The sequence below is a fragment of the Heptranchias perlo genome, chromosome 18 (genome assembly GCF_035084215.1).
Source record: "Heptranchias perlo isolate sHepPer1 chromosome 18, sHepPer1.hap1, whole genome shotgun sequence".
Lineage (NCBI taxonomy): Eukaryota > Metazoa > Chordata > Chondrichthyes > Hexanchiformes > Hexanchidae > Heptranchias > Heptranchias perlo.
In genome coordinates this window covers 6,675,368-6,963,725 of record NC_090342.1, presented here as the reverse complement: position 1 = coordinate 6,963,725, position 288,358 = coordinate 6,675,368, and the positions used below count along the sequence as shown (strand labels likewise).

Here is a 288,358-nt window from a genome sequence, read left to right as displayed (position 1 = left end):
CATCTGAACATTCTTGGAGGTTGGAAAGTCCTCGCCCACTCACCAGCGGATCTGCTGCAGTTGGAAGCCAGAGGAAGTAGGGAAGGAAGGGCTGCTTCCCTTGGGCACTGGTGGGCATTCTCCGCAGAAACAACTGGCCCAGCCAAGCTCGGCAGGAAATAGTAGACGGGGTCCGCGCTGACTGAACCATTCAGGAGAGCCAGCTCCAGAATTGTGCAGACTGACTTGAAGAGAACTGGCAAGGTACAGCTCAGTACACCGTTCCATGCCAAGTAACCACCCCCCGACTGTGTTTGCCACAAAGTGGTTCCTCATAACCTGTTAGTCACTTCTTGCCGCCCATCCAGTGGACTCACACAGTCTCTCCACCACCACCCTCGATTCCAACACTACCCCTGTGTTGTCAGACTTCCCCGTTTGACATCCAGTACACAAAAACCTGATGCGGGAAGTAAATAAATTGAAGGCATAAAATCAATGCTGCCTTTCTGACAGAGAGTCTGGAGGCAGACTCCGCCAGAAAAAATGTAATTTTTGCACTAAAATGTACTGATCAAGGTGTCAGCCGTGGCTCAGTCGGTAACAGACTTGCCTCTAAATCAGAAGGTGTTGGCTTCCAGCCCCACTCCAGAGACGTGAGTGTGTAATCCAGGCTGACACTCCAGTGCGAGTACTGAAGGAGTCCTGCACTGTTGGAGGTGCTGTCTTTCAGATGAGACGTTAAACCCTTTCAGGTGAACGTAGAAGATCCCATGGCACTATTTTGCAGAATGGCAGGGGAGTTGTCCCCGGTGTCCTGCACAATATTTATCCCTCAACCAACATCACTGAAACAGATCATCTGGTCATTATTATCTCATTGCTGTTTGTGGGACCTTGCTGTGCGCAAATTGGCTGTCCTGCTTCCTAGATTACAACAGTGACTACACTTCAAAAGTACTGCATTGGCTGTAAAGCACGTTGGGACGTCCTGAGGTTGTGAAAGGTGCCGTAAAGGGTTAGAAAGTGACAGTAATAAAGGACTATTGGGTAGGCAACAATAGACGTGATTATACGCAGCACGCGATCACATTGAAAAGGGAGAAACGTGGAGTGCAGCTCACTAGGAAGAGCTAATATTGTCCAGTTAATTAACCATTGACGAAATTATTCAGTTAGTTCAATAGTAAGACGCTTTTCATTCGAGAACTGTGAACAATCAGCGTTTAGGGTTTTTTGGGGTGTTGATCTAGTTTGCACTAGTTACTAGATTGCCAACTTGACTGATAGACCTGCACTAATTAATACTGTAATGTACCTCACCGTGGATTGTGCAGAAGTTTTCTTGAAGACTTCCCAACAATCAGGAGGGTTCATTGCAATTAAATTGCCTGGAGAATTGCACAAAAATTCTGCTCACAGAACTGGTCATCCCCAAAGAATTAATTTTGGAAGTTGGATGGGTTATTCTCTATTCCATTTTGAACTATGCTGTCGGAAGCCTTAGGCCTGTATTATCATGTTTAATAGCTCTGCAGTGATAAATAGGAGCATCAATCATCTGTTCTGTGATGTTTGTCATTGCTGTACCAGGAGTACTGATGTATTGGTTCCAAGTTAAGTGAGATGGTATCTAGTGGATAATAACAGGGAGTCATGGATTAGGGAAAATAACCAACTGCGTGATTTCAGACCGCATAACTTGCGAGTGCCATCGACAACTTGCATTTATACAGTGCCTTTAATGTAGTAAAATGTCCCAAGGATCTTCACAGGAGCGATTATCAAACAAAATTTGACTCCGACCCAATTAAGGAGACATTAGGACAGGTCACCAAAAGCTTAGTCAAAGAGGTAGGTTTTAAGGAATTTTGTAAAGGAGGAGAGAGAGGTGGAGAGGTTTAGGGAGGGAATTCCTGAGCTTAGGGCCTAGGCAGCTGAAAGCACGGTCGCCAATGGTGGAGCGATGAAAATCAGGGATGCGCTAGAGACCAGAATTGGAGGAGCACAGAGATCTTGGAGGGTTGTAGGCCTGCAGGGGGTTACAGAGATAGGGAGGGGAGAGGCCATGGTGGGATTTGTAAACAAGAATGAGAATTTTAAATTCAAGGTGTTGCTGAACCGGGAGCCAATGTAGGTCAGTGAGCACAAGGGTGATGGGTGAACGGGACTTGGTGCAAGTTAGGATACAGGCAGCAGAGTTTTGGATGAGCTCAAGTTTACGGAGGCTGCATAGTGGGAGGTCGGCCAAAAATGAATACATCAGAAGTGGTGTATTTCCTAGAATCACTGCTCTACACTACTCTATTAGTCTATCCTCGTAGAGTATGGAAACCAAACAACTAAAGTATATTTGGTGACACCTATTTTTGTTTCACAGTTGCTCCTATGACGGAGTGCTGCACTGTTAGAGGTCCCATCATTCGAATGAGATGTTAAACCAAGGCTCTGTCTGCCCTCTCAGGTGGATGTAAAAGATCCCATGGTCCTATTTGAAGAAGAGCAGGGGAGTGCTCCCTGCCAACATTCTTCCCTCAACCAACATCACCCAAAACAGGTTATGCAGTCATTTCATTTACTGCTTGTGGAACCTTGCTGTGCACAAATTGGCCGCCGAGTTTGCCTGCATAACAACAGTGACTGTGCTTCAAAAGTAATCCATTGGTTGCAAAGAACTTTGGGGCGTTCTGAGGACATAATAAGATGCTATTAAAAATGCAAGTAGCTTTGTCTCTCTTTCTGTGAGGGTGTGGATAATTGGCCTGAAAATTCCACTGGTGAAAGGTATGATGGGGGCTGGACTTCCAGGCACTAACCAGCTGACCCCTTAACCTTGTCACACTTTCCAGGCTCAGGAGTATTTGCATATTTCAGGCCGTGCCATATACAGTGCAGCTGGGACACCCTCCTCGGTTGGAGGTGTTGGGTGGTGGGGGGGGGTTGCAGGTTGGTGGTGGTGGGGGAGGCGGTAGAATCTTTGTGGTACGTGGGCTGGCTTTTAAACAGGCCGCTTTCCAATATTGCACAGGTCTCCCGATCTGCCCGGCACTGCCAGGCTGCGAATGGCGGGAATTATGCGTGTGACATAATCCCCTTGTGCATAATTACATGCATCTCCCTCCCCCCCACCCAGCCCTCTTTCTGTCCAGATTATGGTCTTTTTGCATCAATATCAAGATGGAAATTCACCCCCATGGTGGCAATGATGTCGACTGAATCAGTCCTGCATTTGGGGTCAATGTTAAGGAGTCAACCAAATTTGGCCAAAGAATATCAGTTCCACAACGGTCTAAATATTAATTTGTTATCAGCATTCACTAAGATAATGACCGAAGATATTTAATTATTGTCTTAATTAATGTTTTTTGAGATTTTTTTGTGATTGACAGTTAATCAACATTTCAACTTAATTGGATGACTTATTTCTGTTAAATAATTGTCTCAAACAGAGCTTTATGCGGCAACAGGAACAGGTTTAATGCTTAATTATATGGTTATAGTGTTTTATTTCCTCCTCTGAGACCACTGTTGTAAGTACAATGCCCTAACTGTATATAATGGATAGTACTCTGTTAACCGAACATGGATCAATTCCCAGTTCAGTTCCCTCTCAGGCACGATAAACCAGCTCACACTACACACACACAAAAAACATCACTTTATAAATTGTGAGGAGTTACGTGGTACAGTCCCCACCACTTACACCGTACCTGCTCATCATGGACAGCTGCCTATATTGGACAAATGGCGCTAATCGTTTGCCATCAATATAGGCATCGATTACAAAGGCCGCTTAAACCGTATTAAGTGTGCCGACTATTTCGGGCAGTTCAAGCAGAATATTTTTTTGCCTTAGCTGTTCTCACCTCGTTAAAGTGCAATTACCATCAAGTCCTCTCATTGTTCTTGGTGACCCTCGAATAGGAACATTAGAACAGGAGGAGGGCATTCACCCCCTCGTGCCTGTTCCACCATTCAATTAGATCACGGCTGATCTGTATCTTAACTCCATTTACCCGCCTTGGTTCCATAACCCTTAATACCCTTTGCCTAACAAAAACCGATCAATCTCAGTTTTCAAATTCTCAATTGACCCCCCCAGCCTCAACAGTTTCTTGGGGGAGAGAATTCCAGATTTCACCATTATATTATTTAAGGACAAGAGAAGAAAATGACTGCTCAGTTATAACGACTGCATAATTGGAACTACTTCTGCTCTTTCAAATATGCATCACTGTCTCCAGGCCCCCTCCCCCCACCAGGACCTCTAGAACTCTTGCAAGCCCTTCTCGCCGACTTGTTGAGCTCCTTGTCATCGCGAGGGGGGTGATGCGCGACTTCTCGTTATCCCGACAATTCTAGGATCTCGGCCGTCAGGTATTTGAGGACCCCGGGCAAATCACGTTGACACCACCGGTGGGGACTGTACCTTTAATGAGTATGAAGTGGCCCAGCAGTTATCATATGTTACACTCCCTTGGTACTGAAGCATCAGCCTAGATTACTTGCTCAAGCCCTGCAGCGGGGGCTTGAAAAAAATAAAACAAAAGAAAGAACATGCATTTCTATAGCACCTTTCACAACCTCAGGTTGTCCCAAAGCACTTTATAGCCAATGAAGTACTTTTGAAGTGTAGTCACTGTGAAATGGCCCTTATCAAAGTCACAATGACATTCTCTGCGACTGTGACCCTGGTAAACTATCCCTCCTCATCCTTCTCCACCTGTCTGCAGTCTTTGACATGGTTGACCACACCATCCTCTTCCACTGCCTCTCTTCCGTTGTCCAGCTGGGTGGGACTGCACTCGCCTGGTTCCATTCTCATCTATCCAGTCGTAGCCAGGGAGTCACCTGCAATGGCTTCTCTTACTCCCACGCCGTTACCTCTGGAGTCCCCCAAGGATCTATCCTGGGCCCCCTCCTATTTCTCATCTAAATGCTGACCCTCAGTGACATCATCTGAAAACACATCGTCAGGCTCCACATGTACGCTGACGACACCCAGCTCTACCTCACCACCGGGTCTCGTGAACCTTCCACTGCCTTTGTCACGTTGCTTGTCCGACATCCAGTACTGGATGAGCAGAAATTTCCTACAATTAAATATTGGGAAGAATGAAGCCATTGTCTTCGGTCCCCGCCACAAACTCCGTTCCCTAGCCACTGACTCCATCCCTCTCCCTGGCCACTGTCTGATGCGGATTCACGACCTTGGTGTTTTATTTGACCCTGAGATGAGCTTCCAATCCAATATCCGCTCCATCACCAAGACCTCCTACTTCCACCTCCATAACATTGCCCCTGCCTCGGCTCATCGCCAGCTGAAACCCTCATCCATGCCTTTGTTACCTCTAGACTTGTCTATTCCAAAGCTCTCCTGGTCGGCCTCCCATCTGCCACCCTCCATAAACTTGACCTCATCCAAAACTCTGCTGCCCGTATCCTAACTTGCACCAGGTCCCGTTCACTCTGTGCTCGCTGAGCTACGTTGGCTCCCGGTCCAGGAACACCTCGATTCTAAAATTCTCTTCCTTGTTTTTAAATCCCTCCATGGCCTCGCCCCTCCCTATCTCTGTAACCCCCTCCAGCCCAACAACCCTCCGAGATCTCTGCGCTCCTCCAATTCTGGCCTCTTGCACGTGCCTGATTTTAATCGCTCCACCGTTGGCGGCCGTGCCTTCAGCTACCTAGGCCCTAAGCTCTGGAATTCCCTCCCTAAACCTCTCCAAATCTCTACCTCTCTCTCCTCTTTTAAGACGTTCCTTAAAACCTACCCCTTCGACCAAACATTTGGTCACTTGTCCTAATATCTCCTTATGTGGCTGGGTGTCAAATTTTGTCTGATAACGCTCTTGTGAAGCGTATTGTGATGTTTTACTATGTTAAAGGCGCTATATAAATACAAGTTGTTATTTAATATTGTTGTAATGTAGGATACGTGACAGTCAATTGGTGCATAGCCAGAAACAGCAATGTGATCATGACCATATGATGGTTGAGGGATAAATATTGGCCAGGACTTCCCTGCTTTTCTTAGAAATAGGGCAATGGGATCTTTTCCATCTACCCGAGAGACAGGGCCTCGGTTCAATGTCTCATCCGAAAGACGGCACCTCCGACAGTGCAGCACTCCCTCAAGACTGCACTGGATTGTCAGCCTAGATTTTGTGCTTAACTCCCTGAAGTGGGACTTGAACCCACCACCTTCTGGCTTAGAGTTCAAAATGCTACCAGTGGGGCCCAACTGACACTTTAAACTACTAACATTGGAATTCTTCGAAATAGAACTGTCAGGATAATTGAGCTGAAACATGGTTAAACAGACACATGGTGACACATTATAAGTCGCAGTTTAAAATCTCATCAAATCGTTACTGTCTGAATATTTTCAAATCTAAATCAGGAGACAGTTTTATTTGGTGTTAAACGCCGCAGAGATTAAGACTTGTGATAACAATAACAACTTGTATTTATATAGCACCTTTAGTATAGTGAAACGTCCCCAAGGAGCTTCACAGGAGCGATTATCAAACAAAATTTGACACCGAGCCACATAAGGAGATATTAGGACAGGTGACCAAAAGCTTGGTCAAAGAGGTTGGTTTTAAGGAGGGTCTTAAAGGAGGAGAGCGAGAGGTGGAGAGGCGGAGAGGTTTAGGGAGGGAATTCCAGAGCTTAGAGCCTAGGTATCTGAAGGCACGGCCGCCAGTGGTGGGGCGATGAAATTTGGGGATGTGCAAGAGGCCAGAATTGAAGGAGTGCGGAGATGAAATACTAGATTGCAGCTTTGTGACGTTCAGGGTTTGAAATTCACTAGCCGAACACAAACAAAGTAAGAGTTGGATCATTGCAGCTTAAATGGCTGAGGGCCCGGCTCGTACTCATTTGAAGATCTTCAGCGTGACTCTGAAATGCCCAATGTAAATTTTCTTTAGCAGTAGAGCAGCTAAAGAAAAAGGAAAGAGTTTATCATGTCCTCGGGGAGTGCCAAAGAACTTAAGAACCAATGAACTATTTCTAAAGCTCAGTCACCGTTGTAATGCAGACAAGAGCTATTGAAAAAACAGAGCAATTGAATGTATTTAGAAATGATCATTAGGGCAACAAATAACAGAGGGAGGCCGTTCGGCCCATCGCTCCATGCACAGGCTCGTCTGATAGAGCTATCCCTGCCCTTATTCCATATCCTTTAGAATATTTCTTTTTCAAATATTTATCCGCTTTCTTTTAAAAAGTTATTATGGATTCTTCTTCCGCCTCTGTTTCTGGTAGGGCACATTGGCCTAGAAATTCAGGCGCGCCCATTATTTTGGGAGCACGGGGGGGGGGGGCGCAGAGTATCCCTGAATGGTGAGGCCTAAGGCACCCCCGATATTGGACCTTGGGCCTCATTTCCATCGAGTCAGTGAGCTGCCAAGAGCAAGAGGCGAGACTCGATCGAAGATCGAAGTTAATGAGTATTAACCAATTAAATGTGGGTCAGCGGTCCAGTAATGTAGTTAATGAACACTAACTAATTAAATGTGGGTCAGCAGTCCAGTAATGTAGTTAATGAACACTATCTAATTAAATGTGGGTCAGCAGTCCAGCGATGGAGTTAATGAACACTATCTAATTAAATGTGGGTCAGCAGTCCAGTAATGTAGTTAATGAACACTAACTAATTAAATGTGGGTCAGCAGTCAAGGGATGGAGTTAATGAACACTAACTAATTAAATGTGGGTCAGCAGTCCAGTAATGTAGTTAATGAACACTAACTAATTAAATGTGGGTCAGCAGTCCAGTAATGTAGTTAATGAACACTAACTAATTAAATGTGGGTCAGCGGTCCAGTAATGTAGTTAATGAACACTAACTAATTAAATGTGGGTCAGCAGTCCAGTAATGTAGTTAATGAACACTAACTAATTAAATGTGGGTCAGCAGTCCAGCGATGGAGTTAATGAACACTAACTAATTAAATGTGGGTCAGCAGTCCAGTAATGTAGTTAATGAACACTAACTAATTAAATGTGGGTCAGCAGTCCAGTAATGTAGTTAATGAACACTAACTAATTAAATGTGGGTCAGCAGTCCAGGGATGGAGTTAATGAACACTAACTAATTAAATGTGGGTCAGCAGTCCAGTAATGTAGTTAATGAACACTAACTAATTAAATGTGGGTCAGCGGTCCAGTAATGTAGTTAATGAACACTAACTAATTAAATGTGGGTCAGCAGTCCAGTAATGTAGTTAATGAACACTAACTAATTAAATGTGGGTCAGCAGTCCAGTAATGTAGTTAATGAACACTAACTAATTAAATGTGGGTCAGCAGTCCAGGGATGGAGTTAATGAACACTAACTAATTAAATGTGGGTCAGCAGTCCAGTAATGTAGTTAATGAACACTAACTAATTAAATGTGGGTCAGCGGTCCAGTAATGTAGTTAATGAACACTAACTAATTAAATGTGGGTCAGCAGTCCAGTAATGTAGTTAATGAACACTAACTAATTAAATGTGGGTCAGCAGTCCAGCGATGGAGTTAATGAACACTAACTAATTAAATGTGGGTCAGCAGTCCAGTAATGTAGTTAATGAACACTAACTAATTAAATGTGGGTCAGCAGTCCAGTAATGTAGTTAATAAACACTAACTAATTAAATGTGGGTCAGCAGTCCAGGGATGGAGTTAATGAACACTAACTAATTAAATGTGGGTCAGCGGTCCAGTAATGTAGTTAATGAACACCTACTAGTTAAATGTGGGTCAGCGGTCCAATGATATAGTTAAGGAGCACTAACTTTATTTATCGAGGGCCTATATTGAAAACCACTAGTCCGCTGCCCACAATTTCCCATTAAGTTACGGCTGTGTAAAGGTGACTGTGATACGGGGTTTGACAAAAGTGACCCTTTTTTCTATCTAGCTCGCATGAGAAAATATGGATAAAACACTTGTTTATTCCAGTAAGACACAACCCTGCCTGCACCGTGTTTCTAAAGCTCAAAGATAAAATGCCATTTTTAAATTAAGAAATCTGTTTGCCCAATTGCAGGCTCAATATCGCCTGCTTAAAACCTTAATGACTTTGAAACTGCTGGCTAAACAAACATAGGGTGTTTCCTGTCTGCAGCTGGAAGTACAATAAGTTTATTCATTAAACATGCCTGGTCTTAATATCTGCCTCCTCTCCCTCCCCAGTGTTTACACTGTCTGCATTTTTCATACAATTGGTGTTTATGCAGAGTGTTATCAAAATAAAACCAGTGTGTCAGGATGTGAAATGGCTGGAGCAATGACCTAGAGTGGAACAGGAGCCTGCTTTTTATTCTCCGCTTGTCAGCGATTGCCCCAGTGTCGCTACGTCAGTACGCAGCTCTCACGAGAAGCGTGAAAAATATTATTAAAACACAATGAAGCAGATAAACAAAATTAAACTTCTTGCAGTTGACTGCCTGTGTTGGCAGAATGGAGTCGGATTTGCCGACTCCCCGTGTATATCAGAAAATTGTGGTGTCCCGCTCACTTATCACCCCTTGGCTCCTGGCCCGGAAACGCCTCGATTTTAAAATTCTCATCCTTGTTTTCAAATCCCTCCATGGCCTCGCCCCCCTCCCTATCTCTGTAACCTCCTCCAACCCTGCAACCCTCCGAGATCTCTGCGCTCCTCCAATTCTGGCCTCTTGCGTATCCCCCATTTTCATCGCTCCACCATTGGCGGCCGTGCCTTCAGCTGCCTAGGCCCTAAGCTCCGGAATTCCCTCCCTAAACCTCTCCATCTCTCTCCTCCTTTGTGACGCTCCTTAAAATCTACCTCTTTGACCAAGCTTTTGGTCTCCTGCCCTAATATCTCCTTATGTGGCTCAGTGTCAAATTTTGTTTGAAAATCGCTCCTGTTTTACTACGTTAAAGGCGCTACATAAATGCAGGCTGTTGTTCGTGGTTTTCCAATGCACGCTGGCAGTAGGTGAGGATTTAGAGAATCTACCCTAAGCCCCCATTTAGTTATTTTCCCCTTTTTATCAATTGGCTCAGTGGGTAGCACTCTTGCCTCTGAGTCAGAGGGCTGTGGGTTTAAGTCCCACGCCAGAGACTTGAGTATATTCAGCACCTTTCACAACCTCAAGATGTCCCAAAGCACTTTACAGCCAAGGAAGTATTTTTGAAGTGTTGTAATGTCGGAAACATGGCCAGCCAATTTGCAACACAGCAAGGTCCCACAAGATATTAAGGGGAACAGATAGGGTGGATAGAGAGAAACTATTTCCGCTGGTTGAGGATTCTAGGAGTAGGGGGCACAGTCTAAAAATTAGAGCCAGACCTTTCAGGAGCGAGATTAGAAAACATTTCTACACACAAAGGGTGGTAGAAGTTTGGAATTCTCTTCCGCAAACGGCAATTGATACTAGCTCAATTGCTAAATTTAAATCTGAGATAGATAGCTTTTTGGCAACCAAAGGTATTAAGGGATATGGGCCAAAGGCAGGTATATGGAGTTAGATCACAGATCAGCCATGATCTTATCAAATGGCGGAGCAGGCACGAGGGGCTGAATGGCCTACTCCTGTCCCCATGTTCCTAAAACAGCAATTCAATAAATGTATCAGATCATCTGTTTTAAGGTGTTGGTTGAGAGGTAAATATCAGCCAGGACACCACCCTTGCTCTTCTTTGATATAGTACCATGGGATCTTTTACATTCAGCTGAGAAGACTGACAGGGCTTTGGTTTATTATCTCATCTGAAAGACAGCACCTCTGACAGTGCAGCACTCCCTCAGTATTGCACTGAAGTGCCAGCTGAAATTATGGCACTCAAGTCTCTGGAGCAGGGCTTGAACCTACAACTTTCTGACTCAGAAGGCCAGAGTGGTACCCACTGAGCCAAGGCTGAAACCAAGGATGGCTCAGGCCTGTCCGCTGGTGCAATGTGAGGGCGGCTGGTGCATTCTGCAAGGTCAAAATCTACGCCATGCTCTCTTGTCCTACTGTCATGGTTTGACTTGACTTGACTCTATGAAGCCTCCTTTTAGTTGCCTCCTTTCAAGGCTGACTATCCCAATTCTACAGTCTTTCCTTATAACTCAGTTCTCCGAGGCATCAGCCTTGTGCCTCTTCACTACAGTACCTCTAGGACGCGTTGATGACAACAACAGCAACAATAACTTGCATTTATATAGCGCCTTTAACCTAGTAAAATGTCCCAAGGTGAAATGGACGCAGTAGTTACAGTGCAGTCTGAACAGAACACTGTACAGTTTCAGTGTGACATCCATTGGGTTGTACAGTACTGATTTGGTAACCCCTGAAAATGGGAGCGGGGATCGCAGTGCGCAATTAACCTGTGCCCAGTCATTGTGACGCAGGCGCACGTTACATTCATGCTGCCTGCTGTTTTAAATGATTGCTGCGTGCAGCCAGCGCTACCTGCGCTGTTGATTGGCTGCACGCATCAGCAGGGGGCCGCAATACCGCAAGTGGCTCGCGCTTCTTAAAGGCAGCCTGCACCTCTTAAAGGGGAGTTGGTGGTGGGAGTCGTTTCAAGAATGGCTGAGCCTGGGAGAGAGCATGCACCAAGGTTCGCTGGTGATGCACTGGAGGCCTTGGTGCAAGAGGTGGAGAAAAGGATGGGCATCCTGTATCCACGGGGGGGGGGGGGCAGGAGGCCCTCCAGATTTATGCTCGAGAAGCAGTGGGAGGAAGCAGCGGAGGAGGTAAATGCCAGGAGTACAGCTCCAAGAACATGGATGCAGTGCAGGAAGAAGTTCAATGATTTAAAACGAGTTGTCAAGGTGAGTGAGTTCAAGCTTCAAGTGGCATATCGTACCACCTGCACTAGTCTCAACCACTGCTCAATTCACTACACCCCCATCACTCGCCTACCAACAATCTCTTTCAGTCAGCACTCAACGGTTCAAATCATGTGCTTTACCTCACCCTCACACACTTAGCACTGTTGCAAGCCTCACACCCACAACTCACAGTTCACACACGCTGGTAGCTATTCAACCATGTCAGCCACATCACCCAAACATCTTGCAGGACACTCACCGACACACCTCCCTCTTTCTTGCAGGAGAAGGTGGCGTATAACAGGAAGCAGCAAGTGGCAGTGGCTCCATGGAACGCGAACCTGCTGACCTCTCTCAGGATGACAGCACTCCTGTCCCTTCCCTGCCACTCCGCCAGTGCCCTGGCTGTTGCCTGTCAGCCAGCCAGCCCACTCCCTGCACAGTATCGAAACTTTACCCAAGTATAGGAAACCTCCAAAAAACAAATGCGCCAGCAGCCAGAAGTAATAATCCAGCGACTAACCTGTAACTCCCGTACGATCCCTTTAATAGCGCTGGTGGAGGGTCCTTCATGCCCTTTAAGTCGTGCTCAGCTGTACGAGGTTAAGACAGGGCGTTGGTTGGAGAGTGGAGTTCCAAAACAGCAGCGGTCCCTTTAAATCAGCGTTGCGCACTGACTCGCGTCATAATCTCCGTACTCTGCACGCTGCCAGCGGTCATCAGGTGCGCGCGCGCAAACCCCTTTACCAAGATGGCGTCCTGCGCACTTCCCATTTTCGAGGCTTAGTTGGCCGCGTAGTGCCTAAAAAAACAGGCGCTTAGTGGCCCAATTTCACTCCCCCGCTAAGCCTAGTCACGGCTCGAGATCTCTTTCAACTTTATCTCTTTCAACTTAGCTTTAAAGGGAAGGTACACTGCGGGGAAAGGAGGAGGCCGGAACCATTTTGTCTCTTGGGTGTGTCACCTGTATTAATTCAACAAACAGATGTTACGATGAATCGAGTTTTACGATGTGGTTAAGTAAATGGAATGTGCGGAGGACGGCCATGTGAGTGCAATTCACACTTCTTTTCTTTAAATGAATCACAAGTTCCAACTGCTTTTGAAAAAAAAACCACAACTGAGGAATTCTGACCTTTACTGTTTCTTATTCATGACTAGAATTGGAAACATGTGGTAGTCAGTTCTACAGGAGCATTGGGTAGCCTGTGCATGGGTGTTTGTGTTGAGAGGCAAAACATACACAAACTGAAAACAACAACTACTTGCATTTATCTAGCGCCTTTAACTTAGTAAAACATCCCAAGGTGCTCAACCGGAGCGTAATCAGACAAAATTTAACACCGAGCCGCATAAGGGGTATTAGGACAAAACTTGGTCAAAGAGATAGGTTTTAAGCTGCGTCTTAAAGGAGAGAGAGAAGGAGAGGTTTAAGGAGGGAATTCCAGAGCTTAGAGCCTAGGCGGCTGAAGGCACGGCCGCCAATGATGGGGCGAAGGAAGTGGGGGATGCACAAGAGGCCTGAGGTGGAGGGACGCAGAGATCTCGGAGGGTTGTAGGGCTGGAGGAGGTTATTGTCAAGATGCAGTATTACGAGGCATGGTGTGTGGAATGGAGAGTCAGCGCTGCGGAACTGCACGGGTTGACACGTTGAGAATTTTTTTCCTCAGTCCTGTTTAAAGGAAGAATGTGAAAGAAATGAAAAGGGTACAGACTAGATTCACCAGGATGTTAGCAGTGATGGCAGGTCACAGTTATGAAGAGACGCTTGAGAAATTAGGGGTTGGGATTTGCTGCCTTCTCTCTCACTGAATTTTTCCAGCAGAGCTAGGGCTGGGGGCAGGAAATTGCTCAGGGACGCGCTCCATTGCGACCCTGACATTCTTTGCCTCCCCCGCAACCCCGTTTCCTGATACCCAGGCCCAGCGGTGTGAGAAGATGCAACTTGGGGAAATATGTTCTCCGACGCCCGTTGGTCTCCGGTATTCAGCGTTGCTATGGCAACGGATGGGAGTTGTGGGGGCCGGGTTGGTCTGCCAACTTTTCCCAGCGGCAAAGCTCTCCAAGGGGTGGGCTGTATAGGCCACACTAGGTTGGGGAGAATATTTTGTAACATAATTTGCCCATTTTACCAGCAGCTCGGGGGCTGTCTGTATTCCTGCATTGCAGCAGGCCTCAGAGTGTCAGTCTCAGAAAAACCCTGTTCTAGTCCAGCGGGGCGTCCCAGTGGTGGCAAGGAAAACGGGCAACACCACAAACATACGGAAAATGACAGACAGGAAAAGACCTACTGGTCCATCCAGCCTGTCCCACACCTTGTGCGTCACAATATGTACACTCCCCACCCCACCCGAAACCATGTGATCTCCTGGGCGAGGCGGGAAAAACCAAATAAAAACCCAGGCCAATCGGGGAGGGAAAAAAATTGGAAAATTCTTCTCCGACCCCCTGGTTGAAACTGGTCCAGGAGATCACTCTAGCTCTGATTAATGTTACCAGGATACCTGTCTCTTGCAAGAGGTGACCTCCGCCCCAGCCAGAAACAGGTCCAGCTCTCGCTCGAAGGAATTCAGCGAATCGGCGTCCACCGCACAAGCCGGTAAATCATGAATATTCTTTGATATTATAACACTATTAAACTCCCAGCAAAATGCCAAACAAACAATGAGAGGCAGACATCTCAAGGAGTGCTTTATTCTTTGCTGCCTAGGAATTGCTACATTCTAGAAATAACATCTTACTCAACCTCAAAAAAAAATGTCACATGCTACAAAGCCAAATCGCTAAGCGGCAACGAATATTTTCTCCGTCACATGCACCAAAGAGACACTTCTTCCCGACCTAGGGCGAAAGAGGCCGTTCACTTCCACAACACAAAGTCATGCTCAGACCTTGACAGCAAGCAAATGCTAACAGGGTGCACACTCTCAGAGCAGTGATAAGAATTTGCCCTTTCTAGGTTTGACTATGTCTGAGATATACAGGAAGTCATTAATAAACTTGCAGAATGGGCGTGTAATTGGCAAATGAATTTCAATATATATAAGTGTGAGGTGGTACATTTTGGTAGGAAGAATAAGGAGGCCACAAACTACTTGGAAAATAAGAGTCCAAATGGGGTAGAGGAGCAGAGGGATCTGGGGGTACAGATACACAAATCACTAAAAGTCGCAACGCAGGTTAATTAGGCCATTAAAAAAAGCAAAGCACTGGGGTTTATTTCTAGAGGGATAGAATTGAAAAACAGAGAAGTTATGTTAAACTTGTATAGAACCTTGATTAGACCACACTTGGAGTACTGGTCTCCATATTATAAAAAGGATATAGAGGCATTGGAGAAGATGCAAAAAAGATGATACCAGAACTGAGAGGTTATACCTATCAGGAAAGATTGAACAGGCTGGGTCTCTTTTCTCTAGAAAAGAGAAGGCTGAGGGGTGAGCTGATAGAGGTTTTTATGATTATGAAAGGGTTTGACGTAGAGAAGATGTTTCCACTTGTGGGGAAGAACAGAACTAGGGGCCATAAATATAAGACAGTCACTAATAAATCCAAAAGGGAATTCAGGAGAAACTTCTTTACCCAGAGAGTGGTTAGAATCATAGAATCATAGAAAATAGGAGCAAGAGTAGGCCATTCGGCCCTTCGGGCCTGCTCCGCCATTTAAAATGATCATGGCTGATCGCCTAACTCAGTACTCTGTTCCTGCTTTTTCCCCATATCCCTTGATCCCTTTAGCATTAAGAAATATTTCTATCTCCTTCTTGAATATATTTAATGACTTGGCCTCCACTGCCTTCTGTGGTAGAGAATTCCACAGGTTCACCACCCTCTGAGTGAAGAAATTTCTCCTCATCTCGGTTCTAAATGGCGTACCCCGTATCCTGAGACTGTGACCCCTGGTTCTGGACACCCCATCCATCGGGAACATTCCCCCTGCATCTAGTCTGTCTAGTCCTGTTAGAATTTTATATGTTTCGATGAGATCACCTCTCATTCTTTTAAACTCTAATGAATATAGGCCTGGTCGACCCAATCTCTCTTCATACGTCAGTCCTGCCAACCCAGGAATCAGTCTGGTAAACCTTCGTTGCACTCCCTCCATGGCAAAGACATCCTTCCTCGGATAAGGAGACCAAAACTGCACACAATACTCCAGGTGTGGTCTCACCAAGGCCCTGTACGACTGCATAAGACATCCCTGCTCCTGTACTCAAATCCTCTTGCAATGAATGCCAACATACCATTCGCCTTCCTAACTGCTTGCTGCACCTGAATGCTCGCTTTCAGTGACTGGTGTACAAGGACACCCAGGTCTCGTTGCACCTCCCCTTTTCCCAATCTATCACCATTCAAATAATAATCTGTCTTTCTGTTTTTACAACCTATTTATCCACGTTATACTGCATTTGCCATGTTCTTGCCCACTCACCCAACTTGTCCAAATCACATTGGAGCCTCTTTGCATCCTCCTCACAGCTCACATTCCACCCCAGCTTTGTGTCGTCTGCAAACTTGGAAATGTTACATTCAGTTCCCTCATCCAAATCATTGATATATATATATTGTGAATAGCTGGGGCCCAAGCACTGATCCCTGCGGTACCCCACTAGTCACTGCCTGCCACCCAGAAAAAGACCCGTTCATTCCTACTCTCTGTTTCCTGTCTGTCAACCAATTCTCAATCCATGCCAGTATATTCCCCCCAATCCCATGTGCTTTAATTTTGCACACTAACCTCTTGTGTGGGACCTTATCAAAAGCCTTCTGAAAATCCAAGTACACCACATCCACTGGTTCTCCCCTATCTATTCTACTAGTTACCTCCTCAAAAAACTCCAGTAGATTTGTTAAGCATGATTTCCCTTTCATAAACCCATGCTGACTTTGTCCAATCTCGTTAATGCCTTCCAAGTGTTCTGTTATCACATCTTTTATAATACACTCCAGCATTTTCCTCTCTACTGATGTTAGGCTAACTGGTCTGTAATACCCTGTTTTTTCTCTCCCTCCTTTTAAATAGTGGGGTTACATTTGCCACCCTCCAATCTGTAGGAACTGTTCCAGAGTCTATAGAATTTTGGAAGATGATCACCAATGCATCCACTATTTCTAGGGCCACATCCTTTAGTACTCTGGGATGCAGATCAGGCCCTGGGGATTTGTCAGCCTTTAGCCCCATTAATTTCCCTAGCACTATTTTTTTTTACTAATACTGATTTCCTTCAGTTCCTCCCTCTCAACTATATCATACCCGTTAATATCTATCTGCGCTGTTAATTCATCTACCTTATTGCGAATGCTCCGCGCATTAAGACGCAATGCCTTTAGACTTGTCTTTTTAAGATGGCTAGTCATCTTAGTTTTATTTTGCACTATGGCCCTATTTGTTTATCGCCCTTGTTTTCTCTGCCTTCCACTATTGCTTCTTCCCTTCCTGTCTTTTGTTTCTATCCTTGTTTCCCCCTCCTCTGTCTCCCTGCTCAGGTTCCCATCCCCCTGCCATTCAAGTTTAAACCTTCCCCAACAGCACTAGCAAACACCCCCGCGAGGACATCGGTCCCGGTCCTGCTCGGGTGTAACCCGTCCCGCTTGTACAGGTCCCACCTTCCCCAGAACTGGACCCAATGTCCCAGGAATCTAAATCCCTCCCTCCTACACCATCCCTGCAGCCACGCATTCATCTGGTCTATTCTCCTGTTCCTATGCTCACTAGCACATGGCACTGGTAGTAATCCTGAGATCACTACCTTTGAGGTCCTGGTTTTTAATTTATCTCCTAACTCCTTAAATGCACCTTGCAGGACCTCATCCCTTTTTTTACCTATGTCGTTTGGACCACGACTACTGGCTGTTCACCCTCCCCCTCCAGAATGCCCTGGAATGTGGAACTTGCTACCACAAGGGGTAGTTGAGGCGACTTGCATAGATGCATTTAAGGGGAAGCTAGATAAACACCTGAGGGAGAAAGGGATGGAATGATATGCTGATAGGGTGAGATGAAGAGGGGTGGGAGGAGGCTCGTGTGGAGCATAAACACCGGCATAGACCAATTGGGCCGAATGGCCTGTTTCTGTGCTGTAAATTCTATGTAATATACAGGAGTAGAAAGACTTGTATTTATACAGCACCTTTTATGATCTCAGGGCGTCCCAAAGCACTTTACAGACTATGAAGTATTTTTGAAGTGTAGGCACCGTTGTAGTGTAGGAAACGCAGCAGCCAGTTTGCGCACAGCAAGATCCCACAAATAGCGGTAAGATAATGACCAGATAATGGCCGAGAATTTGCTGTCAAAATAAGTGTGGCTAACGGCGCTCACCGTTATTCATGTGCAAATCGCACAGCAACTTCAGGCGAGGGCAGATTCGAGGTTAAGCACGGAAATCCAAGTTGCTGGCTGTGACGCGCCGTTCCACTGTTAGCTTTGTGAAAATGGTGTCTCGCCGTTGAAGTTGCTACCACAAGGAGTAGTCTTGAAATGCATCGGACGGCCTGACGTTCCTACATTTGCGCGGTTGATACAAACTAAACACATCACAGAAAGTTAAGTGAAGTCATTTCAAGTCTAAGTACCTTTTAACGACGTGATAAATGTTGATTACTGTCCGTCAATCTCTCTGGCACTGAAAATTAACTATTACAAGTGTGGCGTCTCATTCCTTCAGGTTTTAACTGTTGTTGGACACTTTCAAAAAATGTTTAATTTTTTTAACATTTTCTTTGTCTCTTTTTTCTCTCTCTTGTAATCCAATCTTTGTTTCCTTTTCTTTATTTCTCTTTCTGTACCTGATTTGACATTGAATTCACTCTTCTAATTTACTTACTTCTCAGTCCTTGCGCTGTTAATTTCACAATGCCAGTCTGATTGGTTAAGGAGATACCCGGCTGCTTGCCCTGTTCACTCAGGTCCCAGATGCCCTGTGGGGGGCGCCGCGCTGTTTCCCTCTCCCACTTCCAGCGATTTCCAGTGCAAAATATCGTCGCCGTGAAATGGGCACAGGCAAGTCTAACTAATGGCGGGCACTGTTCATTGCCCTACTCCAGCAAATTCTGGGCCGTTAATCTGTTTTTGAGTGATGTTGGTTGAGGGATAAATATTGGCCATGGCACTGGGGAGAACCCCCCTGCTCTTCTTTGAAATAGTGCCATGGGATCTTTCACGTCCACCTGAGAGCGCAGATGGGACCTCGGTTTGACGTCTCATCCGAAAGACGGCGCCTCCGACAGTGCAGCGCTCCCTCAGTGTCAGCACTGGAGTGTCAGAATTTGTACTCAATTCTCTGGAATGGGACTTGAATCTAGTATGCTGTTGTCTCATTAGTGAATAAATCCTCAGCCAGACCATCAAGGTCTGTTAGTATCAGCAGGTTGAGATATATGGGAATTAATGGAAACATTTCAGCGAGCAAGTGGACAATCTACAGAACAGGTGCCCTAGGGAGACGGTGGAAGCAGTTGGTGTTGATTCATTCAAATGCAAATTAGATCGATTTCTTTTCGATAATAACATTTTAGGATACAGAAAATGAGTAATTTGAGACATGACATGTGGTGAGTGTAACAGGCTCGGGAGGAACAGGTGACTTTAGACCTTTGGTTCACAAAGCTCTCCACCACCGGGGGTTTTCCTCGCCTCATGTCTGGGTCTGTTGTAGACTAATTGATGGAGATTGATTGCCATAATTAGTCAACAACTCAATCATTGCTGTATCACATGACTACCAGGATGGTCGAAGGCAAACTAGATGGACCTTAGTCTTTTATCATTTAGCAATTCCTATGTTCCTAATGGGAACATGGATTTAAACTTCATACGTGCTCGTCCCTCTAAGTCTTCATGCTATGCACCTCCATATATGAAGACAATAGCTTGGATATCCTTTGTGTTGAAGATCCACTATAAATTGTAACTTGTTAGGATCTGTAAGACTTAAATGACCAAACTACATTTCAGTTACCAGGATAAAGCACGTACACAGAAATCCACACAGTTGGGGTCACGGTATTGCAATTTTTTGTCAGAATTCACTTTAAAGCATTCCTGTATTTATTGCAAACATGTTGTAGGAGAGTTGTACAAAAAGGCAATTATATCGAGCTTAAAACTGTAATATACAGATTAAGGTGTCCTGGTATTTTAAGTTAAAATGTCCCAGTAGTTGAATAGTTCCTCAATATTTCATACACCAAAGTTGGATCTCGTTGTGTTCTTCTTCTGTACATTTATTACATTTCAAATCAAAATTTGAACTTAGATGGATGTTTCCTGTATTAATCAGACCATTTTCACCAAGTTCCAAAATACGGGATTACAAGTACATTTAATCAAATGGATTTAACCAATTGTGTAATATATAAAACCCAGGAAATCAGCTGATTACATATCCATCCATGTGACATAGTTATATAAGGGCAAAACAGACCAATCATTTAACAGCAGCTAGGCAGAATGGGAGATTCTGTTTTACTATTTTTCCTCCAATGATTCCCCCCCCCTTCTCTCTTTACAACAATGACACCTTGTTGGGGTACAAGCATTGATTACTTTCCCGTGTCTCACCCGAGGGTCCTGTTGACAGTGAACATTGGCCCTCTCCAATCACTGGGGATACCATCGCTGAACTCAATCCTGTCCTCATCCGGGAGAGGTTGCTGGCTAGCGATCAAGAGTTTAGAAGAATGAGAGGTGATCTCATTGAAACATATATGAGATTATGAGGGAGCTTGACAGGGTAGATGCTGAGAGGTTGTTTCCTCTGGCTGAAGAGTCTAGAACTGGGGGGGGGGGGGGTGGGCACAGTCGCAGGATAAGGGGTCGGCCATTTAGGACTGAGATGAGGAGGAATTTCTTCACTCAGAGGGTGGTGAATTTTTGGAATTCTCTACCCCAGAGGGCTGTGGATGTTGAGCCGTTGAGTATATTCAAGGCTGAGATAGATAGATTTTTGGATTCTAGGGGAATCAGGGGATATGGGGATCGGGCGGGAAAGGGGAGTTGAGGTCAAAGATCAGCCATGAGATCAGCTAACTCAGCACAGACGAGCAGCACATTGAAACTAGGGTCTTCCTGCTTTGTATGAATCAGCTACTCACTGGATAAAGATACCAAGCTATCAGAACAGGAGATTTTATTTTAAATCTTCCCGTCCCTCCATGCCACCCATTGCCCTTCTCTAAAGCAGAAGCTGAACTGTGCAACGTATAAATTGTGGAAGTCAATGAACTGAGTGGGACAATGTTGAGTTTGTATCGGTAACAAATTACAATTTCTTTGGAACTTTTAAGTTTTTGAATCATTGCTCTCATTTTCTCCAGCTGCTATTAAAATGCTTGTTTTCTATATGAGGAAATTCTATTACATCACCAAAGACACTGCTTCTGAGGAAGAGAGAACTTGCATTATTTTTATAATAGCACCTTCTCACATCTCTCAGAAATGTCCCAGAGCGTTAAACATAGAGTGGATTACATTGTCGTTACTGTTATTACGTGGGTAAAATGAAGCAGCCATTTTGCACACAGCAAGAGCCCACATACAGCAATGAAATGAATGACCACTTAATCTGTTTTTTTCCATATCGTATAGGATTGCTGTGTTGCAATGTTCAACTTCCACCTTCATTAATGGGTCGTTCAAACTACTGAACATTGCAAGTACATCAAAAACGAATAAAGTCTGAATTTTAAGTCTAACAAAAAGGGAATGCCCGCTTTTCATGTTGTCATATTACCGTTGTTGGCTATGACCTACGATTAGAAATAGTTTCAGAATAAAGGCACACTCAGTTTGCAATGTATCCATTTGGCTACACCCGCTAAACCCCAGTATAAAGCATGGATTTGTATGAAATATGTGAAAACTGACTGCTTCAGAAATGCAATCTTACATTTCCGGAATGTATCGAGATGACACACACAAAAAATTTTCGTACTTTTCAGTATCTGTTTTATATAACAATATTCGGAAAGATATGGAAAAGCGACAACATGCAAAAAAAGACGGTCAACGCATTCCAACGATTAATTGAATGCTATTTCAAGTGAATTGTGCCTGCATTACTTTCTTATTGAGTCTTCTACTGACTGATAGTATTAAGAAATGTGCAGTAATAAATTCAACCTCCTGCTACTCAGAGCAGCGGGAAATAGCTATCCGAAAATTGTCCTAAACGGCTGTAGATTACTGTCTGTAGTCCTGTGGTGGGCTTAATGATTGTTATAATTACGAATAAAATTTCAGATTTACATTATTGTAAAGTACAGCGTTAATACTGACTGTTTACATAAACCTTTTTATGTGATCTTACTGACTTTTAGCAATAATGAACGACTTAACTGTGCTTTGAGAACAAGGGAACCCATAGTACAAGGTGAGTGGCGGAGAAATGGATAAACATTCCATGGTAAGTCAACATTCCTTTTCATGAAGCCAAAGAAATATCAATTAATACACGTAAAACGTAACCATTTAAGAAAATGTAAACTCCCATTACGGACAGGAGGAATTTATTAATCGCTTATAGAATGGACCAGGGCACGTATGAAAATAGCTCACATTGCATCAAATCACTAAATGTGAGAGATGTTTACATAATATAGAAATGATTATTGTTGGGACTTGCAGTTCATCAATATTTTCTATTTCGACAGTTCTGACACCCATAACTGGACAATGGCTAAATGATAATGAGGTTTATGTTTGCATATTGTTTCTGTTCCCTTGGTCCCTTTACAGTGCAGATGACGACCTGTTAGGGAATAAAGGGGTTATTAATTTTCATCTGTAGTACTTTATTTTTCCTGCTCCAGTTCCCCATGTCTTCCAACGTGATACAACCCATACATTCAAAAACGTCAGGCACAAAATAAAACATAATAAATTAGAAAAAAACAAAAGAAAAGGCAATAATTTACAATCACACATTTCGTAGCATCTGCCGTGCCTCCCCACAAAAAAAAGAGCAACAAAAACGATTACAAATAATGTTCGAAAATCCACATCAAGGTGCTTGGGAATGAAATTCATTAAAGCTTCGTCCTGGAGAGTATTGATTGAATGTTCCTTTAGGATTCAGTCTGCTGGGTTCACAGCTCAAGCCATTCCTGCTTCTAATGAACTAATCTCATAACTGCAATGGGACAGAGAATCTAATTTGCTTTTCCCTTTCTGCGCACTAGATCTGTGCTGTGTTAAGTGCGTTCATTTTGAAACCTACGGGATCAAAAAATAAAAGGAGTTATTTCAAATAAAATGAACTGCCGTATAATTCCTTGTGTTATCCTTTTGCAAATTATTCCGACTACATTTTAAGATTACTGAGTGTTAAAAGAACCTAGTGATATTAGCATGTGAGATTCAACTCAGGTGGTCAGGAATTACATTTTAAAATGTCTCCTAATTGCCACATTGGAATATCTAATAGTAAATCAGAACTTTACAATGTGAGATAAATGAATAATTTCATAAAAAGCAGGGCAGCTGATTGAAATAACTGATTGTTTATTACTGTATAATTATTGTATTTATAAATTAATACATTTGATTGCAAATGTTTAAATTTCATGTCTTCTCAATGAAAAGATCAGTGAGATCTTTATTCCAGCAAATAGATGGTTAGTATTAGGAAAATGCTGCTTTTATAATATATTACTGAAACAAGCAAAGTTTGTTTTTCTAAAAGTCACATACATGTAATGAAAATAATGCTTGCAGGCCATTGTAGAAAGTTAAGATAATGGAGCTTAGACTGCAGGACTCTTGATATTATTTAATTGAACTAACAGATTCCCCAGTGGTGCTGCTCACTATAGGTCAGATTCACCCTACCCCTACTGCAGCTGTAGCATTAAACCAGATAACGCTCCTTATAATATTCTGCTGCTAAAGTGCATTAGTATAATTGCTGTGCCTTGAACCGGTCAATTTTGGTCTTCAGGTCAGTTAGAGGTCATAGGATCTTACAGCACAGAAGGAGGCCATTCGGCCCATCGTGCCTGTGCCGGACCTTTGAAAGAGCTATTCAATTAATCACATTCCCCAGCTCTTTCCCCATAGCCCTGCAAATTTTTGCTTTTCAAGTACATATCCAATCCCCTTTTGAAAGTTACTATTGAATCTGTTTCCACCGCCCTTTCAGGCAGTGCATTCCAGATCATAACAACTCGTGTGTAAAAAAAATTTCTTCATCTCCCTTCAGGTTCTTTTGCCAATTATCTTAAATCTGTGTCCTCTGGTTACTGATCCTCCTGCCAGTGGAAACAGATTCTCCTTATTTCCTCCATCAAAACCCTTCATAACTTTGAACACGTCTATTAAATCTCCCCTTAACATTCTCTGCTTCCTTAATCTCTCTACATAACAGAAGTCCCTCATCGCTGGTATCATTCTGGTAAATCTCCTCTGCAACCACTCCAAGACTTTGACATCCTTCCGAGAGTGTGGTCCCCAGAATTGGACACAGTACTCCAGTGGAGGCCTAACCAGTGTTTTATAAAGGTTTAGCATAACTTCCTTGCTTTTGCACTCTATGCCTCTATGTATAAAGCCAAGGTCCTGTATGCTTTTTTAAAACAGTCTTCTCAACTTGTCCTGCCACCTTCAAAGATTTGTGTCTACACCCCCTTTAAAATTGTACCATTTAGTTTATATTGCCTCTCCTCATTCTTCCTTCCAAAATGTATCACTTCACACTTCTCTGCATTAAATTTAATCTGCCATGTATCTGCCCGTTTCGCCAGTCTGTCAATGAGAGACTGGTCAGAGAGGCTTTAAGAACATAAGAACATAAGAAATAGGAGCAGGAGTAGGTCATACGGCCCCTTGAGCCTGTTCTGCCATTCAATCAGATCATGGCTGATTTTCGACCTCAACTCCACTTTCCCGCCCGATCCCCATATCCCTTGATTCCCCTAGAGCCCAAAAATCCATCTATCTCAGCCTTGACTATATTCAGTGTCCACAGCCCTCTGGGGTAGAGAATTCCAAAGATTCACAACCCTCTGAGTGAAGAAATTCCTCCTCATCTCAGTCTTGAATGGCCGACCCCCGTATCCTGCGACTATGCCCTGTAGTTCGAGACTCTCTAGCCAGGGGAAACAATCTCTCAGCATCTACCCTGTCAAGCCCCCTCATAATCTTATATGTTTCAATGAGATCACCTCTCATTCTTCTAAGTTCCAGAGAGTATAGGCCCATTCTACTCAACCTCTCTTCATGGGACAACCCTCTCATCCCAGGAATTAATCTAGTGAACCTTTGTTGCACCGCCTCTAAGGCAAGTATATCCTTCCTTAGATAAGGAGACCAAAACTGTAGGCAGTACTCCAGGTGAGGTCTCACCAATGCCCTGTACAACTGTAGTAAGACTTCCTTACTCTTGTACTCCAACCCCCTTGCAATAAGGGCCAACATGCTATTTGCCTTTCTAATCGCTTGCTGTACCTTGATATATACCTTTTTTCTGGAAGTGTGACTCCTGAAGTCAACTTTGGGCCATTTTGTCAAGTCTGATTAGTTTTATGTGATCCTCAGGTCAACTGGAGGTCATACTAGCTTCTAAAAAATGTGTTGGAAATTTGCATGTGTGACACCTGAAGTATGACCGACACGAACAGTATTGGGTGCAAATCTTTTATGCATATATGAGTCAGTAAAGCCTAATCTCTCACAAAGAACACATTAAAAAGCCACCAGATTTTGTATTTTACAGATAACTAACATGATAATTTAAGTAACTGGGTTAGAGTAAGAGATGTTTTACACAATGACATGTATAAAAAGTTAATGCAAGACTGAATTTAGAATGTCATTATACATTGAGGAACAGTTGGACAAAAGGCTGCACACGGTCATCAAATTTGTAACTTGTATTTTACTGAGATTACTCCAGATTGGGGGGAATAAATGATTGCTGGGAGCCGTTAGAAATCTTGTCTGCAATCTCATGATGATTAAATGATATGAAATACAGTCGGCCGGCAGAAATTCGTGGGATTTGTGCGGGGCTTCAGATCAAAGACCTACCCTCTGTGCTGCAGATGTTTGAATTGGTGGATCCAACGCTCCACTTTGGAGGTGAAACTTCACCAAGCATCACATCTGCCCCACTGGCAACACGCTCGTGTAAAACTCCTACGTGTGCTATCGTTAATAGCGCACGTGGACATTGTATACGAGCGTGTTAACCAGCGCACTAAACAGTAGCTCTCAGCCCATGAAATGTTTGCTCACCACAAACTATTTAGAGTTTTCTTATACACAATTTGGAACTTTAGTTGATTAAATTCTGGCTGAAAAATATAAAGATCAGACTCATTCTTACATCAGTAGTGTCTTCACTATTTACACTAATTCCAATGTGCACACTTGAGTTGGTATCTGCGAGTCCGATCCTTACAGTGTCTTAATTGCAACCTAGTAAAGAGATACATTGTGTAGCCGCGTCCTATTGCCTGAGACTGGGTAGCGAGGGAGGAAGATTAACCCTGAATAATGGTTAAAACCTCTATCAATGAGACTTAAAGTGCCCGATCTCACCTCTGCAGGGGCTACTGACTGTGCCCCCCATCATCATCATCATGCGGTGTTGTGGATCCCGGTGCCAATGCCCCGCTGTGCCAGTTTCTGGCGGCTGGACCTGACCGCCTCTATGGCCAGTCGGTTCTTGTACTGCACCATGCCCAGGGTGATGAGGGCGTTCCAGCCCGCGTCCTGGGGGCACCGAAAGTCCAGCTCCCTCTTGTCCGCCATCACCACCGTGAAGTACACGTATTTGCCCTTCCTCTCCACGCAGTCCACCGTCTTCATGTCCCCGAAGCGGAGCTCCTTGCCGGCGCTGCTGTTGTTGGCCCCGCTCTGGCTCTCCTGCTGATGGTGATGGGACAGGTCCAGGTGCTGTTTGGGTCGCAGGAGGAGGAGACCCTCCTCGGTCAGGACGCAGTGTTTCTTCTTCCAGAGCTGGAGCAGACCCTCGCTCCTCTTCTCCAGCACTCCTTCTTTCATCACCTCCCTACTCCCCTCCAACATCCTCACCATTTAATTAATTAAAAACAAACAAAAAAAAAACAAAGCACAGGCTTAAATTTTTTTTTTCAAAAAATCTCTTGAACTCGGTTTGTATTTTTTTTACTTGCCAATCTCCGGCTTCCCAGTGGCTGCAATCTACAGCGGTAACTCTCTCTCTCTCCTCTCCCTCTTTCCCCTCTCTCCTGAATGAATCACTGAGATTGTCCAGACGCTCTGCTCCCACCGTGTGACGGGAGAGGGAAGTGTGGCCGCAGCTGGCTGCAGAATGAAAGCTACCGCGGGCCACGTGTGCAATGTCAAAGCTCGACTGAAACGGATGTATGTGGGAAGCTTAAAAGGGGTCACTGTTCTGAAAAAAAAAATGGTAAAAGAGCCAAGAGAGATTAGGAGATTTTGTTTTTGACGCAGGGAAGTGTTATGATCTGGAATGCATTTCCTGAAAGGGCGGTGGAAGCAGATTCAATAGTAACTTTCAAAAGGGAATTAGATAAATGAAAAGGAAAAATTTGCAGGGCTATGTGGAAAGAGCAGGGGAGGAGGTCTAATTTGTTTATATATATATATATATTAATGACCTGAACTTGGGTGCACAGGGTATAATTTTAAAGTTTACAGATGACACAACATTCAAATGTCATAAACAGTGAGGATAGACTTACAGACTACAGAAGACTGGTGAAACAGACAGACACATGGCAGATGAAATTTAATACAGAGAAGTGTGAAGTGATGCATTTTGGAAGGAAAAATGAAGACAGGCAGTATAAAAATGGTAAAAATTTAGGGGTGCAGGAAGAGACGCCCGGGGGGGGGGGGGGTGTATGTACACAAATCTTTGAAGGCGGCAGGATAAGTTGCTAAAGCTGTTTTTAAAAAAAGCATACGGGATCCTTGACTTTATAAACAGGGCATACAGCACAAAAGCAAGGTAGCAATGCTAAACCTTAACAAATCACAGGTTCAGCCTCAGCTGGAGTATTGTGTCCACTTCTGGGCATCACACTTTTGGAGAGGGGGGCAGACAGATTCACTAGAATGATGCAGGGTTGAGGGATTATGGAGGTGCTAGAGAAGCTGGGATGGTTCTTAGAGCAGAAAAGCTTAATTTTGAACACCTATTAAATCTCCCTTTATAAGTTTTGATAAAGCAAGGAGAAATTGTTTCCACTGGCAGGAAGGTCAGTAACCAGAGAACACAGATTTAAGATAATTGGCAAAAGAACCAAAGTGGAGATGAAGGATTTTTTTTAATGCAAGGAGTTATAATGATCTGGAATACGCAGCCTGAAAGGGTGGTAGAAGAGCAGGGGAGTGAGACTAATTTGAAAGCTCTTTCAAAGAGCCAGCACTGGCATGATGGGCTGAATGGCCTCCTTCTGTGCTGTATGATCCTATGAGTGAGAGCTGCTCATCATACCAAAGAGTAAGAACGGAGTATGATTTAGAAACTCACCTCCTGCAAGATGGCAAGAGAGGGGCAAAAATTCTCTCAAATCCTCATTTTCTCCAGAAAGAGCAAGAGCTTGAAGTTCAAGGCCAAAAGCAGCATAAGGGACAGAGAACTGTGAATGAAGAACGTGTTGTAATTGTTGGCCACTGTCCATTTATAGCCATTCGTGGCAAATACAACAGAATGCCAATAACAGAACTCAGACATTTCAAGTGCAGTCATTTCTGGTTTGAAAACTACCATAGAAAAATAAACCGTACTCAGTGTATCTAAGAGCTTTGAGAATGTCCAGCACGTCAATGTCAAAGTATAAAAATAGTAATTTAATTTTTTTTGCTGATTTGAAGCTAGAAATTTACATACACTTTACAATCTGCAAATGCCCTCACCCAACAGCAATTAAACTTTGACTAGGCTGTTTAAAGCCACAAAATCCAATTGTTAAGTAAAGGAACAGGGCCTCTTAACCACATAATATACACTATGATACCCCAGTTATTGCAAAATATCCTATTATTCAATTTACCACAAACATGACTCAGGAGATCTGCTACTATATATAAAAAAAGTTAAATGCAAGATTTAGAAGAGGGCAGGAGAAACTTCTGCACACAGTTGTGAGGCTGTGAAATTCACTTCCAGGGTTAGTGGTTCAGGAAGAAACTATGTCAACAGTCAAGAAGTGGAGATGCCGGTGATGGACTGGGGTTGACAATTGTAAACAATTTTACAACACCAAGTTATAGTCCAGCAATTTTATTTTAAATTCACAAGCTTTCACATCGTTCACCTGACGAAGGAGGAAGCCTCCGAAAGCTTGTGAATTTAAAATAAAATTGCTGGACTATAACTTGGTGTTGTAAAATTGTTTACAACAGTCAAGAATAGATTGGATAGGTGTATGAAGACAAAAGGGGATGATGGGATTCAGGAACAGAGTGGGTAAATGTGATTAGAATTATTTGTTCACGTGGAGAGTGAACACAGACAGACTGGCTTGGACCGAATGGTCTGTTTCCGTGTTCTAACTTGTACGCATCAGAGTCCTGTATCTAACACAAGTCTGTCGTCCGTTAGATAGCGCACTTATTGGGGTATCTTAAAAAATGAAGCCAGTCACTGATCTGGAGCCTAAAATTTACATGATTACAATTGCCCTCATTAACTGCAGCAGTTTAAGCAGCTACAATGACCAGGATTTGCCTATTTAGAGAAGTGGTCGCAAAGACAGGCCAGGATAGAAATTAATTAGTAACGGTGGTCCAATGCCAAGATTATTTGTGAGCGACACAATGGGAGATCCACTGGCATTTTTAAATGAGTTTGCAACCAGCATTCCCGAATCATAAATCTTATTCCTACAATTTCATCAACATTAATATGGGTGTACAGTGGGCAAACAAAAAAGTGACAAAACTAGGAAATCCAGTCTTACATTGTAATTGTATTATGACACTTGATACAAGCACAGCTCACCAGCCTTTATGCAATATGTAAGTGACCAATAAAAAGTGCTCAAAGTTTTCAATGGTCACTGTATAATTACATTACAAATAACAGTCTGTACTTGCACAAGGTGGAAGCTGGCTCATAAAATGGCTATCAAATGCTTGTAATACTGATGCTATTCAAAACTTGCTCACCCTCTGTAGTCATTGAATCTTACAGCGCAGGCGGCCATTCAGCCTGTCGTGCCGCTGCTGGCTCTTTGAAAGAGCAATCCTATTAGTCCCACACCCCAGTTTTTGCACCTAGTCAGGTACAAAAAATAATCAAAAAGACTAATAGAATGTTAACCTTTATAACTGGAGGGCCAGAATATAAATGGCAATTTTGCTACAACTATACAAAGCCCTAGTTAGACCACATCTTGAGTACTGTGTACAGTTCTGGGTACTGCACCTTAGTGAGGATGCATTGGCCTTGGAAGGAGTGCAGCACAGATTCACCAGAATGTTACCAGGGCTCCAAGGGTTAAATTATGAGGAGAGATTACATAAACTAGGTTTGTAACCACTAGAATATAGAAGGTTATGGGCAGATTTGATTGTGGTTTTTTAGATTTTGAAAGAAATTGATAGGGTTGATAGAGAGAAACTTTTTCCACTGGTGGGGGAGTCGAGGACAAGGACATAAACTTAAAATCAGAGCCAGGCCGTTCAGGAGTGAAGCAGTAAATGCCAGCTCAATTAATAATTTTAATTCAAAGATAGATAGATTTTTGCTTGCCAAGAGTAAGAAGGGATATGGAACCAAGATGGGTGGATGGAGTTAGAGTACAGATCAGCCATGATCTCACTGAATGGCAGAACAGGCTCGAGGAGCTAAATGGCCCTACTGATGTTCCTATGTTTTGACTGCCAACCAACATTCAACTTATAGTACAAGCTTCCAAAGAAAGGCAACACCATCTCAAAAGGTGTTTCCATTTGTGTGTCCAGATTCAAAAAGCCACAAATACTACCATGTATGAATTGTGCTAAAATCTTTTACATGCAGTTGACTATGCTCTGGTATTCCCAGTAAGAGTATAAATGCAGGTGTACATAGGAACATTCATACGTAGGCCATTCAGCCCCCTCGAGCCTGTTTTGCCATTCAATTATCATGGCTGATCTGTATCTTAACTAATAGGAGCTAGCAAGTGGATTTAGTCATATCCTGTTGGAGGTTTATAGGTTCTCAAACCATTCCCATTAACTACTAGATTCTAATTTGTATGCAAGTAAATTATTTTCTAATTATAATTAATGCTGTCCAACATCACTAATATTATTTTCTTCTGGCACTTTGAAAGCACCATTGATGCTTAAGGTGCACTGAAATAGTGGCAAATTAGGTAACCAGGCTAATTGGCTTGGTAATGCAAAACTGTGGGTGGTGATAAATGGCAATTGACAGCAATTCCAAGGATCAGTTCCAAGTGCTTTATTTATAGCAATAGATATGACACCAAGCACCATCGCCAGCTGAGATGTGTATTATTTGAAGGGACCGTGGCCAATTAAGTGGATGGCTGAGAAACAGCACGCAGATTAACAAAGAAGAATGTGCACGTTAGTCACATGAAACAAGCATACATCACAACAGGCGCCAGCTAGCAAAAGTAGAAAAGAGCAGAGGTATGATTTCACCTCATTTCCAATAACTTAATAGGAGCAGGAGTAGGCCATAGGGCCCCTCGTGCCTGCTGCGTCATTCAATCAGATCATGGCTGATCTTTGACCTCAACTCCACTTTCCCGCCCGATCCCCATATCCCTTGATTCCCCTAGAGCCCAAAAATCTATCACTCAATGGTACGATTGTGGAATCAAAAGCAGTGTCATCTCAACTCCATTAAAAAAGTCCTAGGCTTGAAGCACACTTGGACCTAATGCTTCAGAGCACAATATTTCTACCGTGCTGAAAACATGGACCAAATTTGGTAGTGGGGGAGGAAAACCAACACAACGTCTTCAAGAGTTTCAGTAAGTTATGGGGGTGGGTGGAGAAATTTAATTGCTTTACTCTTCAGAGTTAACATGTACTGAGGCATCTCTTCAAAGATGAAGTAGGAAGCTCAGCTCCAGGTTAAATAAGACAGAGGTTGCAAACAGTCTTGTTCAGCCTGAGTGTAGCCCGGGGGAGGTGGGGGGGTGGAATTGGTGACAAGGGCACTGTCTTCGGCCCCTGCCGCAAATTCCATGGCTTCGGTCTTCCCAATGTTCCACTGGAGGAAATTTCGTCTCATTCAAGAGCGGATGACAGTCTGACATCAAAGGCAATGGAGGGGTTTAAAGAGGTAGTGGTAAGGTAGAGCTGGGTAGCATCAGCATACATGTGGAACCTGACATGTCTAAAATTGACATTAACACTCAAGTCATTCAGGTGTAGATGACACAATTATGATCCTTATAAATGCAAACTCAAGGAAAGATAAGTGGGTCCTTTTTCTCCTGAAGGAGACAGTCTGTTCAAGAAAATAGAACTTTGCCTTCATTTTATCAAAACACTTCCACTCCAAAACCATTATGGGTTAATGAACAATTCAAAGTGAGCTGGCTCAAAACCATGTTATAAACTTTTTTTTTTTTGAGTGGGTGGTCGAGACTTTTGATGTATTCTTAATCTAAAGTCAAATTTTCACTTAAATGTGATTCTCAACTTGGGGACAATGACATTTTTGATGAATTTATGAGCAGAGCAAACCATGAACCCACATCATAACAGTGAGATTTGGGAAAAAAAAGACACTTATACACCAATATATTTGGTTCAACTGATGTCTTCACTAAGTAAGATGATGGTATTTAAATAAGATTGTTGCTCAATTAATTGAGGGCAAGAATATCCACAAAAAAGGGAGATTAAGGCAATTTTGTGCCGCCTTAGTTTCACAGTGGATTGCTGGGTGTCGCAATGCATACACAGCCAAACATAAAAATCAGTAAGCTGAAACAATAACTACTGGAACTCAAACCTGCAAGTTTCATCCCCCAGGTCACAGTCCAATCAGCAGAAAGTGCTACTGTGTAGTAGCAAGGTATAAAATACACCACACCAGTTGGAAAAAAGTTCAATAAGAAAATCTGAAAATACTAGTTTTTATTCACACCCCAAGTGGTACAGTATGACCTTTAGGTGGCGGTTAAGCTTTCATGTTGTTCACAATCTCACATTAAAACAAATGAACGAAAACCATAGCATAATTAAGCAAACAATGTATGAACAGTACACATGGTTGGACATTTTGAAAACCTTCCATTAACTATTATGCAACTCCATACACAGAGCTGCGCCACAAAGTTTCAATGCGTGTCTCCCGGTAGGTAACTCACTGTAACTGCATGTTTTACAGGAACACGAGTAATGAAGGCACAGCTAGTGTAAGCACAGACATGTTGCACAATTTTATTTCTATCATTTTGTATAAAGTCCACGTTACACTCATCCAACTACAAAATGAATCTTTCCACAGTTTTATATTCAGACAACAGGGCTGAAGAAAAGGATAATTACTTTGGTTGATTGTTCTCCAGCAGAATATTTCTAAACAAATATTGGTCTCTGAATTTTGCCGTTCCTAAAAGCCTTCCATTGGTGCTGCCTCTAACAAGAAATTATTCTGAAGAACCCAAATTCTGTAGCAGTGGGATGACAAATTCCATGACTTTTAAAAACTCCATTCCATCAATAACCAATAAAAAAAAACACAATGCAAGAGTAGCAACCATATTCTGAACTGGCTGATTCAAGGGTTCATGATTAACCAAAAAAAAGTGTTATTTGTCCTACCAAGAAAATACAAAACATTATAAGGCTGTTAAGTAACTATTAGTTGTTTATAATAAGCCAGTACAGTGCAGTTGTTCCTCAAGGCCACATAAGCAGACTTCACTGCTGCTTGCACTCAGATGGTGGGTTTGGGTCCTTCTGTTAATAAAGAGAAAAAGCAGATGAGAATGGTCACAAGCATTGCTCAAAAAGCCTGAAAAGGTACTCCTGCAAATACAAGCAACCTTTCTCTTTTTACATCAACTGATACTTTATGGACAACTGTTTAAAGTGTTCATGTTAAATTGCAACTTGTATACCTTCACTTCAAAAACAATTGCAGTACCACTATTCAAAGAGGCCTGATCTAACATTCTGCTGCAATCCACTGTACGATTTGGGAAATCGAATCCTTGAACGCAGGAGAATGTTACCTACCCTTGGTATGCTTTGATTCACTGAATGCTGTTATCTGCATATACACAAGTGAACAGGTTTTCCAAATGGAGGAGCACTGGGGGAAACTTTAGCTTAACAACACAAAGAAGCTATTCAAGTATACATGGTCTTATCCCAGGAATCCATTGCACATCATGGGCTCTTTTGAAATGTTAAAAGGATAGAGCAAGTTGAGCTTCAGGTCAAAGAGAGGGATAAGTAGGGAAAGCACTTGGTATGCAGAGACTGAACTACATTCAAGAGAATATCATACCAGAAGTAGGTTATCAATTTATTTGTTCAACTTCCACACCTTCAACCAAGACAAAGCAGCGCAGAATAGTCGGTGGGTAGCTATGAATGAGGCCAATTTTGAGCACAAAGGCAAAAGAACCCGTCACTTCTATTAGTCAGATCAAAGCAATAATGCTTACTGAAACATGTATATTTAATCTGTGTATTAGCAACAAAACTAAATGTTTGAATCAACCCAAGGTGCATTGTCAAAACAAGACCCTATAAATGCAGCAAGGCTTTAGGGAGTGCAGCTCACATTCCCCAGCCATGCACACACTGACCTCAGACTTAGCTGGGAGTCTGGACAGCCATGAAGTTGATGACACTTCATTCACACTGGCTCAGCTCCGGCAGTTATACTGAAGGCAACAGAAAGCAGACAACATTTTTGGATGGACCGGCAGGAAGTGTGGGTCGCTAATCTTTAAGCCACATGCATCCAGATCTTTTGAGATCTCCAAATTTGGTCAACAGCTGCATCCACCCTAGAGTTACCAAAAGCATGTGGTACCACCCAGGTTGTAGTGACATTTTGTAATAGTGAGGCCGAGCATAGCAGGCTCAACATTCTACAGCAAAATTTGAAGATGGTACAAATACAAACTATAGAATGTGTTCCATGCTAATATACATGGAGTTCACCCATATTCCTTACAGTGGTTTCATTATCTGATACAGCAATTTCATTGAGAGCTACATGGGTAACTCCACCTCCATTAGTAGGAAGTTTAAAATATGGAACAAGAAGAAAGCTTAGGTTGTTTTTCAGACTGGAGGGAGGTGTACAGTGGTGTTTCCCAGGGGTCGGTACTAGGGTCACTGCTTTTTTGATATGTGAATGACTTGGACGTACAGGGCACAATTTCCAAATTTGCAGATGACACAAAGCTTGGAAGGGTAGTGAACAGTGATGGCATGGGCGGACATGTAGCAGATGAAATTTAATGCAGAAAAATGCGAGGTGATACATTTCGGTAGGAAGAATGAGAAGAGGCAATATAAATTAAAGGGCACAATTCTAAAAGGGGTACAGGAACAGAAAGATCTGGGGTTATATGACAAATCGTTCAAGGTGGCAGGGCAGGTTGAGAAAGCAGTTAAAAAAGCATACAGGATCCTGGGCTTTATAAATAGAGGCATAGAGTACAAAAGCAAGGAAGTTACGTTGAACCTTTATAAAACACTGGTTCGGCCACAGCTGAAGTATTGTGTTCAGTTCTGGGCACTGCACTTTAGGAAAGACATGAAGGCCTTTGAGAGTGCAGAAGAGATTTACTAGAATGATTCCAGGGGTGAGGGACTTTAGTTACGTGGAAAGACTGGAGTCGTTCTCCTTAGAACAGAGAAGGTTGAGAGGAGATTTGAGAGGTATTTAAAATCATGAAGGGTCTAGACAGAGTAGAGGGAGAAACTATTCCCATTGGCAGAAGGGTCAAGAACCAGAGGACAGATTTACATAGAAACATAGAAAATTGGAGCAAGAGGAGGCCCATTTGGCCCTTCGAGCCTGCTCAGCCATTCAATATGATCGTGGCTGATCCTCTATCTCAATACCATATTCCCGCTCTCTCCCCATACCCCATGATGCCTTTTGTATCTAGAAATCTATCTAGTTCCTTCTTAAATATATTCAGTGACTTGGCCTCCACAGCCTTCTGTGGCAGAGAATTCCACAGGTTCATCACCCTCAGTGAAGAAATTTCTCCTCATCTCAGTCCTAAATATCCTACTCCGTATCTTGAGACTGTGACCCCTCGTTCTGGACCCCACAACCAGGGGAAACATCCTCCCTGCATCCAGTCTGTCAAGCCCTATCAGAATTTTATATGTTTCAATGAGATCCCCTCATTCTTCTAAACTCAAGTGAATACAGGCCGAGTCGACCCAATCTCAAGGTGATTGGCAAAAGAACCAAAAAGGTGACATGAGGAAAAACTTTTCTTTTTTAAAAAAACAGCGAGTGGTGAGGATCTGGAATTCACCGCCAGAGGGGGCGGTAGAGGTAGATTTAGTCATGGCCTTCAAAAGGGAACTGGATAAGTACTTGAAAGGAAAAAATTTGCAGAGCTACAGGGATAGGGTGGGGGAGCAGGACGAGCTAGATTGCTCTTGCTTAGAGCTGGCACAGACTCGATGGGCCGAATGGTCTCCTTCCGTGCTGTAACCTTTATGATTCTAAATGGAGAAAAAAAGTAAAACATTAAAGTACTTCACGTGTCAGATGGCAGCTCCCATTTCACTTTATTGAAATCTTATAGTATGTTAGTCTCAAATATCTGGTGCTTGAAATAGTCCAAACTGCAGGTGTTTGTTTTGACTAAATTCTGCTTTCTTCATACCAGTATTATTGACACAAATACTTAAAATATTGGTCCCATCCATAGAGTTCTGCACCTACAAATTATGAAGTCCTTGTGGACACAGGACAGGAACAAGGTCATCAGCATGTTCCAATTCAATTAAGCCACCATAACCAAGGGGGTTCAAGTATTTCACTGCACTTTACAATTCATCTCAAGCTTGAAAGCCAAATTGAAAATGGTCACCTTGCACCTCGGGAGTTTTGAGTTATGGCTATTTCTGGTTTTGGGGGGGGTGGCGGGGGGGAAGAAAGAGATAGAGGGGAAAGGGAGGGGGAAAGGCATTCAAATATCACTGTACAGCTGGAGATTGATCACCCAAACCACTTTCTGAAGAGAGATGGAAGCCCATCAAGCTAGTTGAGGTTGGGAATGGCAGGTGGCGACTTCAGTCAACAGGCCAATAATTGTTAATACAAATGCACTGTAATCTTAAATTAAATCCGTCACACTGTCCCATGCTGGGCTGTCAAGGTGCCTGGTTGAACATTCAGGAAGATTCTATATTTGGAAACCTGGGTAGGCTCCATGCTCAGCCAGGAGTAGCCATCTAAATTTAATAATCTTTAATCTAATACAGAAATTGATGCACTGCCTTGGATCAAGGCTTCAATGCAAAGTCCCACATCTGATGCACTATTCAGGAGATGTCAAACCTTCTCTTCCTTCCCCCAATGTAGATTTACTTTTCTGCCACAAACTAGCTATCCAACAGCAGCACTATCCTACTCAATCCAGGATTCACTTATTGACTACACAAAGTGGATTAGGTTACTGTATACGTTTAATCTGATGGAAAGTGTTCTTGGGAGTTTTTGGCATGAAACAGGAGATTCTGCTTTGGTCTTATTTGCATTTCCTTATGTAATCACTGTGGTGGGTTACTCTATTCAGCTGCCACTACAAAATCAGTCTAGTGGGAAAATAGCTAAGGACATCCGCACTGAGGGATAATCTCCAAAACTGCCACCGGACTCAGCAATTATCACCAAATACAAGTATATGACTTCTCCAAATAGATGAGCCTCAAGTGTTCGTATCCTGTACACAGCTGCATCAACTTACACAAATAAATACTAACTCAGTTTTGTCTGGGTAGGGAACGATCGTTGGGATTTTTAGCTCCTGGTGCAGAATGATGACTATTATATTGCTTTGGGATCATTACATTGATGTGGAAACAGAATAGCAGTAAGCATCCTGGAGACATGCTGGTACCTTCTGTCTGCTATTTTCTTAATGGTACTCTTTAGAGATTGTTATTTTCTGGCACGGTCTGGAAAGTTGCAGTGTTTACTGATGTGATTATACTTTTGTAGAATGCCCAACAGCAATTCAAATGCCTTCTAAGTCTTCAAATAATGTTGACAGGACTATCACAGCTGTTTCCTCAAACTTGAGGGAGCAGTCTTCATTTTAGATTTTAGCTATACATGATGCAGGGGCATCAAGTGAAGAAGGATGCACTTAGGATGTCCATCATGTGTTGGCGAATGTATAACTATAGTAAAAGCACTCGAGCCAGTACTTAATTAATATAGCCACTTTGTGAAAAATAAAACTAGCAACTCCTGAAACCACAAACTCAGTCACTTTCCACCTCTAGTTAAATACTCAAACCTACCAATTCCCAAACCAACAAATTCAAAAATCACTTCCATAAATAATTTGCACAGCACGCATTAGAAATATTCAGGTGCATTTAAAAACTGGTTTACGAACCAGTGTCTCACTGCAGTAACAACTTCAGACTGATTTGGAAAATAGCCACACAAAAGCAAGAAACCAGTTAAAACTTTCACAATTACTGCAGCAAGATTCAAATTAAGATGCCACTCACAAAAGCAAAAGCATGTAGAGCAAGTTAGTTGAAGGAAAGTATTATATAATATCAGCAAGCCTTACCTACCAGGGGTAGGGTTATTTCTAGACATCATTTAAACCTAGTAAGGAAAAATTCAGAGAGCAGCTGACATGAAAGTACAAGACTTGAGGCCAGTTAAGATTTTGAAATTCCAAAAGGAATTAAAATCATAACAAACAAACCTAAATCTATATAATTTCTCAACCATTAAAGCTAATCTCAATATTGAGGTAATTTGTCTTGTACTGTAAAAACATTTACTTGCAAAGTAGACATTTTAGTGCAAATAGAACTCAAAAGCAAAGTTAAATTTGGACTTTTTTGGAACATTACACACCATTCAAAATAAACCACACCCATTATAAAAGTTCAGTTTATAGCATCGTTAGGCAATGTCGATCTGGTTATATACACAAATATACGAAAGGGTTGAGAAAAGACCATCTGGCCAATTAATGCTCAATAGACGATACAGTTCATTCACCACCTCCCCAATTGCTACTAATTTGGAGCGGGGGAAGAAAAGGGGGAGTTTAGATTTATATAGCTCCTTTTGCAATCTCAGGATACCCTAAAGAACTTCACAGCTAATGAAGTACTTTTGAAGTGTAGTCACTTATGACTAGGCAAAATTGGCAGCTAATTTGTGCACAGCAAAGTCCCATAAACAGCAATGATACAAATACAAACAATGATGGACAAGACAAGACCTTCTGGTCCATCCAGGCTGTCCCACACAATTGTGATACCCTGTGTATCACAATATATATGCTCCACACCTCACCTGAAACCACGCGATCATCTAATCTGTCTTAATGTTGTCAAAAGAGAACACAAATAATGCGGCCAATAGTCCCAACTACCTATAAATCTAACCCTTTTTAAAAAGCATCTGGCTTATCACCAACTTACTGCAACAATTCCACTTAGAAATTCATTACTTTTATCAAAGGCTGATAATATTCTGGAAAAATCTTCACTTTACCATTCCTTCAGCTTCCAAGTAAGATCCCTGAACAGTCATTAATTCCCACATGTACAACTACATATTGCCTGCTCCTTGTACTAATTTATCCACCATCTCAACCGTACACCCACCAAAAAAGAATGTCACAAGGGAATCTTCAATTATCCACCACCTTCCCAAAACTTACACCACTGCTTTTATCTCATTTCTTTAGACTGCAGTCTCAATTTCACTCTGCCCTCTCCAGCTACACCAGTGTTATCCAGCACCTGGAATTGATCTGATGCTCATCCCCTGCATAACTCCACTGACCAAGAGCATTCAAAATTTAATTCTCAAATTCACCAAAGGCTAGGACAGCCACTAACATGAAAATGTATTTCACAAGTTAAACAGAGGGATTTAATTAAGTTCCCTAATTGAAACCCATTGATATTTATAGTTCTGTCCTATATTTTAAGCCATCTGTTAACAAATGGCCAACAATCTCCAACTCAGTAGGAATGATGTACGTACTAACTGGACATTGGAGATATGCTGTATATTGAAGTTATTTGCGGCCTGGAGTTTCACACTAATGTTAACTTCAAAGTGTTTGCTAGTGCTGTTGGGGAGGGTTTAAACTAATGTGGCAGGGGGATGGGAACCGATGCAGGAAGTCAGTGGGAAATAAAGTGGTGACAGAAACAAAAGGCAGTAAGGGAGAGTGTACAGAACATGACCGGACAGATGGTCTGAGAAAGCAGGGCAAAGACCAAGGGAAGACTAGATTAAACTGCATTTATTTCAATGCAAGAAGTCTGATGGGCAAGGCAGATGAACTCAGGGCATGGATGGGTACATGGGACTGGGATGTTATAGCTATTACTGAAACATGGCTAAGGGAGGGGCAGGACTGGCAGCTCAATGTTCCAGGGTACAGATGCTATAGGAAAGATAGAGCAGGAGGTAAGAGAGGAGGGGGAGTTGCGTTCTTGATTAGGGAGAACATCACGGCAGTAGTGAGAGGGGATATATCCGAGGGTTCGCCCACTGAGTCCATATGGGTAGAACTGAAAAATAAGAAGGGAGAGATCACTTTGATAGGATTGTACTACAGACCCCCAAATAGTCAACGGGAAATTGAGGAGCAAATATGTAAGGAGATTACAGACAGCTGCAAGAAAAATAGGGTGGTAATAGTAGGGGACTTTAACTTTCCCAACATTGACTGGGACAGCCATAGCATTAGGGGCTTGGATGGAGAGAAATTTGTTGAGTGTATTCAGGAGGAATTTCTCATTCAGTATGTGGATGGCCCGACTAGAGAGGGGGCAAAACTTGACCTCCTCTTGGGAAATAAGGAAGGGCAGGTGACAGAAGTGTTAGTGAGGGATCACTTTGGGACCAGTGATCATAATTCCATTAGTTTTAAGATAGCTATGGAGAAGGATAGGTCTGGCCCAAAAGTTAAAATTCTAAATTGGGGAAAGGCCAATTTTGATGGTATTAGACAGGAACTTTCAGAAGTTGATTGGGAGAGTCTGTTGGCAGGCAAAGGGACATCTGGTAAGTGGGAGGCTTTCAAAAGTGTGTTAACCAGGGTTCAGTGTAAGCACATTCCTTATAAAGTGAAGGGCAAGGCTGGTAGAAGTAGGGAACCTTGGATGACTCGGGAGATTGAGGCACTAGTCAAAAATAAGAAGGAGGCATATGACATGCATAGGCAGCTGGGATCAAGTGGATCCCTTGAAGAGTATAGAGATTGCCGGAGTAGAGTTAAGAGAGAAATCAGGAGGGCAAAAAGGGGATATGAGATTGCTTTGGCAGATCAGGCAAAGGTGAATCCAAAGAGCTTCTACAAATACATAAAGGGCAAAAGGGTAACTAGGGAGAGAGTAGGGCCTCTTAAGGATCAACAAGGTCATCTATGTGCGGAACCACAAGAGATGGGTGAGATCCTGAATGAATATTTCACATCGGTATTTACGGTTGAGAAAGGCATGGATGTTAGGGAACTTGGGGAAATAAATAGTGATGTCTTAAGGAGTGTACATATTACAGAGAGGGAGGTGCTGGAAGTCTTAACGCGCATCAAGGTAGATAAATCTCCGGGACCTGATGAAATGTATCCCAGGACGTTATGGGAGGTTAGGGAGGAAATTGCGGGTCCCCTAGCAGAGATATTTGAATCATCCACCGCTACAGGTGAGGTGCCTGAAGATTGGAGGGTAGCAAATGTTGTGCCTTTGTTTAAGAAGGGCGGCAGGGAAAAGCCTGGGAACTACAGACCAGTGAGCCTGACATCTGTAGTGGGTAAGTTGTTAGAGGGTATTCTGAGGGACAGAATCTACAGGCATTTGGAGAGGCAGGGACTAATTAGGAACAGTCAGTATGGTTTTGTGAGAGGAAAATCATGTCTCACGAATTTGATTGAGTTTTTTGAAGGGGTAACCAAGAAGATAGATGAGGGCTGTGCAGTAGACGTGGTCTACATGGACTTCAGCAAAGCATGTGACAAGGTACCGCATGGTAGGTTGTTACATAAGGTTAAATCTCATGGGATCCAAGGTGAGGTAGCCAATTGGATACAAAATTGGCTTGACGACAGAAGACAGAGGGTGGTTGTCGAGGGTTGTTTTTCAAACTGGATGCCTGTGTCCAGCGGTGTGCCTCAGGGATCGGTGCTGGGTCCGCTGTTATTTGTTATTTATATTAATGATTTGGATGAGAATTTAGGAGGCATGGTTAGTAAGTTTGCAGATGACACCAAGATTGGTGGCATTGTGGACAGTGAAGAAGGTTATCTAGGATTGCAACGGGATCTTGATAAATTGGGCCAGTGGGCCGATGAATGGCAGATGGAGTTTAATTTAGATAAATGTGAGGTGATGCATTTTGGTAGATCGAATCGGGCCAGGACCTACTCCGTTAATGGTAGGGCGTTGGGGAGAGTTATAGAACAAAGAGATCTAGGAGTACAGATTCATAGCTCCTTGAAAGTGGAGTCACAGGTGGATAGGGTGGTGAAGAAGGCATTCAGCATGCTTGGTTTCATTGGTCAGAACATTGAATGCAGGAGTTGGGATGTCTTGTTGAAGTTGTACAGGGCATTGGTGAGGCCACACTTGGAGTACTGTGTACAGTTCTGGTCACCCTATTATAGAAAGGATATTATTAAACTAGAAAGAGTGCAGAAAAGATTTACTAGGATGCTACCGGGACTTGATGGTTTGACTTACAGGGAGAGGTTAGACAGACTGGGACTTTATTCCCTGGAGAGTAGGAGGTTAAGGGGTGATCTTATAGAAGTCTATAAAATAATGAGGGGCATAGATAAGGTCGATAGTCAAAATCTTTTCCCAAAGGTAGGGGAGTCTATAACGAGGGGGCACAGATTTAAGGTGAGAGGGGAGAGATACAAAAGGATCCAGAGGGGCAATTTTTTCACTCAAAGGGTGGTGAGTGTCTGGAACGAGCTGCCAGAGGCAGTAGTAGAGGCGGGTACAATTTTGTCTTTTAAAAAGCATTTGGACAGTTACATGGGGAAGATGGGTATCGAGGGATATGGGCCAAGTGCAGGCAATTGGGACTAGCTTAGTGGTATAAACTGGGCGACATGGACATGTTGGGCCGAAGGGCCTGTTTCCATGTTGTAACTTCTATGATTCTATGATTCTATAAAACAAAAAGTTAGTTTCACTTTTGATGGGCAGTGTCTAGCTCAGCAAGGCATTAGGAATAACTACTGGACCTGTGGACCACAAAGATTTAGAATGGGATGGATTCAATTTTCACCTTAGTGACAAAACACCATATCACTGTGTAGCTGCCTGTGCACTCTATTTAGAATTCCTAATCAGCTCACACAGCAAGACATTTCCTTTGCTTTAAATTATGTCTTGCTGACTCAGACAAACACAGATCTCTTAGAAATATGCAAGAATGGCGACAAGATTTGTTATCCTTCTGTCCAATGATGATTTCATTCTACATTAATCAACTTTCTTTCGATCTCAGTCTACATGACCTCCACTCTTCTAGCAGATTCACTTCACCTTTACTTTGATGCAATCAAAATCTGATTTCTTTCAATTCTTCACCTCTCGCAAATTTAATTAACAGCAATAACGCTTTTTAGCAACAGGTTAACAAACCTCTCCACAGATGCCGGCCAGAATGCTGCCAGCATTTTCTGTTTGTTTAATTTCTAACATCTGCAGTTTTTTGGCTATCAGCTCATGTTGGGTGGTTACACCAGTTATCCTTCATCTAAACATTCTTAACCTCCATCTCTTCTGACCTCCAATGGAACTCAACATCTCTACTGCTAAAACTGCCTCGAAATAGTTTCCTCTTCCATGCCAAACACTTCCTTCCCCTCAATAACTCAAGCCTGTCCAAGACTTCAATATTGCCAAAATCTCTCAAATTCTTGAACCCGATACAAGAAAAACATCTGACAGGAGATGAACCTCATCTTTAGCCTCCAGCCTCTCTGCATTCTTTTTATCAGTGCTCAATGCTCCTGAGCTTTCCAGTATTCCTCTTAAAACTGCAAGTATATTTATCCTACACATCCTTCCAACTTCCTACACTGAATTCAAGACTCACTGTATCCGAACCTCAACACTAGGCAATTCTTCACCTTTTTAGTGCTGCTTGGTATTCTCATTTCAAAAGGAACCATAGCTTGAGGCTCTCCATTTGGAAGACCTGAGCCTGGACATGGTTAGGTTAGTTATAAATTTTTTCTGAATTTGAAGCAGACTTCACACTTCTGAAAACCATGTAGCAATTATAAGAGCGGAGTCCAAAAGGCCTCATCTACCAGAGGTAGGCCTTAGTAGGTCAATTCTAAAAGCACAAAGACATTGAAGAGATGCACAACTTTCTTGAAAAAGAAAGTGTACTCCATTGCATTAAATTTACAGCACAGAAAAACAAAGATGGAACTGTGAAGTTTAGCAGCTGGATCAAGGCAATTGTTTTTAACATATTCAGGCCATCTTGAAGCACTGATGCACCAAAGTACCTCACTAAACTTTTACAAGCAGCCTTCTACCCATTGGTGAAGATTGAACACAAGGAATTATCTACTGCTGGTACAATCTTCCTCATTAGTTGAACGTGTAATCCCCTCTGCACACAAGTCATACCCAGTCCGTACCTCAAATATCTTAATGATCAGATGTTGCTTACATACAAAGAAAATGGGGAAGGGGCAAAAAAACAGGAAAGATCACCCAAAGTGCAAGTTTCGGTGCCATTACCATCTGTAAGCGAGTACTGAGCAAAAATAAAGAAACCTTTACATTTTACTCTTTCCATTTGTAGAGAAAGTCCGATATTAGATGACGGAACTATAACTGAGTCATGATGAATGTCTGCATTGCAGAATTTAATAAAATTTAGAGGTGCATTTTTTCACACTGAAACCTTTCCCCAGTGTTTTACGGTCTTGGTTCAAAATATTCAGCCTTTCCCCTTAACTTCATCATTTCTGCATAACTGCTTACACCATAAAGTCAGGTAAGACCATTAGAAAGCTACACCGAAGAAAATTACACCCTTTGAGCTCTTCACCACAGTATCATGGAACATCTAAGACCAGGTACAACTCGTTAGAAGGTAAGCTCTAGGAGTTTGCAAAGTGTTCTGCTGGAGTTGATACTGCTCACAATAGGCTTAAAATGCCAACACCCCCACACAATATTTTAGCCAGATGAAGACAACTTAATGATTCAAAAACATTGTGGTGTCTTGTGTGTAATTGAGACAATCCCATAAAGGAGATTATAGGAGTGGATAAAAGTTTATGGTAATGTTGACCTGCACAAATACAGTAACACATTATATGTTGAAAACTGGCTTTCTATGGCACTAGCATTTTTTCTACAATAGTAAACATTTTTTCTGGAAAGTAAACAATCTCAAATTCCCACCTTAGGGTCATAATCTGGGTCATTTTCTTCATCTGCTTCTTCCTCCCCTTCCTGTTTAAAATAAAAAGGGGAATGAAAGTGGTCTAATTTTTCCCATCAAGTTCAGAGCTTCCATCACACAAGAGTATTAGCTCAAAAAGAACTTCATACATCAACATGCTGCAACCAGGATCAACAGAAATTCATACTACTTCTGATTTTTTCCCAAGCATTTGTCCCATCATAAATGGAAAAAAGATTACCTCATCATCTGCCTCTTCACCCTCTTCATCATACTGTATTGAGAAAAAGAAATGAGGCTGAGTTTTGCATTCCATATCCAATGAATCAATGAGAATCACTTGCTAAAGCCACTATTTTACACACCCCATCAAGTCTATTTCAAGGTTTGACTTCATAAGCCTTATTCTAACCCCACACCATCCAGCACTGATTCTTTTGCACCACATTTAATTGTGTAAATTGAACAGAGTTTTAAAAAGTTCAGTAGCATGCCTTTCGAAAGCTTAAGCATAAACAAGATACAATGGACCTTTTTAGTAAGGCTATTGTATATCCAATTATCCTCTTGATCCAAGCACGTGAACAGCAGCACTGTAGCCAGAGCTAAGATTCCTATTAGAGATGCAGCCTCAAAGACAATATGCCTGCTTCCTAGTAGAACAATGTTTCAGTACAACAGTGGAGAGACAAAATGGAGTCTGATATGATCACACAGAACTGTCTTCTAGAATCTACAATGTTTGAACAGTCAGCATTCCTCTTTTAGTAGGACTACACAGCCTAGATTAAAACTTGTTAAACGTTAGTTTTACCTCCCGTTAACTTGTCAAATGTTTAACTGCAGACAACTTGGATTCAATAACACTTCAATCAGAATAACCAGTTAAATGAAAAAAGCGACGTTGAAAAATTAGCCGTCAGGCTATCAACATACATATTCCTTATACAGAAAGCAACATGAACGAAGCTGTCAGTTTCCACTAATCTCAACAGAAATTGCTTGTCTAAATAGAGCGTGCAATTTTTAAAAAAACTAAATGCAGTAATCAGGAACTTGAAACGATTAGCTCAATGTGTCAGTCATTACATAGAATTTACAGCACAGAAACAGGCCACTCGGCCCAATAGGTCTATGCCGGTGCTTATGCTCAACACGAACCTCCTCCCACCTGACTTCATCCAACCCTATTAGCATATCCTTCTATTCCTTGCTCCCTCATTTACTTACCCAGCTTCCCCTTAAATGCATCTATGCTATTCGCTTCAACTACTTCACGTAGTTGCTCGTTCCACATTCTATCCACTCTCTGGGTAAAGAAATTTCTCCTGAATTCCTCACTGGATTTATTAGTGACTATCTTATATTTATGACCTAGTTTTGGACTCCCTTAGTGGAAGCATCATCTCTACGTCAACCCGATCAAACCCCTTCATAATTTTCAAGACGTCCATTAGGTCACCCCTCAGCATTCCCTTTTCTACAGAAGAGAACCCCAACCTGTTCAGTTTTTCTGATTATTATAAATCTTTTTTGTATCTTCCCCAGTGCCTCTATATCCTTTTAGTAATATTGACTGAATGTGAGCAAGTTAACATTGCAGGAGCTGCAGGTAATAAGATTGAATAGTATGCAGCAGTATTTTTTGGGTCCCATTTTTTCTCTGATTGATTAATTTCATTAGCACTCTCCAGTTCCTTGCTATTCTTCCAAATACTTCAGGCTATTTAACCATGGAACAGGATAGAAAGAGGAGGGGGGAGCATTACAAGTGAGCCTGAACTTGTCCTCAGCCATCCAATCTACTTTTCCAACAAGGATCACTAGGCAATTAGGAGCAGGAACCTTGGACTACTCAGTACTGCCAAGGCTGCATGCCTGCCATAACAAGAGCTAGTAGAACTTGGCTCTCATCATGATGGCAGTGATTATATAATTTTTAAATCACTCAGGATGTGTACGTTGCTGCCATGGCTGGTATTTATTGCCCATCCCTAGTTGCCCTGAGGTGGTGGACTTAGAGGTTTGATACAACCAAGTGTTGTGTCTCCCCCTCTCTCTAGTGGTTTGCTAGGCCACTTCAGAGGGCAGTTAAGGGTCAACCACATTAGCTTGGGACTGGAATCACGACCAGGTAAGGATGGTAGGTTTCCTTTCCGAAATGATGTTAGTGAAACAGTTGGATTTTTACGACAATCTGATAGCTTCATGGCCACTTTCACAGATACTGGCTTTTTATTTTTAAAAACTGAATTCAAATTCTCAAACTGCTATGGAGGGATTCGGACTCACGTTCTCCGATTACTCCAGTAACACGATCACTATACTACCGTAACCATGGTACAAGCTGCTCACTACAATCTCATTCATAGTGTATATACAAGATCAGAGCAGTATATGTATTAAGATACTCAGGGGTGACCACCTTAATGCACACCAGCTATCCCAGTTTCACTGGCATACCATCATTGCTGAACAATGCCAGATAGTTCAGTCCCAAAAACAAAAAGTGGTCTGTGGTAGAAGCCAGGACCATGGTGCTACTAATATGTTTTTATCTGGTAAATTGTAAGTTTTGCTATGAGGACTGTTCAATGCCAGTTTTTAAAGTCAGGGGTCAGAAAGGGCTCCTCCCAATGTTGGGAGTGCAAAAGGCTGGTTGTGCTCTAATATCACATACATATTATTCATATTCAAATGAAGCAGTAATTTTGAATTACCAAGAGATCAAAAACAAAAACACTTTCACTAGTCTGCCTCCTTTAAGCCAACAGCCATGGGCAACTAACGAGGTATGGGACAGTTTAAGACATAAGGAAAGGGCATACAAAAAGGCAAAAAATGGCACAGATCCTGGCAAATGGGAAAGATACAAAGATTAACAAAGGGTCACAAAACAGATAGTAAGAGCTACAAAGTGTATGAAAAGAAACTTGCAAGGGATATCAAAACCAATATGAAGAACTTTTATAGTTATGTTTGGAAAAAGAGGGTGGTCAGGAGCAGTGCTGGCCCCTTAAAAACTGAAAGTGGATATTGTCATTGACAATGGGGAAATGGCGGACATGTTGAACAATTACTTTGCATCAGCACTTACAGCAGAAAAAAGGATACCATGCCGGAAATCCCAAGAAAACTTAAATTGAATCGAGGACATGGACTCGATAAAATTAACAAATAAAACAACAGTAATGAAGAAAATAATAGCACTATAAAGAGTGACAAATCCCCAGGACCAGATGGTTTCCATCCCAGGGTTTTAAAGGAAGTAAGTGAGCACATTGCAGATGCCCCAACTATAATCTTTCAAAGTTCTCTAGATTCAGGAACCGTCCCTCTAGATTGGAAAATTGCACGTCACTTCACTTTTTAAGAAAGGAGAGAGGGAAACCAGGGAATTATAGACCAGTTAGCCTAACATCTGTTGTGGGGAAAATGCTGGAGTCTATAATTAAGGATAGGGGACTGAACACCTCGAAAATTTTCAGTTAATCCAAGAGAGCCAGCAAGAATTTGTGAAAGGTAGGTCGTGCCTGACAAACCTGATTCAATTTTTTTTGAAGAGGTGACTAAAGTAGTGGACAGGGGAATGTCAATGGATGTTATTTATATGGATTTCCAGAAGGCACTTGATAAGGTCCCACATAAGAGACTGTTAGCCAAGATAGAAGCCCATGGAATCGAGGGAAAGTACAGACTTGGTTAGGAAGCTGGCTGAGCGAAAGGCGACAGAGAGTAGGGATAATGGGTAGGTACTCACATTGGCAGGATGTGACTAGTGGAGTCCCGCAGGGATCTGTCTTGGGGCCTCAATTATTCACAATATTTATTAATGACTTAGATGAAGGCATAGAAAGTCTCATATCTAAGTTTGCCAATGACACAAAGATTGGTGGCATTGTAAGCAGTGTAGATGAAAACATAAAATTACATAGCGATATTGATAGATTAGGTGAATGGGCAAAACTGTGGCAAATGGAATTCAATGTAGACAAATGTGAGGTCATCCACTTTGGATCAAAAAAGGATAGAACAGGGTACTTTCTAAATGGTAAAAAGTTAAAAACAGTGGATGTCCAAAGAGCCTTAGGGGTTCAGGTACATAGATCATTGAAGTGTCATGAACAGGTGCAGAAAATAATCAAGAAGGCTAATGGAATGCTGGCCTTTATATCTAGAGGACTAGAGTACAAGGGGGCAGAAGTTATGCTGCAGCTATACAAAACCCCGGTTAGACAGCACCTGGAGTACTATGAGCAGTTTTGGGCACCGCACCTTCGGAAGGACATATTGGCCTTGGAGGGAGTGCAGCATAGGTTTACTGGAATGATACCCGGACTTCAAGAATTAAGTTACGAGGAGAGATTACACAAATTGGGGCTCTAGAGTTTCGACGGTTAAGGGGTGATTTGATCGAAGTTGATAAGATATTACGGAGGAACAGATAGGAGGGAGAGGGAGAAACTATTTCCGCTGGTTGGGGATTTTAGGACTGGGGGCAGAGTCTAAAAATTAGAGCCAGACCTTTCAGGAGCGAGATCAGAAAACACTTCTACACACAAAGGGTGGTAGAAGTTTGGAACACTTCTGCAAACGGCAATTGATGCTAGCTCAATTGCTAATTTTAAATCTGAGATAGTTAGCTTTTTGCCAACTAAAGGTATTAAGGGATATGGAGTTAGATCACAGATCAGTCATGATCTTATCAAATGGCTGAGCGGACTCGAGGGGCTGAATGGCCTACTCCAATTGGGATAAGTTTCAGGGAGGAGAGAGGGAAAGAGGGGGACGTGGAGAACGTATTTTGCACTTGAAGTCACTATTCAGTGGAAGATCCATTTTTGATCAGTTTCAAATGAAAACATGCTACAGCAGTGTTGTCCAATATGCTATTCACTGGCCATATGTGGCTAATTGCATGTCTGATTAATGAAAGGTAACAGACACCATCATTGGGCATGTAATATCAATACTTATTTGCACTATATGTACTTGAATCTTTTTGTGCGTTTGTTGATAAAATGGCAAGACGAAAAGCAGAGTGTGCAAGTGTTTTTGTGATCTCGGAGTCCCTTATGTCCTTGCTTGTTGAATGGTGGTAGATAATTGTTTAGTAAATATAAACATGAAGTACTTTAGCTGCATTATACTTTCTACTAAAATTAGCACACATAGCTAAAACAGTGTCACCATAGACACACCTGTGGCTCTCCAGCAATTTCTACTGGGCACCGCTACAGTAGATCTGACATTCCCACATTACAGCACAGCTTTTAACACCTAGAATTTGCTATTCTGTGGATTGTGACCATTTCTAAACATAGCTGACGATCTACACTATATGCTACTTTCCTGAGCTCGCAATAGTGTTATCAGGGAAGAGTTGGGACCGTACCAAAATAGCAGCACGTAGCACCACTTCACTACTTCTATTTAAATTCAGAAAAGGGCTTACATCATCGTCGTCGTCTTCAATAGCTTCTCCTGTGAAGTATAACACTGCCCGTGGAACTATGCGTTCATGCAAAAAGTGACCAATTTCAAAGTCAGCAGTGAGTATTGCCTCAGAATCTTCGTCCTGTAACAGGAAAAATTTAAGACCTCAAAAGTTCTAACAGTGCTTTAATCTAAAGGCAACACAAATACAAGGCATCAACAAGTTTCATTTTAATGCAACTATCTAATGTTAACCTTGATCTTCCTTGTTCTGAGGTTCAACTGCTATACAAAGTTCACTTTAGGACACTGTTCCTTCAAGAACTTTAGACCAGGTCAGGTGTACTCCTCCCCTCCCAAACCATACTCCAACTTTTCAGAGGCAACAGCATGGCAACCCCTTGTAACAGCTTCAACAGTAGTACACCAGGAATAAGCCTAGTGTTTGAAGATTACTCCAACCGTTCCAAATAACTAACAGCAGAATGTGGATCAAAAGTAACCATTTTTTTTTGAATATAACAATTTGAACTTGTTCCCAACCTGATTTTAAAAAAGTCAGTAAATCCAGACAGACAGCAGGCAGGGAGTTCACGACCATTCACACTACAGATTTTAATTTTTCAGGCCAATTTCTGCCCTCCCTTTCACTTGAAGGCATCAACCCCTGCTGCTACAATCTGCATGCACACCAAGCATCTTCTAGCACCTCGCCCAAACGTCCTTTCATGTGTGGAGCCGGACAGCGAGAGTTCAGAGGCTAATCTGACCATTGCAGAGGACAATGCATCATAGCTACACCCGCGCCTGAGGTTACCAGACATCCACTTAAAACACTTTCCATCAGGGGTCACTGGGCAGCCATCAGGAGCTTGAAACCACACCTGATTTGGTCCTCCCTAGCCCAAGGGCTGAGGCCAAATACAGCATCCAAACTGCCACCCTGGCTGCGATGTGCTAACGCAGCATAGACCAGGAACCAAACCTGGCACCTTCTGGTCTGTACGGCTCTGTTATACGATACGGCCGCCAATCAAACCCTTGGAAGAAAAGGAAAGTCTCTGGGTAATTTCCTAAGGAAATCATGGCAATGTCATGTGTATGCCAAGGGTTCAGCAAAGAATGAATAAAATCCCCCATTGCTACTCAAACTGAGTTTGCATGCATTTAGACATCAATATTCAAAGTTTTTAAACCGGTGACAGATTTGCCCTGTCCAATCAAATGCCAACTTATCGAATTAAGAAATCTGCACTTAATGGAAGCAATTATATACAGCATTTTTAAAAAACACTTATTTAGAAAGTCACAATATGGTAAAGAAACAAATAAGATTGCAAACACACCAGTTTAGAGTCAACTTACCAGCTCTCCATTCTCCGGAACTGCAATAGGAAAAAAAAAGTAAATTAGAAAATTATTTACAAAGCAGTCCAAGAAATTTTAAATCACAATTGTGTTCACACTCACCTTCAGGAGGACAAAAAAAATTGAAGAAAGAGTCATTTGGTACAGTTTTTGTAACGGTCCTAACAGTGCCACGTCCCTTGTGCTTCTGCTTCTTCTTAATGGTTTTCATTGTGATGTTCTTTCCCTTCTTCCAGTCAATCTGGCACCTGTATTGAAATTGCACATTTTTTTTTTTTACTTTCACCGTGGCTAGTTGAGCTCTGCAGCCAGGCATTAAGAGATGTACAGATCTACCGTGGCCAGGAAATAAATCAGGCTTTTACACTAACCTTCAGTCCTTAAATGTTGCTGCCAGCATTAAGCAGATGTAAGGAATCTTGCAACACCAGGTTATAGTCCAACAAATTTATTTTAAAATCACAAGCTTTCGGAGATTATCTCCTTCGTCAGATGACGAAGGAGATAATCTCCGAAAGCTTGTGATTTTAAAATAAATTTGTTGGACTATAACCTGGTGTTGCAAGATTCCTTACATTTGTCCACCCCAGTCCATCACCGGCATCTCCACATCAACATTAAGCAGCTCAGTTTATCACCCTTATGTTCCCTGGCAAATATTTTGCATTCCTTGCTAAAAGTTCAAATATCTAATCATAATTCACCTCATTTGGAGCATCTATTTTATACCAGTGAAGGGATGCAATTAGAGAACTGCTGGACAAAGGGAGCATCTACCTCATCACAAGGTTTGCTCCTATTAAAGAATTTCTTCTACATTACCCTACAACATTGTAAATTTTGGCAAAACTTAAAAGCATTTAAAGGTTCCTAAAAGTTCCATTTTCTAAAACAAAAGCAAAATTCTTCTTTCTTGTGCTATCACGAACCATAAGTTGCAATTTTCCAGAGTGTACTTAGAGAATGTGCAGCACAGAAACAGGCCATTCAATCCAACAGGTCCATGCTGGTGTTTATGCTCCCCTTAAATGCATCTATGCTAGTCGCCTCAACTACTCCCTTATGGTAGCGAGTTCCACATTCTAACCACTCTCTGGGTAAAGAAGTTTCTCCTGAATTCCCTATTGGATTTATTAGTGACTATCTTACATTTATGGCTCCCAGTTCTGGTCTTCCCTAAGTGGAAAAATCATCTCTACCCTATCAAACCCTTTCATAATCTTAAAAGGCCTCAACCAGGTCACCCCGCAGTCTTCTCTTCTCTGCCTGTTCAATCTTTTCTAATGGATGATACCAGAACTGAGTGGTTATACCTTAGTAAATCTTTTTTACACCTTCTCCAATGCCTCTATATCCTTTTTATAATATGGAGACAAGAACTCTTCACAGTATTCCAATGCTGTCTAACCAAGGTTCTATTCAAGTTTAACATAACTTCTTTTCAATTCTATCCCTCTAGAAATTAACCCCAGTGCTTGGTTTACTTTTTATTTCAAAATATAAAAATGGCATTAACCTGCATCACTGCTTTTAGTGATTTGTGTATCCATACCCCCCCAGATGCCTCTGCTCCTCTACCCCATTGGACTCATTTTCCAACGAGTATGTGGCCTCGTTCTTCCTACCAAAATGTACCACCGCACACTTATCTATAGTTAAATTAATTTGCCAATTACACACCCATTCTGCAAGTTTAATGTCTTCCCATATTTTGTCACAGTATTCCTTAGTATTAACTATACCCCCCAATTTGGTGTCGTCTGCAAATTTTGAAATTTTACTTCAGATTCCTGAGTCCTAATTGTTTATGTAAATAGTGATCAGTGGTCCCAGCACCAATCCTTGTAGACCACTTCCCAACTTCCTATTGTTTTGTTTTGTAGCCAGCTTGCTATCCATTCTGCTACTTGTCCCGACTCCAGTCCCTTGACCTTAATCATGAGTCTCTTTGAAAATCCAAATATATTACTGCATTACTCTTGTCTACCCTTTGTTATTTCTTCAAAAGAATTCAATAAGGTTAGTCAAGTATGAACTTATTGTCAAATCCATGCTGACTGTATTGCATTTCTGGTTTCTAGATGTTTTTCTATTACATCTTTGAGTAAGGATTCCGTGATCTTTCCTACCACTGACATTAAGCTAATTGGTCTATAGTTCCCTGGACTTGTTCTATCTTCCTTTTTAAATATGGGAATCACAATAGCTGTCTGCCAGTCATCTCGCACTATTCCCATTTTTGATGATTTTTAACATATATTAATAGTGCCTCTGTTATTTCTTCCCTAACTTCTTTTAATATGTGCGGATGCAATCCATCCGGACCAGGGTTTTATCTTCTCTAAGTTTGATTAGTTTATTATCTCTACCCTCTCCCACAAATTTTCCTGCAGGCATGATAACATCTCATTTTCTAAACGTGTATCTCTTATTTACATGTTGTGGTAGAGTTCTATGGCAGCTGATATTAATTGAATTCTGGAGCTGCAGTTTTATGCCACCACTGATTTGAGATCATCCATACATGTTAGTTTGTAAAAACTATTGATCCATTCAAACTTTAGTCTGCATTTGTAGTGGATGTTTGAGTAATTAGACATGAGTTTTGTCTTGCTTCCAAATAGCTGAATTATTTTTGGGGGAAGGGAGCACAAGCAATTGGTTAGCGTATGCTGCTTGTTTCACTTCTGGAATTTGAATTCTAACCTGCTCAGACTATTGGGACGATGGTAGTTTGTTTCTGTGTCCTTCATAAATGAATCTCCATGCCTTCAGCCCAATTCCAAGTGGAGTAAGTTCGCAGCAACACATTTGCACCAATGAGAACCAAAGTGTGAAGAAATGGCCAGTGTCCAAATTAGGAAAAAAATCATTGTGTGGGACATGTTTTTCTAAGGTTGGCCTTCACTTTAATCTGTCCTCTGTTAATGGGTGACAAAAATGGAAAAGTGCCTTTGTTTTGGTTACATAATGGGCCTGTGTGCCCCAGACTGTGGAGGAGTTGGCTTGCAAATTGACTAAGTTCCTTGTGCTATTTCAAATCCCTCCATGGCTTTATCCCACCCGACCCTACATAAATATTTTGGACTCTGGAATAATACACAATTTCGAAATTTGCAGACAACACCAAATTGGGGGGGGGTGGGGGTATAGTTAATATTGAGGACGACTGACAAAATACAGGAAGACATTAATAAACTTGCAGAATGGGCATGTAATTGGCAAAGGAATTTCGATATAGATAAATGTGCAGTGGTTCATTTTGGTAGGGAGAATAAGGAGGCCGCATACTTCTTGGAAAATAAGAGTTTAAATGAGGTAGAGGAGCAGAGGGATCTTGGAAGTACAGATACACAAATCACAAAGTAGTGACATAGGTTAATAAGGCCATAAACAAAGCAAAGCACTGGGGTTCATTTCTAGAGGGATAGAATTGAAAAGCAGAGAAGTTACATTAAACTAGTATAGAACCTTGGTTAGACCACACTTGCAGTACTGGTCTCCATATTATAAAAAGGACAGAGGCACTGGAGAAGGTGCAAAAAAGATTTACTGGGATGATACTAGAACTGAGAGGTTATACCTATCAGGAAAGATTGAAGACAGGGGCTCTTTTCTTTAGAAAAAAAAGAGGGGTGACCAGATAGGTCTTTAAGGTTATGAAAAGGTTTGATAGAGTAGAAGTAGAGAAGATGTGTCCACTTGTGGGGGAGATCACAACTAGGGGCCATAAATATAAGAGTCACTAATAAATCCAATAGAGATTTCAGGAGAAACTTCTTTCCCCAGAGAGTAGAAGTTGCTACCACCAGGAGTAGTTGAGGCGACAAGCATCGATGTATTTAAGGGGAAGCGAGATAAACACGAAGGAGAAAGGAATAAGGATATGCTGATAGGGTTGGATGAAGTAGGGAAGGAGGAGACTTATGTGGAGCATAAATACTGGCATGGACCTGTTTCGGTGTATATTCTATGTAATTCTATTTTAAATGTCTTCATATCTTTTTTGATCATCTAATTTCATGCCCTCCATGTTAGTCTCCCTGGTAAATACTGAGGCAAAGTAATTATTTAGTATTTCTGCCATTTTGCTGTCATTAAGTTTATCGTGCATATCCTGATTTTTCTTTTGTTATTTATGTGTCTGTAGAATACTTTACTATTTCTTTTTATATTCCTTGATAATTTAATTATAGTTTCTCTACCTTCCTAAATTGTTTTTTTGACTTCTTGCCTAACCTTTTCGTATTCCCTTTTGTCATCCTCTCCTTTGTTGTCTATTTACTTAGTGTATACTTTTTTCTTTTGTTTCAATTTCACCCTTATTTCTTTATTCATCCATGGTATGTCATTACTGGCTAGTTTGTTCTTGCTTTTCATTCTCCTGGACTCTATTGATCACCATTTTAAATGTTTCCCACTGCTGTTCCATTTCTGTGTCAGTAAATTTTTCCAGTTTATTTCCCCTAGTTCCATTCTCATCTCCTTAAAAATCAGCTTTGTAACCGATTTGTTACTTTGATCTTTATTTTAACCGACGTCCTTCTCAATCTTTATCTTAAACCTTATATTGTGATCGCTATTGCCTAGATGTTCCCCTAAGCTTACTCCTCATATGTTCTGGTTCATTTCCCATTACTAGGTGCAGCAGTGCTTCCTCTCTTGTTGGGCTTTTTACATACTGGGTAAGAAAGGAGTTCTGCACATATTGTAAAAACTCCATTCCCAGTACCCCTTTACCTAATCTCCCATGCTTTACTCATTTCACATATTTCTTCCTCCAACTCCTTTCCATTTTTAGTTGGTCTGTAGTATACCCCTATTAGCATGATCAATCCCTTATCTTTTATTTCAATCCATATGGATTTTGTTAGTTATGTCCCTTTTTTCTACTGCTATTATGTTATCTCTAATTAGTACAGCTACTCCACCCCCATCCTTTCAGATTATGTTTCTCCTTACTGATTATAGCCTATACATAGATTGAACTAATCAATGCATGCACTTGATGGGGATTACTGCTCTTGCACCAAAGTAAATTAATTTTTGTTTGGATCAATCCAAATGATTTCCAAATTCAGACTGCCCATCTGCAGCACAACTAGACCCAAGTAGAAGATTTGCAATAGGAAACCAATAAGCAAGATTTGAATGAAAAAAAGATATGCTACCAACGTGGGGGACGATTCAATTAGACTTTATATATAGCAGAATGGGAAACGATGACCTCCTCATCCAGGGCAATAGTGATTTACTTTTTATTTTAAAAAGTGGTACCTTATAATAGACATCTGCAGCCTACCTTCCATTTACCTTGGCCTTTCATGGGGTGTTGGAGGTTCATTAAAAAATAGTTTAAGCAATCATCATAAATTCCCAGTGGTGGATCACAAAAGTGATTTCTTCTTGAATTTCCATATCCCCCACCCCTCCAATTCCCTATAATTTTCCTACCACAAATCCAATACCCAGGGGTGTCAGCAAGGGCACTGCAGGATGTTCATGTCATGCTGATGGCACTCGAGTGATGCCCACACACATCTAGGCCTGATTTTCTGCAGAAAAGGTGGGCGTTGCCATTAGCTTGTGTATTTTTCTTTTTTTTAAAAAAAAAGGGCATTAGGGGGGAGCCAGATCTTTTTTTCTCCAAGCAGCTTTAGTGGCTAAATCCAATGTTCACGTGGGAGCTGGAAGAAATGCATTCACAGTGCTGTCTGCAGGTGACGAAGGGCAGAAAAAACAGATCGGTAGCAGGGGTGTCAGTGCACAAGGGGGCTGTTGAAGCAATAAAACTCCTTAAGGCAGTGAAGGATCATGCAACAGAAGGTCTATGCTGCAAATTTTGTACAGTTGAAATAGATGCTTCAGGCAGATTGCATAAAGGAACATTAGAACAGCCAGCAGGCACAAATGGCTTAAATATATCTAACCTTGAAGGTGGGGGTGGGAGGTACTCTGGATGCAGCATCATGCGTGCTTGTTAGAACAGGATCAGCATGATGTGCAACAGAATGCACCCATGCCGTACATCAGGCCAGACAATTAAGCCTCACTTATAGGCTATCTGGCAAGATATCAAGTGAACATAAACTTTGGCAATGATAGTTTAATAACTGCTGTGACCATGCGCTTGCCAAAGCTTTTGGAACTGCCATTAAGGCTGGTAAAAATGGCATCCAGGAACTTGGTAAAAAAAAAAGTATGGGTTGTTGTTTAGTTTAACTATGCTTTCAAGTCTCATTTTAGCAACATTTCAAATAAACTTGGATTCTCGCCCAAGTTTTTGGGGTCCAATCCATCCCTCCCCCACCCTGAATCTTCACATTAAAAACCTCTAGAAACCTAGGTTTTTAAAAATGGTCAGCAAAAACCAATTTTAATGACCCCTGGATGTGACCAAGCAGTGACTTAGTATCATTCTCTTTCTTACTCTCCAGCAAAAAAAGCTAGCAAGTGTTATAAGGAACTGGTATTTTTTTTTTTACACACAGAGCAATGAATGAGCCAGAATAAAACTATTGGCTTTAGTTGTTCTCCCCCTCCCTACGAGGAATTGCCCGTTTTCAACTCAGCAACTCCTCAAAGACCAGTGTCCCGTCACCCTGATGCCGTTTATTGAAGCATTCCAGAATGTGATGCTCAAGCAAGACAGCTTCAATTGCAGCCCTCGACAGAAGTGAACAATAGTGTCCTAGATATTTTTTTTCTCCCTGTGGAATAACCAAATTCTTATCTGTACTTCAGGGGGAACCAAGAAATAATTGCTTTCTGAAAATGCTAAAATCTCTTTAGGTACCACATTGTTTGCAGAATTTTTTAAAAAGTAGTTATAATACATTGGTTTGCAGCAGGTGCTGCTCATTCAGAACTATTCAGCTTTGAATCTGAACCCTGCTGGATAGGTCACCACTTGTACATTGAAGGACAACAACAACAGTACTGCAAGCCTCAGACTGGCAACAACTATCTATACAGCCCTCCACATTACAATAGGAAGCAAGTTTCTTGTATTGTTTGGCCTCACTACCCGTTTATACCAGAGACAATTAGCTAGTTTGAAGAACTGCTTAAAGGCTGTAGTTGGAATACTGTGTCTTATTTTGGGCTCCATGCTTTGGAAATGATGTTGAGGCCATAGAGGGGTATGGTGCAGATTTACTAGCAAATACAAATATGCAAGAAACATTTGAAAAAATGACACTTTTTGTTGGAACGGAGGAGATTAAGGGGCAATTTTATAGGCAGTATTTAAAATTATGAAGGGTTGGGACAGAGGCAATAGGCACAGACTGTTTCTGGTGATTAAAGGGTCTAGAGCAAGGATGCACAGATTTCTAAGATAAATGTAAGAAATTTAGGACAGAGAAAAATCTTTTAAAAAAAATAAAACAGAGGGTTGAGGCACTAACTACTGGAGTTAAAAATATAATAGGTGGCTGAAGGAAAGGGGAATGAGGGGATACGGGAACAGAGCAGGAATGAGATAGGACCTACTGCCCTCCTGGAGCTAAACAACTTGAACTAGTTGGGCTGAACAGCCCGTTTCCCTGCTGCAATTTATATGTAATTGATTCAATGATGGTTTTAGTTACCTAGAATACACAAGTGCACATGATAATATTGGTTTGTGTGCTCTTTCGTGATCTAATAACCTATGCAGAAATTGAGTCATCTTCAAACAAAACAGTACTACCCCATCAACTGTAGATGAAGCTCCCAACAGTTGCAAGTTCAAACTCACACTGGCAATGAACTTTTTTTGAAGCAGAACTACATAAATTCTGCCTAAGTAGGTGCCAGAAAATGGATGGAACAAGAGCTACCAAAAGCTTCACTGTTTAAAAAAAAATTGAGATGTTTCACTTACTGTTACATCACCCAGATTCTGCAATCTTCCAGTATAGTTCAATTCTATATTTATTCATATCTCTCACCCAGAATTGAGAACACACATTTGACAACTCAGTACATCTTTCATTGCAAAAATACTTCATCGCCACTTCAAATTCAACAGCAAAAGATTTACCATCTTAAATTGTTAAACTCAAAAAAAAGAGTTCCAAGGTTGGAGAAGCTTACTTACCCTGTGCATCCCATAATTTCTGGCCCATCGAATGAGAAAGGGTCTGACTCATCAGGCTCTGACCTCATCTTGTATGTCTTCGTCACTATTTCATTTGCAAAATACTCATTTGGCTCGAACTTAAACTCCAGAGTAAAACTCTAAAGAAAAATATACACGTGCCGTAAGACAAAGAACATCAAGATGCACTTAAGCAGAAATGTATCATTTTTTTTTTTAAAAAGTTCGACCACAGTATTCTTGTACACAACACCTTTCACACCAGGAGTTCTTGCCCTTAAAGACAATGCAAACTGAAAAAACTCAGTTTGCCATTTTGCATTCCTATGAAATTATCAAGTTGTAATCAAAGACACATTGTAATGCTGCAAGCTACTTGTTACAGGGTAGCATGGTTACATTTATGTAGCAGCTTTGAAGAATTTTAAGAATTCTCTAAGCAAACATTCCCAAATATAATTCAAAGCACAATATTTAAATGGACCAGGGCTTTAGAAAGTAATTAAAATTTCTGAATATGTAGGTGCTAAAATTTAACAGCTTTGGGATTGCTTAAAAAACAAACATTTTGGGACACCTTAGAGTTATTAAGCATTGATTACTGAATGCACTGATTCATAACTGGCACAAGGAGGCACCAATTACCACTGAAACCAAGTTGTCAAACAGGGCTCAAATTTTGTGAAAGATCTGTGCTGTTCCATTGAAAAAATGGCAACGAGTCATAACACTGAGCTAGTAATACAATCAGCTGTTACTTCAGCAATCAATGTGCTAAATCCGAGGTCTTCAGTGAGATGGATCTATTTGCCTTTCCTAAGGATTATGGTTTGCTTTCTTCAACTGTTGCCTTGGTTAATTTCACATCAACCTGATAGATGCACAACCATTTGATTACAATGTAGCATGAAATTACTGTAGGCAGAACAGTTCACACATTACTAGGCAAGGATTTTAAATGTTCAGTGAAACAAATCCACAAAGGCATTATTGAAATCAAATTTATCTTCCAGTTATTAAACCATCAAGTCAATATTCCATACTATTCGTATGCGAGGCAATCTCCCGTCTCAATTCTTTGCATGAAAATAGAAACATTTCTTCTGAATGATAATGTGACCAACAGCAACAAACCTGATGAGGCCCTCTAGAAAGGAGATGAACATCCAAACATTTGGATGTCAAAGACAGAGTTTTCTTTCCCAAAGGCTTAAAGTATTTGCCCTGAGCAGCTCCAATTCTCCTTCCCTCCACCTACCCATTATATACCAGAAGTATTAAACAAAGCATACTAAAGTTTACTACATCTTCAACAGAGCTTCACAAGTTGGGAGAGATTCTGGCACGTGAAGAATGCATCCAAGGAATATAAGGTAACCAGTTTTGGAAGACCTCACCTACCCAAAGAAGACAGCACCTGCATTCTACCAATCCCACTGCATTGACATTTTAAAATAAACATTTCCAGCGGTGTGGCTCATGATGAATCAGAGGGTAAAGTTTACCGGCAGGAGCATTATTATATAGTTGATCTCCCATGCTTTTGGTGTTGGGGGTTGAAGGGAAGGAGAATTTAATTTTTTTCATATGTAAAAATGGTAACTGGAGGACACAGAGGCTCAAATTTCCAAAGAAGCGCTGGAGGAAAATATTCCCAGAAAGGAAAAAAGGTTTATGCTGTATTAACCATCTCCTTTAAAAAGCTGCACAAGATTAGATACATTTTTGCTTAATTTTTGAAGAGCCTTGAATTCAGAGGAACCAAATGATTTGTATACATTTATGTAAACTGTTTCTATGCAAATCATTAGGTGCCCTGACTCTGGGTACAATCTGAGAAGCATACCACCTAGCCATAGGGACAATTATAAATTGAGATGATCAAATGCTCCACAGGATACAATGGTTCCTGTGCAGCTGGGGCCTGGTGAATCTCCTGCAGAGGGCTTCTAGCAAGGTCTCACTGGTACACATAGGAGAACTTTGAGGTTTACTGATTACTTTTGTGGATTGAAAAATAATTGTACAGAGCTTTCTCAGAAGATTAAATAGGGTCCTAGAATGCACACAGTTTGTGAAGGGGTTGAACTGACTGGCCAAATGGTCTTTTGCTCCACATTTTCTAAGCACATCTATTGAGACAATGCTCCTAGCCATTAAGTCTTGCTATTGAAGGTTACAAGGCATTGATCATCCATTCCAAGATTTAGATATGATGGCCATCAACTCCAAGAATCTTAATGAGTGGAAGGTTCACAGGTGCAGAGTCCACAGAAGACAAAGGCAAATCTCACCTTAATGTGGAAAGCCGGCTTTCATAGATACTGACGGCCTCCCGAAAGCCAGCAAATGAACAGAGACTGCCTTGAACTTTAATGCCCAGCTATATTGCACCATGCAGCGTCGCACCAGTAGGATATGCACGCTGACAACCGCATTTATGCTGCCCAAACCTGTCCTTACCAGTCACTCAACATGTGCGCTTACAGCAGGGATCACTGACCAACAATCAAGAACAGCTGGACTGTCGCCACGGTTGAGATTACATACTGGGGATTGAACCTCTGTTTCCTGATTTATATGGCTCAGCTGCCAGAGTGGATACATTCAGGAGACCCTTTCTCATTTCAAGTAGCATGTACTGTCCAACTGGTCTCAAACCCTCCATGCACTTTTTTTTTTAAGCATTGCCTTTCAAATTTCTGAACCTGTATCACCTGACATACAGGACTAGCAATGCACAACTCAAGACATAACACTAAAACCAGCTGCTTGGCAATATATATCCTGAAGTAATACAAATGACTTACCATCGGCTGTCCAGGATCTGAAAATTTCACCTTCAAGTCTTTTAAATGCTTTAAGATAGGTTCATCATGCTCCTATAAAAATCAATATTTTTAAAGCTTACAGATGTAGCATCTGACTTGTGATCAATCTCTAAACTAATAAGGTTCTGCAGTTCACCCCCCCCCACCCCAAAACAAAAAGTAGGAAACCCCTTCAGCTATCCCTGCACTCCCACGGTTTTACCCATTTCTAGCAACAAGATCAATTCAAGACAAAATTAAAACAAAGATGGAAAATCCACAAATCTTGACTCTCAATTGTTTCTCACCTATATAACCAATATACATTAAAAACCAAATTTTGGACCACTGTTAACTTATCGAAGTTGTTGAACAGGGAAGTCAACAGGTAAGTTAATCTATTATATAAAAAGAAGTATCAACTCAAGAATTTGCTGCCCTCTGCTGGCATAGTATTCAAATCATACATAGAAACACAAAATACATTACGTGGGTCTGAAACTTCAGTGTTGCTGTATTTCATTCTCAATTTACACAAGCCTACCTGTACCATGTCACTAAGCAAATCAACATTCTTGAAGACTGTCAGCCAAAACTCTGGAATTCCCTTTGGTGCTTCCTTTTCTTCATCTTTTTTTTCCTCCTCTACTTTCACCTTTTCTTTCATCTCATCCTGTAAAGAATGGAAGAGTTAAAACAACCAAACCTTAAAGCACAACAAAATGAAACTTGCCTAACACCAACAGCATAGTACTTCAACTGTACATACAAGGAAACCTCAGGTTCAATCCCTGGTCCATGCTGATCTCAAAGGATAAAACAGCAATTGGCACAACTTTTGGAGGGAGGTGAAAGAGAAAATAGTGGGGGCGAAAAAAAAAGTTCTTTGTCCGGATCACGTTCCAGTGTCACCTTCTGAAATGCACACATGGACTGGATCAGATTTAATTGACAAAAGCTGCCTGGCAGTGCACTGTTACAGGACAAAAGGCAACAAATCAAGTCCATCAATGCTCATCCTAGTACAACTCTGCACCACCCTCCACAATGCTAGCTTCTGGGGCAGGGCAAAAACAGAGCACTGTACAGAAATGCCAGATTCTTTTTGACCTGAAAGTGGAGCCAATCCTGACTCCCACAGTGCCTCTGTGCCTAGAGAAACTGAGCTACAACATCCTGGTAGCCAAGATCTCCTTCCAGCAAACGTGTGTTACAATGGGCTCTTGCAGCGAGTTTCGAGCTTCACACTGCAGTTACCCAATAATGGAAGATAGCACAGACAGTTGGTCGCTGGGAAAGATCAAAAGCATTTAAGCTGGAACAGCTGATAGTCAAGATGGAGTTAACTTGACTAGGTGCACTGTATGTTTTGGCCCAATATATTGTACTTGATCAAGATAAGGCTGGGTGGGAGAAAGACAATGGAGATGAGATGAGAGAACTGCCTAAACTCAGTGCACATATTTATTGGAGGGACAGCATCCCTATGTTCCTCTAATGGAGTCACCATCTCCCCAAAAATTTAAAGAAAAGGAATAATATAGAAAATGCAAATAAATGTCAAATTCTTCATTTGGATTTCACTGTAAGCATTTTAAACTATTCAAAATTCCTACGTTTAGCAAAAAGGTATTACGATGGCAGAACATATGTATTTTACAAGTTAGGCATGTTCAGAACTCTAACTGGAATCTACTGTGATGGCATGAAAGTCTCCTCCTGACTGAGGTTACTGAAGCAAATCTAAACAGTGATGTTACTCACAGTATGTATCTACATTATTCCAAAGAAAACAATGTCATTCTCAGTAAATCACCAATGCACCCATCATACTGGTTAGCTCACACAGCAAATAGCCATGCATTGTAGAGAACAAATTAAAATCTAATACAGATTCCAACACCTGCAAAAAGCTCTTAGCATTTTGAATCTAGAATACTTACTGACAACTCCTCCTCTTCATCTCCTTGCCATTTGCATTCATCCTCTGTGGGCTCAAAGATAGCATTGATAATATCACTCCTCTGAGGGAAAGACAGACAGACATTTCATTATTTAATGGGAATTCCTTAACCCAGGTCCCTTTTTCAAAGGGTCTATGCAGCTGAAACAACTCAATTAAGATTGTTTGTTTCAAGTGACAAAGGCAACACCTTGCAAACTATTATTTCCCCATTTCAATCTGCAAGAGTAATTTCTGATCAGTTAATACAACAGCACAATAAACTCTTCACAAATTACTTACATTATTGTTCAATGCCTACCAATGTAGAGATAGTTTTCCTAAGCAAATTAAAATTTAAAAATCTTAAATATAATTTAATTAAATAAATGAGACACTTTTGACACGTGTCAATGGCAAGTTAAAATTATACAAAGATCATGATATTTGTCAAACCAATGTGCTTCCATGGAAAACCCAATTAAAAAGGCACAATTCTTGTCTTGTTTCATATAAAAATTCTTTTGATCCCAAATTACCATCAGTTGAGCTTCTCTCCACCAGAGATTAGCCAACTACTTGTTTTCAAGCCCTTGGGAGTTTTGGTAAACACTGGGATTGAGGTTTTTACCTATCCATTCAATGCAACACAAACAATGCCACTCTTAGAAAAAGTAGGCTTTAAGAACCAACAGGCATAAATGTCCTGTCTATTGCTCCAACTGTTCACCTGGTTATTTACAAGACCAGCAAGCAGGAAGAGGAAACCAGTGAAACCTTAATACATAAGAGATATTAGTAATATATTATGAACTCTCAAGGAACCACACAGTTTTGAGATAGGCCTGCCACATTTCAGGTATGAAGTGTGCAAATTGCCATCATACTTAACCATGAAAGAAAAGCACCAATTTTTTTCCAAGTGTAGAAAGAAATTTAACAAAAACACACTTTCTAATTGACTTCAAATCACCTGCAGCTGAAGTGTGCCAGGTGTGAAATGCATGCATATTATGTTACTTCATTGATCTCAGGTCCTTAATCAACTTTGCAGAAATGGAGTCCAGTTTAGCACCTTAAAGTTTTGCAGAAATTTGAATGAACTACAAGACCAAGTGTGGCAAAGATACTAAAACTTCAATAACTTGGGAGTGCTCCATCAATAATTAATCTTACAACCTCAAGATGATTAATTTGGCTTTCCTACCAGCTTTGCAAATAACTAAGTCAACAATGAAAGCAATATCCAAGGCCTTCAAAACTGAAATGATTTTTAAATGTTACTATAGTGTAAACATTACACAAGTATCATTCTGGGTTTATTATAAATCTAATATACATGAAGAATAAATTTAATCAACATTAACCAAAGTCCCAAGTGCTTATTTCATTGTACTTGAGCATGTTAACTTGGATATGGTCAGAGATAATTTTTAGGGTGAGACGACCAATTGATGATGGTTGAAATGAATGATACATGGAGTTAAACTGCAAATCAACAATGATTAGGAAATTGGTACCGATTGAAACTTCAGATTCCAACCACTAGTTTTTGGTTACATACTATTTTATGCTTCATTGCCACTAACAACCAACTAGTCTAGATGTGCAGTGGCAGGTATTACAAGGGATTCAAACTAAGCAATGTTTAAAACAATTCCTCTTAAAAGCCACAAATTTAGCATTGCTTTTAAAAGCATTTTAAAATTATAAAATCGGGATAGAAAAGTTCCCAAACCCAGGACAGAATCTACATTCTAATGCCACAGAATTTGATTGGAATTGCCAAAAAAATCAGCCTTAAGGTGTCAAAAGAATTTTGCAATATTCCCTGACCCAGTGAGCAGTGCCACAGGATAACTGCTAGTTTAAAGAATGCACAGTGTTGTACCTTCCAAAACAGCTGATCAACAGCAATCATTCTTCATAGTTTTTGGAACCTACCAGGAGTCAGCACTAGTGATGCCTGAATCAAGTCAAAACCAGTTACCATTTCATGATGTTTCTGTAGTCCAGTTTCTTAGAATATTACTTCACATAAAATGTTATTGCAGCAATTATCCTGAATTTAAGTCAGGAATCAGGACCTCCAACCCCCTGCAGTCCATGTAAAATTCCTATAACAAGGCACACACATCAAATATGACATCTCACCTTGTCAAAAAGGGGTTGATAGAGAGCAGCATACTTTCTTTGCAATTCGTGAACTTCTTCATAGAACTTGGCTTCTATATGTGCACATTTCACCTGGAGGTTCTTCAAAGCATTTACACGCTTCTTCACAATTTTAGGCAAGCTGAAAACCAGAATAAATCCAATCAAAATTAACTTGCTCCTGGTATCCAGCCAACATAGACAACACAAATCCAGCATTTGCCTCATCTCCTCCAGCAGTTTTATTTTTTTAAAAACAAGCCAGAATTGTATTCTGAACAGGTGTCTTAATACCCCAATTGAGACATAATTTTGCATTTCCAATCACCATGGCCATTGAAGAAAACAAGCTCCAGTTTCATCATTCTCTGCTGACTATTACAGCTTTGCAACGTAACTAATAGACAATCATTCACCTGGGACCGTGAATAAGGACAAAACGAGGTGCAGGGTGTAACATAACTAAGATGCTCAGGACAACTTAGTTTATAAAGCCAGCCATCAGATCTTCATCAATTGTATACCTTGTCGCACGTGTACAGAACAGGAAGTGTGGAATAATTAGCCATTTTTCATTGTGCTGCTGCTTTGGTTATCTGTGTCTTATCCAGCTGGCTATTGGATCTTCTGAACAGCTTGTTAGCTCAATACAAATCTCAGAACACATGGATGACGATCAGGAAAGTCTTTGCAATGGTGAAAGCTTTATACAATTACAATGATCAGATGGTGCTCTCTACAAATAATATGAAGCTCTCTACAAGTATGAACCACATGATATAAACAGCTAACTCGCTCAGTAGAAATTCTTCCCCTCTTTCCACCCCCTGCCCTCCCCACAACAAAATGACATCTGCAGGAGGATCTTTCGCACGCCAGCAGCCTTTATCACATTCCCCAAACTGCCATTCTTCATTCATGAGTATTGATGGGCCACAATAGTTGAGCTGACTGTTATCCTCTATTTGATATCCACACATTGAGGATTGCTTGGCTAGCAAATAGGAACTAAGACCAATTCCCCTCAATTACAATCAAGTACAATTGTTGTGATAACACGATTCAGGATATTTAATGGGTGCTGTCACCTACTGATGTTGTGGAAGATGGCCCAAAAATTCAATACCATTACCACTCCAAGGAATTTTCTTCTGAAAATATAATCTATGCAGATAACCAAATTTTCTTTCTTAAACACAAAACTGCATTGAAAAAAAACTGAAAAGGGCAACGAAGATGGCAATTCACAATGGCACTTGCTAAAGCAAATAAGCATGCAATTTAAATTTTAAAACCGCATTGCCGTGAAACACTTGAGAAATGTCAAGATTATGCAACTAGCACGGTGAAGAGGAAAGGACATGAAGTTGTGATCAAGTAACTTTCAGCGTCAAAACATTAGACCTATATTTCAACATACCCAACAGTTTAAGCAACAAAAAACAGGAAGTGTTTAAGCATCTACTTTGCCTATTAAAGAACTGGGTATAAACTAAGTGCCACAAACAATCGAGCTCCAGCCAAAGACAAAGCCACATGCAACTTGGTAGAGCTACCCATTTCTCACCACTAACACATGGCTGAGCAAGTTGATGGTCACCAGAACGTACATGAAACTCAAGATGAAAGCTGCAGCATGAAACAAATGTATTTACTATTGTGCATAATTCCATTCACTACAAGTGTATTATCAGCAAATTTACACTTTTGTGGAGCACTTAATTCCCAGTCAGTAGGCTTTTTTTAAAAATTCGTTCATGGGATGTGGGTGTCACTGGCGAGGCCAGCATTTATTGCCCATCCCTAATTGCTCTCGAGAAGGTGGTGGTGAGCCATATACTCAACTAGGTTCCAAAACATTGGTACTAAACAATAAGACAAAGCAAAGACTAAAAATTCAGATTGGCAATTGCTGCTATTTGTGTAACTAACCACAGGAGCCAACTTGCTTTGTATGGCCACCCACTAAAAACTGGAGCAACCTACTGCTGCCACTTGCACAGTTAGAAAGTTTGAATCAAGATGAGCCGTTATGAAAACAAATCGTACAAAAGTACAGTGGTTCCAGCAGAACTGTATTCAATTCAAATCCTAGTGTGGCAAGTCTGAATCCCAGCCTTGACTGGCATCCAAATTCAGCTACACCTCATTGGTAAGCTTTTGCTAGTTGTTAGCTGGATTCTTAAGAGCACTGCAATACTATGCAGCACTCAATCACAAACTTTCTTTCCTCTCCAATACTAACTGAAGTAATGCATCTGTCACAGCTAATCAAGCGATACAATTAATGTGCAGTAGTCTGGAGCTGTGGCAATGAGGTGCAAAGTTAATAGTCTTTACCTTTCTATATAACCAGATGGGTTTCCTACAAGCCCATCAAGTCGCTCCTGTAGCGCCGCCAAAATCCGCGGGTTCTGCATCATCTGAACTGTGAGCTGTCGAGCTGCAATCATCGGGAGTGGGAAAAATGAACAAGAGTTATCTTATGACAAATAACAAATGACTAAAACAGACAAGACATATACAAGGACAAGAGAATGTATAAACGTGAAGAGACACAGGTGAGGTCTATGCAAAAATGAGATATATTAAGGAAACGTGTAAAAAAAAAAGAAAATGCAAGTAAAGCACAATGGATCCACCAGTCATAAGAGGAAAAACTGATCTACATCATGAGCTTAAACCCCCACCAGTGCTGTGCCTTTTTTAAAAAAAAATTCATTCATGGGATGTGGGCGTCACTGGCAACGCCAGCATTTATTGCCCATCTCTGATTGCCCTAGAGAAGGTGGTGGTGAGCCGCCTCGAACCGCTGCAGTCCGTGTGGTGAAGGTTCTCCCACAGTGCTGTTAGGAAGGGAGTTCCAGGATTTTGACCCAGTGACGATGAAGGAACAGCGATATATTTCCAAGTCGGGATGGTGTGTGACTTGGAGGGGAACGTGCAGGTGGTGTTGTTCCCATGTGCCTGCTGCCCTTGTCGTTCTAGGTGGTAGAGGTCGTGGGTTTGGGAGGTGCTGTCGAAGGAGCCTTGGCAAGTTGCTGCAGTGAAAGAGTCTCCTTTCTACATGCCCCCCACATCACAATCACCCTTGCTGCAAAGAAAATGGAGGGTATAGCTATGGTCTTCAGTTACTGAAAACATTGTTCAGACCAGAGGGCTGCAGAGTGCCCAGCAGAAAGATGACACACATGAAGCATGTGCTGATTGGTCTTTTACACTGTTCTGATGACAAAGACGGGAAGGGAAACTAAAGCAGCAAACTTTTTTTTTGGGGGGGGGTTACACTTGCCACCTGAACTGCATTTGATTTGGTCTGCAATGTAGATGAGACTGCACTGTGAGCAGCAAATACAGTGTACTAAATTCAAGGAAGTACACATGGAAGGATTGTTTTGGGGTCCAAGACAATGGTGTAGGAAGAAGTAAATGGCCAGAAACATTACCTGCAGTTGCATAGGAAGGTGCCAGGGTAGGATACCTGGAAGGATGGTTGAAGAACGAACAAGGGTATCACAGATGGACCACAAGACAGGGAGGGGGAAAATGTGCTATGTCAGAGGACCCTGTTGTAGGTGGTGGAAACGACAGATGACCACCACCTGGAAAATGCAGATGCTGCTGGGGTGGAAGGGGAGGACAATGGGGACCCTCTCATTGAGGCTCAGGAAATGGGGCAGACATGAATACGGCATCTGTTGACCACCATAAAGTTGAAACTTCAGCTAAAGAAAAAGGAAGACATTTCAGAAGCGCTGATGTGAAAATGGAGCCAATAGAGCAAGAGAGAATAGGATGGAATCCTTACAGGAAGCAGAATGGGGGAAAAGCACAAGGCACTTGTGGTAGTGGGCAGACTTCTAATAAGTATCAGTGGAAAGAAGTCACAAAGGAAAGAGTTGAAGATGGACTACGTGAAGGGGAGGCAGAGACTTGTCAGCTCAACGCTGGCAACTGTCCGTGCCAGTGGTATGAACCCATTTGCCCACTCCACTGTCTTGGGCTGCTTCATTTGCATTTTTCAAGTTCTAATCCTGTCTAACAAAGATCAATTTTCCAGTCCTTTTAACCACTTCCTATTATCTTTTGACACTCCCCTTTTTCCTGATGTGCTGTGTCTTTCCAGCATTCTCGGTTGATAAATCTTAACTGTTTGGTGAATTCAGACATATATATATTTGGCAAAAGAACGAGAGGAGAGATGAGGAGGAATGTTTTTATGCAGCGACTTATGACGATCTGGAATGCACTGCCTGAAAGGGTGGTGGAAGCAGATTCAATAACAACTTTCAAAAGGGAACTGGATAAATACTTGAAAGGGAAAAATGTGCAGGGCTATGGGAAAAGGGCAGGGGGAGTGGAACTAAGACTAATTGGATAGCTCTTTCAAAGAGCTGGCAAAAGCACTGTCATTCGATGATTCTATACTTTTGCACATTTGAGTTTACCTTTGCTATCTACATCTTCAGAAGCTTCCTCCTCCTCAATATCCTCCACATCCTCCATATCTTCTTTCTGATCACATTCAGTCTGCTCTTTGCTATAAGAGATGAGGTTACAAGCATGAATAAAAGCAACATTTTCTGCTCTGCACAAAAACATCTCAGTACTTTTAATTTAATTGCTATTGAGGTGGATAAAGTAAAACCAAGAGTTTTCCCTTCCTATGGAAAACTGACCAAAATTGCCCTCAATTCCCAGTCAGTCCGAAGAGCATCATTCATCTGAAATTCAAAAGGACCCATAAGGCACAGTATACAGCCTTCCCACTGGAGTTTAGCAGCAGGAAGTCTCATGGAGGTGAAGGAGGTTTTTTTTCCCTTCACTCCTTACTGTTTCCATTCCTATTATCCTGTGTTCCACACCGCTAATCGTGGCATAAACACTCATTTAGCCCAAAAGGATAGACGCGCGCGAAGACAGTTAATGCAGACCAGTGCATTGCGCTTGCTAATTCTGGTCTCCAGCGAATCCCAGAGTACCAATTAGACCTCCACACACTGCAACAGCCATCTACAGGCCAAAACAGTAGTCAGGGGCAAACAATAGGCATTCCTGTGCATCTCCACACCAAAATCTTTAACACTCCTCCATTTAAGCAGATTGCCTCAAACATGCAAGCCCCAAACCTACTGCTTTGGCCCATGCATTGTTACAACACTGATATTTGGACATTTACGTCTGTACATTGTTTCTAACAGTAGAGGATGGATCACAACCTCACAGATTGATGCTCAGTATAAACTTAACCCTCTGTACTTGGCAAAAAGCTACCTTCATCTGCAGTCTGCCCAACTATCCAACCGCTTAACCTTCACTTGTAGAGCTGAAGACAAGAGTTCAGAAAGGTCATTAAAATATTTTTTAAAAATCACTCTGGATGCAGGTAGTGTTGGCAAGGCCAGCATTTATTGCCTATGCCCAGTTGCCCTTGAGGCAGTGATAGTGGGCCTTCTTGAACCGCTGCAGTCCATGGGGTGAAGGTGCTCCCACAATTTGCCCCAAAGCTCATCCCTCCAATACATTAGTTCACATCATCTAACTATAACTTGAATAACCCCAATCTTATTACCTTCCTTGGTAGAATATTCCAAGCCGGTTTTTATTATAGTTCCCCTGAAATTAATTTCCATTTCGTGCTCCAAGTAACAAGTTTACTTCATCTTCATATTATATATACTATTTGAAGTTAACACCTTTAAATGTCTTTCTAGACTACAAAACTTAAGCTTATTTAATCTTTATAGTTCATCCCTTTTACAGTTGGGATCAGCCCTGCTGCTCTTTTCAGTAGTTAATCTAATGCAAGTTGGTTTTTTTGTGGTGCAGCAACCACAACTTAACATGATACAAAGTGTAGTCTGGGTAGTAGATTAAGCTCTAGCATAACTACAGGACATGTTTTTTCCCTCTACTGTTCTGGCCACATACCTTAGGATTCTACTAGCTTTTAAATTGCTTCACCATTAACATGGCAAATGACCAGTTTGTTACTACTAGAAATCTCAGTCTCCCTGTGCTTATTCTGTTCCGTTCATTATATGCTCACATGCCCTACATTTAAACCCATGTTTAACGCTCTACATTTAAACAGTACAGAATGTTATTTGCAATGTGTCTGCCCAATCAATCCTTCTGTACATCTTTTACAATATCCACCATCTCCACTTTTTTTTTTAAAAAAAAGACAGGAGCAAATAGCTTTGGTACCCTGGTCATCAACGTGTAAATTAGAAATAGAGGTCCAAGCACTGCCTTTCATGGGACTTGACCATCTTGTCCAAACCCTCATCTCTCACCACCACCGCATCCCCCCCCCCCCACAATTGACATTACACCTACCACAAATACTCACATTTCCTACATTCTGCCAAATTCTATGGATTTCAATAATAAGATATCTGCAATACAAGGCAAAAATCTCAGCTTCGACTTGGATATATCCTGCATTTCGAATGTACGTCTGGAAAATCATGGGGCAGAATGAAGACAATTCTTCAGCTCGACAGTCGAGAGATTTTTACCCACGACCTTAGTCAAGGAGGAAAAGAATTGAAACTTGGGTGCTTAACTTTCATTGCTAAAATGGAATTTCTTCTGAAGTTAGACCTCTCGGAGATGGCTTCTGAGCTAGAAATCTAATTTTACCCTGCAAAAAAGCTGAAGTTCCCTTCCCCCATTGATATGCCCATGGAGCATATTCCTCTGAGAGGATAGCAAGCTTGCTCTGCACTTTTGTTTAAAACATATACTGTAGAAAGAAGTCAGTCCCACAGGTCCAGCAACATTGGTGTTGATAGAAGAAAAACTCCAAGGGGCCACAGTTCCATCCATTTCCTTCTCTTGCATTGATGGACCATCAATAAAAGGATCAACTATCAGTTCCTGCTAATCTCAGGACTTCCCAGCATCAACTGGGCTAATAACAGTCAACAGCAATACCCTCCAAGTCACACAACATCCTGACTTGGCCATACATCGCCATGTTAAAAGCTGGAGTTCCCTACTTAATACAATCATGGAGGTGCCATCAACAAGACCACCAAGATTCCAATAAATGTCACCTTTTTAAAAAAAAATTATTCATGGGATGTGGGCATCGCTGGCAAGGCCAGCATTTATTGCCCATCCCTAATTGCCCTTGAGAAGGTGGTGGTGAGCCACCTTCATGAACCGCTGCAGTCCGTGTGAAGGTTCTCCCACAGTGCTGTTAGGAAGGGAGTTCCAGGATTTTGACCCAGCAACGATGAAGGAATGGCGATACATTTCCAGGTCTCCACATTCTCTGTATAAAGAAACTAGAACTCGATCAAACAATGATTGTCACTTTCCTAATTCTGCAATCAGCTGGCACAACAGCAGGAGTAGAGTCCTGAAGTTAAGCATTTTCAGGGTCTGAAGATCCCTTTCTCTTCTCCTCTAATTCAGACCTAGAGGCATGTTTCAATTAGATCTAGCAGGGTCTGTACTCGACAGCAGGAAACTTGGGCATAGCTCAGCAGGACATCCTTTCAAGCAAAGATGTATCACCATGCTTTTTTGTCGCATTCGTATCAGGCTTCACGTTGAAGAAAACAGAGAAACTGACTAACACAAGTATTGGAGATATTGATCACTGGGAAAAACCCATACTTGCAACAGACCTTGAAAGCAAGAAGTGCACTCACTAGTGCCAAAGATGATACATGAAAACAGTTCTTCCAAAGTAGACCAGTACCAAGGTGCAAGAAAAATTATTCAAATTTTAAAAACTTCAAGGGAGCCTACAACTGCACTAATTTAAAGCAGAGAAGGTAAGAGCAATCTTTGTGGTTGTATAAATCTACTGACACCAACAGATGAAAAAGAAATAAAATGAACTCCAAAGCTTTGGGCATAGAAAGGTGAAACCATCAAAACATCCATTATGAACATACGAAACAGATGGGTAAGAAAAGACCAGCTGGTCCACAGAGCCTGTCCCATAGAGTCCAGTAGTAACCAAGCATCATGACCCCCAAAGCTCCCCGACCATGTAATCTGAACAAGGCAAAAAAAAAATGGTGTACAATCCTCATGGTAATTTCATCCAACTAGCAAGGGCATAACCTTACATGCAGATGAAGGTTTAACAATTGCAACCTGTAGCTATCAAAGATCTATGTCGACATCTAGAGCTAGAATTTAGATTCATGAACAGGATAAAATTGCTACTGACTGAAATGCATTAAGTGGCAATCTGGAACACAAACTTTACATTGGAATACAGGGCTTCTGCAACAGATTAAACTTCCAAATGTACTTGGAGTAAGGATTCCTGGAGTTGCTTTAAGGTCTTAATTGTTTGAAACTCAATTAGTAAAATTAGAACGTACCAATTGCCATAAGTAGAAAATCATTCATGCTAGAAACCTCCTTCAGTGGGTGGATTTGAAGAGCCAGTGTACAATTTGAAACAAAATTCAACTTGCACTGACAACTCAAGGCCTGATTTTAGCAAATTCAGATCTAACCTAGCCATTTTTCATCAGAATGCAAACTGAGTAATTGACCAAATGTTTAACATTTAGTTCAAAACTGTAAGCAAAAAAACATGGAATTATTCAGGATTCCCTATAGGAAGAGAATTGCATGAACAGTGCAAAAAGGACACAGTAGATGCATTATACAATTTCTAACATCACAACATATTTGCATTTCCTAAAGCGATGTACAAAAATTTCCATCTATTCGAACATAATTACTAGCCGATAATGGAACTCCTAACACCCATCATGACCAAAGTATTGCACTTCGGCACTTTTGTTAAAGATATAGTCCACATCCTTCAGTCGAGCAAAGCAGGTTTCAAACATTATAGTAGAAAAGTCTGATAAATTTATTGCAGTACATGGCAGATACTTTTCTGACACTTGGGAATTATATAGCTCACTTAAGCTGAATCATTGAACCAAGGACTTCACTCAAGCATGAAAACAGTATCTAACATTTGCTTTCCTGTGTGGGATTCTCAAACTTGCACTTCTTTTATACATCTATTAACTATGATCAGCTCCACAAAATTAAAGGCCCCACATTACAGATTCTTAAGTGTGTTCTGTTGCTCAGATACTTACTTGTCAAGGTCTGCCATCTTCTTAAAGATGAGAAATTCCTGAGAAGGGAAAAAAAGTTTCAATGTAGTTCAAAATCACAGAACTAGAGTGTACTTTTAATGTACATTTGAAAAACCTACCATATTTCTCCCAGGAAATCAAATTCCAGAACTTCCAGCTGTAGCTAAGTTGAAAACAGCTTTTCTACAGCCACCTCTAGAATTACAAATTAGAATATTTAACACCCATTAAACACCACATACTTAAAAAAGGTAATAGTTCTACATAACAGGATAGTCTAATTTTATGCAGTAACAGCATGAAGCCAGGTAGCCAATTAAAGGTTACTGTATAAAACTATGAAACATAACAGTACAAGTGGGGTAGTGTCACATGTGAGCAGGAAGAGAGACATTTGCTAAGTAGCAAAAATCTCAACTGTTGCAGTAACATTATCTACAACTGGAGGGCACTATAATTGCATTCTTTTGGAACATACCTCTGCCTGAAAGCAGAAACTACAGAAGAACAAAATTGCAAAATTCAAATTATCTGTTAAGTCAAATTGAAATAGCACTAAAATTCCTGTACTGGTTTAAACTGCTTAATTCAAATTACTGGATTATTCAAATTGTTTGCACAAGTGCCTGAGCATTAATGGATTGTACAATGAATAAACCAAGTCCTGCATTACTGCATCAAAACCCTTGCACTTCTAAATTGACCTTCATGTGCAGAAAAACATTGCAAAACTGAGGAAAATAAAATTGAAGCAGGATGGAAAAAATGGAGGAGGTTAGTGCAGGCACAAGGTGAGAGATTTTAAAACCATCTCTATTCAACATTTTGCCAGTCTTCTCATTTCACAGTCCCAACCTTGCTTCCCGACACTCAATTCCCTCCTTGCTGGACACAATTTATACCAGTACTTCAATAATTCACTGTCCACTAGCAAAAACTTAGTAACAGTTGCCCATTGCATTAATGAATCAGTGTGCTGCACCACAAGTAAGCTGCTTGATCAAGCTTGGCTGCAAGGTCAGCCAACAGAGATGGTCTGAGCATTTCTGATGCCTTTTCTTTATCTAAATGCTGCTTGGACATTCATACTTCTATCTGTGTCAGTTAAGTAACTGATGTTATTCTAGCTGGCATAGTAGATTTCATCCCTCATTTATGCCTTCTGTCAAATCTAGTACTGCAATCCTAACTTTCGTTCTATTGCACCTGGCAACTCGATTAGTCTGAACCACCAAGTGATCATTTCAGCTCAACTCATTATTTCCTCGCTTCCCTTCTCCCCACAGAAGAGTCACATTCGCTCATTTCTGCATTCCAAGACAACCTCTAATCCATAACGCTATTCTAAGCATCAACATATGTATCTTAGAAATTACCCGGTTCCAACCCATCTCTTCAATCACTTTCCAGTTCATCTTTCCTTGAAAGATTGTGTTCCCCTTCTAATTATCACCTCAATTCCCTTACATCACAACTTCTCTAAAAAGGTTATAGAAGCTACAGTTAAATTATTTACTACCTTGAAAGTTCTGCTTAATCCAAGATTACCAGTAGTTTTTCACCCACAAGTGATCTGGTTGCCTAGGTTACCCAACTCTGGGATTTTCCCCTTGAACATTGGTGAGTCACTGATTGCACATCTCCAAAGTCTCTAACCTGCCAGAATCTGCCATCATGTATTTCTGAAGTTACATGACCTCCAACCTAAACTTACCAAGTCTCTAAATCATCATCTCCACGCTGTTCAATTGGGCAATAAAAATTCTTTTCATTCAATAGTTTCTTTGTGTCTCAAGTCAAACACCTCACATCTCTCCCTTGTTTAATATCTTTAACCCTTCATTCTATCCTCCAAAACACTCGGTTTCCTTTCTTGTGCCGAAAACCATTTTCAGTTCAACTGTCTTGAATGCGTAAGTCTTGAATACTCCCTTACCTGGGAAGGTTCTAACATCTCACTTCTGCAGAAGTGAAAAATAAAAGCTCATGATAGGCAATTCTCCTATCACCCCAAAACTTAGTCCTTAGTCAACATCTCCTAAACTTCCCTCCTTCAATCTAAGCTCTAGATATACCATTTTATTCTTCCTCCTCCCTACATCCCTCATTAAAATCACCTATCTTTAACGTTAAATTTTCCAAGATAGCAAAATTATGGCTGCATTCAACACTTTGGATCCCATAGTTTCTACAAACAGAGGTTCGAGAAACACTCAGATCTGGACAAGGCTTTGCAAAAGGTGATTCATGCCATAAGACTTGAAATTTATATCCTTCTTCGACTGCTATATCAGGCACATTAGAGATGCCGTCTTCCGGATGAGACGTTAAACCCAGGCCCCGGCTGTCCTCTCTGGTGGACGTAAAAGATCCCATGGCACCATTCGAAGAGCAGGGGGATTCACCCAGTGCCCTGGCCGCTATTTCTCTCAACCATCATCACTTCTCTCACTGTTTGTGGGACCTTTGTGGCAAATTGGCTGCCATGTTTCCCTACATTACAAGTGACTACACTTCAAAAGTACTTAATTGGATGTGAAATGCTTTAAGACATCCCTAGGTCACGAAAGGTGCTTTCTTCCTTTTCTATCTGTCTGAAATTCGTTAAACTACTTCCAAATGCCAAAACAATTATATGTAAGTATGATCACATCAAATTACCAGTGTGGCATTAAAGAGTCAAAAGTCAAAACAGTGAATTCATGAAAACTTCAAATAAAACTCGCGCCCATCAATTTGCCCCCAGAGACCTTTACGAACCATGGAAGGACAAGCTTACTCCTTAGTAATTTTTCAAATTAAGCCTTCTTCAAACTTCCATTAGCAACCTAATCACCAGCCCTTAGAAAGTTCCATCAATCATAGAATTTTACAGCTCAGAAGCAGCTATATTTTTGATCGTCCTGTGCCAGCTCTCCAACTAATCCTCTAACAGTCCAGTGTATATGGGATTTTTCCAGTAAAAGCAGTGCCATCCATTTTACAAACAGTATTTAAGTTACCACAAGAGCTGAAACCGAATACCAAAGAAAGATCTTCAAGGCCTTGTGTCGAAAGAGTTCACACCCTATCAGTGTTCCATGAGATAAATCAATTATAATAAAATGAAAGATGGCGACACATAACCCCAATTTATTTTAAGCTAACTGATTTCAGCCAGTGAAGCAGTCAGGATATACATGACTTCAGTTTCCCCTAAACTAGGGCAGGGGGAAGAGGGAGAAAGTATAAACAGGTCAGCCAAGATTAACATTTGATTGCTACCCAGCAAGCCTTGCTGGAAGTGTACGTGAACAAGAGCTGCTTCAACTATGCTATCCCTACAGTGATAGCAACACTCACTTCAGCCACATGAAAAAATGGTGACTTCAGTAAGGTACTGGGTGACAGGGAGGAGGGGGAATATCCCAACAGAAATCAGTACCTTTAGCAAAAGAATGAAAGGAATAAAAACACAAGATTAACTCCACTACTGTCGAATATGTAAAAATCTTCAGTTGAACTTAGTATGTTGGGACTCACCACCATCATAGTATAATTGAGATTGGGTGCTGAAACTTTTTTCCCCCAATTTATTGAATGGATAGCACAGAAACAGGCCATTTGGCCCAACTGGTCTATGCTGCTGTTTATGCTCCACATGAGCCTCCTCCCACCCTACTTCATCTAACCCTATCTGGATTACCCTACTAGTCCATTCTCCCTCATGTGCTTATCTAGCTTCCCCTTAAATGCATCTATGCTATTTGCCTCACCTACTCCTTGTGGTAGCAAGTTCCTCATTCTAACCACCCTCTGGGTAAAGAAGTTTCTCCATCTCTACTGGATTTATTAGTGACTATTATATTTATGGCCCCTAATTTTGGACCAGATAGGCTTGAACAAAATAAATGGAATTGTTGTTGCAGGGCTAAATTGTCTAAACTGTGCCCACGGAGGGCAAATTTGTTCTGTTTCTTGTTCTGGGGAAAGATTGGTTCAGCATGCCACTGGGGGTTAAGATGGAACCCATCAGGTGCTGAGCCCATGGGTGCTCCAATGAACCTCAATTTCTCTCAACATTAGCAATCCCTGCTGCACCACCAAACTTCGTGAACATGGCAACAGAGGGGAGCATTAGTCAACAAAGTAATGTCACATTTCAGCTCCCCAGTCTCAGACAGAAACAAAGTGCATTTATTTCATCCTCCAACGGGAATCCAGTGACCTCTGCTGGAAAGTGTGATTGGGCGAGGTACTAAATCAATGTTGGTCAGTTGGCTTTGGTGCATTGGTACCAATATGCTGGAAGGGAACACTACACTTAAGCAAATATGCTTCAACATTGTGCCAATACATTTCTAGTGAAAGAGTTAAATTTAATCACCTCAAATTATCCCCACTACCATCAGCAGTACTTCAAACAAGTGTTATACAGCTCAAAATGCTTTTCCAGACAAACCAAATTTGAAAGGGAAAAATTTATAATTGCACTAGAAGGTGTTTGCAAGTCAACAGGACTGTATGCAAATTTCACACTTCACTGAAATCCTAATGACAACACAGCAGAGGGATACCAGCACCTACAAAACATAAGACAGTGCCTTTGGGAAAGAGAAAAAAATGGAAAACAAACAGATGTGGTCACATTACTTAAGCTTACATATACTTCAGTGCTGTACCATTACACTTGATATACATAACGGTGACTGCAAAATATTCCCTCTTCACCCTAGTGTCATATGCTCTCCAAACCCAAGCCAAGGTTGTATGGGCAAACCTAGAACTGTACTGCAAGATTTTCTTAAGCTTTTTCCCCCACTTCCCAAGGTACTGACTCCTCACTGGAATTGAGAAATAACATTAATCAGCCCAAAATTGACAAACTGGAACTAGTATCTTGCATTGGATTACCAGGGTAGATTTTGACTGCATAATACTCAGACACCAGTCTTGGACACCATCACTAGGGAGCAGGACCAACCAGCTGACATTTTGATCAGTGATGTGACTGCAAGCAACAGTGGTGTTGTAACAACATTTCAGCATGTGAACTGCATAGTATCACTAACAAAAAATGTTCACCACATACCTTGCAATAAATGTCCAACACTACTGATCATACAATTGACACCAATACTTCTTGTAGCAGTTGTTTTGCAGGCTCCAGAAGTCGTTTTTTCTAGTTTGAGCCAAGACAGTTAACGACATACATTCCAGCAGGAGCTCCTGACAGGGAACGAGCAGAAATTTCCTGACCAATTTCCTCCCCACTCTCCCACCAACCCCAACTAGGAACATTGAGGCAATAGATTACAGCACACCAGCCAAGACCAGTGAACACAGCATAGACAAGGAATTGAACTAGAGATCTTTCTGTATTACTCAGCCACTCGCTCAATAAGCTGATGGAGCCATCAGGGAGCCTGCTGGATTTTCTTATGTTAAAAATGGGCATCGTACAAAATGTCACATGCTTTACTGAAATATTAGAGTGAACACTAATGGACAGTCACAGGAAAAAAAACTGCCCAAAAGTTCCACAATTTCATACAGAGCAAAAGCACTTACCCTAAAACAGGCAGAACAGTTTCAACCATCAAAAAGAATACAAGCAAAAATCAAGTTGCAGTTAGCCACACAGATCAGTCAGCAGAAAACAGCCCTCAGAAATCCAAAAGGACCAATGACAAACACTTAGCTTCTTTTTCTAGCATCATTGCAAAGAAAGGGATGGAAAATAATATGTTCAAATTGTTTTTCTTCCCAAGATTAGAAAGTAAGCCAATGAATAGAAACAAGGAAAGCATTAAGAGATGGCATCAAATTAGAAAAAAATAAAAACTCAAGTTGACAATAATTCAGAAAGTCACCAAGGGAAATCTGTGCTTTTCAATTAATTGTGGACCAGTCACACTGAAATCAGGATCTCCAATTCTCCATATGTACAAACCCACCACTACGGTCTGGGCTATTAACCCAGAAAAAAAACATTTCCCTTGGTAACTATTTGAACATCAAATATCAGACAACAGAAAAAAATTTGTTGTGAACTCAGACAGGGCAGTATTTCCAATTTGCACAAAACATTACTCAGGAGAGGGAGAAGAAACTTTCACGCCAAGAAACTTATTGCTCATGATCCCTCAAAACCACAGACAGTTGTGCAAATTCACAGGCAGCTTCATGCCACTGAAGATCTCTCAATCCTGGATGCCAATTTTAGTGTCCATATACGCACAAGTCAAAGGCTATACCAGCTTGCCATTTTCACTGCAGCACCAAGATTAGCATGAAGCAGGATGCTGACCACTGCTCACCTCAGCATCAAGCCCAATGGGCATATCATTTGGGCTCTTTTCCAGCCCAAAAATGTTCACAAAGCCAATTTTGGACTTGTCTTCTGAAAGAGAAATTTTAGGGCCTCATCTTAGTCTTTCAGGAAAAAGTTCAGCACCTACCATTGAACCTATTTCCCCTCGAGCAACATTTCCTTTAATGCCTAGAGTAAGGGTTCTTACGTGCCAGTTAAAACAAATGCTGCAAGGGAACTTATTACACAGTGCAACAGCTTCATCTCTGCAATTCCCCCCCACAAAGATCCTCAGGGGGTATCAAGCAGTCTGACACTTTGCAGGGAGAAAGGCACCTTGGGCTACTCACCTATTTCACTGTTGGCTCCAGAGCAACATTAACAAGAGGCTCCAAAATCACCTAATCCACACAGACAGTACAGACCAAGGACACCCAAGAGGGAAGAGAGATTTGCATTTATATAGCACCTTATTGTCTCAAAGAAACACTTTGAAGTGCAGCCATTTTGCACACAGCAAGATTCCACAGTCATTAGAGAGATGAACCACTGGGTTAATCTGCTTTTGGCAGTGTTGGTTGAATGAGAAAGGATGCCCAAGATGTCAGAACTTCCTATTCTTCACATGTGCCATAAGCCACCAGAACAGACAGTTGCACCACTGTTTTAAGGTCTCAACTGAAGGAACCTGACAGTAAAACACTCAACATTGGAGTTTCAGCCTTGATTATGTAGTCAAAACTTGAGTAGGTTTTGAATCGCTAAGTGTCCTATTAACTCAAGCACACACAAGTCAACATTTATACAAAAAAATAATTTTCACATGAAGTTCTAGTAAAAGACCAAAAGCAGCTAATCCTTAGTTAAGTTGATTAGCAATTTACTTGGTTCTGGAGATGTTTTACATATGATTCTTGTCTGGTTAACAAAGTCTAATTATTCACAGAACAATCTCATTACTAGATGATAAAATCAGATCCACTTTTCTTTCTAGTAAACATATTTCAAAAAACATCAACTGCAGACAGCCTTCCATCACATGCACAATGCAAAATATTAAACATACACATCTACTAAATCTATAAACCCTCACCCTCTAGATTTTTGGACACTATAGCTGTGCTACTACACCCAACTAGTCAAAAATTAGCTACTGGGGTATGCTAATTAAACAGGTTTTTATTGCTTTATTAATCAGTTGCAGATGACAAGATTATAATCAAACTAAGTTGCAATGAGTGTGTTTCTCAGCAGGGTATTGAAAACAATTCATAAATGCATTCAACTGAAGATACAATCGGCTACCATCCACTCAGATATAGCAGAAATGGTCCTGAATGCTTTGTACTAGATTCGCTTTCCCTCTTGCCTCCCTGAAAGGCAACTTGTAACTTTCTTCGGTATTTAATACTCTAGGAACCCTTTTGAAATAGTCATGCGAGTCAAAACGTCAGTCCTCCGCACAACAGGAAGAAGTATAAACGTCCCAACCCACTGAGCAACAGAGGTTTAAGCCGATTTGCGGGTTGTGGGGATAGGTTGGCCGTGTATCAATGGGCTGTATGAGTTTTAAATTTCCAAACAGCAGTCACGACATGGCAACGAGAACAAAAGGGACACGTTTAAAACAGACTAGCGAGACTCATGCACGTCTCCCCGTTCCCTCTCGCCCCGCCGGTGCTACTCGTGCTCTCCCTCCTGGAGCCTCCACCACGTGTTGTTGGGAGGGGGAAGAGGGACGGATGGGGGGAGGAAGTAAAGAGATACCGCGCTGCGGCTCCGGGTCTCCTCCCCTCCAACCCCTTCTTCACCACCACCACCGCCACCATGGGGGCCCGTGCTAAGTAAGCCCCAGGCCCCACCTCCATCTCTTCCCCACACACACACACCCTCATCCGCGGCTCGGGCCTCCGTCAATCAGACACAGGGCCGCAGCCACGATGGAAGGCGGCTGCACTGCAACAATGAGCGGGCGGGTTGTAGCGCGCCGACCAGTGCCATGATGTTGGGGGTTGGGGGAGAAATAAAGTGCGACACAAGCGATAGCGCGAGGCCCCGGGGGAGGGGAGGGAAGGGAAAGACATCCGCACCCCCCCCCCCGACCACGGTGAGGAGTAATGGGGGGGGGGGGGGGGGGACCGACCATTAATTGAGGCCCCCGCCTCAGTGACGCTCCCCCCCCCCCCACACCACTACTCCTCCATCATCACCCCTCCCGTCACGGTAGCGATGGCAACCGTCGCGACCATGGCAGCTCAGTCTCCCCCCCCCCCCCAAAAAAAAAAATGGGGGGCGGCCCGGAGCACGGACCGAGGCCTTGGGGCCTAAGCCAAGTGACCGTTAATCCGCGCGGCGCTCCCCCTCCCTCCCTCCCTCCCTACCAGGTCCCCCCCCCCACACACACTCTCTCCTCACGGGTGGAAACCACCGCCACCGCCGCCCGGCTTTGACTCGCTCGCTCGACCGGGCGTTGGGTTATGTTGGGGAAGGGGTGGGGGGTTATCAGGGTGTCGCCCTCTTTTACCCCACCTAAGGGGGCCCTGGGGTTGGGGTGGGGGGGGGGGGGGAGAAGCCGCCCCGCTTCTTACCGGAGGCGCGGGTCTTGCTGCGCGAGCTGCTCTCCGATGGCGGTAAAGGAAGAAGAACGCGCCGATTGGCCGGCTATAACAACACAGGGAGCGCGCGCCGCGCCGCGCGGCCCCGCCCCGCCTCCCGCGCGCGCGCGCGCGTGTGCGTGGTGCGTGCGCGCGCGCGCGCGCGCTCTCTCGTCGTTCAGCCAAGGTTGGCGATGGGGGGGGGGGCGGGGCGGGGCGGGGCTGCATCCAGCTGTCAATCAAACAAAAAAAAAGGAACAGGAGGAGGCCATTCAGCCCCATCCAGCCTGTGTCCGCCATTCAATTATAAGGAGTGGTACAACACCAGGTTATAGTCCAACAGCTTATCCAACAGTCCAATAGCTGTTGGACTATAACCTGGTGTTGTACGACTCCTTACATTTGTCCACCCCAGTCCATCACCGGCATCTCCACATCATGGCCATTCAATTAGACCATGGCTTGATCTGTATCTTAACTCCATGCACCCGCCTAGGTTCCTCACCTAACAAGAATCGATCAATCTCAGTTTTGGAATTTTCAATTGACCCTCAGCGTCCACAGCATTTTTGGGGGAGAGAGTTCCAGATTCCCACTCCCCTTTGTGTGAAGAAGTGCTTCCTGACATCACCCCCAAACGGCCTAGTTCTAATTTTAAGGTTATGCCGTCTTGTTCTGGACTCCCCCCCCAGAGGAAATAGTTTCTCTCCATCTACCCTATCAAACCCTTTAATCATCTTAAACACCTCAATTAGATCACCCCTTAATCTTCCATACACGAGGGAACCAAATAGCTTTCCCAGACCTGTCAAAACTCACTCATCATCCTGCATCTTTAACAAAAAGTTTAACTGTAACCTGTTTTAATGTCTCGCTCTGAAAGGCAAATGCCACTCCCCTGAGCTTAATTAGGTTTGCGATTAGTCTCCCTGTGCTTAAACTGTCTCACTTAGAAACAATTTAAATAAAAAGATGGAAATCTGATTTTTTTTTAAATACTAGAAACAGGTCGGTTAGCACCTGATAAGAGAAAAGGCAGATTAACCTTTTGGGTCCATTCTGAGGAAGGATGTTATGCCTAAAATGTTAACCTGCCCTTTTCACAAGTAACCTGTTGTAATTTTTATTTACATAGAATGTACAGCACAGGAACAGGCCATTTGGCCCAACTGGGCCATGCTGGTGTTTATGCTCAACATGAGCCACCTCCCACCCTACTTCATCTCACCCTATTAACATAACCTTCTATTCCTTTCTCCCTCTTTTACATATCTAGTTTCCCCTTAAATGCATCCATGCTTTCTCCTCAACTACTTGTGGTAGCAAGTTCCACACTCTAATATGAACAATCTATATTAATGACTTAGATGAAGGGACTGAGTGTAATGTACCCAAGTTTGCTGATGATACAAAGCTCGGTCGGAAAGTAAGCTGTGAGGAGGACACAAGGGGCTCGAATTTAGCAGGCCTGCGGGTTCCCAGCGGGTGGTCCTCCGGGAGCGTCGAAAACGCGAACAGCGAAATTAGTGGGTTGCCCACGCGATCGTAGCAGGCAACACACTAATAGGATCCAATTACCTGCTCCTCCGGGGTCCACGGCGCTGGCCTGCGCGTCGGGCGGGCTGCGCATGCGCAGTACGATCTGTCAGCCGGAGGCTCTCTAGTTAAAGGGGCAGTCCTCCGCTGACAGATGCTGCAACCAATGGGACAAATTGCAGCATGGAGCAGCCCAGGGGGAAGGCTGCTCCCAGTTTAATGATGCCTCACCCCAGGTATCATCAGATGGGGTGAGGAGGAGGGGGAGGACACAGATCTTCCCCCCGGCGGGCGGGAGGAAGCGGCCTGCCTCTGCCACCAAGAAGGCCTGGCTTGAGGTGGCAGAGGGGGTCACCTGCGCCACCAACATATCGCCCACCTGCATACAGTGCAGGAGGCGCTGCAATCACCGCAGTAGGTCAGCCACAGTGAGAACACGAAGTCTTTCCCCTACACTCCGTCTGCCACAACACTGCCCCCACCCCAAATCTCCTTCGGCACCGCCAACACTATTCTGTCACATCACCCTTCATGCCCACTCACACCCCATCCTCATCTTACCTCCACCTACTCACCTCGCCATTACTCATCCTGCCACTAACACGCGACCCAATCCTCATACAATCTCATGGCTCCATCCCATACTCACCCTCTCGTGCATCTCCCTCACGGCCAGCCTCACTCAACCTGCCACCACCTGTGCTGCAGCCACAGGGCATGCATCACATATGTGCAGTAGGCAGGGTAAGGCAAACGTCTCGTCAGCATGAAGGGGGTGCACAAGGGTGTCTGAGGGTTTGTCATGGGTGTTACCCATATTGAATTTCAGAGCCACAAACAGCACACATTATATTGACACCACCACTGCCATGTCTCCGCGAATCCTGTCCATTGTGTCCAATAATGCCCGCTCCTGGGTATCACTATGAGGACCCACCACTGATGCCACCCATCGTGTTACTGCAGAGTAGGTGCAGGTGTATTTGCAGGGCTCGTCCGCGCAGACAACTGAGAGACATCGGCGGTGTTGCCGGCTGCACCCTGGAAGGATGCGGAGGAGAAGGTGTGGAGGACAGTGGTGACTTTGCCAGCGACAGGTAAGCAGTTGGTGCTGGGGCCAGCCAGGAGCAGCTCGGCATGAAAGAGGCTGCAGATCTCCACGACTACATGTCGAGCGAATCTGCGCCTCCCTGTGCACTGCTGCTTGGAGAGGTCCGGGGAGCTGCGCCTCGGTCTGTGGACCCTGTGGCGAGGGTAGTGCCCTCTGCGACGCGTCTCTCTCTGCGGTAGCCCTCCCTCCTGCTGTGCAGGTGGGCGTGCAACCACACCGTGTTGGGGGGATCCACGTCTCTGCGGCGGACGGCGTGGACTGCGAGGCTGCTGGTGGTGGTCATGCTCTTCGTCCTCCGATGGTGTCCACACACCACCCAACTGGCAGGTGTTGGTCTGAGGGGTTGTGCAGGGTAGGTGTGTGGGTCCTCGGACTGGGGCTGCGGTTTCGTGTCGGTCTGTCCTCTGGCTTGGCCGGGGGGTGGTGGGGGGCAGGGGTTGCCCTATGTGACGCGGTGGCCTCCTGCGTGGGTGAGGGCGCTCCCCCGTGGAGCGCACCTTGGCACCTGCCACAGGCTGCTGGCTGCAACACGCCTGGTTTGAAGGGTCCTGTTTCCCCCAGTGTGGGAAACTGACTGCTTTGAACGTAAAATCCCACACTTCCTCTTTTGACAGCTGCTTCAGCTCATTAACTGACCACAACGAGCAAGTTAAGTACTCTCAAGTGGAACCCCGCTGGCTTTAATTGCCTGCGGGATTCCCACCAGCGGGGCTTGCGCGCGCAGCCCCGCACGTCAGCGCGGTACCCGGAAGTGGCCGGGATTTCGTCCGAATCCGGTCACGTGATCGGAGATCGGGATTTTCGGGGCCCCCCCGCTGGAAACCCGCAGGTAACCCGACCCTAAAATCGAGCCCAAAGAGTCTGCAAAGGGATACAGACAGGTTAAGTGAGTGCGCAAGAAGATGGCAGATGGAGTATAATGTGGGGAAATGTGAGGTTATTCACTTTGGTAGGAAGAATAGGAAAGCAGAATATTTTTTAAAAGGTGAGAAACTATTAAATGTTGGTGTTCAGAGGGATTTGGGTGTCCTTGTACACGAAACACAGCAAGTTTACATGCAGGTACAGCAAGCAATTAGAAAGGCAAGTGGTATGTTGGCCTTTATTGGAAGGGGGTTGGAGGACAAGAGTAAGAAAGTTTTGCTACAATTGTGCAGGGCTTTGGTGAGACCACACCTGTAGTACTATGTACAGTTTTGGTCTCCTTACCTAAGGAAGGATAAACTTGCTTTAGTAGCGGTGCAATGAAGGTTCACTAGATTGATTCCTGGGATGAGAGGGTTGTTCTCTGAGGAGAGATTGAGTAGAATGGGCCTATATTCTCTGGAGTTTAGAAGAATGAGAGGTGATCTCATTGAAACGTATAAAATTCTTAGAGGGCTTGACAGGATAGATGCAGAGAGGCTGTTTCCCCTGGCTGGAGAGTCTAGAACAAGGGGGCATAGTCTCAGGATAAGGGGTGGGTGGTTTAGCACTGAGATGAGGAGGAATTTCTTCACTCAGAGGGCAGTGAATCTTTGTCATTCTCTACCTCAGAGGGCTGTGGATGCTCAGTCGTTGAGTATATTCAAGATTGAGATCGATAGATTTTTGGACACGAAGGGAATCAAGGGATATGGTGATCAGGCAGGAAAGTGGAGTTGAGGTCAAAGATCAGCCATGATCTTATTGAATGGCCGCGCAGGCTCGAGGGGCCATATGGCCTACTCCTGCTCCCATTTCTTGCGTTCTTATGTTTTAACCATTCTCTGGGTAAAGATGTTGCTCCTGAATTCTGTATTGGATTTATTAGTGACTATCTTATATTTATGGCCCCTAGTTTTGGACTCCCCCACAAGTGGAAACATCTTCTCTACGTCTACTCTATCAAAACCCTTCATAATTTTAAAGCTGTCAATATGTTGTGGTGTGGAGAATATTAGGAGTGACATTTATGATCAAGAAGAGACCAATTGCAAAAAAAGGTGCAAAAAAGATTTACAAGGTTGAGGTTATAACTATCAGGAAAGATTGAACAGGCTGGGGCTCTTTTTTCTACAAACAGGGAAGGCTGAGGGGTGACCTAATAGAGGTCTTTAAAATTATGAAGGGGTTTGATAGGGTAGACGTAGAGAAGATGTTTCCATTTGCAGGGGAGTCCAAAACTAGGGGCCATAAATATCTAAGAAGTCACCAAAAAAATCCAATAAGGAATTCAGAAGAAACCTCTTTACCTAGAGAGTGGTTAGAATGTGGAACAAGGAGTGGTTGAGGTGAATAGCATAGATGCATTTAAGGGGAAGCTAGATAAGTACTGTACATGAGGGAGAAAGGAATAGAAGGATATGCTGATAGGGTTTGATGAAGTAGGGTGGGAGGAGGCTCGTGTGGAGCATAAACATCAGCATGGACCAGTTGGGCTGAATGGCCTGTTTCTTTGCTGTAAATTCTATGTAATTCAGCTCCGTGGTCCGCTGACAGGGCAGGTGGTTGGAGGCCTACCTGCCTTAATGTAGCCGGTGAGCTTTCCTCAGTAGTTTCTTTCCCCTCGCTTCAGTGTCATTGCCGGTGAGCCCCAAGGCTCCATCCTTAGTCCCTACCTATTTCCATACGTGTCAACTTCAGAAACTAACAAAAGCTGACCGGCAGCTTCAAAAACAAGCTGACACAGCCCCCAAAGAGCTGACACCTTAGGAATGGCTCTGGTCATGAGCCTTTGAACAGACATATAGTTGCACAGCTTTGTAATTTAATCTGTAGGTATACACGACATTCCTTCACTTATACTGGAGGAGAAAAAAAGGACATGAAAGCCCGGTTCACAGAGACTTTGCATCCCACCCAACTCCCACCCTTTCACAGTAACACTCTCTCCTCCTTCAACTCTCCCATTCATATTGTCACTGAACCCACAACCCCCAGAGGCAAGAGTGTTACCGCTGAGCCACAGCTGACACCTCCCTCAGGTGGAAACTCCCTCAAACACCCCTTAAGTGTAGGAAGATTCACCGATAATTTCCCTCCCACTGGAATTTCTTGTAAGGATGCAAACGGGGCAGAATCCGAGCAGAACCAGGTTCCACTTCATTTTCCAGGTGCCCCTGGATGGAAATCCCTCTTTTCGCCTTGGTCCAGACAAGAATTAAGGGTCCAAACAATTTATTGGTTAGTTTGTTTTGGCACAGAAGTACTTACAAGTGTCCAGAAAAAAAGATGAATTATTTCAGAATTTATAACTGGGTTTTGGCATTTTCTGATATTGCTCAATTGTGAAATGTAATTTCACTACTTGGGGACATTATGCAGTGATACATCGCAGAAGGAGGTCATTCAGCCCATCAAGCCTGTGCCGGCTCTTTTGAAAGAGCTATCCAATTAGTCCCACTCCCCTGCTCTTTCCCCATAGCTCTGTAAATTTTTCCTTTTCGAGCATATTTACAATTCCCTTTTGAAAGTTATTATTGAATCTGCTTCCACCACCCTTTCAGGCCGTGCATTCCAGATCATAACAACTCGCCGAGTTAAAAAATATTACATGGGAAGGATATTGGAGCCATGGATTTCAAAATTACAACAGGGTTTCGAGAAGGTAAATAGTGAAAGATTGTTTCCAATGTTTGGTGAATTGGTAACAATGGGGCATAAACTCAGGATTATCGCTTGAACAATGAAAGGGGGAAGTTCGAAGAATACTTTTTCACAAAGAGTTATTAGAACATAGAATGTTTTTCCACAGTGGCAAATGGGGCAGAGACTAGAACATAATTGGAATTGAACACAAAAGGGAATTGGATAAGTATTTGAAAAGGAAGGATATGGGGAAATGAGATTCGAGAGGTTTCATTGCCCGAGGTGAGGCAGGGTGCGACTTCAACTATGGTGGGGCCCTGCTGTGACCCCCAACCTGTTTTCCTGGGTTAGGCCTAATTAAAGATGCAGGGTTGGGTCCTGGTGGGATCTCTGACACTCAGAGGGAACCCGCCAAGAAGGAAAATGTGATGGCGCTGTGCCATAAAGAGGAGGGGGTACCATTGAAAGGGGGCAGGAGTGACGTGAAATGCTTTGCCGTCCTATTGGAGATGAATCTGAGATGAGCTCCCCACCACATAAAGGCTCCATCACCAAGACCGCCTACTTCCACCTCCGTAACATCACCCGTCTCCGCCCCTGCCTCAGCCCAACTGCTGCTGAAACCCTCATCCATGCCTTTGTTACCTCCAGACTCGACTATTCCAATGCTCTCCTGGCCGGCCTCCCATCTTCCACCCTCCACAAACTTGAGCTCATCCAAAACTCTGCTGCCCATATCCTAACTCGCACCAAGTCCCGTTCACCCATCGCCCCTGTGTTCTCTGACCTACGTTGGCTCCCGGTCCGGCAGTGCCTCGATTTTAAAATTCTCATCCTTCCAATTTCAAATCCCTCCATGGCCTCGCCCCTCCCTACCTCTGTGACGTCCTCCAGCCCTACAACCCTCCGAGATCTCTGCGCTCCTCCAATTCTGGCCTCTTGCACATCCCTGATTTTAATCGCTCCGCCATTGGTGGCCGTGCCTTCAGCTGCCTACAGCCTAAGCTCTGGAATTCCCACCCTCAGCCTCTCTGTTTCTCTACCTCTCTCTCTCCTCCTTTAAGACACTCCTTAAAACCTACCTCTTTGACCAAGCTTTTGGTCAACTGTCCTAATATCTCCTTATGTGGCTCGGTATCAAATTTTGTTTGATAATCGCTCCCGTGAAGCGCCTTGGGGACGTTTTACTACGTTAAAGGCGCTATATAAATGAAAGTTGTTGTTGTTGCTGCTTTGAATTTTTTTAAATAAAACTTTGCATGGGCCCCAGGCATCTTTGCTCCAGTGATAGGACACAAGAGAGATGGGACAGGTGCTGTCTCTCCATCAGGGCCAACAGCAGTCTATCTGCCATTGCCCCAGGGCATTAACTGGCATCAGTGCCCAAAGGCAAGAAAATAGATCGGTTTCCTTAGCCTGTTCCAGCCAACAATGGAGAAAAATCCAGTTGACAGGCTAGCATCAGCACAGACCTCATTCATAGAATCATAGAATCACAGAATGGTTACAGCACAGAAGGAGGCCATTCTGCCCGTCGAGCCCGTGCCGGCTCTCTGCAAGAGCAATCCAGCTAGTCCCGCTCCCCCACCCTTTCCCCGTAGCCCTGCAAATTTCTTTCCTTCAAGTACTTATCCAATTCCCTTTTGAAAGTCACGATTGAATCCGCCTCCACCACCCCCTCAGGCAGTGCATTCAGCGCTTTAAATTCTATGAACTTCTGACGATAACATTGACAAAACGAGAATTTAAATATAAACTTAACTGGGCTCTTAGGGAAGATTTTTTTTAATTCATTCATGGGGTGTGGGCGTCGCTGGCAAGGCCGGCATTTATTGCCCACCCCTAATTGCCCTTGAGAAGGTGGTGGTGAGCCGCCTTCTTGAACCGCTGCAGTCCATGTGGTGAAGGTTCTCCCACAGTGATGTTAGGAAGGGAGTTCCAGGATTTTGACCCAGCGACGATGAAGGAACGGCGATATATTTCCAAGTCGGGATGGTGTGTGACTTGGAGGGGAACGTGCAGGTGGTGTTGTTCCCGTGTACCTGCTGCTCTTGTCCTTCTAGGTGGTAGAGGTCGCGGGTTTGGGAGGTGCTGTTGAAGAAGCCTTGGCGAGTTGCTGCAGTGCATCCTGTAGATGGTATTATTCAAAGGTTTTCATTTACAGCAGGGGTGTCCGAAGCTACTGTCTTTTGAAACGTACACGGAACGCAAGTTTGGAAAACGCAGCCCACAGAGCCGGATAAATTCAGGTCCACTTGTACTTTTATTTCTTTCTCCTTGGTTTGTCTTGTTTTGGCTTTTTTGTGGGCCTGGAGGTTTGGGACGGGCTGTCCTTAGACCTGTTCCTGGCTGGTGGATAAATCCTAAATCAGAACAGCAACATCTGATGCAAAGAGGCTCCAATGTGATTTAGACAAGTTGGGTGAGTGGGCAAGAACATGGCAGATGCAGTATAATGTGGATAAATGTGAGGTTATCCACTTTGGTTGTAAAAACAGAACGGCAGATTATTATCTGAATGGTGATAGATTGGGGAAAGGGGAGGTGCAACGAGACCTGGGTGTCCTTGTACACCAGTCGCTGAAAGCGAGCATTCAGGTGCAGCAAGCAGTTAGGAAGACGAATGGTATGTTGGCATTCATTGCAAGAGGATTTGAGTACAGGAGCAGGGATGTCTTACTGCAGTTATACAGGGCCTTGGTGAGACCACATCTGGAGTATTGTGTGCAGTTCTGGTCTCCTTATCTGAGGAAGGATGTCCTTGCCATGGAGGGAGTGCAACGAAAGTTTACCAGACTGATTCATGGGATGGCAGGTCTGACGTATGAGGAGAGATTGGGTCGACCAGGCCTATATTCACTAGAGTTTAGAAGAATGAGAGGTGATCTCTTCGAAACATATAAAATTCTAACAGGACTAGACAGACTAGATGCAGGGATGATGTTCCCAATGGCTGGGGAGTCCAGAACCAGGGGTCACAGTCTCAGGATACAGGGTAGGCCATTTAAAACCGAGATGAGGAGAAATTTCTTCACTCAGAGGGTGGTGAACCTGTGGAATTCTCTACCACAGAAGGCTGTGGAGGCCAAGTCATTAGATGTATTCAAGAAGGAGATAGATATATTTCTTAATGCTAAAGGGATCAAGGGATATGGGGAAAAAGCAGGAACAGGGTACTGAGTTAGATGATCAGCCATGATCATTTTTGAATGGGGGAGCAGGCCCGAAGGGCCGAAGGGCCTACTCTTGCTCCTATTTTCTATGTTTCTATGTATCAGCAACTTCGAACGTATGCAGAGTAACGGGAACATGGAATTTTAACTCTAGGGTTTTAACGGCATGGTTGAATCTGCTTCCACCACCCCTTTCAGGCAGCGCGTTCCAGATCGTAAAAACTCGCTGCGTTAAAAAAAAAGTCTCTTCATTCTCCCCTCTGGTTCTTTTGCCAAGTATCTTAAATCAGAGTCCTCGAATGTAAAAGCCGTGAAAGGGTGTATTTCTTCTCGTTGGATTTAAAGACAAAAAAACCTTACCTCCACTCTGCTAACTTGGAGATTCAGGTTCAGTAAACATAAATAGCTGAGCAAATCCCAAGCTGACTCTATAACCAAAAGTAGAAGGTTATGCTGATAGGGTTAGATGAAGAGGGGTCGGAGGAGGCTCGTGTGGAGTATAAACGCCGGCATGGACCTGTTGGGTCGAATGGCCTGTTTCTATGCTGTAAATTTTATGTAAAATTTAAAAATTATTGATTAAAAATACCCCCAACAAATGCTGTAAGTCTGAAATAAAAAATATGAAATTCTGGAAATTCACAGCAGATCCACTAGCATCTGTAAAGGGGAAAGAGAGGGTAACATTTCCAATGTAGACTCTTCAGCAGAAGTATCCTGATGAAGAGTTAACCAAACCATTAACCTGTCTTTTTCAGATTCTTTTCCAGCATTATTAGTTTTTATTAAAAGTTATTGCACGTACAGGGCAGGTTTTTTAATACCTCCTGATCCATGAACTAATTCAAGGCAACATCCTGCATAAACCCTGGTCGATCACATTCAGCTCAGGTCAAGCTGACCCCCAATCTGAAAATGACCTCATAGGGTTTATAAAGAACAACTGCTGCTTGGGAATGCATTACAAGAGAGTAGCGTGCGATGAGCTTAAAAGGAAAGAAGCTTTGGCCTAGAAATTCGGGCGCGCCCATTTTTTGGGACTGATCCCTGCGCTTGAATGGTGAGGGCCCGAGGCTCCCGCGATTTGGGCCTCAAGCCTCGTTTCCATCCAGCTGCGGAGAGAAGCAGGCAACTTGCCGGCGAAGTGGGACTGGAGATCGGGCCGCTGCTGGCGTCGCAGTGGCCCTCAGGTAAGTGAGGAACGGTGGGGAGGGGGCAACCGAGTCGAGAGGTAAGGCTGGTCGAGGGCGGGGAGAGGTAGCGATGGCCAGGGGGGCAGGTGGAGTTGGCGATCAGGGATGGGGTGGAGGTAGCAGTGACCCAGGGGTTGGGAGGAGGAGAGGTGGCAATTGCGGGGCGGGGTGCGGGGCGGGGTCCTGCGTTCTTTAAATGTGGGATCGGGAGGAGCACTCCTGCAATGGTCCCTTTAGGGACCCCCTGTTAGGCCGCATGTAAGACTAGTTACCCTGAGAGCAGCCAGCCCCAGCTTTTTGGCTGATTTTTTTGGCCTTTACCAATATGGCAGACGGTGTACTTCCAGCTCGTAACGAGCCTGTGCTTCCTGCCCACCATGTTGGAGGCTTAGGAGACCGTAGCGCCCAGAAAACGCGCGTTGCACGGCCGAATTTCTAGGCCTATAGTTTTTCATGAATATCATCTGACCCCGGTGAAGCAACCCAATCTTAAAACAGTCATTATTCTATAACTTATATACAAGTCCGACAGGGGTAATTTTTTAAAATATCCAGTAGAGTTCCCACGACAGGGCTCCCTGAACGGGAGCTTTATGTAGTGAGGCATCTGTGCACAGCTATTCCCACCTGAAAGTCCAGTTTTAGCCCTCATTGACAATTCAGTACAAGCTCCTGCCCATAGGCTGTCCCTGGGAGGTCACATAAAAAGGAGGTGGGACTTCTCAGGGCAGCTGCAATCCTTCAGAGACAATTGTAGCCTTCGAAAACTGGCAGCGTAAACTGTACTGTGACAGGGCAGAGAGAGAGAGAGAGAGAGAGCAGAAGGCAATGTGTCAGTCGTGGCCTCCAGAACCAGGGAATCAGAGGCAGAAGTGTGGGAACCATCATGTAAAACGTCAGCAGAGCCACAGGACTTTCAAAGAAACTGTGCCGGGGATTATCGACTTGGCACAGGTAAGAATTACAATAGGCTGACACTGTAGACTAAATTGTTAAAAGAAAGAACTTGCATTTATATAGCATCTTTCACAACCTCAGGAGGGCCCATAGCACTTTACAGCCAATGAAGTACTTTTTGAAGTGTAGTCACTGACGTAATGTCGGAAACACAGTAACCAAACTGCACACAGCAAACTCCCACAAACAGCAATGTGATAATGACCAGATAATCTGTTTTAGTGATGTTGATTGAGGGATAAATATCAGCCAGGACACCGGGGAGAACTCCACTGCTCTTCTTTGAAATAGTGGCCATGGGATCATATGCATCCACCTGAGAGCACAGATAGGGCCTTGGTTTAACATCTCATCTGAAAGACAGCACCTCTGACACTGCAGTGCTCCCTCAGTACTGGCCCCTGGGAGGGTCAGCCTAGATTTTGTGCTCAAGTCTCTGGAGTGGGATTTGAACCCATGATCTTCTGACTCAGAGGTGAGAGTGCTACCCGCTGAGCTCCAGCTGACACCTATATCCACCAAATTGTTGCAGCATATATACACGTAGAATAGTTACACTTCAAAAACTTGCTCCTGTATTTCATACCATGTGAGGATGGTCTGTCTCTGCACTCATAAGAGATGATGTGGAGATGCCGGTGATGGACTGGGGTTGACAAATGTAAAGAATCTTACAACACCAGGTTATAGTCCAACAATTTTATTTGAAAATCACAAGCTTTTGGAGGCTTTCTCCTTCGTCAGGTGAATGTGACATTCACCTGACGAAGGAGAAAGCCTCCGAAAGCTTGTGATTTTCAAATAAAATTGTTGGACTATAACCTGGTGTTGTAAGATTCTTTACACTCATAAGAGATCGCATGGGTGTGCAGGTGCTATTGCAGCATCTCATCCCAGTACACGTGAAAATTGAGACTGAGGTAAACTGTATCAGGGAATCCTTGCTTTGTACAGTTTACTATGTGTTGACAGATGGGTAAAATCTAGGCTGACACTTCAGTGCAGTACTGAGGGAGCATTGTAGTGTAAGAGGTGCCGTCTTTCAGATGTGACGTTAAACCGAGGCCCAGTTTGTTCGAAGAAGAGCAGGGGCAGTTCTCCCCATGTCCTAGCCAATATTTATCCATCAACCAACATCATTAAAACAGGTTATCTGGTCATTATCTCGTTGCTGTGCGCAAATTGGCTGCCGCGTTTCCCTACATTACAATCGGTGACTACACTTCAAAAGTACTTCATTGGCTGTAAATCGCTTTGAGACATCCTGAGGATGTGAAAAGCCCGATATAAATAAATGCAAGTCTTTCTTTCTTATAGACTCATTTACATAATAAAATACGCAGTCTGAAAGTGTGGAATCCTTGTGCTGATAACTGTAACAAAAGTGTGAGTTTTGCTTGCGTTAAACCTCTTCCCGTGCTGTGCAAGCAAGGTGGTACCGTGCTTTCTTGGGACAGGTGACTTGCGTTTGGCTCGCGATCCGCTGTAAAGTCCAGACACTCCGCCCTCCCATTGCTTTCAGCAGAGTCACTTCTGGAAACTTGCCTGTCACTGGCATCATGGAGCGGCCCAGCACTGAAGAGAATCAACCCAGAAAGTCTCCGTTAGGCGGAAAATAAAGATGATTTAGAGAAAAAAAATCAGGAAGTTTTTATAGGAATTTACATTTTTTTTCAATTTAAAATGAACAAAAGCTACACCTCCACTTTGCTTTCAGGAGCTTCAGAGGAGCTCAGAAAGTAACTGGGAGGAGAATATGTACAGGATAAATTCATTTCTGGGGTCCCTGATGAACCTGCTTTCTGAGGTCCAGCCCTATTAATATCGGAGGGACATGGGGGGAGAGAGGGGCAGATCGGGGGTGGGGGGAGAGGGGAATATCGGAGGGACATGGGGGGGAGAGGGGCAGATCGGGGGTGGGGGGAGAGGGGAATATCGGAGGGACATGGGGGGGAGAGGGGCAGATCGGGGGGATATCGGAGGAGGGAAGAGGGGGAGATCGGAAAGGAAGACATCGGAGCAGGGTGGAAATGTAGGTTGATTTTGTGTTTTAACTTTGTGCAATGGTTTGTTATTTAATTTATTTAATTTATTTTTGCCTGATCCGGCCCTTCACCTCTGACTTCACCAGGCGTGAATTGGAAGCCGTGGGAAAGCTGCCCAGGTAAGTTAAAAATCGTTCTAACTACCTAATATGTCACAAGTAAAGTGCCTTAAATACCTCAATGAGGTACATTTGGTTCTTTAACTATCATCCCGCCAGCACCCGCCAGCTTCAATTACCAGCGGGACATCCGGATTCGGGACGCCCGCGCACACACAGGTGCGTCTGTGGGAAACTCGGAAGTCGGCGGGTTGGAGCCGACTTCTGAACCCGCTCTGCATTCTTGCAACTTTCGCAGCCCCCCCACCCCGTCCCCAACGCACCCACAATTTAAGTTTAAAATTGAGCCCCTTATTTCTCTCTCTGTACCTGATTTGATTCTAATTCACCCTCCTTCTCCATCGTCCCTCTGTTTCTTTCTCAACCCTTAAACCTCATTTGCTTATGGAGATAGACCGTTGGTCCCACCATTCACTACGGTCCCTGATCCCCCCCCCCCGGTTGCCCTCGCCGTGCCGTTATCAGCTCGCACTTCCAGCAAGTGACGGCGCAAATCATTTCGAGGTGAAGGACGCAGGAGAAAGTCTAACTAACGGGGCACGACATGAGGCGTCCCACTCCAGCAAATCCATGGGGCCACGGCTTACAGGCTTCAGTCTAATGGAAATGGTCCACCAAAAAGGGATAACAGAGCTCTCCCATGTGGAGGAGAGTGATGGTATTACCGTAAATGTATTTTATTAATCGTTACTGACTAATGTTTGTCTTTTATAAATCAGAACCACAAATATCATGGAGAACACAGTGCCTCAGATCAGAGGGACATCCTTCCGAGGACCAATCCATGGAGTGATGCTGCAGGCCTTTAATACCTACTTCTTCCCTAAATATAAGAAAGACTTGCATTTATATAGCGCCTTTCACAACCCCAGGACATTCCAAAGTACTTTACAGCCAATTAAGTACTTTTTGAAGTGTCGTCATTGTTGTAATGTAGGAAACGCCACAGCCAGATCCCACAAACAGCAATGCGATAAATGACCAGATAATCTGGTCATTTTGGGTGATGTCGGTTGAGGGATAAATAAAGGTCAGGACACCGGGGAGAACTCCCCTGCTCTTCTTCGAAGTATTGCCATTGGATCTTTTACGTCCGTTTGAGAGTGCAGGCAGGGCCTCGGTTTATCGTCTCATCTGAGAGCTGGCGCCTCCGACAGTGCAGCACTCCCTCAGCGCTGATGAGGAGAGAGGAGTTTCCCACCCTGTAAAAAAAGTTACTAGCATCTCATGTAGCTTTTTGGTACAATCACTACAATTTTGTCAATCAAAGAAATAAACCATTCTGTGCAGGATGAATTTTGCCTAACAAACTCCATTAAACAAACGCTACAAATTCCTTTTATCCTTGATCTCAGATTTACAAATGAACAAATGATAAACCTCTCCAGAATAATAACGAGATGTTCTCTACAGAAATATGTATCTACATAGGAACAAAAAGATGCAACTCAGGCAGATTAACAAAACCAATAAGAATAAACCAATTTTAAAGTAACAGAGGTGTTCAAGGCCAATGAATTTGTAACAGCCAATGTTTTTTTTACACACACTTTCAAAGTAAGGGAACGTTTATAAATTGCAAGATGCAGGTCATGTCAGGGAGCACAAAAAATGCACCCTGCAGTACTTTACTCTTATATCCAAGTTTTATTTATTTTGAAATATAACTTTTTTTTCAACCAATTTATCATTCTCTTAGTTTATCTTGTACTTTCCACCTGTTTCTGATCCATACTAGTTATTCAGAGAGCCACAGTACAAGAGATTCAAATGTCCCTACTTCTTTTAAGGCTGCATATAGCGACACAACTAATTCCAGGCAAAATGGAGATGATTGGGTAATTCCCCAGTCAATCAAGCCTGGAGACCACACTGCCGTAAGCATAATTTATATTATGTAACTATCCTCCACTCGTTTCATTTTGCTGGAGACATAACCCCGCTTCTATCAGGAGATTTTGCGGTATTTTCGGTCATGACTTCTGTTTGCTGTAGTTCGTCGAGGCTGTTTTTAAATAGACTTTGTTTGCTGCAAATAGACCCTGTTTGCTGTAAGTCCTGCCCGGCTCCAATTCACTGAAGTGGTGCCAATACTCACTTTGTTCTTTTAATTGGCCTATTTCCCTTCCTGACCATTGAGTAGAAGTTTTGCAAAAGCTACAAAATATAGTTGTTAATCTGCTATTGCTAAATGAGTTTACAATTTTGGAAAGAAATTGGAATGAGACACCTTTACCAACTGCTCCGACAAGATGAAATTCTTTTCTTCCAACTTCACAACTCCATGGAAAGGATATTTGGGCAGGGTATATAACGGCTGGCCGATCCGTGACGTTTTCCGAAACCCCCGAATATTTAAATCAGTCGTTAAGTATTAAAAGAAACCTGCAAGCGATAAACAGTATGGGTTTGATACACACAACACTGAGAAAAAAGGAAGAAGTGGTATTTATAAATCACCTTATCAGGCCCTCGGGATATCCCGAAGCGCTTTACAACCAATGGATTACCTTTGAAGTGCAATCACTGTTGTTATGTAGTCAAACAAGACAGCCAATTGTGCACAGCAAGCTGCCATTAACAGCAAATGAATGAATAACCAGATAATCTGTTTGTGGTTGTGTTGGTTGAAGGAGGAATGTTGGCCAGGACACCAAAACTCCTTGCTCGTCTTTAAATAATGACCTGGGATCTTTTCTCCATCCACTATTTCAACATCTAGCACCAATCTACTTTATCTGCATTGGTTTTAACAAGTTTCAAAGTGAACATTTTTATGTAGCGAGCAGCCAGCTTATGCGTCTACCTCATTCCTCCTCTTCAGGCTGTTTTATGGCATTGTTACAGTTAGACTGAAAAATAATTAGTGCTTTCTGGGTCAATTGATATATTTGTAGAGATCACTGCTAGCTTTCCATCACCAGATATCACAGTTCATGTTATTGCTGACTAAGATATATCTTGATATAAAGGTTACTGATAGAGTAGACATGAAATTACCTCATGAAGAGGTGAGAATAGAATCTCATTCAGTTGACTGATGTTGCTCATGTAGAAAGCACTACTGTCTACATGGAACAATCTGTTACTTGTGACACGCACACTGAGAGTTTCAAGTACCACTTCCATTGTGCTGTGAGTTACAACTGACCTATAAAGTACTCACTAGGGTGAGGAGACTGCCTGAAGATGCTCATTGAGAATGAAAAGTACAACCCTGGAATTAAAATATTTATACCTCATCGTGAAAAAAATATGGTTGAATTGGAAAATGTTCTCTCAGTAAGGATGAAAGAGCAACGGATGACAACAGAGTTCAGAATTTAGCAAAAGTTTCCTTTTGTTACTGACATTACCTCAGTGTTGCCATTTATAATGAGAGGATGAAGCAGCAGTAAAACAATTATTTGTCCAGGACAAAAAGGAATCCCATATTGGAAGATGTTAGAACTATTTGCCAGATTATGCACATCCCCCATCCTATTCTACAGGCTTTTGTATGATTTTGTCAGGTTTACAGTAGAAAATAATTGGTTCTTTCTTGGTCAACTGATTTATTTGCTATTGTTTATAAGTATTTCTTATTTGTGGTTGTTCTATCATTCCCTCCTGCTACTAGGCGCAGTCCATGTCCGCGTGCAGCAGGACCTGCACAACATCCGGCTTGGGCTGATAAGTGGCAAGGAGCATTTGCACCACACAAGTGTCAGACAATGACCATCGTCAATAAGAGAGAGACTAACCACCTCCACTTGACATTCAGTGGCATTACCATCGCCGAGTTGCCCACCATCAACATTCTGGGGGTCACCATTAACCAGAAACTCAACTGGACCAGGCACATAAGTGGCGCAGGGGTGTGATGGAATACTCTCCACTTGCCTGGATGAGTGCAGCTCCAACAACACTCAAGAAGCTCAACACCATTCAGGACAAGGCAGTCAGCTTTATCAGCTTTTCACCCAATGATCTGAACATCCACCATCAGCGCACCGTGGCTGCAGTATGCACTATCTACAGGATGCACTGCAGCAAGTTACCAAGGCTTCCTCGGCAGCACCTCCCAAACCCGTGATCGCTATCACCTAGGACAAAGGCAGCAGGTGAATGGGAACACCATCACTTCCAAGTTCCCCTCCAAGTCACATGCCATCCTGACTTGGACATATATCACCATTCCTTCATCGTCGCTGGGTCAAAATTCTGGTACTCCCTCCCTACCTGGAAGGACCTTCACCACACGGACTGCAGCGGGTTCAAGGAGAAGGCCCACCACCTCCAAAAGGGCAACTAGGGATGGGTAATAAATGCCAGCCTTGCCAGTGATGCCCACAATCCAAGAATGAATATATAAAAAAAAACTTGCCTTGACTCGCTCTCCTTCTTTCTCTATACAATACAGACAGCTTGCAGATTACTCAGTGTAAAGCTCGGACCTGTAAAGCTAGGTCTGCAGGTTCATGTCCATTTTCTCAATATTTTCTCAAATTCAGGCTTTTGGAATCTAAAAAAAAAATCCCATTTACCAAATTTCACCATAGCAAAAATATTTGCATAATGTGCTTAAATGGTGTCTGAATTCGAACCAGGTAATGCATACAAACCGTAACTATTCAGTGAATATTTCATTCAGTTATATGTCAGCCTTGGCTCAGCGGGTAGCACTCTCACCTCTGAGTCTAAATGGTTGTGGGTTCAAGTCCCACTCCAGAGACTTGAGCATATAATCTAGGCTGACACTCCCAGTGCAGTACTGAGGGAGTGCTGCACTGTCAGAGGTGCTGTCATGTGTTAAATCAAGGCCCTGTTTGCCCTTTCAGATGGATGTAAAAGATCCCATGGCACTAACTTGAAGAAGAAGAGGAGGGGAGTTCTCCCCGGTGTCCTGGCAAATTTTTATCCTTCAACCAACTTCACTAAAACAGATTATCTGGGTCATTATCAAATGGCTGTTTATGGGATCTTGCTGTGCGCAGATTGGCTGTCGCATTTCCCAACGTTTCAAAGGTGACTACATTTCGAAAGTACTTCATTGGCTGTAAAGCGCTTTGGGATATCCCGAGGTGGTGAAAGGCACTATATAAATGCAAGTTCTTTCTTTCTTTATCAGGAGCCCTGATAAAATTTTAGTCGTAATTGTGTTCCACATTGATTTGCACACTTTTGATTGTGTTGAATTACATAACTATCACCAAGTGCCCTAACTTGGTAGAATTTCCCAATAATAACAAATCATGCAACAATTAAATGTAGAATTGCGATTGTAAACATGGGAAAACATAATGGGCTCGATTTTCGCACCCCCGGCCGGGTGCATTCGTGGCTGGAGGGGGCTCTGAAAATCGGGGATTCCCGGGGCGGGTCCGGAGCCCGGCTCCAACCCGCCCACTTCCGGGTTCCCCAGTGACGCGCTGACATGCGCACGCAGTCCCTGCATGTGGGACTTCCGCCGGCAATTAAAGCTAGCGGGATGTCACTTAAAGTAATTAAGTAGGTACTTCAGGTCGTTTACAGACCTGATTGACCTGATATTTTAGGAGGGGTGAGATTTTCAAGTCAACTGGGACTGTTTCCCGTACTGGGGGAAACACTCCCAGTTGAAGTGGACGTGTTGCAGCCATCAGCTTGTGGCAGCTGCAAAGGTCCATTTGACAGGTTGGGGGGGCGGGGGGAGACCCTCACTCATTGCAGGAGGTCACTCTGTCACTTTGGACAAAGTTTGGCCTCCACCACCCTCCTCCTAACAATAAGATTCACCAACTTGCAAACTTACCCCGGTGTCCAGAGACATGTACCTACCTTGCGGACCCCCTCAAACGTACATCTTCCGGATGGGGGCCGCCGTAGCTGCAGTCATGACCTCCTAGGAGGACGAACAGCCTCACCAGCCTCGCCGGCCACGCTGTCCACCTCTGACACGTGGAGCTCCACAACACAGTGCTGTGACACATCCACCTGCACAGCAGGAGGGAGGGCAACCGCAGAGAGAGATGCGTCGCAGAGGGCACTACCCTCGCCACAGGGTCCACAGACCGAGGCTCAGCTTCCTGGACCTCTCTGAGCAGCAGTGCACACGGAGGCGCAGAGTCACTCGACATGTAGTCGTGGACATCTGCAGCCTCCTTCATGCCGAGCTGCTCCCGGCTGGCCCGAGCACCATCTTCTTACCTGTCGCTGTCAAAGTCACCACCGCCCTCATAAACTTCTCCTCCGCATCCTTCCAGGGTGTCACCGGGGACATCGCCGACGTCTCTCAGTCGTCTGCACAAAAGAGCCCTGCAAATACACCTACACCCACTCTGCAGTGACACAATGGGTGGCATCAGTTGTGGGTCTTCATAGTGATCCTCAGGAAAGGGCATTATTGCACAAACCAGACAAGATTCGCAAAGACGTGACAGTAGTGGTGCCAATATAATATGTAATGTGAGTTGATCAGAAATTAAATATAAGTAAAAACCTTGATAAACCCTCAAACACCCTTCATGCTCACAACATTTTTGCCTTACGCTTTCTACTGCACATATGTGATGCATGCCCTGTGGCTGCAGCACAGGTAGTGGCAGGTTGAGTGAGGCTGACCGTGAAAGAGATGCATGAGAGGGTGAGTATGAGATAGAGCCATGAGATTGTATGAGGATTGGGTTGAGTGGTAGTGGCGGGATGAGTACTGGCGAGGTGAGTAAGTGCAGGTAAGATGAGGATGAGCTTTGAGTGGGTGTGAGGAGTGATGTGATAGAGTTGTGTTGGCAGTGCAGAAGGAGATGTGGGGTGGAGGCGGTGATGTGGCAGATGGAGTGTAGGGGAATGAGTAAGTGTACTCACTTCAGCTGACCTACTTAGGTCATTGGAGCGCCTCCTGCACTGTATGCAGGTGCGCGATATGTTGGTGGTGCTGGTGACCTCCTCTGCCACCTCGAGCCAGGCCTTCTTGGTGGCAGAGGCAGGCCATTTCCTCCCGCCCACCGGGGGGAAGATCTCTGTCCTCCCCCTCCTCCTCACCCCATCCAATAAGACCTGGAGTGAGGCATCATTAAACCTGGGAGCAGCCTTCCCCCTGGGCTGCTCCATGCTGTAATTTTGCCTATTTTCTGCAGCATCAGTCAGTGGAGGACTGCCCCTTTAAATAGGGCTCCTCCAGCTGACAGCCGATGATGCGCCTGCGCAGTCCGCCCGCTGTGCAGTTTTCCAGCGTGAAACCCGGAAGCAGAGGTAAGTACCTTCAATCAAGCTGCGATTGCGTGCGGAGCACCCCGATTTCACTGGGCGCGTCACCCACGCGCCCAGTCGACCCCCCGCTGCCAACCTGCCGTCCTCCTAATATCGGGCCCGATATGTTAAACCAATATTGCTTCGGTAGTTAATATTTTCAGCAGGTAGATTAGTTACTTGGTTACTTGAATAATCTTGGAGAGAAGAAGAAGATCAAGTTACATCTCCCTACATTGATCGGAAGCATTTCTTGTCGGGGCTGCGTGTAGTCGGTCCGGATTAAATATTCAATGAAATATTTAACAGGACTGGATGCCTGTGGATAAAATGGTTTGGGGTTGACAATGTCTATTTGTTTATTGGATATTTACTTGAGAAAGAACTTAGGTGGCACCTTTCATCTTCTCAGCATGCCCAGGCTGCTTTGCAACCCATGAATTACTTTCGAAGTGTAGTCACTGTTGTTTTGTGGGCTCACATGGCAGCCAATTCGTGCACAGCAAGGTCCCACAAACAGCAATGGGATGATTGAACAGTTGATCTGTTTTGGTGATGTTGGTTGAGGGATGAATATTAGCCAGGACACTGGGGAGAACTCTCCTGCTCTGCTTTGAAACTGTGCACTGGGTCACCTGAACAGACAGACACCCCATTTAAATTACGGAGTGAATATTGACCCCACTGTGTCAGTCATTGAGATGGAAGTGGGGCGGACTGGGGCGGAACTTATAGTTCAATCATTAGGCTCTGTCACAGATGCTCGATCCTCCCTGTCTGATTTCCCTTTCTACACTGTGCTGAGGTGATGCTTTACACCCAGGTGGTAAAGACAACAATCTAGCCCAATAACTTTGGGTTTGAACAATTCAATCATATTTACAGTGATTTGGGTACTTTCCCTCCCCCCCCGCTTGTGACCTTTAAGTGTCAGTTTGCCTCAGTGTGAGCACTCTCGCCTTCGAGTTACAAGATTGTGGGTTCAAGCCCCACTCCGGGACTTGGGCACAGAACCCAGGCTTATACGAGTGTAGTACCAAGGGAGCGTTGCATTGTCGGAGGTGCCCTCTTTCAAATAAGATGTTAAACCGAGGCCCCTGCCTGCCTTTTTGGATGAACATAAACATATACATATCAAGTTGGACATGCTGAATAGATCACATGAAGTCCCTAATGAAAATAATGGCCTCAGTTGGTGCTTGGATCAACCACACGGCTCTTCTGCACCATTCCAGTGGGCCAAGTTTAACCTGGTCTTCAAATCACATCACTTCTAATAGTAAAACTGCTAAACCATTAATGTTGAAAGGAAGAAGCCATGTGCAATTTTACACAAAAAGTAAAAGCTAAGATCCAGACAGATGAATATTTAGTATTTACGAATCTAGTGATTGAAAGCAAGAAGAATATTTTCACAGGTCAGGAGTCATTATCAGACTTGTTAGTAAGGGAGAGTGATTGGCCAATTAAATGCAACCCTCTGAAGTAGCACCTACTTCTATAATTATTTTTTGCACATGAAAAATAATGAAGTTCTGTAAAAGTAATATGTCTTGTACTTTGGGATTTATCATACAGATATTCATGTTGAGTATTAGTTACGTAACGTGCTTGGCTGAAACCTTTGTACTCATTTATTATTTGTATTATTATGGTATTAATGAACATCAAAGCAGACTTTGTACTGAAACGGTATTGAGAGCTGATTAAAACATGAGGCAAGGCTCAAATGGTGCAAGCTGTATGATGACAATTTCTCCTTCCCCATCTCACAGATAATTAGCTGCCTTCCTACTGCAAAGCACTCCTTCTTCATAGTGTAGCAAGCAAGTGATCATGATCTTCTCACAGAAACCAGCAGGTACGAGTGACAGGTAATCTCCAAATTTAAATCCACAACTTTCTTTTCCTAAATGTGCGACCAGCCACAGAACACGACTTACTTGATTTCAAAGTCTAAAAGAATTGGCTTCACACTATTTTCAGCCAAACTGCAACTGGTACAAATTAGAGCCTGACCTTTCAGGAGTGAGATTAGAAAACATTTCTACACACAAAGGGTGGTAGAAGTTTGGAACTCTCTTCCGCAAACGGCAATTGATACTAGCTCAATTGCTAAATTTAAATCTGAGATAGATAGCATTTTGGCAACCAAAGGTATTAAGGGATATGGGCCAAAGGCAGGTATATGGAGTTAGATCACAGATCAGCCATGATCTTATCAAATGGCGGAGCAGGCACGAGGGGCTGAATGGCCTACTCCTGTTCCTATGTTCCCATGTACAAATAGGCGTATGATTCCCTCCCGTAGGTATCTCGTATCCGACACAAACAACAGCAACAAACTTGCGTTTATACAGCGCCTTTAACAGCGTAAAACGTCTCAAGGCGCTTCACAGGAGCGTTAGCAGAAAAAATTTGACACCGAGCCACATAAGGAGATATAAGGACAAGTGACCAAATGTTTAGTCAAAGAGCAAGGTTTTAAGGAGCGTCTTATAGGAGGAGAGAGAGTTAGAGAGGTTTAGGGAGGGAATTCCAGAGCTTCAGGCCTAGGCAGCTGAAGGCAATGGTGGGGTGAAGGAAATCGGTGATACTTAAGAGGGCAGAATTGGAAGAATGCCGAGTTCTCGGAGGATTGTAGGGCTGGAGGACGTTATAGAGATTGGGCGGGGGGTGGGGGCGAGGCCATGGAGGGATTTAAACACAGTGGTGAGAATTTTAAATTTGAGGTGTTGCTTTACTGGGAGCCAATTTAGGTCAGTGAGCACAGGGGTGATGGGTGAACGGGACAAACATCCAGGCCTCATGCTGCTTTGATTGCTGTTATACTGCATGCTGTGTGCAAGGGCAACAACATAACTATACGATCAGCTTGCATCTTAGTGAATAATGTTGAAATTAAATGCATAACACACCAGCAATTAGACGAGAAGTGCATGACCAGCTGCTCCTTTTCGAGCACAATTGCTCAGTAATTGTTGTTACAGCTGAATATGTAAACTGTGTTAAACAGGCACATTGGGGTAATTTTAACCTGGCCCGCCCCTCGGGAAACTGATGCGATTTAGATCAGCCGTCCGTCAACGGAAAGTGAAATCGGGACGGGTGTAAAACGGACGGGCGATCCGATCGTGTCAGTTTCCCACCGGGCGAGTTAGGTTAAAATTACCCCCTGAAATTGTCTTTATTGAACAGAATGTCATACCTGTGATGTCATGGCACAATTCACATTGAAATGTGTCATGTCATTAAAATATCATTTAGTTGTGATGTCGGTGTGATGGGAATGACAAATGGCTGTTTCACCTCCCTACTGATAGCATGTGAAGCTGAAGCCTATGGTTATTATGACATAGCATAACACCAACCCATACTTATTAGGGGTGATTCTGCATTCCGTGCTCCCAGTGGGGAGCAGTGCTCATAGGGAGCACATCTTGGGAAATCGGGGAGGGGGAGGCATGATTTTCTATCTATTATAATTAATGGGCTATTCATGTGCAACTTCCTGAGGTGTGCTGCCTGCCAGCGCTGCTCCTCCCTGGGAATGTTGGATCACAAAATCACTTCTATGTAGGGATCCTCGTGTTGGAAATTGTTCTTCTCTGAATGCGTTGCAGCACAGAGAGGGAAAACAATGTGCACCTAGAGGGAAGTACAGGTAGATGGAATGAAGCAATGTAGCCAAAAAGTGCAGGAGAAAAGTTTTGAGACAAAGTCTGAAGGCAGGAAGGGACAAGGAGCAATAGCATAGGGAAGGAATCACAACCAATGGTGTAACGTAAAGGGCGAGGAGTGGAGGAGTAACAGAGGAGTGAATGTTGGGAGCAGGGACATAGGACTGAAGGAGATCACTAGGTACAATGGGCTGAGGTGGTGAAGACACTTGAAGGTAAGGACAGGGATTTTGAAATTGATTTGAAAGGGTACGGGGGGGGGGAGGGGGGCAGTGGAGCCTTATGAGAAATGGGATGATGCAAATTCAGAGCTTCGAACAGAAGAACATGGGAATTGCCAGACGATAAAAGACCGAGGTCCATGTAGTTCGCCTTCTGCCATCCTGGTAGTCGCATGATGCAACGATAATGGAGATGTTGACTAATCATAGCAATCAATCTCTATCAATGAGTCTACAACAGACTCAGACATGAGGCGAGGAAAACCCCCGGTGGTGGAGAGCTTTGGGAACCATAGGTCCAAAGTCACCTGTTCCTCCCAAACATGTTACACTCACCACGTCTCCTGTCTCAAATTATCATACACTGTCTCACAAAATGTTATTTTCTGAAATAATCTATCTAATTTGCATTCAAATGAATCGACACGAACTGTTTCCATCGTCTCCCCAGGGAGCCCGTTCCATAGATTGACCACTCGCTCACTGAAATATTGTTTCCGCAGTTGAATTTTTGAATTTAATCCCCTTCAGGCGCAGGCCGTGTCCTCTGGTTCGACTGTTCTGGACAAGGTGAAACAACTTGTCACAGTCGACATTATCTAGGCTTTGAGCAGGTAAGGGCACACAGGGAGTGGCATTTTGAATGAGTTGTAAATTACGGAGGGTGGAAGTGGGGAGGCCAACCAAGAGAGCATTGGAGAACTCAAGGAGATAAAGGCATGGTTTAGGGTCACAGCAGCAGTAGGTGAGAGGTGAGGGACAGAGGCAGTTCATGCTTAAAGTTGAAAACTTTAGCGATGGGATAGACTTGGGAAAGTAAACTAAGTTCTGCATGAAGCATTAGTCCAGGGTTCCGCACTGCGGTCTGATAACCCAAAGACGATGTTTGTATCAACGTAGAGTCAACAATTGAATCATCAGGTAATAGTCCCAGTTCTTTACCCTGTGTGTAATGAACCTTTGGCTACATTCCCCTTTTCAATATTTGGTCCAGGATACTTCCTCCTGGAAGTGTGTTAGGAGGCACTGATCCAACATTAAAGATCTACTGACCAATTAGTTAAGTTCACCTGTATGGACTCCAGAAGGGTTGACTCTTGCAGTGTCACAAGACCACACTCGAAATGAAATATGGAAAGTTACATATTCTCTACTGAGTTAATGAGCTTAGAGACCAGAAAGGAAGAAGATTTTCTTTTAAAAACACTTGGGTGTTTTTTTTTTATCAAGGCCCTTACACACACATACTTTTAAAGAAAGGACTTGCATTTATTTAGCACCTAATCATATCCTTAGGATATCCTAAAGTGTTCTACAACCCATCAACTACTTGAGAATTGCAGTCGCTGTTGTTATATAGGCAAAAATGCAACAGTCAATTTGCAAACAAGGTCCCATAAACAGCAAGTGAATGAATGATGGAATCATCTATTTTTAGTGGTGTTGGTCGAGTGAGGAATGTTGGTCAGGACAACTCCCTGCTCCTCTTTGAATAGTGCCTTTACACCCACTTTGGCAGCCGGATGGGCCTCGGTTTAACTTCTCACCCAAAAGACAGCACCTCTAACAATGCAGCACTCCATTGTCTGCTACGACGACATGCTCAAGCTCACAGAAGGGTTTGAACTCATAAACTTCGGACTCAGTGGCAAGAGTGCTACCAACTGAGCCAAGCTGACACTTGAAGGAGTATGGGGTTAGATTTTAACTTTCACCGTCTGTCGTACACCCTGCTCTGTAAGGGGAAATCGGGTCCCGTTCACCCATCACCCCCTGTGCTCGCTGACCTACGTTGGCTCCCGGTCTGACAACGCCTCAATTTTAAAACTCTCATCCTTGTTTTCAAATCCCTTCCATGGCCTTGCCCCTCTCTATCTCTGTAACCTCCTCCAGCCCTACAACCCTCCGAGATCTCTGCGCTCCTCCAATTCTGGCCTCTTGCGCATCCCCGATTTTCATCGCTCCACCACTGATGGCCGTGCCTTCAGCTGCCTGGACCCTAGGCTCTGGAATTCCCTCCCTAAACCTCTCCGCCTCTCTCTCCTTTAAGTCTTTGACCAAGCTTTTGGTCACCTGTCCTAATATCTCTTTATGTGGCTCAGTATCAAATTTTGTCTGATAATCACTCCTGTGAAGCACTGTGGGAGGTTTTACTACATTAAAGGCGCTATATAAATGCAAGTTGTTGTTGTTGTATAACGGACAGTTGACCACAATGCTGAGTTTGCCGCTCGCCAGTGAAAGTGAAAATCTCCCTCTCCCCCCACGTGTCGACCCAAAGTTTGTTTGGGAAGGAAAAAGCAGTGGAAGAGTCTGATGTCATCAAGACAGCACATGCAAGTGATGCAACAATGCGGTCCAATTGGATCATTCCAACGTGTCGTCAATAAGTGGGGAAAGGCTGGGCTTCTTCCGCATCATTACTTGCGACACTGCACGTCTGCTCTGCACAGCTGCAATCACCTTGCATTCTCTCAGGGTCTGGCACCACAGGACTTTTAGCAGTGTATATATTAATGACAGGATTTAGTTGAGCCTGGTGTTAATACTATCATTGCACACCTGTTAACCTTGACCAATGTCAGCCAGATTTACAGAAATACAAGATCATCGCACTATTCAGTGCTTGGAGACTGAGATCAGATCGTGGGTTTAAAACGCGGCTCTTACGTAATTTAGCTGAGATCCTAAAAGCCAGTGAGTTGCAGTCAAAGTTAACCATCCTTTTATTAACATGGAATACAAACTTGTAGGAAGTTGACATAATCGTATAAAAAATTACCAGAATGCACTTTCCTTCTCCGTCGAAAACAACGGAAGCACAGGTATTCACGCAAAATTCATCTCGCCCGGAAAAATGTTTGTTAGTCACCACCAGCTTGCAGTGGGAAGAGTGTGCAGGGATGTATTAGCAAAGCATATTTCCATGTAATGGTGCAATTATTGCCATTTTATTGTTTATGTTTAAAATGTATTCAATTAAAAGTAGTTAATCCCCTGGATCACAAACCGATGCTGGGTCTTCATCCCGCACATCCCTCCTCATTTACACATTCCTCATATAGTTCATAATCAGATCGCTTAAGAGGAAGAAAGAACTTGCATTTATATAGCGCCTTTCCCGATCTCAGGACGTCCCAATGCGCCTTACAGCCACTTTTGAAGTGTAGAAACTGTTGTAATGTAGGAAACGCGGCAGCCAATTTGCGCACAGCAAGATCCCACAAACAGCAAAGCAATAAAGACCAGATAATCTGCTTCAGTGATGTTGGTTGAGGGATAAATATGTTATTACTTTTTAGTTCATCATTGCCAGGCAACATAGCCCTACATTTGTTCCTGGCATTTTGGAATTCTGCCCCATCTGGCTGCCTCTCTCAATGACTCCCTTTCTACTTCATTTGTTTTGGTGGGATCGTCAGATAAATGGCTTATGATAGGTAGAGTTGATTTAGAGCCCGACACATCCCAGCACACGTTATGCTCAGAAAACCTACGGTTCTGATTAGCACCAGGAACAGGAAAAGCTTTCTGCCGACTCCCACCTGGTGAGCTCACCACCCCCAGTCTGTTCTCACGAAATGTTGGCTCCAAATGTCAGAAAACACTTTGATTGTGCATCTTTACACGATGCTCACTGCTGGATCTCTCGTTATTTTACTCAGAACTCCTCCTCCTTTAAAACGCCTTGGAATACAAACTTTCTTGTCGGAAATTAACACAATCCTATTAAAAAGTTAACAGAACTGTTGTGACTGTCGGGCCAAAGGGGAGGGGGAGGGCAGTGGTACGGTAATGTATTGATTATGTTACTGGACTAGTAATCCAGAGGCCTGGACTATTAATCTCAGAGAACGTGAGTTCAAATCCGACCGTGGCAGGTTGAGAATTTGAATTCAATTGAAAAAATTTCAGTATCAGTAAAAGTGACCATGCAGCTTTCGGATGTCGTAAAAACACAACTGTTTCACTAACGTCCTTTAGGGAAGGAAACCTGCCGTCCTTACCCAGTCTGGGTCGATATGTCACCCACACCAAGTGGTTGACTCTTAACTGCCCTCTGAAGTGGCCCAGCGAGCAACTCAGTTGGCCCACCACCACTTTCTCAGGACAACTAGGGATGGGCAATAAATGCTGGCCTTTCCAGCGACGCCCACATCCTAAAAAATGAATTAAAAAAAAACATATAGCAAGAAACGCACTGTTAGATGCAGCATATTGTTCGTACACAGCGGTTACAGAGTTCTGGGCAGACTGACACCATTGGTTTTATGTTTTCTATGCTGGGTTCACATAAAGGCCTCTACATACAGTATCTGAAAATGCTGCTGAGATGGTGTCTGTTTTAATTGTTCGTTTTTATCTCGTTGCCTTTTCCTTTGTTTTCTTTTATCCTCTGCCAAAAAGGGCCATTCCTTTAGATTCAGTCATCCTTTTAAAAGATGACATGCTCGTTTAATCCCCTGTAAATGAAACTGCCTCACGAGCTGTTTTCAATGATCCATGTCTGCAACTATGTTGTGATGGACTAGGCTCTCCAACATGAGCTCAATCAACCTCGCCAGTCAGTCAAATTAAGAAACAGGTACCCACACTCAACTTGCACCTTCATTATCTTTATCTCTTGAGGTTCGTCCACAATTAAAAGAGATAGATCCATAAAATATATATATCTGTGAATGGCCAGGTGGCTGTGCCATCTTTTGGAGTTTTGTAGGTGACTGCTCTGCAATTATTGCCACTGGAAAACCATCACATTTGGTGTTGTATGTACACGTCTTGTTTTGTTTCTCTTTATTGCAATGTTTTCTTTAAATGGAAAGTTTACGTGCTGTTAAATTATGTCCCCAGGTTTGAAGCAAAATTTCTGTTAATACTGACCACCAAAACAGATGATCTGGTCATTATCACATTGCTGTTTGTGGGACCTTGCTGTGCACAAATTGGCTGCCAGGTGCCCGTCCCATTTTCTGGTGTTTTGTCGGTGACTGCTCTGCAATTAAGGACTTCATCGGCTGTGAACCACTTTGGGACATCCTGAGGTCAAGAAAAGTGCTACATAAATGCAAGTTCTTTCTTTCTCCCAATTTCGTAAAGTCAGTGCAATAAGGATCCGTGAGACACAGTGAGCTCCCACATTGTCCTTTCACCTTTAGGACCTTTTCAAGCTCAGCCCAAATCGATAGGATGAAAATCTTAAACCCATCTAATCTGTGGAGCGAAGATCCTCCCTACCCTTCCATGGTTTGCATATATACATATATATATTATATATCACTCACAACAGAAATTAATAACTCACAAAACCCCATTTCATTTAAGGTCTATTAAAAAACATTGGTAATAAAAGCCCTAATTTTTAAAAGCCATTTTCCTCCTTGCAATGGTTTTTGTTTCACAAGGCGCTCTTGTACAGTGACAGAGTTGGGGAGCTTTGTAACATGAGGTGGCCTCCTTCTGAATCTAAACAGTTCACACCTTTGCAGAGTTAATCTAGAAAAAAAAGAAAGAACCTGCATTTCTATAGCGCCTTTCATGACCTCAGGACGTCCCAAAGTGCTTTACAGCCAATGAAGTACTTTTGAAGTATAGCCACTGTTGTAATGTAGGGAAACGCAGCAGCCAATTTGCGCACAGCAAGCTCCCACAAACAGCAATGTGATAATGACCAGATAATCGTTTTTGGTCAAGTGATCTTGGATGAGGGATAAATATTGGCCCAGGGCACTGGGGAGAACTCCCCTGCTCTTCTTCGAATAGTGCAGTGGAATCTTTTACGTCCACCCGAGAGAGCAGACGGGGCCTCGGTTTAACGTCTCATCCGAAAGACGGCACCTCTGACAAGTGCAGCGCTCCCTCAGTACTGCACTGGGAGCGTCAGCCTGGATTATATGCTCGAGTCTCATGAGATGGGACTCGAACCCACAACCCTGTAACTCAGAGGAGAGAATGCTACCCACCGAGCCAAATCTCGTCAAGAGAGTCGTGGGGAGGGGTGGCGAAAACATATGTACTATTTCCATTACTACTGCCACACAAAAACAAAAGCTGAAAGCAAGGACACGCCAGAATCAAAGCAGGTGAGTTAAAAATAAATAATGCTGCCATGAGAAAAATGTCGCAAAGCAGAGGTGACAAGTTGCTTTTATAAATAAGCCTTTTTCATATTCTCCCCGTCACTCTCCTGCACCACCCCCTCCCCCCCCACTGCCCCGAGGAAATATCTGTGTGTCCCCATGAAAAACCCACAACCAACACTTTAAAAATAGATTCCATCCGTACAGGCTTCACGGATCCATTTACAGGAACAAGTACAGTCCACACAAGGCTGTGCAGTGCCAGTTATTCGTTTTTTTTTTAAAAAACAAGCTCTAAGTCCCACACATTACTAATGCCTGAACAATGCATTTCAATCGGCCTGTCTGTTATTAAATACGCAGAATCTGCAGGTCTATTACAGAACAGGATTCACATCATGATACCAGCGGATAAGAGGCTGTTGGATAAACTGCCAATTCAGCAAATACGGAGAGACCAGGCCACAGCTCCCTTGAATATAGATTTTCGTTTCAACCCAGCCAGGTTTCAGCCTCTGCCGCACTTTTCCAAAAATTACTGCAATTGAACCAGGGCCTTTAGTTCTTTGTGTTTTATGTGTTGAGCAGGATGCACAAGTGACCACGTTGATGGAATGAAACAGCATTATCTCACTAAAGAAAAGAAAGACCTGCCTTTATATAGCGCCTTTCACAACCTCGGGACGTCCCAAAGCGCTTCACAGCCAATTAAGAACTTGTTGAAGTGCAGTCACTGTTGTAATGTAGGAAACGCGGCAGCCAATTTGCGCACAGCAAGGTCCCACAAACAGCAATGTGATAATGACCAGATAATCAGTTTTTTTTCTCAGTAATGTCGGTTGAGGGATAAACATTGGCCGGGACTCCGGGGAGAACTCTCCTGGTCTTCTTCAAATAGTGCCGTGGGATCTTTTACTTCCACACAGCACAGTGGCAGGTAAGCCACAGGTTACAAACTAAAAGGCATTGTCACTACCAATTAAAACAAAGGAAAGATGTGAACGATGCAGCGTAATAAAAGATTCCATTCCCACACTATGTGGTTTACTCTTAACGCTCTCAAGGCAACTTGGGGATGGGCAACAAATGTGGTCTTGCCAAGCGCTGCCCACATCCTGAGAACAAATTAAAAAGACTATAAGATGTTGCCATGATTGGTTTCCAGTGGAAAGTGGACCGGTGAGTAAAGGCCGGGTGAATCCATTGTAATATCATGCAGCACTGGCATTGCCTGTCGGAAAGAAGTGTCCAACGTGCCATCCACAAACCGTGGCAGTTCAGCCCCGAAAGGTCAGGCAAATCAGTTTTATTGGTGCTCATATTTCTTATTCACTGCTTTGCCCTGTTTGAATTTTGTTGGGCCTGGAGATTTGGAAAGATCTGTTTTTAGTGCTGTTGCCTCAGGGGTGGATAAATCCTAAATGAGGACACCAAGATCTGTTCGTATCAGCAACTTGAGGGACATATGCAAACTGATGGGAACATGGATTTAACCTTTGTATAAATGTCCCCCACCCCGTCCAGGGCTTTATGAGATGCATCTGTGAGGCCCATGAAGTCAAAAAGTTGATCTTTCCTCCAGCCAGAGTTGCCAACCCTCCAGGATTGTCCTGGAGTCTCCAGGGATTAAAGATCCATTTCCAGGTCACTGCTTCCAGCGACTCTGGAGAAAAATTATCGGAGCGTTAAAAAATGTGGAGTTTTTTCCCGTTTACTTTGAACACTTTTGTTTATCAGTCGTAAAAGAAATTGGAGCTGGGCGGGGGCGGGGAAAGGCTGTTTGATTGACAGTCAAGAATCGTCCAATCGGGTAACGAAGAGTCTGTTCACTCTCCATTTGGCCGCGGGAAGGCGGGGCGCTGGGATAATGGACATGTTGGGCGGCCAATGGCGGGAGTGAGGGGGCGGGGCGGTTGGAGGTGGGACGGTCATGTGACGAAACCTCCAGGAATACGTCCTACCAGAGTTGGCGACCCCACCCTCCAGTAGCTTTGCTGCAGTGGGGACCTGGTGGCCATATTGCGTAATCAGAGGTGACAATCTGCATCGGCCCATAATAAATGTGGACATAGGAATTTATGTTGGGAAACCAAAATAATTGTGACAACAGGAAGTCAAGTTGTGCAAACTGGGAAGTGCGTGGAGACATAAGATTTGAACAGATACACACAGGTGCATCCAATCGTGCTATTCGCAGAGCAGACAAAAGTGAAGTGTATTCCGCCCATAAGGAGAAATCTGATAGGGGCGAGGAGGGGAGACAGCCTGACATTTCTACATTGCTCAGAGTGGCCAGCTGAAGTATTAAGAAAGATCTAAGAGCAGATTTCCCTCTGCTTGCTGAGAAATGGTGTACAGTAGAAGAGAGACATGAAAAGATGGGACGTGTTTTCTCAAACTGGGGCAATAAATGCATTTTGCATCCTTATCAATCATGGAGTTTAACTTATATATTATTAAGAATTTAAACAGCCTTGAAGGAGAATTACCCGCAACGCACATGCAGCACCTGAACAGTGCTCCAGATGTTTAACACCCCGGGGTTGAATGGAAGACCCCATTCTACATGCAGGGTCTCTTAGCTTTCAGGCCATTAGTCGTGGCTTGGTGGGTAGCACACTCTCCCCTCTGAGTTAGAAAGTTGTGGTTTAAAAGTCCCACTCCAGGGACTTAAGCACATAATCTAGACTGACACTCCCAGTGCAGTACTGAGGGAGTGCTGCACTGTTGGAGGTGCCGTCTTTCGGATGGGACGTTAAACCGAGGCCCCGTCTGCCCTCTCAGGTGGACGTAATGGCACCATTTCGAAGAAGAGCTGGGGAGTTCTCCCCGGTGTCCTGGCCAATATTTATCCCTCAACCAACATCACTAAAAAAGTAGATTACCTGGTCATATCACATTGCTGTATGTGGGAGCTTGCTGTGCGCAAATTGGCTGCCGCGTTTCCCTACATTACAACAGTGGTGACACTGCAAAAGTACTTCATTGGCTGTAAAGGCTTTGGGATGTCCTGAGGTTGTTGAAGGCGCTATATAAATGCAAGTTCTTTTTTTAATGAGACTGGTTTGCTGCCAGTAGTTTGTCTGCAGCTATTTCTGTGCTTCTTTGGTGTTCACACGTCAATAAGTTGCTTGGCAAGAAACGAGCTTACAGACACTGGCCCTGAAATTCTGCAGGACTTTCCCCCCCCGAATCTCCCGCTGGTAGGGGGAGGCCGGCAGGACCCCCCAGGCAACACCTGGTCTCCGCTGTTTCTCCATGGGGAGGGGGTTCCGCAACGTCAGAGCGAGTGTCTCAAACCCGGACCCCCATCTGCCTTTGTACGTTGCTGCTAACGTTTTAAGAATGTTGAGTCAGTACCCTCTTAAGCCTGACCAGGGGCCCTGTAAGAGCTGCTGGTGATGCACGTCCTACCCTTCGACACTTGTGTGCTCCGTTAACACCACACACTGTGCAGCAGGACCGCTATGCTAATATTTTAAATGAGCTGACTTGTGACGTGGCACAAGGTCACTTCAGTTCCGTGCCAGCACGAACAATGCTTGAAGAGCACTCGTCTCCATCGGCCCTTATGCTTCAGCCTGAGAGAAATATTTAGTAGGTGCCTTGTGAACTGGTGGCGGGAGGGGGGGGGAAGCAAGTGCAGCAAAGCCTGTGCAGAACGTTAAAGGAATCACTGTCAGCATTAAGCCGTGTGCATGTAATACTCTTGGGTTAGTCAGTATCTCACAAGCTGCCAAATTGCTGCTCAGGGAAGATTTGTTCTGTACAGGCCAAGCATAATGGTAATTAAGTTTCTTATTGCCCACATAGTAATAGGTGTTCTAGGACGCCATATTCCAACGCTGCGGTCCTCACATTCATTGCTTGAAGGGCTGCTGTCTGTTTTTTTTTGTGTTCTCGTGATGCGGGCAGCAGTGGCATTTATTGCCCGACCTGATTGCTTTTATAATTGAGTGGCCTGCTAGGCCGTTACAGAGGTGATTAAGAGTCCACCACGTAGTGGGACTGTAGTCGCGTGTAGGCATTTTTAAAAAAATTGTTCTCGGGATGCGGGCGTCACTGGCAAGGCCGGCATTTATCGCCCATCCCTAGTTGCCCTGAGGCGAAGGTGGTGGTGGGCCTTCTATCGTAAAACACCGTGCGGTTTGCTAGGCCACTTCAGAGGGCAGTTAAGAGTCAAACTCGTTGGTGTGGGGACTGGAGTCACATGTAGGCCCAGGCCGGGTAAGGACGGCAAGTTTCTTTCCCTAAAGGATATTAGTGAACCAGTTGGGTTTTTACAGCTCTCCGACAGCTTCATGGTCACTTTTCATCTGATACCATCTTTTTTTATTTCCAGATTTTTTAAAGGCCACATGAAGTTTCCATCAGTCAGTCAATGAATATAAGTTTTTGTTATTATACAAGATGGCGTCAAGGTCGGGAGAGAGACTTCAGAAAGTAGCTCCATGGCATCACCTTGTGGGCAGATCCAGCAGCTACCTAGGAAAATTGAACAGGAAATATGAACATACGGACAATGACTGACAGGAAAAAGACCCTCTGGTCCGTCCAGCCTGTCCCACACAATCGAGATACCTTGTGTATCACAATATATACACTCCCCACCCTTCTCGACACCATGTGATCTCCTGGGAGAGGCGAAAAACCACAATAAAAACCCAGGCCAATTTGAGAGGAAAACAAATCTGGGAAATTCCTTTCCAACTCCCCCCCCCCCCCCCCCCCACTCCTCTTAGGCGATCGAAACTAGACCAGGAGATCACTCTGGCCCTGATCGTTTTATGCATTACGTTACTCACCTTTTGTAGGAGGTGATCTCCACCCCAACCAGAAACAGGTCCAGCTCTCGCTTGAAGGGATTCAGCGAATCGGCGTCCCCTGCAGCCAGTTAACATAAAAATTTCCAATGGTGACCATGTTGGCAGAAAAGTGTGACAAAGAGCTGTGACTGCAGGAAGTAAGGATTGTGGACAGGAAGTGCGTGGTCTATGCAAGATTTGTCAATAACATATGGATAACCACAAGTGATTGTTTGTTATGTATTGAGATGAGTATGAATAAACAGAGTGAAAAAATTAATCATAATGTCTTGTGTGGGTCATTAATGGGCGGGTATACTGATTGTGGTCAAACTGTCAAAGGAGTTGATAACACACAATGAGGGTGAAACTGGTCTTGTGCCTGAGTGTACGGAATCGGCCGCCTGGTTTTACACCATTGCTCGATCTCCTGTTCTATTGAACTCAATGTAAACCGGGCGGCCGATTTGCGATCTGTCCCAAGACCAATTTCACCTCCAATGAACACAAAGGGTCATTAGGATATGGAATGTGTTATAATTGGCTGCGAAAGAAAGAAATTGCATTTATATAGCGCCTTTTACGACCTCGGAACGTCCCAAAGCGCTTTACAGCCAATGAAGTACTTTTTGAAGTGTAGTCACTGTTGTAATGTAGGAAACGCAGCAGCCAATTTGCACACAGCAAACAGCAGTGTGATAATGACCAGATGTTGGTTGAGAGATAAATATTGGTCAGGACACCTGGTATAACTCCCCTGCTCTTCTTCGAATAGTGCCATGGGATCTTTTACGTTCACCTGAAAGGGCAGACGGGGCCTCAGTTTAACATCTCGACCGAAAGATGTCACCTCCGACGGTGCAGTGCTCCCTCGGTCCTGCAGTGGGTGTGTCGGGCCTAGATTTTGTGCTCAAATCCCTGGAGTGGGACTTAGACCCACGACCTTCTGACTCAGAGGCTGAAGCACTTTGAGACGTCCTGAGGTTGTGAAAGGTGCTACATAAAGGCACGTTCTTTATTTTATCTACAATTAATGCTCTCTGAAGTAGCCATTCAATTGTACAAACAATCACCATGGACCAAAGAGAACGCCCAATACCCAAAGGTGGGCAATAAATGCGGCTTCGCTGGTGACACCCGCGTCCTGAGAACAAATTTTTACAAACGAGGATAATAACAAATGAGTTAACACACTGCACTGAACTCAGTTCATCCAATCTCTGCATGTCATTAAATTGTTAACTTGGTATTGCATTGTATTATTGACAGAACAAAATGGGAGGTGATAGTTACTTGGATGATTGACCTTGGGCTTTAAGGCTCATTCTACACACTGAAGGAGGTGATCCATCTCATTCTTCACCACAGAATTAATTTTCATTTCTTCAATAGAAACATTTTTTACTGTGAATCATGTGCTGATGTCACTGTCCCTCATCATCGAGGAGATTACATTTGAACTGAACAACGGAAAATGAATAGTGTTTTATTTCATTTTAATACATTGGTTCCAGATGAAGGAAAATTATTTTTAACAGCTGATGCATGATTGACGTCATTATCTTCTCTGCTCTGGAAGACTGCCAAGGGCATCCGTACAAGACAGAATTATTGGAGAGGCTTCCGTTATGAAGATGGAAAATCACTTAATATGAGAGGCACTAAAATAAAACAAGCTGACAGACTGGATAATGCATGAATAACCTGGACTCATACAACACAGAAGGAGGCCATTCATAGAAAATTTACGGCACAGAAAGAGGCCATTCGGCCCGTCGTGTCTGTGCTTGTCGAAATAGAGCTACCCAGCCTAATCCCACTTTCCAGCACTTGGTCTGTAGCCTTGTAGGTTACGGCACTTCAGGTGCATATCCAAGTACCTTTTAAATGCAGTGAGGGTTTCTGCCTCTACAACCCCAGCCTATCCAATTTTTCCTCATACCTAAAATTCTCCAGTCCTGGCAACATCCTCATTAATCTCCTCTGTACCCTGTCTAATGCAATCACATCTTTCCTGTAATGTGGTGACCAGAACTGTACGCAGTACTCAAGCTATGGCCTAACCAATGTTTTATTCAGTTCCAGCATAACCTCCCTGCTTTTATATTCTGTGCCTCAGCCAATAAGGGAAAGTATCCCGTATGCCCTCTTAACCACCTTATCTACCTGTCCTGATACCTTCAGGGATCTGTGGACATGCACTCCAAGGTCCCTCTCTTCCTCTCCATCTCTCAGTATCCTCCCATTTATTGTGTATTCCCTTGCCTTGTTTCCCCTCCCCAAATGCATTACCTCACACTTCTCCAGATTGAATTCCATTTGCCACTTTTCTGCCCACCTGACCAGTCCATTGATATCTTCCTGCAGTCTACAGCTTTCCTCCTCACTATCAATCACACGGCCAATTTTTTTATCATTTGCAAACTTCTTAATCATGCCCCCTACATTTAAGTCTAAATCATTGATATATACCACAAAAAGCAAGGGACCTAGTACTGAGCCCTGCGGAACCCCACTGGAAGCAGCCTTCCAGTCACAAAAACACCCTGCGACCATTGCCCTTTGCTTTCTGCCACTGAGCCAATTTTGGATCTAATTTGCCACTTTCCCTTGGATTCCATGGGCTTTTACTTTTTTGACCAGTCCGCCATATGGGACCTTGTCAAAAGCCTTGCTAAAATCCACGTAGACTACATCAAATGCACTACCCTCATCGATGCTCCTTGTTACATCCTCAAAAAATTCGATCAAGTTAGTCAGACACGACCTTCCCTTAACAAATCCATGTTGACTGTCCTTGACAAATCAGTGCCTTTCCAAATGATGGTTTATACCGTCCCTCAGAGTTGATTCCAATAATTTGCCCACCACCAAGGTTAGACTGACTGGCCTGTATTTACTAGGTTTATCCTTTTCTCCCTTTTTAAACAATGATGCAATGTTAGCAGTCCTCCAATCCACCGGCACCACACCTGTAGCCAGGGAGGATCGGAAAATGATGGTCAGAGCCTCTGCGATTTCCTCCCTGGCTTCTTTTAACAGCCCATTGTGCCTGTGCCAGCTCTTTGAAACAGCTATCCAATTAGTCCCTGCTCTTTCCCCATAGCCTGCAAATTTTTCATTTTCAAGTATATATTTGAGAGAGGGTGCAGAAGAGATTTACTAGAATGGTACCAGGGATGAGGGACTTCAGTTATGTGGATAGACTGGAGAAGCTGGGATTGTTCTCCTTGGAGCAGAGAAGGTAAAGAGGAGATTTGATAGAAATGTTCAAAATCATGAACAGTTTTGACAGAGTAAACAAGGAGAAACTGTTTCCAGTGGCAGAAGGGTCGGTAACCAGAGGACACAGATTTAAGGTGATCGGCAAAAGAAACAGAGGCGAGATGAGGAAACATTTTTTTACGCAGCGAGTTGTTATGATCTGGAATGCGCTGCCTGAAAGGGAATTGGACAGAGCATTCCAGATCATAACAACTCGCTGCGTAAAAAAAATTCTCCTTATCTCACCCCTGGCTCTTTTGCCGATTACTTCTTCATTCTCAGTTTTAATGATGTCTATTTTACAATAGCAACGCTACAAAATGAATTGGCAAGTTTGTTAGTGTTTGTAATTTGTGTACACGACCCATTTCTGCCTTGGTTATTAAACATTATTTATACCAAAGGTTAAATGCATATGCTGTTAACATGAACAGCAGTAAATCCTTTCATAATCACTTGCCAGCAACTCTTGTTTTTTGTTTTATTTGTTCCACGTAAAACTGAGGCCCCGTCTGCCCTCTCAGGTGGACGTAAAAGATCCCATGGGACTATTTTGAAGACAGCAGGGGAGTTCTCCCCCACTGTCTTGGTCAGTATTTATCCCTCAACCAACATCACTGAAAAAACAGATTGTCTTCTCATTTATCTCATTGCTGTTTGTGGGATCTTGCTGTGCGCAAATTGGCTGCCACGTTTCCTACTTTACAACAGTGACTACACTTCAAAAGTACTCCATTGGCTGTAAAGCACTTTGGGATGTCCTGAGGTCGTGAAAGGCGCTATATAAATGCAAGTCTTTCTTTTCTTTTCCTCAGGATGTGGGTGACGTTGACAAGTCCGGCATTTACTGTCCATTCCTGAGAAGATAGTGGTGTTGGGCCTTCTCTTTGAATTGTTGTTTATCCTTGTGGATCTCCAACGATGGTGTTAAGTTGGGAATTCCAGGTCTTTGACCTAGCGGTGAAGTTTATGAGGTGTATCTGTAACTTGAACAATATATGTTTAGATATTAAAAGGTCGTGGCTTCAGACCCCACACCAGAGGCTTGACCGCATAATCCAGGCTGACGCTTCAGTGGAGTACTGAGGTCTTGTCTATGTCCCTGATTCCTCTAATTGTGCCTCCTTCTGTCTTATGTTAATATCACTTCTGCCATTCAGCCATCACCTGTTCAATCACATTACTGCTCACTCATCTTCTATTCTTGCGCATTGTGTTTCTCCCCTTTCCCTGTTCCTCTTTATAAGCTGCTCATCTACCAGTTCTGACAAAGGGGTATACCTGAAAACACAGGGTCAGAATTTACTGTCAGCAGTGAACAAATGGCACCACAAGCTTTCTATGGGATTTTACACAGTGAGTTGCTGCAAGTTTGAAATCCATTCAGCGTGGCACCCCCTACAGGGCATCTAGGACCTGTGTGAACAGGGCAAGCAACTGTGCCTCTCCTAAACCAATCAGATTTTAAAAAATTCATTCACGGGATGTGGGCGTCGCTGGCAAGGCCAGCATTTATTACCCACCCCTAATTGCCCTTGAGAAGGAGGTGGTGAGCCACCTTCTTAAACCGCTGCAGTCCGTGTGGCGTTTGGAAGGGAGTTCCAGGATTTTGACACTGTGACGATGAAGGAACGGCGATATATTTCCAAGTCAGGATGGTGTGTGACTTGGAGGGGAACGTGCAGGTGGTGTTGTTCCCATGTGCCTGCTGCTCTTGTCCTTCTAGGTGGGTAGAGGTCGCGGGTTTGGGAGGTGCTGTCGAAGAAACCTTGGCGAGTTGCTGCAGTATATCCTGTGGATGGTACACACTGCAGCCACAGTGCGCCCGTGGTGAAGGGAGTGAATGTTTAGGGTGGTGGATGAAGTGTCAATCAAGCGGGCTGCTTTGTCCTGGATTATGTCGAGAATCTTGAATGCTGTTGGAGCTGCACTCATCCAGGCAAGAGGAGAGTATTCCATCACACTCCTGAATTGTGCCTTGTAGATGGTGGAAAGGCTTTGGGGAGTTAGGAGGTGAGTCACTCGCCGCAGAGTACCCAGCCTCTGACCTGCTCTTGTAGCCACTGTATTTATATGGCTAGTCCAGTTTAGTTTCTGGTCAATGGTGACCCCCAGGATGTTGATGGTGAGGGATTCGGCGATGGTAATGCCGTTGAATGTCAAGGGGAGGTGGTTAGACTCTCTCTTGTTGGAGATGGTCATTGCCTGGCATTTGTCTGGCACGAATGTTACTTGCCACTTATCAGCCCAAGCCTGGATGTTGTCCAGGTCTTGCTGCATGCAAGCTCGGACTGCTTTATTATTTGAAGGGTTGCGAATGGAACTGAACACTGTGCAGTCATCAGCGAACATCCCCATTTCTGACCTTACGATGGAGGGAAGGTCATTGATGAAGCAGCTGAAGATGGTTGGGCCTAGGACACTACCCTGAGGAACTCCTGCAGCAATGTCCTGGGGCTGAGATGATTGGCCTCCAACAACCACTACCATCGTCCTTTGTGCTAGGTATGACTCCAGCCACTGAAGAGATTTCCCCCTAATTCCCATTGACATCAATTTTACTAGGGCTCCTTGGTGCCACACTCGGTCAAATGCTGCCTTGATGTCAAGGGCAGTCACTCTCACCTCACCTCTGGAATTCAGCTCTTTTGTCCATGTTTGGACCAAGGCTGTAATGAGGTTTGGAGCCGAGTGGTCCTGGTGGAACCCAAACTGAGAATCAGTGAGCAGGTTATTGGTGAGTAAGTGCCGCTTGATAGCACTGTCGACGACACCTTCCATCACTTTGCTGATGATTGAGAGTAGACTGATGGGGTGGTAATTGGCCGGATTGGATTTATCCTGCTTTTTGTGGACAGGACATACCTGGGCAATTTTCCACATTGTCGGGTAGATGCCAGTGTTGTAGCTGTACTGGAACAGTTTGGCTAGAGGCGCGGCTAGTTCTGGAGCACAAGTCTTCAGCACTACAGCCGGGATGTTGTCGGGGCCCATAGCCTTTGCTGTATCCAGTGCACTCAGCCGTTTCTTGATATCACGTGGAGTGAATTGAATTGGCTGAAGACTGGCTTCTGTGATGGTGGGGATATCGGGAGGAGGCCGAGATGGATCATCCACTCGGCACTTCTGGCTGAAGATGGTTGCAAACACTTCAGCCTTGTCTTTTGCACTCATGTGCTGGACTCTGCCATCATTGAGGATGGGGATGTATGCAGAGCCTCCTCCTCCCGTTAGTTGTTGAATTGTCCACCACCATTCACAACTGGATGTGACAGGACTGCAGAGCTTTGATCTGATCCATTGGTTGTGGAATCACTTAGCTATGTCTATAGCATGTTGCTTCCACTGTTCAGCATGCATGTAGTCCTGAGTTGTAGCTTCACCAGGTTGGCACCTCATTTTGAGGTACGCCTGGTGCTGCTCCTGGCATGCTCTTCTACACTCCTCATTGAGCCAGGGTTGATCCCCTGGCTTGTTGGTAATGGTAGAGTGAGGAATATGCCGGGCCACGAGGTCACAGATTGTGCTGGAATATAATTCTGCTGCTGATGACCCACAGCACCTCACGGATGCCCAGTTTTGAGCTGTTAGATCTGTTCTGAATCTATCCCATTCAGCATGGTGTCCTCAGTGCGAAGACAGGACTTTATCTCCACGAGGACTGTGATGCGGTCACTCCTACCAATACTGTCATGGACAGATGCATTTGCGACAGGTAGATTGGTGAGGACGAGGTCAAGTAGGTTTTTCCCTCGTGTTGGTTCGCTCACCACCTGCCGCAGGCCCAGTCTGGCAGCTATGTCCTTCAGGACTCGGCCAGTAGTGGTGCTACCGAGCCATTCTTGGTGATGGACATTGAAGTCCCCCACCCAGAGTACATTTTGTGCCCTTGCTACCCTCAGTGCTTCCTCCAAGTGGTGCTCAACATGGAGGAGGACTGATTCATCAGCTGAGTGAGGACGGTAGGTGGTAATCAGCAGGAGGTTTCCTTGCCCATGTTTGACCTGATGCCATGAGATTTCATGGGGTCCGGAGTCAATGTTGAGGACTCCCAGGGCCACGCCCTCCTGACTGTATATCACTGTACCGCCACCTCTGGTCTGTCTGTCCTGACGGTGGGACGGGACATACCCAGGGATGGTGATGGAAGAGTCTAGGACATCGGCTGTAAGGTATGATTCTATGAGTATGGCTATGTCAGGCTGTTGCTTGACCAGTCTGTGGGACAGCTCTCCCAATTTTGGCACAAGTCCCCAGACATTCGCGAGGAGGACTTTGCAGGGTCGACTGGGCTTGGTTTGCCTTTGTCATGTCCGTGCCTAGTGGGCCGATGCCGGGTCGTCCGTCCGGTTTTATTTTTATGATGACTTTTTTTAGCGAGTTTGTACAACTGAGTGGCTTGCTAGGCTATTTCAGAATCAACCACAGTGCTCTGAAGTCACATATAGGCCAGACCGGGTAAGGACGGCAGGTTTCCTTCCCTAAAGGGCATTAGTGAATGATGGGTTTTTACGACAATCTGGTAGTTTCATGGCCACCATGACTGATACTAGTATTTTAATTCCAGATTTTGTTTAATTAATTGAATTTAAATTCCCCAGCTGCTGTGGCAGCATTTGAACTCATGACTCCAGATTATTAGTCCAGGCCTCTGGATTACTAGTCCAGTAACATAACCACTATGCTACCAAAGAATTGTTAATGACCAGCCAGAGTCTGAACCAGGAAGTGTAAATTCGAACAATGAATTCAATGTTAAATCAGGTACAGAAAGCGAAATAAAGAGAGGGACAGAAAGATGGATTAAGAGAGATAAGAGACTGAAAGAAAAATTTAAAAAAATTATAGAGGGCCTTGGTAAGACCACATCTGGAGTAGTGTGTGCAGTTTTGGTCTCCTTATCTGAGGAAGGATGTCCTTGCCATGGAGGGAGTGCAACGAAGGTTTACCAGACTGATTCCTGGGATGGCAGGACTGACATATGAGGAAAGATTGGGTCGACTAGGCCTATATTCACTAGAGTTTAGAAGAATGAGAGGTGATCTCATCGAAACATATAAAATTCTAACAGGACTAGACAGACTAGATGCAGGGAGGATGCTCCCGATGTCTGGGGAGTCCAGAACCAGGGGTCACAGTCTCAGGATACGGGGTATGCCATTTAGAACCGAGATGAGGAGAAATTCCTTCACTCAGAGGGTGGTGAACTTGTGGAATTCTCTACCACAGAAGGCTGTGGAGGCCAAGTCATTAGATGGATTCAAGAAGGAGATAGAAATATTTCTTAATGCTAAAGGGATCAAGGGAGATGGGAAAAAGCAGGAACAGGGTACTGAGTTAAATGATCAGCCATGATCATTTTGAATGGCGGAGCAGGCCCGAAGGGCCGAATGGCCTACTCTTACTCCTATTTTCTATGTTTACATTTTTAAAAAATCCAACAACAATTAAAAGCTGAAGGAATGAAACTCCACACTTGTAAAAGTTCATTTTCTGTGCAGAGGGGTCATTTGGCAGTAATTAACACTTAGCATGCCCTTAAAAGGGTACTTAGACTGAAATGGAACAAGCCCTAACTTTCCGTGGCGAGTTTAGTCCGTAACCATGAGGTAAGTACAGGAACTTCACGCCGTTCAATATATATTTGAATGTTGAGTCAGGCAGCGAGATGCCGTTTTCACGAAGTTGACGGAGGAACGGTGCATCTCGGACAGCAACTTCCGGATTTTCGCGTTTAACCGCACATCTGCCCCTCGCCTGAAGTTACTGTCCAATTTGCACATAAATAACGTTGATGGTGATCGCTGTTATCCTCACCGTTACTTTCACAGTAAATTCTAGGCCAATAGACTGGTTTCCTTTCTCCATTGATGCTGCTCGACCTGCTGAGTGTTTGCAGCAATTTCTGGTTTTGTTTCAGATTTCCAGCACCTGCAGTACTTTATAAAAAAAAACTTAAGTATAACATGCGACCAACTAAGCTACAAATCATGTCTCACTCTGTTTTCTTTGGCAAGAGGGTAATTAAAGTCACTTCCTTTCTATGCTGCAGCAAGGACATTTCAAATCCCTGTTTCACAAAGATTGTTCCCCACAAATTCAGTTAAGAATTGCTTTGACATGACATGTAGCTATAGCCCCAAAAGGCATCAAGGGGTATGGGGAGAGAGCGGGAAAATAGTATTGAGATAGAGGATCAGCCATGAGCATATTGAATGGTGCAGTAGGCTCGAAGGGCCAAATGGCCTACTCCTGCTCCTAGTTTCTATGTAAGCAGAACATGCTTGAGAGAAACAATGACTTTGGACCTATGGTTCCCAAAGCTCTCCACCACTGGGGGTTTTCCTCACCTCTTGTCTGGGTCTGTTGTAGACACATTGATAGAGATTGATTGCTATGATTGTTTAACAACTCCATTATCGTTGTATCACGTCACGACCAGGATGGTAGTCGGCGTCCAGCAATTCCTATGGTCTTTCCTGCCCCCCCGCTCCCCCTTTTCTCTCCTAAAGGCTGCAACCTGTGTTGGGGGTACAGTTCCGTGTGGCACCAGCTGCCCTCCGGCAACTTGCCCAGCGAACCATTCCTCCCCTGGGTCTAGACCGCGAGGTCCCACAGCCCAGCTCTGTCGCCATCGAGAAAGCAGAGCGGAACCTCCGCTGCATCCCAGAATTAATTTCCTGACCCTGTCGGAATTTTGCGGGAGACAGGAAATTTTGATGTTGCTGGCGGGTATGAGCGCAGCTGGGACGTCCCAGGGCGGGCGCCTTCGCTACACCGTCAGAGCAGCGAGCAGCCCACTCCGACTGTCTAAATAACCCCATGGTTTGGGACAAGTCTATAGCCTCTTCCTTGGGCAAACGGTGGGGGGTGGTGGGGGATGGTGGGGGGGTGGGGGATGGTGGGGAAGCTCTGCTCCACTTCACTTGCGTCGGCAATGCAGGACTCCCAGAATTTCAGGCCCTTAATGTCCAAAGAATATTAACGAGCAATCAAAAGTTGTTCAACGGTGTTGGGCAATTCCCCTTGAGTACTGAAGATTAAGGGGTGATCTAATTGAGGTTTTTAAGATGATTGAAGAATTTGATAGTTTCTCAAAAAATAAAATTAGAGCCAGGCCGTTCAGGGGTGATGTCAGGAAGCACTTCTTCACACAAAGGGTAGTGGAAATCTGGAACTCTCTCCCTCAAAAAGCTGTTGAGGCTGGGGGTCAATTGAAAGTGAAATTGATGAGATTTTTGTTGGGTAAGGGTATTAAGGGTTATGGAACCAAGGTGGGTAGATGGATACAGATCAGCCACGATCTCATTGGCTGATGGAACAGGCTTGAGGGGCTGAATGGTGTATGGTCTTTCAGGCCTGCCTGGCTGCTTTAAGACCCGTACAATGAGTGAAACTTTGGCACATACAGTGCCTACTGCTTATAACGGCCACGTTGATGTGACTGCGATTTGCCGGCTCTACGTGATGGACAGTAAAATCAAAAAGCGAAGTAATAGACACATTTTTAAAAAAACCAGGAAGTCTCCGCTTCGCAACTGCCTTTGTTAATTGTTAGCAATTGCATCGAGAATTTCATCACTGAGGTAACGGCCCTTTAACGAGCTGATTGAAACTGCTTGAAGACCTGTCTTTGCCTGAAATCAGCAGAGCCTTTTACACAGGAACAGGCCATTCGGCCCAACAGGTCTGTGCCGGTGTTTATGCTCCACACGAGCCACCTCCCTCCCTACATCATCTAACCCTATCAGCATATCCTTCTATTCCTTTCTCCCTCATGTGTTTATCTAGCTTCCCCTTAAATGCATCTATGCTATTCGCCTCAACTACTCCTTGTGGTAATGAGTTCCACATTCTCACCACTCTATGGATAAAGAAGTTTCTCCTGAATTCCCTATTGGATTTATATTTATGGCGCCTAGTTCTGGTCTCCCCAACAAGTGGAAACATCTTCTCTACTTCTCCTCTATCAAACCCTTTCATAATCTTAAAGACCTCTATCAGGTCACCCCTCAGTCTTCTCTTTTCAAGAGAAAAGAGCCCCAGCCTGTTCAATCTTTCCTGATGGGTATAACCTCTCAGTTCTGGTATCATCCTAATAAATCTTTTTTTTCCCACCTTCTGCAGTGCTTCTATATCCTTTTAATAATATGGAGACCAGAACTGTTACCAGTTCTCCAGGCGTGGTCTAACCAAGGTTTGATACATGTTTAACATAACTTCTCTGCTTTTCAATTCCAACCCTCTTGAAATGGCCCACTACCACCTTCTCAAGGGCAACCAGGGATGGGCAATAAATGCCAGTCTTGCCAGCGATGCCCACATCCCCAGAATGAATAAAAGAAAAAGTTGAGTCATCCACATTGGTGTGGAGACTGGGGTCACGTACAAGCCAAACCGGGTAAGGACGGCAGATTTTCTTCCCAAAAGGACATTTAAAAGTAACCACTTAAAAAGTGCACAGAGGATACGTCTGGCCAATGTTGAGACACGAGGGTAGATTTCCCGCATCCGCTTTCCCAGCATGGAGCCTCATCCTCTGGGAAACCAATGGGTTACCAGGCTACAGGGTGGGGGCGCGGAGTTCCCCGGGTCAGGCAGCTCCAAACGGTCTTTCAACGAACCTCATTACACAGTGAATGGTTGGGGCTTGAGCGATGCACAGGGGAACTCAATAGACTGTACACGAATACAGAAAGAAGTTCAAAAGTGCTTTAGAGAGAAAAAAAAACGTTCGATTAAAGAGTCAACCAATTACTATTTGTCTTACCTCGTAGCTCTATCTCTGTAACCTCCTCCAGTCCTACAACCCTCCGAGATCTCTGCGCTCCTCCAATTCTGGCCTCTTGCGCATCCCTGATTTCCATCGTCCACCATTGGCGGCCGTGCCTTCAGCTGCCGAGGCCCTAAGCTCTGGAATTCCCTCCCTGAACCTCTCCGCCTCTCTACCACTCTCTCCTCCTTTAAGACGCTCTTTAAAACCTACCACACACCTGTCCTAATATTTTCTTATGTGGCTCGGTGTCAAATTTTGTTTGATCATCACTCCCGTGAAGCATTATCACGTTTTACTATGTTAAAGGCGCTATATAAATGCAAGTTGTTGAATATAACACACACTGGTCCTCAATAGATATTACCAGAATTTAACTAAGAAAAGGTTTAATTAATATTAAATATAAAGGAATAGGAAATAACGAGCAGCTACAGTAAAGATTCATTAACCTCGGTAAATATTTGTCAATCACAAAAAGAAAAATGCAAATTACATGTCCCAGCATTAAAAAAACAGAAACATGCAAACTGACGTAACTAATAATTTCCTGTGGTACTAATTACAGTTGAGAGAAAGAAGAATTTAAATGAACATCAACATCTAGACATACTTTGCTCAAGCACTTCTTTTTAAATAAAGAACTTGCATTTATATAGCGCCTTTCATAACCTCAGGATGTATCAAAGCGCTTTACAGCCAATGAAATACTTTTGAAGTGTAATCACTGTCGTAATGTAGGGAACACAGCAACCAATTTGCACACAGCAAGGTCCCACAGCAGCAATGTGATGATAACCAGATCATATTAGGTGTTGGTTAAGGGATTAATATTGGCCATTACTGGGGAGAACTCCCCCTGCTCTTCTTCGAAATAATACCATGGGATCTTTTACATCCACCCGAGATGGCAGAAGGGGCCTTGGTTCAACGTCTCATCCGAAAGACGGCACCTCCAACAGCACAGCACTCCCTCAAGTACTGTGCTGGGAGTGTCAGCCTAGATATTGTGCTCAAGTCTCTGGAGTGGGACTTGAACCCACGTCCTTCTGACCCAGAAGCAAGAGTGATAGCCACTGAGCATCATTATGTGGTGATTAATGCTGGGATTTAATCATCAATAGAAGCCCAGTAAAGACCAGGCTTCAGACTGCACATGATGTGAACATGTGGCCAGATGTTTATTGATCATTGGAACAATACAGACGAGGTAGCACCACACTACATTGGATGTCCTTCGCAGGGCCCAGGATGAGCCTGCACGGTGTTTTCTCGTCTGCTCTGGGGAATCAGTGTGTCTGGATTTCGAGAATCAAAATCATTTGCCAACAGCTGTCTGCGGCACCAATGCATTAAATGTGGAAAGTGCGCCACTATCAGCTGAGTTGCTGCACGTCTCCTGGCTGTCATTCAGGTCAAGATACACCTCTCTCATTGTGATTTCAGTTCTTTAGCAATAAACGTTTTCAATCTGACATTTTTTCTGCATGTTTTAGTCCAAGTTCAGTATATTTTCCTCCTTTGCCCCTCACTGGTTTGACAGTTGATAATGAACAACAGAGTCAGAAGGATCCTAAGAAAGGACGGCAGGCGTGCATCAGATTGCAATGGAGCGACTTTTGACCAACACAGACTTCTCTGTTAATCAAAAAACTGAAACTTTACATGAGGTTGGGGTTGTACTTGTTGAAAACTAGAGAACTGGCAAATGCTAAATGTTTCAATGAAAATCCAAAGCTTTACTCAAATCCACTATTTTGTTCATCGTCGCTGGGTCAATATCCTGGAATTCCCTACCTAACAGCACTGTGGGAGAACCTTCACCACAAGGACTGCAGCGGTTCAAGAAGGCGGCTCACCACCACCTTCTCAAGGGGCAACTAGGGATGGGCAATGAATGCCAGCGACACCAACATCCCGAAAATTAATTTTTAAAAACTTCTCTATTGTCTGTTTCCTCTCCTCTTCCCCCCTAAAGGTATTGACTCTTGTTGTTGCACGGCCGTGCTAAGTGATTGAAAAGAAAGTCATGCATTTACACAGCGCCTTTCACGAATCAGGATGTCCCAAAGCACTTTACGGCCATTAAAGTACTTTTGAAGTGCAGTCACTGTTGTAATGTAGGAAACGCGGCAGCCAATTTGCGCACAGCAAGATCCCACAAACAGCAATGTGATAATGAGCAGATCATCTGTTTTAGGTGTTGGTTGTGGGATTAAAAATTGGCCAGGACACCGGGGAGAACTCCCCTGCTCTTCTTCGAATAGTGCCATGGGATCTTTTACACCCACCTGAGAGGGCCGAATATAGGAGAAATGAAGGACTTAAATTTAAAATTAGAATTATTACAATTAGCTACGAGATATTCATCAGCAAATAGATTTTAAAAAAAAATCTTAGTTCACACAGATGTATTGCACACATGGTACGGTAATAACTGCACAGCAATTATTTCTAAAGAGCATATTGTTTATACTTTAGTTCTTTTGTTTCTCTTGTATCTCATGAGTATTTTTACTCGTCGATTTGCTGTGGTACAGCTCATTTTGGAGCTGGAACACACTGCGACAACGCACATGAATAATTCACAGTGATGCAGTCAGATTCTGTTCAGGCTGCATAGTGAGTGTGTACAGTGTGAATCCCTTGGCATTTTAGAGCTCCCTTTTTATCCCCGCATTTGGTGGTCTTGTTTTGGTTCTAGTTCTCTTGTGGCTTCTCCTGCTGGACTGGTTTGATTTTTGCACTTGTCCAATGCCACCACCCCTCCCCATGATCCCTGGTTAGGGGCAGACTGGCTTCCCCAAAAGGGCACGGGGCTCTTACGGGAAAAGGAGGGCGCAGATAATACAACGCTGCGGAAATAATCACGGGGGCATTCGGGAAATCTCCTGATTAGTTCATCCATTTGTTGTTATCTATTTGTTGCTCATTTATATTCTCCTGCTTTTTTCTTCTTCCCTTCAATTTGTTTTGTTTCCTGATCATATAATGTCAGTTTGCCTCCTACGTTTTAGCCCCACTCCAGGACTTGAGCACATACTACTGCGCTGGTCAGCCCAGACTGATGGAGAGCTGTACTGACATCTTTTGGGTGAGGTGTTAAACCGAGGCTCTGCCTGCCTGTTCAGTGGATATAAACAATCCCATGGCACTATTCGAGGAAGATCAGGGGGAGTTCTCTCCAGTGTCCTGGCCAACATGTGTCCCTCAATTAAAACCTAAAACAGATGATCTGGCCATTTACTGCATTGTTGTTTGTGGGACCTTGCTGTGTGCAAATTGGCTGCCACGTTTCCTACATTACAAGAGTGACTACACTTCAAAAAAAGTAATTAATTGGCTGTGAAGTGCTTTGAAATGCCCTGTGGTAATGAAAGACGCTATACAAATGCAAGTTCTTTCTTTATCATTTAGAAAGCAGATAAAATAAATCAAAAAACTTGCATTTCTACAGTGTTGCATCTCTCTACAATGTCCCAAAGTGCTTCACATACAATGAATTAATTTGGAGTACAGCTGCTATGTTGACAAATGAGACAGCCATTTTGCATATGGCAAGGTCCCACAATCAGCCATGCGCTGTATAACCAGTTACTGCCTGATGCAGAATATTGGCCAGGATACCGAGAGAACTCCTTGCTCTTCATTGAATAGTGCTGTGGGACCTTTATAGTCTACCCTTGCCATGCGTAGATGGGCCTTGGTTTAACATCTCATCCAAAAGCATAACATGGTAAGCGTGAGCGAGGTGACATTGTTTTGCCATTGTACGTGTATCTCAACGATCCCAGTGAAATCTCCAGGACAAAATCAGGAAAGAGAAGACAATTTCTACAGCTAAGAAAGCACCTGTGGGAAAAACAACATCCTCAGCTTCTGAACAGCCAGCCATCTCTGGTCAATAGATTAGTCAAGTCAACAACGTATGGTGGAAATTATGCAGATATTTCTTCAGATTAGATGAAGGGCATTTATAGAAAGTAATAGATGGAACTTTTCCAGAACCTATCCTCAGGAGGTTAAAGTGATTGGCCAAACTCTCTGATAGAGCAGAGTGCGTTAGTGTAATGGTTATGTTATATAGTAATCCAGAGATCTCTTGATCTAATGATCAAAAGAAAGTGAGTTCATGTCTCACCACGGCAGTTTGGGAATCTGAATTCAGTTTTAAAAAGCTGGTAACAGCAAAAGTGACCATGTCGTAAAAACCCATCTGGTTCACATGTCCTTTTAGGGAGGGAAACCGGCCGTCCGTACGGGGCCTCGCCTATATGTGACTCCAGTCCCACACCAATGCGGTTGACTGCCCTGTGGAGTGGCCTAGCGAGCCACTCAGTTGGATGAAACCCCTACACCGCAGGTGGTTCAAGAAGACGACCCCCCCCCCCCCATCACCTTCTCAGGGCAACGAGGGACGGGCAATAAATGCCGGCCTTGCCAGCGACGCCCATATCCTTCCTGAGAATTAATTTTTTTAAAATAACATCCAGCAAAAGTCATGCAGATATTTCTTCAGATTAAATGAAGGACATTTATAGAAAGTAATCCTGGCCAAAGAGAGAACCTTTCCTGAACCTGCCCGCAGGAGGTTACCTTGGTTGAGTGAACTTTCTGACTGAGCAAACTGTAAATGCTCTGTGGGAGGAATGGCTTTGATGGGCCAAATAGCCATTTCTTGTTCCATGCTTCCTTATGTTGTTCGATGACGGCCCAAACCCATTTTTCTGAGAATGAACATGCTACCTAATCCCCACAGGAGAATGTACTTGAATTATTGGAATAAATAAATAAAACAAAAGGCCCTTTCCAAAACTCTGAGTAATACTACATTTATAAAGCTGTAGACCCAAAGGCCCAGAGTTTATTTAAGATAACTAGTGGGTCTCTTGTGGATTTGCTCACATTAAGTCGGAGGACGTTCTGTTTTATAAGGACGGCAACATATACTTAATAGTGCAGAAAATTTTATCCTGATGCTCAGGTGCAAGTATGTGCCAATTTTAAATAGATGATCCCTCATCAATAACTCCCCGACCAGAGGACATAATCTCTCCCTGCTCAGTATCTTCATATTTTAAAGACCTCCACTATTTCTACAGAAAGCTAAGGTGGGATAATCTTGTTAATCCCGCCTTCTGATCTCTGCGCAGCCGATGTTGATGACTATTAAAGTATTACGTAACACTTTCCCGCAGTGTGCAGCACTCAGTAGAGAAAGTTGCTGGTACAAAACTAACTATAGGAGAAGGAGTAGGTTCAGTTTGAATCATAATCAGTGAACCAACAGTTTATCATATTTACTTCTGGCTGAGCTTATAGCCTGCCCTAATCACAAGTGGCAGCTTTACGGAGCAGAAAATGTTGGCTCAGATGGCTGGATCCATATGTATCCCAGATGACTAACTGAACAGCATCAGATCCAGTCAGCGTCTCTTGCGGTTAACACTGCTGAATCTAGATCCTTCGACGGTTCGTACATTGACCTGACACATCAGGTTTTTTTTTTTAAAAACTTGTTCTTGGGATGTGGGTGTCACTGGACATTTATTACAGACATTGATGCAGGCACCAGCTACTGTAACAGGTACAGAAACTGGAGCGTAGGTTCATTAGGATCAGGGGTAGGCCACGGGCTTGATGGGTTGAATAACCGCCTTCTGTGCTGTAACCATTCTGTGATTCAGCCCCTCGGGCCCCCATTCAATTAGATCGTGGCTGATCTGTATCTCAACTCCATTTACCCTTACCTCCACATCCCTGGATACCCTGACCTAACAAAAATATATCGATCTCAATCTTGAAAACTCCAATTGTCCCAGCATCTACAGACCTTTGGGGGACAGAATTCCAGATTTCTACTACCCTTTGCGTGAAAAAGTGCTTCCTGATTTCGCTTCTGAATGGCCCAGCTCTAATTTTAAGATTATGTTGTTGATTGCTCTGCCAGAGGAGATAGTTTCTCCGTCTCTACCCTACTGAATCCTTTTAACATTTTAAAGACCTTGATCAGATCACCCCTCAACAATCTAAACTCTAGGGAGTACAAGCCAAGTTTATGCAACCTGTCCTCCTAATTTAACCCTTTAAGCCCCACTATAATTCTGGTGAATATGCACTGCACCCTCTCCAAGGCAAAACCGACTAGCAAATTCATACTGGGGTTGGAGTGATACTGGACTGTTGGACCCTGATCACCACTGCAGCAAAGTTACAACAAATGTAATTTCTATGAGCGCCACATAAGCATTTTGCTAACATTTTAAGAAGTTAACAGAAGTTTATGTTTTTCAAATATAATCCTTTCTGAGCACAGATGTAACGATTCAGCTCTCTAGTCTCAATGAGTAATATTTTCCTGGATGATATTGGGATACAGCAGCTGTTATCGATTGCAGAAGTGCCAGATTTCCATCAGAATGACAGAAATTACAAATGTAAAGTTACACCAATGGTACTGGAAATAACTACTCCAAGTATAGAGTAAATAATTTAATGTTACCATTACTGCCACTATGTTCCTCTTTATGAAATTGGCTAGACTGTATGAAGAAATCAGAGAGTAAAGAATTGATGAGCAGCACTATGAATGCACCCAGAGAGCAAGAGAACTCTTGCATTTTCCCCGCTCAGCAGTCAGCGTGAAATGTGTTTTAATTCTCCAGGATGATTAAAAATGTACACAAGTTTTGAGATTGTTTGAAGTGCCAGGAAAGACTATTACTTCCTAAGCTCTGCAAACCAGCAAAGGGACACAGAAACATAGGGATTGCTGGACGAAAAAAGACCAAGGTCCATGTAGTTGGCCTTCCACCATCCCGGTAGTCACATGATACAATGATAATGGAGTTGATTAATCATAGCAATCAATCTCCGTCAATTAGTCTACAACAGTCCCAGGCACGAGGCGAGGAAAACCCCCAGCGGTGGAGAGCTTTGCGAACCATAGGTCCAAAGTCACCTGTTCGTCCCAAACATGTTACACTTACCCCATCATATCCCAAAAGCAATGAAAATATCAGCCCAAAGGTACCAGTGTGATGTATTTTCATGCAAATCTACCTGTGTCTTTTTATTTTTAAAAAAAATCTTCATTTGTGCCACTGTGCCCTTTCTTTGTTGGCGGCAGGACTGGCTGACCCTCTCACCAATGGCATCAAACTGTGATTGGTGCAAAAGAGAAACGTCTCAGCTGGCACCTGATGAACAAAGTCTGTTTTTACACCTTGCCCCCAATTCAGTGTCCTGCTTCAGGTACGACAATATGGAAAGAATTGAAACACATCAGGTCAACAGCCAGATGTTGAAGCCCATGGATGCAAATGCACATCCTTCTGACTAACAATCAACCACCAGGATCCCGCTTGTGTAATCTTGTGGTAGTTACAATACTGGATGGGCTAAAATCGATAAAGAGGAGGTAATAGAAAGGCTAGCTGTACTTAAAGTAGATAAGTCACCCGGTCCGTATGGGATGCATCCTAGGTTGCTGAAGGAAGTAAGGATGGAAATACTGGCCATAATCTTCCAATCATCCTTAGATACCCGGGGGAGGGGGAGGGGGGGGGGGGGGAGGAGGAGAAAGGGGGGGGGGCCATGGAGAATTGCAAATGTTACACCTTTGTTCAAAAAGGGGTGTAAGGATAAACCCAGCAACTACAGGCCAGTCAGTTTAACCTCTGTAGTGGAGAAACGTTTAGAAACAGCAAGTGATTAGGAAGGCAAATAGAATGTTGTCATTTATTGCAAGGGGAATGGAATATAAAAGTAGAGATGTTTTGCTACAGTTGTACAGGGCATTGGTGAGACCACATCTAGAATAGTGTGTGTAGCTTTGGTCTCCTTATTTAAGAAAGGACATAATTGCTTTGGAGGCGGTTCAGAGAAGGTTCACTCGACTGATTCCTGGGATGAGGGGGTTATCTTATGAGGAAAGGTTGGACAAGTTGGGCCTGTATACATTGGAGTTCAGAAGAATGAGAGGTGATCTTTTTGAAACAGGTAAGATCCTGAGGGGACTTGAAGGGGTAGACGCTGAGAGGATGTTTCCCCTTGTGGGAGATACTAGAACTAGGGGACAGAGTGTAACAATAATGGGGTCTCCCATTTAAGATAGAATCATAGAAGTTACAACGTGGAAACAGGCCCTTCGGCCCAACATGTCCATGTCGCCCTGTTTATACCACTAAGCTAGTCCCAATTTCCTGCACTTGGCCCATATCCCTCTATACCCATCTTACCCATGTAACTGTCCAAATGCTTTTTAAAAGACAAAATTGTACCCGCCTCTACTACTGCCTCTGGCAGCTCGTTCCAGACACTCACCACCCTTTGAATGAAAAAATTGCCCCTCTGGACCCTTTTGTATCTCTCCCCTCTCACCTTAAATCTATGCCCCTCGTTATAGACTCCCCTACCTTTGGGAAAAGATTTTGACTATCTACCTTATCTATGCCCCTCATTATTTTATAGACTTCTATAAGATCACCCCTTAACCTCCTACTCTCCAGGGAAAAAAGTCCCAGTCTGTCTAACCTCTCCCTATAAGTCAAACCATCAAGTCCCGGTAGCATCCTAGTAAATCTTTTCTGCACTCTTTCTAGTTTAATAATATCCTTTCTATAATAGGGTGACCAGAACTGTACACAGTATTCCAAGTGTGGCCTTACTAATGTCTTGTACAACTTCAACAAGACATCCCAACTCCTGTATTCAATGTTCTGACCAATGAAACCAAGCATGCCGAATGCCTTCTTCACCACCCTATCCACCTGTGACTCCACTTTCAAGGAGCTATGAACCTGTACTCCTAGATCTCTTTGTTCTAGAACTCTCCCCAACGCTCTACCATTAACGGAGTAGGTCCTGGCCCGATTCGATCTACCAAAATGCATCACCTCACATTTATCTAAATTAAACTCTATGGAGATGGCGAATTTTTTTCTCTGAGGATCGTGAGTCCGTGGAACTCCCTTCCCCAGAGAGTGGTGGAGGCAGGGTCATTTAATATTTTTAAGGCTGAGTTAGATAGATTCCATATTTACAAGGGAGTCAAAGGTTATAGTAGGTAGATGGGAAAGAAGGGTTGAGGTCACAATCAGATCAGCCATGATCTCATCAAATGGCAGAGCAGGCTCGAGGGGCCGAATGGCCTACTCCTGCTCTTAATTCGTGTATTCTTATAGGTGCAAGAAGAGAGAGATCTGGGGGTACAGGTGCTCAAATCGTTGAAGGTGGCAGGGCAGGTTGAGAAAGCAGATAAGAAAGCATACGAGATCCTGGGCTTTATAAATAAAGGCATAGAGTACAAAAGCATTACGATGAACCTTTATGAAAAACTGGTTTGGCCACAGCTGGAGTATTGTGTCCAGTTCTGAGCACCACACTTTAGGAAGGATGTGAAGGCCTTGGAGAGGGTGCAGAAGAGATTTACTAGAATGGTTCCAAGGATGAGAGACTTCAGTTACGTGCATAAACTGGAGAAGCTGGGGTTGTTCTTCTTAGAGCAGAGACAGTTGCAAGGAGATTTGATAGAGGTGTTCAAAATCATGAAGCGTCTAGACAGAATACATAGAGAGAAACTGTTCCCATTGGCGGAGGGGTCAAGGACCAGAGGACATAAATTGAAGGTGATTGGCAAAAGAACCAAAGGCGACATGAAGAAAAACTTTTTTTTTAAACATAGCAAGTGGTTGTGATCTGGAATGCACTGCCTGAGGGGGTGCTGGAGGCAGATTCAATTGTGGCTTTCAAAAGGGAATTGGATAAGTACTTGAAAGAAAAAAATTTGCAGGGCTACAGGGAAAGGGCGGAGTAGTGGGACTAGCTGGATTGCTCTTGCAGTGAGCCGGCATGGACTCGACGGGCCAAATGGCCTCCTTCTGTGCAGTAACCAGTTTATGATTCTATGTTTGGATCGACACTTACTCTGAAGTGCAATAATTGTTTTTATATGAACATACGGAAAAGATGGGCAGGAAAAGATCCACTGGTCCAACCAGCCTGTCCCATACAGTTGTGATTCCTTGTGCATCCCGATACAGACATTCCCTATCCCACCCGGAGCCTTGTAATCTCTTGGGAGAGGCAAAAAAAAAATGGTTAAAAAACCCAGGGCAATTAGGAGAGAAAAATCTGGTAAATTTCTCTTCGACCCTATAATGTGATCGAAACTAGTCCAGGAGACCACATATCTGTCTCTGGGTCCATTCCCAATCTTTTTCAAAAAAACCCCTCACCCCCCCCAACCTTTGGTTACGCCTGTCTCTCAGTCCGTTCCCAATCGTTTCCTTGGCTGGGTTTGCTGCCACTTCTCTGCAGCTGTGAAATTTCCTCTTTTATTTGGTCTGTGGAAGAACCCTTGCTTCCACCCTGTGTGTCTCAAGCAGCATAACAGCTTCCTCTCTTTGGGAGAAGTTGCCCCATCTCAGTCCCACTCACTTCTTTCTGTGCATCAGCTCTTTTTTTTTAGTAATCAGCTAATGTCAGATGCCCATGACAATTTCTGTTTTCATTTAAATCCATTCCTTTGCAGGTTCCGAATAGATATTTCGGCATTAATATAGGGTGAGGATTTTATACAGCTCCACTGAGAATGAGACAATGCTGCTTAATGTCACAATGACTTGTTTAATCCACATGAAGATATCTGATGAATTCCAGCAACACTTTTTCAAAAATCTGTAGATACAGTATCAGCAATCATGCAGCCTGAATAACCCAGGGGGATGGGAAAGATGTTATTGCAGGAGATGCAGCAATTCAGAGACACTGCTAAAGGAATCAGCTGAACATACATACTGTTAAACTTAACATAGTATGTCACTCAACCTGGCTGCTCGATGCTAGATACACTTTACACTGATGCATAAACATTGTCCCTCTGCTCCAGTTCTATGAATTTTTAGTTGAGATGAAGTGCTTAACAGAATCTCACTGGAACTGACTCTGCTTAACAACCAAAACCCTTTAATTCATTATCTGCAGGTCAATGCCCTGCCAAGTCTCTACGAAGTACCTTACTAGTTGCTGCAGACATCTTCGCTGTCAAAGAGCAACTACTGCGTTAAAAAGCCCCACAAAGCATTCAGTAACAGACATTGTTCTCTTCCAAGGAAGGAGGCGTTTATAAATAAAAACAGATCAAACAGAAATCTAGGAGCATTTCCTACTTCTCCACATAAAATAGGATACCTTGGATCCAGTCATTGGGCAGAGTCAGTTTATCATCAGCAGTGTGACAGGAAAAAGGTTTTTAAATAGATGGTCTCGTATCCAATCCAGCAAGGCAGCCCGAGGAGGAACCAAAGACAAAGGACATTCTCCTCATCTTTCTATCCATGTTCTTGGTGCTTTTTATAGGACTGTACCTGAGTGGCCTCCTCCCATTTCGTTCAATACATTCTCATAGTGGCAGGATGAATGATTTGGCTCCATCTCCAGTTACCTTGCAGTGTGCTGGAATACACTGCCCCATCAATCTTATGAATAAGCACAGTGAAAGACTATCTATTAGGGAAAAAGCAATACTATATCAATTACAGTGGTATAAAAGCACAATAATGAACGAGTATTAATTACAATGAAAACCAATACTAAATGGTCATCCTAGTTGCCTTAATTTGATTACAGCCTGTAAGTGGCTATTTAAGGTAGATGCCCATTTAATCAGAATGCACAAAAACCAGAGTTTCACTGCATATATACTGCACTGAGCAGTAAGCTGCATTCTCAACTAAAACTATGCAGTCACTTCTAATTTTGTTTATAGGACATTGCTTCTGTAAAAAAAAAAGTTCAATGAGCTCTTCCAAAGAGCCGGCACAAGCATGATGGGCTGAACGGCCTCCTTCTGTGCTGTATCATTCTATCGATGTTGGCTCTTTGAAAAAGATAACAAGGGCAGCGGGCACGTGGGAACGCCATCACCTCCAGGTTCCCCTCCAACACACAAACCACACAGACTAGGGACATAAATTGGACGTTCCTTCATAGTCGCTGGGTCAAAATCCTGGAATTCCTGACCTAACAGCACTGTGGGAGCACCTTCAACACACGGACTGCAGCGGCTCAAGAAGGCGGCCCAACACCACCTTCTCAAGGGGCAACTAAGGATGGGCAATAAATGCCGGCCTTACCAGTGACGCCATGTACTAAGAATGGATTAAAAAACCAAGGCAATGTGAACTCAACGACGGAAATTTCATTGTTATAGCTCCAATAGAAACCACCTAATCCAGGAATTCACAGTGAAGGTAAACCCGATGGACTAGTAATCCAGAGGCCTGGACTAATAATCCGGAGTCATGAGTTCAAATCCCACCACGGCAGCTGGGGAATTTAAATTCAATTAATTAAATCAAATCTGGAATTTAAAAAAAAAACTAGTATCAGTAATGGCGGCCACAAAACTATCGGATTGTCGTAAAAACCCATCCGGTTCACTAATGCCCTTTAGGGAAGGAAACCTGCCGTCCTTCCTCTGTCTGGCCTATATGTGACTCCAGACCCACAGCAATGTGGTTGATTCTTATTCGCCCTTTGAAATGGCCAAAGCAAGCCACTCAGTCAAGAAGGCGGCTCACCACCACCTTCTCAAGGGCAATAAATGCTGGCTTTGCCAGTGACGCCGACATCCCATGAACGAAGAAAAAAAGTTTCAATGCATACCCAATCTCTACCTGATCAAATTTGACTTTTCAGGGAAAGAAATATGGTCGACAGACCTTGGGATGGAAATTTCATTGGATGATGGCATAGCAAATTGGGCTTGACAATCCTCATTGAGATCCCAGCCTTCGTGCAGTGTAGGGCAAATCTCTGCGGGGGACCCAGTCGATTATTTCACATTTATGAAACAATTATAAGGAGCCAAATTAGGTCAAATTTTGGTTCATAAGAACATAAGAAACAGGAGGAGTAGGCCATACAGCCCCTTGAGGCTGCTCCACCATTCTATAAGATCATGGCTGATCTTCGATGTCGACTCCACTTTCCAGCCCATATCCCTTGATTCCCTTCGAGTCCAAAAGTCTATTGATCTCAGCCTTGAACATACTCAACGACTCAGCATCCACGGCCCTCAGGGGTAAAGAATTCCAAAGATTCACAACCCCGAGTGAAGAAATTTCTCCTCATCTCAGTCCTAAATGGCTGACCCCTTATCCTGAGACTATGCCCCGCTCGTACTAGGCTCTCCAGCCAGGAGGAACAGCCTCTCAGCATCTACCCTGTCGAGCCCTCTCAGAATCTTAACATGTTTCAAAGAAATCACATTTCATTCTTCTAAATTCCACAGAGTATAGGCCCATTCTACTCAAACTTCATGTCAGTTCAGATAATAGATTAAGAGAAAGGGAAGGGGAGAGTGAGGGGAAAGCTATCTGAGACATTTCAAGCTGTAGGACTCAAACATTATATCTAGGAATACCTAGTCCAGTACTAACAGTTCATGAATTGTGATAGACCAGTTGTCGCCTTTTGGAATAGTCTCTACAATTGGCCCAGTTCTCTTTTCCCCAACTGCAGAGGTTCAAATAGCCTGTAGGAAAAAACACACAACTGTTTAGAATTCTAAGAAGTTAAATACAATAGTCCTGACAGTGAGAGGAATACAAAATCAGCTGGGGTTCCCACTCCTGACCACGATCTTGTGATTCCTGCCGGAAGTGCACAGCTGAGCTTATAAATAGCTTTAAAAGTGCCCAATTGAAAGATGAGGTGCTGAACACCTCCATTCAATACGGAAGCGTGACCCTGACCTTCCGGTCACTTGCCATTTTAATTCTCCGTCCCATTCCCACTCTGACCTCTCCCTCCTATACTGTTCCAATGTAGCGCAATGGAAGCTCGAGGAACAGCACCTCATCTTTCAATGAGGCACTTTACAACCTTCTGGACTCAACATTGATTTCAACAACTACAGATCATAACCACTGCTCCCATTTTTCTGGACAGTGCTGGTAGGTTCTACTGATGCCACTTTCAGCTCCTCTAGTTTGTAGCTCATTTCTCGTCCCTTTACCACCCGCCTGGCCTCGCACCACCACTTGTCATTTAATCACTCCTACCCTCTGCCCTATCAGATACCTTCCCTTTTGTTCTTTACCCCCCCCCACCACCCCCGACTCCCTTTCCCTGGCTCTGTACTTGCTTTAAAACTGTTAAATCTTCAACTCCTTCCAGTTCTGATGAAAGGTCATTGACCTGAAACCTTAACACTGTTTCGTTCTCCACAGATGCGGCCTGACTTGCTGAGTATTTCCAGCATTTTCTGTTTTTGTTTCAGATTTCCAGCATCTGCAATATTTTGCTTTTGCTTTAAAAAGTAAAGGCTGTCTGAATCACAATTGGGCCCGTTGGGGAAAGTATATCCTAGAGAATTTGCAGGGAAGTCTTGAACAAGGCTGTTGAGCGGGAGAAGGACTTGACAGTAGTTGCTCATGAATCATTGAATGTCCATGATCGGAGGCTGTTGAAGTGAATAAGGTGTCAGGATTTACCACCAGGACAATTAAATATAAAACCAGAAGTACAATTCTGTCCTTGTACAAGGCCTGGGTTCAAGAATACGTCTAGAATACTGCGACCAGTTTTAGACCAGGTTTTGGGCCCTTCATTGTGAGTCAGGTTGGGTCTTTTTACTTTGGAAAAGCATAGGCTTCAGGGTGATTTGGCAGAGATTAAAATAATTAAATTATGTCCACATGAACACCTTATTTGAACGAGGTAGGCAGGGGAATACTAGAGGCATCAGTGCTCATTATAAAAGCAGAGTAACCTTACATGTTAGAAAGAAAGACTTACATTTAAGTAGCACCTTTCACCTCAGGATGTCCCAAAGCCCTTTACAACAAATTAAGTAGTTTTTTGAAGTGTAGTCACTGTTGAAATGTAGAAAACACAGCAGCCAATTTGCACACAGCAAGATCCCACAAACAGCAATGAGATAAATGACCAGATAATCTGTTTTAGTAATGGTGGTTGGGGGATAAACATTGGCCAGGACACCGGGGAGAATTACCCTGCTCTTGTTTGAAATAGTGCCGTGGGATCTTTTGTATCTGCCTGAGGGGGCAGACGGGGCCTCGGTTTAACGTCACATCTGAAAGATGGCACCTCTGACAGTGCAGCACTCCCTCAGTACTGCACTGGGAGTGTGAGCCTGGATTATGTGCTTAAGTCTCCGGAGTTTGACTTGAACCCACGACTTTCTGACACAGCGCTACCTGCTGATCCATGGCTGGCACACGACGAGGAAGAGTCACTGAGCTCTGGAATAGGTTGCCAATGCAAGCGGTGAGTGTGGATGGAAGTATTTGCTGCAAGTCTTTAATAGAACAATAGGCATCTATGGATGGAAGATACCTTGAATTATAGTAAGAACGGGATATGACGCTCGACTCATCGATCGACAGTTCCGACGGGCCACAGCAAAAAATCGCATAGACCTCCTCAGGAGACTAACACGGGACGCAACCAACAGAGTACCCTTTGTCGTCCAGTACTTCCCCGGAGCGGAGAAACTACGCCATGTTCTCCGCAGCCTTCAACATGTCATCAATGAGGACAAACACCTCGCTATGGCCATCCCCACACCTCCACTACTCGCCTTTAAACAGCCACCCAACCTCAAACAGACCATCGTTCGCAGCAAACTACCTAGCTTTCAAGAGAACAGCGTCCACGACGCCACACAACCCTGCCACGGTAACCTCTGCAAGACATGCCAGATCATCGACACAGATACCACCATCACACGAGATGACACCACCCACCAGGTGCATGGTTCATACTCCTGTGACTCAGCCAACGTTGTCTACCTCATACGTTGCAGGAAAGGATGCCCCAGAGCATGGTACATTGGCGAGACCATGCAGACGCTGCGACAACGGATGAACGGACACCGCGCAACAATCGCCAAACAGGAGGGTTCCCTCCCAGTCGGGGAACACTTCAGCAGTCATGGACATTCATCCACCGACCTTCGGGTAAGCGTACTCCAAGGCGGCCTTCGAGACACACGACAACGCAAAATCGTCGAGCAGAAATTGATAGCCAAGTTCCGCACCCATGAGGACGGCCTCAACCGGGATCTTGGGTTCATGTCACGCTACACGTTACCCCACCAGCGAACAAATGTTATCTGTTTTTAATATAATGGGTCATTTGCTGGCTCTCTCTGCCTTCCGGATGTTTCTGCCTCTCTCTGTGTTTTTTTTTCTCTGTTTTTTTTCCCTGTTTGTTTTTTTGTTGAATGTGTATTCGGGGGTTCTGCAGGTAACACCTCTCTGTCTGAACACGGTGATTGCCTTGGCAACGGGCAGTTGCAGGGGCAGTCTGTAAACACCATGTATTGTTCAATATGTATAAATGCGTAGGCTTCAAGGAGATCTTGAAACATTTGCCTGAGGAAGGAGAAAATCTCCGAAAGCTTGTGAATTTAAAATAAAATTGCTGGACTATAACTTGGTGTTGTAAAATTGTTTACAATTGAATTATAGAAGCAAGGTAGGTTAACGGAGTAGTGGCATCAGTCACCTTGGTCTCCTGGAGCTTGTTTGATCCTCTTGGGGGGGTCCGGGGGGAGTTTTTCTAGCATCTTTCCCTAAATCAGCCCAAGGTATTTTCTACTTTTTCTTTTGCCACTCCCAGGAGATTGTGTGGCTTGCATGGGAGGTGTCGGGATGGATTGATGGTGCATGTAGATTGCACAATGTCAGAACGGCCAGCTTGATGGCGTAGCCAGTCTTGTCCTGTCCTTTTTTGTATGTTCATATGATAAAAAGCAACAAAAAATGTTACTTACCACCATTCTTCTAAATGATGCATTCTCTGGCTCGCAAACATTTTTGATTCTTCCCTTGATTTGTTTGATGCTGAAAGCCATGATAACCTTTAACTTCTCAAGTTTCAAGATGCCGTCAAACAGCATCAATACTGCAGCACTTGATTTGGAACAGGACTAATGGTAAATTTTGCAACGTGCCACTTTCAAGTCTTTCTGTCTGCAGAATTATCGAAGAACACACCAGATGGTCAAGGTGGTGATCACAAATCTTTATTACATTAGTGATCATAAATATTTCGTTACAAGTGACGGTGCTTTTACAAGTGGTCGTTAAATGAATGAGACCCTGAAGTACTTGGTACATATCCTACTACCAGTTTGGCAGCATTTCTGCTACAGTGACTGTATTGCATTTACAAATCATTCAAAAAAAGGAAACCTCACAGGGGGAATAAATGGAAGTGACTGTGCTGTTGTGTCCATTTGTTTAGATATTTATTGGTTAAGTGAACCTCGTGTGAAAATACAGAGTTATAGAAACAAAGAACTTTGATAAATCTTAGTTAACAAAAGGCTGTTTTATGAATAAATACGTAGGTACATTGATAAAACATTCACATGATCCCACCAATGGTTTTCTTCAATCACACATGTCAGACTTCCTTTAATAATAGAAAAGCACAACACTGGTCCTTTTAAGCATAATCTGTTTTTTCTAACAGTCACCATAGGTTGATGCAACAATAACATTTAGAAAGACCCTAGTTTAAACATGTACTCGATTTGCAGAAATCACCTCTGTATAGTACACCCAGAAATCAAAATTACAATGCAATCCTGTTATATGCAATGGGTTGGGACGGACAAAAAAAAGTTACTTACAACCGGACTTGCACATAACAGGAATAATTGATGCGTAGTTGGGAATTATCTGAACTTGTTAAAGATATGTTTAGATTAATTTTACTGTAACAGACAGAATAAAACTGACATTACAAGCTATCATACAGGTATTAATGGCAGTGTCAGGTCATGACAACTTGAGGCGTTAAAATAAAGACAAAACGCTACATTTGGAATGTTGTAAGGCTTTTTTCCCTATGGCACAGCCCTAACATATTTGTTAATATTAGCATATACTGACCATCGGTGTGAAATCATCCAGAAGGCACTGCTTTACATTCCTCCAACATCCCGCCCTACAGAATATGTTTTCACATTTTAAGTACAAATATATTTTGGACCCTGCTAAAAGTACTTCAATCTGAACTAAACATGTATGCTAAGCTCACTTGTCTCTCTTAAGGGGCTGTAACATTCATACACTAAGCACTAGTAACAGGGAATACTGGAAACAGCATTCAGAAATAGTTGAAAATGCACTTTTGTATAACGGACGAGTATTTCTGCTGTTATTGGTATTCTAACATTTGCACATTATTTAGTATATGGCTTCTGCTAAAACTGGCTTAACTACAGTAGTTGTAAAAATTGATCCTTGTCCCTAACTAGTTACGTATGGAGCACACCGAGCGTGGAGTGTTTCTTTAAAGCACTGAAATTCATTGCCAGATAATTTTATATATATATATGTATATATACACAATGAAAAGTTTTCAAAGCACTTTTATCGTCAAATTAGAAGCACATCTAGTCCAACATTGTGTCTGGCACCCTTATTAGAGATCCACTGTGCTGAAGAATGACCCCTTCCGGACGTTGATCTTTGTAGCTCCCATATATGGCTTCATTTGGTTCTGGTCATAGTTAATTGAATATGTAGTTAATAACAATCTGAAGCAGGATGAGGAAGAGAATGACGACACAGTCTCTGTGTTGCAAAAAGGAGTTATTTGCATTAGACTGGCTTGCTGATGTTCGACTCCGTAGAGCTGCCAAACTTCTAAAATAAAGAATGCATCCTTTAGTCCAGCAAATGCAAATTGTACCGGGTTTTATAAACGCTGAATATTTCTGTCATTGTGTATCATTTAAGAAACAGATCCATTTTATTTAAATTTTGGTAAACAATCTCACAAATCCATGATATCTCCTTTGAACAAATCTTACATCAACACTACTATCTTTGCCCCTCTTCTCTTCTAGACTTGAAATGTGTACCATGTTAATCAGCCAGGTTGGTGGTGCAATTGGGGAGGTACCAAACAATTCAACATTTTCCCACAGAGGAAGGGAGGAGGAGGAGGAGGAGGAGGAGGAAGAATAGGGAGGAGGTGAGAAAGTGGGGGGGGGGGGGGAAGAGAAGAGTGAAAGGGAAGATTGGAGGGGAGGGAAGAGAGAGATGGGGAGGGGGAGAAGGCAGGGGAGGACGAAGATGACAGTAACCTGCATTTATATAGTGCCTTTAATGCAGAAAACATTCCCAAATTTATAAACAGATAAAAAGTATAAAGGACCGGGAGTCAAACTATGTTGGGGGAGTTAGGAATAACTGGCCATGCAGTAATATTAGCACAGTAATTTATAACTTGGATTCTGTTCAAGATCTTTTTCAGTTTGCAAGAACATACGGTGGTTCTGACAGCAAATTAGCTTTATTACTTAGTGAGACATGATTTACAAATATTGTAAATTTGAAAGCATGCCTTTTTCTGCTGACAATGACCTTCTGTCTTTTCTTACTTCACATTACAGGACAACATGAGTTGAAATCTCAATTAACTAACTGGTCCAGGGAGCTTAGGATTCCCAGGAGGCACCAGCAAAAAGTTAAAGATTTGCCTCAAACAAAGCCAATTTCAAAATAGCCCATCATACAGGTGGTGCTGTAATCAATCACTATTTTTAAGAAGAGTGAAACACAGACAATTGGTTCAATGGCAGGAAGCATTAAAGTGGAATTACAGTAGTTTTAAAACCTATTGTAGGCCCAAAACAAGAACAATGAGGAGTACTGTTTCCTCCCAAATTGATTCTACTACAACAAACCCAAGACAGTGGGCCAGTCGCTGCCACTGGGCCCTCTGCAGATGCCATCAATCGTACACTATGATTGTTTAACTGAAGAGATGCTTCTGCAGGTCAGGGAATGCTCTGCTGTCACCTAGTGGTCTGTCTGAGGACAGTTCAAACTCACCCAATGAAGAGCAGCAAATCTGAATGTTTGCTGAGCTTTACATTTGTGCATACAAGGTGGAATCCAACACTTGGGTGTGGACATGTGGGGTAACTCTGGGTGTCAAACAACTGTGCTAGCTTAAGCCAATAGCGAATCTATAGCCCATGTCATAATGTTGTCCTGTTTCACCAACTCTAAATGAGTAGGCTTCACAGTATATCATCCATGTGTACCAAGAGGGAAGGCTATGAAATCAATTTTTAAAAAACTCAAAAAAGTGTAAGAAAATGAGAGAGATATGGAAGGGTCTTTGCAAACTGAAAAAGGCATGCTTAAAATTATAAATTTACAATTTATAAATCATGCCATATTAAGTGTAGTTATTTTTCCACATAGAATATTTGATTGAGCTTGCAATTGTATATCTATGAATTTTTAAACCCACTGTCTGCAAAGAGGAAGGCCACTTCCATGTATGGTTAATATTGAATAATTACCTTACTGAGGTGACAAGTTAGTAATTATGACATATAAACACTCGAGTACATTTTCCAGCTCACCTAATATTAAAACAAACTGTGTTAAGCTCTGATTTTTTTCCATAACGTTTAAGAAAACCATTTGGCTCAGTGGTTAAGTGCACGGTTGAGTGTGGGACTGAGCTATACAGATACGATCCATGGTATGCAATGAGCTAACTGACGACCTGCACAGCGGTGCGCCATTACAACAGGCCCAGCAGCCCGAGGCTTGAGGGGGTGGAGGGAAGAACACACCCAGGATCCGTGCTTCTGTTTACTAGTGAGGGCGAGCGGGGGGGGGGGGGGGGGGGGGGGCTGGGAGACCAGTGGTTGTCTCTCTCAGACATAAAAAATGGCTATTTTGGCGAGGTCCTAGAGGCCTGTCAGTGTCCATGGAACTGTTCCATGACGTGAGTTACCATCCTCAAAATTGGAAGTAAATTGTATAATGCAAGAACCTATTAAAGAAATCTGTATAATTTCCACTGCCATGAACTCTCCCTTACTTAATCTCCTGTAGGAGGTGGATAAACCTTTGCGGCTAATCATTCTGTCTGAAAATAATTTTTCAGATTACAGCATTCTTCAGACATGACATTCTTCGTGAAAAGATAATCACTATATCACATCCACTGCTGCAATGTGAATAATAATTTTTCAGATTACACAGTCAACAGCTGCATTGACACAATAAGGCCAGTCCATGCAGGTTTTATTTACTTAGTCTCTAGATTTTTCTCCATCACCAGATGCTGTCATTGCTCCATCTGTTCTGTATTAGTATTAAAATTCCAACATTTGCTATTTAATCTCAATTGTTAATGATGATATGAATCACCAAAAAGTCATTGTCAAGTGAATCACCCACCCTGACAGTCTTGGTGAGATCAGGAACTCAGCCTATCGAGGAAACCTGCATTCTAACACCACATAGTATTTTTCAAATCTAATACCTGATTAGATGAATTCATTTCATACCTGTTGATCTCCTCCTGTGTCTGCTTTATTGAATCTATGGCACTCAGAAGTTCACTAAGGTCATTTGCTTTCTTCCTCAATCTTGTACTGTGCTTTGCCGTCTTTTGTTCTGCAAGAAACGTACGGAGCCTTACAAGGGGATCTATCATGACCAAGAGAAACCAAGGCAGCTGCAGTGCCAAACCAAGTGAAAGCATCAATCTTTCACGGTACCTGTAAATACTAAACATTTTTAAAATTTAACTTGCATTTATATAGCGCCTATAGCGTTGTAAAACGTCCCAAAGCGAGTGTAATCAGACAAAAATTGACACCGAGCTAAAGGAGGAGCTATTAGGAGGGGTGACAAAGCTTGTTCAAAGAGATAGGTTTTAAAGGAGGAGACAGGGGTGGAGAGGCAGAGGGGTTCAGGGAGGGAATTCCAGAGCTTGGAACCTAAGCGGCTGAAGGCACGGCCGCCAATGGCAGGGCGAAGGAAGTTAAGAATGCTCAAGAGGCCAGAGTTCGAGGAACGCAGAGTTCTCTGAGGGTTGTAGGGCTGGACGAGGTTACAGAGATAGGGAGTGGCGAGGCCACGGAGGGATTAGAACATCAGCTGGCAGAGCCAAAAGAAGTCATTCGTTAAACACTCGGGTGTTCCAACTGCAAGTCTTCAGGAAATTGTTTTTCATAGATCTCTCCCTCTGTAGGTCCTTCACTGCCTCTCATCACCACTATGGCTTTCTCCTATAACTGAAAGAGCTTAAGTGCGCCATCAGTCTTTGCAATTTCTCTCCCTCAAATGGAACGCAGTCTCCTGTATGAATGAGTCTAAATATCCTTTGAGATTGGAATTCAAATTCCAGTCCTCTCACTGGGAATTTATTTATCACTGTAACCGCAGGGTGATAATTACTAAAGAACTGAAAAAAAAACACTTAGGTGGTGTCACAGTAACGTAAGAAACAGATCATTTCTCCAAGACCAGAAGATCACAGGTTTGAGTCAGAGGCAGCTGTTGCTTCAATCTGCCTACTTCAGTCAGAAGTTAAGACAACTCTGTATTAAGCCATTTAATGGAGTGCTACATGGGGTGGGGGCGCAGAAGAAAAAATCAGACTGTTAACTTGAATCAGCACCTCGTACTTCTCCAGAGTTGATCTGTCATTTGGAGAAACATTGTGGCTTCAGACTGACCCACACTCTGGCAGGAGAACATGCAACGACAAACAGCTTGTAACCAGAAAAGGAAAAAAAAAAGCAGGAAAACAACTGTGTTTTTAATTTCTTATCGTGCTGCCACTGGGGAACTTTCCTTGGCTTAGAATGGTGAAGTTAAACAATTTGAGCAAAGACATGTCTAGCTGATCCTATTCATCCAATTAAGAGTGCTGTGGAGCACAAAGATGGCAGCATATTGGCAGTGCATACATGGGCCGCAGATTTGTGCCTGAATTTTCCCATTGCGTGCTCGTTTGTGTCCAGCATAGAGTCGGAGAGGGTGCTGTACGGTGTGGGTGTGAGGGGAAATCCTTAGATTAATTAAAGCAAAACTAAAAATAAGGCAAAAATGTCTCACTAAGCTAACAGTCCTGAATAGCACGGAGGCGCTTAATTGCAACTATTTAGCTCTCTGTCTGGCATATATTGAGTGGGGGGATAGGAGAGAAAAGTTTGGAAGGAGACGAAAAGGCAAAAAAAGACTGAACTCACTTTCACTCTCCGACGAGTCCTGGTGATCCAGTTCTGGACTGGAGCAGCCACTTTCAGGACTCTGCTGACCACTGTGCTTACTCCGCGTTCGTTTTGGCGCAGAGACCTACAACCATTAAATGGAACACAAAACAAAAGTTTTAAAACTCTTTTGCTGGGTCACCTACATCACGAATATCACGTCCAGTCTTGCTAAAAAAAAATCTTTTTATAATGTGCCACAACTTTTTTTTTGCCAAAAAATTGACCTACCAATGGCTGTAAAAATCAAACAAATAGATGGCCATCTATTTGTACACAGTGTGATTTCTTTTCACAGAAAAAAAACACTTGCCATCTGATGTGTAATACCCAACAGCAGTGCATCAACCAGACTACCATCGGATTTTCACATCTGTCATGACTGAAACTAGCAGAATGGAAGGTACTTGCTGAGACACACTTTTTGGACAAACTTTTCCAGCGGGTGTTTATGCTGGGAAATGGCATTTTTATTCACCTCTTGCATCCTGGTTCAGTAACAAGGTTGGAGACTGGATAACGGTCGCTCCCTTCTGTCCTAACAGTGTTCTGTGTCCCAATCTAGGTGGTACTCCAAACTCTTGCACCAGAGGTGCAATTTCATTGCCCACACCGGTCACCCTCGTCGATACTTTGAAAGACATCAGTAAATTTGTATTAACTGGTGCCCAATTATGGGCAGTTTTGCATTATGGACATGCATTCACTGCAAACTGACACGGGGAAACTAATTCGTGTTTTTTTTTTAGAACCCTTGCATCTGTCAGAGCAAGGCATGGAATCAGAAGTTTGTACTGAATTTGAACACAGATAAAAGGACCGGACCCATAAAACACCCAGAAGGGAGCCACCTTCTTTGACAGCAACTCCACTATCTGGAAGGACAAGGGCAGCAGGTGCATGGAGACACCATCACCTCCAAGTCACACACCATCCCAACTTGGACATTTATCACCTTTCCTTCATCATCGTTGGGTCAAAATCCAGGAACTCCCTACCTAACAGCACTGAGGGAGCACCTTCACCACATGGACTGCAACGGTTCGAGAAGGCGGCCCACTGCCACCTTCTCAAGAGCAATTAGGTATGGGAAATAAATGCCGGCCTTGCTAGCGATGCCCATGTCTTGAAAATTAATTAGAATTTTTTAAAAATTGAAAAGCACTAACGTTTTGGAAAAAAGATCTAATTTCACGACATACTATAATCACAAGTTATTAGTTATACGAAAGAATGTTTTGGTAATAATGTTACAGATCAAGCACCACAATATGCTGGAATATCAAAACGCTGCATTATAGTGAAGTAAGCAGCTTCTTACCCACAATTCGGCACAAATGGTATTCTTGGTATTGGTCACATCACCGAGGGGCAGTGACACGTTTCCCCACAGAGAGGAAGATAACAGCAGAGCACAACATTTGGTGCTGCTATTTTTGGACCTCTTCGCAGCTGGCTGTGGAATGGTGCTGGCAGAGGCTGCTGCCCACCATCTTTAGGTCGAGGAATGGGAAGAGAAAATGGGCGGGCATGAAATTGTTTACAAATGCATTGCCATGCTTAAATGACATTATATAAAGGAAAGAAAACTCTTCCAAAGTTCTTGTTATGTCACACCTGTTTCATAAAACTGGAATAATTTATGGGTAGACAGAATTCAGCAAAAACAGTGGGAAAAAAATTCCCAGCATTATATATTCCAAAAAAAACCTGTGAGGCTCAATCCTTTTGTTCATTCCTGAATACAGGTTTGCATCTGAAATACCAATGGCATCATACAGGTGGACTTTCACTTCTGATCAACGGCGAGGTGGGGGGGGAGGAAATGGGAAGGAGGAAGAAAAAATAGCTGTTTGAGATATTGACGGGCACCAGTTGCAATAAATTCGGCATCTCACAATCTTAAAACCTACCTGACGTTTGTAATTGTCTTTCCTTCCCCCTTGGTTACTGAGACTAATTATACTGGCAGAACGTACCATTGGAGTTCGGTGCCAAACTTTTGACTGGATGACACCTTCTTTTTCATACTGAATGAGGTCATTCAGAGGGTCCCAGGGTCTGGTGCTGCATGCAATAAAATATACTACGTAATTAGTGATCAGGCAAAATAGTTATGATCTTAGGATGCAATGCAAGGATCACACGTAATCACAGTTGTGACAGTGAAATAATATGCTCCATATTCACAATACTGAAACCAAGATGACAAAGAAGGGACAAAAATGAAAGAAAATACATGAAAATAAAAGACATTAACTGAAGTTTGCATTTAGATAGCCCCTTACCACATCTCCCAGAAACAATCAATGATTTGCTTTCATGTGCACCATTGTTGTATAGGCAAATAGAACAGCCATTTCACACCCAGCAAGGTCCCACAAACTGCAATGAGGTAAGAGACCTGTTAATCTGTTGGTGTTGAGGGGCGAATGTTTGTCAGGAGTTGGTGAGAACTCCCGGCTCTTCAAATAATGCAGAACTAGTGGATCTTTACAAGGCCACTTGTCAACATACTCGCCAGGAGACCAGAATCTGGGCTATCAACCCACAACGAGCTCTTTCAAAGAGCTGGCACAGACACGATAGGCCAAATGGCCACCTTCTGTGCTGTATGATTCTCTGAACTACACTCAGTGCTAATGGAAGGCTGATTGTCAACAAATAAAGGAGGAAAGGAGAAGGGAGAAGGGTTATGCAATGAGTTTTTCCTTTGCAGATAAAACGAAGGCACTGGAATTTAGCCATGCAAAGATACTTTGCCTCAGTATTTACCAGGGAGACTAACAAGGTGGGCATGACATTAGAAGAAATGATCAAAAAAGATATGAAGGCATTTAAGATAAAAAGGGGGGAGATTATCGATAAACTACGAAAACTTAGAGGGGATAAAATCTCTGGACTTAATGGATTGGATCCGCACATATTAAGTCAGGGAGGAAATAGCAGAGGCACTATTACATATACATAAAAATTCATTAGAAAAGGGAATGGTACCAGAGGACTGGCGGACAGCTAATGTTATTCCTATATTTAAAAAGGGAGATAGAACAAGTCCAGGGAACTATACATCAATTAGCTTAATGTTGGTGGTAGGAAAGATAATGGAATCTTTAATCAAAGATGAAATAGAAAAAAAAGCTAGAAAATGAAAATATAATAAAGAATAGTCAGCACGGATTTCAGAAGGGAAAATCATGCTTGACCAACCTTATTGAATTCTTTGAAGTAACAGAAAAATTAGACAAGGGCAATGCAGTAGAGGTAATATATTTGGATTTTCAAAAGGCCTTTGATAAGGTATCACATAGTGATAAGGTCAGAGCACATGGAGTCAAGGGACAGGTAGCAGAATGAATAGCAAGCTGGCTACAAAACAGAAAACAGAGAGTAGGTGTTAAGGGTAGGACATTCAGACTGCCAAAAGGTGGGAAGTGGAGTTCCACAGGGATTGTTGCTGTTGTTCACAATTTACATTAATGATATGGACTTGGGAATTGGAAGCACAATTTCAAAATTTGCGGACGACACCAAATTTGGGGGGGGGGGGGGTGCTGCTGTATAGTTAATACAAAAGGAAGAATGTGTCAAAATGCAAGAAGACATTAATAAACTTGCAGAATGGGTGTGTAATTGGCAAATGAATTTCAATATAAGTGTGAGGTGGTGCATTTTGGTAGGAAGAATAAGGAGGCCACAAACTGCTTGGAAAATAAGTGTCTGAATGGGGTAGAGGAGCAGAGGGATCTCAGGGTACAGATACACAAATCACTAAAAGTAGCACTGCAGGTTAATAACGCCATAAAAAAGGCAAATCAAGCACTGGGGTTCATTTCTGGATGGATAGAATTGAAAAGCAGAGAAAGTTTGTTAAATTTGTATAGAACCTTGATTAGACCACACTTACTGTGCACAGTTCCGATCTCCATATTATAAAAAGGATATTGAGGCATTGGAGAAGGTGCAAAAAAGATTCACAAGGATGATACCAGAACTGAGGATATACTTATCAGGAAAGGCTAAACAGGCTGGGGCTCCTTTCTCTAGAAAAGAGAAGGTGGGGGAGGGGGTGACCTGATAGAGGTCTTTAAGATAATGATAGGGTCTGATAGGGTAGATGTGGAGAAAACGTTTCCACTTGTGGGTCCAAAACTAGAGGTCATAAATATAAGACAGTCGCTAATAAATCCAGGGAATTCAGGAGAAACTTCTTTACCCAGAGAGTGGTTAGAACATGGAACGCACTACCACAAGGAGTAGTTGAGGCAAATAGCATAAATGCATTTAAAGGGAAGCTAGATAAGCACATGAGGGAGATAGGAAGAGAAGGATATGCTGATAGGGTTAGATAAAGTAGAGAGGGAGGAGGCTCGTATGGAGCATAAATGCCAGCATAGACCAGTTGGGCTGAATAGCCTATTTCTGTGCTGCAGACACGATGTAGCCTCTCTCTGTGCAGGGTTTAGCAAAAGTCTATTTCAGACTATTGACATTTTTAGTGTAGAACAGAAATGCATACCGTTCTTTACTCAATGTTCCACTGCATAAGGAGGGCAAGAGTTAAAAATAACTTTTGGAAGACTTACTCTGCGTATTTGTATTGCCACTCTCCTGTAGCTGGATCTTGCTCAAACAAGCGAGGAATCCATTCCTCTCCCTTGGCTTTCCGCTGTTTGGCAGCTTTACGTTGTGCTTCTTCCAAGATGAACTTTTCACTAGTGGCTTCGTTTTGGTCCTTGTTGAGTATTGCACGAGTTACATGCTGCCATAGTCTAAGGAGATGATCATAAAAAGGAAGGCAAATAAGATTAGATTAAACTTTTCTTTCAATGATAACTTCTGATAATTCCATTTACTAGTTTAATGAAGTATTTAAAATGTAGTTGAGATTCTGAATGAACTCTTAACAGACCAGAATTACCATCAATTAGAAACCACCATCAATCCAAAGCTTTTGTCAACAAAATTAGAATGCAATTTACCGAATCAAAATGTCTTATGATTGAGATATAAGGATATATTATTGGTGAACCATTTCATAATTCATGACAGTTTCAAAATATTCAGTTGTCATCAAGGAAATATTTTCTATATCCCCAACAGGCAGCATGTATCATTTAAGCAATATCAATTTTAATATTTTCTGCAGTTTTCTGACTTCGTAAAGTACAATGGAGAGAATATATTTAAACAAGTATTTGCACAGAGAGTAGATGATTGCAGGCAGACTATATGGTGGAAATGGAAATCTTATTTATAACGCTCCAGTTACATCCTGTAGAATAAAGGGCTTATGTAGGGTGAATTCTCCCCTGGTTTGGTCGTGTGATCTTTCCCCACCTTAGTAATGACTCATTTACTTCTATGTTCCCTGTGACAAAAGGGATTATTGGAATAGATTGTTCAAATATTTGACATACCATTTTCAGTGTTCCATTATTTCAAACAAATTTATGGGATGATTTTGTTTTTTCTAGTGCCTGCACTGTATATTTGTATCTGGTGCTTGTAAGTTGCTATGGCTGTTGCCAGGGAAATGTGTGGTATGCACTGGAGCGCCTGGCTCCTAGTTTTGGACTCCCTCACAAGTGGAAACGTCGTCTCTATGTCCACCCTATCAAACCCCTTCATAATTCTAAAGACCTCTATTCGGTCACCCCTCAGCCTTCTCTTTTCTAAAGAGTCCCACCCTTAAGAGCAGAGGAAGAGCTTTTCATTAATGAAATGACTTTGAAAATAAAACACCCATTCCTTTTGAAAGATGACAGTAGATGTGCAAGTTTAGCAGAAATGTTCATCGAGAAATTTTCTAACCACTGGCACTGACTGACATTAACCTCAGGAAAGCTGGAGTGGAAAAAATGCCTGTCCTAACTATATTATAAAGGGATTTTACCAATGCCTAAGGGATGCAGGTGATGTGGACTTGCAAGAACGAATCATTTCACATCAAGGTGGGTGACACCATCATCCACCACAACTTTTGGTATTGGCAGGTCAGGAAGAAATCTAAGCGTATATTCCCCAGATCCATAGAAGCGTTATTCCCATAATCTAGAAGGCAATTCCAGCAGGTCTATCCAAAGTAACAAGATTTGATGACATCTGCATTATAGGGATTAGATTTTTCTCCTTCCTCAACACCTCTCCAACACTTGCCTTTCATTATGACCCATTTAGAACCTCAAGGGGTCCCCAAACCCATTTTATTCTATTTTCTTGCCTCTCTGTGTGTTCGGCCACTCCTCTTCAATTCAGGCACCATTCTTAGTCAACGGACCTCTCCTCAAATCTTTGGCAATAATGCGTGGAAGCAGTGATCAGGAGTCACCTCACTTCCACCCCATTCAATTCTATACAGCCTAATGGAACACACATTAGTGAATCATCTGGCGTGTTAGGCCCCAACACTGCATTACCAGGCTACTATTTTACTCAAAGTTCAATTTGATTACACCACCCCAACATTCTTGTTGCTGAATTTTTTAAAAATTTGTTCATGGGATGTGGGCGTCGCTGGCGAGGCCGGCATTTATTGCCCATCCCTAGTTGCGCTCGAGAAGGTGGTGGTGAGCCGCCTTCTTGAACCGCTGCAGTCCGTGTGGTGACGGTTCTCCCACAGTGCTGTTAGGAAGGGAGTTCCAGGATTTTGACCCAGCGACGATGAAGGATCGGCGATATATTTCCAAGTCGGGATATAAATGCTAGACCTTTTTTCATCTTAAAAGGGAAACTCTAGGTTCTAACCAACTCGTACTGACACAAGCACTTCTCCAGACCTAATTCCTAGCACTAATTTATAATGCATGGAAGGCATTGCATTTCCCAGTATCATATAGTCAAATAAATGAAGAACAATAGAAGGATAACTGCGTAGTAATTCAAGCAGAGCAGTTCTAAGTGTCCAAACTGCATAAGCACAGCTCGGGTGACTTATGAACAGAATTCAGATTAAAATATTCTGGAACTCACCAGTCATTATTCAAAGTACTTCAATCTATAGATTTGTGTTACAGCTAGTATTGGTGAGAAAGTAACAAGAAGTGACACATTAAGGCAGTTGAAAAAATTTATGACATGACCTCTCTATCGGACGTAAATATTCGCAGTTTTAAAAAAAACGCATGTTGAAGGAAAATCATGCAGTATTATTCATGATTTTGTTTTGTTATTAAACACAACGTTCACTTGAAGGAGCACGTTTCAAGGTAGGAAACGTCTTAAGAAATTAAGAACTTGTATTTACATAGCGCTTTATCTTCCCCACAAGCACCTCACATCCAATGAACTAGTTCTTGGGAGTCGAGCCACAGTTGTTAGGTAGACAAAAATAATGGGCTGGATTTTGCTGCGAGCAGCAAACGAACAACTTGCACTTGCCCGTTGACTGAGTTTTTGCACGATAAGTTCCTCTAAACTAGAGATCCAAAGAGCACGACGCCCTCTGGAGGGCATCTGGGGCCTGTGTGAACAGGGCAAGCAGCTGTCTATTTCCTGAACCAATCAGATTTCAGCATAGTTTTTTTTTATTCGTTCACGGGATGTGGGCGTCGCTGGCAAGGCCGGCATTTATTGCCCATCCCTAATTGCCCTCAGGAAGGTGGTGGTGAGCCGCCTTCTTGAACCGCTGCAGTCCGTGTGGTGAAGGTTCTCCCACAGTGCTGTTAGGGAGTTCCAGGATTTTGACCCAGCGACAATGAAGGAACGGCGATATATTTCCAAGTCGGGATGGTGTGTGACTTGGAGGGGAACGTGCAGGTGGTGTTGTTCCCATGCGCCTGCTGCCCTTGTCCTTCTAGGTGGTAGAGGTCGCGGGTTTGGGAGGTGCAGTCGAAGAAGCCTTGGCGAGTTGCTGCAGTGCATCCTGTGGATGGTGCACACTGCAGCCACAGTGCGCCGGTGGTGAAGAGAGTGAATGTTTAGGGTGGTGGATGGGGTGCCAATCAAGCGGGCTGCTTTATCTTGGATGGTGTCGAGCTTCTTGAGTGTTGTTGGAGCTGCACTCATCCAGGCAAGTGGAGAGTATTCCATCACACTCCTGACTTGTGCCTTGTAGATGGTGGAAAGGCTTTGGGGAGTCAGGAGGTGAGTCGCTCGCCGCAGAATACCCAGCCTCTGACCTGCTCTCGTAGCCACAGTATTTATATGGCTGGTCCAGTTAAGTTTCTGGTCAATGGTGACCCCCAGGATGTTGATGGTGGGGGATTCGGCGATGGTAATGCCGTTGAATGTCAAGGGGAGGTGGTTAGACTCTCTCTTGTTGGAGATGGTCATTGCCTGGCACTTATCTGGCGCGAATGTTACTTGCCACTTATCAGCCCAAGCCTGGATGTTGTCCAGGTCTTGCTGCATGCAGGCTCGGACTGCTTCATTATCTGAGGGGTTGCGAATGGAACTGAACACTGTGCAGTCATCAGCGAACATCCCCATTTCTGACCTTATGATGGAGGGAAGGTCATTGATGAAGCAGCTGAAGATGGTTGGGCCTAGGACACTGCCCTGAGGAACTCCTGCAGCAATGCCCTGGGGCTTAGATGATTGGCCTCCAACAACCACTACCATCTTCCTTTGTGCTAGGTATGACTCCAGCCACTGGAGTTAATGAGCAGTGCAGACTGAACCAGGGAGTGCAAGTTAGAATCGTGAATTCAATGTCAAATCAGGTACAGTAAGCAAAATAGAGAAGGAAAGAAATATTGGATTAAGAGACAGAGATAAAGGAGACACCTGTTAGGTTTGGCTACAACTGGAGTATTGTGTCTGATTCTGGGCACCGCACTTCAAGGAGGATATGAAGGCCGTAGAGAGGGTGCAGAAAAGATTTACTAGAATGGCTCCAGAGATCAGGGACTTCACTTATGTGGATAGACTGGAGAAGCTGGGGTTGTTCTCCTTACAGCAGAGACGGTTAGAGGAGATTTGATAGAAGTGTTCAAAATTATGAAGGGTTTAGATAAAGTGAATAAAGAGAAACTGTTCCCATTGGCAGAAGGGTTGAGAACCAGATGGCACAGGTTTAAGGTGATTGGCAAAAGAACCAAAGGCGACATGAGGATAAAACTTTTTTTTTTAACGCAGCAAGTAATTATGATCTGGAATGCACTGCCTGAAAGGGTGGTGGAAGCAGATTCAACAGTGGCTTTCAAAAGGGAATTGGATAAATACTTGAAGGGAAAAAATTTTCAGGGCTATGGGGAAAGTGCAGGGTAATGGGACAAACTGGATTGCTCTTACAAAGAGCCTGCATGGGCTCGATGGGCCGAATGGCCTCCTTCTATGAGACAGAAAGAAAAAAAAATATTTATTTAGTTTTTAAAAAAAAAATGTACAACAATAATTAAAATCTGAAGGAATGAGACTCCACACTTGTAAAAGTTAATTTTCAGTGCCAGAGAGGTTGCTTGGCAGTAATTAAGACTTAACACGCCATTAAAATTGTTCTTAGACTTGAAATGACTTGACAACTTTTGTTGGCAAGTATAGATCGTACCTGCGACTTTAGTACAGGAAGTTCATGTTGAACGGGAAAAAAGCCGACAAAATGCTGTTTTCACACAGCTTTTGGAGGACCAGGGCACCTGGTGCAGCAACTTCCAGATTTTCACGTTTAACTGCTCATGTACGGTCGCCGGAAGTTGCTGTCCGATTCGCACATGAACAAGTGAGCTGTACCGTTATTTTTACACCAAAATCCGGCCCAATATTGATAAGCAGCCTGACATTCACTTTTTCAGTTTGTGGTGTTATTTGAAGCCCTTGGTGTGGTGTTGCCTGTAGAACAAGTCCTAAATATCAGTCCCATTTCAGAAAGAACTTGGAACAAAGTTGCATCTAAGGGTTGTGTTTTAATGTGAAATGTATTCACACAATTCAAAAACCACACCAAGACAAAAGATGGTTAAGATGCTAATTTTCCTCAAACACTTTGTGCCCCCACAAGCATTTTGAATCTTTCTGAATGTAGACATAGAGCAATAGTTATGATTAGACTCAAATGAAATCGGTCTAACTTGTCTGTGCAATAATACAAAAATAACGAAGACACGACCCCTTTTTAGGTGTCCTGCTGGAGTTAAAAGAAATAACTCCTAAATACTCCCGTTTTCTTTCGAAGGGTGTGAGGTGTTTAGCAATTATCAAGACAGACTAAAAATTGCTTATTGTTTACAGCATTTTTATCACCCTTCACCTCAGTGCCTTTTTTAAACAATTTGTGTGAGTACACTTTGCTTTATAACATATAAAGCCTAAACGTAACTCTACTTTCCAAATCCTTTCTGCAGAACAATGGTCAAAAAAATCCCAAAACTTGGCAGTACCCATTTCTCACCTGACCTACATAGTACAAAAAAATTTAAATGATTACTTTCCATATAATTGCTTTCCTTGAAGGTACTCCTTGAAGCATTTTGCTTTCAAACCATACTACATTGCATGGTAAAATTAAAGCATTTTAAAATAAATTGATTTTTGCCTGTAAGTGATCAAAAATTCTCTTTACATTAATGGACACCCTCACTTAGATGAAAGGAGGAAGAACGTCATATGGAATTTCTAAGATTCTGTATAATAGCAGCAAACCAGAGCAATTCAGGTAGGTAGGGATGACAGTCAACAGGTAATGAGCTCCCCAAAGCTGTTAGTAGTTGATTTTACACAAATAGAAAACACCCATATTGAAACTTAATCCTCCTGTATAGAAGAAGTACATGTGAAATTGTATTAGGACATTGGAAGAGCTTTCCTCGCATTATTTGGAAGTTAATGGAGCCATAACGTTTTCCTTCAGTTAGGAGTTTGACACCTCAACTTGAATTGAACGTATGGAGTGGAGGCAGTTAGAAAACCCGGTTGTCTGCATGGATGCTTTCACACAACAACTTCAGCATCACTGAAGTGTTTTCTGCTTTGCAACAATGCTAAAACTGAAAATAAATCTGGCTTTAGGGCCTGGCCTGATTCCACAGACAAGCCGTGAGACACTCCCTGGCAGAGGATATTCTCGCATTGCTTTGGGAGTAACACCAGTGCAGTGGCAAATGTTTTTTTTTGAACCTTGAATCTTCTGGGCATTTCTTCAAGCTAACTGGAGTTGATGAAAATAGACAGTGGGGACAGACACTGCTGTCAAATTCTCTAAATATTTAAATTTTAACTAGTGGGGGAGGAGAGGGTTCTCTCCTGGGCATGAGAATTGGCATTTCAGCTAGGTATGAATGGGATACTGCCCAGGTGGAAGCGATGCCAGTCGCTGCAGTTTAGATGCAGCATTACATTCATGTGTCTGATCGATCAGATCAAAACCAAATGGTCCAGCTGGACACTTGGAATCTAAAAGGAAGAGTACTGCCAAAGTTAAGTGTAATGGGGTACAATAGGTGAACACCCTTACTTTTCCGATTCCATATCCTCCTGTTCATCAAGGAGCACAGTGCACCTGGTTAGTCTCTGTTGTCGGATTTCAAGCGTGGGGTTCCAGAATACCTCGGATACACCAGTCTTTTTGTCATGAATCATCACTTCACTATCCTATAAATTGTAAAAAAAAAATGGAAACTAAAGCTCTCCCAAAAGGTTCATTATTAAAATTTAGACAGCAAATGTTACAAAATGGTTTAAACATTTACAATTCTTTCCAATAATCAAAACAAATTACTGTATTTCTAGAATATTTCTTGTGCTAATAATGTTTTATAAGTAGCACAGTCTTTATTAAAATGAAAGACATTTTTAATATTAAAAAATTATCCAAAATACACGCCTCACTACTCACCCAGTGTCCTTCCAAAGTTGCCAAAACCTCTAACCCCAGCTTGATTTTGCCAGATATCTGGTTAACATTGTTGTTGCTGCCTAAAAATGGCTGGAGACATTACAATTATTGATTATACAGTGCTAGAGAAAAAAAACGTTACAATTGTTTGGTGTGCAAGCAGTTCGCAGTTGAAGCTGAGGTCGAATTGCCAAATTTTATATTTTTGTAGTGTTGGGTTTTCGAGACAAACAGCAATTTTCCGTTTGATCCCCTTATGCCTCCGCTTTGGTATTAGGGTCACAGGGACTTGCCACTAATTTTCTCCCTCCTGGTGAAAGCCCGAACCTGTTTCTCATTACCACCAGCAGAGATCAGGAACTCACCATGTGGGGATCTGTAGTCATGAACCCATCGGTCTATTAGCATGGAAATTTTAAATGCCAAATTCTTTTCTTGGCATCACCTGCACAGCAAATTTGATGAAGATTTAATTTAATTCACTGGAGGCCTGCAATTTATGAATTTGACAAAATGGTCACACATTAGTGTTTGGATTTTAGCACATTAATATTTATCTTACTCAACTACTGGTATGTTTAAACCCAAACTAAGCTCACACTTTGTTTAATTCCCTAACTAAACAGAAGCAGATATTGGTAGTGATTATTTCTGTATATTGTCTCATCTGTACATGGGACAAAACACCTTAATCAGTCTGAACAATTGTTTATTTCCATTGGGAAAACAATTCATTGATGTAAACATTTACATTAGAAAACCTCATTTAAGGTGGCCAATGTCAAAAGAATTTTTTTTTAAATCCCATTTTAAAATCGATTACATTTTCTCTTTTTGTACTAGTACTGATTAAAAACGACATTTTGGGCAGGCGAAGACCATTGGTCTGTCTAGCCTAGCCTTCCAAATCTCCCAATAGTTTCCTTACCATGATTCTGGAACTAAGAGGCCTGTATTTTCTTCCCTAATAAAAATTCATCCAGTCCTTTTATAAAAAAAACTAGGATTTAAGATCCCAGAAATTGTGCAAAAAGAGCCCATGGGAAACCTCATCTCCCAATTACCCTTCCTTTCTATGGAGAGGTGTCTATTATCCCTCGGATAGTCCAACCAAATATGGGGAAGTGTGCGCGCAAACCCACGTCCCCTACTATCCTATGAGGCACCAATGCACTGCATCACTAATTCATCCAACTCGAAACGGAGTTCCAAATTTTGCTTACAATAATGTTAACTTAATTAATTTTTTTGGATGGCATTGCATTCTACCCGATGAATGGAAGTTATAGACGCAAGCTTCAGCTCCTTTTCACATTGCCAAACAGGAAACTAATTCACTGATAAATGTTACCGCCAAAAGGCGAAAGATTTCTCAGGTAGTCCTCAAAATTAAGCTGAAACAAAGTAAAAGAAACCATCAACTAACTAACCTTCAATTTGAATTCGATTATTGCACTGTATCCTGTTTTCTCACATGTGATGTTCACTTGGCCTCCAAGTTCAAGAGTCAGTGGACCATAAACAATTCCTATAAAGTAGTAATTTATTAAAAATTCTTGAGTACGCTACATACTTTTATGCAATTCTGTGAACTATTATTAAATATAAGTAAAAGTCTTGGGTCTAACACATATCCATCACACAACAGACTGCACACTTTGTTAAGAATACAAAACCACCAATTAAAAATGCAGTTACTGAACCAGAGCCAGAAATTTACAAGAAATTTCTTGACCTGAACAAATGATAAGCAGCTCCAATTCCTTGGATTCCCACATGGAATTGTTGAGCAGTGGCTTTAAAGGGCTAGGTCACAGGTTGGTAGCGAAACATCACATCCATGCTCTGGACTATCAGTCAGCAACACCACTGGAGGCCCAGCCGTATGTAAAAAAAAAACTCAACTTTCGAACTTAGTTTTAGTAGAACAGGGCTAGACAGACTGGATGCAGGGAGGATGTTTCCCCTGGCTGGGGGGGGGGGGGGGTCCAGAACAAGGGGTCACAGTCTCAGGACACGGGGTAGGCCATTTAGGACTGAGATGAGGAGAAATTTCTTCACTCAGAGGGTGGTGAACCTGTGGAATTCTCTACCACAGAAGGCTGTGGAGGCCAAGTCACTGAATATAGTTAAGAAGGAGCTAGATAGATTTCTGGACACAAAAGGCATCAAGGGGTATGGGGAGAGAGCAGGAATATGGTATTGAGCTAGAGGATCAGCCATGATCATATTGAATGGTGGAGCAAGCTCAAAGGGCCGAATGACCTACTCCTGCTCCTATTTTCCATGTTTCAATGTTTCACTGTAACAACATGTTTGTTAAATTTTGCTGGATTTTAAACAAATATTTCTTAATCTGACACACAATGGAGGAAATTAGAAATACATGTTATTGGCTCAAGTTCAGTAAAAAGATGGCAATGTTAAATTCCCTAAACAAGAAACAAAAGCAAATGCTAACTGAATCTTGCTTACGGAATAAAAACACAAACAACATGGGACTAGGTAGCTCGGTGTTTTCCATTGCTAGGTTGCTTTTCAACTGCAGTCCACCATCTTTAAATTAAATTCAACTTCCACATACAATAAAGAAATGGCCATCTTCCCACAGGCAGTTATCAGATGTACTGTGACCCTTAAGGAATTTGTGCTTTAGACATCAGGTAGTCCTTCCCCCACCTGCTGGAACAAGCATCACTTGAGGCAGGTCTTTAGCCCTTTTGACTGGCAAAGTGCACAATGAGATCTTTAGGATCAGCACAGCACCGAAACATTAGTGATGATGACAATGAAAGATTGATTAGCACAAAAATATTTTTTTACTGTGTGTTAAAATGGCAAAGCAGTAAACGGTGAAAAAAAAGACACATAGCTCCAAGCCACACTGGATTAGAAAGAAACAAAGAATAGGCTGGGACGGAGCTTTTTATCTGGGGGGGGGGCTTGTAACTTCAGGTAAGTCAAAACAACAATGCTTGGTGAAAGCACGTGGACTGTTCCAGATTACTGCCTCGCAGTCGAGCTCAGAAGGAATGTGTGTTAGTCCAAGATATGACCCTTGCGCAGATAAAGAGTTCTGGCTTTCTCTGCTGGATCCTTTCCTATCAGGGAATAACACAAAGTTGCACTTCAATTTACTAACTGCTGTTTAATAAAGGATTTTTTAATAAAGTCTTGTTCCTAAAAGAAATGAGCAACTGTTTGGACTGGTAAAAGTCCTCTGTCTTTATCTGAAGAGCAGACAAGTGCACATTCTTTTCAACAGAAGCAATGTGAGCTGGCTGATCAACCTTTATTCTTCCCAGGTAACAAAACAAGGCAGATGTAGACACATCAAATAAGGTCTGGATCAATTAAGCAGAAGGTAAGGAATGGCAGATGGATTTTAATGTAGATTGATGCAATGAATAGAAGAAACTTTTTTCCCCCCTCACATGACTGAATATGTGAAACAGCCTCCCAGCAAAAGCAGTTAATGAAATGGCAATTAACTCCTTCAAAAAGGAGCTAGAGCAGTATATGGCAGGGAATGAGATTAGAAGTTGTTAGGATAAATAAGGTATACACTCAGATGATCCAAATACTACATGGGGCACAATGGTTTTTCTGCTTCTGGGGCTCAAGGGTGCTTTGTTTTAGGGGACATCAGTGCAAAATTCAAGAGATGTGCAGATGGATGACTATCATGGATCGACTTTGGGGATCAGGGAGTATCTATACAGAGCTTTCCTTAGGAGGTTATATAAGTGCGACTGTATCCATAATTGACTAGATTGTACATGGTCTGGGGGAAGGAGTCGGTTTGATGGGACAAATGGCCTTTACATGTTCTACATTTTCTTACGCTCTATTTCTTGCAGCTAGGGATCTCTTTCTGACGAGTTTAGATGATCTCTTCAAGTCTGGAAACTGTTTCTGGAGCAAGCTTCACATTTGTGGCTGGAAGGACCCAAGGTACGCTATGTAGATTTTGAAGCCAGTTACTGGTACTGACTAACAACTGTGAATCTGGGGTCAACCACCTTGGGCTGATGTGTGAAGGACATGCAGGCTTCTATTCAACAATGTTTAAAAGAAACCCATCTATAGGGCATGCTTCATGCTGGAAAAAAAAGTCAGTGCAAGAGATTTTTTGCTAAATTCACAGGCACATATTAATCTCTTGCATCAGCACCTAATGTCAATTTAATGAATGTGTTTTCCACATGCATGCAGCGTCTGATGCGCACATATAAATCCGTAATAAATGAAATTATGCCTCGAGAATTGCTCTGCTGAGAGCCAGCAGTTTAAATGAGACAGCTCCACTTAATCACACTGTCTATTTCTAGACTGCAGCTGGATGACACTGTGGGTACTTACTACTAAGACCACAACAGATAATTACATTTGGCAATAATACATCATATGCCTCTGGATAATGAGAGCATGGGAAACAAAGTCATGCCAATGTAACAAGTAATTGTCTCCTGGGGATATGACTCGAGCAGAGTCTGGTAACATAGGCTATGTGGTATCTGCCATGTTCTATACCAATCAAAATCTGGGTGCATTCTTGTTGATGGGTGGCAAGTAGAAAAGTGTGCCATTCCTTCGTTTTTCATTTCTTGTCTTGTTGAGCAAAAATACTACCAGTAAAACATTTTGTAGGGCCAACAAATATCTAATTTACACTGATTTTAAGGGCCTTAACCTGAAATTATATATCAGGTGTTTACAACTGGCCAGTTTTGTTCCCACCGTGGTTATTCTCTGCCAATGGTGCTCACACCTGTAAACAATTTTAGGATCACAAACTGGAGATGTAACAAGCAGTGGATAAATATATGATTAAGATCAGAACTGCAGGTTGAAGGACAAGTACAGACAGATGGCAATATATCTTCAACACAAGGTAGCATCTGGGCTGCTGGTACCAAGGAGTCACCATCCATGGAACGTGATGAGTGGTATCGTGTGAGGCTGATCTGATACCGTGAATTTTTGCTTAATTACAATTTGGGGGAATGAGGAGAAATTATTGGGGAGATTTAACATCTTGGAGATTTTGTCAGTGGGTGAGTACAGCAAATTCTAAACCGTGGAGAAAGTGGGCTTGACGGACCAAATGCCTTTCCATACTTAAATGTCCTTACAACTTTTTCTCTTGGGAAAATGAGAAGTACTCATTCAGCACCCACTGGAAAGCCTGAAAAGTCAGAAAGGTCATGCAATATCAGGAAGGAATACAACTTTAAACTAACAAACCAGAACCCCTCTGTACCCAGTTTGAAACAGATACTACCTTTGCAATGAGCATAGGGCATGCTCATAATGTAATCTTCCCCTCGGTTGAGGAAAGAAAGCCTAGCTTCTCCATCCAATATGGCAGATAATGAATTACCTGAAACATAGAGAAAACAGCATATATTATTTCTAAGTGGCGATCTTCCCATTACTTTCATCGCAATACATACTTAACTTCCATTGTACTCAAGCAGGTCTGTGTTTTCTATATTTTTTTTTTCCGTGGCAATTTTCTCTCCACACCACCTTGAAGGCTTTGATTCCGTGCTGGGACATGGCTCCACAGCTGCTGTTTATTCCTCATACCTTGCGCAAGTGGCCATTATTTGTGTCAGCCTTAACCGTGAATGTTGGTAGGCTATTAGGCCATTTAGAGCATCACAGCTGAGTTGATCCTGTGCTCAGCCAATGTCCACTTCCAGCAAGGGTCACCAGATAACGATCCGGAGTGGGAACCAGAGCTCATTATTCCCTCTCTAACCCTCTCTCTGGCCAATGAGGCCGGCTGTCGTGCCCTTACGACCACCAATGAGATCAGCAAACTAAGCCCAAACTGAGGATCAACAACAACTTGCATTTATATGGTGAATGAATATAAAGAACATCTCAAGACATTTCACAAATAGGTGATGACCAACGCCTAGCCAAGGAGGGGGGGGGGGCTCGGACAGCTGACCAAAAGCTGAACAGCTGAATTGGTCCTTCCAGTTTGCCTTCTGTCTTCACGAAAAGCAACTAGTACCTGCTCAATGCCCCTTCCTGCCCAGCAGGCTAGTGTTAGCAATTGTGACAAACACATCATAGCATATTCATCACAAATGCGGTGTGACTGGTGACAGCTGCCACCAACGCAGATGCGAAGGACCAGGAGAAATTTTATTAATTACTTTCTTTAATATTGCACTAGGATCATATCACTTTTAAAAAATTTTTAAAAATACAAAACACCCTTTTCAGGCTCCTGTGCATACACCACTCCCCGTTTCCCATGCCTCTGCCAAAGTTGTTTTATATCCAGTTGCTAAAAAATGCCCAACAGATTCCATTGATTGGACTGCTGATTTTCCCTCTCCATGTAGCAATGCATCTCATGTCTGCTCTGCGCCTTCTGACAGCCCGGATGAGACTGGGATGCTACATGTACTATCTAACATTCTTGGGCCAAACAGAAGCAGTGTGCTATTCAGGTTAACATATTTCAGCATGTGTAAACTTTTCTTTAAAAAATTAAACATTTCATTACATGTGAATCTATTTTACAAGTAGATCAATATCTATATTTGAGTATGATCTTTGGAAATATTATTCATTCTAATATCTTGCATTTACATAGAACTCACAAATGTTCCAAAGGGCTTCACATGCAATAAAATACTTTAAAGTGCAGTAACAATTATGTTGGCTAACTCAACAGTCGTTTTGCAAATAGCAAGGTCCCTCAAACAGCATCGAGATGAATGACCGGTTGCTCTATTTTTTTTTAATGGTATTAGTTTAGGAAGGAATGTTGACTTGGACACCACCTGACGATCTTGCTGCTCTTGGAATAGTGCTAAATGCTCTTGTAACATTCATCTGAGCAGGGCCTCGATTTAACATTTAATCTAAAAGACAGCACCACCAACAATACGGCACTCTGTGGGACTGCACTAGAGTGTTAAGCTAGACTATTGGCTCAAATGTTGCAGTGGGGCTTGAACGCACAACCGTTTAACTTAGCTACCAACTAAGCCAACCTGACACTGGTGCTATGAAATGGACTGAAACCAAATCAGGAATGAAACACACAATTTCAAGGAGAATTGATATTTCTTTTGATCATTCTTTTTGAAAAATTGCTGTGCTTTCATTGTGTACGTTCTCAGAGTGTGATTGTCTTCCTTTGAAAAATGGTTTGAACACCCTAGAAATCTCTACATAACACTTATTCAAGAATTGTTCGTTCTTATTTTTTTTTAAATTGCAGTTTCTCCCCTCCTGAAAACACAACTCTCAATGGGGCACAGCTACAAATTCTTTATGTATGAGCTGAGACACTGTCAGGCTATGATTTGGGGAGGGGGCACATGCAAGTCTGATGCTATCCACATAGTTATCCACTATATCCACTAGCTGCAAATCGCACTAGTGGGGCCCCAGCTGCGGTGGGGGCAAGGCACCAAAGCCAATTATTACACTCCTTCTGCCGCTCTGGCTGAGATGAGCTATGTGTAGCAATTAAGGAGTGAACCTGGGACATCTTGGTCTTATATCACTGAATGCCACATCAGGTAATGTCCTCCCAACTGAATCATCAGTACCCAGGCTATTTTATTATGCAACCTGAAGGACATAATCGAATTTTGTATTGGTCTTCAATGTCAATCGTTAAAGAATATTTGCCATAATTTCAAGCTGAGTTAGGAAGGGTCTTTCATTATTAATATTTTTATTCCAATGTTTAACTCAACCAAAATGCTGGAAGAATTTCATCCAAATGTTTAGACATGAATTATATAGTTTTGCCTTTCATTTTGAAGTTTGAAACAAGAGCCTATTCTATACAGAAAGTTTTCTTACAATCATTTCTTCATTTTTAATTAATTTCCCACCTGGGACATTCTTGCATTTTGTCTTACTGTTGCTTTTGCCATATGCACAATGTAAAATTTTCTTGGGGGTTACAGTTTTCAGCTGCAAAAATCACTGAAGACTGAGTATCAACTCATTCGACTTTTAGCAGAAGCTCACCTGACATCTCACTTGGAACATAAGGAATAAGAGCAGGAGTAGGCCATACGGCCCCCGAGCCTGCTCTGCCATTCAATAAGATCATTTCCACCTCAACTCCACTTTCCCGCCCTATCCCCATATCGCTTGATTCACTTAGTGTCCAAAATATCCATTACTCAACGACTGAGCATCCAAAGCCCTCAGAGGTAGAGAATTCCAAAGAACCATAACCCTCAGTGGAGAAATTTTTCCTCATCTCGGTCCTAAATGCCTTTCATCTTGAGACTATGACCTCTAGTCCTAGACACTCCAGCCAGAAGAGACAGCCTTTCAGCATCTACCCTGTCAAGCCCTCTAAGGATCTTATTCGATTCAATGAGATCACCTCTCCTTCTAAACACCAGAGAAAATAAGCCCATTCTACTCAACCTCTCCTCATAGGACCACCTTCTCATCCCAGGAATCAACCTAGTGAACCTTCATTGCACCCCCTTCTAAGGCAAGTACATCCTTCCTTAGGTAAGGAGACCAAAACTTGGTAAAGCCAAACAAGTAATTAAAAAAGTTGCAGATTTGATTAACAATTTCTTTAAAATTATGAAGGGGTTCGATAGGGTAGATGTAGAGAAAATGTTTCCACTTGTGGCGAGTCCAAAACTAAGGGCTATAAATATAAAATGGTCACCAATCAATTCAATAAAGAATTCAGGAGAAACTTCTTTACCCAGAGAATGGTTAGAATGTGGAACTTCCCACCACAAGGAGTAGTTGAGGCAAACAACATAGATGCCTTTAAAGGGAAGCTAGACAAGTACATGGGGGCGAAAGGAATAGGAGGATATGTTGGAGTGAGATGATGTACGGTGGGAGGAGGCTCGTATGCAGCATAAACACTGGCGCAGACCTGCTGAGCTCAATGTATTTACAGCACCGAAACAGACCAATGTAAATTAGCATTTCAGTAAAATAGGGAAGGTCCTCCAATATTGTTTTTCTTTTCTGTGCACTTCTGCATACTGGATTCAAATCTGTAGAGCTTTTAGCAATCTGATCTTGTAAGTTGCTTGCCCATCAAATCTAGATATCCTCTCTCATTTCCCCAGCGCTGTGTGCCCATGTACAGATTGAATGCACAAACAGCTCCATAGACAGCATTAGGTGTGCTTCAGTTGTGTCAAAAGTGACTTCTCTTGACCAGTTTTCTCATTGTCACAGGCCAATTTGAAACTGGCAACTTATCCTTTAAGGAAAATCCAATATCAGTCAACACTTGGGTTGAAACTCAGGTCCTCCTAAATACTATGCTCCCGCATTGATATGACATGGTTCATTCCATGTTTACCCAATTGACATGAACTACTTCTAATAGGTTCTGCAGTAACTACACATGCAAAAAAAAACAAAACTCACCATAAAACTTTGATTTGGCCAGGATGCTACCACTGACACAAAATCCATCTTTTCTATTACTTACATAGAATGCAGACACGGGAGGATGATGGGACACCTATTAAGCACAAGACAATTCAGTAAGTGGCAGAAGTAGCCGAGCACAAATCAATATTTGAATTTCTTAAAATACATTCAGAAATACATGACTAATGTTTCAAATTAACTATTGGGAAATGAGTGACTTTTTTCAGTTAAATTGCATCCCCCCGTTCCAGAATCATACTTCATACAACAGTGATGAGCACAGAACACCTGAAAAATGTATTGCAGTAAAGATTGTACAAAACCCTATCGCCGTTCTCAAAGGAGCAACACCAACTATATTACCAATGGCGCAAATGGTTTTTGAAAGACCAATAAAAACTACAATTCAATAGTGATTGAGAGGCAAAAGCCAATTTCTAATTCAGAAGCAAAACACTGCAGATGCTGGAAATCTGAAATAAAAACAGGAAATGCTGGAGAAGCTCAGCAAGTGAGGCAGCGTGTCGAGAAAGAAAGAACAGGGTTCTGACAAAAGGCCTTTGACCCGAAATGTTAACTCTGTTCCTTTCTCCACAGTTGCTGCCTGACTTTGAGCTTCTCCAGCATTTTCTGTTTTTATTATAGCCAATTTCTAAATCATTGAATTTCTTTTTTATACCTGTTCCGCAATGTAAAATGTCCTGCTGTTTGCTTTTGGGTGAATCCACATACACCGGAATGTTTCACCAATAATGGGATTGTATGGTTTCTTCAAGCCCTTTATGTGAAAAGAAAATACATTTTACTGTAAAGCATCGATTCTAATCAAAAGAAATCCAAACTACTAATAAAACCACGAATTTAAATAGAGAATTTAAAAGCGATTGATGTACGTTGTTTGCTAATAAGGATAAAAGAAAAAAAACTTGTTTCTATATGATGCTTTATCATGTCTCTCAAAAATCCCAGAGTGGTCGCATATAATGGATTACTTTGAGGTGCAGTGATTGCTGTTATGTAGGAAAATAACATACATTTGTTAGACATTTTATATACGTATGCATTTCGAAACCTTTCTGGTTGATCTTTCCGATTCTACAAATACTGTGTGAAGAGATTGCATGAGATATAGGAAATGTGTTTTTGTTGACAGTGTTGCCAAAGACTGGAAATTTCCATGGCTGACAATAATAAATCTATCAAGCTGGCATTTTATTTCTATTGAAGATTAGGTGGCAGCTTTGCTCAGTTTGTACCACTCTTACCTCTAATCAGAAGATTAAGAGCTCAACTCCCTCTGGACTGGAACACATAATCTAGGCTGACATGTTAGTGCAATTCTGAGAGAGTGCTGCATTATTAGAGGGATGCCTTTTGGATGGCAAATTAACTAAAGCCCCATCTGCCTGTTCAGGTGGATATGAAAGATCCCATGGCATTATATAAAGGCGGTTTTCCCACTGTCCTGGCCAACGTCCCTCCATCAACCAGCCCCACCATCAAAAACAGATGAATGCATGACTAGATTATTTGTTGTTTGTGGGGTCTTGATTAGTGCAAATTGACTGCCATGTTTGCCTATGTAACAACAGCGATTGCATGTCAAAAGCAGTCTATTGGTATTAAGTGCTTTAGGATGTCATGAGGACATGAAAGGTGCCAAATAAATGCACATTCTTTCATACTCATCATGATATTTTGAAGTATGTTTATTAGTGTAGATAATATTGCCATAGCTTGAATAATATACCAGACAGATTACATCAGAGGTTTTCTTTAAAGATGCTGAAGGAATTTAGCTTTTGAAAACCAACCTTGGGTTTTTTGTAGAAGCCGGATAAATACCATCTCACTACTTTCTTCAAACGACTGTATGGGTTTTCTTCTGCTGCAGCTCTGAGAATCAAATACTTATATTTGATGCAGGTCAAATGATGTTAAAGACAATTTAGACAAAAAAAATGAACAATGTATTTTTTTTTAAAAATAGACGGACCCTACATTTTTTTTGTTGTTGCTATTCCTAAGGTCTCTCAGAATCTCACCACTTAGCCCAGGGTATTGGAAGGAAACTGGAAGGGCTGAAGAGTCAAGCTCTGGTAACAACTGCAATATTACTTTGTCAGAAAGGGGCTCTTGCAGTTTAATCCTCTAAAAGCAATAATGCAGAGGGCTCCCTGAAGGCTCAGCAGTTGAGCCATATAGGTAGGTCCCAGGCTTGACTCCTGATGTGGTGAATTAGTTGGCCTCAGGTCATAGTGGGCACTACAATTAGCCCCAGTACTCATGGATCAGGAGGGATTTTGGTGGTGGGGGGGAAATTGGACAGGTTTCCAAAGACCCTGCTGGGTGCACATATGTGGTCACTGAGTAAGGATGAGGTCAGACTTTGATATAATTGTCCCCACAAACAGTCCACCAACACTTCCAAGGCTCATACAAGAAGAACAGACATTTGCACAAGGTACTGGAGGGTGGAATTGTACCCAACAGGGGTTTGTGCCTTCAGGAGAGATGGGGAGGAGAAAAGGGTCAAAGAAATCCAAGACTTCGTTCGGAAGAAAGATCACAGAAAAATTAAAACGGACCTAATTTGTGAATACCAGAAGGGTTCCAGCCTCTTAAGAATCCAGACAACTGGAACTCTCCCCAACTCCCACCAGAAAAAAGGATCAGAGGTAAAACATCCCGAAATGCTTCCTCAAAAATTTGAGATAGGGTGGGGAAAATCAGTTCTACCATCATTTCCTCGTAGCTGATTGTGTATTTGAAAAGGTACCAGCACTTTTTCCTCTCTCAGAAAGAAGCAAAAACATTGTCCCCTTGAATCTAATCTAATGGATTTCAACTCCAGAGGGAATGAAATAATGAAAACACTTAGCTTCCAGTCTAAACAAGAATGTCAAAGGCAAGTAACCAGAAGAAGCTATAACTGAAGACTGGAGAAATGCTTACAAATGTGCATTCATAAATGCTGTGGGCTTACAGAAGACACATGCACGTAATACTACTTACAATGAAGCAAAGTACTTTCAGTTTTCCTAGTCAGTGACCAAGGTTACAAGGTGACCCAGGGCAAGTGCAGGCCACCACTCCGTGTCAAAGAAAACATGGTAAATTATGACTCATTTTGGGAATGGATGTAGAAAATGAAAGGTTAACCCATACAGCTTCTCTTTAATAGGTTTGTTTCAGTCAGAAAGCTACACGTCAGGTAAAGTATTGGTCAATGCATACTAGATTTTAGCACGAGGGGATTTCGCAGGGCACCAGAAACATGTCAACTTGACAAATGAGTGACGCACAACTGGAAAAACAGCAAGACCTTCAACTTGAAAGATGCACATTTTGAAACACATTTGCCATCTTGCTGTCACCGCTGAGGGTAGATGGTAACATCTCAAACATGTTTGGGGAAACTGGGGGAGGCAAGAAAAAGAGGCTAAACCAATGGACCGCATCAATTGAATTGTGGAAATATCCTGATTTTTGGGGGTGGGGGAGAAACGGGGACAAAAACATTAGTAAGGACACTGTACTCACTGTGATAGAAAGTCTGCATGGTAGTAGTAGTCTGATAACTTGTCCAAGAATGAACGAGGCTCCAAGATAAAGGTAGGCAGTACAACTTTAGAAAGGTCCATTCCTGGGCGAACTTGTTTCAGCAGAGTCCAAATCAGACTTTTGTTCTCCTCAGATACGACTTCTGTCTGAGCATCCTCACCAGTCTAGAGTTTTTTTTTGGGGGGGGGGGGGGGGTGGGGGAGAAAGAGGGGAAGGGTGGAAAAAGAAAGATTTACCAATTAATGGAATAAGGAACTGGATTGGCAGATAAGGTGTTACTTTTGAGCACGGTGTTAATTTCTTGGCAGCATTCTGTAATTTGTGCTTGCAGAAAATTACATTGAATTCTGCAAAGCTGTAAAATAAGCAAATTGATGTGAATTGTGCAATGTTGCAATATATTTATAGTTATTTTCAGTTAACTTTAAATCCTGCATAAATTCTAAATTAAAGCTTTTTGAGTTTCACTATTGAACAATGTACAAAATGGGTTGCGAATGTTTGATTTTCCTATGGACTTGTGAGGAATGTCCCGCAAAAGACAACAGACTATTACATGTGTTGTTGCCATCCAGCCCTGTACCATCTCTCCCACCACTCCTTGCTCGAATTCCTTCCGTTCTTCTTTTAAAGTAATATTTTCCAACTCCTTGAAGCTTACTTGGAAACACAGGAAATCAAAAATGTATTTCTCATGATTGTATCAGGCTGGCAAACAGAAAGAATATTTGCTGGTCAGGGTAACCCCATGCACCTTATGAAGTTCACGTCTATGATGCAGGACAGCAAAACCTCAGTGAAGCTTCTGGACAGAACACTAATTGCTTTGCACTTAATGTGCATTAGCATATTAAACCCACTTTCTGTCACATGGTAGCAACCTGCATAATAGATCGTTTCAGGTCCTGTACTGAGGTGCATCAGCTCGACACAATCATTTCTTCAAATGAACCTGGGTTTAGCTCTGTACATAACCAGAAAGAAGCAAATAATATAATGCACTGCAACAAATGCCTATTTTTTGTCACCAGTCACCAAATCTGGTGGCTTTTCATCTGCTACTCATTAGTTAATATCAAATTCAATACTGTACTTTCATGTTGCTACTTCTCTCACAAACAGTCCGGGAAACAAGTCCTGCATAACTTCAATAGATTCTGGCTCATACGCAAAACATCTCTCCGACATTTCAATCAATGTTGGGAAGATTGAAAGTCCCCATTATCCCAAGTGAGGACCAAGCAGTCATCTATTTTATGTGGTCCGACAGCAGTACATCTACCTCCTCTAGATTATTAGGTGGCCTATAGTATATTCCTATCACTGACTCTCTATCCCTTTTCTGTCTTCTAAAAGCTGATCCTCCAGACCAATAGTACCACTCCATTCCCCATCTTTCCTCCTGCCCAAGCCATGCACCACTGCAGCTAAGCCAACAGGCAGGCTCCCTCCAATAATGCTGCAAATGACTCTTCCTACAATTTTCCTGATCCCACGTGGTAAGGCGTGTTGTTGTCTAGAGACCACGAGCAGTAGTCATTGCAAATCACTGACATAGAGAGTGTTAAGTCTGAGCGGATGCTTGTAGGACGAGAGAGATTAACCAGCCTTTGGGGTCCTGGAATTGCAAGATAAGTCTCTTATTTTTTGGTTTGTTTTGAAACTAGAATTTGCTATTGGCAGGGGCGGGGGCGGTGTCTTCACATGCTGAAGTTACAGGGTCCCATTAATAATAGATGGCAATAGATCTGTACAGATTAATAAGAACCATGCTAAACCCAGGGAGGTGTTGGCCTCCACCGGCAGCAGGTTTAGCCGAAGCTTTGGCCCCTGCTCCGCTGCTTCTTGCCAGGGCCTGGGGCTTAAGTGAGTGGGACACACAGGAGTGAGAACCCGTTTCTTTTGTAAAAGAAAAATTTTGCCAGTAAGCAATGAAGATCGGAAGGTCACTTGTTTTAATAAGATTAAGAAGCACAACTCTGAAGAAGGAAAATGTGCCGGTTGATTTGACCAACAGTTAAAAGGTTAATATATATACACTTTATTTTAAGACACATCAATTGTGGGGTTAGTAGATGACCTGCTTCCAGGCCTTTGCTTATGTTACTTCACATGAGTATGATTATACACAGGAGAGCTTCTCTTACCTCTCCCAATTCTTCATGGGCTTCTTCGACATAACTGGTTTCCTTCACAACGTTTATAGGCTCAAGATCAACGTACAGGTCATCTTGTTTTTCTGATATGTCAGAGTCACTTTCCTCGCTTTTCCCACTTTTCTCTAGTGCATCATTATCTGATTCCTCATGATCATGCTCATTCTCTCTGTCTGACTTATCAGAGTACAGGTCATGGTCTCTGAAGTGCTGTTGCTCTATCTCACTTTCATTTAACCTGAAAATATACATTTGATTATTTGCAGATTTGTCTTATTTTACCAGAGAAACAAACATGAATTATTCTTTTCTGAGCTGCCCCTATGTTAAAAGTTGTAACATACTCCAGCTTCTGGATCACTCTGTAACTGATATCTTCAGTATGTCAATTAACGCATCAACACAACTGGTGTAGATAACAACTTGTGAAAAGTTTATCCATTTTCTAGTAGGTAAGATTTCAGCACTGAGCGAGACTGGACAAGTCATCAACCCACACACCCATCCTCAATACAAAAATAAAAAACACTCAATTATCCTAAGAGTTAGTTTCAATTTCTCACTCTATTACATGCCTGGAATATTCAACACCAATCTTCCAGTTCCCTTTAGATCTCTGCAAGTCATGCATTGCTTCCTGAGGACTTAATTTTGAGTAACTATTGATGCTATTTTTGAGTTGAACATTAGGAATCGCATGAGAATAGCTCCCAGTGATTTGCCATTCAATTTTCTATCAATCTCGCTCAGGTCTGCAAAACTGTACCCTATTTTAGGGCACAGCATGTTAAAGCAGCGATGTGCTGTGCCACAAAGTGATTCACCCCTAAGTAGTTCTTAAACTGTGATAGCACAAGTCTACAACCTTAAAAATAATGGTCATATCTTTAGGTCCAACCAATAAAAGGCTTCTGCTGACTTGTAATAGCACAGGTTAACCTTTTGGAGATCAATGTGCCATTTGAACAAGCTGCAAGGAGCACATAAATACTCCAGCATCACACAATAAAAGATAGCTAGTGCACAGGGCCAGAAATGAGCTGGTGCTATGACTTAATTGCCAGACTGAAATACCACTGCAATCTGGTATCTGCTCTCTGGGAAGTCTTGCATCAGTCTTTAACCTGGGTCCAGTTAAATAATAAATACGTTTCTATAGTGTTCTATATGAAAGCATCTAAATTATTGACACAAAATTAATCTTTGAAGTGAGGTGATATAAGCAGGCAGATGTGATAACCATTCTGCTCCAGCAAAATCCCAGAAACAACAAGATGAATGGGCAGTTAATCTATTTTTTTTGGTGGTACTGGCAGACACAGAAATGCTGGCTGGAATACTGAAAGAAACGACTTCCTTCCGAATAGTGCCAGGAGGTCTTAAACATCCACCAGGACAGGGACTCAATTAAGCATCTCATCAGAAGGATGGCAGCACTCCCTCAAAACTGCATATATTGTCACCAATACTGTTTGTCAATTAACTTTGCAACCCTTTCAACAGCACTCTCCAAACTCAAACATAACCAAGTACAAGGACTGAATTTATGATATATCCTTTCAAAAAGGAAAACCACTGGTCTTGGACATGGTTTCCTTGACTAAAGGATTGGTTGTTTGTTGCTTCCACTTCCAAGGGTAGACATAGAATTCTATCCCCCAAGTTACTGCTTTATTAATTTTATTTCACCATTAGAGAGCTGTAACCGTTTTAATCCTGGGAATGAGAAAATATGCTTAAAAAAAAACTATAGCGCATAGTCCCATGCACTTTTGCCTTTAGCCTCGGTATTAATTCAGGCTGTGGGAGCACTTGGTTGCTTTAAACCCAGATTTCTAAATTTACAGCTCTTCATAATTACCAGTAAAAGGCAAACTAGAACATTAATAAAGCTCTGATGTAACTGAGAAATGTATTTACCTTTGACAATAGGGTAAATATGATTAATACACAATGGTTTTTTAAAAAATAGTCTTTATACCAAATTCAACCTATTCGGCATTTCAGCATAATTGAAACTGCCAAAAATATGTGAAGCTCCTCTACAGTCAGTCAGTCATTCAATATCAAGTGTCAAAAGAATCACTTACTGGTAGTGTTCTGGACTTTGCAGAGCATTTGCTCGCAGTAGTCCAAAAAGCGCAATATGACAGTTCTCTGAGGTATTTAGATCATATTCTTTGCCCTCTCTAATCATAGTTCGCTTAAGTAGACTTGAACACTTCAGGGCAAGTTCCAAAGCATCCATCCAACATCTTCCTGTAACAAATTTTGAAGGGTACATGTTATTGACATCTAAAACAGCTTTGTTACACTGGATGTGTAGGCAAGTGGGAACATATTTCAATTATATTTTAACACAGGCTCAAATTTCTCACTTCCCTGGCTTAATAACTTTCATAAAAGAATCACACATGGCAATAAAATGAGTTGCAGCATTTTAAGAACAAATACTTTTGGGTATAGCTGGATTCATTTTTCCCTCTACAGAACTGGCCAACACTGTGGCAGTTTACCTTAATCCATCACCAAGGCACGCAGGATTAATTGTAGCCAGATACACATTCACAGAAGCCAAAGGAGTGAGGCTAACAAGAGGTTTGCTTGCAGGACATGACTTTCAACCATTTACTTGCAAAACATTATTTTTAACCCTTAAAAAAAGTGTCTAAGGGAAAAAAAGAGACAGTTCCACCAGCAGAGAGGTTTTTTTCAATGAAAGAGACGAAATTGAACAAATACCATCTTATAATTCTGCTCATCTGTGCCATCTTCTGTAATGTCTTGAGGTAATCAGCTAGTCTATTAATACACTCATTGAATTTAACACAACATTCCAAAAAAAAGGTAACTTTTTACACTAAATTCTTACCATCAGATTCCGAAGCAGCTCGAAATATCAAGTAACTACTAGGCAGTGGTTGAGTTATGGATCCAACAGCTTCACCTTTAGGACCCTTGAAAACAAAGTTACATTCAGTGAATTATACGCACTATTTGTTCCGTATAATACCTCCTTAAATTGAATAAATATACAAAAATTGGGGATGTTTTCATTAGAACAATGCAGATTAAGGGACGAAATGACAGAAGAGTTTAAAATTATGAAAGGATAGGACAGGGAAGATAGAAACAGATGGCTTATCAGCACTAAGTAAATATGCAAGGAAGCACACTAAAGCCATCTGTACCAGAAAAAAATTGGGCATTTTGCTCATTGGCTCAAAAGAAGCAACTTAAGCATACGGAGTTACTAAAATATACAACCGTTTGAAAGGCACAGAGCTCAACCAATCCTACAGTTGCACGCATAACAGTTACAAGATAAACACTTTTTTTTTACAATTCTCCATAAACCCATTATAGTGACCCACACAGTTGCAAGTGCAGTATTACATATTCCCATACCACCTCTTCCCCTGGGGGTCTGGGGTTTGAGTTCTGCTTCAGTCCCAAATTGAAAATTTCACACTGATGCTCAGGAAAGAAAAAGTATTGCATTTAAACTTCAAAAATGAGAAAAAAGTTAAATGGGGCATACTATTCATAAATCAGGTTAAACAAATGGGAATGACAACAGGAAAGATAAAAGAATGAGGGGAAAAGGGGAGAACAGGGGGAAAGAAGCTTTTGCTTTAGCAGTATATAGTTATTATAATAACAAAGCTACTATTATATTTCAGTAAGTTTAATTTTGTATGTTAGAGCTCGTTTCTGTGTCAGTGTATATAAAATCAGTGAATGCTCTACAATTGCTGGAGGCCTAAGGGGCAAGACATCTGTTTTTATCAAGTAAAGCTGGACTAAAAGCCAAGGGTCAATGAGCTTTGTATATTAAAACAACGATCTAAAACACTGTGGGGGGTACAAATACAAAACAAAATCAAAGATTTGATTTACACAGGAAAAAAATTTATAAACCTATTAACAGCTCATTTTCTGAGTGAACACCTGCAGATATGAAACATAGAAAATAGGAGCAGTAGGAGGCCATTCAGCCCTTCGAGCCTGCTCCGCCAGTCAATATGATCACGGATGATCCTCTATCTCAATACCATATTCCCGCTCTCTCCCCATACCCCTTGATGCCTTTTGTGTCCAGAAATCTATCTAGCTCCTTCTTAAATATATTCAGTGACTTGGCCTCCACAGCCTTCTATGGTAGAGAACTCAACAGGTTCACCACCCTCTGAGTGAAGAAATTTCTCATCTCAGTCCTAAATGTCCTATTACCTGTTTCCTGAGACTGTGACCCCTCGGTCTGGACCCCCCCCCGCCCCCAGCCTGGGGAACCATCCTCCCTGCATCCAGTCTGTCTAGCCCTGTCAGAATTTTATATGTTTCAATGAGATCCCCTCTCATTCTTCTAAACTCGAGTGAATACAGGCCGAGTCGACCCAATTTCTCCTCATTCGACAGTCCTGCCATCCCAGGGATCAGTCTGGTGAACCTTCGCTGCACTCCCTCTATGGCAACTATATCCTCTCTTAGATAAGGAGACCAAAACTGCACACAATACTCCAGGTGTTGTCTCACCAAGGTCCTGTATAACTGCAGTAAGACATCCTTGCTTCTGTACTCAAATCCTCTTGCAATGAAGGCCAACATACCATTTGCCTTCCTGACTGCTTGCTGCACCTGCATGTTTGCTTTCAGTGACTGGTGTACAAGGACACTCAGGTCCCTTTATACATCCACATTTCCCGATCGATCACCATTTAAATAACATTCTGCCTTTCTGTTTTTCCTTCCGAAGTGGATAACTTCACATTTATCCACATTATACTGCATCTGCCATGGATTTGCCCACTCACTCAACTTGTCTAAATCGCCTTGAAGCCTCTTTGCATCCGCCTCACAACTCACGATCTCACCTGGTTTTGTGTCGTCAGCAAACTTGGAAATATTACATTTGGTTCCCTCATCCAAATCATTGATATATGTTGTGAATAGCTGGGGCCCAAGCACTGATTCCTGCAGTACCCCACTATTCACTGCCTGCCACCCTGAAAACGATCCATTTATTCCTACTCTGTTTCCTGTCTGTTAACCAATTTTCAATCCATGCCAGTATATTACCCCCAACCCCATGTGCTTTAATTTTGCACACTAACCTCTTATGTGGGACTTTATCAAAGGCCTTCTGAAAATCCAAATAAACCACATCCACTGGTTCTCCCTTATCTATTCTACCAGTTACATCCTCATTCCACCAGTTACATGAAAAAAGGTAAAATCTCAAGACCAAATTTTGCAGTGATGCAGTTCAATTCTAAAAGCACCTTGCACATCAAGACATCAAGGCTCTGTCCAGCCCTGTTGCACAACTATTATTCATTGTTGGAAAGAGAAAAGATGCCTCCACAAACCTTAACGGCCCAAATGGACTGTTCCAAAGGGTGAAAGACTTTAAAACAGAAGCCGTCCTTCTTTGATGGCCGTTCGATGAGCTCACAAGCGTTCAGGAGCACCGTTCCCACCCATTGACCATTCTTTAGGGTTTTGTAGATCAACAACACTCCAGGCTTCAGTACACACCACAGCTTTGTCCAACTCTTTAAAGTTCCACGAATCTGAGAAAAGATGAAGTACATTTTTGTTTAACTAAAAAGATCAGATGATCAAAAAATCATTTGCCCAGAGAAATCTGAGTGAATATACAAATCATATTCTCACTGGGATGACATCGCCGTTTTCTTTGATTTAAAAAAAATTGTAATAATTCACCCCGAAGCTGAAAACAAAGGAACATCCTTTACTGATGATAGATCAAGGTCGGCAAGGAGACTTGCTAAACATATAATGAATTCCTTTCATATTTAAAAAAAAAAATCACAATATTGCTTGTGAGTTATCTAGTCTGCTTCACATGCAACAACTCCCACATCCCTCAGCTAGGCATGATATATCCTATTTATGGTGTGCGAATGGTCATAGAAGAACAAAAAAAACCCCAGAAAACCCACTGAGTAAACCAAGTACAAGACAGCCCTGTGTGAAGCAACATTTATATCACATGCAACCTGAATTAGATGTCACTTGGGGCCATGCATTTTCCAATTGCTTCACTAGTCACTTTCTATTAACTGCTCTGACATTGTGGCCGTTTCATGATGACACCACAAAGCTACTTAGCTGTCTAAGATTAACTTAAATTTTTCCCAACATTTACTTCCAATAATTGGCCCATATAAGTAGTTCCCAATCTCAGTTGAAATGCTCATTGTCTGTTATCATGCCTGATAATGTACGTGAATTTCTAAAAAGAGCCATGTATACAGTATGCACAAAAGATATGAAATATAATATTTCACCAGTGAAAACGACAACACTCAACATCATGAGTTAACACCATTACCCACTTTCTTCTCTCCTCTCTTGAAACATGACTCTGCCTGGAGTATCGTTCCGGGGCACCTGCAGCCTTCCAATACCTCGCACAAGTGACCATTCCTCATGCGTGAATGTAGACAGCATCAAGAGGTTACTCGCGGTGGGGTTCATCACAGTACTATCCAGCTGCACTGCAATCGATCAAGATGTTCACTGAAACTAACCTATTTACTCACCTGTTCAAGCCCAACATCCTCTCTTCCCTACACAACCTAGTGAACTTGCAATGGTAAGTAAACTGAATGTATACAAGACTAGGAGCAACAGGTCGCGTCCACTGGATGCTCCACTTTTCTACAAAGTTTGAACAACCTGATAATGGGTGGTGTAACTGCAGGCACAAGGAAGCAAGCACTGTTCTTATACTTGGGGTTCAATATTGTTTGGATCACCAATGTTAATCCCTGCAAAACAAGCTGGGTACTTTCTGGAACCTCAAAATCAATCCCGAACACGCTAATTGTTTTTTTAAAAAAAAAACAGTAGTACATAGTTAACTCCTTTCAGAAAAGAACTTGCATTTACTTTTAAATAGGCCCCCAAGCTATTTGCAAGTGTAAATTTCAGCAATTTTGAGTGATCTTACAGTGGTGTGGTTTGCTGTTTTAGCAATCAGAGAAAGATCCAACTCCACAAGCTAATGAAACTTAAATGCACTTAATTCTTCAATTTCCCTTTTCAGGCATTCTTATCCATTACAGCGTGCTACACACATTCTTACAGATTACCAAGACATTTCAAATCAGCTTAGGTTTCCAAACACCAGATATGGTTTCATTGAAAGTGACGGATATATAGGACAGATTACCTGCCAGTTGTGAAACTGAGTATTACATGACGGTATCAAAGAAATGGGAGAAAGTGAGTTGCAAACAGAGGAAGAAACAAAAATGAACAAATGCCTTAGTTTAGTATGATCCACTAAGGAAAGCCACTTTTGCACAAAAAGCCTCAATAGTGAGAGAAACCACGTAGTGAGTTGGCGTGAATATTTTAGCACAAGCGTTTGACTCATCAACAGCAAGCTCTTCTTCTATAGCCCAAACTATATACTCATTCATTACAAGCCTCTTCCTGTTTTGACATATAAATGAACAATGCTGCATCATTGTTGTCAGAGTCAATCTTTTCTCTGTTGGCTTTCCAAAGGCTAAATATCCATGCAAACCGGTAAGAAAAATTACTCCTATCTGTATAGTAGGCAATGGAAGTTAACATGATGATAAAAGGTTAAGTGAAGTGTAATAATGTTAAGGTTTGAGAGAAATAAGGCAGATTAAGCAGAAAAAAAATTTAAAGAATGGGAAAGAAGAGAGAACGAAGAATTAAGCAATGACAAGTGAGCAGAATTAAGGTTTTGTAGTTTTATATTCCAGTATGAAAGCCCAATATCTCAGCAGCTTTGTTACTGTCAGTGTTTACTTCAACATCACAGTGTCTGAGTTGAAAATGCAAAAACAAACAGAAGGCCCGGGGAAGAGAGGAATTTCTCTCAATTTGCTGGCAAGTTAAAGATTAAAAATTAAACTGATCAATGTTTGTTTTGCAAACATGCCTTGCAAAGGGTTTGTTCAGCAATATTCATGATTTTTGTAGTGTTCACAGTTCAATAATTGCAATACAAACTGCCAGTTTAGTTATTTTACAAACTACAAATATTTGGAATCAGTGTGGTTTGCTGTTTTAGCAATCAGAGGAAGATCCAACTCCACAAGCTAATTAAACTTAAATGCACTTAATTCTTCAATTGCCCCTTTCAAGCACTCTTATCCATTATCCAATAATGCATCCAATAACCTGAAGAGGGATTTCCAACTGTCTTACAGGTGATGAGACAAAATGTTCCAACGGTAATTACACAACAGCACAGCAGATGATTGCAGAGCAGCATGGGGCAATGAATGAAAACAGATTTTGGTCCCAACAGATCACTGCATCTTGCATAGTGGGCAGTGTTGTCACCTGGCTGGTTTTTCCTTGCCCCAACCCTAAACGTCGGATCTGCAGCCTGGCTAGGGAGAGCATAGTGAATGGCCTATTAAAGCCCAACTTCTCTGTCTCTCCCCAAACAGCAACACGATAGCTGCAAAAGAGAAAGTGTGTACGCAAACACGTGAGGGAGAGCATGAGAGGGAGTGAGACAAAAAATGAGTGGAAGAGAAATAGAAGTGAAGGGGATGAAGAGAGAGAGAAATAGAAACATAGGAACAGGAATAGGCCATTCAGCCCCTTAAGCCTATTCTGCCATTCAATTAGATAATGGCTGATTTGTAAATAGAAGGGAAAGCTGACAAAGCAAAGTTGGTAGACGTCAGTATCATTATCCCAGTGGGATGGGAGGGGAACAAGCACCATCAGTCTGAGTAAATAGAGCACCATACCATGTTTGCCATCAGTTTATTCAAGAAAGATTTGGAATAGGTTCTACTATATTCCAATCAGATTGAGCAGAATGAATATTTAGAACTCATCAACACATTGGAGAGCTAGAAAGATTTTTGTTACATTTGTGTTCTATTCTTCTGGAAAATTCATAGGAAAGGTGGCTAGCAATCATTTCTGAAGCACCTGTTTTGTATATATTGGGGGACAAAGACTGACCTATAGAGTAATAGTTGGGGGGAGGGGGAGGGGGCGGGGGGTGGTGGACAAGAAGCAAAAAATCATTTGTGATCTTGCTTTAGAGAGGAATCAGTAAGTTGGTCGGCCCAGGCATTAGGGAAATGTCTGGATCTACAATTTACACCAAATCATGTTTGACAAACCTACTGGAGTTTTTTGAGGATGCAACTGGTAGAATAGATAAGGGAGAACCAGTGGATGTGGTTTATTTGGATTTTCAGAAAGCCTTTGATAAAGTCCCACGTAAGAGGTTAGTGTGCAAAATTAAAGCACATGGGATTGGGGGTAATATACTGGCATGGATTGAAAATTGGTTAACAGACAGGAAAGAGAGAAGGAACAAATGAGTCTTTTTCAGGGTGGCAGGCAGTGAATAGTGGGGTAGCGCAGGGATCAGTGCTTGGGCCCCAACTATTCACAATATATATCAATGATTTGGATGAGGGAACCAAATGTAATATTTCCAAGTTTACTGACGACACAAAACCAGGTGGGATCGTGAGTTGTGAGGAGGATGCCAAGAGGCTTCAAGGCGATTTAGACAAGTTGAGTGACTGGGCAAATACATGGCAGATGCAGTATAACATGGATAAATGTGAAGTTATTCACTTCGGAAGGAAAAACAGAAAGGCAGAGTATTGTTTAAATAGTGATAGATTGGGAAATGTTGATGTACAAAGGGACCTGGGTGCCCTTGTACACTAGTCACTGAAAGCAAACATGCAGGTGCAGCAAGCAGTTAGGAAGGCAAATGGTATGTTGGCCTTCATTGCAAGAGGATGAGAGTACAGGAGCAAGGATGTCTTACTGCAGTTATCCAGGACCTTGGTGAGACAACACCTGGAGTATTGTGTGCAGTTTTGGTCTCCTTATCTAAGAGAGGATATAGTTGCCATAGAGGGAGTGCAGCGAAGGTTCACCAGACTGATCCCTGGGATGGCAGGACTGTCGTAAGAGGAGAGATTGGGTCGACTCGGCTTGTATTCACTCGAGTTTAGAAGGATAAGAGGGGATCTTATTGAAACATATAAAATTCTGACAGGGCTAGACAGACTGGATGTAGGGAGGATGTTTCCCCTGGCTGGGGAGGGGTCCAGAACCAGGGGTCAGTGTCTCAGGATACAGGGTAGGATATTTAGGACTGAGATGAGGAGAAATTTCTTCACTCAGAGGGTGGTGAACCTGTGGAATTCTCTACCACAGAAGGCTGTGGAGGCCAAGTCATTAAATATATTTAAGAAGGAGCTAGATAGATTTCTAGACACAAAAGGCATCAAGGGGTATGGAGAGAGAGCAGGAATATGGTATTGAGATAGAGGATCAGCCATGATCATACTGAATGGCGGAGCAGGCTTGAAGGGCCGAATGGCCTACTCCTGCTCCTATTTTCTATGTTTCTACATCTTTCAATTCAAAGTTGCTCAGGTTGAGAGAACTCCATCTTTGGGAGGGGGAACATGAACGGGGATCATAATATTGTTTATTTTCAAAATGGTCTTCATTGTTGATGGTATTTTTACTGGTTTGTGTTTAGTTAAGTGCGGATATCAGTCTTATTATTCATTTTTATTTACAATGAAATATTGGAAAATAAGTATGGTATAAACAGAATAAACAATGAAGATCTCTGAACACCCTGGTATATTACAAAACTAAGATCTTCCAAATAATTTTTATTTACATTTCTATGTTTATTATATGAATTAAATCTGTGAAATAATGCAACTTCCCACAAATCTGCATATATGTCAGGTAGCAAAGTAACAATTGCTAATACAGTATCAACTATAGCTCTTATCACACACACCTTTAGCCAATCTGCCATCACTATTACAGATGGATCAGTAATGCTGCTGAGCAATTCTTTTGTGGCTCTCTTCTTTTCTTCTCTGTAGTTTTTCTTCTGAACCTGCAATTATAATAGCTGTTTAACAACTGCAATAAAACGAATGGAAATTTATGATATGCATGTAGGTCTGCTGCAACCAGACAAGTCCTAAACGTTTGAGCAAAGTCAGTGCTGGTATAGTGCAGTTGTATCTAAAAAAAAACTGAATAAAGGCAACAGAGTTTGCTCTCTACTACTACATGCATAAGGGGCAGTGAATGTGTAGAAGTGGAATCTGGAGCAGCAATTCTGTCAAGGGATTTAGATGACAAATTTGTTACTGATTTAGTAACTTGTAATCAACTCTCAGTATTTTTACATTTTTTTATATATATATTATTTATTCATCGTATTTATCTCTGCCATTGCATCTATTGAAGTTATGAGACTAAAACTCACAATTTATCTGTTTTATGGCATAAAACTATGGGCTATCACAGAATATTACACAGAATGTACAGCACAGAAACAGGCCATTCGGCCCAAATGGTTTATGCCCGTGTTGATACTCCACACGAGCCTCCTCCTATCCCTCTTTCTTTAACCCCATCAGCATATTCTTCTATTCTTTTCTCCCTCATGTGTTTATTCAGCTTCCTCTTAAATGCATCTATGCTATTCGCCTCAACTACTCCTTTTGGTAGCAAGTTCCACATTGGAACCACTCTGGGTTAAGAAATTTCTCCTGAATTCCCTTTTGGATTTATTGGTGACTATCTTATATTTATGGCCGTTAGTTTTGGTCTTCCCCACAAGTAGAAATATCTACCCTATCAAACCCTTTCATAATCTTAAAGACCTCTGTCAGGTCACCCCCTCAGCCTTCTCTTCTCTAGGGAAAAGAGCCCCAGCCTGTTCAATCTTTCCTGATAGAACTGAGAGATTATACCTGTTATCATCCTTGTAAATCTTCTTTGCACCTTCTCCAGTGCCTCTATACCCTTTTTAATAACGTGGAGACCAGAAGGTAAAAGTCTTGCATATGTTATGAACTTCACATCCACAAATCTTACTTTCTGTTGTCATGATTTTCGAGTAATGCTTTTAGGTCAACATTTGCAATGTGGAATGGCTATGTAAACATTTATAATTGGAATTCCTCTGAGCCTGCCAGGTGGAGTTGCAGTCTTCCTCTCACTGGTGGTGCCCAGATCCAAATGCCATTTTCTTTTTATACTGTTTTGCCTTTCTGCAAATGCTTCATTGTGTAACTTTTAAAATTTTTTAAAATTCTTTTGAACTTTTTAATCCTCTTTCCACTTACCCCCTGCTTTGTCCCATTCTGCTCCCCAATAGTTTCTGTGGTCTTCAGAAGCCTTTTCGTGTCCTGTTCTTCCCCCACTCCTCCTATCTTACTCTCCCACTGTCAGAGCCTTTCCTCCCTTTCCCTGTCATTACTGCTGATCTATCTCCACACCCCCTGCCCCCTCTTCCACCTGTTTCCACCAACATTTTTGCCTCACCCATTTATTTCTGCTGCCCACATAAACTTGTCCTTTGTCGTTACACCCTCCCATCAGTGGTGGTACTATTGGCTTCTCTTTTGAAGATGAAATTTGATACAGATGTTATCAGCATCCTTTCAAGGAACTGGGTTTGAATCCAGCCCAGACTGATGAAATCAAAATCTTGTCTCTCTGCTGGCTGTATGGGTTCTACTTAAAATAAATAACAGTCTCAATCCAGTTTCTAAAAGAGCCGGGGGCAGGGGGGGGAAACTGATTATCTCACTTCAGTAAGGTTGCAGGTATGGCTGGTGTGGGAAGTAGAAATGTCACACTGATGTAGTGCTTCTGGGACTGAAGAATATTGTAGGGGTAGAATACAGATTTAATAGTGATCCATTCTGAACTGTGAACATATATTTAAAAAAGGCCATAGGAACTAAATCTTCATTATTTTGAAGAATATAATGTCAATGCACAGTTATTAATAAATATACTGCTGTTTAAGCACTGCTACAAAGATTAAATTGTGAACAGCAATGGCTCAGTCTATTATTTATTTTAGTACTATTCATATAATTTAACATACCTTAAGAGACTCCTTTTTTGTGAGCTTACTCCCAGGAGAGATAAGATCCTTTTCTGTTCCATTGTAAAGCTTGGACTCTGACTGTGACCATGTAAAATAACACAATGAAAAATTGAGCTTTCAAATACTTAATTGTTAAGAAAAGAAATGGCTAACCTGGTTTATCTCCATGGAGATAAACACTAGCCATTATGATTGAGTGGAAGCACTGCAAAGGTACTTCCCATGTCCCTTTCCCTGCCTGCTCGGTTAAGTTTTCTGCATTTAAGAGTTAAAAGCAAATGGACCTATACAGGGCTTGAAAGACGCAGGATTATAAACACAGCCCACCCTTCCCCACAATATGCCCAGTCAAGAAGATGTTAAAATACATGTAATTCAGGCATTAGTAAAACAGTAAGGGGATTAATTACAGCAAAGTGTCTTAAAACATGAGCTGAGAAGTGTTCCGACGTACTCCCTTTGTTGCACAGGGACTGTGAAAGTTTATTAGGGTGCCAATATTAGAAAGGAAAAAAAGGGAATACTTGCATATACATAAGTTATATTCAAAATAATCCTGACCCGCCGCCCGCTCCTAGATCTATGTTAAACCCATACAAGCAATGTCGGTCGTACCCAGCTGTTCTTGTCTATGCTGAAATGCTGTCTAAAACTCTGCTGCAGAGTTGCTACTACATTTACTTGCAGCCCAAACCCAACACAAAGTTAGCAGGGTTGGTCTTCAGCATACTGGGGACCCTTCACTATAAACCGGCCAACTGACTAAATTGTTTTTTAAAAAAAAACCTTTTCCCCCTCAAATCCACCCCCTTGCCTATGAAAACTGACACTGATCTCCTAACCCTCAACAAATCCGATTATTGTGAAATGAGCTTTCATTAATAGCCCAGCTAAATTTAGTACAAGGGTCCACCATGCTAAGTGACCTCATAGGAGCTGAAAAACAATGTCAAAATCGTAGAATCTTGCAATGGAATTGGGGGGTGGAGAGGAGGGAAAACTGATGCGTCTTCATAAAGCTACTCCCATTACCACCACACATCCAGCAAAAATAGAATGGAACAAAATCAGACCTGATGAATTAACTAGGTAACACCATCACATTTGCCATATCCATTAATATGAGAGTCATCAATTCATCCATTGTGATAGAACACTATCATTCAGCGTGTGCACAAACCAAAAAAAATTTAAAAACAGAAACTGTGCACCAGGTCCTGCGTTAGCTGTGTGCAATGCCAGAGGTCTCCCAGCAGATTTACACTTACATAATATTTAACTTTCAGTTTGTTTTGGTCAGTGTGGAATTACATTTAACACCTTAATCAGCAGGATCAATTTTTGGTATCTTGTAGGATAAAGGATTCCAAATTATTTCTTAATCTAGAGGACGAAGAGGGTAGGAAGCATAAAGGGACACTGATTGGACTTGTGAACAACCTTACAAGAGGACATTAAAATTAGAAGCAAGGCAGAAATTAAATGAAACAGATGGTGAAAAAATACATTTTACATGAATAAGTTTTGAGGGAAGAGATATAATGTAATTGGAGTACCAGTGATTTAATTAAACTGGGGCATTCACTGGGAGATTAAAAAAAAAGCCAGGATACTGAATTTACCTCAGAGATAGATACAACAGAGCAGGAGGGGTGGCAATATGGTTGCTGGAGACAGAGTTCGATTGAAGTCAAAGCTGAAAAATGGTATTTTTTGCTATAAACCTCCTGGAGAAGGTGGACAATAAAATGTTGCAGAAAGGAATAGCTGCATAAAGCCCAGAATGTTTATCAAAGAGGTTATCAATTGCCAGAAACCATCTACAAAAAGAGCAGTGTAAAAACTGAGAGGTGTATGTTCCCAAGGGTCATGCAGGTCTGGTTCCTTACGTACTTTATTGATGAGCCAACAAAATGAAAGGCTATATTGCCAAAGGCAGTAACACAAAACACTCGACTTCAAATAACAGAATGCAAACTGAGTTGAAGTTTACTGAAGTATAAAATTCTATGGCAAATGGACAGTGAAAGAGAGGTTGGCAGCCCTCCAGTACCAATGCTAGCAGCCATTTTTGATGTGTGAGCATAGACAGCAAATGTTAACTATTATGCACTACAACCCTCTAGCACAGTGATGCCGAGGCCAATTGCAGCATTTAAACTGGTGCCCTGGATGAGAGCAAATACCTTCAGCACAGCCCAAGGATCAAACCAGATACCCTCTGACTCATATAACACTCAACACAGTACTTTACCCTTTGAGCCATCAGGGATCTTCCAATTGAAATTCATGCTAGTAATGTCAAAAAAACTTGAAAGGATAACAAAGGTCCATGAAGTAAACTAGGAGTTACAGCATAAGGATTTTATTAAAAAAGGGATCTGATAAGCAGGAGGATTAGAATGAAACAAGCATACTTTTTTTAAAAATTGAAAGAGCAGAAACAACATATCAAATTGCATCTCAAGTAACAATGAAGAACTTTTTAAATCTGTATGCAACTGATAAAGGGTAAATGAAACTGGTCTACTTAAGTACAATAGTGGAGTACTGACATTGGACAAGAAAGAACGAAAGAATTGTTAAACAGTTATTCTCCATCTGTTTTCACATAGGAAGATGACATAGATTTGTCTGAATCAAAGATCAGATTTTCAGGGCAGCAAGGAGCTGAACTAATTTTATTTTGATTAGCAGGGTGTCTGGTACTCAAGCTGAGAATGGCAAAGTTTAGAAACCCCCAAGAATGCATCGTGGCACCACTGCAGTTTAACTAGCTAACATTGTGCAGCCTACCAGCAAACATCTCTGATAAGCTTCCCACTGCAGGACCAGCTTACCCATCAGGGCATTCGTTTGCAAGATTATCTGGAACCAGTGGGAAGAATCTTAGCCCTCAGTGATAGGTCTACCCCAAGAGTGCCCTGGAGAACTACAGATCTGCCTGGATCAGATATTGCATTACCAAGTCTGCCACAGAGGGTTGACCTCGTTCCAAACTTCCTCAGAAAGAAATGTTACAAAAAGGTGCTCGAGGAAGATAACCCACACAAAAAAAATATATACTTCCTTTACAACTCAGGGATGTATACAGACAGAAATTTGGGAAGTTATAACTAACATTTTTGAAAATTAAAGTTCACTAGCTTTAGTTGAGACTTCAGCAGATTGAAAAGTGACCAGCATGCAGGGCAGCAACAGTTTCTTTGTGTGCCCTTTCTGCAGCCACTGGGGGCCAGTACAGTTATGTGTATTTTATGTGGCTGAAGAACAATTTGTTCAAAAGGTCCTGAAATGACTTTGTCCGCAACCAATTTCCAGTCCCACGTAGGGACAGTCTGAAGTATGAATCATTCAGCAGTATGAACAAAATGCAAGCATACAACAACCCAAATGGTTGAAGTGCTCTTCCTAAAATCAGTATTTGAAAATTTTTGATTAGAAAGAAAGACTTGCATTCATATAGTTCCTTTCACGACCTCAGGACATCCCAAAGAGCTTTACAGCCAATGAAGTACTTTTGAAGTGTAGTAACTGTTGTAATGTAAGAAATGCAGCAGCTAATTTGCACATAGCAAGGTCCCACAACGTGATAACGACCAGATAATCTTAGGATATGCTCACAGGATCAAATTTCCTGGACGGCAGCAGAATTGCTAGTACCAACTTTTGGAACTCTTAACTGTTCTCGGCTGCCCCTCACTGCTCCCCATCAATTCCCTTCTCATTCCTGTTCACACAGTAATACAGCAATGTATAGGATGAGAAAAGACTATTGCAGTCCATCTGGCTGGTTCCCTTCTGAAGCTGGAGGCTCCTGCTGGGGTGTGGTTACATAGAACCATAGAATCTTACAGCACCGTAGGAGGCCATTTGGTCCTGTAAGGAGGCCAGTCGTGCCTGTGCCGGCTTTTTGAAAGAGCTGTCCAATTTAGTCCCACACACCAACTTTATCCCCATAACCCTGCAACTTCGTCCTCTTGAAGTACATGTCCAATTGTTTTTTGAATGTTCCTATGGAATCTGCTTCCATCACCCTTTCAGGTAGTGTGTTCCAGATTCTAACTGCCCTCTGAAAAAGTCTCATTTCCCCTCTAGTTCTTTTGCCAATTATTTTAAATCTATGACCTCTGGTTACCAACCCACTTGCCAGAGGAAACAGTTTCTCCCTACTTGCTCTATCAAAACCCTTCATGATTTTGAACACCTCTATTAAGTCTCCCCTTAACCTTCACTACTCTCGAGAATAATCCCAGCTTCTCCAATCTCTCCACATAACAGAAGTCCCTTATCCTTGGTACCATTCTAGTAAATCTCTGCACTCTCTCCAAGGCACTGACATTCTTCCTAAAGTGCAGTGCCCAGAATTGGACACAATACTCCAGCTGAGGCCTAACCGGTGATTTGTAAAAGTTTAGCATGACTTTTGTTTTTGTATTCAATGCCCTTATTTACAAAGCCAAGTATCCCATACGCCTTCTTAACCGCCTTATCAACTTGCCCTGCCATCTTCAAAGATTTGCACCCCCAGGTCCCTCTGCTCTTGCACCCCCTCAAGATAGTACCATTTAGATTATACTGCCTCTCCACGTTGTTCCTCCCAAAGTGCATCACTTCACACTTATCCACATTAAATTGCATCTGCCACGTGTCTGCCCATTTCACCAGCCTATCTAAGTTTTGCTGAAATCTGCTACTATCCTCCTCACTATTTACTACATTGCCAAGTTTTGTATCATCCGTAATCTTCAAAATTGTGCTCCCGATACCCAAGAAAAGCAATGGTCCTAATACCGACCCCTGGGGGACTCCACTGCATACTTCCCTCCAGTCAGAAAAACATCCGTTCACCACTACTCTGCCTCTTATCCCTCAGCCAATTACGAACCCAAGTTACCACCGTCCCTTTAATCCCTTCTATTTTCTGAATAAGATTATGTGGTACTTTATCAAATGACTTTTGAAAGTCCCCATATACAACATTTACTGCACTACCTTCATCAACCCATAGCATCAGCAACCATCCAATCCATTTCCCAAATTAACCTGAACTTGTGAGCTCAGGATACTATTCAACTATTTAACAGAACTATTCATCTGTTCTGACATCCACATGCACACTTTCCAGAAGCAGTCGCTGGGGAGCTCTGATTTGTTTCCCCTGGAAGCCCAGTGCCCAAATGCTACCAAGTTGTGTCCCTGGCCCACGCTGAAAAGTGGAAGCCCATCGGTATCCAACAGATGGAAGGCTTACAAATCAAACAAGGCGCACAAATCCTCAGCGCATACAAAAGGAATCCACATGACCATGTTATTTTGTGTTCGGTTACCCAGAGGTTGAGTCGTTATCCAAGACTCTGGCACTTGGCTGATTGAGAATTAACCTGATCTAGTACAAATACACTTCCTCAATCCTAGTCACAATCACCCATTTCCACAACAGCAAGCCAATGAATCTAGATCATTCACCCCCTTATTGCTCATCTTCTCAGGCTTTCCACTTCTACATCATTGTTAGCTGGGATCTGCAGACTGATCAAGCTGAAGATGAATAAATATTGTAACAAATGCAATCAAACCAATCTAGCATTGATGGAATTAACTCAAAACTCCACTTCAACTGGCACAAACTGGGTTCGACCCTGCAGAGGGACAGTTACAAGACACAAAAGAACAGTTTGAATTGTACCTTGCTCTTTGATATGGTGTGCGTATCATCCTTTGCCGGGGACACGTCATCTCTGCCTCTGTCCAAACCTAAAAGCAAAGGTTATTCATTAATGTTAGAGTGTAAAACCATTTTAACAGACAACAGTTGACGAAGACAGGTAACTAATCACTAGCACTCCAATTTTACAAGTACATTCATCATCTTGGGACAACCTTCCGAGTCTCAGTCCTGAACAATATTTATAACGAAGAACTAAACAGATATAGCTCAGGGCAATGATTGCCAAATATAGATGTGTAAACAGAAGTTCAGTGATTTCTTTCCATATGGTGCCTACACCCTTAACGTCATCTGCACATGTCCAGCTCAAGGTCCTCACTCAGCAGATTCAGGGGACTAGGATATAAGTTTAAAGTCAAGAGCTATAAAATCCAGATTATAAATCACACTGATCTGTATAAGCTCTCCCATATATACACAGATATAAACAGGCAAATATTGAAAGTTTTACACATAGTTGATGAAACACAATGATCAAAACAGATTAGGTAAAAATTAATTTTACTAGATAATAAATGTTTTGGTATAGACTGCAGGTTAGAAATGATGCATTAATGGAAAGCATTAAAACAGCAAATGTCAGCATGCTGTCCCAAGACAATAAATACACTTGTAAAAGTGGAGTTCTACAACACATGTCCTGGTGGGTAAAGGCACAGTCCACTGTACTAATCTATACAGCTCATACTATCTATGTTCAATTTTGCTCAGTTTGCTGATCTCAATGTACCATCCTAGGTTGAAGAGTTAAGTTATCAACCAACTGAACATCTTCGTCAATGTCTTTTCATTATTTTGATATAAAAATACTTTCTTGCATCTGCAGTACAGGTCAAACAGTAAGTTACGAACCAAGCAGTAGGCTGTGTGACACGGACATGATCTGAAGACTTGATTACAGAGTAAACCTCAATGGGTCCAGTTGCTTACAATTCTGACTTGTGTAGAGATTAAATAAAACACTGCACTTTTCCTTTCTTCAGGCACAAGTTTACTCAATTTTTAAAAAACAAAAGTGATTCCAACAAATATTGGATGGGCAATGCAACATGTTAAAAACCACACAATTCCAAGTGCAGTAATTGTGGCCTTCAATTTTTCCCCTGGCTGGAGAGTCCAGAACTAGAGGGCATAGTCATAGGATAAGGGGTCGGCTATTTAAGACTGAGATGAGGAGGCATTTCTTTACTCAGAGGGTTGTGAATCTTTGGAATTCTCTACCCCAAGGGGCTGCAGATGCTCAGTCGTTGAGTATATTCAAGGTTGAGATAGATAGATTTTTGGACTCGAGGGGAATCAAGGGATATGGGGATTGGGCAGGAAAGTGGAGTTGAGGATGAAGATCAGCCATGATCTGATTGAATGGCACAGCAGGCTCGAGAGACCGATAGCTTACTCCTGCTCCTATTTCTGATGTTATGATTTATCCCTTTACCAGCACAAATCTATATGCAGAAAAGGGGTAATAAACTTAGTGTTTGCACTGCTATTCACATATCAACACAATCTCAAATCTGTGTGCGGCAAGCTATGAACAAAGGAACATGTAAAATGATAAAAGAATTTCAAAAAGATAAAAAAATGAGCAACTGGCACAAAGAAAAACTAGGCAATCAGTACAAGTTAATGGCCATAGAGACATTTTGCAGAATTGGAGCAACAGTCAATATGAGGCAAAACATCAATAGCTGCTCCGGTAAAATGGCATATCTGAAAAGAATCTGAAGTATGTTACCATTTTTGCAAAGAGAATCCAATTCTAAAGCAGGATTAAATACTCCAGAATTCTACATTAGGGAGGGGAAGGGTTTTCTTTTGTACTGTGAAGTGGTAGCCTTCAATTAAAAATCCTGCACAAATCTTTGTAATAATAAGTGTTCTCATACCAAGCAATCTCTTTCGCAACAACAAAAATTCAATGATGGTCATTATGGCAAATTCACAGCTAAAATATACGGAGCACATCTTTAAACTATTAGATATTCTCCAGTATCTGTCCTCTGACCCCCAAGAGAAAATTAGCCTGTTCACTCATTCAAGGTTTTAGATTTTATGAGAAATTACTGTACTTGGTCAACACACAGGGAATTTGGGTCCCAAAATTCCTGGAGCCAGGGATGACAGGTCTGTGGCATGGTGGCAACTGAGATGAGTTGGGAGGGGATGCAGAACTTGGTGGTGCTGTTTTCAGCCTCGTCAGAAATCCTAGCACTTTTGGGTCTGGCCCATAAAATGCCCACCTATAAATGGGTGCCACAGTGAAATTCCTCCCCTCTATGCCCAGAATTGGCGTGGGTGCCTGTTCACCCAAAATGTTTAAAGCCGACTGACCATGGGAATTCTGATGTTTGGTGGGGGTGGGGGTGGAAGTCAGAAACATTGCCAATGAGCAGGTGGAAGTTTCACCCCACCCAGACCCGAACGCCCACTCCTTCCCTGAAACCCAGGAATGTCAGAGTCTTATAAGATTGTAAATTAATTTCAGCAACATAAAAGCTCCAAATTCACACTAATAATTTCAGGCATGCACAACACAGTCATGGGAACATAGGAACAGGAATAGGCCATTCAGCCCCTCGTACCTGCTCCGCCATTTGATAAGATCATGGCTGATCTGTGATCTAACTCCATATACTTGCCTTTGGCCCATATCCATTAATACCTTTGGTTGCCAAAAAGCTATCTATCGCAGATTTAAATTTAGCAATTGAGCGAGTATCAATTGCCGTTTACGGAAGAGAGTTCCAAACTTCTACCACCCTTTGTGTGTAGAAATGTTTTCTAATCTCACTCCTGAAAGGTCTGGCTCTAATTTTTAGACTGTGCCCCCTACTCCTAGAATCCCCAACCAGCGGAAATAGTTTCTCCCTATCCACCCTTTCTGTTCCCCTTAATATCTTATAAACTTTGATCAGATCACCCCTTAACCTTCAAAACTCTAGAGAATACAACCCCAATTTGTGTAATCTCTCCTCGTAACTTAACCCTTGAAGTCCGGGTATCATTCTAGCAAACCTACACTGCACTCCCTCCAAGGCCAATATGTCCTTCCGAAGGTGCGGTGACCAGAACTGCTCTCAGTACTCCAGGTGCGGTCTAACCAGGGTTTTGTATAGCTGCAGCATAACTTCTGCCCCCTTGTACTCCAGTCCTTCAGATATAAAGGCCAGCATTCCATTAGCCGCCTTGATTATTTTCTGCACCTGTTCATGACACTTCAATGATCCATGTTCCTGAACCCCGAAGTCCCTTTGGACATCCACTGTTTTTAACTTTTTACCATTTAGAAAGTACCCTGTTCTATCCTTTTTTGATCCAAAGTGGATGACCTCACATTTGTCTACATTGAATTCCATTTGCCACAGTTTTGCCCATTCACCTAATCAATATCCAAATATAATTTTATGTTTTCATCTACACTGCTTACAATGCCACCAATCTTTGTGTCATTGGCAAACTTAGATGTGAGACTTTCTATGCCTTCATCTAAGTCGTTAATAAATATTGTGAATAATTGAGGTCCCAAGACAGATCCCTGCGGGACTCCACTAGTCACATCCTGCCAATGTGAATACTGACCCATTATCCCTACTCTCTGTCGCCTTTCACTCAGCCAACTTCCTAACCAAGTCTGTACTTTTCCCTCAATTCCATGGGCTTCTATCTTAGCTAACAGTCTCTTATGTGGGACCTTATCAAATGCCTTCTGGAAGTCCATATAAATAACATCCATTAACATTCCCCTGTCCACTACTTTAGTCACCTCTTCAAAAAATTCAATCAGGTTTGTCAGGCACGACCTACCTTTCACAAATCCATGCTGGCTCTCTCTGATTAACTGAAAATTCGAGGTGTTCAGTCACCCTATCCTTAATTATAGACTCCAGCATTTTCCCCACAACAGATGTTAGGCTAACTGGTCTATAATTCCTCGGTTTCCCTCTCTCTCCTTTCTTAAAAAGTGGAGTGACATGTGCAATTTTCCAAAATAGAGGGACAGTTCCTGAATCCAGAGAACTTTGAAAGATTATAGTTAGGGCATCTGCAATCTGCTCACCTACTTCCTTTAAAACCCTGGGATGGAAACCATCTGGTCCTGGGGATTTGTCACTCTTTCGTGCTATTATTTTCATTACTGTTGCTTTATGTTAATTTTACCGAGTCCCTGTCCCCGATTCAATATTAGTTTTCTTGGGCTTTCCGGCATGCTATCCTCTTTTTCTACTGTAAATACTGATGCAAAGTAATTGTGCAACATGTCCGCCATTTCCCCATTGTCAATGACAATATCCCCACTTTCAGTTTTTAAGGGGCCAAAACTGCTCCTGACCACCCTCTTTTTCCTAATATAACTATAAAAGTTCTTCGTATTGGTTTTGATATCCCTTGCGAGTTTCTTTTCATTCTCTCTTTTTGTAGCCCTTACTATCTGTTTTGTGACCCTTTGTTGATCTTTGTATCTTTCCCATTCGCCAGGATCTGTGCCATCTTTTGCCTTTTTGTATGCCCTTTCCTTATGTCTTATACTGTCCCTTACCTCTTTGGTTGTCCACGGCTGTTTTTTTTGGCAAGTAGAGTTCTTGCCCCTCAGGGGTATAAACCGATTCTGTATCACGTTAAATGTTTCTTTAAACATTTCCCACTGATCATCAGTCATTTTACGCATTAACAGATTTGCCCAGTTTACTGTGCACAGACTCTGTCTCATCCCATTGAAGACGGCCGTATCCAAGTCTAGAATCTTAGCAGCTGATTCATTTTTTTCCCTTTCAAACACTACATTGAACTCGATGTTATGATCGCTATTGGATAGATAAAAGACAGTCAACTATATAGTTTTCTCCGCTCCCAAATTAAATGCTTTGAGCTTTACCACATAAACAGATAGAATGAAGTAACTGAGTGGGGCAAGAACATCATGATTTTAATTTAATTTTTTATACTTCCCGCAATTTATAAATTTGTATTCAGTAATTGTTAAGAATTTGGCTTGAGTAAATAAAATGTTACTGGCATGCATGTCAGTTCAGTTTTTGTAACCGTTAACAGGACGATAAACCCACACGTAAATAGTGCCTGTAATGCTTGATCAGCCTGGTGACTCAAAATGCATCACAGAAAGAGAACTGATAATTTGGTTCGGTACCATTTCAAATGGTCCATTGATAAACATTTTAAAATTAACTTGAAATAACTACGGATTATCTTTCCAATCCTCCCTTTTTGAAAAGACATCTATGTTTTGTTCTACTCCTGCATGCGCCTATGGAACCATCACATCCCCAGTATTTCTCCTCCTGCCCGCACATGGTCATTCCCCAAGGCTCCATCTTTTTTCTTTTTTTCACGCTTCCCCTTGGAGACATTATCCATAAGCATTCAGCTAGGTTTATGCTGGCAACATCCAGTTCCATCTTTTCACCTCTATCCTCAGTCCCATGGCTGTGTGTGTCATTGGACTGCCCATCTGACATCAAGCCAGAACTTTCACCAGTTGGACACTGGGAAACCAGCAATCTTATTCAGCTCCCGGCAAAAACTCCAAACCCTTGCTCCCAACTTCTTCCTCCTCCATTATTACTCGCTCAGGTTGAAGCGGACGGTATGCCACCTTGAAGCCGTGTGACCCGAAGCGAAGCTTTAAATCCCACATTCTGTCCATTATTGAAGTCATATAGTTCCATCTCTACTGCACTCCCACCATTGTTGAAACCATTGTCCATACTTCAGTTACCTCAAGACCCAACCTCTCGAATACGGTCCTCACCAACCACCCGAGCGTCTCTGCATACAAGCTCCAAAATCGGCCAAAAGCTGCTGCACGAAGCATGCGCCTTATGGTCCCTCCGAATAGCTTCTCGTGCATCCCTTACCACCTGGCATTCCTTGCTTGATGGCACAGTTTTCAGCTGTCTGGGTTATAACAGCTGGCACTCCCTCCCGAAATGGCTTTTCCTTACTTAATCCCTCCTTGCCTTTAAAAGCACCCACTAAACCCAACTCTTCAACTCTCCTGATTCTATTGCACTTGGTCCATTCTCTAATATGCAATTCACCTTGGCATGTTTTTTGTATGTCCGAGGCACTATATAAATGCAAACTGCTCTTCAGAACTCTGCAGAATTAGTTTTTTTTTATTAAGACCAGTGCTCAGTAAAGGTTTCAAACACAGCAAACTACAAAAATATGGACAAATTTTCAAAGTTACATTACTTAAACATCTTAGATTATGCCTAAAACAAGTACACTTTACAGTGAATGCATCAAGTATTCCAAAAATGAGAAAAGTAACACTGGTAGTCCTGTAAAAATGTGTGGGGGATCTCAGGTCTTCTCTAAGTTAGATTAATTAAAAATTAAAACCCTTCCCTCCCTTGTGTGTCAATTATGAAGTTATGTGCTATAGACTACTACCTACAAAAAATAAAGTGAACCTGCCCAAACTCATTTTATTTCAAATCATCCAGTTACCAGAAATGACCACCAGCTAATCTTTGGGCGTTTTTGTGTTCTAAAACTGCAGCTTACATTTAACGGGCAATTGTCTCACCACTGGCTGCAGGTAAAATTATAAACAAATTACGTTGGTCTGGCAGCAGCAGAGACCCATTTCTTTATGGATATTGCAAGCTGCGTCAGATTCCTGGCCTCCACTTCTGCCCGTTCTCTGATGGAGAACAGGGTCGGGAGGAAATGTAAATGGGGGAGTTTAGTGCGTGTCGGTCTCCCAAAACTTATGCTGAATTAGGCACATTGCTTTCAGCTCACTGTATCATTTAGTCTCCTATAACTGCTGCAGGGAACAAAAATCTTCCTAATTAATAAACATTTTATTAAATTTTTCTCTCACTTTCAGGGAAATAGCAAGTGTGTTATAAGTGCTGCAAATATTCCACACTGTCTGAAACAGACCATAATTCTACAAGAATGGTTGATGAGCAATACAATTCAAACTAGGAAGAGACTTACGTTTTAGTTTTCAGACATGTTACAGTATTCTGCTCTCAATCTAAAAAGAATGTTCAATTCTCCTCTAAGCAAGAACATCGCTCTGTGCTTTTTTGCTTTTTTTTTTATATACTTACAATTATTATTCAAGACACTGCTAGTTGTTATGATACGAGAAAGAGATCTCACAAACCTGGCAATATTGGAGCAAGTTCATAGTATCCTCCAAAAGAAGCATTTCTGATCAGTTTTCGTCTGTCAACTCGAGATGACAGCACACCTGGTATCCCGGCACACAAGGAAAACCTGCGGCGCACCAGACTCTCTTCCTTCATGTTGTGGATGTTCTGTTTGAGCCAAATGTTTACCCACAAACTGAAATCACTGTGCTGCTCAGGTGGAGGCTGTTGCAACTGCAGCCGTGAGGCTACAAATGACTGAATAAGCAACTAAAAGGAAAATGCTGGTCCTTGTGAACATGACGATTCAATGTACACTCCTCCCAACAACTGGACCACAGGATGGTAAATGTGCAGCAATACATCCAAGTACCTCCTTATTTTTCCTGTGAATTCATAAAACACTTATCTTTTATATCATTATGCTGATTAGGTTGGAATATGCAATCCCAATGCTTTCTCACTAGATTCTAAACTCCCAATACGATACCACAGAAAAGAAATTCAGACCACAATTAATCATTTCTGTTTACAGCTTTGAAATCCATACAGCAATTGGCATCTCCATGACTATCGATGAATTTAGCTCCTTCGTCGACTCCTCTCCAAGGGGTCAGGGATTCAGGATAATGTTTCTATTGACGATCTCCACCTCACAAATGTTCTCTTTTTAGTCCCTTCAATTCTTAAGGTACTGCCGAAGATGAGGATATTATTTTTTTTTAAATTAAAAATTGAAATGGGTAGATCTAAAATTCAAAAATAATTAGAAAAGGAGGACAGCCTAGGGGGGAGCATTCAGTATTGAAGTATTCCCTCTATTTATATCCAATTAAAAAATGTGTCTTGTGCCTTGCGCCTTGCAGGATACAACTTCAATTTTAGACTGTTGGTTCCCTTTTGATGAGACTGGTCATTTTTGGTCTCCTTTCACACCAAGGACACTGATTACACAGGAGAGAAATGTGCTCTTCTAGATCTCTAATGGGTCAATGTACAAAGGCATCATGTATGGTGGATCCCCATCTTCAGCTCTGCATATTTAACCTCACTGGAAGTGCATGTGTATGAACTTCACGCGAGGATAGGATTGGCACAGACTGCAATAACCCTATGACTAAATAGCTGGCCAACAATTAATGTACAACCTTCACATATGATGGATGAAATTTTGGGCAAGATGCTGGAGGGAGACTTCTCAAACCATACTCCAATAAAAGGGTCCAAAGCTCCAGGAGAAGGTGTTGGCTCATCCAAGTTGGGGGCAGGGACACAGCACCGACACATCCCTGGACTGCAGAAGAGAAACATCAGCAAAGATGCCCATGCTATCCAAACACAACCGTGGAAAATGGAATCAAACTCAGCTGGGATGCCCCAATGTGGGTCGGCAAGAACCGGGTGATGGGTGAGCAACACTTGGTGCAGGATAGGCTACAGGCAGCAGTGTTTTGGATGAGCTAATGTTTATGGAGGGTGGAGATTCGAAGGCCGACCAGCAGTGCATTGAAACTGTCGAGTCTGAAGGTGACAAAGGCATAGATGAGGGATTCGGTGACAGCTGAAGGCGACTGATATGACGGAGGTGGAAGTAGATGGTCTTTGTAATGGAGAGAATATGGGGTCAGAAGCTTAGCTCACGACAAATATGACACCAAGACTGTGAACAGTCTGGTTCAGCCTGAGACAATAGCTGGGGAGAGGGATGGAATTGGTGGTGAGGGCACGGAGTTTGTGGCGGGGCTGAAGACGATGGCTTACGTCTTCCCAATGTTTAAATAGATCTCAGACAAGCAGTCTGAGAACAGAGAGGCAGTGGAGGGGTTGAGAGAAGTGGGCGAGAGGTAGAGCTGGGTGTCGTCAGCATAGACGTGAAAGGTGATTCCATACCTGTGGCAGCGTAACTTCAGTCCCAGCTGAGATCAGCTGACTCAGCAGAACATCACAGCACTGAACAAAGGGGATACTTTAGTGGGGTTTTACCTACTAAATCAACAGGAAAGCGAAACAGGACAGTTCTAAAACAAGTACACACTACAATGGACAACATTGTGATGCACTCAAAATACTAGATGATTAGATCTGCAGTGCAACTTGGGTCAACTTCTCACGCATTTGCTGTCTTACAACCACAGAAGTTTACAGCACAAAAGGCAGCCATTCGGCTCCTAATGTCTGTGCTGGCTCTTTGTGAGAACAATCGGAAATTAAACACACTGCACCGCTCTTCCCATTGTCCTGTACCTTCCTCTGCTTCAAATATTCATCCAATTTACCCTTAAAAGTTGCAATGGTCTCTGTCAGAAACACTCCATATGGCAAAGAATTCCATGCTCCAACAACTTGCTGCAGAAATAAATTTCTCCTAACCCCTTTCTTTGCTCTCAGTGAGGATTTTAAACTGATGACCCGTTGAGAGGAAATAGTCTTTCCTCATTCACTCTCCAAAACATTTCAATTTTAAAAGCCTCCATTAAGTTTCCTCTTGTCCTTCTCTGCCCCAGTGGATATCGTGCCAGTTATTTTGTATCTCCCCATTGCCCCAGTGGCTGTAGTCCCAGTTATTTTGTCTCTACCCATAACTATAGTTTCACATCCCTGGCATCACCCTGGTGAGTACACTGTACACTATGGCTTGAATGTGCTTTCTATAATAAGGCACCCAGAACCACACCCAGTACTCCAACTGTAGCTTAACCAATGCTCTGCACAAATTTATTATTTCTTTATTCTTGTATCCTATGCTCATTTGTAGAAAACCCAAAATGCTGCAGGTATTTTTACTTGTGGCTTTATCTATCTGCGGACATACTTTCTCATTTTATATATAGACCATTGTTACAGCCTTTTAGATATGGTCACAGCAACACCAAAGGAACCATATTGCAAGCAGCTAACCACATTTTCATGATCTCAAACTACAGTCCCTAAACAGAACTTTTGCAAAACTTCACTCTAAACCCGATGGAAAAAAATTTAAATCATCTACTTAAAATAACCTTCAATCCTTTCTGAACAGTTCAGATAGCTATTAAACTACTTGCAAGAACATTGATCTAGCTCTGTGTAGATTTTTTTAAAAGTTCGCCAACAACCTCTCTCATTTACATATGCTTTAAAGCAACATGCTTCTGTTTCAGTTACTACAAGCTGGCTTAACTTGTATTTACGTTAGATACTGAGTCGCACTCGCTTTTTCCACTAGACTACTCACCACAACAATTTTCAACATAAAGACCACCACAAATATTGCAGGAAAAAAAACTGGCTTCAACCTATCTAACCACGCATCAGCGGCTGTGTCAAACTAAAATGATCTACACACCTTGTTTGAAAGGCAGCAGAGCTTTTAAAAACAATTTACATACAAAAAAATTACCAGTTTAACTAGGGTAAGCAGTATTCTGAATGCATCCGACAACTATTAAGAACTCAGTCTCTCACACCAAGTGCCAGCTGTTCCTGATGCTCAGCCGTCCTTTTATTAATAAGCAACTCAGTTTCATCACATCAGCATTAGCTTGCAGTGTAAGTAGGTCAGATTGGTTGCAAAGCAATCCTGCTTTTCAACTGACAGGCTTTGTACTGCTTAACACTAATTTGACTAGATATTATCCATCTTAACCGTTAATGTGCAAGAGAAGTTTAAAGATGTCGTGTGAAAATTTCCAAACACTAGGTTGTTGCGTTTTAATGCAGACATCCATTTAGGTCTCGTATTTCAAAATGAACACGAGCTGAAGGGATTAGTGATTATCCACTGTGGTTAAAGCAGCAATTAGAATACATCAAAATCTGGATTTAATACAAAAAAATTAATGCAAATGATTATAGGCAAATCCCTACAACTCCATTTAAGTTCAGCAACAATCAGCAGCACTTTACGTAACAGAATACTTTAAATCTCTGTAGCCTTCATTCTCAATGTGTTTAATTTATTCAGCAAATTAATAGGTTGCATTACAGATAAGGTTATGTCTTATTAATGACAGTGTATTGTCAACCCATCATTTTAGGGCTCAATTATTTTAACTACCAACAGACAAAATGGCGGAAGGGGAACATACATATGTACACATATATATTGTATATACACGTAACACCACTTGATGGCTATTCTTTTGGACACACAAAGCAATAAATTGTCATTTATCTAGAGCAGAAAGAGCTTTTAACCAACACTAACTGCAGAAGGCGCATTACAGTACGTGTGTCAAATTGACAGGTTGGTACAAAAATTGCAGATTACTTTAACTAAAAGTGGAGCCTGCTGCATTTTTAAAAGGAGTTCAAACTCCCAAATGTATAAAGGAGTTGCCCAGATGAAAATCACCTGGGAAACTGTTCAAGAAAATTTGCTCGCAAGGTGCTCCCCTTCCCTCTCCATTGAACAGCCTCATTCAGGGGAGGCAGCAAGCACAATGAAACATTACACCAGATGGTGAACAGAAATTACACAAGATGAAATAGTAACACAGCTCCAAGCCATACCAATTCAGAAAGGGAACAAGCAAACAAACTCCCCCTCCTCAAAATTTGTGATTTTCTGGTGTGCGACTAAGAGACATCAATACCATCACTACGTTATGTACAGGCAAGAGGGCATTTGTCCAATCTAGTTTATCTTTCCATAGAAACCTATGATTCACTCATTATAGTTTCTAATTGCATCTCAAATTATCCTAGTGATTTTACCTTCACAGCCCTATTGAGAAGGGCTTTCCAGGATTGATCATTGCTTTCTGACACAGGTTCTCCACTTACCTTTTACTAGTTTAGATACTTGCATCGCCTTGTCCTAAAGTCATTTACAAACTAGTGCTCTATATTTACCATTTCTATTTTAATTAATAGCTTAGAAACCTCTAATATGCCCCCCCTCATGCACTTCCTTTCAAGGTTCAAGAGCCTGGTGTTTTCCTCAACTCAGTCCTCTTTCGAGGGTTCAGTACATTGGTCCTAATCTACGGTGCCTCCAAGGTGACTCAATGACCAGAACTAAATGAGGTACACTAAGTTTCGCCTGACCAGAGTACTGTAGCCTGATCAAAGCACTGTAGTTCCTCAGGAGGACATCCTTTGACTTGTACCCTTACTTATCTGGCAATACAACACAGCATTCCAATAGCTTTGTTGATTGTTAGTCTGTAATTTTTGCGTAAGGCACGTGCTGAGTCCACTATCACTCTTACATCTCTTTTGGCCTCTCCACGAGCTAGCTCAACACCATTTATTGCGAGTGTGTCTCCCATCTTTCTTCCAATATGTAATATTATGTATGGTACAGTGGCCTAGTGGTTATATTAGTGGACTAGCAGAGGTCTTGAGTTCAGATCCCATCATGGCAAAATTGTGCAACTGGAATCAATAAATCTGGTAAATTGTGGGCTAGAACCAGGAAATGATCATGAAAGCTGTCAAATGATGGTAAATGAACCTGCCACCCCTATCTGTTTTGGTCTACATATGATTCTAGTTCCATAATATATGGTTGACTGTTAATTCCCTCGGAAGTGACCCCCACTGCCTTCTAAAGATGAGCAATACATGTGACCATGCCAATGTCACCCACATCACATCAATAAACAAATGTTTAAAAAATTTATGCATCTTGAGTTTAAATGACCATATTTCTGTAGTTCCTTGGCTGCCTATTAAGACTTGTTTGTCAATCAGATTGGATTGCTTCTCTCCACCCCAGTTTACTCTCATACTTGACTATCTCAAAGAAACAGACCAAAGTAAATGACCATTACTGGTGCTGCCAGCTGCTACTTTTTTTGCCACATGCTGGCTGCACTCTCAACCTGCCCATATGGGCCAGTGATGGTGCTGCAGGTATATACTGACGTTTCGCAGCCATCAAGAGAAAATCCAGGGGCCAGAAATGAAAACTGCCAGTTTTAACCAACTGTGCACACAACTATTTATTGCCATAAGAGCTGTGGAATCTGCCTCAAAATGCAAACACTGAGAAAAAATGTGGACTCATGGAGAATTCCAATTGTAAAGTCAATGTCACAGTATAAAAAGTGGGAGGAAAAATCCAATCAGGTTAAGAATCTTCATTGTACTTCACATTCATTTTTCTAAGTTACAATCTTGGTATTATCTTTTATGTTCACCTTGAATGTGAAAATTTGCATTATGGTTTACTGTGAACATAGTAAACTAAATGCAAATGGCCAAAAAACACCACCATCTCTTCAGCGTCATATCGATTGTTCTCAAACCACTCAAAACAGCAAGTGTACAACGGAACAAAGAAAAACCTAATTTAAATTGAAAATCGAGAAGTGGAAAATAATGTATTCAGTATTATAAGCCCAACAAAACTAATAATGAAGTACTTTTATTATGTGGTATAAGGGAATGGATTGTCTCAATTTATGTACCTACTTCGGAATATTGTTTATTATAATAAGTGTAACCTAGCAACATCGAAGCTATTGACAAACTGTTCAGGCCAGATTTTTGTTTGAGGTTCAGATTCACCAGCAGCATTTTAACATTACATATTGAAGAATCCAGTGATCACACTCTTAACTGTTCAACAACAGAAGTGTGATGATGACCAGCACAACTAAAAAATTGGTCAGCTGTAAAACTGACAGCAACAAAGTTATAGACACAGAACAGAGTTATTTTCATAGTTCCTTCCCTTCTAAGGTGTCAACTTGGTTCAGTGGTTGCACTTCTGCCTCTGATTCAGCAGATCATGGGTTCAGGCTCCACAGTAGGCTTTAAGCACATAACCTAGGCTGACACCTCAGTGCAAGTACTGAGTGAGTTCTGCACGGTCTGAGTTGCAGTATTTCAAGATGAGATGTTAAAACAAGGCCCCATCCACTTGCTCAGATAGATATAAAAGATGTATCTAAACAGCAAAGAAGTTGTGTGTTCTGACCAACATTTATCCCTGAACTAACAAAACAGATTAACTGGTTATTTATCACATTGCTGTTTGGGGAGGGGGGGGGTGGAAATCTTGTTATATTTGCCAACAGTAAGTGAATACACTTCGAAAAGCAATTCATTAGTTTTGGGACTTCCTGAGGATGTGAAAGATGCTATATAAATGCAAGTTTGTTCTTTCTTTCCTTTCGATATTTTCTCCCAATTTTCCACTCCATCACTGCAGTCTCTCAACATCCTCTTTCAGTTACAAACTGGTATTGGAAATTGCACAGAAATTTGTAACTTGGCAGGCAATGTTGATTCATACTTAGCAGTGACTTAAAAAATGCATGTTGGACAGGCTCAAACATTTTCAATTGTATTTCAATAGAGTTGTAACAATATATTTTAATACTAGCATATTGTACATGCTTTACAAATTATATGAGGGAAGGGTCAGCTTGGATCAATTAGTAGTCCTTTTGCCCCAGAGTCAAAAGGGAAATCCTCAAGCTGCACTCCAGGATTTGAGCACTGCACTGCAGTACTGAGGAAATACTGCATTATTGGAAATGGTGCCCTTAAAATGAGATGTTAAACAGAGGTCCTGTCTGCCTGTTGCGATGGTTCACGTGGAAATTAAAAAGTTCCCATCTGGAACAGTGCAGGGAGCTCTCCCTGGGCCCTGGTCAGCTTTCCTCCCTTAAACATCACCACCAACAATAGATTAAGTAGTCATTCAGCTCGTTGCTATCTGTGGGATCTTGCTGCACACTAAGTAGGCTTTTGGAAGAGACTGAAGCCTTCAAATTAAAAAAAAGGCATTAAAAGATATAAAAGACAATTTTTAAAAATTCATCCTCAGGATATGTCACATAGGTCAGATCAGGTAAAGGCAGCAAGCTTCCTTCCCTAAATGACATTAATAAACCTGTTGGTTTTTACGACAATCCAACAGCTTCGTTGTCACTTTTACTGATACCAGCTTTTTATTTCCGGATCCTTAAAATTGAATTCAGAGTCTCAAACTGCCATGGTGGGTTTTGAACTCTCATTCTCTGGATTATTGGTCCAGGCCTCTGGAGTACTAGTACAGTGATATAACCACTACAATATCATAACCAATGGATACATTTAATCATGTCATTCTGAAATATATTTTTAAATTTTGTCTAAACCTTTATTTTTGACTTGAGAAATTTCAGTTACTGAGGAAAAATAAAAGTTGGATGAAAGATTTTCAGACAGCATTTTGTGGGGAAAGATTATACAGCTCCGCCCAGTGGCCTGATCGTAAACTCGCTAGTCTGTAATTGCATAATCGCTTTTTCCATTATAAGTGTGAACATCGTATTGTAGATATTATAATAGGAAAAGTTAACAAGAAAGTGTGATGAAGAGTGACAACTGGAAATAAGGTTTTGTAGTCAGGGAGTGCAGCAGAAGCAAGATTTTCAAGCTATACAGATAGGAGGCAATTCTCAGGCATAACAGTGTGCTTCCTTCCCACTTACAGCTACCAGTAAAGCTTTTTGAGTAATTATACCTTTCATTGAATTGTGTTTTTTTATATTTAAATACTTCGGAAATTACGCACTGAGTTACAGAACTAAGAATTTTTACCAAGAATCAAACTCAAAAATACAAACACAAGAGAACTGAAGAAAATTAATAGGTAGGTTGCAGACTTCTTAATAAAAAGGTATTTTAAATTTTGTCTGTTCTTCGTGGTGTTGAATCTAGTTTTTATTCATCTTCTGAATTCTAAATTAAAATCCACCACCTAATATTTCTATCTCTTCAACTGAGTCAACTCCTTGTTCTTCAAAAGGAAATCAAAGCCACCTGGAGACTACAGAAAGAACTGAGCAACACCAATCTGGTTTTATCACTGCATTCACTGGTTTATATATTCTTCATGCTATATACAGAAATGTAGGTCCCTTATCCAGGAATTAGAAACCTCATCACTGTCCTCAAATACACATTACAGAATATGCCACTTTTGTCATAACTCTAGTAATATAAATGTTACTAGTGTGTTAAGTGTACAAGAACAGTAACATTTTTTTTTGAAGGCAAGCTTTGTACTTGGGACCGATTTCTTAAAATAGCAAATATGCAACTGCCTTCACCCACATAATTTTGACCCAAACCTGCACTCAGTTAGCTGCAGTAATGACACTGTCAATATAGTTATCCAGGAATTTTAAACACTTAGCAAGAAAATGCAAAATGGAATGAAATGGAGAAGAATCCTTCTCAAATATCTGAATATTGACTGAATTTCATATGTTTAATTTCCTTCTCTAAATGGTAATTGATTCCGCTTCAATAGCCACTTTATCACATAAATAACTTTATCTAAATCAGTGTTTAAAATGGAAAAAAAGAAAGTCACACAATTAGATGTTTCAGTACAGGAAGCACATTCCTGTGTCAGTATTAGCTCAAACATTAAAGCTATCTACCCGAAACCTATTTCCTAGATCGTCTCTTGTTTCTTTATTATTTTACACCTTCAATATCAATTTTGGACTTAGTACGAGAGCATAAAGGGTTATCAGAATATAGAATGCTTTATCACAAGTGGCTATTGAAGCGGAATCAATTACCATTTAGAGAAGGAAATTAAACATATGAAATTACTATCAATTCTCAGGCCTGAAAACAAAGTTTATCCCTGCCAATTTTCATCTTACCCTTCAGAAATCTTTATTCCCAATCTAGCATGAGAGAGCATTCTGAAGAAGCACCTACAAGGGTAGAGTCCAGATTATTCCTGATATTTCAACTGAAAATGTTCTTTGGTACTGGTTATGTTACTGGACTAGTAATCCAGAGGCCTGGACTAATAATCCAGAGTCATAGGTTCAAATCCCGCCACAGCAGCTGGGGAATTTAAATTCAATTAATTGAATAAAATCCGGAATTAAAATACTAGTATCAGTAATGGTGGCCATGAAACTACCGGATTGTTGTAAAAACCCATCTGGTTCACTAATGTCCTTCAGGGGAGGAAACCTGCCGTCCTTACCCGGTCTGGCCTACATGTGACTCCAGACCCACAGCAACGTGGTTGATTCTTAATTGCCCTCTGAAATGGCCAAGCAAGCCACTCTGTTGTAAAATCTCGCTAAAAAAAGTCACAAGAAGAATAAAACCGGACGGACCACTTGGCACCGGACACGACAAAGGCAAAACAAGCCCCGTCGACCCTGCAAAGTCCTCCTCACTAACATCTGGGGACTTGTGCCAAAATTGGGAGAGCTGTCCCACAGACTGGTCAAGCAACAGCCTGACACAGCCATACTCTCAAAATCATACCTTTCAGCCAACGTCCCAGACTCTTCCATCACCATCCCTGGGTATGTCCTGTCCCACCTGCAGGACAGACAGACCAGAGGTGGCGGTACAGTGATATACAGTCAGGAGGGAATGGCCCTGGGAGTCCTCAACCTAGACTCCGGACCCCATGAAATCTCATGGCATCAAACATGGGCAATGAAACTTCCTGCTGATTACCACCTACCGTCCTCACTCAGCTGATGAATCAGTCCTCCTCCACGTTGAACACCACTTGGAGGAAGCACTGAGGGTAGCAAGGGCACAGAATGTACTCTGGGTGGGGGGTTTCAATGTCCATCGCTAAGAGTGGCTCAGTAGCACCACTACTGACCGAGTCCTAAAGGACATAGCTGCTAGACTGGGCCTGCGGCAGGTGGTGAGCGAACCAACACGAGGGAAAAACTTACTTGACCTCGTCCTCACCAATCTGTCACAGATGCATCTGTCCATGACAGTATTGGTAAGAGTGACCACCGCATAATCCTCGTGGAGACAAAGTCCCGTCTTCGCACTGAGGACACCATCCAACGTGTTGTGTGGTACTACCACCGTGCTAAATGGGATAGATTCAGGACAGATCTAGCAGCTCAAAACTGGGCATCCATGAGGCTCTGTGGGCCATCAGCAGCAGCAGAATTGTAGTCCAGCACAATCTGTAACCTCATGGTCCGGCATATTCCTCACTCTACCATTACCAACAAGCCAGGGGATCAACCCTGGTTCAATGAGGAGTGTAGAAGAGCATGCCAGGAGCAGCACCAGGCATACCTAAAAATGAGGTGCCAACCTGGTGAAGCAACAACTCAGGACTACATGCATGCTAAACAGCAGAAGCAACATGCTATAGACAGAGCTAAGCGATTCCACAACCAACGGATCAGATCAAAGCTCTGCAGTCCTGCCACACCCAGTCGTGAATGGTGGTGGGCAATTAAAGAACTAATGGGAGGAGGCGGCTCTGTAAACATGCTCATCCTCAATGATGGTGGAGTCCAGCACATGAGTGCAAAAGACAAGGCTGAAGCGTTTTCAACCACCTTCAGCCAGAAGTGCCGAGTGGATGATCCACTTTGGCCTCCTACCGATATCCCTAACACCACAGAAGCCAGTCTTCAGCCAATTTGATTCACTCCACGTGATATCAAGAAACAGCTGAGTGCACTGAGGCTATGGGCCCCGACAACATCCCAGCTGTAGCGCTGAAGACTTGTGCTCCAGAACCAGCCTTGCCTCTAGCCAAACTGTTCCAGCACAGCTACAACACTGGCATCTACCAGACAATGTGGAAAATTGCCCAGGTTTGTCCTGTCCACAAGAAGCAGGACAAATCCAATCCAGCCAATTATCGCCCCATCAGTCTACTCTCAACCATCAGCAAAGTGATGGAAGGTGTCGACAGTGCCAGCAAGCTGCACCGACTCACCAATAACCTGCTCACCGATGCTCAGTTTGGGTTCCGCCAGGACCACTTGGCTCCAGACCTCATTACAGCCTTGGTCCAAACATGGACAAAAGAGCTGAATTCCAGAGGTGAGGTGAGAGTTACTGCCCTTGACATCAAGGCAGCATTTGGCCGAGTGTGGCACCAAGGAGCCCTAGTGAAATTGAAGTCAAGGGGAATCAGGGGGAAAACTCTTCAGTGGCTGGAGTCATATTTAGCACAAAGGAAGATGGTAGTGGTTGTTGGTGGCCAATCATCTCAGCCCCAGGAGTTCCTCAAGGCAGTGTCCTGGGCCCAACCATCTTCAGCTGCTTCATCAATGACCTTCCCTCCATCATAAGGTCAGAAATGGGGATGTTCGCTGATGATTGCACAGTGTTCAGGTCCATTCGCAACCCCTCAGATAATGAGGCTGTCCGAGCCCGCATACAGCAACACTTGGACAACATCCAGGCTTGGGCTGATAAGTGACTAGTAACATTTGCGCCAAACAAGTGCCAGGCAATGACCATCTCCAACAAGAGAGAGTCTAACCACCTCCCCTTGACATTCAACGGCATTACCATCGCCGAAACCCCACCATCAACATCGTGGGTATCACCGTTGACCAGAAACTTAACTGGACCAGCCATATAAATACTGTGGCGACAGGAGCAGGTCAGAGGCTGGGTATTCTGCAGCGAGTGACTCACCTCCTGACTCCCCAAAGCCTTTCCACCATCTACAAGGCACAAGTCAAGAGTGTGATGGAATACTCTCCATTTGCCTGGATGAGTGCAGCTCCAACAACACTCAAGAAGCTCGACACCATCCAGGACAAAGCAGCCTGCTTGATTGGCACCCCATCCACTACCATAAACATTCACTCCCTTCACCACCGGCACACAGCAGCTGCAGTGTGTACCATCCACAGGATGCACTGCAGCAACTCGCCAAGGCTTCTTAGACAGCACCTCCCAAACGCGACCTCTACCACCTAGATTGACGTTCCCCTCCAAGTCACACACCATCCCGACTTGGAAATATATCGCCGTTCCTTCATTGTCGCTGGGTCAAAATCCTAGAACTCCCTTCCTAACAGCACTGTGGGAGAACCTTCACCACATGGACTGCAACGTTTCAAGGCGGCGGCTCACCACCACCTTCTCAAGGGCAATTAGGGTTGGGCAATAAATGCTGGCCTTGCCAGCGACGCCGACATCCCATGAACGAATAAAAAAAAGCTGCCGTTAACATAGGACAATGTGATTCAGTGCTTCATGTATTAAAAAGGACAGGGGAAAGACACTAAGTGGGAGTTGAAAAGTTAGGAGAGATAACTGAAGGAGTAGTTGAAGAGGTGGATGTTGCGAGGTTTTTGAAGGTAGGGAGAGATGTAGCGAGGTGGAGATTTCCAAAGTTTAAGGCTGCAATGGCTGAAAACATGTCACTGATAATGGAGCTGAGGTGGGGTTGCACACCAAAGCTGGAAGTGCAGAGGGCACAAGCTGGGAAATAGAGCTGAAGTGGTACAGTGAAATGAGGCCATGGAGAAAAGAAGGTAGCGGATTTTGAAGCTAATGTATTGGGGAGAGAACACCAGTGGAGGTTGGTGAGGACAAGTGTGATGGGTAACCGAGATTTTGTATGGGCTAAGAAGCGGGAAATGGAACACAGAAGCCACAGAGTCTAAAATTGACGCTTTGGGTATCGAAAAGACAAATCCACCCCACTGGTGATACTGAAAGATGGCATTATCTGCCCTATTAAAATTAATTATTTTGAAAATTAAGAAATAAAAGGTTTTAACAAAACAGCACCTGCTCACCTGAAGCTGCTTACATTTTTGAGAGCTTAAATAATGAAAATGGCTTTCTGCACACCTGATAAAATGTCTATCCTTACAACACACAATCCCTTCCTGGCTTCCTCTTGCCTATACGCATCCTTCATTTTAATTAACCATCCCAGCAGTCAATAAATAATACTGAAGTCATCTGAGGCCATCAAAGAGATTCTGGATTACTAACCAAGGTTTTGGACAGTAGCTGAGTGTTGCTTGCATATTACCACTCACCCCTCATGCAATGCATGGTGTGGGCAAACAGTGTTCGTGATTATGGTTGCTCATGTGATGAGTTCCAAAACTTGGCTGTGCCGTCAATGAGGAAGTAAAGAAAAGAAAAAACAATTTGTTGCACAAATTACTTTAGGTTGCTGTTGCACACCTTTTAGCAACTGCCTCACCTCTTTTACCAATTCCACATGCTGCCTGCAAGGATCCCAGCCCAACAATTCCTCACCCTTAACAGGTACATCTTCAGACAAGTGAGGTAAAATAAATGTGGCGCATTCTCAGGCAACTCACGGAGAACTTGGCCTTGAAGACTTCAAACACCATCACTGGCCAACCCAACTTAGGGTGCACGGCCAGGAACTTAATCTCACTACAAAAGCTATGGCCAAATACGAAGACTGAATCCTCCCAGCCAACCAATTTTCTCAACCTACCCTTCACTGACACCTATCAGAAGATGTCAGGAGATCTGTTCACTATTGAAGATTCCACAGAATCCTGCCAGCCCTCTCCCCAATGTGGTAAAAATAAAGCCTGCCCTGGCGTGCTTCCTGGAAGCATGTTCATATCCTGGCATGAAAAGTAATAATCAACTGAGGTCTGCTTCACGAGATGTTGTCCTTCCAGCAACTAAAAGAAAAATTTCACTTCACCCAACAGCGCCTCTTTGGTATCTACACACAAAGGGTGGTAGAAGTTTGGAACTCTCTTCCGCAAACGGCAATTGATACTAGCTCAATTGCTAAATTTAAATGCGAGATAGATAGCTTCTTGGCAACCAAAGGCATGAAGGGATATGGGCCAAAGGCAGGTATATGGAGTTAGATCACAGATCAGCCATGATCTCATCAAATGACGGAGCAGGCACGAGGGGCTGAATGGCCTACTCCTGTTCCTATGTTCAAATCATATTTCCTCCAAGCGCTCTGCAAACTCCTGCAACAAGTGAAGTGTTTGCTCCTCCACAGCAATAGCTTTTCAACCCAACGATTGCTGTAAATACATCTCCACACTAACTCCATGCTCACTTCCAGGCTCTACAGAAAGCATGAAGTCAAACTGGGATTAAAATCTAGTCTGCACATAAGAAGAAGAATGGATGGAAGCTTGGTGAGAAACCTTAATCATCACAAACAATAAGAAACAGAACCATTAGTTTATCTCTAAAGATCCATGAATTCTATCTCTTAAGTAAAAGCTTTGGTTTCACACATGAAAGATCCCACGGCACCATTCGTAGAGGAACAAGGGAGTTGTCCTGGTATCTTGGCCAACATTTATCCCAAAATTATTGAAACAGATTATCTGGTCATTTATTTCATTGCTGTTTGTGGGACCTCGCTCTGTGCAAGTTGGCTGCCCATTTCCCTACATTACAACAGTAATTACACTTCAAAAGTACTTGTTTCTCTGTCAAGTGCTTGGGACTTCCAGAGGTCATGAAAGGCACATCATTGTAACATGGTTTGGTTGGTTGCAGACAGAGTACAGATAAAGGGCATCTTCTCTGATTGGTGAGATGACAAGTGGTGTGCCCCAAGGCTCTGTGTACAGGCACCTCAGCTTTTCACCACATGTATTGGTGACTTGGAGGAAGGAATAAAAAGTTGTATATCCAAGTTTGCAGATGACACTAAGTGAGGAAAGCAAGTTGTGCACATAGTAGAATCAAGTTACAAAGGGGCATAGAGCAAAAGAACGGGCAAAATTACGGCAGATGAAGTTCAAGGCGGGGAAGAGCGAGGTCATCCACTTCGGATCTAAGAAAGACAAATCGGAATATTTTCTTAATGGTGGGAGAGCAGCAGCTGTGGAGGATTTAAGTGTACACAAATCACTAAAAGTTAGTGCACAGGCACAAAAAGTAATGACATGTTGACCTTTATCTAAAAAGGATTGGAATACAAAGTAAGGAAATGGTGCTTCAGTTGCACAGTGCCTTGGTCAGACCCGATCTGGAGTACTGTGTTCAGTTTTGGACACTGACCCTCAGGAAAGATATATTGGCCTTGGAAAGGGTACAGTACAGATTCACCAGAATGATGCTGGGGCTGTGGATGCTGGGTCAATTGAAATTCTCAAGACATGGACTGATAGCTTGTTATCTATGGGTATCAAGGCAGGTAATGAAGCTGAAGTACAGATCAACCACAATCTAATTGCAGAACAGGCTCACGCGGCTAAATCCTATCCCTGCATTTTTATAAACCAAATATATCAAATAGATATAAGCTCCACAGATGTCATCTCTCAACAGCTGGAGACCGCAGTCAAACAAGCTAGCCTGTAGATGACTGACATTGCCCACAAATCCATCTATTCTTGGATGCCAAAGAAACAATAACTGGCCTCGTGATTCCCTCAGAGTCATTTTGCTGCCTGCGGGTCTTGCATCCTTTTTTTTAATTCATTCATGGGATGTGGGCGTCGCTGGTGAGGCCGGCATTTATTACCCATCCCTAATTGCCCTTGAAAAGGTGGTGGTGAGCCGCCTTCTTGAACCGCTCTAGTCCGTGTGGTGAAGGTTCTCCCACAGTGCTGTTAGGAAGGGAGTTCCAGGATTTTGACCCAACGATGATGAAGGAACGGCGATATATCTCCAAGTCGGGATGGTGTGTGACTTGGAGGGGAACGTGCAGGTGGTGTTGTTCCCATGTACCTGCTGCTCTTGTCCTTCGAGGTGGTAGAAGTTACGGGTTTGGGAGGTTTGTCGAAAAAGCATTGGCGAGTTGCTGCAGTGCATCCTGTGGATGGTATGCACTGCAGCCACTGTGCGCCGGTGGTGAAGGAAGTGAATGTTTAGGGTGGTGGATGGGGTGCCAATCAAGCGGGCTGCTTTGTCCTGGATGGTGTCGAGCTTCTTGAGTGTTGTTGGAGCTGCACTCATCCAACCAAGTGGAGAGTATTCCATCACACTCCTGACTTGTGCCTTGTAGATGGTGGAAAGGCTTTGGGGAATCAGGAGGTGAGTCACTCGCCGCAGAATACCCAGCCTCTGACCTGCTCTTGTAGCCACAGTATTTATATGGCTGGTCCAGTTAAGTTTCTGGTCAATGGTGACCCCCAAGATGTTGATGGTGGGGGGATTCGGCAATGGTAATGCCGTTGGATGTCAAAGGGAGGTGGTTAGACTCTTGTTGGAGATGGTCATTGCCTGGCACTTGTCTGGCGCGAATGTTACTTGACACTTATCAGCCGAAGCTTGGATGTTGTCCAGGTCTTGCTGCATGAGGGCTCGGACTGCTTCATTATTGGAGGGGTTGCGAATGGAACTGAACACTGTGCAATCATCTGCGAACATCCCCATTTCTGACCTTATGATGGAGGGAAGATCATTGATGAAGCAGCTGAAGATGGTTGGGCCTCGGACACTGCCCTGAGGAACTCCTGCAGCAATGTCCTGGGGCTGAGATGATTGGCTTCCAACAACCACTACCATCTTCCTTTGTGCTAGGTATGACTCCAGCCACTGGAGAGTTTTCCCCGATTCCCATTGACTTCAATTTTACTAGGGCTCCTTGGTGCCACACTTGGTCAAATGCTGCCTTGATGTCAAGGGCAGTCACTCTCACCTCACCTCTGGAATTCAGCTCTTTTGTCCATGTTTGGACCAAGGCTGTAATGAGGTCTGGAGCCGAGTGGTCCTGGCGGAACCCAAACTGAGCGCCAGTGAGCAGGTTATTGGTGAGTAAGTGCCGCTTGATAGCACTGTCGACGACACCTTCCATCACTTTGCTGATGATTGAGAGTAGACTGATGGGGCGGTAATTGGCCGGATTATCCTGGTGAAAATATTACAACAGCCAACCTCCCAAAACACTTGCAGCCCATTGTCTATTTCGAGTTCTGTGCGTCACATAACAGCTTTGTTCCTGGTAAATTATCTATTTCTGGTTGTATGGGCAGCAGAACCTACATATAGTGAATCACAGACACGAACCCACATCCAGCCACTTTATGGCCAATAATATGTTCAAGTTGGTGTCACAATATTATAAAATTTGAGGTAATCAATCTAGCATGTCCAAATCAATGCTTCAACAAAAGTACTGCAAGTAATACTTGAAAGTTATCCCACCAAAGGATCATTAATCAGATTACACTCCATTTTTCACAAACAGCCTATTACAATATGATCTGAACATTCAGTTTTTGTGAAATCTCCAAGTAACCATAGAGGCTCACAAAAATTCAGATATCATTCCAGAGCATTGATTCAAGATAAATCATATTACAGCTTCTTTGAAGAGTAACTTAGCTCCTCTTCCCCTGAAACAGCAACCACTGATATCATACAGGAATGAAATGAGGAATAACATTAGTTGGGGATACATTTACCTATTCTGAATTAAATCTTCATCTATTGTGGAGGTTAATACTTGTCCTAAACCATGGCAAAAATCTCAGTCATATTTAGCACAGCCAAATGCATGGGATAGAAAAATGCAAGCGAAACAGTTACTCTTTTCACATATGTAGATATGAATTTCTGTATGTTCATATGTGACTCAATAGCCTAATCAGAGCCACTTTCCTGAAAGTCACCAGCAGCTTAAAAACAAACCGAGCAGCTGTTCCGTGGCTCTCAGCATTGGTGAACTCCAGTGGAAACCATGGTAACTCCCACAGTCACAGCTGATTCTGAACATTCTGGACAACAGGAGCATAAAAATAAACTCAGCGTTGCTATGTAGCTGACCTATGGAAAAAACTTGTGCAATCTAAAACACTTCAAAACCGCATAGTTATTTCTGTTGTAGACTAATAAAATAGGCTTTCTAGAATTATTAGCACCATTTCCCTTTGGATAGCACAACACCATCTTCTGAAAATTAGGATTGAGGGTCCATGGAAGGTCAATATGGGAACGCCACACCCTCCTCACAAAGAAAATCTTGAAAACCAAAACACTAGTCCACAAGGTGAGGGGAGAACACAATCAGTAATGCAAAGGTCTTTTCGAATTGATCACAAAAAACTCCCACACTTACACCAAATAACCAACGCATAAAATTGTTGACTTAAATTTATTCCACTCGTGAAGATGACCAAATGACCATCCAATGAGTTATCTGATCTCCTTAACTCGTGGAACAAACATGGCAGTCACACTTTTCTATTCATTACGGACGACAACACCACCTCGGGTGAAAGCATCATTGCATCCTTACATTTTCATCACCAGCACATTGCATGTGAACCATGCACATTTGAGGCAAGAGCAACCTTTAGAGGATTATATAGAAAACTATCACTGATCAATCTCTACAGTTACAGATTCACTAAGTGCAGTAAAAGCATAAAAAACAGATTCAAATAATTGGTTACATGGTTCACAAAGACCAATCAGGTGCAGGTGATGCTTGCTCTGCTTACCACCTTGGAATTTTAAAAAACGATGAATTTACAAAAATAAATACAAAATTGCTCATGTCCCCTTTCAAATGGACCGTCCTAACAATTGTGTGTGTTCTGCTAGAGAGGGTGGTAGAGGCAGAAACCCTCAACTCATTTAAAAAATATCTGGATGTGCACCTGAAGAGCCGTGACCTGCAGGGCTACGGACCAAATGTGGGAAAGTGGGATTAGGTTGGATGGCTCGTTCCTCAGCCGGCAAGGACACGATGGGCTGAATGGCCTCCTTCTGTGCCATAAATTTTCTACAATTCCCATGAATGAGTTTACAGATCAATGGCTTCCATTTGTGCAAAGCGAATTAACAAGGCTAGTCTTTAGCTGGTGTAAATCTAAACAGCCTTCTTGAAAAAATATTTCACAAAGTACAATTATAGAGAGTCATAGAGTTATACAGCACGGATACATATTACATATTACGACAAACTTTCTCCCAGGCATCTCCACATCATCCCAGTTTCTTGCTCACCAATCCCTGGATATTCCATAACTGGCCAAGCCACAGGTCCAGATCCAGCCCAACAGTCAGAGACATCGTCCATTACAGCCAAACCCCATCCCTTTGCAGCCCCAACAACCCTGATTCGTACCCCAAAGGGCGGAAGGAAGGGCGCAAGAAAGCAAGCAAGAAGGAAAGAAAGGAGAGAAAGAAAGGAAGGGGGGGGGCGGAAAGAGTGGGCGAAGAGAGAGAGATAATTTCTATGGATGTCAGAAGCACAGCAAGAGTTGGGGTGGGAGAGTGAGATAAGCAAGAAAGAGTAAGACAGAGAAAAAAAAGTCAGAAGGGCATGCAGAAGTAACCAGAGGAGAGAGTTTCAGAAGATAAAGGAAGAACAGAAAGAAAAAAAGAGAAAGGAAAAGAATGAGAAGTAAAAAATGAGAGGCAAAGATTACATATAATAATATAGTGCCTTATTTAATTTCTCGGGAACATTAGAAAAAACTTCAGATACAATAAAGTACATCTGAAGTTCAGTCATTGTTGTTACATAGGTAAAAAAAAGACACAGAAAAGGGACAGTGTGTACAAGAGACAGAGAAAATTGGAGACATGGAAGAGTAATAGCAAACAAGCAGAAAGCACTAGAGTTTCAGAAAGAGTAAGAGTTAAATTAATGGGGGGGGGGGGGGGGGGGGGAGGAGGAAAAAAGAGAAAAAAAGCAAGGTTTTAAAAAAATGGCCATGAGTAACGTGTTGGAGATCGAAATATTGATGTAGATTTTTAAAACATTTGTGACAGCAGACTTGTAACTCGGGACTACATCCTAACTGATGCAGTTTCAATCCAGTCCTGTCTATATACTATCTATATTATCCAAGTGGATTGGAAGGTAGCAAATCTACCACCACTATTCAAGGAAGGAGGGAGAGAGAAAGCAGGGAACTACAGGCCAGTTAGCCTGACATCAGTCGTCAGGAAAATGCTGGAATCTATTAATGATGTGGAGATGCCGGTGATGGACTGGGGTTGACAATTGTAAACAATTTTACAACACCAAGTTATGGTCCAACGATTTTATTTGAAATTTACAAGCTTTCGGAGGCTTCCTCCTTCCTCAGGTAAATGTCAGGAACTCCTCGAAGCCTACGCATTTATAAATCACAGAACAATACATGGTGATTACAGACATTCTTTGCAACTGCCCGTTGCCAAGGCAATCACCGTGTTCAGACAGAGAGGTGTTACCTACAGAACCCCCGAATATACATTCAACAACAAAAAAAACCAAACAGGAAAAAAAAAAGAGGCAGAAACATCCGGAAGGCAGAGAAAGCCAGCAAATGACCCGTTATATTAAAAACGGATAGCTTTTGTTCGCTGGTGGGCTTACGTGTAGCGTGACATGAACCCAAGATCCCGGTTGAGGCCGTCCTCATGGGTGCGGAACTTGGCTATCAATTTCTGCTCGACGATTTTGCGTTGTTGTGTGTCTCGAAGGCCGCCTTGGAGTACGCTTACCCGAAGGTCGGTGGCTGTTTTTAATATAACGGGTCATTTGCTGGCTTTCTCTGCCTTCCGGATGTTTCTGCCTCTTTTTTTTTTCCCTGTTTGGTTTTTTTTGTTGAATGTATATTCGGGGGTTCTGTCGGTAACACCTCTCTGTCTGAACACGGTGATTGCCTTGGCAACGGGCAGTTGCAAAGAATGTCTGTAATCACCATGTATTGTTCTGTGATTTATAAATGCGTAGGCTTCGAGGAGTTCCTGACATTTACCTGAGGAAGGAGGAAGCCTCCGAAAGCTTGTAAATCTCAAATAAAATCGTTGGACTATAACAAGGAATCTATTAAGGAAGTGCTAACAGGGCACTTAGGAAATCATAATATGATTAGGCTGAGTCAACATGGTTTTAGGAAAGAGAAACAGTGTTTGACAAATCTTTTTGAGGACATAACCAGCAGGGTAGATAAAGGGGAACCAGTGGATATAGTATATTTGGATTTACAAAAGGCATTCAATTAGGTGCCACACAAAAGGTTGTTACACAAGGTTAGGGCTCATGGGGTCGGGGGTAATATATTAGCATGGATAGAGGATTGGTTAAAGGACAGAAAACAGAGTGTAGGAATAAACGGGTCATTTTCAGGTTGGCAGGCAGTAACCATTGGGGTGCTGCAAGGATCAGTGCTTGGGCCTCAGCTATTTACAACGTATATTAATGATTTAGATGAAGGGATCAAGTGTAATGTATCCAAGTTTGCTGACGATACAAAGCTAGGTGGGAAAGTAAGCTGTAAGGAGGAAGCAAAGAGTCTGCAAAGGGATATAGACAGGTTTACTGAGTGGGCAAGAAGGTGGCAGATTTTATTTATTCGTTAGTGGGATGTTGGCGTCGCTGGCGAGGCCAGCATGCATTGCCCATCCCTAATTGCCCTCGAGAAGGTGGTGATAAGCCACCTTCTTGAACCGCTCCAGTCCGTGCGGTGAAGGTTCTCCCACAGTCATGTTAGGAAGGGAGTTCCAGGATTTCAACCCAGCGACGATGAAGGGACAGCGATATATTTCCAAGTCGGGATGGTGTGACTTGGAGGGGAACGTGCAGGTGGTGTTGTTCCCATGTACCTGCTGCTCTTGTCCTTCGAGGTGGTAGAAGTTACGGGTTTGGGAGGTTTGTCGAAAAAGCATTGGCGAGTTGCTGCATTGCATCCTGTGGATGGTACACACTGCAGCCACTGTGCGCCAGTGGTGAAGGGAGTGAATGTTTAGGGCGGTGGATGGGGTGCCAATCAAGTGGGCTGCGTTGTCCTGGATGGTGTCGAGCTTCTTGAGTGTTGTTGGAGCTCCACTCATCCAGGCAAGTGGAGAGTATTCCATCACACTCCTGACTTGTGCCTTGTAGATGGTGGAAAGGCTTTGGGGAGTCAGGAGGTGAGTCACTCGCCGCAGAATACCCAACCTCTGACCTGCTCTTGCAGCCATAGTATTTATATGGCTGGTCCAGTTAAGTTTCTGGTCAATGATGACCCCCAGGATGTTGATGGGGGATTCGGCGATGGTAATACTATTGAATGTCAAGGGGAGGTGGTTAGACTCTCTCTTGTTGGAGATGGTCATTGCCTGGTACTTGCCACTTATGAGCCCAAGCCTGGATGTTGTCCAGGTCTTGCTGCATGCGGGCTCGGACTGCTTCATTATCTAAGGGGTTGCGAATGGAACTGAACACTGTGCAATCATCAGCTAACATCCCCATTTCTGACCTAATGATGGAGGGAAGGTCATTGATGAAGCAGTTGAAGATGGTTGGGCCGAGGACACTGCCCTGAGGAACTCCTGCAACAATGTCCTGGGGCTGAGATGATTCGCTTCCAACAACCACTACCATCTTCCTTTGTACTTGGTATGACTCCAGCCACTGGTGAGTTTTCCCACTGATTCCCATTGACTTCAATTTTACTAGGGCTCCTTGGTGCCTCACTTGGTCAAATGCTGCCTTGATGTCAAGGGCAGTCACTCTCACCTCACCTCTGGAATTCAGCTCTTTTGTCCATGTTTGGATCAAGGCTGCAATGAGGTCTGGAGCCGAGTAGTCCTGGCGGAACCCAAACTGCGCATCGGTGAGCAGGGTATTGGTGAGTAAGTGCCGCTTGATAGCACTGTCTACGACACCTTCCATCACTTTGCTGATGATTGAGAGTAGACTGATGGGGCGGTAATTGGCCGGATTGGATTTGTCCTGCTTTTTGTGGACTGGACATACCTGGGCAATTTTCCACATTGTCGGGTAGATGCCAGTGTTGTAGCTGTACTGGAACAGCTTGGCTAGAGGCGCAGCTAGTTCTGGAGCACAAGTCTTCAGCTGGGATGTTGTCAGGGCCCATAGCCTTTGCTGTATCCAGTGCACTCAGCTGTTTCTTGATATCACGTGGAGTGAATCGAATTGGCTCAAGACTGGCTTCTGTGATGGTGGGGATATCGGGAGGAGGCCGAGATGGATCATCCACTCGGCACTTCTGGCTGAAGATGGTTGCAAACGCTTCAGCCTTGTCTTTTGCACTCATGTGCTGGACTCTGCCATCATTGAGGATGGGGATGTATGCAGAGCCTCCTCCTCCCGTTAGTTGTTTAATTGTCCACCACCATTCAAAACTGAATGTGGTAGGACTGCATAGCTTTGATCCGATCCGTTGGTTGTGGAATCGCTTAGCTCTGTCTATAGCATGTTGCTTCCGCTGTTTAGCATGCACGTAGTCCTGAGTTGTAGCTTCACCAGGTTGGCACCTCATTTTTAGGTATGCCTGGTGCTGCTCCTGGCATGCTCTTCTACAATCCTCATTGAACCAGGGTTGATCCCCTGGCTTGTTGGTAATGGTAGAGTGAGGAATATGCTGGGCCATGAGGTTACAGATTGTGCTGGAACACAATTCTGCTGCTGCTGATGGCCCACAGCACCTCATGGATGCCCAGTTTTGATCTGCTATCCTATTTAGCACGGTGGTAGTGCCACACAACACGATGGATGGTGTCCTCAGTGCGAAGACGGGACTTCATCTCCACGAGGACTGTGCGGTGGTCACTCCTACCAATACTGTCATGGACAGATGCATCTGCGACAGAGTGGTGAGGACGAGGTCAAGTAAGTTTTTCCCTCGTGTTGGTTCGCTCACCACCTGCCGCAGGCCCAGTCTAGCAGCTATGTCCTTCAGGACTCGGCCAGCTCGGTCAGTAGTGGTGCTACCGAGCCACTCTTGGTGATGGACGTTGAAGTCCCCCACCCAGAGTACATTCTGTGCCCTTGCTACTCCCAGTGCTTCCTCCAAGTGGTGTTCAACATGGAGGAGGACTGATTCATCAGCCGAGGGAGGGCGGTAGGTGGTAATCAGCAGGAGGTTTCCTTGCCTATGTTTGAGCTGATGCCATGAGATTTCATGGGGTCCAGAGTCACTGTTGAGGACTCCCAGGGCCACTCCCTCCTGACTGTATATCACTGTACCGCCACCTCTGGTTGGTCGGTCCTGCAGGTGGGACAGGACATGCCCAGGGATGGTGATGGAAGAGTCTGGGACATTGGCTGAAAGGTATGATTCTGTGAGTATGGCCGTGTCAGGCTGTTGCTTGACCACTCTGTGGGACAGCTCTCCCAATTTTGGCACAAGTCCCCAGATGTTAGTGAGGACGACTTTGCAGGGTTGATGGGGCTTGGTTTGCCTTTGTCGTGTCCGGTGCCTTGTGGTCGGATGCCGGGTGGTCCATCCGGTTTTATTCTTATTGTAACTTTTTTTAAGCGAGATTTTACAACGGAGTGGCTTCAGAGGGCAATTAAGAATCAACCACATTGCTGTGGGTCTGGAGTCACGTATAGGCCAGACCGGGTCAGGATGGCAGGTTTCCTTCCATAAAAGGAATTAGTGAACCAGATGGGTTTTTACAACAATCCGGTTGTTTCATGGCCATCATTATTGATACTAGGATTTTAATTCCAGATGTTATTTAATTATTTAAATTTAAATTCCCCAGCTGCCGTGGCGGGATTTGAACTCATGACTCTGGATTATTAGTCCAGGCCTCTGGATTACTAGTCCAGTAACATAACCACTATGCTACCGTACCCACAGATGGAATATGATGTGGGGAAATGTGAGGTTATTCACTTTGGTATGAAGAATAGAAAAGCAGAATATTTTTTTTCAAAAGGTGAGAAACTATTAAGTGTTGGTGTTCAGAGAGATCTGGGTGTCCTTGTCCATGAAACACAAACATAATCTGCAGGTACTGCAAGCAATTCGGAAGACAAATGGTCTGTTGGCCTTTATTGCAAGGGGGTTGGAGTACAAGAATAAGGAAGTCTTGCTACAATTGTACAGTTTTGGTCTCCTTACCTAAGGAAGGATATACTTGCTTTAGAGATGGTGCAACAAAGGTTCACTAGATTAATTCCTAGCCTGAGAGGATTCTCCTATGAGGAGAGATTGAGAAGAATGGGCCTATATTCTCTGGAGCTTAGGAGAATGAGAGGTGATCTCATTGAAACGTATAAAATTCTTCGATAACTGGACAGGGTAGATGTGGAGAGGCTGTTTCCCCTGGCTGGAGAGTCTAGAATTAGGAAGCATCGTCTCAGGATAAGCAGTGGGGCAATTTGGGAACTACGATGAGGAGGAATTTTTTCACTCAGAGGGTAGTGAATCTTTGTAATTCTCTACCCCAGCGGGCTGTGGATGCTCAGTCGTTGAGTATATTCAAGACACAGATTGGTAGATTTTTGGACTCGAAGGAAATCAAGGGATATGGGGATCGGGCGGGAAAGTGGAGTTGCGGTCGAAGATCAGCCATGATCTTATTGAATGGTGGAGCAGGCTCCAGGGGCCGTATGGCCTACTCCTGCTTCTATTTTTTATGTTCTTAAACCTGTCTGAAAAAAAGAGAAGCAGAAAGTAGCAGCTGAAAGAGAACTCATTCCTGAACCTCGTGACAAACAATTAAAGTCTTGACCAGTCAACCAATCTGTTCTGCATGAAATAAAAATTTGCATGCAACAGTTATTTGAAAGCCAAGCACATATAACGTAACCAACAGCAAATGCACTGGTGCCCTTGGTATTAATCAACACACTGCATTCAGTTCTGCCTCATTTATCTTTTAAACACTCTTGAATTTGAGTTGCTATGGATTCTTATTTAATTTAGGTAATGTCAAGATATACATGGAGACAACGATGTGCAAAATACACACTAATCTTGGTAACTATGACATGTAGTAATGCAGTTAAGAAAGCAACCTGGCTTTCTGACCCAATCCTATAATACTGCCACTTATGTGTGATTTTAAATTGAACTGTGTACAATCATCCAAAATATCCCTAATTTAATATCAGACAATGTTAGCACGACCGACTGGTATGCAAATGTGCCATAAACTGCAGTCGCTCTGTGATGAATGGCCTCCATACGCCCAAACAACTTATTCATTTCTTGAAAATAAAAACAAAAAACTGGAAAAGGTCAGGGGGTCAGGCAGCATCTGTGAAAAAACAGGAGTCGGTCTACATTTCAGACCGTCAGACCCTTCCTCAGGACTAAGATATTACAGATGAGCAGCATTTAAAAAGGAACACAAAAGAAAAGGGGGAAGGAAAAAGAAAAAAAACCAAACATACAGGAAAACAAATAGATTGACCTGTGAAGTGCTTGGTTGGAGAACAGGAGGTGATTAAATTAGAACATAAGAAATAGGAGCAGGAGCAGGCCACATGGCCCCTCGAGCCTGCTCCGCCATTCCATCAGATCATGGCTGATCTTCAACCTCAACTCAACTTTCCTGCCCGATCCCCATTTCCCTTGATTCCAAAAATCTATCAATCTCAGCCTTGAATATACTCAACGACTCAGCATCCACAGCCCTCTGGGGTAGAGAATTCCAAAGATTCTCTGAGTGAAGAAATGCCACCTCATCTCAGTCCTAAATCACCCCCACCCCTTATCCTGAAACTATGTCCCCTGGTTCTACACTCTCCAGGCAAGGGAAACAACTTGTCAGCATCTACCCTGTCAAGCACTCTCAGAATCCTATATGTTTCAAATGAGATCACCTCCCATTCTTCTAAACTCCAGAGAGTGGAGGCCCACTCTACTCAATCTCTCCTCATAGGAAAACCCTCTCATCCCAGGAATCAATCTAATGAACCTTCGTTGCACCGCCTCTAAAGCAAGTAAATCCTTCCTTACGTAAGGAGACCAAAACAGCACACAGTACTCCAGGTGTGGTCTCACCAAAGCCCTGTACAATTGCAGCAAGACTTCCTTACTCTTGTACTCCAACCCCCTTGCAATAAAGGCCAACATACCATTTGTCTTCCGAATTGCTACTATACCTGCATGTCAACTTTGTGCTTCATGTACAAGACACCCAAATCCCTCTGAACACAAACATTTAATAGTCTCTCACCATTTCAAAAATATTTTGCTTTTCTATTCTTCCTGCCAAAGTGAATAACCTCACATTTCCCTACATTATACTCCATCTGCCACCTCCTTGCCCACTCAACCTGTGTCTATCTCTTTGCAGACTCTGTGTCCTCCTCACAGCTTACTTTCCCGCCTAGCTTTGTATCGTCAGCAAACTTGGATACATTTCACTCAATCCCTTCATCAAAGTCATTAATATAGATTATAAATGGCAGATGTGATATTAACAGGAGACAAAAGGAGGCGTAATGAGAGAAATCAAAGAAATAAAACATGTGGAGAGTGTGTGCTAGTTGCTGAAGGGGAATAGGTGGAAAGAGAAGCATAAAATAACAAGATGCAGCAGGCAACAGTGGCCTGGGAGTCTGGTGGAAGAAAAAAAAGATTGACTCCAAGGGTGCAGACCACTCCACCATGGGGGTACCCACCAGCATCGGCAGTATTTTGTTTTTTTGTTTAATTCATTTATGATCATCCACTTTGTACAAGACAAATGCATGTATTTGGGTTGTGTAAAAGTGGCCAGTGATGGGTCAAAATGGTGTAACTACTGGTAATGAGAAAAGCTGTATACATTCATGTAGATGATCAGAAATTCAGGTTACTGTTTAGAGGTTGTAAGTGGAGGAACAGAAGGAAAGGGTTGTCATTTTATAAGCAAGCACTGTAATGGAACATACATTGTAATCCTAGAGGAAGCTACTCATCTGCTCCTGGCCCACTATCCTCCTACTCTGGACACTAACGCTGCTTTCCCCCTCTTGAGCTCTAGATTTCCCACTCCTCCTCTGAGTCTCTTGCTACCCAGGTCTGTCCTGTCCCCACCCATCAAAGTCCTGTGCTGCCAGTTGCCCTGCCTCCTGCTCCCCTTTTAGGCTGCCCTGGCTCCCATGACCATCTGTACAGGGTGAGAAGGGTCAACACATTCAAATCAAATTTCTCTGGGGACCTAGTATGTTACAGCACAGAAGGAGGCCATTCAGCCCATCGTGCCTGTGCCAGCTCTTTGAAAGAACTATCCAATTCATCCCACTCCCCTGTAACTTTTTTCCCTTCAAGTATTTATCTAATTCCCTTTTGAAAGTTATTATTGAGCCTGCTACCACCACCCTTTCAGGCAGTGCATTCCAAATCATAACAAAAATCTGCGTTAAAAAAAAATGTTTCCTCATATCGCCTCTGGTTCTTTTGTCCATCACATTAAATCTGTGTCCTCTGGTTACTGACAATTCTGCCACTGGAAATAGTTACTCCTTATTTACTGTATCAAAACCCTACATGATTTTGAACACCTCTTATAAATCTCCTCTTAACCGTCTCTGCTCTAAGGAAAACAACCCCAGCTTCTCCAGTCTCTCCATGCTGTAACCGATGAGGCATTTTATAAGTCGAGGCACAGAATTTTTTCAAGGTGTTTTAGGCTGGAACATACAGAGGAAGTGATGCAGTTACAGAACATCCTTATGTAAAAATGTACAACCTTCCAAAAATGAAGGGTAAAATACCACAGATGTTCATGTGAATTATTGACCAGATGATCAAAATTTAGCAAAGCATCATTTCAGTCCTTACTCATCCTAAGCAGTTACCATAGCAGCAGAATTTACGCAATACCTTTCATTAACATCATTTAATGTTGAGAAGAAAAACACAATCTGCAAATTGGTCACGATTTAACAAAAGGATGTTGTTCACATTTTCAGTCCAAAAAATTTAGTGCCAAAGTCAGGACACCTTTATTAGAGATATCTAGAAATCTTAATCAGACAGGGCGCGCCTGACAAGAGATACCACAAGATTGGAGAGGGGAAGTAAAGAGAGAGAGCCAGAGAGGGAGAGAGGGGGAGGGAAGGGGAGAGTAGCCAGGTTGAGGATGGAGAAAGTAAATGGGGGAGGGGGGCTGCGAGCGCAGCAAGAGACAGAGACAGAGACAGAGGAAACGGAAAGACAAAAAAAGTGCACATGAAAGCAAATAATTCAAGAATTGAATTTTGCCAATCAAACTCAGGACTCTGAATGCCTTCTTCCTGCAGAAGTTCAATATGGTAAACCTAGCTGCCTCCCCAATAAATGTGGCCATTAACAGGAGGAGAGAGAAGGGAAAAAACAAGAGAGATTTTTCTGGAAATAGCACATTGTCAAACACTAGTGCTGTTTGCAGAACTATGAACTCACATCTTTTGCTGCCATCTAGCAGGCGGTTTGATCTTTACAGCAGCAATGACATGACGCCACCACCATCTGAATTAAATTCAGTAGCACAGACCATGTTAAGATTTTGTAGCTGCCAACGCTTTTTCACCTTTTCCCTCTCTTCCCCTTCTCCTCATCCTGTCCCTAGTCCCCGAACACCTCTCCGCCTTCCCGTTCTTCCCCCTCTCCTTTCCTCCCATCCCCAGTCCCCGCCTCAACCCATTCCTGTCTCCCATCCTCACCCCTTTCTGCCCTCACCCATCTCCACTTTTCCCCATTTCTTCTCCCCCAACTCACCCCATCCAATCCCTAATTTTTCCCCTCTAACCCTTCCTCTTCCATCTCCACTCCTCACCCATACCTTTCCTCGCTCATCCTTCTAGTCCCTCTTCCCCACTACACCCTGTACGCAGTCCCCTCTCCTGCTAAGTGCCTTTGACTTTGATTCCCCATGTGCAACGCCACAGGAAATTAACTAGTTTTAATTAAAAAAGGGACAGAACTGACAAAATTTTAATTCAATTAACTTTAAAAATGTACCAATGTATAATTTTTCTCAATTGAAGTGTTTCTGGCCTTTGACAAATTATACCTTGAAGCCAACAGCTACTACTTATTTTCACTCTCTTCACTGCAACAAATGCTTACTACATCCGTACTTGCCCCGCTTATAAAAAACTCATTCATGCCAAGTGTAAAACATGGATCACTCGTGACAAACAAAAATATTGTTAGCTGAGAGCAGGTACATTATGGCATATCAAAGATCAGAAGTGCCAATCTATTCAGTGACTGGAGCTTCTCATTTTCAAGCAATTCCCAATTCGGCAGCAGGAACTTAATTAAAAGGCTTATGTACGAATTGTCACGTACAAAATGGGTAGTGTGGTACTTTAAAATCAGGGCATGGCAGAAAGAGTCATGAGTTATCACGAATCACACTTGCCTGGCTCAAATCGGCAACTTAGTCATACTGATTCACTGAAGTAAAGATCAAAGATCACATAGAAAAATAACCACTTGAAAGGCTTCAATTTCAACCAATCTCCTCAATTTGTTTTTTTAGTCGCTCCAACTGCCATCTTGATTTCTCATCCAGTTGAATACATAGCTGTATAAACATTTATAACCAATTTCCTGTAAAATCATGAAACTTACTCATACAACTACCTGTATGGTATTGCATAGTCATACACTACTGTATTTTCAGAAGCCCACTTGTGTTTTAGTACCTGGAACTCAATTTTCCTCCTTGGCTGCAGCTTCATCTCTTCACCGGGGCTTTGCCACCTGTTTCCTTTTAGTCAGGTGGAACTGAGCACGCGCAGCTTCATAGAATCAAACCGCACAGAAGGCTATTCCGCCCATCGTGCCTGTGTTAGCTCCTTGAAAGAGCTATCCAATTAGTCCCACTCCCCTACTCTTTGCCCATAACCCTGCAAATTTTTCCTTTCCAAGTATAAAATGTCTCATCTCCCCCATGGTTCTTTTGCCAATTATCTTAAATGTATCTCCTCTGGTTACCGAGGCCTTTTCCCATCTCAGGCTGTCCCAAAGCGCTTTATAGTCAATGAAAGTCTATACCTCTACGTGTCAAAACGATATCACGTGTATTTTGTGAAGTTACCCTTTTATTAATCACAGATGATTGTTAGCATATTTTGACCCAATGTATCACATGTAGTTTGATTTGCAACCTTTACTGTCTTTATATGATTACTTTTTTGTATTAATCAAACAGTATATAGTAACTAACCTGCACAAGGGTGTTAAGCACCATATAACCTAAAATCTGTTAAGTTTTACAAAGCAATACCTAACAGAATTATGAAATTGCTAATGTAGCTGCATCCACACTAACAAGGTGCAGTTTTAGCCACAAGGTGAGGCAGTTGTCCAAATCACCCAAAGTCAACCTTAAACACGACAACGGGACCTTAGAATTGTTAGCCTGAGAACATACATCGAATGTGAGATAATAGGCCCAAAGTTGCTGACTTCAGCCTTGAAAGAAGTGTAACAAGATAAGGTGGGGAAGCAGCCCCTTTTTAGTGTTGTCGGCCAATGATTGGTCGACCAAAGGGGTATGGCATCTTGAGGGCTACTCAATCATTTTCTGCTCACAAAAGGAAGAGATAATGAGTAGGCTGACTCTTATTCCTTTGTGAGGAGGATACACGACATCTTACTGGTTACCTCGTCCTTTGGGAAGACCCCATTAGGGTGTGACAGTACCAGTCCCGTGCCCGGCCTCAAAAGTAGCATGAAAGGGAGACCCATTGCGAGAGTTAGGTTGCACAGGACAAGAGTACGGGCTGAACCTGGAACAAAACCAGGCAGCCCTGAGGAGAGGATCTGGATCTGAACAGGCCAGGGGCCTACGAATAGAGGAAACCCCTGGCGGGGTACGGCCAGCGGCCTACGACAAATAGGGATGGAGGAGACCCCAGATGGAGTGAACCGTCAAGACTCCTGTGCGAAGTGGGCAAGATCTCTACCCAGCATACAACAGGCGATACAGCTCGTGTTCTGTACTAATAACTACTGCTTAAGCGCACGTAGTGCTGATCCTTGTATTCGGCTTAACAAAACATGATTGTAATTCCAATATGGTACATCGATCATTGGCAAAGGGGTAGAAATACCCTACAACAATGAAGTGCTTTTTAAAGTAGGACAACGTGGCAGCCAAGTTTCACAGAGCAAATCATATTTTTACACAAAGACATTTTGAAGGAGAGTACATCATTTCAAAGCTGCTTATAAGGTAAAATAGGACAGACAGCAATGAGAACAGACACGCTGAAAAAGACAAAGATGTGCTATTTTTTTTTAAATCTCCTCCCACGCGCACACCCCCCCACCATCCTCTTGCCCAGTGATAAATCCCATTGGAGATCAACTAATAAGCACATAAGAAATAGGAGCAGGAGTATGCCATACGGCCCCTCAAGCCTGCTCCACCATTCAAGAAGATTATGGCTGATCTTCGACCTCAACTCCACTTTCCCGCCCTAGCCCCAAATCCCTCGATTCCCTTAGTGTTCAAAAATCTATCGATCTCAATCTTGAATACGCAACGACTGAGCATCCACAGAAAGGCATATGTACCATTCAACAGTGTTGCATCATATGCATCATAAATCAATTAAAATGGTGAACTCAATAATGGCAACCATTATAAGTACAACTAGGCAGAATTGGTTTGCTTGGATATCCTTCATTTGTAAGCAACACAATTTGGTAGGAAGCTTAATAGGGATGTTAGCATGACTATTGATCAGACAACTATCAAATTACATAAATTTACAACCAGTCTTACCATGGTTGCTGCCGATTCCTGGGCTGAGCGATGAATGGACCAACTCTTTGCTTTGAGGATGTAATGCTTCCCTTCCCTGGCGCAGGCTCATTTTTCCTGGAGTCACTGGCTGAGGTTCATCACTGTTTGTTAATGCAGCTATCAAGGACAAAAAAAATTATTCAGTTAGCAACCTCGTTTGTTTTCCATTTACAGATAAAACTTTCAAGAGAAACACAGGAAAGTTTCAGCGAGGCATCTATTTCGAAACAAATACCATTTACTGTACTTCGATATTAAGCAAACAAAACATGAACAAAGATGAATACAGAGGCCATGAACTATACTGGAACCACCAAATATACAACACAACTAAAACTAATTATTGCTCAGCCTACTATCACATGACCAACTACCAAGAGGATAGATCATATTGCATATTGCTACTGTGCAGGAAGAATACTTGTGCACAATTTAATAGTTTATTTTTTTCATGCACTGTTGAAAGATGCATGTGGCATTTTATGAGTGCAAAATGCCTAATTTATTCACAGATAATTCTAATCAATGAGTTTAACAGTATTGAAATAAATCTGATCAACGCAGTACTGGCTACAAATGCATTATCCTCCATCACATGGACATATATATCCACTACATAGATTAACCAGTTGCTGTAAGCCAGATCAACATCAGAACTTACATGGAAAGTTCAGGACATTACATGCAGTGTTGCGGCCTCATGCAGTGTTTATATTTCCCTGACTATATAAATTTCTATTGGGTTGGTTATTTTCTTCTAAAAATGGTTTACATATAAATGCTAACTAAGATACAGTAATGGTGAAGTTGTATTTTTTTTTGTATAGTAAGATTTTGGATCAAGACCACATCTTAAACTTTGAATTCATTCAGGTTGAGGTCCACCTGGAGTGTTGCACACAGTTCTGGTCAACGTACTACAGCAGATACATCCTGGTTTTATAGAGGGTAGAGAGGAGGCTAGCTAAACAGATACACAAGATGGTGTTTGAGCTTTTGAGAAACTAAGGAATCGCGAAACATTTACACTTGGAGAAATGGTGGCTCTGGAGACATAATGAAGCTTCAAGATTCTAAGGGTGATAGGTAAAGCAAGCCTTCATAAATAGTTTGACATAACCACAAAGGAGAGAAAGTAGGATAGTATTTTTAAGAAATAAAGAACTTTCATTTATGTAGCACATCACTTCTCAGACATTCCAAAGTGCTTCACATGCAATGAATTGTTTTTAAGTACATTCACTGTCACTATGTAGACAAATGTGGCAGACATTTTGCACAGCAAGTAGCAATACGATCAATGACCAGTTAATCTATTTTTGGTGGTGTTGCTTGAGTGAAGAATTTTGACGAGGACACGTGATCTCCCTGCTCTTCTTTGAAGTCCCAGGATCTTTAACTTTCATCTGAATCACTGGAAGAGGCAGATGGGGCCACAGTTAAACATCTCATCCAATGGACAGCACCTGATATTGCAGCAGCACACCTTCAGTACTGAACTGAAGTGTCTGCCTAGACTTTGCGCTTGACTCCTGGAGCGGGACTTGAATGAAACCTTCTGACCTAGTGTGCTATCAACTGAGCCAAGTTAACACTTTGGACCTGCTAAAAAGATCACAATGGTATTTTTGCCAGTCCTGTAGTCCCATTTTTCTCTTATGTATGGTTAATGTCAGTGAACCGCATCAAAGCAACATTGACCAAGGGTTCAAACTTTGTCTTTCAAGTTTTTAAAATAATTTCAGCCATCCATCAATATGCCATACTTTGGTACAGTGCAGTTAGTACACTTTATTAAAAAAAAGTATAAAGTTTGGCATTTAATTTTTTTTGGTGATCTTTTATTTGCAAAGCAAAGAATGAAACACTTTCTTAGGTCAGGAATCAGCTCTCTGCCCCTCTCTAACCCGGGTATTTCCATTTCTCATCCAAGCCATCCCTGTGGCCACTCAAATTGCTAATTTTGTATCAAATTATGCTCAGTCCTGTGCAAAGGCTGTGCATCCATTAGGAATGTCGGTGGTCTTATGTTCTTACAAACTGGAACGTACTGCCTAAATTCATAAAAAATCCTTACACCAGTGCAGCGAGAACATTTCGTTCAACAGTCTGAGTGGGATTCGAACCCAGGCCCCAAAGGCAAATATGCTCACATACTGCACTGCCCAGCTTCCCCCCTGTACTAAAAAAATACACTTGTAAAGGTATTCAAGATGGCAATTCAACTTCATTGTTTATAGATTCAGAACCACTTCAGCATAAGAGACTGCATGGTGGAGAAAGCAGTGTTGCTTCATCCGGTTAGAGATTAAGATTGAGAAATAGTTTAGAAATCCATTTTACACAAAATATTTATATTCTATATTCCATTTTTAGATTATTTCTGTATTTTTAAAAACCCTAAATTTGAAATACTGCAGAAAAGGGCTGACAATGTATCTGCACAGGAGGTTACAACAGCATTCTCTGAGGCCAGCTGGCATACGTTTACAGTTAGATTTGGTTTATCACAACAACTGGAGACTCAGTGCTCTTTTTACGCCTTGCTAACCCAAACATATTTAGCAGGCCTAGGACGAAAGGGACTGGTACCGAAAGTGGGTAAAAGGTTATGGAATGCAGTTGCCTCTGGAGTAATGCAGCTAGAAACAGCGTAAATGGGGTGAAATCATAGCCATAGTTTGGGAGATGAAGGGTCGAGCTCACCTGACTAATGCCTGCGTCTTCTGTGGCAAAACATCTTTTGTAATCTCGGTGTTGGTTGTGAGTATGTAACATTTAACCTTCAATAAACGGCAAGTGTTTGAAGGTTAAATGACTCAGTGTCCAAGAATTCATCTTTGGAATATAGGCACAGGGCTGCAGCTTGTGTCTATATTATAAATTTCACATTCCCAACAACCCCTGATATCAGGCTTCATATCAAGTGCACAGTGATGGGATCAGTTTGCTCTGCCTGCCAGCTTTAAGGGTTTTATAGACAACATGAATGTCGGTGGTCTTAACCCAGTCCCTAGTAGGTGTGGGCCTACAGCACAAAACTAGCTTGATTGCATTAATATTGAAATTTGGCACATGTCAATATTGAACGAAGAACTGCAATGAAAGACCACAAGAATGGCTGGCAAGGGAAGTGGAAACTTGAACATGTCCTCATCACATGGACACATGCACACTTTCCAGCACGGATCCCTCAATCGTGATTAGGTGGGGGAATCATAGCCTTGCCCCTTTTTGCTAATCTGGAGGAGCCGAAGCCAATTACCGCTCCCTACCACTGCAGTGGCTGAGACCAGGTAACTAAGCAGTTAGGAGATTACATTGAGCTACATCGAAACTACAGCACAGAAACAAGACATTTGGCCCAACCAGTCTATACTGGTGTTTATGCTCCACACGAGCCTCCTCCCTCATCGAACCCAATCGGGATATCCCTCATGTGCTTATCCAGCTTCCCCTTAAATGCATCTCTGCTATTTGCCTCAACTACTCCTTGTTGGAGTGCGTTCCACATTCTTACCACTCTTTGGGTTAAGTTGTTGCGCCTGAATTCCCTATTGGATTTATTCGCGGCTATTTTATATTTATGACCTCTAGTTTTGGACTCTCCCAAAAGTGGAAACATTCTCTCTACGCCCACCCTGTCAAACCCTCTCATTATTTATAAAGGCCTGTACTAGGTCAATCCGCAGCCTTCACTTTTCTAGAGAAAAAAAAAAGTCCCAGCCTGTTCAGCCTTTCCCGATAAGGATATCCTCTCAGGTCTGGTATCATTCTTGTGAATCTTTTTTGCACCTTCTCCAGTGCCTCAATATCCTTTCTATAATATGGAGACCAGAATTGTGCACAATACTCCAAGTGTGGTCTAACCAAGGTTCTATATGAAAGGTGTCGTCGACAGTGCTATCAAGCGGCACTTACTCACCAATAACCTGCTCACTGATGCTCAGTTTGGGTTCCGCCAGGACCACTCGGCTCCAGGCCTCATTACAGCCTTGGTCCAAACATGGACAAAAGAGCTGAATTCCAGAGGTGAGGTGACAGTGACTGCCCTTGACATCAAGGCAGCATTTGATCGAGTGTGGCACCAAGGAGCCCTAGTAAAATTGAAGTCAATGGGAATCAGGGGGAAAACTCTTCAGTGGCTGGAGTCATACCTAGCACAAAGGAAGATGGTAGTGGTTGTTGGAGGCCAGTCATCTCAGCCCCAGGACATTGCTGCAGGAGTTCCTCAAGGCAGTGTCCTGGGCCCAACCATCTTCAGCTGCTTCATCAATGACCTTCCCTCCATCATAAGGTCAGAAATGGGGATGTTCGCTGATGATTGCACAGTGTACAGTTCCATTCGCAACCCCTCAAATAATGAAGCAGTCTGTGCCCGCACGCAAGACCTGGACAACATCCAGGCTTGGGCTCATAAGTGGCAAGTAACATTCGCGCCAGATAAGTGCCAGGCAATGACCATCTCCAACAAGAGAGTCTAACCACCTCCCCTTGACATTCAACGGCATTACCATTGCCGAATTTCCCCACCATTAACATCCTGGGGGTCACCATTGACCAGAAACTTAACTGGACCAGCCATATTGTGGCTACGAGAGCAGGTCAGAGGCTGGGTATTCTGTGGCTAGTGACTCACCTCCTGACTCCCCAAAGCCTTTCCACCATCTACAAGGCACAAGTCAGGAGTGTGATGGAATACTCGCCACTTGCTTGGGTGAGTGCAGCTCCAACAACACTCAAGAAGCTCGACACCATCCAAGATAAAGCAGCCCGCTTGATTGGCACCCCATCCACCACCCTAAACATTCACTCCCTTCACCACCGGCGCACAGTGGCTGCAGTGTGTACCATCCACAGGATGCACTGCAGCAACTTGCCAAGGCTTCTTTGACAGCACCTCCCAAACCCACGACCCCTACCACCTAGAAGGACACGAGCAGCAGGCACATGGGAACAACACCACCTGCACGTTCCCCTCCAAGTCACACACCATCCCAACTTGGAAATATAGCGCCGTTCCTTCATCGTCGCTGGGTCAAAATCCTGGAACTCCCTTCCTAACAGCACCGTGGGAGAACAGTCACCACACGGACTGCAGCGGTTCAAGGCGGCGGCTCACCACCACCTTCTCAAGGGCAATTAGGGATAGGCAATAAATGCCGGCCTCGCCAGCGACGCCCACATCCCATGAACGAATAAAAGAAGTTTAACATCACTTCTCTGCTTTTCAATTCTATCCCTCTAGAAATGAATTCATGCTTCATTTGCCTTTTTTATGGCCTTATTAACCTGCGTCACCACTTCTCAATTAAAACTAGGGATTCGTGGTCAGTCCAGTTGAGCCACTCACTACTTCAACCAATGCAACCATTGGGAGCTTATGAAAATGTCAAGTTTTGTTTTTCCCCCCACAGTGATGCAAGGAAAAATAAACAAGTAAACGTCTCAGTTTCATGAAAGCCAATGCCATCTGCCACTGTTTTGCAAACTGTACTGTTAAACTTTTCTGTCCATTCTAAAACATACAATGTATATCAGAAAACATGGATTTAGTATGCAAGGTTGTTTTCCCAACTCAAACCTGCGTATTAATTCAGCTTTCATTTGTTTCAGAATTGAGCAAAAAAGGCACTTTGTTTTGATAAGAGGGCCTCCATGTGCTCCAGAAACACTCAAGTTTGCATTATTTGGGCCTTATTGGTTTAATTTAGCTTTAACAATTTTTTTTAAACAAAGCACTACTGAATTATATAGACACACTATATATATTTATTACAAGTCTTCTTGTGCACATCATAATTCCTATCACACTTCATCCTTCCTCTCGATAAGTACATAGACATATACACTTCACTTCTCTTAGCCTTTCAATCATGTTACATTTCTCTTAACCGCTGGCACAATTGTACTTCTATTATAGTACTATTTTGATCTATTCGTTATTTTGTCTTCCTCTTCCTTCAACTCCATTTTCTTGGTTGCCTTTCAGTATTCCAACACACCCACAGAACGATTCTTACCTTACAGACTTAGTTTCTAAACAATAAAAAAAGGCTGTCTTGCTCAAAGTGACTTCCAAGACAAATTCACATCAAGCAGACTCCTCAAAAATAGCATTTCTGATTCAGCACACCAGACTCACTATCTGCTTCAAAATTTAATACTTTTGCAGGACAATTTTATACTTTTTACACAACCAAACAGGTTGACTGAACAGCTCACTGATTTTATTCAGCTTGTTTCCAGAAGCACATTATGGTGAGTCACATTTTAACCTTGTAATTTTAATTTTTTTTTCAATAAAGTCTAAAACAAAATATAAATGCTCTGTTCCATTTTGAAATCATAAGAGGTGCATGTGTGATTTCAATTTTGTTTGAAGAACATATGCTCGATTATTTATTAATTATTGATGTTTTCCAACTGCTTCAATTTCAATCTACCAACTCCTTGGAAGAATTTTGTAGCAAGGTGTGTTTAAAAAAATACATAAAAAGGGCAAATAATGACATTTATCTGTGCTGACTGGCACTAACATTCAGGTACTCTGACCTCAATTTCTCTCATTTTTAAAAATATCTTGAAACTTCAAACTAATCCAAAAGATGATGTTGAATAGACCAGTTTAGAACAAATACAGAATAATGAATACCCATGAAATGATTAAAAGGCGATTGTGTCATATGGGTGCCCATCACAAGAGCTAAATTTTAGCTGTCCATAAACATCACCTAAATCCTAAAATGAGATCTCTGCCTTGTAATCATTTCTACTTAACATTTTTGTTTAAAAAGACATGGTGGAGAGTTGCTGGGTGGTTTCATTACATTTTGCATTTTCTTCCACCTCCCCCAACAGGTATTATGGGAGACAGAAGCAAGCGCAATCCGTGTTCATGATAACCAGGCTCGGACTGGAGAATTATCCCACATGTCGCCGAGCGGGTCCAGGGAAATTGCAAACACACTGGGCAACCATTTTTGAGTTTTCAGTTTTTGTACTGTAATGCTGAAACAAACACCAATCATAGAAAGGTTACAGCACGGAAGGAGGCCCTTCGGCCCATCAAGTCTGTGCCGTCTCTACGCATGAGCAATCCAGCTAGTCCCACTCCCCCGCCCTATCCCCGTTGCCCTGCACATTTTTTCCTTTCAAGTACTTATCCAGTTCCCTTTTGAAGGCCATGATCGAATCTGCTTCCACCACTCCCTCGAGCAGTGCATTCCAGATCCCAACCACTCATTGCGTAAAAATTTTTTTCCCCATCTCACCTTTGGTCCTTTTGCCAATCACCTTAAATCTACGCCCTCTGGTTCTTGACCCTTCCGCCAATGGGAACAGTTTCTCTCCATCTACCCTGTCTAGACCCTTCATGATTTTGAATACCTCTATCAAATCTCCTCTCAACCTTCCCTGTTCCAAGTAGAACAAAGAAACATAGAAAATAGGAGCAGCAATAGGCCATTCGGTCCTTTGAGCCTGCTCCGCCATTCAATATGATCATGGCTGATCCTCTATCTCAATACTATATTCCTGCTCTCTCCCCATACCCCATGATGCCTTTTGTGTCTAGAAATCTATCTTGCTCCTTCTTAAATATATTCAGTGACTTGGCCTCCACAGCCTTCTGTGGTGGTGAATTCCACAGGTTCACCACCCTTAGTGAAGAAATTTCTCCTCATCTCAGTCCTAAATGGCCTACCCCGTATCCTGAGACTGTGACCCCTTGTTCTCAACCCCCCAGCCAGGGGAAACATCCCCCCTGCATCCAGTCTGACAGAATTTTATACGTTTCAATGAGATCACCTCTCATTCTTCTAAACTCGAGTGAATACAGGCCGAGTCGGCCCAATCTCACCTCATACGAAAGTCCTGCCATCCCAGGAATTAGTCTGGTGAACCTTCGCTGCACTCCCTCTATGGCAACTATATCCTTTCTTAAGTAAGGAGACCAAAACTGCACACAATACTCCAGGTGTGGTCTCACCAAGGTCCTGTATAACTGCAGTAAGACTTCCGTGCTCCTGTACTCAAATCCTCTTGCAATGAAGGCCAACATACCATTTGCCTTCTTAACTGCTTGCTGCACCTACATGTTTGCTTTCAGTGACTGGTGTACAAGGACACTCAGGTCCCAATCTATCACCATTTAAATAATAGTCTGCCTTTCTGTTTCTCCTTCCCAAGTGGATAACTTCACATTTATCCACATTATACTGCATCTGCCATGTATTTGCCCACTCACTCAACTTGTCTAAATCGCCTTGAAGCCTCTTTGCATCCTCCTCACAACTCACAATCTCACCGAGTTTTGAGTCATCAGCAAACTTGGAAATATTACATTTGGTTCCCTCATCCAAATCATTGATATATATTATGAAGTTGGGGCCCAAGCACTGATCCCTGCGGTACCCCACTAGTCACCACCTGCCACCCGGAAAAAGACCCATTTATTACTACTCTCCGTTTCCTGTCTGTTAACCAATTTTCAATCCATGCCAGTATATTACCCCCAATCCCATGTGCTTTAATTTTGCACACTAACCTCTTATGTGGGACTTTATCAAATGCCTTCTGAAAATCCAAATAAACCACATCCACTGGTTCTCCCTGACCTATTCTACCAGTTACATCCTCAAAAAAAACTCCAGTAGGTTTGTCAAACACGATTTCCCTTTCATAAATCCATGTTGGCTTTGTCTAATCCCGTTGATATTTTCTAAGCGTCCTGTTATCACTTTCTTTATAATAGACTCCAGCATTTTCCCAACTACTGATGTTAATTTAAGCGGTCTGTAGTTCCCTGTTTTCTCTCTCCCTCCTTTTTTAAATAGTGGGGTTACATTTGCCCCCTCCAGTCTGCAGGAACTGTTCCATAATCTATAGAATTTTGGAAGATGACAACCAATGCATCCACTATTTCCATGGCTACCTCTTTTAGTACTCTGGGATGCAGATTATCAGGCCCTGGGGATTTATCGGCTTTCAGTCCCATGAATTTATCCAGCACTATTTTTTTTTAAACTAATACTAATTTCCTTCAATTCCTCCTTCTCATTGCACCCTTGGTTCCCTAGCATTTCTGGGAAGTTATTTGTGTCCTCTTCCGTGAAGATAGGACCAAAGTATTTGTTTAATTGCTCTGCCATTTCCTTGTTCCCCATTATAAATTCTCCTGTTTCTGACTATAAGGGATCTACATTTGTCTTCACTAATCTTTTTCTTTTTACATACTTGTAGAAGCTTTTACAATCCGCTTTTATGTTCCTTGCAAGTTTACTCTCACTCTATTTTTCCCCTCTTAATCAATCTCTTGGTCCTTTTTTGCTGAATTCTAAACTGCTTCCAATCCTCAGGCTCGCTACTTTTTCTGGCAACTTTGTGTGACTTCTCTTTGGATCTAATACTATCCTTAATTTCTTTTATTGGCCATGTTTGGGCCGTTTTTCCTTTTGTGTTTTTGTGCCAAAAAGGAATGTATAACTGTTGCAATTCATGCATTCGTTCCTTAAATGTTAGCCATTGTACATCCACCGTCATGCCTTTTAATGAAGCTCCCCAATCTATCATAGCCAACTCACTCCTTATACCTTCGTAGTTTCCTTTGTTTAGATTTAGGACCCTAGTTTCGGATTGGACTACTTCACTTTCCATCTTAATGAAGAATTCTATCATGTTATAGTCACTCTTCCCTAAAGGATCCCGCACAACAAGATTATTAATTAACCCCTTCTCATTGCACAATACCCAATCTAGGATAGTCTGTTCTCTAGTTGGCTCAACGTACTGGTCTAAAAAGCAAGCTCATACACACTCCAGGAATTCATCCTCCACAGTATTATTGCTAATTTGGTTTGGCCAGTCTATATGTAGATTAAAGTCACCCACGATTACTGTAGTACCCTTGTTACATAGAGTCATAGAAGTTAAAACATGGAAACAGGCCCTTCGGCCCAACATGTCCATGTCGCCCAGTTTATACCACTAAGCTAGTCCCAGTTGCCTGCATTTGGCCCATATCCCCCTCTACCCATCTTACCCATGTAACTGTCCAAATGCTTTTTAAAAGACAAAATTGTACCCGCCTCTACTACTGCCTCTGGCAGCTCGTTCCATACACTCACCACCCTTTGAGTGAAAAAATTGCCCCTCTGGACCCTTTTGTATCTCTCCCCTCTCACCTTAAATCTATGTCCCCTCGTTATAGACTCCCCTACCTTTGGGAAAAGATTTTGACTATCAACCTTATCTATGCCCCTCATTATTTTATAGACTTCTAAGATCACCCCTTAACCTCCAACTCTCCAGGGAAAAAAGTCCCAGTCTGTCTAACCTCTCCCTATAAGTCAAACCATCAAGTCCCGGTAGCATCCTAGTAAATCTTTTCTGCACTCTTTCTAGTTTAATAATATCCTTTCTATAATAGGGTGACCAGAACTGTACACAGTATTCCAAGTGTGGCCTTACTAATGTCTTGTACAACTTCAACAAGACATCCCAACTCCTGTATTCAATGTTCTGACCAATGAAACCAAGCATGCTGAATGCCTTCTTCACCACCCTATCCACCTGTGACTCCACTTTCAAGGAGCTATGAACCTGTACTCCTAGATCTCTTTGCTCTATAGCTCTCCCCAACGCTCTACCATTAACGGAGTAGGTCCTGGCCCGATTCGATCTACCAAAATGCATCACCTCACATTTATCTAAATTAAACTCCATCTGCCATTCATCGGCCCACTGGCCCAATTTATCAAGATCCCGTTGCAATCCTAGATAACCTTCTTCACTGTCCACAATGCCACCAATCTTGGTGTCATCTGCAAACTTACTAACCATGCCTCCTAAATTCTCATCCAAATCATTAATATAAATAACAAATAACAGCAAACCCAGCACCGATCCCTGAGGCACACCGCTGGTCACGGGCCTCCAGTTTGAAAAACAACCCTCTACAACCACCCTCTGTCTTCTGCCGTCAATCCAATTTTGTATCCAATTGGCTACCTCACCTTGGATCCCGTGAGATCTAACCTTATGTAACAACCTACCATGCGGTACCTCGTCAAAGGCTTTGCTAAAATCCATGTAGACCACGTCTACTGCACAGCCCTCATCTATCTTTTTGGTTACCCCTTCAAAAAACTCAATCAAATTCGTGAGACATGATTTTCCTCTCACAAAACCATGCTGACTGTTCCTAATCAGTCCCTGCCTCTCCAAATGCCCGTATATCCTGTCTCTCAGAATACCCTCTAACAACTTATCCACTACAGATGTCAGGCTCACCGGTCTGTAGTTCCCAGGCTTTTCCCTGCCGCCCTTCTTAAACAAAGGCACAACATTTGCTACCCTCCAATCTTCAGGTACCTCACCTGTAGCTGTCGACGATTCAAATATCTCTGCTAGGGGACCCGCAATTTCCTCCCTAACCTCCCATAACGTCCTGGGATACATTTCATCAGGTCCCGGAGATTTAGCTACCTTGATGCGCGTTAAGATTTCCAGCACCTCCCTCTCTGTAATATGTACACTCCTCAAAACATCACTATTTATTTCCCCAAGTTCCCTAACATCCATGCATCTCTAACTTCCTGTTTGATGCCATCCCCTACATTACCACTACTGTTTGGAGGCCTATAGACAACTCCCACCAGTGTTTTCTGCCCCTTGGTGCTTCTTAACTCCACCCAGACTGATTCTACATCTTGATTTTCTGAGCCAAGATCCTCTCTCACTATTGCTCTGATTTCATCCTTTACTAATAACGCCACCCCACCTCCTTTTCCTTTTTACCAGTGCTACAATAATGGAAAAAAAAGGTGCTCAGCACGTTAGCAATAGCTTTTTTCTGAAATATCAACGAAGAACTATTAAAATATGCATATAAAATGATTTTTGAGAGAATGCTTAAATACTGCTCGTCACATCCTTCCTCCGCACCAAACCCAGTCTTTTTTACTCGATTTTCCATTTGACCCTTTTTAAAAGAAAACACAAAACTTGACATCCCTTTCCTAGCTTATTTCCAAATTTAAAAATCAGCAATAAAAACTTGCCTTCTTTCTTCCTCCTCCTAGCTCCCACAATAAATTTTGATGGTGGTAGCAACTTCATAAATACTATTTTCATTGGTTGAAAATAGGCTGGAAAAGTTTTTTCTTTCCAACCAATCCGAAAGCCAGATTGGTCACAGATCAATCTTTGATGCATTTTTCCACATCAAATGCACAGTAGGCTCTGCTGGCGAGCAGCAAGACAAGTTAACTTGTCCTGACTGTTGGGAGGGTTAGTGACAACAATAATCACAAGTTTTTCCTCAATTCCCAAAATAAACAGACAAGTTATATATTAAATGTTACACCCTAGATCAGGAAGTTTGATTATGCCTCTTGTACAATCATTAAGCGAAATGTGCAATAAACATTATTTCAGCAGGAATAATTTGAAGGCAAGAATTAATCTATAGGCGGGATTCCCCCACCTCTACTTTAATCATTTTGATGCATTTTGTGAATTATAAACTGCAAGAAGAAAATTCCTAAACCAACATTTTCAAGGTTGACAGGTAACAAATTTTGCATCATTAATATTTTCTCTTCTGAATTAAATCAGGGCACCTAAATATTTAAAATGTCCTTTTAATACTTAATATTGCCCAACAGATGTATTGATAATGTTTGCAGCTTAAGGGGTTCCTGCACCTTTCACGGCCAGCAAAAAAAGTTTTCAGAACTTTTTTTTAAACTACAGATCTACAGCTTGCACTCAAGAGGGCGCCAGAGAACTGCAAATAAGCTTCTATGGTTTCCAGCCTTCCAATCTCCAGCTCCTTCTGTCAGTTCTCATCCTCTGATCATATCCACACTCTCCCGGTTTTACCACTTTTGTGTTACTTTCAAGCTGGAGGGTTTGGCTTCTGTGAACACATTTTCTCTGCTTTCAGAGTAGAAGCAGGAACCATGCAAAACAAACCATGCAAATGGTGAATAATCTTGTGAAAACTAACAAGGATAAGTGAAAAAAATTCACCACCAAAACCTGCACAATTTAGGAAAAGAAATGCAAATTGGGAAGACTTGCATCCCTCCAGAACGTCCATTCACTCACCAACAATGCCCTGGTCATCCACGGCCTAGAAATAACACGCAAACAGGACATTTGGTCCAACCAGCCTACGTTGGCATTCACCCTCCACGCGACTAAATACTTCTAATCACATTCACCCACTCTGTTCCCGCATTCCTTCAGCCCCTTTTCCTTCATCCACATATCCAATGCAATCTTGAATGTTGACAGTTTCTACCTCAACCACTAACCCTGGAAGTGAATTCTTTAGCCTCACAACTGTGTATGGAGGTTTTTCCTGCCCTGCAGCACTTAACACAACAAATGCAGAACATATTTTCTGAGGAGTTAAACGAACTGAGGAACCAAAATGTGTGTGCAGCTTTTATGGAAAGATGATAATTTTGGATCAGTCCTACCTCGTCACCCGGAATCGGCATGCGCTGAATTAAAAAATGTCGCCCACCATCTGTCTTTCCCAGATCATACATCCAGTAGTGCGTAGACAATACAAAATAAATTACAGAAGTTCAGTTGCATGAAAGGATAGCAGGTCAAACAGCAAGCAAGAGGATGTCACTGCTACATTTTTCTTTTCTGCTTCTTTACACTTCCATCTGTCACATGGATTTTGCCAAGCAAGATTCACAACCCAATTCACTCACTGACACTTCCAGAAGCACAAATTTTACTGTGTGTGAACAAGTGCCCTGCAGCAAATGAAGGACTTGAAACATCTAGCATAGAATGGTCCAAATAAATTACATCTATATGTAACACTATACCAGTCTGAAAATAAATTCAAATCCTCAAATAATTAATCCCAATTATGTATCATATTTGTACATGAATTTTTTGGTTTGTGATTTTGGGTGGAAGGGATATAGGGAAATTAAAAATGAAGTCCTGCCTGTACCATGTTTGCTGCACTAGCTGATAACTAACATCCATTAAAATACATTGCACCAGTGTAAATGCCAGTGCAATGCTGAACACAATGTTTAGGTTGGAATATTATTTTACAGTAATATTCCCATTCATGCACCATAACATCAAAACATTTCAGACTTTTTTTTAGGTGGACTGAGTATTTTGTGTGGACAAAATGTAATCATTCAATACTTTTCAGCAGTAGTTTCGAAGTCAAGGCACATTGTCCTCCTCCCATGGTGCAGTTTCCATTTCACCTGCTTCTAATTTGCCAGCTGCAAAAATAAATACAATGGAAACTTACACCACAAAAAAACCCAGCAATACTCCCCAGAAGTGGTTTCACAAAATGAAAGTCACTTACTTGATAATCCTTGTAAGTCTCTGATCTCTCCATGATGCTGTTGGTGCATTGCAACATACACATTAGCAGCAGCAAAGTCCACCAGAGGGAAAGTAAGAAGGGATAATGCATGAAGAAGAAACATAGGAGGAGGGAAGACAACAAAGTAAAATGGGTTAGCACAGTCATGCAATCTGCGGGATGCATAAAACTTTTCAAGCAAAAATGTTATCTAGTTTGTTAGGTCAAACATATAAATACTCCTAAGAAAGCTTACAAGTGACAAATCAGTTTCTAAATCGGTCAAGAAATCTACCACTTGGAGAGCTGGATTTAGAGTAAAAGCCAGAGGTCAGTCATCCAGAATCTAAATTAAAAATGGCACTGACATAAAAGCAGTTGTACTTGATTAAATACTCATCTTGGTTTTACATTATTTAATGAATGTCTTAGATACAAATCAGACTATAAACACAACAAAGTGCAGACCTTACTTACTCAAAAACCCTTACTACGGTAATGTACAATTTAGCACAAAATGGTTAAAAGGTTCCAGTGGAAATTCTCAATTAAATCAATATCCATTAGTCTCACTTAAAAACAAGAGAGAATCAGACTGCGTACTCTATTCCACCAAGACATCAGCTGTGGAGGCCAAATCCATGACCTTAGAGGAAGGAGGAGGAGTTTAACAAAATTAACACTAATGCCCTTTTGTTACTTCTGACAAAAATGAAAAAAAAATGGCACAGATATACTAAACACATCAGATTTTTTTTTTAAGTGAATCTGTGCCCCTGCTAAACATCAGGAATGGTTTTTGCTCTGATTGCTCTGACAGTTGATTATCCTGGAACTCTATTCAGTTGGTCTTGTACAGTAGCAAAAGGCTACAGTTGGGGGTGTAATTTTCCGTGCACTTGCAACCCGAGACACTTGTAATTAGGGTGTAGAGCAAATAACCAATGTAAAAGATAGAGGAAACTCGGGCGCAAGTGTGTTACGCATGTACTTATGCCACTCCCAAATTTCCTTGCTCTTTTATGCCCAGCTATCGATCCCTACACCCAAACACATCTCGGCTCATTATAATGGCTCTGCCTCCAGGACAAAGAGCCATACACATGCATTTCCAGCAATAACGGTGGTTCAAAACGGATGTAAAATTAAGCCCAGGCTTTTAAGAGCTACAGGAAAGAGTCATTTTTCTGATGTTTTATTGCGTTTTAAAGGGGTTTTCCCCTTATTTGTCCTCAGAGGCCTGCAATGTATTTTCTGTTTCTTTGAACGCATTTTTATGGGATAAATTACATGAAAATTGAAAAGCTTCCATGATTGCATGTTCTTAAACATGCTGTGCATAATATGTACGGATGATAGATGGCTTGAAATTTAATTTTCATACTCAAGTTGGACTCCAGTTGTTTATGCTGACGCCCGTTTATACGATTCAGCGTACGTTAATCAGATTGGCAGGAAAATTGGGTGTAAATGGTCATTGGCAAAATTTTCGGGTGTAATGTCCCGATTACGTCCCCACAGGAAATTCCAACGCTCCCATTGCTACTTTAAAATCAGACATAGCCCAGCAAGACAGATGTAGCGAAAGGAGGTTTAAAAATCAGCAGTGAGAAAGCAGAATTGCCACTTGTTATCACAGTACTGGAGGGGCAAAGCAACAGTTGATGGGGACGTACTGGCTGAAACAACAAAGACAAAGACCTACTTGTATAATTCAAACTGAAATAAAATGGGACGAGTGCCCTTCCAGCATTTGAAGTTTTTTAAAAAAATTATTTTAATATTTCTTGTTTATCCTCATGTTCAACTCCATACAGGTACTGTAGGATTTTAACTTCCTCATGGAATATTTAATTGCTGATGCGCAAGAATTCTCTCCATGCTTTTAAGTTATATTCACTTCCATTGCCCTGGGTTAGCCTGATTCCTATGACATACAAATTACAGGTTTCCACCCATGTCTCCAGTTCAACTGCTTCATTTTGAATACTTCTGGCATTCAAGTACATGCATCTAAATTTAGTCTTTGTCCCCATAAACTTACCTATTTGTTTGTCTTACTGTGCGAGTATTTCAATAAGCTTGTGATGCTGCTATCTTACCCCTATCTTTTCATAATCTAGTTCTATTTCTCTGTACAGTCCAGACCCCAGCCTCTCATCTCCCTTTAAATGGTGTCAGATAGTTGCTGATGATCAAAGGAAAAAACTAAAGGAGGGAATCTAGAACAAGATCCTGCAAAACATGACCTAAAAAAAAACATGGTTTGTGAAGCTCTCCATGAGAAAAATTGGGGAAAAAAAAAGTGGCCACTTAAAAGGGCAATTCCCCAGATGAATTTACCCTGTGGATTGACAGGTCCACATTACACACAGTGGCTGAACCAATCAGGAATAATCACAGAAAACCCAGTGTTCATTTCACAAAAGGATTCCAGCTCTGCCTCTCATTCACTGTCTTAACTCCTACCCTCCCTCACCCATCCCTAAAGCTTGAAAACTAGAAAGATTCAGCTCTTTAAACTTCATGAGCTAGAAGATTGATGGGTGCAAAAAGCATGTTCCCAGATTGGTCTAAATCCAGCAATCAGGGAGGAGCCTTTTCTAGTCCTCCAGGCCCTGGAAGTTTCAATAGCTCATCCGGCCCTTAGTTTCTTGTCATATTCAGTGCGCAAAGTCAATTTCATCTTCCAACAAAACTAACTGGAATTACAATTGGTTATGCTGGAAGTAAATGGAAAAAAAGCTTGTTGTAAATGGTGGTGTTTTTTTTTGCTTCAGTTACTACACACATCACTGCACAGAAATTTAATTCAGTAAGGGTTAAACTACAGCTGCTAGTCAGGAGCGCGAAACTCCCTGAATCACAACTGTACAAATGGCTCTGCTTCTCCTTTTTGTTCATTGTTCCCCACAATTTTTTTAACTTCCAAATTAAAAAATTTTTTTGAGATATTTTCATGCTCAAAGCGAAACATTTGTACTTGAACTGCAAGTATCAGCATTTAGCACTCCTGGGTCAGGTACAGCGAAGTGAAAAATCTTCTACACATCCCCTATTCCCACCGCCTCATCCTAATGTCAAAGACCCTCCCCTTCAACTGCACTTCCACATCACCACTAAACCCTGCACCTTTCAGCTCCCCCTTCTTCCTCCTGTTGCATGTCTATTTTTTCTTCCTACTGCAATATTATTTATGCGAGGAGAGCTTTAATAATGCAAAGCTGTTCTTGTTGTTGACTTAAGTCCCAACGAAGCAAGTTTTAAGACTTCCCGATGATTCATCAGGTTTATCCAATGAGTAGCTGAAGTAGGTCTCTGGTTCAATCACAGCTTCTGCTGAGTTAGCTGATCTCAGCCAGGGCGCTGGTAGGGGCACAACAATTACCTTCAGTTTCCTTCGGTTGGGGAAGGAAAAAGCCAGCCAGAGCTCCCACTCCCAAATTTGGAAAAAATGCCTGTGGACATAGGCTGAGGGTAGAGGAATGGGTGAAGCCCTCACAGTCAAAAATCCTGGCAACACACACTGAATAACGGCTGGTTAGGGAAGGTACTATTGGCTAGCTGGTGCTTGTGTAACCATGCTCCAAAGGGCGACATTAGAAAATTGGGAAGAAGCAGGAAAAAAAAATCAAATCGCACAAGTTGGAATAGCAAAACAGGTTGTATTTTTTTTTTAAAGTTGTATAAATTCTGATTGGCCCAGGCTGAAAAAAAACTTAGATTAGTACCCCTTAGATTCAGTACCAGTGCCTAATAAGGCAGGAAGATGGCAATTATTAATTGATCCAATGGACAGCTCCATTTAAAGATTTATCCCTTCCTTCCAAAATGAGAGTGTATTACAACAAACTGCCACACATACCTTAGTCAACAAAACAAATGCAATCTATACAATTACAAGTCTTGCTTAACCCGCCAATCGTATCCTCGGCGTTTACTGGTGCAGAATTGCTGAAGCGTCAGCCTAGATAATATCTTCAAGTCAAGGGAGTTAAATCGACAACCTTCTGACTCGGGGATTTGAGTATCATCAACTTCCCCAAGTCAAGGGTAAGGAATGATTTGTGGAAAGTCAATGGATGGTCTTTGTCACAGCATGCTGCTCAGACACCCCATGTTAAGAAAATTCAGCCCAGTGAATTTGGTTGTACAGCCATCTCAGAACTTGCTAGTAAGTGAAAGCAGACCAGTTTCCTGATTTGATGCCTTTCTGGGCTGGTTCAACGTTTTAAACACAATGACTGAATCATGAATCCAACAAGTCTCAATGCATTGGCAGTAACCAGGGGCTGTTTATGCACAATCATCCAAACTCCTCAGCTGCAGATATCAAAGCTCTGATCTCCCTGCTTTATGGCTCAGTGCCTCATATTTTCCTTCATGTTCCAAAAAGAATTCTTCCTTTGTTGTGAACAAAATTTATAACACCAGCCTACAGGACCAACTCCCACTGTATCATTTAAACACCTCCAATGGTGAGTATTCAAGTGATAGATACCAGGCTCAGCAAGAGCAATGCCCAATTCACATAACCTCCCAATTCACGACCAACGCAATTGCCACAATATCCCATTTCTAGAAGGGCTAATATTTCAAGTTAAATAAAACTGGACATGTCTGTTGAAGATATGCAATATAAAGCACTCCATTTCAGTGACTTACTGGAAATGCAAATGCCTCGGGAGATGAACACTCAAATAACTTGTAGTTGTGGGACTATTGAGGCTGGTATTCATTTTGTGTTATCTCACTCAGCCCACTTAATATTCGACCACGCTTGCTATAAAACCAAAATCGAACAAGTAGTTTCAGTACCCTAAGACATGTAAGTCAATTGTGCATCTGCTAGAAACATAGTGGTCTACACTGTTTGAATATACCTTAATGTCAAGTTGAACGTCATTTAAGATTTCAAACCATCAGTACTTACCAAACATTATATTTTAAATCCAAAACAATTTTTTCCACAGCTGCTAGGGTTCTTCAAACTGAGCAACTCATTACCATTCTGCCATTTTGGTAACTACAATTTACTTACGATGTCAGCTATTGAAATGTACAAATAACTAAAGCATTCTCTTCAGTATTCAGACTCTCCACCAGCACACCACTGTCGATCAACTGACCTTGTTCAGTTTTGGCAGATTACCTAATCAGATTGACTCAGTCATCCCACAATTTCCTTGAACACTTTCAGACTGGATCAATAGCAATGTAGACATATTACAGTTCTTTAAAATCCATAATGCCTAATCTCCTTACCTCAAAACTCTGAATTGCGTTGGAAATCTGCCACTTGCTTTTTTAGTCTCATCTAAAAGATTAACAGAATGTAAGACTAGGGAACAATCAGAACAAAGGAATCAGCTTTTGATGGAAGGCAATAGAGAATATTTAAGTTCAAAGGGTTGGAAATATTAAAATTTAAATAATCAATTAAAACATTGAAATGCCCAAGAAATCTATAAACACGTTTTGCTACTGTAATTCGGTATGAGTTTAGATTCCCACTTGAATGTTTGAGGGCAAACCAGACACAGAAATGCATAGATCATAGCAGTTTGTTCCTTCACTATATTGCTGAATAATAATACTTTAAGCCTTTTTCAAAATGAATATTTAGTCCTAAAAATCACTATCTATTCCCTAATAATCTTAAATGTTCTATTATCTACCTATAACTTGCAGCAAACAGTAATTCTAATACAGCTTTTCATCCTGATGTGAATGGAAAACTTGATACTTAAAATAAATGTGAAATACAGATTCTATAGTCCCTGCATTAAATTAATAGTTCATTTTTTTTAAATGGCAGTGCGATAGTAAAGCATTCAGGTATTGTTCAGTTGTACAAGCCTTACGCTGTGGCCTTCAAGTCTCGAGACAAACCTGACTCTCTAATCTTACCAAAAGTGTGCAAGGTTACTCCGTTTAAGCCATTGACCCGAGGTACAGAAACAGCCCAGCTGTCTGCATCAGCCTCGAGATGATCCATCCAGGACTATACAGATACCCACAGTTCTTTTACCTAGCTTTCCAGTTGCAAAATTCCAACAAAAGGAAACAAATCATTCAAAATAAATTTAACCCTTAGACCACTGACAAGTCCAGGTAAATTATCCTCTCCCAGGGGTGGGTAGCTATGCTTTCACCTCAGAGATACTGAAACACGATTACAATAACAAAGCTGCTCAAATGTCTGCGTGAAATTACAATATTAGCCTGGTTACTGAAATGAGCAATCAAAGCACAAGTTAATTTGAAAATAATTCTGAATATTGTCCTTTCCTCGTTCTCATTTAATTCTTTTAAACTCAAATCTTATTTCTTTCCCTACCTATTCAAATGTAACCTTTACATGATGCTATTTTTTCTCAAAAAATTAGCACCTTCCTCCAGGCATCTCACTGTTAATTTTGAAACAAGGAGTAACTTTCTAATAATGGGCTTTTCATCAGATGAAAAACATCTTTAATCTTTTTTTTAATGCCAACCAAAAGCCGAGAATATGAAGATCAGCACGGCTGTATTGCAAATGCAATCGTGAAACTACATAGAAATGGATCAAAAAAGGGCTCTGACACATTACATGGCAGTGACCTCCAGAATAAACTGGTCTGCAATGCTGCAAGGTTCAAAATGGTCTAAAGCAAAGTAAAAAGCAGTGACACTCCCAAGTAAGCTATCCAAGCTCAATCACATGAAAGAAATCACTGTTAAGCAAACGACAAACAGGTGAGGCAACCAATTAAAATCTTTAGAAATTAAATGTAACACAAATAGCAATACAACTTGACCCAGAGATCAGGATGGATATTTTGGAACACACATGTTGTTGGTGGCACATTCAATAGGTCCAAAAACTTGTCACGCTGTACATTTTAAAACAGCTATCCAATTTGAACTCAAAGAATCTTTAAGTACTCTGGGTATCAGAAATAGGAATAATCCTCAGTGTGTTACAGTCACACAGACCCAGGAAACACCATATTCTATACATGGTCTGTGCTGAGTTAGCTGATCTCAGGAGGGGAGGCATACAATTAGCTTCAGTATCTATGCACTGGGAAGGGGAGGGTGGCAGGTTGCATGTAAAATCTATCAAGGCTTCTGTTTCTGTGCACTATCCAGTGAGCTCTGCCAGAGTGTATGTGATTGAAGAAACAGACCAAGGACATGATTATGCTAAGCTGTGATGCCCCTCATTCTATCATAAAATCAAAAGCTGTTTTTCTATGCTAAGCCCATACAGAGATATAGCATAGGAGAAAGTTACATCACAGAAACAGGCCACTCTGCCTATCAAGTCTGTGCCAGTGTCATCTCCACAGAAACTAATTGCTCTCATCCTACTCTTCTGCTCACTCCCAATATCCTTTAATATTCCAATTTTTCCACCAACTATCTGACTCCTTTTTGCAGGAATTTATGGACTCAGCTTCAACAACCAGTACAGCAGAAAATTCTACATTCTAATCATCCTCTCTGTGAAAGCATTTTTTCTAACTTTCTTAAATTTGAGCCCTCGTTACTATCTCACTGACCACTGGAAACGTTCCATCACTACTTACCTTATCGTAACCCTTCCTAGTCTTTCTCTCTCAATCTTTTCATCTCTCATGAAAAAGGCACTAACTTCTTAAGTTCCTCTTCATAATCATAACACCTTGTCAGTCTTAATATCCTAGTGAACTGATACTTCATCTTCTCCGCTGTTTCTACATCCTTTCTAAATGGGTGCCGAAAACTGTGTGCATGACTAACTGCAGTCTAAGGTGTTATACAAGTTCAAGATTACCATCAAGCTTTTGTAGCTTATGCCTCTAGATTAAAAAAACAAAGATTCTCTATCTAAAATAACCTTATCCACTTGTGCTGCCACCTTTCATGACCTGTGTAACTGCACACCAAGCTATTCTACTCTATTTAAATTTGTAAATAGTGCTAATTAGTCATATGTACAAGGGGTATTTTGGGTGGCATTTCTACAATGAACATGAAACACTGGAGCTTACTTGCCCTTGCCTTCCTGCCATGTTTTTACAAGACTTAATGTGTATTATGCATCAGTTACTGATGCCTATAAAGTAGCAGATAGCTCTGCAGTGGAAATTTCTAAACTGATTCTTACTTTGTGAATTATTCTAATTCAGAAAATGAAGTTTCTCTTGAGGGGGTAAGTTGTGTTTATAATGAACCTGCTTCTGTGTTCTGCATCACCACTTGTAAAGATCAGATGAAAAAGTCTTACCATTTAAGGTGCACTGATCTTGTTCTTTTTTAGTTCCAAAATGTATTACTTCACAGTTCTCTACACTGAACTGCATCTGCCACATATCTACCCATCCTCCCAGCTGTGTCCACCTGCAGGCATTCACAATCTTCATCAAAATTTGCCACACTTTCCAGCTAGGAGTCATTCGTGAATTTCTATGTTCTCTTCATTCTGAAGTCCAGATCATGTGACTTTGGTACACATTCCCCTTAATTCCATGGTGTATTACGTTTATTCCAAGTCTCGTGTGGTATCCAACGCCTTTTGAAAATCCATATAAACTACATCCACTGCAATTCCAAGTTGGCTGCTATCCAAGTTTGCCGATGACACTAAGTTAGGAGGCAAAGAAAGTTGTGTAGATGGCAGCAGGAAGTTACAAAGGGACAGACAGCTAAGTGAATAGGCAAAATTATGGCAGATGGCATTCGACGTTGGGAAGTAAGAGGTCATCCACTTCGAATCAGAGAAAGACAAATCAGAATTTTTTTTTTAAATTGTGAGACCCCAGGAGCTGTGGAGGAGCAAAGGGGTTTAGGTGTTCATGTGCACAAATTACTACGCTGGTGCGCAGGTACAGAAAGTAATCAAAAAGGCTAATGGAACGTTCACCTTTATCTCAAAAGGTTTGGAATTCAAAAGGGAGGCAGTGATGCTTCAGTTGTACAAAGCCTTTGTCAGACCCCATCTGGAGTACTGCATTCCGTTTTGGACACTGATTCTCACGAAAGATATATTGGCCTTAGATAGGATACAGCCCAGATTCAGCAGAATGATACCGGACTTAAAGGGTTGCATTATGAGGGCAGGTTTGTAATCCCTTAGGTTTAAACGGTTGAGGTGTGGTATTCGAGGTATTCAAAATGATCAAGGCTTTCGAAAGAGTAAATGTGGAGAAACTATTTCCTCTGGTGGGGCAATCCAGAACAAGAGGATATGGATTTGTTAAAGGAAGGTCATGTCTGACTAACTTGATTGAATTTTTTGAGGAGGTAACAAGGAGGGTCGAAGAGGGTAGCGCATTTGATGTAGTCTACATGGATTTTAGCAAGGTCCCATACGGCAGACTGGTCAGAAAAGTAGAAGTCCATGAGATCCAAGAGAAAGTAGCAAATTGGATCCAAATTTGGCTCAGTGGCAGGAAGCAAAGGGCAATGGTCGCAGGGTGTTTTTGTGACTGGAAGGCTGTTTCCAGTAGGGTTCCGCAGGGCTCAGTGCTAGGTCCCATGCTTTTTGTGGTATATATCAATGATTTAGACTTAAATGTAGAGGGCATGATTAAGAAGTTTGCAAATGATACAAAAATTGATCGTGTGGTTGATAGTGAGGAGGAAAGCTGTACACTGCAGGAAGATATCAATGGACTGGTCAGGTGAGCAGAAAAATGGCAAATGCAATTCAATCCAGAGAAGTGTGAGGTAATGCATTTGGGGAGGGGAAACAAGGCAAGGGAATACACAATAAATGGGAGGAACAGAGGGACCTTGCAGTGCATGTCCACTGATCCCTGAATGTAGCACAACAGGTAGATAAGGTGGTTAGGATGGCATACTAGATACTTTCCTTTGTTGGCCAAGGCATCGAATACAAGAGCAGGGAGGTTATGCTCGAACTCTATAAAACACTAATTAGGCCACAGTTTGAGTACTGTTTACAGTTCTGGTCACATTACAGGAAAGATGTGATTGCACTAGAAATGGTGCAGAGGAAATTTAAGAGAACTTTAGCTATGAGGAAAGATTGGATAGGCTGGGGTTCTTTTCTTTGGAACAGAGGAGGCTGAGGGGAGATTTCATTGAGGTATATAAAATTATGAGCGACCGAGATAGAGTGGATAGGAAGGACCTATTTCCCTTAGCAGAGAGGTCAATAAGCAGGGGGCATAGATTTAAAGTAATTGGTAGAAGGATTAGAGGGGAGCAGAGGAGAAATTTTTTCACCCAACGGGTGGTGGGAGTCTGGAACTCACTGCCTTAAAAGGTGGTAGAGGCAAAAACCCTCATCACATTCAAAAGATACTTCGATATGCACTTGAAGTGCCGTAGACGAGCTCCTGGGATTAAGCCGGATAGCTCTTTTTCAGCTGGCACAGACACGATGGGCCAAATGGCCTCCTTCTATACTGTAAATTTCTATGATTCTATGACATGATGTTAAAATTAGAGCCAGGCCATTCAGGAGTAAAACCAGGAAGCACTTTTTCACACAAAGGGTAGTGGAAATCTGGAACACACTTCCTCAAAACGCTGCAAAGTCTGGATTAGTTGAAATTTTTAAGGCAGAGATTAATAGATTTTTGTTAGGTAAGGGTATGAAGGTATATGGAGCAATGTTGTGTAAATGGAGTTTAGGTACATATCAGCCATGATCTAACTGAATGGCAGAACAGGCTTGAGGGGCTGAATGGCCTACTCCTGTACGTACTGGAAGTGCCATAAAATTGCAATTTCTGCATGGTGCATGCATTTGTTTGCACATTGGGGCTTTAACATTCTCCCCTACTTCAAAGTAATGCAAAAGACTAGCACATTACTAACAAGGACAGTACAAGTATCAGAATCCATTAAGTCTGAAATGCGCTGAACACATCTTCTCCTATACAGTGTCTACGATTCTGAAGCTGCTGACATGATAAAAGTGAAAGGATACTGGCAGGAAATTAAGAGTCACTCCCACTTCCTCTCTTATCTGCTACGATTTGAAATTCATAAACATCAAAACTCTCCAAATCAATTCAAAATTCTTGTGTTCATGAAACAGTATTAGATTGCTGCAAGATATGGTCACCAGTTATGCAAATCTACTACTTGGTGTCATCATGAGAGCACTCAGCTCAACATCTACAGAAAAACAATATATGTCAGCTCAAAGTCAAAGCATATTTGCACATCAAACCACATGCCTGCTGAACAATTACGCAAATGGATTAGGAATCAAATGATGACACATACTTTCCACTGTGAAGAGAGAAGCCATTTCCTCCAGTAGTGAGATTTCGCTAAAAAAATGAATTTATGTTAACCTCCATCAATAATTCACTTGGTTTTACCAATTTATTGTTTTCCTCCTTTCTGTAATTCTCCCTTCCCACCCCCCGACTCTCGGTCGTGATTCTGGTAAAATTGATTCAAACCAGTCACAAGGTTAGTGAGAGCAGTCCAGCTGACTCGTTGCCTGATTTGTACTTCCTTCAAAAAAAAAACAGCCATTAAAAACTCAACTTCTGGTGAGTTTCAGGGGAAACCATAGCTGCTGAATAACTCCTGAAATTAATTGGTGAAAAAAAAAGACAATGTTTGCACCAGCTGAGAATTGCCATGCTATTTTACCTGAAAACAAATTCCTTGATCTGAGCTGGCTTCCAAGATTTTAGTTTTATAGGTGTGACAACAAGTGGCTACTTTAGAGCAAATGTCAAATAGTTTTAGGAAAAGACAAGAAAAATTTGTTGACACAGGAAGAAAAACAAAAAAAAGTTAATAAACAGCTCCAAAAGGAAATACCTAGAATGATAGAATACTGGTACAACCACTCTGCAAGCAATCGATATTCAAACTGGGTCCTGTTAAATTAAGGAGCTTTCCTGCCATTGTCAGTCCTTAAAACCCCTGGATGAGATTACTAACAGAGCATAGCATTTAATAAATGGTTTAATGCATCACAGTCAGGTTCTGCTTTCAGACTGTAGAAATCTGTTTTTTGGTTCATCTACCATGCCGTCAATTATTAAATGCCGAAGTTACCACAAGTCCCACCTGGTCAGCTGCCCTTCAGGGTATGGCCGGCACATCTTGAAAAAAGAACTCAAGTTCCAAAAGCATTTGGACCATTTCCTTCAATCAAAAGGCTTCATACATGAAAATCTGAATTCTGGGTCGACATCCAGTGGGGCACTTGTGTCGTGTGGTTGTGGGTAACCCCCCCACCACTGGATGGGTTTGGGAGCCCATAAAACCCTCCCTTCATATAGGACTAATCACCCTATTGGCAGGCATAAACATAGCTATGGCCTTGGAAGGAATGTTCACATTTCAGCTTGTAAGAGTTAATCTGCCTGTGAATCCTTCCACTACTTCACAATCTTCTCCAAGGGGAAGAGTGTGAAGGTACAGAATGACACATGAAAGTTTACCAAATAATATCAGTTACTGGGTAAAAAAATTACAATAACCTTTTAACACAAACTGAATGGGTCTTATTTCAGTGTTTCTGCAAAGGAAAGAAAAAACATTTTCTCCTCTGCATGACTTCATACTTGGACTAATATGGTAGCGACTGCAATCATCACAACATCTACCAATTTTATGGGCTATTGAAGTACAAACCAAAATGTGAGTCCATGCTAATTTTCCATCTCTCCTATCGGAGAAGTCCTTCACCTCCATTTCAAGTAGTGTGGTCAAAAGCAAAATCAGATGACAGAAGTTTTTAAGTCCCTCTGTTGCCCGACGTTATCCCCATGTAAGAATATTCAAGCAACTGTTCCTCAGCCATTACTAACACTGATACGTATACACCTACCACCTATTTACTTCCCATATCCCACAGTCACATGGAAGAAATTCCACCACATTGATGTTTTATCCAGCAGCAGCTCTGAATAATAATTTAGGCAGGGTGAATCTGTTTGCTGCAATCTCTGCAAACACAATCTACACATTGTGTACTTCAGGTAATTTTTGGCAACTAAAAAAGGAAATATATTGGGAGAAGATTGGTACAATTGCTTTTTAATATTGCTTGGTCCAAACTAGCTTTTTTTATTCCCCCCCTCTCCTGAAGGCACTGATTTGTACAATAGTATGGTTTCCAAGGTCCCATTAGACCTATGGATCTTCACCCAATATTCAGCCGAGGGTATGCCTGTGAAGTTGCCCAATCGAGACTTCAACTGGCTCCAAAGCACATTTTTATAAAATATTGATTGTGGCAAATTGCAAAATCAATGAAGAAAAATGAGGGAGCAAACTGTTTTCATAAAGGAAGCAGGCTGGACAAGGAACTGTAAACATGTAAAACTGAAAGTAGCTGAACTTCGCAGGTCACAAATTACAGAGAGTGAGTTAGCAATTTTTTTTCTTATAATGCTCAGATGATCAAACCAGCATGTCCAAATATATGGGTATAATTTAATCTGTTCATTCATCTTTTTATAAATTGGAGAACTTTTTCCCCTATTGATACGAATTGTGATATGCCTAGCTTTCAAATGCACAGCAATTCAGCAAGTGGTTTATGGCGTGCACAAATATTCAAATTAAAATAGCACAGATTTATTAGAAATTAGATATTAATAATTTTAATAAGTGCACATTTCACAAAGAATTATTGGGAACGACAGCTTTTTCATTTTGAAATTTATCCCCATATGTCTTTTTATTTCAAGTCCATTCAGACTTGTACCTTTGCTGCCAAGAAATCAGACAGACAACTGAAAGGCCTCCAATACTCACTCTGGGCAGCCACAAAAGGAGCTAGGCAAATCCGATTTTTGTTCCCCATCTCAAGATACGTCTTGCTAGCACATCTCAAACCAAGAATGGAAGATATTAAATCTGCCAGCATCCCACTACAAACCTCGATTCAAAGCATTTGTTACGCAGCTCATGCAGCATCCTCAGACATTGCAGCTTTAAGCAAGGGTGAGATAAGCTACGTACACAGTCTTTTAAATGCCTGCAAGTACATTAAAACAAAAAAACCACAACCATCCAACCTTAACATTTAATGCAACACATTAAAATCCAGGTTCAAATTTAGTCTTTAGCACACAAGAATTCAATTACTTTTGCATTTGTGTAACTTGTTTCATTTTCACTATTAGCCTGACCTGATATTGAAGAATCTTACTATTCCTTTCCTTCAACAAAAACAAATATTTGCACAAGTCCTTGAGTTAGTAATTAGGCCAAGGATCCTCAGCCAGTGAGTCTGAACATATACTGAATGGAATTATTATATACATAAGCAGTGTGCTACCTAATAAGAATGTCAAAGCTCATTACTTGCAGGCTTAAGAGCGTATTTTGGGAAGAGGGATGAAGGAGACATGCACAGAAATTTTCAAATCGTTGAAATGGCACAAGATTAAGTGGATTTTGAAGTTCTTCACAATTTTTAAACATATATTTACGATTTAGACATTGAAAAGACTCAGGGGAACTCGCTGCCCCATGCAGTGGTTACAGCAGATAGCATTGATATATTTAATGGGAGGTTTGATGCATACACCAGAGAGAAGGGTATAGAGGGATATGGGGACAGGTTGGCAAGAGGTAATTAGAGTGGGAGGCGGTTCACGTGAAATATAAACACTAGCATAGACCAGTTGGGCCGAATGGCCTGTTTCTGTGCTGTAGATTTATATGTAAATCAGTGGCAATTTGTCAAGGCCAGCCAGCTGCACAATTTTGGACATAAACTCCCTTTCCAACATGACAACAGTGACGACACTTCAAAAATACTTCCATTGGCTGTAAAGTGCTTTGGGACGTCCCGAGGACAGGAAAGGCTATATATAAATGCAAGTCTTTCTTTACTTCTATTTCCAACATCCATCTCCCATCATTCACTACTGCAGCTTTTTTTTTTAGGTTCTGTTCTTCATCGGTATTCTATTTCCTTCATCTGCCTTCAATTCAGTTACCTTTCACCCACCTTTATCAGGTTATGCGCTTCCTGGTTTGTGCCTGTGCTCCTCTTAAGAGGAAGTGGACAAGAACAGCTGGAGCATTGAGAGGGGAGGAGTGGGAATAAAAAAGTGGAGAACCCCTCAACCTCTGCTTGTGTCATCCCCAGATGTACTTTGCACTCCAACCCAGTGGGACACCATGCCACACAGTCTTGCACCACATTTCTTTTTCTCTCGTTCATTTGTTAGGGTGCATTTACACTGCAACTTTTATCAGTGCGCAGTGGTCTCCACTTTATAGTGGTGCTAAAGCTCCAATCTAAATCTAGCGTCAGGCCTGACTGGACTCCGCAATGTGTGGTGTGCGAACCAGTGTCGGGGATCGGTTTATACCACTTCTGTTAATTCCCAGTGCAGTGGCAAACTGGATTTAGAAAGTGCCCATAAAGGTCCCTTGGACTTGCTGGTTACTTCAAATATACATGCAGTTATTTTAAATATTTAGACAGTGCTGCCACTATTCTCCACAATAGTAAACATTTAAATAATTTAACTGTTGGGAAAGGTACTCCGAGTCGGAGAAACTGATTTCCAGTCAGATGGTGTAAACAGTGAAATTAGTAGCTGCAACGCAGTATTCGTATTGAAGCCTTAATTTAGTTGCAAATTATACTTTCATCCTTAGATTTGAAACTGTTAACTGGCAGACAATGTTGGGATCAACTTCGGATCGAGACCAAATTGATTCGAATATATACAATTTTATTTTTGGCCGAATCAAGTGATACAGAAAAAATGGATCAGCTCATACACTTGCAGTGAAACTGAACATCTTCAACACATCATATGGCTGCACACACTGAAGCAGAAAAAAAGTGTTCATGCTGTGCAATTCAGTTCAAAATCCTGAAATCAATTCTGATCGAATACAAGACCTCTCGATCATTCCACCCAAGCAGTCTTGGATTGTGCTATACTGCCAACAAAATTAACTTTAAACTATGAAAGCTATTTTATCTTTGCCAACTCAGTACAAATTATTTATAGTTTTAATATTGTATTTGCACCGCGATTGAAAGATCCCTGGAAGTTGCCTATTTTCAATACAAAACTTCAGCTCTATATCTGAAAACAAGTAGTTACCAGAGTTTTTTCATTTTCTCCTTCTGCCCCAGCAACTTCCATATTGTATGGTGGTCTCCTTGCTTCTTCCTGATGATGTTTTCCCGGCCTCTGACCCTGCACACCTATTAATAGAACAGAAGTTGTCACTAAAACAAAATTAGCTTTTTACATTAAGTGCCAGAAAAGAAAATGCCCGTCATTAGCAAATGGAAATTTATTTCTACATTCATGGAATCAAGCTGCATCAGTTAAGGCAGTTGACTGAAGACAAATTTACATTTTCTTTTAAACTTCTCTGAAGCCAGAATTACTGGGGATCAATTAAGGGGAAAAAAAAACCTGCAAATGCTGGAAATCAAATAAAGACAAATGATGCTGGAAATACATAGCAGGTCCGTCCACCTGCAAAGATGGGTTCAAACTTAGGATGTAGACTTTTCGTCAACACTGGGAAATGAAAAATAAGCAAACCCTTTCATATGACTATACAAAACAAAGAGGGCCCTCCCCCAACTATTTTGTTCAGTCCTGTAAAGGAGGCTTACCGACATCCCCAGTTTCCTCTTCTGACGAAGGGTCTGCACCTGAAACATGAACCTTTCTCATCTCTTTTCAGATGACAGACCTGCTATGTATTACAACACTTATTGACTCTTATTTTTGTTCAGTCACCAGTGTTAAAATTATGGATTCAGCATTAATAAAACAGGATCTTTCCAACATTCTCCTAACCAATTTATCAGCATTTCTAGACTTAAGTTTCCTACAGTTATGCTCATTTAAGGCACCAAGCCTCCCCTTCACAAATTTAAAAAAAAGTTAAGTAAATTGCAGTGTTCCTCCAAGAAGTGTCAGACTTAAGATTTCTTTATCACTTTTCTCCCTCACTTCATCACTTACCAGCTATGTTATTTCACTACACCAAGGCTCTAATTAGAAAATGCTATTCCTAGTCAAACTCACACATCAACTTTTAAATGGGTAGCAAAATCAGAATTCTAATGCATTCCACTCAGTCCAAACTCCTCAATGGTTTCCAGTTATCGCACACCAAAACTTTACTCGACTTTGAATTGATTTCCCCCTAATCACCCACAATCTGTTTGCTCTAAGAATCCTATTGTTATGCCAAATACAACATTATCTTAGATATCAATACATCACAGACCAAGAATCTTTTCTAACCCATTGTTCTCTTGAGTGTAACCAATGTCAATCTCAAAAATAGCCCATTGTTTATCTCTGCACTACATCAGTGGAAATATTTCTGGTTCAGTTTCATGATATATATCATAAAAAAATGTCTATCAAATGAGAATATAAAAAAGGTCAGTTATGAGAAATGGCCATTTGGCCCAAAGCACACATTTTTATACTTAAGCTCTCATGTTGTACTCTAAATAACCACAATTTTTTTTTGCTTTGCTCACATCTGGTAGATTTATCACTGAATAAAAAACGATCTCCTGCCAACGATTCCAAATTGACTTTTTACTAATTTCCACTTTGCCCTCTGATCCTATTTTATTGATGTACCTTAAAGCAATTATGACCAAAGTGAAGCATTTTGCCCATGATTATTTATTGGATCTTTCCTGGTCACAGGACGCACAGAGTTAAAATTGAATAGCGTTCACCGTTTCTATACGTTACAAAGAATACACACGCCAGACTGGCTGATACGGGCAACCCAGGACTAGACCTCGATAGGCGTGGATTGATTGGGACCCCATCTCACAGAACATTAACACTGTTTGGAATTGACCAATGGGTCAAGCCATTCCATTCAATTACAAGCATCCCGTGCACGTGTTTGCAGTATATTTGTTCACCAGCTATATTTGTGTGGGCAAACACCATGCTGAATTCTTGAGATAATTCACCACCTAAGTGTGGCTAAGAGAATAGGGAAATTTAGGTTTTAATTTGTTTTGTTCTGAAATATCTTTAAAGGAAATTTGGAGCTATATCTTGGCTGCATTAACACCAGACAGCAGTCAATCTGGGTACAGGGCTATATAGAGAACTCTGTACTGATGGATACCTACAAAAGTAAAAGGACCCATGTATCACGGGTTTGTTTTATGTTGAGTTAGCAGAGCAGCTTTGTTGTTTTGATTCAGAGAACAGTAAAGTCTGCACTTACTGTAAATCTGTTTGTGCTCAATATGACTCATTTACCTGTTCTCATGGTCATTAAATTTGTCCCGTGGCTTATAGCCGAAGTCACAGTTTAATTGTGTACATTCTTCTACCTAATCAAGACGAGAAAATCACATGCAGCACACGATGTGTCCAAAGGTATTTTTGTGGTGTTGCAATCAAAACTGAACATAATGTTTTAAATGTGATCTGACCAGCATGTTGTAAAACCTTAGCCTAACTTTGGTCGACTAATATTCTACTACTGACTATATATCAGAGTTTTTCTTAATTGCTTCAACACTTGGTTTGGACATTGAAAACAACAGAACTATTATTGAGCTCCTTTCTTAGATCATCATAGGAATTAAATTATGTCCCATATTTTTATACCTAAATATTAAATGCAACAATGTAAAGTGATAGAGAACAAATGGGTTTCTTTTTTAAAAAAAGATAACTTAGAAAATTGTAGAACTATGTTGTGTTTTACAAGAGTTGAAAAATTAAACAATTGCATTTGCACACTGGAAAAGCTTTGAATATCAATACATTAGGATCCTGCAGTTAGTTTGAAAGAACAACAATTCACTCTCAACAGGAATTTAATATCACAAATAATTTGGGGCAAACTCCCAATAATACCCATGAAGTTGGCAGTAAACTAGCCATTCACTAATTAATCTCATTCATTTCCATTGCATTGATTAAGAAGTATTACATTAGGCACAAATCATCCTAGTCTTAATATTTTTACTACATGTAACAAAATCAATACTTACACTGGAGCCTAGAAGCTGTACTGTAGGGAATTCAGTTTATACACCAAAATCAGAAATATTTTCACTAATGCAACATTGCGCAGAAAGTGGTAGATTGTAGTCTACTGCATATCACATTCCCAGTCTCTGCTGTACTGGTAGGAGACAGCAACAGTAGGAATGGAAATGGGGAAATTATCAGACAGAATCATCATGGTCACTTGCACAAGCTCCTGCATTGTCAAAAGGCTGGGAACAGACCAACCAACAATGATTAAGGGAAAATTTACATTCCAGCCATGTCCACAGCTAAAATTATTTACTACAGCAAAGCAATTCCAGGCAAGAGGTTTTTTTTAAATGCAGTCAATAATAATCAATATCGGCCGTCACAGCTAGCACAAATCCACTTTAATGCCAAAAACTGTACAGGAATGACCATTTTTTTAAATATTAAAATAGTATGATTTACCAAACAAATGAAATCAAACAATAAAGACATTAAATTAGAAAGCAATAGTGGTATATACCTACAAATTGGGTACAGTAGTGTCATGGTTATGAAACTGGACAAGCAACCCAGAAGTTGAGAGTACACCATAGCAAAATGTATTCAATAAATCTCACCCAGCTCTACCTCACCACCACCTCTCTCAACCCCTCCACTGTCTCTCATTTATCACACTGCTTGTCCGACATCCAGTACTGGATGAGCAAAACTTTCCTCCAACTAAATGTGGAAAGACAGAAGCCATTGTCTTTGGTCCTTGCCACACAAACTCCATCCCTCTCCCTGGCTACTGTCTGAGACTGAACCAGGCTGTTCGCAAGCACAGTGTCCTATTTGACCCTGAGATGAGCTTCAGACCACATAACAGCTCCATCACCAAGACCTCCTACTTCCAACTCCGTAACATCGCCCCTGCCTCAGCTCATCTGCTGCTGAAACCCTCATTCATGCCTTTGTTGCCCCTGGGCTCGACTGATCCAATTCTCTCCTGGCTAGTCTCCCATCTTCCACCCACCATAACCTTGAGCTCATCTGAAACACTGCTGCCCATATCCTAACTCGTACCACGTCCCATTCACCCATCACCCTGAGCTTGCTGACCTATATTGGCTCCCAGTCCGGGAACGTTTTCGATTTTAAAATTCTCATCCTTGTTTTCAAATCCCTCCATGGCCTCACCCTTCCCTATCTCTGTAACCTCCTCCAGCCCTCCGAGATCTCTGCGCTCCTCCAATTCTGGCCTCTTGCGCATCCCCAGTTTTCATTGCTCCATCATAGGCCACTGTGCCTTCAGCTGCCTAGGGCCTAAATTCTAGAATTCCCTCCCTAAACCTCTTTGCCTCTCCTCCTTTAAGGAGCCCCTGAAAACCTACCTCTTTGGCAAACCTGTCCTAATATCTCCTTATGGGGCTCGGTATCAAATTATGTTTGATAACGCTCTTGTGAAGCACCTTGGGGCCTTTTACTATGTTAAAAGGTGCTATATAAATGCAAGTTGTTGTTGTTGTTGTTGTTGTTGTGATAGCTTGCGGGCTAGCAGAAGGAAAAAATGACAATGGAAGCTGCCGGACAGTCATAAAAAAAGCCACTCCTACCCAGTCTGGCCTACAGGTAACTCTAGTTCAAGTTACGTGGCTGACTTTTAATGCCCTCTGAAGCGGCCTAGCAAACCACTCAGTTGTCAGGGCAAATAGGGACAGGCGTTTTAAATACCACCTTGTCAGGCTCGCCCAAGTCTCTAGAACGAAAAAATAAACCTTGTATAACTTAAAACTGTAGTGAAGTACATAAACTCAAGATTATTAATTTGGAACCACCCTCACATTTATGTCCTAATAGCATATTTTTAGTCTCCAACATGCAGGCATAAATATTGAGAATATCTGTGCCAGAAGAGCAACTTACTGACAATTAGGGACTGTGATGCATTTCAATTAATGTTTGCACACTACAGTGCAGCAGATTAAACAAGTTTAGACTAAATTGAAGACTAGGTTATATAAGTAAAGGGGTGCGTCGAAGACTGACAGTTCAATGAAAAATAAAAGGTTACAGCACAATTTAGTTTTTTCTAAAAAGGTAAATAATAGATACCCTAATGCTCTTGCATTGAGCCCGCGCGGACTCGATGGGCCAAATGGCCTCCTTCCGTGCTGTAACCTTTCTATGAACATAGAAGAAAACAATGAACATAAAAATTATAGAATGGAAGCAAAAGGGAGACTAGGAAGGCAAAGAGGGAGCATGAAAGACTGGTAGGTAACATAAAAGGAAATAGTAAGGGCTTTATTAAGCAGACAAAAATAAAAACGATAATTAAGGCATGCAACCCTTTAGAAATAAAGAGGGCCATCTAGAACTTGAAAATAGGGAATGGAAGAGCTGCTTGCGAAGTATTTCACCTCACTTTTTAAATGGGAGGTAAAAGTAGAATTTTAAGAATACCTGAGGGGGATGTGGAAAAGCCACAAATCAAGATTTATATTCAAAAGGAATTTATACCAAAAAAGTTAAGAGTCATCGGATGTATCCCAGAATACGGAAGGAGGATGGGAAACAGTGTCACTAACCATAATTTTCCAAAGGTCTTTGGAAACAGGAATTGTCGCAAAGGATTGGTGTGTGGCAAAGGGACATCCACCCAATCTCGTAACCGGTCTCTGTCCTCTTGAATTTTTGGTGTCATTGGCAAATTTTAATATTGTGTCCCCTAAACCCAAGAGACAGAGCATGAGCGAGATTAAAAGAATGGCTCAAAAATTGAAGCTTTCTTCCCACTGTAAGAGAGAAAGTTAAGGAATCTAATGGAAGTTTACAAAATTATGAAAGGTTTGAGGATAAAGAGCGAGTGAAAGACCGTTTCCACTGCTTGGTGAATCAGGAACAAGGGAGCATAGATTCATGAAAATACAGAGGGAAGTCAGAAGAATTTTTTTTCATAAATGACTAGACTATAGAATGCTCTACCACAAGTGTCTATTGAGGCACAGACCAGATACCCATTTAAAAGGGAATTAGCTAAGTATTTGAAAAGGAAGAATATAAAAGGACATTGAGAAGGGACACAGAAATGGAATGAGAGGAGACAGCTCCAACTTAAGAGCTAATACTGGCACAATAGACCAAATTACCTTCTTTCCTGTCAGTTCTATGATTCTAAGTCTGAGTTGCATAAAACAAGTTAACTTGCTTGGGAAACAAAGCATAGTAGTCCACAGAAACACTTGTTCTTTTCCAAACAAATATTCTTTTAAAAAATGTTAAATGCCAGTTCTTAAACTTGACAAATATTAATATTTGAACAGGTCCTTTTTCTACTCATTTACTTTACATTTAACAAAGATGCCCAAAAATGCATGAATTTCCACAAGGTCACCAGTTTCACAGTGAAATGGATTTCACCATGAACTATAAGTACCTTACTGTAGCATAGTCAACCATTGGCTTAACAAATTGGTCATTTTAATTTGTCAAATACATTTTTAAATGGTTGCATAACCTTACTTCAACATTCTGAAACATGGGCAGGAACAATAACTTTGCATTGGAAAAAAAGGTTTAAAAAAGTAAACTGGCAGAATATATTCATCTTGATATGTCCCCTCACTTCCCCCCTTCTTGTTGAATACCTCGCCCTCTATCACTCCTCCCATTTCTCCATCAAAATCCTTTTTTGCCTACTGTCCTTCTAAGCTTCCTGGTAACGTCCAAGCCAACATTATCTCGCTCTGTGCACAGTACTACCTCTTCAGTTGCAGCTGTCTTCTCTAATTCCATTACTGTGTCTCTTTTCAATATCCTTCCCTATTCGTCCCTTTCATTTCACTGCCCCAAGTAATTCCTCATTATTGGTGATTTCAACCTTTACCTAAATCCCCCTAAACCCCTCTCCTCTGATTTCTCTACATTCCTGTTGTCACTCATCTTCACCCTCTTTATAAACCTCCCCACCCAGATGCACGATTACCCCATCAACATGGTCATCACCTGTGACATCTCTAACTTCAACAACGCCATCTCTAATCACTTCTGCATTTCCTTTAATATCCATATTGCTCTGTCCATTTCACAGCCCTCTTATGTTTTGGATTTTTATGCTAGATTTTTTTTTCCCGATTCACAGTCAATGACCACTCCCAAAGGTAGAGCTTGCATCCCCTACAGACCAGAGCTGTGTCTTTAACTGCCCAAAATGTAGTGAGATTACGGCATCAGAGAACCCTTGACACTGTATTCTGACTTGCTGGAATATATTACGTGTCACCATGTGACCACCTCGTCTTTGGTAGATGAATATGCATTCTATCAAACTGAGGCTCAGACCATAAATCAAACAGACCTATTCAACACTGAACAGGTAAAAGCACAGTACTCAGTACAAACTGTAAATGCACAGGACTTAAAATCTCAATCAATCTCCTTGAAATATCAAAACATACTCCTTCAGCACCTTTCAACATAAAATTGTTCCTTTAAACACTCACTTTTTGTATGAAGCATTACCATGCAACCAGATCTAGCATAAGTCTTTCTGCTGGCTAATTCCTGAAATTTATCATTCAATATCTTTTGAAGATATACTGAAAAAAAAAGCATGAGACAACTATATCTCTCAATTAGATTAGGTGAATACTCATGTCACAATGACTTTTAGTCTCGACAAATGTGTCTGCCATTACACTAAATTTCAACAAACTCAACCTGCCTGTACCCGACCAAATTGAGCACAATGACATCTAAGTAGAGACAGGTTAAGAAATGTTCTCTTTTGGAACAAAGCATCTTGACTAACACTTTTCATATCCAAAAGCACCGTACGTTGTTCCATTCCTACCAACCCACTTCCCTGGCTTCTACACTGAGCAACACTTCATCCTTGGATTTCAATCGGATTCTCAGCTCCCCGTGGCCCCCCCCCCTCTCCTAAATTCACTGCCCTCCTGTCCTCCCTAAATGTCTTCCTTCATATTAACTCTCCTACCCATATTCATGGCCACCTGGTCAACCTCACCATCTCCCATAGGTTCTCTATCCCTGTGGTCTCAATCGCTGATCAGGCCATCTCCAACCACTTCCTTGCATCCCTCACCAGCCACATCACCCACCCCCTTCCAACCCCACTTCGTTCTGTGTCTGCCCCTGGAAAAAAAAATCTCCAAGTTGCCTGGCACTGCACTTTTAAACACCCAACTGCCTAGCCATTGGCCCTCCATTTGCCACAATAACTCTGCAGCTTTCTCAACCACTCCCTCACCTCCACCTTTGATGCACCTGCATGTTAAAAGGTGCTATATAAATACTGAATCAACTTGTGTGTCTGGTTTTTGCATCCATTTTCATTATTGATTGTACTAAGTTCCTGTTCTTTTGTTATGCAGGTACACATTGGTAATACCCTTAAAATAAATACACCATGTTGTAAAATCCTCAGTGGTAGCATTTAAGATTGTGGGGGGCAGAGAGGAGAGAGGTGACACCTTCTCCCTGTCTCCCCACCCCCCCCCCCCCCCCCAAGTATAAGTTTAATCAATGCGTACACAGTAGTAAAAGTATGAAATAGTGAATCAGATGGGGTGGGGGGGGGGGGGGGGGGGGGGGGGAGAAGAGAAAAACAAGAAAACACTGGTCAAGCATGTTTCCCTTTCATAATGGGTACCTGCATTTGAATCTAACCCAGACCGATGCGATGCACGTCTTCTCCCTGCTTCTCCAAGGATCCTACTTGAGTCTGCAGTCTCAGTCCAGTTTCTCGTGGGCACAGAGAAAGTAATAAAAACTGCCCTAATTTGACACCAATTGGCAATCTGACTGAAGACAGGATGGAACATGTTGGAAATAGAAAATGTCATACAGGTACTTTATGGAATGCTGTTTTGAGGTTGGGTTGAAGACTTATTGCTGAAGTGTAGCAGAGCAGAGAGAACTTTATTCTGCATCTAACCTGTGCCATCACCCAACCTGGGTGTGCAAAATTGGGAATGTACTCCATCTGGCAACTGAAATGAGTGAAGTTTTAATTACCATTTTTGTAAGTTTGCTGTTTCCGGAAGAGATTGATGAGGATTGGAAAGTGACTCACGTAACTCTTATTTAAAAAAGGTCCAGAGACATACCTGATAAAAATAAATACCATTTAGACCAGTCCAAATTACTGCCTTTGTTTCTTTGTGCTGTTTACCAGTCAGAAAAATATTTACATTGGACAGTCTGAAGTGTGGTGGTCAGAAAGTGCATGCTTATGTAAAGGATATATAATTACATACATACTGTATGTACATTATGCAAGGGCATCCAGCTTTGTGACTGCTTCGGTGCATACCATGAAGTTCCACAAGCCACTTACAAAGCTTCAGCCAATTTTCCCACTAATTTGCTCATGTCTCCAACTCCCAACACAACAAATCTTGGTCATCTAACATTTATCCACAAATGAGGCAATAACATTAACCAGTGCTATGTCAAATGTTTTGAAGCCTAGTCCCAACCATCTAGTATCACTCTGTACGGTCAGGTTACCTCCATGGTGAGTACAGTACGCTGCACTTAAGCAAATGCCTTTTCTGCTTGGCTTGCTTCATCCTGGCCCATCTGCTGAAAGGCCAGTTCTGCAGACTAAGCTATATATGAGCTCTTTACTATAGAAGGCAAAGAGGAAGTAATCCATTTGTCTTTTGGTCTTAGCCAATAAATACTTTAATAATTTAAAGAATATTTTTTGTTTATGTCCCTATGGCTGTAAATGTACTGCAGCTAGTGGTCTTTGATTGGCACTTGTGAATTGTGATGTGCAGCTAGCAATGTCCTTTAGCCAATGTAAGGAATCTTACAACACCAGGTTATAGTCCAACAGTTTTATTTGAAAATCACAAGCTTTCGGAGGCTTTCTCCTTCGTCAGGTGAAGTGACGAAGGAGAAAGCTTCCGAAAGCTTGGTGATTTTCAAATAAAATTGTTGGACTATAACCTGGTGTTGTAAGATTCCTTACATTTGTCAACTCCTTTAGCTAGGCTTTGGGTCCTCTTACAGGTGGCAACTGATTGGTTTCTGCAATTTATGACCCAGATAAAAAGACATTTAATTTCTGTTGCTTATGGACATCTTGGTTGATGAATCCACATTCAAATTTCAAGTCTATGTAAATTAAGCTCTTTACTGCAGGAACTTTATCTTAAAGTATTAACATGTCCCCACCTACTCAAGTTGCTTTAGCAGTGTTATCACCAGGCTTCTTTAACCTAGTGGTATTAATGTTATGGTGGGGGCGGGTGGAGGAGGAGGAGGGGGGGAAAAAATCATGGATAATTTCCTTTAATACTGCTCCAATATATTTCTTATTTTAGATTTTTAACATGACTTGAAATTAGTAAGTGGAATATCTTTTGCTCGAGTTGGTTCCAACATGACACAGTAATTGATAAGAAGCCTTTTTGAATATTGGAAATGATCAGCATTGATGACTTAAAATGTCAAGAAATGATGACAACCTTTAAAGCGCACTGGCGATTCAGCAAAAAGGTAGACATTACTCGGAGAGACACTTCAAATACCGAATAAGAAATAACCAACAAGGAGTTCACCAACAACTCATTGGCAGGCATCTCAACACTGAGATGCAGAAAGGAACATTTTATCCCTCAGAATAAACCTCTGTTCAAGCTGGATGCTGCTTACAGACAACATGGAAGAGCAGGGAGGAAAGGACCAAACACAACTTCCCTAATGTCAAAAATATCTTCGAGTGGTGTCACCCTCGATACATCCCTTAAATGGAACTTGTCTGCCCCCAACAAACCAGTGCATAGAGGATGCCAAGAATGTAGAATGAATCTTTTCAGCAAACCCACAGCGCTCCCATCCCCTCTCTCCCTTAACATTTCTTAGGAGATCTCACTGACCTAGTTTTGTGCAATGCTATATTAAACCCAATGCAGAATTTCTACTATCATTTGCAATTCTCTCAACTTCAGCTGAATCGATCATCTGTTATAAATTTACTAAGCTGCAAAACCCAATGTGTATACAGTTCAATTCCATATCAGATTACACTTATTCTGCAATAGTTTTTAAACTATTGCAACAATGTTCACTTATCTTCATTTTTTTCCCCTTTCTCCTCTCCGTTCTGGGAAATGGAAACAATACATATATTGTCTCCATTCACCAAATGGTGTGGTTGGGGGGGGGGGGGTGGGAAGGAAAGGAAAAAAAACTAAATACAGAGTTAAGAGTCAAACAACATCTCACAAATGGCCATGTTTGCAACATGAATCTGGACATTTGGTATAAACAGGATATTCAACCACAGGGGATGTCATAGCTAAGCCCAGCTTATCCTCATTACACTTCCAATAGAAACAAAAAAACGAAAATACTGTTAACATTCAGATCAGGCCACATCTATGGACAACAGACCGGTTAACGTTTCTGATGCAGACCATTTCTCCTGACCTGCTGCTTGTTTCCAGTATTTCCTGTTTTTGTTTCAGATTTTCAGCATCTGACCAATATGAAACAGTGGAAGAACTATCACGCATGAAATACACAGGATTATCTATAGTAGACGTTTTGCTCGGTGTGCAAACAGCCTTGAGGCGTCCAGCTTCCTTTAAAACCTTCTCCATCACATTTTCCTGATAGCACACCTATTGTTACAAAATAGAATATGCTCTGACTCCGTTGGCAACACCACAGGAAATCTATCCATATATAGTGCGTATATGCGCCCACTTCCTGTTGTCACGATTGTCACACTGCCATGTCATTTAACACTGAAATTTTCTTGAACCTTCCAATGTAAACAGTTGCCTATCACCACTCAAGTCAGACAGGGCGAGACAGACTGGATGCAGGGAGGATGTTTCCCCTGACTGGGAGGAGTGGTCTAGAACGAGGGGTCACAGTCTCAGGATACGGGGTAGGACATTTAGGACTGATGAGAAATTTCTTCACTCAGAGTGGTGAACCTGTGGAATTCCCTACCACAGAAAGCTGTGGAGGCCAAGTCACTGAATATATTTATGATGGAGCTAGATAGATTTCTGGACACCAAAGGCATCAAAGGGTATGGGGAGAGAGCAGGAATATAGTATTGAGATAGAGAATCAGCCATAATCATATTGAATGGTGGAGCAGGCTCGAAGGGCCAAATGGCCTACACCTGCTCCTATTTTCTATGTTTCAATCCAGTCACTCAATGCTTTTTCAAAAATAAATGTCATTTTCTCCCCTGCAATAATTGATATTTCTAAAGTTCAAAATAAGATTTTAAATAAAGTTAAAAAAATTGACCACCATATTTCACAATAACATTAATTATGCACTGAATTGCCTTTTGTATCTTTATTCAAGTTTATTCACCCGCTTTCACTCCCATTTTAGCCCATCTACCACAGAAACCCTCATCCATGCCTTTATCACCTCCAGGTGCGACAACTTCAACGTTTTCCTGGCTGGCTTCCCATCCTCCACCCTCTAAACTTCACTGTATCCAAAACTCTGCTGCCCGTATCCTATCCCACATCAAGTTCCACTCACCCATCATCCGTGTCCTTGATAACCAACATGGAAGCCCAATCCCCAAATGACTCCAATTTAAAATTCTCATCCTCATCTTCAAATCCGTTCAGGGCCTCACTCCCCACTATTGCTGTTGCTAGCCATCCCCCTCCACCATTGGTGATCATGCCTTCAGCCATCTGGGTCCCACGCTTTGAAATTCCCTCAACTAAACACCCTGCCTTCTCCACCTCTCTCCTCCTTTAAAGTGTTGATAAAATCCACCTCCTTCCAGAAATCTATCTCCTTTTTTACCCGACTATGCCTCTGAAGTGTCTTGGGATGTTTTTCTACGTTAAAGGCACTATATAAATTGAAGTTGTTGTTTTCACTTTAAGACCTCAGCTGCTCTTGGAAATCTGAGCTCCAACTGGGCATATTTTACTGCACAGCAGTTGGAGAATACTTTCAACCACATCTGTCCATGTGCAATTTGCAGAATTTTCCAAGTTGCAGCAACAAAAGTTGAAGGGTAGAAGGGTATCTCTTCTCATCCTGTGAGGATTTGACAGTGTCTTTGCTTTTCCAAAAGACTTTGGAAGAAACTGGAGATTGCATTGCCAAAGTTTTATTTCAGGCAAATCTGGTATTTAAATTTATTGACAATACACAACACCAGTGAACAGCAGTGCTGGTAAATAGCAGCATCTTTGAACTTGGTTTATCTGTTGAAGGTTGGAATAGAAAACAGAGACTGCTTGTGCAAAATGGATTGCTGGTTTTGCTGTTGAAAAATCTCTCCTGAGCCCTTTAAGAGGCTTAAAGAAATGTTTGTATGTGTATATAAAAATTTTGAATGCACGTAGTTGCTTTGAAGATTCAGTTAAATATGTGGCAAGAGGGACATACAGTTCATAAAAGTAACTTGTGCAGTTATGTTTGCTAGGAGCTAGGCTATCAGATAATGCAAAGTGTACAATGAATGGAACTGGAAAAGAAATTGTATTTTGTCGAGATTGGAATAAATAACATAGGCACTCAGGTACAAAATGTACAGTTGAGTGTTTATGAGGAGCTACAGTGACATCACAAAGAATGTAGAATGTACATTGAATGGAGTTGGACAGAGCCTGTGACAGGTCTCATGTTGAAATAAATGATAGATCACACAGATAGGAAAACAGAAAAAATGTAGGATTATTTTACACAAGATAAAGTGATTGCAAGATACAAGTGTAAAATGTGTAATGCGAAGCTGACCAGGATAATTGTGTGAACCCAAGTAAATTATGCTGTACTAATGGAAGCAGAGAAGGCAGCTTATTGAAGAGTATTGGGTTTAGTTCATTAATGGTGGGCCAAACCACCTCCAGTAGAATTGAGAAATGTTTTAAATGGGAAAATTGAGCAGAGAGCAGAAAACCATTCAATAGTCATTGCATCCTTACTTTCCAATCAGGAAGGAACTGAGGCAAAAACCTGTTTTACAGTGATGCTGCAGCTTTAAGATTGTGTATGTAAGAAATTGTTGCCCGAGGAGAATATGAAACATGGGCTTATTTCCCACAAAGCTGCATTTTAGACACTTAGAAAAAAAATTAGTCAGATGTAGTTTTGCTAGTAAAAGAGGGGGACGGCACAGTGGAATCGAAGATTGCTGAAAGAGTTGATTTAATATTTGAAGACGGGAAGTCAATTTGGATGTAAATCTGTAGCACCAGAAAGGAAATTAAACATTAGGAATTAGTGTGCATCACCAGGGCAAGAAGAAATTAATGTGGAATTATTTTAAACAGATAAAGTAGATTGAAAGAAAAGCAGGTAATAAAATTCAGTGATTTTAATTATCCGGAATGAAGTGGAGTAAAGGCAGGGGGCCTTTTAAAAAGAGAAAATAAATCAATAACGTTATAAATCTGTTCCTTGATTTAGCTCATTAAAAGGTTGCTTGTGAAAAAAATGTGGCAAACCTCTTATTTTGGAAAGGAGTTCAGCCCCATTTTTGCACCTCTTGTTTGTCGACAAAGAAAAGTTTACCACTATATTAGAAAAGATGCAATTAAGCAGTATCATAGAACCAGAAGAGGGTCTGCACTTAAGCTATTCTAACTCCATTTAGACCGAAGAAAAAAAAATGTTTAAACAAATTTAAGGGGAGGACTGGAAAATACACCAAGACAAAATAGAAAACTAGAAAAAATACCACACAGAGCATTGGAGTCACGGTAGGTTTTTTTTTAAAAACAAGAGTTTAAAGAAGATTCCTTGAAATGTATAATTGGGAATAAAGAACAAAATAAGCAGAACTTTTCCTTTGCACAATGATTTTTTTGTAGATGACAGAGCTATGGTGGTAGAGAAGTATCAAAGGTTGTGAACAAAATAAATGACGATTTGATCAATTGCAGTACATGGATAGTCACATGGTATCAAGACCAGAACAAATGCAGTCAAGAGCACTTCGGGAAGCTCGTGCAGAAGCCCAAAGTGACCGTTACACATTTCACCAACTTCCTGATATTGCCCACATAACCCAGAGTAGGAGCCATTATTCAAAAACAAAAGCCATATCACCATGACCTTAAGAAAAAGGATCAGAATTGGACAAAGAATTTGACAGTTGAATAAGCTAATTTCTTGCAAGACGTTATGAAGTCATTTTAAAATAATTTAGAATAAGCAATCTTGATTTGTGCGCCTGGGTGTACATTAGCTTGAAATCACAACTGTATATTTTTCCACAAATGATTGCTGATACAGTTTCTTGTCATTCTGCTTTTTGTAAAAAAAATTACACATTGTATGTTCCCGTTAAGATACGACACCATTTTGACCAGCTTGATGACCAGGGTATGTTAGATACACTAATCTTAGTAGGGCAACAGCTGGGAATTCAGCCATTGGCCACGGCACTCCCAGAGTAAGGAGTAAGGAAGGGAAATAGGGAAACAGAAATTCAGCCGGGTTCCAGCTCCCTATCACTGTCCAGGGACCCGTGCTTGAATGTGTACGTATGTGGACATCAGGGGAAACAGCAATGGGTTCAACTGTGATGGTCTCCATGGCCAAGTAGCTTCTCTCACCCACTGTTTACACTCCTACAGTAAAAAATGCCACTCGAGTGAGATACTGGAAGAACTGTATGCCTTTTCGGAGTGGGGGAGGAGCAAGAAAAACACTTCACAGTGCATTTTAAAATCGTCACCCACATTCTACTTTATTGAAAATTTTGAGGGCATGCAAATATTTTGGGCATAAAAATAAAAATGTAATTTGTAGCTTTATTCTTTTTTTAAAATGGGACAGGAGAAAGTAGGATAAAAAACTAGGAACAGAAACCAAATCATTTCAAGTCCTTGGTTGGAACAGGAAGTAGATGGCGATTTAGTCTACTTTCTTAAACTGCTACGTACAGAGCTTTTTCCCCGAAGTAAACAATGCACTAATACTCATCACCTTGACAAACATGCAAAAAATATACAACTTTAAAGTGTTAAAATGTGCGTTCTGCAATGAAGTGGAATGTTTAATCCTTGATCAACTGCTGGAAAACTTTTTCAGGCCACAAAAATCTCCTGATGATGCGTTAACTGTACAAAAATAACATGGTGACAACAGACACACAAGGCTTGTTAATCATACTCCTACCAGCACCTTACCAGCCATTTAAAAAAAAAATTCAACAAGTGTATTGCGTAACCAGACTGATTCCTGGGATGGCAGGACTGACGTATGAGGAGAGATTGGGTCGACTAGGCCTATATTCACTAGAGTTTAGAAGAATGAGAGGTGATCTCATCAAAACATGTAACATTCTAACAGGACTAGACAGACGAGATGCAG

The 288,358-nt window shown here is 42.2% G+C and overlaps 3 protein-coding genes and 2 long non-coding RNA genes across 14 annotated transcripts; 1 reads left to right on the top strand and 4 right to left on the bottom strand.

Moving 5' to 3' along the window:
• Positions 1-19,799: 19,799 nt before the first annotated feature.
• phlda1 (pleckstrin homology-like domain, family A, member 1) lies at positions 19,800-27,035 on the bottom strand. The gene is made up of 2 exons (XM_067999297.1): positions 26,297-27,035; positions 19,800-22,972 (listed from the first exon to the last, which is right to left on the bottom strand). Exon 1 carries the CDS (start codon positions 26,792-26,794, stop codon positions 26,336-26,338), a length of 459 nt encoding a protein of 152 aa, XP_067855398.1. The 5' UTR covers positions 26,795-27,035; the 3' UTR covers positions 19,800-22,972; positions 26,297-26,335.
• A 5,771-nt stretch (positions 27,036-32,806) lies between these two features.
• Positions 32,807-85,180, bottom strand: nap1l1 (nucleosome assembly protein 1-like 1). 2 transcript variants are annotated; one of them, XM_067999296.1, is made up of 15 exons: positions 85,110-85,180; positions 76,230-76,267; positions 71,583-71,674; positions 69,475-69,577; positions 67,135-67,276; positions 64,982-65,062; positions 63,583-63,711; positions 63,039-63,110; positions 60,229-60,368; positions 52,248-52,393; positions 52,143-52,162; positions 50,797-50,919; positions 45,583-45,615; positions 45,341-45,391; positions 32,807-33,649 (listed from the first exon to the last, which is right to left on the bottom strand). In XM_067999296.1, exons 2-15 carry the CDS (start codon positions 76,244-76,246, stop codon positions 33,611-33,613), a joined length of 1,188 nt encoding a protein of 395 aa, XP_067855397.1. In that variant the 5' UTR covers positions 76,247-76,267; positions 85,110-85,180; the 3' UTR covers positions 32,807-33,610. The 2 variants fall into 2 exon arrangements, with proteins under 2 accessions (XP_067855397.1, XP_067855396.1); XM_067999295.1 differs by lacking the exons at positions 32,807-33,649; positions 85,110-85,180 and adding an exon at positions 38,490-38,528.
• Positions 85,181-119,514: 34,334 nt separating this feature from the next.
• LOC137334933 (uncharacterized) lies at positions 119,515-121,070 on the top strand. Its single transcript, XR_010966268.1, has 2 exons — positions 119,515-119,582; positions 120,328-121,070. It is a non-coding gene; the product is annotated as an uncharacterized lncRNA (long non-coding RNA).
• Positions 121,071-143,468: 22,398 nt separating this feature from the next.
• LOC137334932 (uncharacterized) lies at positions 143,469-149,814 on the bottom strand. Its single transcript, XR_010966267.1, has 3 exons — positions 149,635-149,814; positions 146,257-146,367; positions 143,469-144,307 (listed from the first exon to the last, which is right to left on the bottom strand). It is a non-coding gene; the product is annotated as an uncharacterized lncRNA (long non-coding RNA).
• A 56-nt stretch (positions 149,815-149,870) lies between these two features.
• osbpl8 (oxysterol binding protein-like 8) lies at positions 149,871-272,225 on the bottom strand. Of its 9 annotated transcripts, none has more exons than XM_067999287.1 (23): positions 272,126-272,225; positions 256,074-256,110; positions 241,688-241,825; positions 201,444-201,511; positions 195,752-195,832; positions 193,637-193,738; positions 188,184-188,387; positions 185,687-185,771; positions 184,905-185,073; positions 182,806-183,052; positions 180,638-180,822; positions 178,909-178,990; positions 177,774-177,872; positions 177,089-177,185; positions 172,965-173,063; positions 169,111-169,208; positions 167,681-167,770; positions 167,300-167,436; positions 160,494-160,679; positions 157,821-157,974; positions 155,887-155,992; positions 154,195-154,303; positions 149,871-151,519 (listed from the first exon to the last, which is right to left on the bottom strand). In XM_067999287.1, the coding sequence occupies exons 1-23, from the start codon at positions 272,165-272,167 to the stop codon at positions 151,384-151,386; spliced, it is 2,751 nt and encodes a 916-aa protein (XP_067855388.1). In that variant the 5' UTR covers positions 272,168-272,225; the 3' UTR covers positions 149,871-151,383. The 9 variants fall into 9 exon arrangements, 8 of the variants coding, with proteins under 8 accessions (XP_067855388.1, XP_067855390.1, XP_067855391.1 ...); XM_067999289.1 differs by having other exon boundaries at positions 157,887-157,974; XM_067999290.1 differs by lacking the exon at positions 256,074-256,110 and having other exon boundaries at positions 272,126-272,214.
• Between the last annotated feature and the right edge of the window lie 16,133 nt (positions 272,226-288,358).

Coding starts and splice junctions, on each gene's coding strand:
- nap1l1 (XM_067999296.1), bottom strand. Junction 65,063..67,134: donor ATCAACCCCTTTTTGACAAG/GTGAGATGTCAT, acceptor TCTTTCCCTCAG/AGGAGTGATATTATCAATGC. Junction 45,616..50,796: donor TTGAAGACGACGACGATGAT/GTAAGCCCTTTT, acceptor TTCTCAATACAG/TATGATGAAGAGGGTGAAGA.
- phlda1 (XM_067999297.1), bottom strand. CDS start 26,794: ATGGTGAGGATGTTGGAGGGGAGTAGGGAGGTGATGAAAGAAGGAGTG.
- osbpl8 (XM_067999287.1), bottom strand. CDS start 272,167: ATGGAAGTTGCTGGGGCAGAAGGAGAAAATGAAAAAACTCTG. Junction 173,064..177,088: donor GGCCAAATCAAAGTTTTATG/GTGAGTTTTGTT, acceptor TCTATGTTTCAG/GTAATTCATTATCTGCCATA. Junction 151,520..154,194: donor ACACAGGAGGAGATCAACAG/GTATGAAATGAA, acceptor TCTTTATTTTAG/AAGTTTGGCAGCTCTACGGA.